The following is a 270442-nucleotide window of genomic DNA, read 5'->3' as shown; positions in this document are numbered from 1 at the left end:
TATAGGACATATCCTTTCCCAGGCTCATCGCCTGTCAGACAAAGTATATGGCCCAAATGTGTGCGTTGGCGGGATCTAACTCTGGCAACCAGTGGGATGGTGTTAGGCAGATTGTAGTTGGATTCATTTGAAACTCAATCCATACGCTTGATGTTTAATATGCCCATGTAGCAAGATGTTGCGAAGGCATTTATCATCTTTATACATGTATATTATATCGAAAAACAAAAGTATACATTGATTCAAAATATTAACAACAACAGAGTAAAAGAAATTACCATTATGGCGAAAGAAATATACAATTCAGTGAACGTTTTATTATGTTGTTTACTTGGATTCATAATTATCTGCAATTTGTTCGGTAATACCATTTGTTTGCTTGTTCTTCGTCGTATGATCAATATTCACTTTTCAACCCGAATGTTTCTGATGTCAATGTCATTCAACGATCTTATGACTGTATTCATTTCAACTTGTACATTGGCATCGATGTTGGCAAACCAATGGCCTCTTGGAGATCGGTTGTGTTTTTTGACAGGAATAACTAATTCGAGCATATTTACCGTCGGGGCATTGTCATTATTTGCTGTCAATGGAGACAGATACCTTGCCGTTATGAAACCTCTGCATTTTGAAACAATTATGACGAAACAAAAAGTAACAATAAGCATTATTTTAATCTGGTCTTTTGGGATTCTTCTTGGTGTCTTGATGGCCTTTGTTCCGGGTAGGACGGTGGAATATCTGCCGGCGTTTCATCAATGTCTTACGCGGATTGACAGGAATTTTGATTCGTTTTCACCGCCAGAGTATCTAACAAACAGTACTTTTCCTCTGCCAAATAACGTACCATTTCTGTTCAATAGTACGCATTTCCCGCCAAATGGTACTTTAAATTTGAATGCACATAGTTCATATGATGTAGTCAAATTGGTTTGGCTATTAGGATTATTACTGCCAATATTTATCACAGTTATCATGTTTTTACGAATGTTTTGGGTGGCTCGGATCCACGCAAGACGGATCGCTGCTGATATACCACAACAACTACGAAAACAAAATACACAAAACCAAAAAGCCTTCACCACGTGCTTTCTAATGACTGTGTGTTTAGGAATAACGATATTACCCTCTTTTGCTGTTCGTTTTTATATTCTGTCTACGAACAGCCATCCATCAGATGCCTTAATAGACTTATGCACGATATCGTTATACTCATACTGTATTCTAAATATAAGTATATACTATTGCAGAAATAAAGATATTCGTAGGGAAACCAAAGCTCTGTTATCAATATTCAATGTACCAGAAAGATGGTGAATGGATGATTAACTTTCATCACAGATTGGAGTTGTCTCTCTGGTAGAACTTTTATCATATAATGGAGTTGTACCTCTGGTTAGGGATGACCATGTCCAGGTCAGCTAAGGTAGAACACATATAAATCTGCTAACTTCTATCTCGTCAACATTGGCCGAGCTCAAGCTCGAAGACTAATAACTGAAGATGACACAAAGATGGCTGCCCACTCTCTAGTAACGTCCAGATTGCAATAGTCTCTGGATTGGCAATAGCAAGAAATTGTAATGCAAACTCCCAATACATTCAGCGAACATCAGCAAAACTGATAACCAAAAGACCAAAGTTTCACGTAACTAGCAGCGAATTAACTACATTCTCACTCTCATCTGCAAGTCATTCCACAAATAGACTTCATCAGATATTGCTGACATGATCCATGCTGTTGAATGGAGACAACTAAGATCTTCTAACATTTTCATCTGACCAAGTTGATATATTTTCCCCATATCTATAAACTTTGGTCCTAGTTAGCTATATGTTATTGACGAAACTATATTTTCTAAGCCACTTTGTATTCCTTTGTAATGTATTTATGACAAAACACGTGATGAGCACTTCATAATAGAATCACGTGACGAAATAAATCCAAGATCAAATCCATGGGAATTAATCACACCTATCCGACGTCCAATGTTGACATTTATGATCATTTTGACAATAGGTTCTACCCAGAGGCTGACCGTAAAAGGGTCATTCTTCGGTAAGGTGCACGATTGCAGTCCCTCCACTTTCAGGAGTCATAACTAAAATACGAAACATGATTTCGAATTTTATTTTTTGCAGTTGTTTAGTATTGACGTTCCTTTTATATCTCAAAACATCAAAATATTAAAAGAAGTTCTTATTTTCGAGAAAATTGCTTATACAGGGTGTCACAACCCCCAAAACCCCATGTCCCGATTCGGGTCATCGAAATTTTTGATGCTGATATCTTTTAGTGGATAACTTCAGCATCGTAAAAAACACCGGGAATGACAAGTTATTTATTGTATGTTGTAGAAAAAGTTATTGTAACACATCTTTCATAGCCAGGAGTAAAAATAATTTCAACCTATATGTCTAAAATTTCCTGTCCCTATGTCTGCGTCATCTACCGTCACGAAAAATTTAGAAGCGCCTGGAGAAAAATGCTAATTTTGTAAGGTCATTTATTTGACCTAGAGAGCACAAGTCAATATGCAGTAAATTCATTTAGACATTTTTTCCTCACGTTCGCACAATAAATTCATCAAAACTATAACCATTTCTTCACTCATACGGGTGGGTACCTTTATTAATCATCATCTCCGAACGCTTCTGATACCTAAAATGTTCGCATTATTTATTTTACTTTTTTCAAAATTACAACAGTTGTACGTTTATTTCTATTCACCTCCTTTATTGACCATGTGTATGTTATAGTTGTACCACTAGGGTCGTAAGTTTGTTAATTTCGTAATATACCATCACGTCATATCCGTCACAATTTTGTGACGGATATGACGTTTGGGGTGATTTTCACTATGAGAGAATCATTTCCGTCACGTGACGGAGATGATACAGCAGAATTTCCATTCCTTTACATCATCTCCGTCACTCTACTTAAAACTGGTCAAATGGAAATGTAATGATATGTTGCATAATCTTGGTTATACTCCCTTCCTCTGTAGGTAAAAAACAAATGTTCAATGTGTGACACATTTTTGGTATCAGTTGAACTTCGTTGCAATTGTGACGGAGATGACGACCGTGATGGAGATGACATTAGCTGCAGAAAAAGCCAAAAAAGCTGCTAATAAAGATTGAGCCAAACACTTTTTTACTACACTGGAGACATGTCTCTTTCTTAATATGTAAAAAAATTAACAGAAAAATAATTTTAAAATGTCTATTTTCCAAACCTTCAAAAGTGCACCTTAGCGAAGAATGACCCAAAAATGTCCACTTGATTGTTGGGAGTGGCCCTCTTTTCCTTAATCTTTATCCTCCAAATTGTTTCTCCCTTTTCTTTCCACATAGACCAGTGTCATAGGGCCTGCACCTTGGCTCGACATTTGAAAGGGGCGTGAATTCATTTTTGGATACGCCCCTATTATAATTAGGTAATACTCGACTCACACACATTCCCTATATGTATATACATGTACCACATGTAGTCAATCTGTCTGCTTTATCTGTATTGTGCCGTTCTTAAGCAAATACGGTAGTTAAACACGATTTCATCAAACATTATAACAATAGCTCTTTTACAGTGCCTCATTTCAAATATATAGTTTTAGTTTTGGTTTTGGTTTTGGTCACGTGGTTTCCTATTGTCCTGCCTAACCACTTGAATCACAAGATATCGAACTCATTGTTTCTACCTTTTGTTTAAAACTAAACATTTGTGGCAGGTAGTTTCGGTTTTGGTTTCAGTTTCTTATAAGTGGTGTGACAAATAAAATTACAGGATTTTCGAGTTACCTGATCTAAGTATACAAAAGGAATGTTTAAATTTCGCAGTGCAATATTCACGAGCAGAGAAGTCGAACAAAGCAGTCTACATTTGAAAGCATTGATTTAGTTTGAAAGCATTGACAAGAGACTACGAAATCAGCCTAAGCTGATTTCACTGTGAAAATATATAGACCATCGAAATATTTGCATTCGACATTACAAAAGGGCAACTATTGTAATTGTATAGGTGCTATAAACAAAATCGATTCATGTCCTTAATCCCATGTACCAGAATCGATGGAAGGCCATTATATGACCTCTAATAACCTAATAACCTAATGACTTTTACTGAAGCAATTTTACTGCAAAAAGTAGAAGATAGAGGGAGAAGAGATGTGTGATGTGTGTGTGTGTGTGTGGGGGGGGGGGGTTGGAGGGCAAGGGGGATATGGGCCGGGAGAGAGAGAAACATATGAGAGAGAGCATTGGAAGTGAAAGAGAAGGGGAGGAGAGCTCGAGATGAAGATATCGAATGTAGGGGAGGAGGAGGGGAAAGGGGTACTTTAGGAAAGAGGTGGTTATATAGGGAGGGAGCCCCTCTTAAAGAGGTATGGGTTGTGCTTCCTGGGATAATAAACTAATTCATAATCAAATCATCTCCATGCATCGTTTATGTTTCATACAAACAAACAAATTCCCCACCCCACCCCATCCTTCAGTATACGCGCATGTATATGATTTCTAGGCCTAGAACTCGTGAGTGTAATATGCCACCTACCTTCGACAGAGAGCATCAACTGTCGTCCGCGGGATAGATTTCCGATATCAATCATGATAATAATTATGTTAGCACAATAGGCTATTGTATACTTCTGGTTATATACTCTATACTGTGTCCTCCCAGCATAATAGTGTTATGATTGCAGATCAGATCAGCTCTACTTTTTAATCCCTTGATTTTTGGTTTCTGAACAAAAGAGAAACCAAAACTATATATTTGAAATGAGGGAGTGTGCAATCATCCCGGGCAATAATTGGGCAATAATAGAGGATGTGCGTGAAATTATTGATTGGCTCCATACAAAGGAATTGAACCGGTGTCCTTCACCGTAATCATGGCACAATGCAGTGCATTCAATCAAACGTTGTCGTTAACCTATTTGATCGTATTTGTGCATTTGTTATGTGTGTGAGACGAGCTGTCGCGGTAGATTGCAATAGCTTGTAATCATGCTTTTGTTGAATGAATTTGAGTACTCCGCCATATTTACGGTATGATACGTCATAATCTAGGTGATTATTTGCATTGGATGTCTTGAATACGCTGGCGAGGTTGTGTAATAATCGGATTAATGCTATAACAGTAGGTGAATACAAGTTTTGAATATATCGCGTTGCAAAGCCCCATTCAGTGATCCCAGCGAAAGTGAAAAAAAAAAATCAAATTGTTACTTTTATAAAAAAATTTAATGAACAAAATTGGCACAAAACCCAAGAAAACGGCAGTATTGACGAAGTTGAAGCCCCATTCAAATACATGTAGCTAATTTATATATACTGTCAGTATATAAATTACAGATTCACGTAAATGCATTATTTTTGTCTTAAATAGGCCTACACGGCTTAGGGCTGAACCACTAGCAGAAGACACCAAGTTGATGTTTTATGACCTTTGACATTCTTTTGTAGCAAGTGACATGGTCAGTTCAATTCACGCCGAGTGTCCTTGACAGGTTTAACTCTGCTTCGGTGGTCATGAAAGAATTCAAAAGATAACCTCTGCCCCAACAATCCCAAGCAATTGTCTGAAACTGCTCTTCGGATGATGTATCATAAGAACTCAGTCGTCAAATGATGATAGTCATATAATGACCAAAAGATTATTACTGACTATATCATTGAAGACTGAGTTCCGCAGTCTTGTACAAAATCTGAATTTTGATGATTTTTACGATCGTCCGGATGAAAAAAATCACTGAATGGGCCGTTAGTTCCCTCCTCTCCTTGGCACTGGCAATATGGATCAAAGAAAATAAAGAAAAAATAAAGAAAACAAGAAAGAAAAAAAGACAAAGAAAAGAAACAATAAAAGAAAAACAAATATGAAAAGTTCGAACAATATTTGGTTTATAAAATTAATGTGACCGTGATGAGGCTCGAACTCACCATCTTCCGATTTAAAGTTCGAAGCGCTAGTGTACCAAATTCTGATGCCTTACCAAGTGAGCTGTGCTCCTGAGATACGAAATAAAAATAAAATAATACACTGTATACCTGCTTGTGTCGGTAATTGATTTGCTCAAATTCCATAATGGTACAGTGCAACAGAGCAAAAATGCCCAAAATTTAAAAGCTATATAATTTATGACCACTATACACTACACATAAAAAATACTAATACAAGGGAATTTCAACGTAAGAATCCAAACAATTAAGTACCAACATGCACAGCTTTGTCCTTATATCACATTTGGGTTTTTAACAAAATGTTATCAAACCTCTACTGTGATTGGCAGCTGCACAAGGCATCTCTTTGATATCTGATCATGGCCATCCATTCAGCAAGTGGCTACTAACTGACCTTGACAGGCTTGAATGAGCACTGTCATCTGCTACAAAACCATCACACTCTAGGACTACACCACATTTCGCCATACTGCATTCTAGAAACGCTTGCTGTTAGAATAAGAAACATTTTAATGCTAAATTATTGCACATTCTAGGGAAGCGTGGTTACCGTTTTGAAATAACCGAGTGAGAGGGTTTTCAAGAAAATATTTTTCCTGTCAAAACTGAAGCATCCTCTGTATAAAAGAAAATATGAATATTAACTGCACATCATATATAACGATTCGTGATACACAATTGTGGCACATTTGAGGTCGTTTATGAGGCAGAGAATTTTATTTCAATTTTATATACGCCAAAATATTTTTTTTTTTGTGCTAGTATAAGGATAGAAAAATCGTTGAAAATTCTATGTATAAATAACATTAGACCCGGCAAAAGATTACTGTTTCGTTTTTATGGTAATCTAATCTTTTATTTCCTGAAGAAACATTTGGGGTCTAAAATGGATTTTTTATGTAGGCCTAATTGATAAAAACATCGAACGTGTATACAAGAAAAATGGTAGGTTCCTCTATAGTATTTTACTGACCATGGAAATGTACTGCCACCGTGCGAGCACATGTCAAAATCGATATAATGTATTGTCCATATAGACGCGCATTTATCATGTTTATTGTCGGATTAACAACAATTGAGCGCTATTAATACACATTAATGTTTTTAGGCAAATAAAATTCCAAAATATGGTACGTTTTCTGCTTTTGCTTGTCACGTGGTAGGCCTATATTGAAGTTGCGATTATATCTTCAAATACGTTTCATAAAAGATTCCATCAAGACAAGTGGCCGAGTGGTCTAAGGCGCTAGGCTCATAGAGCATCTCCAAAGCGGCGTGGTGCGCCGTGAGTTCGAACCCCGCCTCTGCCAAACTTTAAAAGAAGTAAAATTAAAATTTAACTTTTTTAAATTTCATATTGGGGAAATGTGACTGGGAGAATTTATGTATGGCGTGGAGTGGTGTGCTCTAGGACCTGGTCACTCCATAATGCTACAGGGAGCACAGTACTTTGACAATGGAGTGAAAGACTATTATTATTGATTAGGCGCGGATTTTAAAAGTACAGCTCCTATGCGTGTATAGCAAAAAATTGGAATAGAATGTTTGGAATCATGTAACTAAAGTACTAAATGCATTCTGCAAAATGCGCTCTGACCAATTTATAAAGCATTTCATTAGCTTTAATTTGACATATTGTTTGACATATTTGGAATTATGGTAAATCATTAAATAAAATATTTATTAATTAATCAATTATGTCGATTAATTGAAAATTTAATGCAAATATGCATATTTTCTCTGACAGAATTGTAGGATTTGACAAGAGCCATCTTTCTTGTAAGTTTGATTCTTATAACATACCGGTATCGTATTGCGTCCCGTTATAGTTGCAGAAAAAAAATACGCGTGCAGGACACACATACGCACACACCCCCGCTCACCCAGAGGATCGTACCGTTTTACAATCGTATAACATTCATTGGCGCTAGTAGTAGTAAATTTCAATTTTCTTTGCTTTACCTCACTTGTTCTGCTCAAAATTAAAAGGGGACATATCTGACAGTAAAAGCTTACATTTTATGGAAATTATGTTGAACTATTTGCTTAAACAGCACAAAACAGATAAAGCAGACAAATTTACTATACATAGGCCTATACATGTATGGTATCTGTATGCCAGGGACTGTTTAAGAATATAACATTAGATTTATGATATTTACTTCGAGGACTGTTATTTATCAAAAATGTGAAAAATATCAAATTTTAATAATTTGTCATAAAATTTGTATTATATCGTGAATTTCAAACAATGAAATTTATTTGATATCAGAAAGACATTCTTCGTATTCAGAATGCAATTCGATATGTCTGATGTGCTCTCATGTCCCACAAAAAATACTATCTTTATTTTTCTTTGATTTATTGCCAGGGTAAGGAGAGGAGGGAACTAAAGGCCCATTCAGTGATTTTTTTGATTTTTTTTCATCCCGACGATCGTAAAAATCATCAAAATTCAGATTTTGGATACTAGACTGCGGAACTCAAGTCTTCAATGATAGTCAGTAATTTTTATATTTTGGACATTATTATGACTATCATTTGAGGACTGAGTTCTTATGATCCGAGGAGCAGTTTCAGACAATTGCTTGGGATTATTGGGGCAGAGGGTATCTTTTGAATTCTTTCATGACCACTGAAGCATAGTCAAACCTGTCAAGGACACTCGGCGTGAATTGAAAGACCATGTCACTCGCCACAAAAGAATGTCAAAGGTCATAAAACACCACTTTTGTGTCTTCTGCTATCTAAAGGCCTATGGCTGATTTTGTACCTTTCGTCATTGTCATAGATGTGCTAACATAGCTTGCTAGTGCAGTGGTTCAGCCGAAAGCCGCGCCGTGCATGTCTAAGACAAAAAATAATGCATTTACGTGAGTCTGTAATTTACTGACAGTATATAAATTAGCTACATGTATTTGAATGGGGCTTCAACTTCGTCAATACTGTCGTTTTCCTGTTTTGTTTTTTTTTTTTTTGTTTTCATTAAAAAATTTATAAACGTAACAATTTGATTTTTTTTTCACTTTCGCTGGGATCACTGAATGGGACTTTATAGCGCGGATTATTCAAAACTTGTTTTTACCTACTGCTATATAGTATTAATCCGATTAATACATAACTTTGCCAGCGTATTCAAGACATAGGTTATGTAGGGATAAACTGTACATGGGTATAGAGGTCCTGCATGCTTTTATCGATTGGCTCCAAACAAAGGATTTGAACCGGTGTCCTTCACCGTAATCACGGCGCAGTAGCCTACAGTCCATTCAATCAAATGTTGTCAGTGTGCGAGACGAACGATGTATAAATCTGGAGGTTACATCATCACTTATCATGCTTATTGTAAAAAGTTTGTCCAATGCATATACTGTGTGTATTGTTCCCGGTATTGTCAATACAGTCAAGCAAACAGGTATTATATTTTGAAAAGGCCGCTATAGTATATTCACAGGGGTGTCTTGAATGGCCAATCATATGGGACATAATCAAATTGCAGTGACTGCTTCCTTTGTTACCACATGTCAGTCATCTTGTGATTATTGGACCATGTAAACCTGCAAAAAACGAGCCAAAGTGCAGGCCCTATGGTGCTAATATATGCATTTAGAGCCTGACTTGAGCGTGTTCTTTGAGCCTGGGCCCATCAGGATTCAAGTGCGTTTTGTGTTGACAACCACCTACTTCATCTTCCAAGCCCAAGTGTACCAACAAATTGAAGGGGTTCTCCATGTAGCCCGCTAGTTGCCAACATCTTCATATAAGCATTTGAAGAAGAAGAGGCGATCAATACTTCACCTGTCAAGCCCTCCTACTGGTGCTTCTTCTTTCGTGTCCTTTCATCAAACTGTACTTATCCACTGAGAAACGCACTTTTGTGCCCGTTGAGAAAATTGCGCCAGATCGTCTGTCGTCACAGGATCTTCCAAAAGCGGGCATTCCAGCAGATGCTGCATCGTCTGTGGCTCTTGTCCACACAAGAGCTGTAGGCATTCTTGTATTATTTGTGATATTTGTACAATGTGTGAAATAAAATACGTTTTTAACAAATATATAGTGTGAATCTGTCTGATTTTTTACCCTTTCTGATGTTTTAATAAATTTATAATTAGAAGATATCACAAAATATTGTTCATTCCACACAGTAAATGATCATTTTAAATGGTATTCATTTACTTGCCCCTCTCCCCCTGAGAAAAGCACAACCCGATAACCGTGCGTAAGCAGTTGAAGGACTGGTGGATCAAGTCTACACTATATACACGTAGTAAGCGCCATAAACATGATACGATTCGATCGGATGATTTTAACGTGACGATAACATGCATATTCATGATCGATGAATGATGAATTATTCATAGATAGTATTTATTTCCGCATTTTAAATAGAGCTCTAAGATCAAGCACTAATTATGCATTCAGAACTGGTAAGACTGATTTACGTTGAAGTGTTCTGATTGGTCCGCAATGTTAATATGAATATTTATCTCGAAATGTCAATATGAATATTAAGTAGATATCATGAATACGTAATGAAGTTCGGTCGTCTTTCATCTTTGTCAGGTCGAAGTATATAATAGTGATCGTGAACCGTTCGATCGGGAAAAGTGGTGGCGCTATATTAATAATTAATCAAACCAGCAGGGACACGATACGATGATTCGATCTTTATTGAATATTTTTTTATGATATTTTCTGATTACTTTAAACAAACAGATAGAGACAAAAATAAGATAAATGAATACATAATATTTTAAAAATGTATTTTATTTGACAAAACATTTTACAAACAATACAAGAATGCCTACAGCTCTTGGTCCACAATCACACATGGTCGGGCCACTGATGTATCCCCATTTGTGAAGGGTATCCTTGCAACGTCCAACACCGGTTCGGTTAAGGCATCTCCAGTTTGCCCAGACTTCGTTTGCTCCTGGAGGTAGTGATTCTGTGGGTTGAATCCCCATCTCAGTGGTGACTGCTTCAGATGAACTACTGGTGAAGATATGTGGACGATACCATGGTCACCATGTTGATGTTAAAGAGTGACGAGATTGATTCTTTCACACGTCCTCTGAATTATATTCACCATTGAGAGAGAAGAGAATGGTAAACTGCCGCTGCTAGACACCTTGCTACACAGCAAGCTGAATTGGTCCATCAAAGTGACAGTTTGCCAGAAACCAAACCCAACTAGTACTTGCCTATTGATCTGCACCACCCGCTTCAACACAAACTTTTTGTTGCTCGCACTGTCATGCACCGAGCCTATACGTACCTGTATAACAGAAAAAGCTGACAAGATCAATGAGAAAGATAATATGAATGTGTGGCTCCGCTCCACCCAGATAACATAACATTAGAGATAATTCTCACGTGGGGAACCATTGTTGTCCCATATGTCCGTGGTGCGTCGACAACTCTTCAGATAATCTTCAGCAAGCGTGTGGTGTCCGTCCACTTCAAACCTGCATCACACTTCGCTCGGCCCAATCGCGCCAAAGGTTTCCCTTGGTAAATTTTGCGGCACTGTGTAGCAGGTCAGCTACGGGGTCAGCTACAAAGACTGTGACTCGGCTTTATGTTGGTGAATCTGCTAGACCTCTTAAAACTATCGTCAGTAGATAGCAATGTGAAGGCATTCACTACCTTCAGTTGATAATGAAATTATCTTCACTAGACAGCAAGGTGGGGCGTAAAACTATCTTCACCAGATAGAATTATCTTAATATCACTATAGCAAGGTTGAGGCGTAAATCTATCTTCATGTCATACAGTCATTGCAAGGTGGTGACGTAAAATTATATATACGAAATTTCGTGTCCTCTTATACACGAAGGATACACTCATACTACAATCCAGGAAAAAAAATAGTTGGCACACTTGCACTAAACAATGGAAATGTGTGCCCTATCAAAATTGGAGAGGCGACTGAAACATGCATGCAATATATGTGAAGTACAGACTCCCCCTATATCTCACCCTTCCCCACTCCCCATCTTTCAATGTTGGAGGGTCTCACGGACCTGTTGACAACATGGCTTGGTCCAACATTGAATTGAGGAAGCGGGAGAAGAGATATACCAAAAGACAGGCAAAGTGTGCCAACCTTTTTTCCTGGATTGTAGATAGAGAAGTTATACAATAACACTATTGGTCAATATGAGTTTGTTTCAAATAAAACCACGTTATTCGGGCTTGTTAATTAATTTTTCTAACATATATATAATGTTGTGATTGCCGGAGTGTTTCTTTAATAATATTGAGTTGCTACAAGGCTCATTTTTTATAGCTTTCTTATTCATAGTACTCTTAAGTAACACACCTTCGTGTTTTTATTTAATATATTTCTTTATATTCATGAACAAAAGAAGCACTTCAAACCAGTTGCATTATTAAAATCACGTTGCGCAAGTTATCTGATGATCAATATATGAAACGGGATGCGGGAATGAAGAGCACGTTCCAAATATTGGCGCTTTGTAGGTATTATAAGCAATAATGTGCTCAATATTTGATTTTTATCGTCGTATAACAATGATACAACCCCGGGAGTTAACTTTGCCTTCCATTTCGACCAGTGCCAGCATTTTATGATCTGGCAAACAATTATTTTACTCCAAATTCGATTGTCTTTCTGTCATCATCAGCTTCTTCCAACTGCTGCGATCTTGGGCTAGGGAAACAATTTTGTTTGGCTGCAGCGTATACAGTGTATAGGCATACGGTCATCCTGGTTTCCTCTTCAAATGTGATGTAACATATAGGGCATATTCTTCCATAAGCTCATCCTCATCGAAGTATATGACCCAAAAATGTGCGTTGGTGTGTACTGACTCTGGCAAGCAGTTGGATGGTGTTGGTCAGATTGGACATGTAGATAGTTTAATCATTTAGAATCCCATCCATGACATACGCTTGATGTTTAACATGACCCTGCAGCAAGATGTTGCGAAGGCATTGATCGTCTTTCTACATGTATATCATATCGTGCAACATTATAGGTTGATTCTGTATTATTAAACGTTCATTTAAACATCAACATATGTAAAAATCACCATCATGGCGAAAGAAAATTACGATTCAGTGAACATTTTATTATGTTGTCTACTTGGATTCATAATTATCTGCAATTTGTTCGGTAATACCATTTGTTTGCTTGTTCTTCGTCGTATGATCAATATTCACTTTTCAACCCGAATGTTTCTGATGTCAATGTCATTCAACGATCTTATGACTGTATTTACTTCAACTTGTACATTGGCATCGATGTTGGCAAACCGATGGCCTCTTGGCGATCAACTGTGTCTTTTGGCGGGAATGACTAATTCGAGCACATTTACCATTGTCGTATTGTCATTATTTGCAGTCAATGGAGACAGATACCTTGCCGTTATGAAACCTCTGCATTTTGAAACAATTATGACGAAACGGAGAGTAACAATAAGCATTGTTTTAATCTGGACTTTGGGTATTCTTCTTGGTGTCTTGATGGCCTGTCTTCCGGGTAGGACGGTGGAATATCAGGCGGAGTTTCGTCAATGTTTTACGCGGATTGACAGGAACTTGGATTCGTTTTCACCAGTTCCGCCAGATTATCTGACAAACAGTACTTTTCCTCTGCCAAGTAACGTACCATTTCTGGTCAATAGTACGCATTTCCCGCCAAATGGTACTTTAAATTTGAATGCACATAGTTCATATGATACAGTCAAATTGGTTTGGCTATTAGGATTATTACTACCAATATTGATCACAGTTATCATGTTTTTGCGAATGATTTGGGTGGCTCGGATCCACGCAAGGCGGATCGCTGCTGATATACCACAACGACTCCGAAAACAAAATACACAAAACCAAAAAGCCTTCACCACGTGCTTTCTAATGACTGTGTGTTTAGGAATAACAATATTACCCTATTTTGCTATTAGTTTTTATATTGCGTTTACAAACAGCCACCCATCCGATGCCTTAATAGACTTATGCACGATATCAATATTCTCATACGGTATTCTAAATATAAGTATATACTATTGCCGAAATGAAGATATCCGTAGGGAAACCAAAGCTCTGTTATCTATATTCAATGTACCAGAAAGATGATGAACTTTCATCTCAGATTGGAGTTGTCTCTCTGGTAGAACATTCATCTCAGATTGGAAACTTGACAAATATGCTATATGTTAATGATCTTACCGAAAAAGGGCTCCAAGTTGATATTCATGCTTTTGAAATTGGTAGTAGAGGTTACCTTTCTTCTGAATATCTCTCTCTAGTACAACTCAATCTTTTTAGAACGCTCGGAATAATCTCATAAAAATTGTCCTGTGCACATCTTTTAGTATATATTGTTCAAAATCCGAACCATCATGGATTGATCCACCACTGTTTAAACTATAATGTCTTATAACAATAATATTTTATCTTGCCGGAGACTCGCTGGTCGGGTATCTCCGTGTCCTAGATTTTACGCTGCCAGTTTGTTTTACTTTATATGTATTTTATTGTTGCTATACTTATTTTATTCATATGTAATTGATGAGAATAAACTGGCTGATTTAATAAAATACATGGGTGAACATAACTGGTACCTTAAATCTTTTACAAGTTGCGGTTAAGGTTTTTAAAATTGCTTCCACTTCCATAGTAATAAGGCCCCTGTCCGTGTAACTTAAATACAAGTGACCAAGAATGCAAATTCAAATATGCAATAATTATGCTTTGACAAGTTGTTTACTAGTTGCAAAATAGATGGTAGCTAAGATGAACGAACGCAAGTCTTGTACCACGCATTCTTGGCGGTTAATTTTAACCATGTCAGTCTGTTTAGAATTCTCAACACATCTTCCTTTGTTAATCAGCTTTTCACGCAACACTTGGGCAATGGGATACTGGTAAACAGTCTGACCACATTCTTGAAGATATTCATCAGGACTGTTCATATTAAATTGTTATGCAGACGTTTCGAAAACTACCAGTTTTCTTTTTCGATGCTATTGTTGCAAACTTGCAATGACGATCTGTGTACACGCTGGTGTTTTTTGCTACTTGGCAACGGAGTTGGCAGCTGATTTTCCTTCAGAAATCAGATCGTCAAATACTTGACTTAAGTTGTATTGCCCGAGGAGGCAATCACCATTAGGAAACAACACCATGAACAGAGACATAAATCTGTGAGTAGGTGGAATAGTGTGGAACAAGACCTGTTTCTTGAAGAAAGTGTATGAAAAGCAGAAGCAGCCCGGTTTCACACTATTCCACTTACTCTTTGGAAATTATCACCTGTGTAAGGATCTTGTACGCATTCTCACAGATTTCATTTGCTGGGTACCAATTAATCTTCTGCGAATGTGGTCCAAGAAGCTATTCCATGTCAGTGCATTTTGCTGTTGTGTCGGTTGGACAACTGCTTAGTTACTGTATTTAGAGTAGAGTATTGAAGTAATCCTGTGTGTAATTTTGGCGGGAATTTTGGTTCATTTTTACGGACAGGATTTTAAGATATGACCTTGTGAAAAAGAATAAGTTTCTTTTTGAGCCCAGTTTACTAATCAATATTTTCCAGCCTTTGTTTGAGAATATTGTGCGTTTCAGAGAACACTTCAGCTGGTTTCCCCAGCTTAGTTACAAGAGCACCAAGATACTTATGGTTGGTATCATGAAGTGTTTCAATTTCAGCATCACCGACTTTGAACATGACTGGTTTAAAACTGCCATTAACAATTGAAAGAGATTTACACTTAGATGGCTTAAGGGATCTGGAATGAGCGTTTTGAGCGTTTCAACAGTATTTTTTGTGGGACATGAGAGCACATCAGACATATCGAATTGCATTCTGAATACGAAGAATGTCTTTGTGATATCAAATAATTTTCATTTTTGAAATTCACGATATAATACAAATTTTATGACAAATTATTAAAATTTGATATTTTCACATTTTGATATATAACAGTCCTCGATGTAAATTTTATAAATCTAATGATATATTCTTAAAGTGTATGTAGCTGGGAGGAAAAGCCGACGATCAATTGAAAATTTTGACCTTTCATATTGAAGATATGGATTTTTTCCCCAAAAGACCTAATGTTTTTTGGTGTTTTTGGAAAAAAATTCATATCTTTAATACGAAAGGTCAAAATTTTCGATTGATCGTCGCCTTTTCATCCCACCTACATACACTTTAGGTATAAATCATCAGATTTATAAAGTACTGTTAAATATCAAAAATATCAATTTTTAATCATTTGCCATAAAATGTGTATTACATTGCGAATTTCAAAAAATCAAAATTATTTGATATCAGAAGGACATTCTTCGTATTCAGAATGCAATTCGATATGTCTGATGTGCTCTAATGTCCCACAATAAATACTGTCCAAACGTTCATACCCCAGCCCTTAAGGGTTAAATACAGTTTTGTTATGATATCATCAATGTCCCGAAGGATTCTCTGATGGGTATCTCTCCTTCGAGTGGCAAGATTGAAATTGTCAGCAAATGGATTAACAATATGCCGAACATGTGAGGCCTTATTGAGTAAGTAGCCATGCCTCGATTTAATGTAGTCAATGATTGGGTTTAAAGGCAAGGAGAAATATAAGAGGAGATAATGGATCTCCTTGAAACACACTCCGTTTAGTTTGAACATCATGTCAAACAGACCCCAAAGCATCCTTTAGATCAAACCAGGTAAGGTGAACTGTTTTCTGAGCCAGTCTGGCGTGACGCATAATTTCAAATACAACAAATGTGTGATCTTAAGTCCCACTGGTATGCTTCAAGAAAGATTGGTGTAATTCAATGTCAAGGAGTTCGTTATCCTTGATGAAGCGATCGAATTTATCAGCCAAAATCAGATGGTAAATTTACCAAAAAAAAATTTAAAAAAAAAAACAACTGGCAACTCTGGCGCCTACTGGCAGCACTTTTGCAGAGCTCTGTCAACTTGTGCCCATTTTTCCATCTTAAGGGCACTTGTTATTGCAATTTTTGCATCATTCTTTTTGGAACATACACTGACTATTTTGTGCTATTTTTCCAGTTTGTGACATTCGTAATTTTGTGTATTTTCTTGAAATATGATTTTGATTTCGACTTGGTTGATCTACAATGTATGCACTACACTGCTACTGGTCACTACATATTGAACCAGTAATACTGTACTGAATTACTTGACTGGATTATTGATCTCTTTGATCACTTCATCACACTCTTGGTGAGTTTTTGCCACTTTATATTGAGCCTATAACTATTGAACTATAACTTCATCAAGAACCATGCTACTCAAGTACCTGATACTCTCAGGTGTGAGATGTCAACAATGTACTTTGCTGAACTCTAAGTCTACATCAATGAGCTACATACTACAGCATGACAAATTTGTTCAGAAACCGATTTCATTGTATCCAAACAGTACAATAACTTTCCAAATAGGGCTACTCAGTTGTGGAGATATACAGTCCAACCCAGGCCCTGATGATAGTTAAAATCTCTGCTTCTGGTACTAACTCTGCTATACGAAAAATTAGCTACACACGCGATGAACTTCTTCAATACAGAAACAAACAAAATCAGTGGCTGCCAAATGACACTTGGTCAACAATTAAAGATCTGAAGATTAACTTCCTCCCTGTAACCTGGGATGTCGAGCTGGCGCTCATATCAAACATCGTCGCAACCAAATGAACCTTTCTACTATAGAAAATGCTGAACCAACTGTCAAAGATGAGAAGATAACTAGTCTACCTGATCAAATGCAGGATCAAACGCAGCCTAAAACTATTAAACCCGATTCAAATATTGAGAACATGTATGACTGTTTCGACAGAAGGGGTTTACATTTTATTCATTTAAATATAGATTCAGTTATTCCTAAATTATCGCAACTTAAGGGATCCAAAATGAGCATTTATTGCGTTTCGACAGTATTTTTTGTGGGACATGAGAGCACCTCAGACCTATCGAATTGCATTCTGAATACGAAGCATGTCTTTCTGATATCAAATAATTTTCATTTTTAAAAATCACAATATAATACAAATTTTATGACAAATTATAAAAATTTGATATTTTTCAAATTTTGATATATAACAGTCCTCGAAGGAAATTATATAAATCTAATGATATATTCTTAAAGTGTATGTAGCAGGGAGGAAAAGCCGACGGTCAATTGAAAATTTTGACCTTTCATATTGAAGATATGGATTTTTTTCCCAAAAAGACCTAATTTTTTTGGTGTTTTGGGAAAAAAATCCATATCTTCAATACGAAAGGTCAAAATTTTCAATTGATCGTCGGCTTTTCATCCCACCTACATACACTTTAAGTATAAATCATCAGATTTATAAAGTTTACTTCAAGTACTGTTAAATATCAAAATATCAATTTTAATGATCTGCCATAAAATGTGTATTAAATTGCGAATTTCAAAAATCAAAATTATTTGATATCAGAATGACATTCTTCGTATTCAGAATGCAATTCGATATGTCTGATGTGCTCTAATGTCCCAAAATAAATACTGTCCAAACGTTCATACCCCAGCCCTTAAGATAATTGTTCATAACTCTAAAGCCTCAGTAATAGGAATTTCAGAATCTAAGATAGATGAAACTGTTCCTGATTCAGAAATTGAAATTGATGGCTATTCTATACTCCGCAGCGGAATGGAGGTGGAGTATGTGCCTATGTAAGATCTGATTTGGCCTTTATGTTAAGAGAAGATATCCAAGATATGCACATTGAAAATCTTTGGTTTGATATTCTTCTTCCCAAGACTAGGCCTATAACTGTCGGCATTTGTTATCGGCCACAAACAAATAGTAAATTTCTGGATCATTTTCAGTCTTGTCTTTCCAAAGTCTCTCCTAGTAGTGAACTCATAGTATTGGGTGACTTTAATATTGACTTAAAAAACAACAACGAGTGGATACATGTTTAAAACGTACAAACAAACTCTGGACATGTTTAATTGTAGTCAAATCATTAACAAACCAACTCGTGTGACAGCTACTTCGGCTACGCTTATTGATCACATTATTTGTAATGACACTGATAAAATATGTCAATTTGGGAATTTAAATATTGGTCTCAGTGATCATATGGCTGTTTATTGCACCCGTAAGGTGTCGAGAGGTAATTTTAATCAACACAATACTGTCAAAATTAGATCCCTCAAAAATTACACCAAAGAGGGACTTCTAGTGAAGTTGAATGAAGTTGATTGGTCAGATATATGTAATTGTAATGATGTGAATTTAGCCTGGTTAAGATTTAAAAAGACTTTTATCTCCATCCTGGACTCAATTGCGCCTACTAAACAAGTTCGAATAAAAACTAGAACTGAGCCATGGATGTCAAATGAAATTTTGGAGAGTATCAAAGAAAGAGATCAATTACTCCACAGACTTAAGAATGAACAGAAACCTGAATTGTTCACTGAGTACCGTAGAATAAGAAACAAGGTTCAACGAGAGGTTAAAAAGGCGAAGTCTGTTTACTTCAGAGACAAAATTGATGAGTATAAAATGATTCTAAGAGATTATGGCAACAACTCAAATCTCTTGGCTATAGTACCAAGTCAAAGGTAAAAAACAAAGTTGTTCTTGATATTAATGGTACAATGTGTTTTGACTCAGACAAAATTGCTAATCACATTAATATGTTTTATACCACCATAGCTTCAGAGCTTGTAAAAAAACTCCCGCCATCTACGAATAGGTTTTGTGCTGACTCAAAAGCTCTCTCTGATTATTACAAAGATCAAGGTGTGCAACCAAACAACTTGATACTTTCTCATGTTTCTAAGGAATTTGTTTTAAAAGAACTTGGCAAACTTAATGTAAGTAAAAGTACTGGCATTGATGATATTCCTTCTAGATTTCTGAAGGATGGTGCGTGTGTGCTTGTTGAACCAATAACACATATTGTCAATCTTTCCATCACCACTAATACAGTTCCCAATGACTTCAAATTGGCTCGTGTCAAGCCCTTGTTTAAAAAGAATAGCAGAACTGATGTTGGGAACTACAGACCCGTCAGTATCTAAAATCTTGGAAAGAGCTGTATATGTCCAAGTTGAATCTTACTTGAGGGAGAAGAAATTGCTTTATGATTAACAATCTGGTTTTAGAGGATCATGCTCCACAGATACATGTCTCGTCCATCTTACCGATTACATTCGCACTCAAACTTCTCGAGGCAATTATACTGGTATGGTGTTATTGGACCTACAAAAGGCCTTTGACACAGTGAACCATGATATATTATGTCATAAACTTATCGCTATGGGCATTGGTTCTTCATCATGGTTCCGTTCGTATCTTTCAAATAGGCAGCAAATCGTTAGTGTCAATGATGTGGAATCTGATCCTCTAAACATCTCACGTGGAGTCCCGCAGGGAAGTATTTTGGGCCCACTTTTGTTTTTTATGTTATGTAAACGATATGCCAATGAGTGTTAATTGTAAACTACTTTTGTATGCTGATGACAGTGCTCTCCTCATTTCTGGTAAGGATCCTAGCGAAATTGGTAAATCCCTTAGCAAAGAACTCGATTCATGTAGAGAGTGGTTAACTGACAACAAGCTTTCCCTTCATCTTGGCAAAACCGAATCCATCCTCTTTGGTACTAAACAAAAACTCAATAAAGCTACTGATTTTGTGGTTAAATGTAATGATGAAGTTATTAAATGTGCGCATTCTGTCAAGTACCTGGGTATTTCTCTGGATCAATGCTTGTCTTGCGATGAAAATGCCTTCAATGTCATTAAAAAATCTAGTGCCAGGCTTTCTGAATGAAAAATCGCGTAAAACATTGTGTTCTGCCCTCATCCAATGTCATTTTGACTATTCATGCACTTCCTGGTACTCGGCTCTCTCTCAAAAACTCAAAATAAACTCCAAATTATACAAAACAAAATGGTCAGATTCATCCTGAACCTAGACTCCCGGACACATATAGGGCAACAGGAACTTGACAGACTGCGCATGCTTTATGTAAAAGATCGGGTTACTCAACTTAAAATGAATCATGTTTAAAATTTTTTTAATGGCACCTCAGTTTCTTATCTTTCAGACAATTTCAAACTCTTTTCTGATATACATGGCTATAACACTCGTTCCAGTGAGTTTAATTTTATTCTTCCCCGTGCCAAAAGTCAAGCGTGCAATACTTTTTATTTTACCTCGATCCAAGATTGGAATTCACTCAGAATTGTTTTAAAAGTGCAATAAAGACCTACCTAAGTGAAATCAAATAATAATTTCATGGTATTTTTTTAGTGTTTTTATATATGCTTTTTTTCAATTTCTCTTTAAATATGTATATAGATTATTTCTTGATTCTGTAATTGAATTTAGTGTGCTTTTCTTATTATATAATATGTGTTTTTATAATTGGACCCCAATGGAAATAAGCCCCCTTTTGGAGGCTTTCTTGGGTAATCCAAGATTTTAAAGGAGTATTTCGTGATCCTAGCATCCTCTTTTTATGACATTTTTCAGTACATATCCACGAAAAAAGCATATTCCCAAAATTTCAGTTGATTCCGATACTGCGTTTGCGAATTATGCATGATTATGTGTATTACACTGCTCCATAGACAATACGTTGTAATTTCGTTCTGGTGCACCAGAACGAAATTCAAATTTCACGATATCTTTGCTAAACGAATTAATCTGCAAGAAATATTTTGTACATAAACATTATGTAGCCAGAGGTTTCCAGTGATATAAAAATCTCAACTTTTTTTGAGAAAAGTGGGGGATGAGGCTGTGGATCACGAAATGCCCTTTAATTCAACATTGTTTGATACATTGTATTTGTAATTTAAAGTTATATTGTATATTCTGTTTTTTGCTGTAATTTTATGTTGAATTTTAATCGAATAAAATCAATCAATCAATCAATCAACCAATAAAACTAGTCAACGCAATCATGTGAAAATTACCTGGATCGTCTGTAGGAGAGTTTGGGTCTTTATGTATTAACTTTACACGACTTGACACCACCCTCACCCACATTGAGGGTGGTGTGCCTGGTTTCATAATTTTGTTAAACAGAGTTGCCACAGAATCTTCGTGTACAAGGCAGTCTCTTCAGATGACCATACATTAGCCCATCAGGACCTGGCACTGACGTAACACTTTTCTTATTCAATGCTATACAAACATGTTTTGGTAGAATCTGCGACATGTCAAACGGCAAGAGGCCCTCTTCAACATCGGTCGGATTGACTTTGATCCAAGGAAAGGATGAGATGTGATTGAGGAGTGTTGTAGGTAGCAGGATAATATCTATCGGCAAAATATTTGGTAAAGGAGGGTGCACTCTCATTTCGCCAAAAGTCTTAAACAAAGACAAAAAATGCCAAAATTAAAACAAGCAGCCAATACCTGCACTGATTCCAGAACTCATTTGTTGAAATTGGTTGAGGATGAAAGAAACGGTGATCTAAAACCTAAGAAAAAAACCAAATCAAAAGTTCTTGTGTTCTAATCAATGAAAGCACAACGCCAGCTTTAACGTGCTAATCAATGGAAAGCACGGTTAGTTGCTTGTTTTCTTGTTCGAGAACACTGTGTACAAATCAATAGGGCATGCAATGGAGCAACGTTGGTTTAGATATGTTGCAGCTGCACCGTTACTGATGAAACCACATTGAGATTGAGAAACTGCGACTTTTGAATTTGCATATTCCTTGGGTTTTTGCATTGCCTTCGCGGTGTCTTTATTTCTTGAACGATTTCAATGAATGAGGTCTTAAATCGAGCTATAAGATGCAGCTACTGGTTCCAATTATGACATATCTGTCTTTGTTTAGGATATACAGGGGTGAATACATTACTGGTACCTTAATTCCTTTGCACACTGTATATCCACGCACCCCTTCATACAGACAGCTATATTTTATAATGAAGCCATTTTCCTGATGTGAACGGGTGCAATATAATATTTTCGTACATCATTTTTGTAACATTATTTTTTTTCTCCAATTTTTGATAATTTAATATATATACATATTTTATACAAAATTACCACATGCGTTACAAATATGATGCACAGAAAAAATATTGTGAACGAGGTCTATAAGTCTAACCCAAAATACACATTTTCTTTGACAGAACTAATACAATTGCACATCACAATACTTAAGTTTGCATATCAATCGACTTTATTATCACATCTCACTTGTGATCACTGAATAACATACATCATTATGTACAATTTATAATGATATGGAGCAATTCAATTTGGTTTTCAACTTGGCATAGCACAAATTCTTTGGACAAGCTGTGTAAAGAATAGAAAAAGAAAACACCTCATCAAATAGAATATTAAAATTTTTGAAAAGGGCTGAACGTTGTCCCAAACCATGTATATTTATACAATAGGTGCCATCCCATCAAACACAAAAATGTTTTTAAAATGTGTTATAAACATAACATGTTTTGGTTTTGTTAGAAAATTTTAATAACATTAAATGTTGGTTTACATAAAGGTCATGAAAACACTTTTAAAATGTTTAAAAACACTGCAACAACATATTATTGTAAAATATTTGTTGGCAAACATATTCACAAAATATTTTGTCAAAGCTTACATAACAACTTGTTAAAATTGTTTTACAGGACGTTTTCAAATGTTTTTAAACGTTTTATAATAAATAAATAAAAATAAATGTTGGCTTTATAAAGCGCCTTTCTCCAGATCTTAGAGGACTCAGAGCGCCGTAATTTCGCTGCAATGGTGAATCATCACAATCAGATCGCATCAACTAGGTTGCTGCCGAACGCACACACCTATCCGCATTTAGATTGTAACATCCACCAATTATCTGTGCAGCTCCCCAAATTCCATTGGGTGAAGGAAGTTTTTGATAACCAAACAACTAATCACCGATTTTTGCGATACAGGAGGAAACCGGAGATCCCGGAGAAAACCTGCGAGAGCGAGCATGGAATCGGGATAAACCAAGTGCACATGAGTCCTTGGGCGTGCGGGCTTGAACCCAGGACCTCAGTGGTGCAAGGCGAGGGAACTACCGCTGCGCCAACTCACTCCCCCGAGTTGGCGCAGGAAATATTGAAACATTTCCTGTAAAACATTTTGTGTTTGCTGGGATGTTCATCTTCATTATCAATTTAATTAGACCAAATAATCCACTGTAACTTTATGCTGAACAAAACTTGCTTTATAGAATTTGTGATTGTACATAATATAAATTACATGTATGTAATGCTTTACGATATAAAAATACAAATGACAATGATGGTGGTGATCTTCAAACAATGTACAAAACAGCTGGTATAAATGACTTCTTATTTTCATATAGTATTTATTACAACTATAATGATTTTTTTCTACATTTATTTTGTCATATGTATGTCTCACTCTATTCACTTCTTTTTCTTATAAATTACCTATCTCTAATATAAATATAATTCAGTCATCTACAACTGTATCTATAGTCACATGATTATAATGATGGTGAAAACATGCTTCAATACAAAACATAAAAATATCTCAAAACAGCATTAGTTCAAATGAAAATATATTCAAAAGGCTGAGTACAAAACAATGCAATGAAGAAAACAAAACAGAATCAAACAAATTAAAGGGCTGGGGTATGAACGTTTGGACAGTATTTATTTTGGGACATTAGAGCACATCAGACATATCGAATTGCATTCTGAATACGAAGAATGTCATTCTGATATCAAATAATTTTGATTTTTTGAAATTAGCAATTTGATACACATTTTATGGCAAATCATTAAAAATTGATTTTTTTGATATTTAACAGTACTTGAAGTAAACTTTATAAATCTGATGATTTATACTTAAAGTGTATGTAGGTGGGATGAAAAGCCGACGATCAATTGAAAATTTTGACCTTTTCAGTATTGAAGATATGGATTTTTTTCCCCAAAACACAAACAAAAATTAGGTCTTTTTGGGAAAAAAATCCATATCTTCAATATGAAAGGTCAAAATTGTCAATTGACCGTCGGCTTTTCCTCCCTGCTACATACACTTTAAGAATATATCATTAGATTTATATAATTTACTTCGAGGACTGTTATATATCAAAATTTGAAAAATATCAAATTTCTATAATTTGTCATAAAATTTGTATTATATTGTGATTTTCAAAAAATGAAAATTATTTGATATCAGAAAGACATGCTTCAGATTCAGAATGCAATTCGATAGGTCTGAGGTGCTCTCATGTCCCACAAAAAATACTGTCAAAACGCAATAAACGCCATTTTGGATCCTTAAACTAGGAACAAAGTTCCTGTTATAGCATAAATTATAATATTTTTTCACCCTGATGCGTAAGTGATGTCAACGTGTTAAGGCAGCTGTTTCATGTGCGCATGTATGTGACGTCTTTAAGCAAGTGTGTGTGTATGCCAACACTTCGAGCGTCTGATAGCTACTTGCAGCTGCACCTAATGACGTCACTACCACATCACAGTGAAAAATGGTATACCACCATGAGACCAAAAAATATTGATTGCTCATTCTCATCCGACTGACAGTTCCAATCTTAATACTTTTTTGGGGGTAGGGGTTGCTATTTTCAAAGATCTTCAATTATTCCGCCGAAAAGAAGTCTGACAATAACAAAGTTCATATTTGTTACCGACATATACCAACATAACGCAACTCCAGTGTCACATATCTTCAATTTGCAATAGACCTCTAGATGTATTTGAACTGTGCATTTGAGAATGAGTTTGTACAAGACTTGACACATCCGATTGTGCCCCCTGTCCTTAGTGTGCTGTGACTTTAATGAGAATGCATGCATGAATGTGGGCATGTTGGTCATTTTGGGTAAAAAACCTTTACCGACCAACTGACTATGAAAAAGTAAACAATTTTTAATTTTTTGGCCTAACCGTGAGCATTCTTCAGTTGACTATACTTGGTGGCTGCGGACGATTTTCAACATGGGGGGCTGACAAAACTAAATTGTTTTACTGACCGGTTGTGAAGGTGCCCGAGTCAGTTAAAGGCAAAAAAAGTCAAAAACTGCTATTTTTGCAGTATCTGATCAGGTGTGTTTTTTACGGCCAAATTAATGGGGAGGTTGAGTCCCTGCTAGTCCGTCCTCCCGGTTCCGAAGCCTGTGATAGTTGTAGTCGCAACTATTAGTGGAAGTCCATACAATATACTAAAATATGATGCAACACAATGTATTACAATACAAAACAAATATGTGATAAATATTTTGTGAAAGACAATATAAAACAAGAAAATGATCTATACAGTAAATCAAAAGTGGTATCAAACATAAAGAGTATATACAAGTTCTTCACATTCACTTGAAGGGCACATGATCTTCAAAGAATGTTAGACATTTGGTATAATTGGATATGCCAGTTAAAATCTATTATACACCCCCTATGGAAGACATGACCTTAATCCCACACAGAAGTTGTAGATTTAAAATGATTTCAAAACTCCATTTGAAATATACACTCCCTGTGTGGGAGATTATGGTCATGTCTTCCACAGGGTGTGTATGGATCCTATTCCCCATTATGACATTTGGTTTCAGTGTTAGATCTGCCTCCAACTGGTTAGAGGAAAGGGTAAGTCAACTAGATGGGGCAAAATATATATTGGACCCTGTCTTGGATTAAATGTGTTCCAATCAAGACAAATGCAAATAACATAGCTTTGACAGAATCTTGCAACAACAGTGAAAGATAAGCGCCTACAGTGTCCACTCAAACAACAACAGGTGTCCATAAAACGACATAATACAAAGAGATTAACAGCATGATACAAAGAGTTTATACCTAAAGAGTACCAACTCAAAATGCCCTGTGTGTTATGATATGGTAAATCCACCATCTTCATTTGCCACATGGAGGGCAAATAGTGTACCTCCAGCATACATCAGAAATCACAGGAAATCAAATAATAATTTGTGTATTTATACTTAAGCATAACAAGGTTTGTATATGCAGCCCGTAGCATGCATTTTAAGGTTTGTTCATACTACCACCGCATTTGCGATGCGTTGCTTTGCGATGCGTTGCTTTGCGATGCGGTGCGTTGTCGCACTGCATCGTACTGCAAAATACTGCATTGCGATATCACAATGAAGTTAAATACATTTTAACTTGGAAATGCGACGAGTTGCGGCAAAAGTAATCGATATATCGGCATCGCAAAGCAACGCATCGCAAATGCGGTGGTAGTATGAACGAACCTTTAGGCATGTGTTGCATGCAAAATGCAAACAACCGCACAAACAATCCGGAAGCACAAAATTTTGCCCTCATGATGGAAACAATACCCTTTGGGGACCGTTCACAAACACTTGTTAGGGGGGCCTGATGCAAACAAATTTCAGGGCCCTCCCTTTTTGACATGAAAATTATGGGTCAACCCCATAGAAAAGCATATAAACTCAATTTTTTCAGGAAACTTTGTGGTCATTTTTTGCAGGCCGCCCCTTAGGAGGATCAAAATATTTCAGGGCCCCCCTTTTTGCATCAGGCTCCCCCTAACAATTGTTTGTGAATGGTCCCTTGGTACTACCTCAAACATCAACAAGTTAGTCACAAGTTAGTCTTTCCCTTGATGATGGATACCACTATTTCTGTGCGTTTGACTAGCGATGAGCCTTAAATGAATTAAGGAATGGTCTCTTCAGTTCATATACCAGGAAGGCGGTTTGAAATTTGTATATAGCTGAGAATGTAACCTCATCTCACAGGAGAAATGTGGATATGGTGATGCCACATGGATATGGTGATATATGTGCAGATTAAAATTGAAACAAAATTAAACACCTTGTGGACAGACACTGTAATTCATTAACAGTGTAAGCACCATTAAACATATTATAAAGCATGTAAGTAAAGTTTATATCAAATCAAAACATATTGTACAAAAAACAAAAAAACAAGTGTGTCTCATTGATCCAATCAGTTCATTGGTTACCTGATGTAATTACATGTCAAAATATAGTGATGCCAAATCACAGTTTAACTGTTGAATCGATCTAAAGTCTGCACAAAAAGTAACTCAGCTGTTATAAATATGCCTATAGATTCTGAACTAATAACTGTTTTCATAATATTTCAACATAGAGAAAGTATGATTTATTTACCGCATTTTGATACCCCATTATCGTCAAATGTCGTTCAATATTAACAACACAGTAGTGCTTTTACAGAAAAATACCCGAATTTAAAAGTTGCAGTTTACAGCGATCAATGGTTATAATGCCAGCACTGTAAACACGTAAAGCCCGCCATTATCTTCGCGCTTACTTCAAATAACTGCAGCTTTTAAATTGGGGTATTTTTCTTTCAAAACACTGCTGTATTGTCAATATTGAACAAAATTGGACAAATGGGGTATCAAAATGCGCGTAAATAAATCATCCTTCTTTTTATGTTGAAATATTGTGAAAACAATTATTAGTTCTGAATCTATAGGCGTATTTATAACAGCTGAGTTACTTTTTGTGCAGACTTTACTTGCAAACGCTTGTCTTAGTTCTACTGTCAATATCTGTAGCATTTCCTCCCCGACTGCTTACAATGAGAAACTTTTGCTATCAGCACTGCTTTTGCACAAGATCGCTGGGAGTAATGCAATAAAACACAACATAATATACATGAAAAATAACTTACTTGCATAATACATGTTATTACAATGTTTTGTTATTAATTAACGATCACGTTCACATCAAATGCTTCACATTTGACCCAGGTATGATGAAGATTCAGTCAGGATTCATGCATGCACTGTTGAAGATGTTAACAATTATGTGACTTGTTTCCTCAACCTAACTTCAATTGAACTCAGGTTCAACCTAGGACTTTGTGTAAATCTGTGTTGATGTGAACACAACTTCTTAAAGGGACAATCAGTGAACCCCCTAAAATTAATCATACGCCAGGCATATTTATAACAAGCATAGATATGCTAAAAATAGGCAAATAGCATACATGACGAAAACTCTCTACAGTGCCTTTACCATCTTTGAGTCAGTGACATCAGTGTGAAATTCAGTGGTCGCAGCAATAAATTGTGTGTTAAAATCAAAGCGACATACACACACATTTATAAGCGGTGTTTATATGCACACACAAAACAATGACCTGCACCTGTCACTGACTAGAGGAAGGCAAATAGACTGTAGATCAAATCTGACATTTTGCATGAAGGTTAAATCTAGGTAAGTCAGGCTGTCAAATTAGGCAACCATGGTTAACATGCGATCACAAGCAGTTGACACTCATGATAGCCATGGTACACTCAGAGATCAAGTTATTTGTACTTTTTTAATGAAACTACGATCAAATTGAAATAGTATGATTTTTGATGATTCGTTGGAGTGCTTAGTCAAACTAATTAACACAGACAATCTCCGATTGTCTCTTTAGATGTACAGATCAAATCCTGTGCTTGGTTATCAAAAATAAGCATCAAGGGGATAAAACAGCAGATAAATAAAGGCAAAGGTCACAATCGTACAAAGTCCCAATGCTTTCTATGCAGCTGTCTTCATTGCATATTCATGGTGATTGATACATAACAAATACCACATTGTTTCTTGTACCCTATTCATGTGAAGTATATTACAAATGCATTTTACAGGTTCATCAGTTACAGATGCTCATTTTTGTCTTGCACACTTTAGAGAATGGATGGCACCATGACTCAGCAGATGTTAACCTAATCTAATACCTTCACTTAAATTATGACAAACCAGCAGATTGCATGTACCTGAAATAGATCAATGTACAGAGCATTCCAGAAATCTTGCATGCAAATATTGCCCAATGCCATACAATGGGCTATTCCAGATGAAATCCACACTACCCCTATGGAAGATTTACCTAAAGTCTTCCACAGAGGGAGTATGCATTTTGAATAGAATAGACTTCTATTTAAAATATTTACTCCAGTTGTGGAAGATATAGGTAAAACCATAATATGAGTTTTAAAATAATTAACCCTGACCAATAACATTTGAAAAACATACTCCCCCTGGTGAAGATATTTCCAAAATCTTCCACAGGGGTAGTGTGGATTCCAAATGGAATCGCCCAATGGTACATAATTTTTCTTTCAAATTTTGCATCTTTGCATAATGATGGAATTGGCGTGGGGGTAGGGTGGGTTGGGGAATGCCCCAGTCAGAACTATCGACCTCCAGTAAAAACTCAAAATTACAAAAATACAAAATTTGTTGATTTTGGCCCCCCCATGAAATTCACTTTGCCCCCCATGCCCCCGCAAAAAATTCCTGGCACCGCCACTGAATGTTGAAAGGAGCCTTGAAATATCCCGCATACCATAACAACCGCCATTGTACTGATTCTAGGTAAAAACTGACTAACTCCTGTTCCAACTGACCAGCAGGGAACAAACAAAATGGATCCAAAAAGATACAGCAACAAAATAACAAAATAACTAACTAAAATATTATGGTAAATACAAGGCAAAATGTGACACAACATGTAATACAAAAATACACAAGGTATATAGCTGAGTAAGGAAGTTCACATCAATAAAGAGTCACAAGCATATGCCTAAATCTAGCAAACTTTTTGTAGCTCTCTGGTACACACAGTAGAGAATAATTTGTATCACCTCGAGTTTAGTAGTGACCTATAGTTTGATCAGCTCATAATCGGCAGGCCTTATAACATTGCGGATTAATATTAATATATTTTATTTTAGAACTTTCATGTGAAAACTCGCCAGAAGTTATCACAAATCATTATTTAAGTCATATACTTTGCCTATACTTTATTTAACATGCACAATATAGACCAGACAGGTGAACAATGTCACTCATAACCTGTGTCTACTTTTCGACGGAATGGTCATAACCTAACAATTCCTGCCGATTACGAGCTGATCATGCTATACGTGTGTATTTTGCTGGTTGCAGTATCAAATTGTGTGTGCTAACCTAATCCTGTGGAACATATACATACGGTTTGTCGACAGGCTCACAGTACAACACGTAAAATAATTGATGTCACTACCAAACACAAGGACAAACGAAGTGTAGTTTTCATGAAGATTCCTTAATCAGAACTGGGAAAATGCATACTACTTCTATACAATGGAAGCTGTCAATAATGGAAACTACAGAATACAAATTAAAGCTGTCAGTCTAACAGAGATGCCAGTCAGTATTGTCAGCTGAACATTTGCCTATACTTACGTACAGAAATGTCTTGAAATCAGAAAATACCTGAAAACTGACATCTCTGGTGTAAGCTTACAACATACATACATAGAAAATAGTCTACAAAAGTGCATTCAACTTTAATCAAATCAAATACTTCCAAATTGGTTAGTTAGTCCAACCATACAGCACCTTATTTTCAAATTCCTTCCCTTCACAGGGGTGTAGTTTACAAATGGAATAGCCCAATTGTGCTATTTTCAGTTTATGCTGTAAGACTAAGGGATGGCTTCAAACAACTGATGGTCAATCACCGGCACCCTGGGAGAACCACTGGTTTAACAGCAATCCATTGTTCCAAATAATAGAACCAAGGCCCAATCAACGGTTCTGCTAAAGTGCTGACAGTCAACCAGTGGTTGGATTTTGAAGCAATCCCTAACCCCATTTCAGCCAGCGACTATATTTAGTGCATTTAATTAGATAATAGCCCAACCTTTCTAACAAGGCTCAATTAATCTTAATACTAATACCCTGTTTCAATAAATCACAAAATGTAAGTAATATTCATTTGAATAGATCATGTGAAAACATTTAATCAAAACATTCTCTCTCAAAAAAATGCAACGTTGCAATCAATATCGTCCACAGGTTACAAAATAGAACTGACTGCATGGTTTCAATATAAGATCAATGCAGTTGAAAATTGATTTATTCACTATTACGAGAGAGGGAAAATCTCAAGCCTATTTTAGTCAAAAGTTAGCATTTGTGATTTTTTTTATAAACTTTGGCACCTTTTTGTTTTATCAAAATATAAATATAAACATCTCTGTTATGTTAAGGAGCCAAATCTTCTTGGCTAACACTACATTTTATGCATTCCAGATTATGTAAAAAACAAGCATAAATTTGAATTGACCAAATATCATTTGCAGTTATGATTCTTAGCAGGAAAGATAAATGTAGCAATTGTTCTGCCATACCTACATAATTGGTTAGAGAGCTTGGACTTCCATACAGTCATGTGTGTAAGGGAAATCTGAAATACTGGATTGTCACCTATGGGGTTAAAATAGTGTACTTCTGCCATTTTCCAATGTAGGCCTGACATTGAGTGATACCAGTACTGTTTGGCACCATACTGTAAAAATTATTTATAAGCTTATGTGCCTATTAACAAGTTGCTCGGACAAGAAAGAATTTTCAGGGTACAATGTAGTTTGTTAAAACTTTTTGTAAGTTAAAAGAAGTTTGTTAAACTTTTAATTTACAATTATTCGTAAATTAAAATAAGAAACTGAAAAAGTTTAACAAACTAATGTAAAAATTTGTTCTTGTCCGAGCTACTTGATAATAGGCACATATACAATTTTTACGGTATAGTGTTAGCATTACAATGGTGTATACTGAATGAATGTTTATCTACACAATGCATAACATACAGATTACAAACAAAAACACAATCTAAGTTTGACAGACCTCTATATGGCTAACAGACATACACTACTTTCCCTTCCATGAGTGACACACAAGCAAAATGGAGTAAATTACATATTCAATCAAAGATCCTATTCCAGCCTGATCGGTAGCAAAACTCAATTTACAGGACAAATTCAAATTCCAGTCAGAGAGAATTTGATGGAAAAAGCCTTATTTACTGTGCCTTTATATTTTAAGCTGCCATTCCTGGCCACCTATGGCTACGCCTTTGCATGATGCATGTTCTTGACTTTTCCTAGCAATTGCTGGATATTGTTATAAGATGCACATACCATAAGTACTAATTAGAAGGCTTAAGGTTAGGGCAATATGAAATGTTTCCACAAAATTTTAAACAGACCAGACTGTTGATATCGGCATCTTCATTGCGTAGTAATTATTAAACATCGCAAATCATCGGGTTCTATATGTGTCCTCTCCATTCAATTCACGGTGGTGCTAATATTGTAATTAAAGACAAAGAGATGACAGGCAGTATAATTAATGCTTGTGTAGTGTTGATGTAGATATAATCAGAGCCACAGATAAAGAAACATTTCGCTTTTGCTGATCAACTCCTGCAATTGGTTAGTATCGCGCAAAAGGATGGTTTATTCATCTGGTGCCTTCATCAGAGAAAAGGAACGCTGAAAGATGTTGGTACTTTTTCAAGATAAAAAGCAACTTTTCTAAGTATCGTTGACACGGTGCCTTCAGGAAAGAAAGTTTCCTGTTACTAAGCAACTTTTGAGATAGTTTGCATGACTGAAGATGAAACACTAGCCTCAGAACACTTTAACCACTGCGTAATTTTGGTCATCTCGACAAATCGTAAACAAACCATATGAGAGTTTGATTGACACTTGACGTCAGACTCAAACTAGTTTCTTTATCGCTGGCTCCAATTATAGCTGGTAGTAGCTATCAAAATATTCATCGAAGTGAAGTGAACTTGCTTCCTGCATCATCAGAGTTGATGAATAATTCATGAGGAATTCAACAGGCAGTGTTGGTCTACACATTAGTGCATGGAATGTTGTTAAGAACAGCAACTCCTGCTACAGCTCGACACGTTCCCATCGGACCTTGACTTATCCATTCTCCTAGTTGCGTGTCAAATGTTTCTACTGTATTGAGATACTGTACTCCATCGTGACCACCTACTGCATACATAAGATCACCTAGTACGGCTACTCCGTGTCCACTACGGCACTGGGTCATGGGGGCTAAGAAACTCCACCTGGCAAGACAACAAAATAAAATTACAATTATCACTTGCTGATTATTTGCTGCCCCGACAATACTAACAATAATACAGCTAAAAAAGTTGTTATGTCTCAAATCCGCTGCGCGTGTTCCTTTTTTTTTAGCGCGTCCATGTCAGCTGAAACAGCTAATTCATTTTTTATTTATTAAAAAAAAAAAATTTGGCGTAAAAATAAAAAATCATGAAATTCTGAGACAAATTTAGAAGAAATGTTACTTCATTCAATACTTGCATCGTTTAGGTATAAAACAATTGATATTTGTACTTCAATGGTGTAAATCAACCACAATTTTATGCTGTGTACTTCTGAACACTCATAAATGACATCTTAGTTCAAAATTAGTTAAAAAAAACAAACTTACAAAAAACCTCATTCCGCATTCGTTTTTGAAACAGCCATGGGCTTTGAGACATAACAATTTTTTTAGCCTAATCACTGCTACTTTGATCATTGCTTCTCAGCTGCAATCATACAATAGTTTACAGGACTAGTTTTCAGTATATGGACAGGTGATATTGATGTGTGATGCAGTGGTGCTGCCAGAACTTTTTCAGATGGAAGCAAAGGTGGGGGCAACTTTCAAGGAAGGGGGAGAATTTGACTGCAATGGTCAAAATGGGCTAAAAGTACAATAAAGGTCTAACAATCTTAAATATCAGGGTGGACAGCATCCAATGGGGAGGGGGGGGGGGGCCTTCTCAAAGGGAGCACCTGCCATCCCCTGCTAAGTGTCTGGTGTGATGTGAATGTATGATCCCTCCATACCTGATCAACACTTTTGAATAATATCAATCTGATGTCACATGTTCACATATCATTTTCACATACAAAAACCTGTCCTTATCTAACAAAATTGACTTGTTTACCATTGACCATGGGACCATCCTATGTACTACTCACACAACACAAACAAGTATGCACTTCAAATCAAAGTTTATCGGGCACATGGCAAATAATCCAGATGTACACTATTTTACCCTCCATGTACCCTCCACATGAACATGGCAGAGTCGTTTCTCTTTGGGTAGAACCTCTTTGCTGACACAAAAAAACTTCAGATAAACTTTCTATCCATATCTCAATTGGATCTCACCTGTTATCTTCAGGATAGTATCTCTCTAGTGTATTCAGGTTTGCTTGACCATCATAACCACCCATTGCATAGAGTCTGCCTCCTAATGATGCTACACCAACTCCACCACGTCTTGAATGCATATTAGACACTGGTACCCACTGGAAGGAAAGACAATATTGAATTCAATGTTAATACTGGTATAGTGTAACTGTTGTAATAAAAACTGTAAAACTTTCGCAATTTTACCAGGCGTTGCCAAATAATTATTAAAATTGCACCCTTTGGCAGGTTCAAGTAACAATTTCAAAAGGCTTTGATTCCATCATATTTCAAGTAGATTAAGTAACTTATGAACAATCTTAACTTGTTGTAACATTATAATGGATGGATTCCTGTGGTAATCCCTATCCTATCATGCACTATTCAAGGGGGGGGGGGTGGTCCCTATGAATGAGTTTCAATGGATGCAGAAAACCATTGCCATAAGAATATCTATGAAAAAGGCTTCCCTTGGAAATGTGCAATGTTGTTGGTTATTGAGAAAAAAATCAATTACCTACCACCTCTTATCAGTCACAAACTTGCATGAAATTAACTTCACAATAAGTTGTGAGTATCCATGGATTTTGCAACTTTTGTGATTCTTTGGTGAAATAAATGAAAACAATTTCCTGGCCCGCACAATTTATGAGATGCTAAAATCAACTTCAATATTGTAATTTTTGACATTTGTTCTTGTTATTCTACAATCAGTCTCATAATTATATGCAGAACACATATCACTGCACATGGGCTATTTAATGTAAACATGCCCAATGTACTGCAAATGCAATACGTATAACATGCGAAGTAATCACCGAGTATAAAATGTATGAAGAGATCTATCTATGTGGAAAGATTTTTTTTTACTGGACAGATGAACTAAGACCAAATTTTGATTGCTTTTTTGGAACTGAATCAACTATAGCTACCTACAAGTGGTTGAACGTATCTGCACTTGACTCTGTATACACAAGGTGTTTGAAAGGACTTGGCTTGATCGAAATCAATATAGCAATAAGAATTTGATGTTGCATGTCAGGATCTGAGACAGCCACGGTATATTATTATCTTATTAGAATTGCCAATCAAAGCCTGATCTGTACAATGCGCTATTCCAGTTAAAATCCATACTCCCCCTGTGGAAAACATGACCTTAATCTGCCACACAGGGTGTGTGAATTTCAATTGGGGTTACCTAAATGAATGACTCCATGTGAAATCTATACTCCCTGTGTGGGAGATTAAGGTCATGTTTTCTATTAGGGGTGTATGGATTTCACCTGGAATAGCCCATATCTTGCCATGGTTGCCAATCAAAGCCTTGTCCATACAATTGGGCTACTTTGAAATACACCTGTGCATCTGATGCTGTACCATTCTATATATTGGGCTGTTTCTTTAAGTGTCAATGTGCAACTTGTTTTAGACAATTTCTATATTTTGCTGAATTTTGCTCTTTTTGTTGTTCTTTTTTACATAATCTCCTAATTGCAGAATTGCACTGTAGAACCCAATGTCTTGATGTGTTGATTGCTGCACCAATGATCTGGCAACCTGGGTGTAACCCACTTATCGATTTCTCCTAATTGACAAATTATTAAGTCCAGTAGCTGTAGCAAGCAACACATGTTTTAATTTGCAGCATTTTAAGGGGAAATGTTGAGCAACACTGCTATTTTCTTCAACGAGGATTTTCCAGTTTGCCAAATCCTGGCTGTGATGGTTTATTTATAAATACTTACAACAAGGGTACCCAACTAATCAGCAGTGCATCATTCAACATTGGTAAAATGTTTATGGAGTGTTCAGGACCATTCTGATCTGATCACCATCATGCATTGAAGAGTAGCAAGGCGTTATGTGTTTATACAATGTGCTATTTTCAACAACATTAATTGAACTTCCACTATTGGTAGTATCTTTAATATATGTCAACTTTTCCCGACCAGAGCCACATACACAATGAATTGTTCCAATCAAGCTGAAGGGTGTCATAATAATACCCCTTGGTATTTGATTTACACCTCTCTTATGGCAGTGATCATATTCAGCAACTTGCTTTGTAACTCGCTATGTCTCATTGTTCTTATCCAACACCGAAAACTTAATTATGCTACAAAACTTTTCATGTCTTCACTGACATGTAACGACTTGAGCTTCGCCATTTTTGTGCAAATTCCAATGTTTGGAGCCACCGTTTTGGATTCATGGCCATTTGGGGAGGTCGCATGCTCAATATGTGCTACCGTAGTGGAACTTCTTTTCACAAGTAGTAGTCTATCGTTACTAGCAGTCAATTTGGGCGATACATAGCTGTGATAAAACCGATGCATTACCACAGCATAATGACAAATTTACGGGCTAAAATTGGTTTTGCTGCAATATGGATCACTGCAGTGTTTTGTGGAATCGTCCTGAACTACATTCCTGGAAGAATCAGTGCATATGTGAATGGATATCATATATGCTTTTCTAGGCCACGGTCAGAACTTTACACAATATCATATCAGAGCGTAGATTACCTACGTACTGGGTGGGTACTAACCACTTTGTTTATGCCCATTCTTCTCTCGATCATACTCTTTTTGAAAATGTTTGTTGTATCCCGACAACACTCTCGTCAGATTGCGGCGGCACAAAACCATGACCAGGCGCTTCGTAATCGTAGGAACAGAAAAGCTTACGCCACATGCTTTCTAATGACTGTGTGTTTGATAGTGTGTGTATTACCCATTATGATAGATGCCAACTACTATCACTTATTTACAAGAGAAAATGGTTCTCCTTTTATACCATATTTTAGTTTTATAGCATGCTTTTGTCTTATCTGCAACAATACTCTCAACAGTTTCATATATTACATACGAAATGAAGAGTATAGGATGGAGGTAAAAAAGTTCATTATGAAAATTTGCTGCTGAAATTCTTTACTTTTGTTTGGCAATTTTTTATCACTTGTCTTGAAACTGAAATAGTAAATATGAGCAAAGAAAGGCTGTATTGCCTGCTTTTGCGACCGCTTGCTTTTGTGCTGACCTTGGGTAACAGCAGGTTTAGTGGACAGAATCCTGGATGAACCTGAATGAACCCAAAATGGATCTTGACATTTTTGAAAAAGAAACCTCAACTGCTTCATCACCAATGCCAGTGCACATTTTTGATACTACTGGACACACATTATGACTTTGATGCCATTTCAAGAATGCACGGTAGAGTCCAGAATACACACTGGTGTTGATCACTTATTTTATGGTGTTTCTTTTCCAAAAGAATTGGGCTATTCCAGTTGAAATCCATAATAAATCTTAATCTTTCACACCGCGAGTGTGAATTTCAAATAGGTTTACCTGAATGGATGACTCCATTTGAAATCTACAACCCCGTGTGGGAGATTAAGATCATGTCTTCCATAGGGATGTATGGATTTCAACTGGAATAACCCAGTATCAAAAATATTCATGGTCAACTGATGTCAATGGAACAGCTAATAAGTTGGATAAATGACTACATCTTCATACTTTCATCTCCTGATGAAGATAAACTTCATCCTGTCATCTTTGAAAAAAATTGGAAGCAAATAACCAATCTGCCTCCTCATTTTAATGAAATTTAATACATGACATGATGACAAAGACAAAATCGCACCCCCAACCTAATCCGTATACACACATGTAGAAGACCGATTTGGCTGTACACTGGTGATGCAACCATGTAAACACACTGATTTGAATCTGCCACTGCGTTTTTGGAACTGAATCGACTGTAGCAACCTGCAAGTGGCTGAACGTATCTGCACTTGACACTGTGTACATAAGGATTGAAAGGACTTAGCTTGATGGAAATCAATATAGCAATAAGAATTTGATGTTGCATGTCAGGATTTGATAACATGACAGGATATTCCAGTTGAAATCCATACACCCCCCATGGAAGACATGACCTTAGTCTCCGACACACAGAGGGTGTAGATTTCAAATGAAGTCACCCAGTCAGGTAACTCCATTTTAATTTACACTCCCTGTTTGGGAGATTAAGGACATTATCTTCCATAGAGGGTATATGTATTTCAACTGGAACAGCCCAATGACAGCCATGGTAGATTATTATCTTGCCATGATTGCCAATCAAAGCCTTGTCCATACAATTGGGCTATTTTGAAATAAACCGGTGCATCTGAAAGTGTTCCTTACCATATATTGGGCTCCTTTTGCAAGAGTCACGGTGCAACTTTTTTTTTTACACAATCCTTTTATATTATATTATATATTGTTACTGATTTTGATTTTGTTCTTTTTTAAGTAGTCTTCAAATTGCATCAACATTCTACTAAATGATCAGCTGAATAGTGTGAGCAAATTTAAATAATAATTGTTCCATTCCATACGAAAAGTATTACCATAATTGATAAAAATTAATTGATGTTTTTTTTTTTTTGGTACCAAATTGAATCGCTAGAAAACTGCTGTCTTGATGTGTTGATTGCTGCACCAATGATCTGGCAACCTGTGTGTAACCCACTTATCGATTTCTCCTAATTGACAAATTATTAAGTCCAGTAGCTGTAGCAAGCAACACATGTTTTAATTTGCAGCATTTTAAGGGGAAATGTTGAGCAACACTGCTATTTTCTTCAACAAGGATTTTCCAGTTTGCCAAATCCTGGCTGTGATGGTTTATTTATAAATACTTACAACAAGGGTACCCAACTAATCAGCAGTGCATCATTCAACATTGGTAAAATGTTTATGGAGTGTTCAGGACCATTCTCATCTGATCACCATCATGCATTGAAGAGTAGCTAGGCGTTATGTGTTTATACAATGTGCTATTTTCAACAACATTAATTGAACTTCCACTATTGGTAGTATCTTTAATATAATTATGTCAACTTTTCCCGACCAGAGGCACATACACAATGAATTGTTCCAATCAAGCTGAAGGGTGTCATAGTACCCCTTGGTATTAGAGTCACGCGGTAGCCGTGACCAGCAAGTTTTTAAAAAAAAGACTGATAAAGAAGACTAATAACAGATGCTCCCGCGAGACTATATTTACAGCTAACATTAAAACACTTGACTTCTATTGTTCGATGTTATTTTTCGCTGGGTACACAATGTATCTAAAACCATGCTAAATGTTATTTACAGTCCCAGGTGTAATATCTTGACAACTCATTAATTCAAAAGGGCCACCAATCCTACAGTCAATCATTGTTCGTAATAAACAAATATTTTTGCTTCCATTTCACGCGGTATTTCATAGCGAAAATTAGTTGCAAATCATACTGATCCAGAATTTTTGGACACTGCTACAGGTCTACCTGGTTATCACCTTCACACTACTTTTTCAGATTCACTTCCAATTGTACCCTAGCAATTTCTGAAATACCGTACATACAAATTCCGAACCCCATTCGCCAAAAAAATCAAGTTTTTCACAATTCTTTTGTTCTTTTCGGACGACAAATCAATTCATATAATAAATATTGTACATCAACACGCTACTTCACAGACGACTCCCGTGGTCTAATGGTTAACGCACTGGATTCCTATTCCGGGGACTCGAGTTCGAAATCCGATGACCAACTTATTTTTTACAATCTTTTATTAAACAATAAATTTTAGTTCATCAAGGATAATATAATTTTTAACATCCAGTGCTATTGTGATATCATTTTTTCATGTTTATTCTCAGGGAAATTGTTTATTATATTAAGAACCTACTTTAAAAAACACCACTGCACAGTGTCATACAACATCATCAATGATAGAGACCAGTTCTATGTATCCAACCAGTTTAAAAGAGAAAATTAGCCACCGATAGAAGCCAGGGCCTGAAAAATTAGAGAAATTAAAACCACAAACTGCGAAAGAACGCCAAAAACCGTCGCTCACTAGGGATATCCAACTAGATTGGCCCGCAGGGCTACAAAGAACCACAAACCGCGAAATTTGGATATCCAACAAATTAAAACCACAAACTGCGAAAGACCACCAACAACCGCCGCTCAATAGAGACATCCATGCAGCTAGATTGCCCAAGAGGGCTTCAAAACCACACACCGCGAAGTATAGTTATCCATCAAGCTTAAACTATAAAATTCGATAGAGGTAGGGCATGAAGAATGAGGAAATCAAAACCAAAAACCGCGAAAGACCGCCAACAACCGCCGCTAATAGGAAATCCAACTAGATCTATAAATCTAAATAACTATCAACCGCGAAATTTGGATATCCAACTAGATTGCCCGCAGGGCTACAAAGAACCACGCACCGCCAAGTATATAGTTATCCAACAAGCTTAAACTATAAATTAACCCCGATAGAGGGTAGGGTATGAAGAATGAGGAAATTAAAACTACAAACCGCGAAAGAACTGCCGCTCACTAGGGATATCCAACTAGATTGGCCCGCAGGGCTACCTACAAAGAACCACAAACCGTGAAATTTGGATATCCAACAAATTAAAACCACAAACTGCGAAAGGCCACCAACAACCGCCGCTCAGTAGAGACATCCAGCTAGATTGCCCGCATGGCTTCAAAAACCACGCACCGCGAAATATAGTTATCCAACAATCTTAACTATAAATTAACCTCCGGTAGAGGGTAGGGCATGAATAATGGGGAAATCAAAACCAAAAACCACGAAAGAACGCCAACAACCGCCGCTTAATAGGGAAATCCAACTAGATCTATAAATCTAAATAACTATCAACCGCGAAATTTGGATATCCAACTAGATTGCCCAGAGGGTACAAAAAATCACGCACCGCCAAGATATAGTTATCCAACAAGCTTAAACTATAAATTAACCCCGATAGAAGGTAGGGCATGAAGAATGAGGAAATTAAAACTACAAACCACGAAAGACCGCCAACAACCGCCGCTTAATAGGAAATCAACTAGATTGCCCATAGGGCTACACAGAACTATCAACCGCGAAATTTGGATATCCAACTAGATTGCCCAGGGCTACAAAAACCACAATCATTAAAACATAAAAATCAAAACCAAAAACCGCGAAAGACCACGAAAGACCGCCAACAACTGCCGCTTAATAGGGAAATCCAACTAGATCTATAAATCTAAATAATTATCAACCGCGAAATTTGGATATCCAACTAGATTGCCCCACAGGGCTACAAAAAATCACGCACCATGAAGTATAGTTATCCCACAAGCTTAAACTATAAATTAACCCGATAGAGGGTAAGGCATGAAGAATGAGGGAAATTAAAACTACAAACCACGAAAGACCGCCAACAACCGCCGCTTAATAGGAAATCCAACTAGATTGCCCCGCAGGGCTACACAGAACTATCAACCGCGAAATTTGGATATCCAAGTAGATTGCCCCGCAGGGCTACAAAAACCACAATCATTAAAACATAATTATCTTGCTAAGTCGTGGCACTTAGACGCTTCCGTAGTATAAGCATTGCTACATATACGCGCATTCCTCAGTTTCAATTTGAAGTAAATCGCTGGCATCGTCAACATTGGGTATTTGTTGTTCATATTTACATTTTCTTAGTTGCCTTGGATAATTAAAGTATATTAAAATGTATATGTATCCTATTAACATTACAGTCACGCGGTAGCTGTGACCAGCAAGTTTTAAAAATAAACGGCTGATAAAGTTTTATTAAATTATTTACTGTCATAAATCAAGGATAACATAATTTCAAACATCTATCTTTCGTTTTTTTCGTTTTATGGAGTACTTCGTAACCCGATGACTTTCCAAGCTTATAGCTGCTTGGCTACATTCATAAAAAGAAAGAAAATCCACCAAAAAAACGTTGACAACGTAAAGAAAGCAGCAAGTTTAAAAAGCCCCCACCTCGGCTCACTTTTTGAAACTTGATCCCATTTTAAATATCAACAGCAAATCGGTGTTTTTAACGTTTAAACAATAGCATCATTGCCATTAACATGCCTACTTGTTATTCGTTTAATTCAATCATTGATCATGAACTTAATAATTATTATAAAACAAAACATATATAGGATATTGGCCAAGAACAACATAATAACCTTTCTGATCGTTCCAGAATGCTAACAACTTTTAAAATATCGCATCGGCACATTAAAGATACATAACACTTGATAATTATGACAAAGTTTAAATCAGTATCTTTTACAAATGGGACCAAGTTTCAAAAAGTGAGCCGAGGTGGGGGCTTTTTAAACTTGCTGCTTTCTTTACGTTGTCAACGTTTTTTTGGTGGATTTGATTTACACCTCTCTTATGGCAGTGATCATATTCAGCAACTTGCTTTGTAACTCGCTATGTCTTATTGTTCTTATCCAACACCGAAAACTTAATTACGCTACAAAACTTTTCATGTCTTCACTGACATGTAACGACTTAAGCTTCGCCATTTTTGTGCAAATTCCAATGTTTGGAGCCACCGTTTTGGATTCATGGCCATTTGGGGAGGTCGCATGCTCTATATGTGCTACCGTAGTGGAACTTCTTTTCACAAGTAGTAGTCTATCGTTACTAGCAGTCAATTTGGAGCGATACATAGCTGTGATAAAACCGATGCATTACCACAGCATAATGACAGATTTACGGGCTAAAATTGGTTTTGCTGCAATATGGATCACTGCAGTGTTTTGTGCAGTCGTTCTGAACTACATTCCTGGAAGAATCAGTGCATATGTGAATGGATATCATATATGCTTTTCTAGGCCACGGTCAGAACTTTACCCAATATCATATCAGAGCGTAGATTACCTACGTACTGGGTGGGTAGTAACCACTTTGTTTATGCCCATTCTTCTCTCGATCATACTCTTTTTGAAAATGTTTGTTGTATCCAGACAACACTCTCGTCAGATTATGGCACAAAACCATGACCAGGCGCTTGTGTCGTGAGGAACAGAAAAGCTTACACCACATGCTTTCTAATGACTGTGTGTTTGATAGTGTGTGTATTACCCATTATGATAGATGCCAACTACTATCACTTATTTGCAAGAGAAAATGGTTCTCCTTTTATACCATATTTTAGTTTTATAGCATGCTTTTGTCTTATCTGCAACAATACTCTCAACAGTTTCATATATTACATACGAAATGAAGAGTATAGGATGGAGGTAAAAAAGTTCATTATGAAAATTTGCTGCTGAAATTCTTTACTTTTGTTTGGCAATTTTTATCACTTGTCTTGAAAACTGAAATAGTAAATATGAGCAAAGAAAGGCTGTATTGCCTGCTTTCGCGACCGCTTGCTTTTGTGCTGACCTTGGGTAACAGCAGGTTTAGTGGACAGAATCCTGGATGAACCTGAATGAACCCAAAATGGATCTTGACATTTTTGAAAAAGAAACCTCAACTGCTTCATCACCAATGCCAGTGCACATTTTTGATACTACTGGACACACATTATGACTTTGATGCCATTTCAAGAATGCACGGTAGAGTCCAGAATACACAATGGTGTTGATGACTTATTTTATGGTGTTTCTTTTCCAAAGGATTTCAGAAATTGGGCTATTCCAGTTGAAATCCATAATTAATCTTAATCTTTCACACAGTGAGTGTGAATTTCAAATAGGTTTACCTAAATGGATGACTCCATTTGAAATTCACATTCCCTTGTGGGAGATTAAGATCATGTCTTCCGTAGGGATGTATGGATTTCAACTGGAATAACCCAGTATCAAAAATATTCATGGTCAACTGATGTCAATGGAACAGCTAATAAGTTGGATAAATGACTACATCTTCATACTTTCATCTCCTGGTGAAGATAAACTTCATCCTGTCATCTTTGATGAGGAAGAAAAAAATTGGAAGCAAATAACCAATCTGCCTCCTCATTTTAATGAAAGTTAATACATGACATGATGACAAAGACAAAATCGCACCCCCAACCTAATCCGTATACACACATGTAGAAGGCCGATTTGGCTGTACACTGGTGATGCAACCACTTAAACACACTGATTTGAATCTGCCACTGCTTTTTTGGAACTGAATCGACTATAGCAACCTGCAAGTGGCTGAACGTATCTGCACTTGACACTGTTTACATAAGGTGTCTGAAAGGACTTAGCTTGATGGAAATCAATATAGCAATAACAATTTGATGTTGCATGTCAGGATTTGATAACATGATGGATATTCCAGTTGAAATCCATACACCCCCCCCCCCCATGGAAGACATGACCTTAGTCTCCGACACACAGAGGGTGTAGATATCAAATGAAGTCACCCATTCAGGTAACTCCATTTTAATTTACACTCCCTGTGTAGGAGATTAAGGACATTATCTTCCATAGAGGGTATATGTATTTCAACTGGAACAGCCCAATGACAGCCACGGTAGATTATTATCTTGCCATGATTGCCAATCAAAGCCTTGTCCATACAATTGGGCTATTTTGAAATAAACCGGTGCATCTGAAAGTGTTCCTTACTATTATATTGGGCTCCTTTTGCAAGAGTCACGGTGCAACTTTTTTTTTTTTACACAATCCTTTTATATTATATATTGTTACTGATTTTGATTTTGTTCTTTTTTAAGTAGTCTTCAAATTGCATCAACATTCTACTAAATGATCAGCTAAATAGTGTGAGCAAATTTAAATAATAACTGTTCCATTCCATACGAAAAGTATTACCATAATTGATAAAAATTAATTGATGTTTTGGTTTTTTTTGGCACCAAATTGGATCGCTAGAAAACCGCTGTCTTGATGTGTTGATTGCTGCACCAATGATCTGGCAACCTGTGTGTAACCCACTTATCGATTTCTCCTAATTGACAAATTATTAAGTCCAGTAGCTGTAGCAAGCAACACATGTTTTAATTTGCAGCATTTTAAGGGGAAATGTTGAGCAACACTGCTATTTTCTTCAACAAGGATTTTCCAGTTTGCCAAATCCTGGCTGTGATGGTTTATTTATAAATACTTACAACAAGGGTACCCAACTAATCAGCAGTGCATCATTCAACATTGGTAAATTGTTTATGGAGTGTTCAGGACCATTCTGATCTGATCACCATCATGCATTGAAGAGTAGCAAGGCGTTATGTGTTTATACAATGTGCTATTTTCAACAACATTAATTGAACTTCCACTATTGGTAGTATCTTTAATATATGTCAACTTTTCCCGACCAGAGCCACATACACAATGAATTGTTCCAATCAAGCTGAAGGGTGTCATAATAATACCCCTTGGTATTTGATTTACACCTCTCTTATGGCAGTGATCATATTCAGCAACTTGATTTGTAACTCGCTATGTCTCATTGTTCTTATTCAACACTGAAAACTTAATTATGCTACAAAACTTTTCATGTCTTCACTGACATGTACTGATTTGTGCACAGCCATTTCTGTTCAAATACCCATGTTTGGAGCCACTGTTTTGGATTCATGGCCATTTGGGGAGGTCGCATGCTCAATATGTGCTACCGTAGTGGAACTTCTTTTCACAAGCAGTAGTCTATCGTTACTAGCAGTCAATTTGGAGCGATACATAGCTGTGATAAAACCGATGCATTACCACAGCATAATGACAGATTTACGGGCTAAGATTGGTTTTGCTATAATATGGATCACTGCAGTGTTTTGTGCAGTCGTCCTGAACTACATTCCTGGAAGAATCAGTGCATATGTGAATGGATATCATATATGCTTTTCAAGGCCACGGTCAGAACTTTACAAAATATCATATCAGAGCGTAGATTACCTACGTACTGGGTGGGTAGTAACCACTTTGTTTATGCCCATTCTTCTCTCGATCATACTCTTTTTGAAAATGTTTGTTGTATCCAGACAACACTCTCGTCAGATTGCGCGGCACAAAACCATGACCAGGCGCTTCAGTAATCGTGAGGAACAGAAAAGCTTACACCACATGCTTTCTAATGACTGTGTGTTTGATAGTGTGTGTATTACCCATTATGATAGATGCCAACTACTATCACTTATTTGCAAGAGAAAATGCTTCTCCTTTTATACCATATTTTAGTTTTATAGCATGCTTTTGTCTTATCTGCAACAATACTCTCAACAGTTTCATATATTACATACGAAATGAAGAGTATAGGATGGAGGTAAAAAAGTTCATTATGAAAATTTGCTGCTGAAATTCTTTACTTTTGTTTGGCAATTTTTTATCACTTGTCTTGAAAACTGAAATAGTAAATATGAGCAAAGAAAGGCTGTATTGCCTGCTTTCGCGACCGCTTGCTTTTGTGCTGACCTTGGGTAACAGCAGGTTTAGTGGACAGAATCCTGGATGAACCTGAATGAAACCAAAATGGATCTTGACATTTTTGTAAAAGAAACCTCAACTGCTTCATCACCAATGCCAGTGCACAATTTTGATACTACTGGACACACATTATGACTTTGATGCCATTTCAAGAATGCACGGTAGAGTCCAGAATACACACTGGTGTTGATAACTTATTTTATGGTGTTTCTTTTCCAAAGGAATTGGGCTATTCCAGTTCCATAATTAATCTTAATCTTTCACACAGCGAGTGTGAATTTCAAATAGGTTTACCTGAATGGATGACTCCATTTGAAATCTACACCCCCGTGTGGGAGATTAAGATCATGTCTTCCGTAGGGGGTGTATGAATTTCAACTGGAATAGCCAAGTATCAAAAAAATTCATGGTCAACTGATGTCAATGAAACAGCTAATAAGTTGGATAAATGACTACATCTTCATACTTTCATCTCCTGATGAAGATAAACTTCATCCTGTCATCTTTGATGAGGAAGAAAAAAATTGGAAGCAAATAACCAATCTGCCTCCTCATTTTAATGAAATTTAATACATGACATGATGACAAAGACAAAATCGCACCCAAACCTAATCCGTATACACACATGTAGAAGGCCGATTTGGCTGTACACTGGTGATGCAACCATGTAAACACACTGATTTGAATCTGCCACTGCGTTTTTGGAACTGAATTGATTATAGCAACCTGCAAGTGGCTGAACGTATCTGCACTTGACACTGTGTACATAAGGTGTTTGAAAGGACTTAGCTTGATGGAAATCAATATATAGCAATAACAATTTGATGTTGCATGTCAGGATTTGATAACATGACAGGATATTCCAGTTGAAATCCATACACCCCCCCCCCCCATGGAAGACATGACCTTAGTCTCCGGCACACAGAGGGTGTAGATTTCAAATGAAGTCACCCAGTCAGGTAACTCCATTTTAATTTACACTCCCTGTTTGGGAGATTAAGGACATTATCTTCTATAGAGGGTATATGTATTTCAACTGGAACAGCCCAATGACAGCCATGGTAGATTATTATCTTGCCATGATTGCCAATCAAAGCCTTGTCCATACAATTGGGCTATTTTGAAATAAACCGGTGCATCTAAAAGTGTTCCTTACCATATATTGGGCTCCTTTTGCAAGAGTCACGGTGCAACTTTTTTTTTTACACAATCCTTTTATATTATATTATATATTGTTACTGATTTTGATTTTGTTATTTTTTAAGTAGTCTTCAAATTGCATCAACATTCTACTAAATGATCAGCTAAATAGTGTGAGCAAATTTAAATAATAACTGTTCCATTCCATACGAAAAGTATTACCATAATTGATAAAAATTAATTGATGTTTTTTTTTTTTTTTCACCAAATTGGATCGCTAGAAAACCGCTGTCTTGATGTGTTGATTGCTGCACCAATGATCTGGCAACCTGTGTGTAATCCACTTATCGATTTCTCCTAATTGACAAATTATTAAGTCCAGTAGCTGTAGCAAGCAACACATGTTTTAGTTTGTGGCATTGTAAGGGAGAATGTTGTGCAACACTGCTATTTTCTTCAACGAGGATTTTCCAGTTTGCCAAATCCTGGCTGTGATGGTTTATTTATAAATACTTACAACAAGGGTACCCAACTAATCAGCAGTGCATCATTCAACATTGGTAAATTGTTTATGGAGTGTTCAGGACCATTCTGATCTGATCACCATCATGCATTGAAGAGTAGCAAGGCGTTATGTGTTTATACAATGTGCTATTTTCAACAACATTAATTGAACTTCCACTATTGGTAGTATCTTTAATATATGTCAACTTTTCCCGACCAGAGCCACATACACAATGAATTGTTCCAATCAAGCTGAAGGGTGTCATAATAATACCCCTTGGTATTTGATTTACACCTCTCTTATGGCAGTGATCATATTCAGCAACTTGCTTTGTAACTCGCTATGTCTCATTGTTCTTATCCAACACCGAAAACTTAATTATGCTACAAAACTTTTCATGTCTTCACTGACATGTAACGACTTGAGCTTCGCCATTTTGTGCAAATTCAATGTTTGGAGCCACCGTTTTGGATTCATGGCCATTTGGGAGGTCGCATGCTCAATATGTGCTACCGTAGTGGAACTTCTTTTCACAAGTAGTAGTCTATCGTTACTAGCAGTCAATTTGGAGCGATACATAGCTGTGATAAAACCTATGCATTACCACAGCATAATGACAGATTTACGGGCTAAGATTGGTTTTGCTATAATATGGATCACTGCAGTGTTTTGTGGAATCGTCCTGAACTACATTCCTGGAAGAATCAGTGCATATGTGAATGGATATCATATATGCTTTTCTAGGCCACGGTCAGAACTTTACCCAATATCATATCAGAGCGTAGATTACCTACGTAGTGGGTGGGTAGTAACCACTTTGTTTATGCCCATTCTTCTCTCGATCATACTCTTTTTGAAAATGTTTGTTGTATCCAGACAACACTCTCGTCAGATTGCGGCGGCACAAAACCATGACCAGGCGCTTCATAATCGTAGGAACAGAAAAGCTTACACCACATGCTTTCTAATGACTGTGTGTTTGATAGTGTGTGTATTACCCATTATGATAGATGCCAACTACTATCACTTATTTGCAGGAGAAAATGGTTCTCCTTTTATACCATATTTTAGTTTTATAGCATGCTTTTGTCTTATCTGCAACAATACTCTCAACAGTTTCATATATTACATACGAAATGAAGAGTATAGGATGGAGGTAAAAAAGTTCATTATGAAAATTTGCTGCTGAAATTCTTTACTTTTGTTTGGCAATTTTTATCACTTGTCTTGAAAACTGAAATAGTAAATATGAGCAAAAAAAGGCTGTATTGCCTGCTTTCGCGACCGCTTGCTTTTGTGCTGACCTTGGGTAACAGCAGGTTTAGCGGACAGAATCCTGGATGAACCTGAATGAACCCAAAATGGATCTTGACATTTTTGTAAAAGAAACCTCAACTGCTTCATCACCAATGCCAGTGCACATTTTTGATACTACTGGACACACATTATGACTTTGATGCCATTTCAAGAATGCACGGTAGAGTCCAGAATACACAATGGTGTTGATGACTTATTTCATGGTGTTTCTTTTCCAAAGGATTTCAGAAATTGGGCTATTCCAGTTGAAATCCATAATTAATCTTAATCTTTCACACAGCGAGTGTGAATTTCAAATAGGTTTACCTGAATGGATGACTCCATTTGAAATCTACACCCCCGTGTGGGAGATTAAGATCATGTCTTCCGTAGGGATGTATGGATTTCAACTGGAATAACCCAGTATCAAAAATATTCATGGTCAACTGATGTCAATGGAACAGCTAATAAGTTGGATAAATGGTTACATCTTCATACTTTCATCTCCTGATGAAGATAAACTTCATCCTGTCATCTTTGATGAGGAAGAAAAAAATTGGAAGCAAATAACCAATCTGCCTCCTCATTTTAATGAAATTTAATACATGACATGATGACAAAGACAAAATCGCACCCTCAACCTAATCCGTATACACACATGTAGAAAGCCGATTTGGCTGTACACTGGTGATGCAACCACTTAAACACACTGATTTGAATCTGCCACTGCTTTTTTGGAACTGAATTGATTATAGCAACCTACAAGTGGCTGAACGTATCTGCACTTGACACTATGTAAACAAGGTGTTTGAAAGGACTAAGCTTGATGGAAATCAATATAGCAATAAGAATTTGATGTTGCATGTCAGGATTTGATAACATGACAGGATATTCCAGTTGAAATCCATACACCCCCATGGAAGACATGACCTTAGTCTCCGACACACAGAGGGTGTAGATTTCAAATGAAGTCACCCAGTCAGGTAACTCCATTTTAATTTACACTCCCTGTGTGGGAGATTAAGGACATTATCTTCCATAGAGGGTATATGTATTTCAACTGGAACAGCCCAATGACAGCCATGGTAGATTATTATCTTGCCATTATTGCCAATCAAAGCCTTGTCCATACAATTGTGCTATTTTGAAATAAACCGGTGCATCTGAAAGTGTTCCTTACCATATATTGGGCTCCTTTTGCAAGAGTCACGGTGCAACTTTTTTTTTTACACAATCCTTTTATATTATATTATATTATATATTGTTACTGATTTTGATTTTGTTCTTTTTTAAGTAGTCTTCAAATTGCATCAACATTCTACTAAATGATCAGCTAAATAGTGTGAGCAAATTTAAATAATAACTGTTCCATTCCATACGAAAAGTATTACCATAATTGATAAAAATTAATTGATGTTTTTTTTTTTTTGGCACCAAATTGGATCGCTAGAAAACCCCTGTCTTGATGTGTTGATTGCTGCACCAATGATCTGGCAACCTGTGTGTAACCCACTTATCGATTTCTCCTAATTGACAAATTATTAAGTCCAGTAGCTGTAGCAAGCAACACATGTTTTAATTTGCAGCATTTTAAGGGGAAATGTTGAGCAACACTGCTATTTTCTTCAACGAGGATTTTCCAGTTTGCCAAATCCTGGCTGTGATGGTTTATTTATAAATACTTACAACAAGGGTACCCAACTAATCAGCAGTGCATCATTCAACATTGGTAAATTGTTTATGGAGTGTTCAGGACCATTCTGATCTGATCACCATCATGCATTGAAGAGTAGCAAGGCGTTATGTGTTTATACAATGTGCTATTTTCAACAACATTAATTGAACTTCCACTATTGGTAGTATCTTTAATATAATGTCAACTTTTCCCGACCAGAGGCACATACACAATGAATTGTTCCAATCAAGCTGAAGGGTGCCATAGTACCCCTTGGTATTTGATCTACACCTCTCTAATAGCAGTGATCATATTCAGCAACTTGCTTTGTAACTCGCTATGTCTCATTGTTCTTATTCAACACCGAAAACTTAATTATGCTACAAAACTTTTCATGTCTTCACTGACATGTACTGATTTGTGCACAGCCATTTCTGTTCAAATACCCATGTTTGGAGCCACCGTTTTGGATTCATGGCCATTCGGGGAGATCGCGTGTTCTATATGTGCTACCTTAGTGGAACTTCTATTCACAAGCAGTTGTCTATCGTTACTAGCAGTCAATTTGGAGCGATACATAGCTGTGATAAAACCGATGCATTACCACAGCATAATGACAGATTTACGGGCTAAAATTTGTTTTGCTGCAATATGGATCACTGCAGTGTTTTGTGGAGTCGTCCTGAACTACTTTCCTGGAAGAATCAGTGCATATGTGAATGGATATCATATATGCTTTTCTAGGCTACGGTCAGAACTTTACACAATATCATATCAGAGCGTAGATTACCTACGTACTGGGTGGGTAGTAACCACTTTGTTTATGCCCATTCTTCTCTCGATCATACTCTTTTTGAAAATGTTTGTTGTATCCAGACAACACTCTCGTCAGATTATGCGGCACAAAACCATGACCAGGCGCCCGTGTCGTGAGGAACAGAAAAGCTTACACCACATGCTTTCTAATGACTGTGTGTTTGATAGTGTGTGTATTACCCATTATGATAGATGCCAACTACTATCACTTATTTGCAAGAGAAAATGCTTCTCCTTTTATACCATATTTTAGTTTTATAGCATGCTTTTGTCTTATCTGCAACAATACTCTCAACAGTTTCATATATTACATACTGAAATGAAGAGTATAGGATGGAGGTAAAAAGTTCATTATGAAAATTTGCTGCTGAAATTCTTTACTTTTGTTTGGCAATTTTTATCACTTGTCTTGAAAACTGAAATAGTAAATATGAGCAAAGAAAGGCTGTATTGCCTGCTTTCGCGACTGCTTGCTTTTGTGCTGACCTTGGGTAACAGCAGGTTTAGTGGACAGAATCCTGGATGAACCTGAATGAACCCAAAATGGATCTTGACATTTTTGTAAAAGAAACCTCAACTGCTTCATCACCAATGCCAGTGCACATTTTTGATACTACTGGACACACATTATGACTTTGATGCCATTTCAAGAATGCACGGTAGAGTCCAGAATACACAATGGTGTTGATGACTTATTTTATGGTGTTTCTTTTCCAAAGGAATTGGGCTATTCCAGTTGAAATCCATAATTAATCTTAATCTTTCACACAGTGAGTGTGAATTTCAAATAGGTTTGCCTGAATGGATGACTCCATTTGAAATCTACACTCCCTGTGTGGGAGATTAAGATCATGTCTTCCGTAGTGGTGTATGGATTGCAATTGGAATAGCCCCGTATCAGAAAAATTCATGGTCAACTGATGTCAATGAAACAGCTAATAAGTTGGATAAATGGCTACATCTTCATGCTTTCATCTCTTGATGATGAACTTCATCTTGTCATCTTTTAATGAGGAAGAAAAAAGATGGAAGCAAATAACCAATTTGCCTCCTCATTTTAATGAAATTTAATACATGACATGATGACAAAGACAAAAACGCACCCCCAACCTAATCTGTATACACACATGTAGAAGGCCGATTTGGCTGTACAATGGTGATGCAACCACTTAAACACACTGATTTGAATCTGCCATTGCTTTTTTGGAACTGAATTGATTATAGCAACCTACAAGTGGCTGAACGTATCTGCACTTGACACTGTGTACACAAGGTGTTTGAAAGGACTTAGCTTGATGGAAATCAATATAGCAATAAGAATTTGATGTTGCATGTCAGGATTTGATAACATGACAGGATATTCCAGTTGAAATCCATACACCCCCCATGGAAGACATGACCTTAGTCTCCGACACACAGAGGGTGTAGATTTCAAATGAAGTCCCCCAGTCAGGTAACTCCATTTTAATTTACACTCCCTGTGTGGGAGATTAAGGACATTATCTTCCATAGAGGGTATATGTATTTCAACTGGAACAGCCCAATGACAGCCATGGTAGATTATTATCTTGCCATTATTGCCAATCAAAGCTTTGTCCATACAATTGGGCTATTTTGAAATAAACCGGTGCATCTGAACGTGTTCCTTACCATATATTGGGCTCCTTTTGCAAGAGTCATGGTGCAACTTTTTTTTTTACACAATCCTTTTATATTATATTATATTATATATTGTTACTGATTTTGATTTTGTTCTTTTTTAAGTAGTCTTCAAATTGCATCAACATTCTACTAAATGATCAGCTAAATAGTGTGAGCAAATTTAAATAATAACTGTTCCATTCCATACTGAAAAGTATTACCATAATTGATAAAAATTAATTGATGTTTTTTTTTTTTTTGGCACCAAATTGGATCGCTAGAAAACCGCTGTCTTGATGTGTTGATTGCTGCACCAATGATCTGGCAACCTGTGTGTAACCCACTTATCGATTTCTCCTAATTGACAAATTATTAAGTCCAGTAGCTGTAGCAAGCAACACATGTTTTAATTTGCAGCATTTTAAGGGGAAATGTTGAGCAACACTGCTATTTTCTTCAACGAGGATTTTCCAGTTTGCCAAATCCTGGCTGTGATGGTTTATTTATAAATACTTACAACAAGGGTACCCAACTAATCAGCAGTGCATCATTCAACATTGGTAAAATGTTTATGGAGTGTTCAGGACCATTCTGATCTGATCACCATCATGCATTGAAGAGTAGCAAGGCGTTATGTGTTTATACAATGTGCTATTTTCAACAACTTAATTGAACTTCCACTATTGGTAGTATCTTTAATATATGTCAACTTTTCCCGACCAGAGCCACATACACAATGAATTGTTCCAATCAAGCTGAAGGGTGTCATAATAATACCCCTTGGTATTTGATTTACACCTCTCTTATGGCAGTGATCATATTCAGCAACTTGCTTTGTAACTCGCTATGTCTCATTGTTCTTATCCAACACCAAAAACTTAATTATGCTACAAAACTTTTCATGTCTTCACTGACATGTACCGACTTGTGTACAGCCATTTCTGTTCAAATACCCATGTTTGGAGCCACTGTTTTGGATTCATGGCCATTTGGGGAGATTGTGTGTTCTATATGTGCTACCTTAGTGGAACTTCTTTTCACAAGCAGTTGTCTATCGTTACTAGCAGTCAATTTGGAGCGATACATAGCTGTGATAAAACCTATGCATTACCACAGCATAATGACAGATTTACGGGCTAAAATTGGTTTTGCTGCAATATGGATCACTGCAGTGTTTTGTGGAGTCGTCCTGAACTACATTCCTGGAAGAATCAGTGCATATGTGAATGGATATCATATATGCTTTTCTAGGCCACGGTCAGAACTTTACACAATATCATATCAGGCGTAGATTACCTACGTTACTGGGTGGGTAGTAACCACTTTGTTTATGCCCATTCTTCTCTCGATCATACTCTTTTTGAAAATGTTTGTTGTATCCAGACAACACTCTCGTCAGATTGCGGCGGCACAAAACCATGACCAGGCGCTTCGTAATCGTAGGAACAGAAAAGCTTACACCACATGCTTTCTAATGACTGTGTGTTTGATAGTGTGTGTATTACCCATTATGATAGATGCCAACTACTATCACTTATTTGCAGGAGAAGATGGTCCTCCCCTTATACCAAATTTTAGTTTTGTAGCATGCTTGTGTCTCATATCCAACAACACTCTCAACAGTTTCATATACTACATACGAAACGAAGAGTATAGAATGGAGGCAAAAAAGTTCATTATGAAAATTTGCTGCTGAAATTCTTTACCTTTGTTTGGCAATTTTTTATCCCTTGCCATCTTGAAAACTGACACAATATATACAACCAACAACTTGATTCCTCTTCATCTTCACTTCATTAATTGACATTTTCGGAAATTCACAAAAACCCCAACTGCTTTGTCAGAAACGCCAGTGCCCATTTTCGATACTATTGGACACGCATTATGTCTTTAATGTCGTTTCAAGAATGCACGGTAGAGTCCAGAATACACAATGGTGTTGATGACTTATTTCATGGTGTTTCTTTTCCAAAGGATTTCAGAAATTGGGCTATTCCAGTTGAAATCCATAATTAATCTTAATCTTTCACACAGTGAGTGTGAATTTCAAATAGGTTTGCCTGAATGGGTGACTCCATTTGAAATCTACACTCCCTGTGTGGGAGATTAAGATCGTGTCTTCCGTAGTGGTGTATGGATTGCAATTGGAATAGCCCCGTATCAGAAAAATTCATGGTCAACTGATGTCAATGAAACAGCTAATAAGTTGGATAAATGGCTACATCTTCATGCTTTCATCTCTTGATGATGAACTTCATCTTGTCATCTTTTAATGAGGAAGAAAAAAGATGGAAGCAAATAACCAATTTGCATCCTCATTTGAATGAAATTATATGACATGATACTATGTATGACAAAGACTTTGTCCATACCATACTAGTTATAAACCTGTGCCTTCATTATCAATAAAAGTGACAATGCACCCACTCAAACTATAGCCTCTCCCGTCTGTCATTGAGAGTAACCCCATGTTGGATTTTGCAGTGGCAGATATGAATCGCACCCCCAACCTAATCTGTATACACACATGTAGAAGGCCGATTTGGCTGTACACTGGTGATGCAACCACTTAAACACACTGATTTGAATCTGCCACTGATTGAGACGAGACACACTATAGGCATTTACTCCAGTGTTACCAATCTCAAAACAGATGCATGGCATACATATATCTCAATCTCACCTGGTTCATTTTGGGATCATATCTTTCAGCACTTTTAAGATAACTAGCACCATCACTACCACCTACAGCATATATACTTCCAGGTACAGCTGCTACTCCTATGTGTCTCCTCCGTGTATCTAAACTACCAACTCTCCCTGCAATATATGTCAAAAATAATAAGTGAAATAAATTTGGCATGAAATTCTTCAATATTGTGGTATATATCTTGCATTACAGACACCTAGTCTTATCGCAGGTCTTAGCAACATATTGTAGGGTTAATGCACGAGGCCCTATCTGCAGTAGCTGTCCTGTATACCAAATGTCGCTTCCAGTTTGGGAATTATGTCTAAGATTCAGATTGTACTGCCTTTTCATGCAAGTGTATTATGTTGATTCCGAGAACAGCACACACGTTTTACGGCAACCTACCACACGCAGTGATGTCACTGCCAACTCAAAGCGACATGAGGTATAGAAATTTGACAATTTCTGCATTATTATTTTTTTGGAGAAATATTCATTGTACACACCTAAAAATATACCTTATACATCTACACATATGACACATGGCAGCTATTGCACTAATTTCTTGATATAAGATTTAAGTCAAATTTTTGAGTGGCTTTAATATGATATGCACTATTTTGCATAGTTTGTTTTTAAAGACTTACTACATTTAATACATTTAATTGTCATAGATAAGCCTGAAACACTGACAAAAATCTAGCAATACCGAATTCCACCTACAAGCAGATATGCCTCTACAGTGTTGTTGGATTTTTTTGATGAAAGAGATGAAAGGCAGCCACCCTCTATAAAAATACTATTTGGACTTGGAGCAACTATATTACTGATACAGGCAGTTGTACAAATATGTATTATATTGCCAGACCAATCTATTTTTGTAATGTTTTTGTTGAGGGTGTCTGCCAATTGTCCCTTTCATTAAAAAATATTCACTAATTTAGAGGCACATATGCTTGAAGATGGAATTCTACGACTTGGCTTTCATGAAAGTTTAACTATATTACATGTAGAACATATGTTGATTATTACACTTGTTTGGACTGATTTTAATGTAATGTTGCCTTAAAAACAAGCATCTATGACTTTGGTTTTGGCAAATAAATAAATCCTTGTTTAGTTAAACTTACACCACTTATTTGTTCTTGGATCATAAGCTTCTACCGAGTCTAAGACACTGACGCCATCGTAGCCACCGACAGCAAATAGTTGATTATCTAGGACTGCAACGGAATGATAACGTCTAACCTGCAGCATGGAAGCCACTCGATGCCATCTACGTGTCACACTGTCAAACGTTTCTACTGTGTTTAAGTACTGACTGCCATCATAGCCACCTGCAAGAAGACAATGTCAACAAATCACATGTAATCAGAATGAATAAAGAGCTAACTTCAACATTACACTATTTTTCGCTCACCTGGAACATTTTCACTAAATTGACTAATGTCTTCAGCAGATGGTGATGCTGTGATGATATCTTAGGGATATCCTTTTCAAGTGATTGACATTTGTTTGCATCATAGGGTGTTACAATGTAGTACCCCCCCCCCACATCCATTCTCTCTCTTTGGATGGATTTCACTTAACATTTTAACCCATTGTATTGGAAGTAACTCTTTGTGGAGTTTTGAGCGGTCCCCATCCATTGTGAATTTATTTGTTCTTCTCATCAATCACTACAGGGTGTCCCTGAAAGAACTGTATCTTCAGAAACTGAATTGTTTGGGCATTTTTACACATAAACCAAACATAACTAAATACCTGATGTGGTTGAGGAATATATCAGCTATCACATACTTTTTTAATTTTGACAATTGACCGCTATGTTTTTGAAATAAAAGAATTTTACGAAACTTAATTTCAGCCCATGCCACAGAGTCAAATATCTATCAATGAAAACAGACGCCTCATGCACTGATGATGTGCTGTGATTAGCACTCCGAATACTGTCCATCGATTGATATTTGAATCCGTAGAAAGGACTGAAAATGGGGGAGTTTCGTAAAGTTCTTATATTTCACGAATGGTGTGGTCAATTGTCAACATTCAAAAAGTATGTGATAGCTGATTTATTCTTCAACCACAACAATTATTTAGTTATGTATAGTTGTGGCATTAAAATACCCAAACAATTGAGTTTCCGACAATACAGTTCCTTCAGGGATACCCTGTATTACATACCAGGAGCGTTCTCCACAAACCTTCAACACAGCGCACTGGCTATTATGTGCCCAAAATACGCCAATGTTTTTGGTGTAAACTACTAAGCTACGCCCTTGATATGGACCTACTAACAGTGTGTGTAGTACATTTTGTTGCATACAAATCACATGTTCTCTTTGCAAAAGCCAACCCATTGAAATTAAAATGCCTTTGAATTCTAATGGGTCCTACGATGCATCAGAGAAAAATCCACCCCAGGCCCAATGAAGGATTGAACCTGTAGGTCTAAAACAAGTTCACTGAACTCTTCATTATTATATCGATAATTCAGATCGTATTTTTATATTTAGAAGTTGCTGAATGCCATTATAATTGTAAGCATTTGATATATGTACATTATTTACTTCATTAATAGATTCTTGCTTATTAATTGGTTACGATTATTGTCTGATCAAACAAGTCCTGACGTAACTTGATAAAAGCATTTTATACCCTTTGTCATCCTTATAAGTACTACAATACAAATGACCTTGATCCCACTTCACAAGGGCAGACCTTGAAATATGGTACCCAAGATGCTTATGGCATAGCAGTCAATCATGCATCTTGCAAAACAAAATGCTAACACATGATCCGAGATGCATTGAAAGAAGACATATGAAAAGGAATGACGGCAAAAAATAGACAGAGAAACTTTGATGAAAGAGCTTTTTCCCATTTCTTATCCTTAAGTACTACTATACACAGATAACCTTGATCCTGTGTCAAATGTTTTCTATCAAACAGTACTAGTAAATGCCTTATGATGTGGAACTAACAAAATGCATACAGCATATATTAGTTAGTCATTGTAGTGTATCAAAACAAATATAACTGCTACAAAATACTAACAAAACAGATCTTTTGATGGTACGATCACAAATGGGCTATTCCAGTTGAAATCCATACACCCTATGGAATACATGACTTCAATCTTCCACACAGGGAGTGTGAATTTCAAATGGGGTTACCTGAATGAGTGACTCCATTTGAAATCTACACCCCCTGTGTGGTATTTGTAGTAACTACAAATTTCGAACGTTTGAGGGCTTGTTCTCAAGTTGTAGATACTCCTATAGGGTGCCTCCAGGGTTTTATTTTGGCAAGTTTGCATTAGTATATCTAGAAAAATACTAACTTTAGAAACCAGTGTCACTGATGTATGTCACCTGTGACTGCTCAACTTATTCTATGCATCAGCTTTTGTCTAAAGAAATATTTAAAAAGATGATTTTTAAGTGATTTCTGTGAGCAGCGAAAAGTCCACTCCACGACTATGTACATGTGAATGTGAATATGGTGATGAATGCACGCTAATTCGCAGCGACACATACAGGTAGCTCCTTGGAACTCACCGTCGGAGCCATGAGTTTCAATTATTGGAATTACCTGTGTGGAAGATTAAGGTCATGTCTTTCATAGGGGGTTTATGGGTTTCAACTGGAATAGCCCAATGCGCTGAAAGTAGACATATGAAAGGAATGATGACAACACAGAACAAATAGACTCATCAAGCCTTATGTCACATATTAGATACAACAGCCATCTGTAGAGATGACAGAAACAAAGGTTAATACACTCCTCCGTACATTTGTGTGTGGTCATTTAGCAAGGCACTGGCTAAGTGAAGTCGAAGGCCTATTTCCTCTTAACTAATCAATGAACAAAGAATCTATAGATGATAAAAACAAATATACTCTGCCTCTATTCAAGCCTGCAGTTAAAACTATGGTCTCTCAGTGACATCAATTAGCGCTAATATCCTTCAGGGGTAACACCCCTCAGAAAAATACTACTATTGATGTCACCTCAGGCCAATAGTGTTCATAGTTTTAACCCGCACCTCTCATGGCAATATACACACTTGTATAGCATAAAACTCACCTACGTCGTATAGTGTACCATCTAGTACAGCTACCCCTACACCACTCCTAGGCGATATCATACTAGCTTCTATACTAACTCGACCGTTGCTTAGGTTGTATCTTTCTACACTGCTTAAGGAATGTCCTGTGCTATCCATACCTCCTATACAGTAGATAGAACCTGGAAATATAACACAAAAATCAAAATTTAATTCACTTGGTTGATCAGTTTGTTACTGAACATATTATCAATCAAATCAATCAATCCCTGAAACTTATATAGCGCCTAAAACCAAGAAAACTTGCACTAAGGCGCTGGACACATACAAAGATCATCATATGCAAACAAATGAAAAGAAATACATACAGGGTGTCCCAAAAAAAAGAGGCCCCACATTGCCCTCTTTTTCTCCTATTTCTGAAACGTTGATCAAATATATTTTGGTATGTAAAGAAACCCTAAATCGTTAGCTTTAATTAAACCAAAACAATTCTTTCAATCGGCTCACAATTTTTGTTTTTATTTCCTCTTTAAGAAATGTACCTGTTTTTCACTCTGTCCACGGATGAGGTTTGGCTACATCAAAGATTTAAACAAACGCATACGGTTAATGACATGGATAGATAATAGCATTAGTCTTGGGAAAGCATTCACTATAAGCGAGGATCCCCAGCTAGCTTCAAACATCTTCGCAACCCGTACACTGCTGCATTCGCAAGTATCCGCGCACAAGGCCTTAAGGATGGTACATAGCATAATTAATGCAATGAGAACTAGGGCTGAAACCTGTATTCGCCACGGAGGCAACCAGGTAGAGGGCAGAGCAGCACAGTAAACTCACTTCAAAAGAACCAAAGACAAACTAAACAGCCCTTTTCAGGGTACCTTTTTATTCCAAAAAGAGAAATGACTTACGTTGTCAATAAAAAGAAAGCAAGAAACGAGAAAAACATAAGTGATTGCAAGTATAGCAAAAGAAGTCCCATCCCACATCAATTTCGCCCAAATTAATGACACTTAACAAAATCCATAACCCAAGCCCACCGGTAAAGCCCATTCCCTTAAATAAAGTTGTTATTTTATAAAGTTATCATCGAGGAATGTTTTATATTCATGCATGGTATATGCACTTTTCAATCTTTGAAGTAGCCAAACCTCCTCCGTGGACAGAGTGAAAAACGGATACATTTCTTTAAAAGGATATATCTGCGAAAGTTATGAGCCGATTGAAATAATTGTTTTGGTTTATTAAAGCTAACGATTGTAGGTTTCTTTACATACCAAAATATATTTGATCAACTTTTCAGAAATAGGAGAAAAAGAGGGCGCAATGTGGGGCCTCTTTTTTTTGGGACACCCTGTACATAATATCAATTCAAAATATACACAATTACAAAGAAAGTTAATGCTTATACGCAATTCCAAACAGGTGATGTTTAACCAGTTTCTTAAAAATGACAATGGATTCTGCATTTATGATGTGTTTGGGCAGTTTGTTCCAGATGCGGGGTCCATAGCAGGAGAAAGACCTGTCCGTGAATGTTGAGTTCTTTGTTCAATGAATAGTGTTGTTGATGTTGTGGAGCGAAGGCGTCTGCGACCATTACAATATGGTGAAATTGAAATTGGATTGATAGTTCATGCAGCAAAATGATTACTGAAATTTCTAGGAAAGGAAACAAAACTGCAAAAGATACAGGACAGTTTCTCTTTTGTGTCGCAAACTGCGTGTTTACACTGAGCACTCTGTATTTTTGCCCGGTATTACCTGGTAACCCACAATCCGATTCAGGCAACAACCAGCACGTTTCTACTGATGCTTAAATTAAGGGTTGTGGTGTGTATTGGAAGTACTGAAAATATTTTCCTGACCCTCAAGCTGCTTTTAAGGTCACGATGTGATGTATAAAATGTACATAAAAGAAGTTCAACACCCAGCAACCGTTAACCGTTGTGTTTCCACTGGCAGCAATACCGGGTGTCACACCACATGGTCTACCTCATGAGGTGGATCACGGTTGCCGGGTGTCCACACCGCATCACTCTGAACCGATCTGTTTCCACTGGGCACATTAACCGGTAACACTCTAAACTAAACCACATTACCCGCCAACCATTCCCCAGTAGAAACACGCAGAAAGTCATTTACACATGACAAATGATTTATGATTATGATCTACTGATGCCAAGGGGCAGATTTATCAATCTAACCAATACTAAGGCAGAAGTCTTTACATCCGTAGCATCCCTGATCCTGGTTGCGATGGTTTATTGTGGTGTGATTAGGGTGTGCCCCTTTTAGCTGCAAGGCTCTGAATGTTGCCAAATGGTTTATATGGCCACATTGGTCAGCAAAATCCTGTAAAGTGTGCCAAGGCTTGCGGGTTTATATTCTGCACTTTTTTTTAGCATACTTGGTTGCAAAGTTACCAGTGACAAGATTTTATGACACAAATCTTTTTTATCTGTAACTTGATCAAACAATTTCTGCTTTTGGCCCAAGTTGATCAGTTCACATCATGTATAATGAAAATGGAAAACCCCAACACATACTTCTGACAGCATGATACTGTCAACTTGTATTTTCCCCCATGAATTATCTAGACATATATTGACAGAACCAACAATTAACGATCATGTTCTTCCCAACATCTTATAAACACAGGTGCAAGACAGACAATGTTCTACAACATGTTTCATCAAAATCCTAATACATCTTGATCATTGGATGTCTTCAGTCAAAATATTTGCGCAGTTCAAAAACATTTGTTTGGGGGGAAAAGAAAGAAAAAACAAAAACAAAAAATCCCTTTTTAGAGTGAGTTGGAGGCAACTATTTGTAAAATCCTCCCTAGATCCCCATAAAGACTACTTGTAGTTTAAAGACTGGTGGAAATGTACATCTAGTTTACACTTACTTATGAAACATCTCTTTAAGGCATGTTGGATGAGTGCATGACCTAATGGTGCTTGTACTCAAATATTGAGACAAATAAAGCAGATACGTGCCATTTTTAGAAAACATGCCATTTATGCAACATGTGCATGATTCTTCTTGGGAGGGGGAAAACACCCAAAACTTTCATTTTGTTATATAGTTGGCCTTAAGGTGGTACTACACCCCTGGCCAATTTTGTGTCTATTTTTGCATTTTTGCACAGTTGTGGAGTTACAGTCAAAAATGAGGGAAACCAATATTTGATCAATAAATCAATAACTACTTGTTGTGAGTCACTGAAATTCCAGTGTAGTAACTGGATTCCTTGCCCCTATAATATATATAACTTTTGTTACCTGTGTTTTATTATAATTAGTTTTTAAGAAAAATGCAAAAATAGTCACAAATTTATCAAGGGGTGTAGTACCACCTTAACTCAAGAAATGCAAGACCTGTGGCAATTCAAATACAATTTATTGGTTTTCTTGACTGATTTCCTATGGATCAATGTACTAACATTAAGAAGTACACTGCAATTGTTTTGTTGAATGGCTAAAACTGGAAAAATATAGCACTTGCCATCCCACTCGCCTTTAAGCAGAACCATTGTGTATAAACTGGAAGTTATACACAAAGCATTTTCCTATTTAGACAAAATTGAAAGCAAAAATTGACCAATCAAAAGTACCTTGACCACTCCAAGGTCTTAAAATTAATTCAAAACACTGTCAGAATTGACTTGCGGTAATCCAAATTTGCCGTTCAATCACCGCAACCATAGATTACAATTACAAATTTCTATTAAAGATTTCAAAATTGCAATTAATCTGGCAGAGTTTGTTGTCTTTACCTTGTCCTCAAGACAAACAAGATGTAATCATCAGTATTTGTTTTTTCAGACACTCTAGCCCAATGAATTTATATTAAAAACTTCAACATTACAATTAATCTAACAGATAGAATCCATCTCGTACCGTTTCCTAATAAAACAAACACGAAAGGCTCATCAGCATTTTGTTTTAATTTAAGACTATGTACTAGACTGTTACTGTCCATGCAGTCTAATAACTTTTTATTATTAATGCTCCGCATGCTAGCCATGCGCTTCATCAACGGAAAAAGTTTTGAAATATTTTCTCAAAATATCAAGAGCTATAACTACTGAACCAATACTAGGCTTGTTTGTACTCATTTTAATGCAATTTTCATGCGGATTCCAAATATGGTCATGAAAATTTACATGTCTGAATTTTTTAATTTTTACATTTTTTTAAAACATGTCGTCTGCAGTCGACACCCATGTGAAGAGAGTCAATAGCTTCAACATTACAATTTATCTAACAGAGAGAACCAAATAATCTCTTATCTTTTCCTGAAAACAAATACAAAATGGGCTATTCAGTTAAAATCCATACACCCCCTATGGAAGACATGACCTTAATCTCCCACACATGGGGGATAGATTTCAAATGGAGTCACCCATTCAGGTAACCCCATTTGAAATTCTTACTCCTTGTGTAAAAGATTAAGGTGATACCTTCCATAGGGGGTGTATGAATTTCAATTGGAATAGCCCAATGCTGATCAGTATTAGGTTTTTATTTAAGACACTCTATACCTGACTCTTACTGTCCATATTGCCGTCACATAACCCAAGACAAACATCAACGGCTTGACACGGTCCTGCTGCTTTGAAACAACACAACTCCACTCTAAGCTAACCAACTTTATTAGTTTAATGCTCTCTTAATTCAGTGTCTCAAAATGAAAAAAGATTGGACATTGCAAGTATGTTTGTTACAGCAAGTCCAATACAACTGAACAGTTTTGGTACAGTGCAAAGTTATTCTTCCCATGTTTATGAGGTTCTTGAAGTCTGGTCTTCTTTCATATTTTGTAACTTGTGACTTATAACAAGACCATATGAAAAGGATATTGACAACTACAAGTCGTAATCATTCTGGGCTGACGACTGAGAAACTTACGGGTCAATTTTGTGTCAGATTTGCCACCAGAATCTGGTTGTATGAGTCAGCGTAATTGTGTCCAACTTGACCGTTTGAATGTGTTTGTTATTTGTTATGCTTATGTACAACACTAAGTGTGAAATGATGGCATAACTGCATGGCAGGACATGAGTGCATCGGAAGTCACGCTATTGAATGCGGCCAAAGTCGCACACAAACAAGAGAACAAAATCTCCCAATTGGGCTACTTCATCACAGGTCTGGCAACACTGATTAGATGTGGGATGGGAAAGGGGAATGAATATCAACTGCCTGTTATCAGGTCATGGGACAAGAGTTCCAAATCACCCAATTGGGCTACTAAATTACAAGTTTGGCAACACTGATTACATGTGGGATGGGAAGGGGGAATGTCAACACCTGCCTGTTGGACTAGGTCATTGTTATTGTCAAACTAAACATTACAGTTTGCATGTTAGAGCTGGTAAATCTTGTTCCAGATTTCTGCACTATTATTAACCTATTTCTAGCGTAAATTTTTCCCCACAGATGTCAATGATGACAAAAGCTTAGCAGATCCAACATTTCACGAACCAGTTACCGGTGCAACACCCCGTTACGTGGAAACTCACATCCTCAAAGCTCTTTTTCATTCTATACACTATTGCAAAGGGCTGTGTCTTCAATCTCAAAACTTTGATTAGAAAAACACCAGGTGTAAAGAGTATCCCAATAAGATCCCTCTCCATGTTATTTACCGTTGCCATTTGTTGAACACAAAGAACACATCCAGGGGTGTTATTTGAGTGTAAGCCAAATACTTAACCTGAATCTTATTTTTCTTGTGATTCTTACGCTAAAACCCTCGAAGCAAGCTGACGCCTGCAGGTTTATATCTACACTATGCATGCCACTGCATCATATTCCATATTTCTCTCTTAATAAACATATTCTTTCACTCTTGGAAGTCTGATTCTATGATATGATACAGAGAAATCAATTTTACTTTCTCTTTATTTTTGTTTTGTCTGTCTATTTCTTTAATAGCACTTGACTTTATATCAAGCTCTACCTTACAGGCATCTAGGAGTGCAAATTGAAACTGAATCGGTACAATACTATTGTAAAATATTCTGCTGCATGCTACATGAAAATATGAGTAAAGGTTTCAATGTGTCTATTCTGAGATCAAAATATCATTGTAAACATGCCACAATGTAATACAAAGATAGAACATTCCTACACAAGTTTTGATCAAACCAGAGTTGTTGAAATCATCAGGTATTGTGCCCATTTAAACATCTGTATAACTGAACACACTCTGGTGTGGATTAACACACTTGCACATGAAATATTGAGAGTGTACCCCATATGAACATATGTGACACGATCTGGTCCATGGGGCCAAAGGAGGTATTTTTGAACATTGAGTTACAGTAATCATTACATTATATATACAATAGGCTATCATTTACTGAAAACACCAAAGGTCTAGCATACTTGGTTCTAAAGTTCATATCACATATGTGATGCAATCAAGCAAAATGAGTCTGATGTTAAGCAAAATCAAAATTCTGTTTTTAATTTCATTACATGAGTCATTTTCAGAGCTTTATGTTTCTGAAAACCCAATCAGAATTGGACTGATGGTTCCAGAGATATGGTCATTTCAATGTTCTTCGGAACAATAAAATACAAAGGATGTTGAATACTATAATTGGCTATATATCAATATCAATATTTCTGACATCCGACTCATTTTGTTTGATCACATCACTTAAAGCAGACACTTTATAGTCAAGTCAGTCTTGTACTAGCATAACTATATGCAGTGGGTTATGTATGCAGTCTTCTAACGTCTTCTAAACATTACCGCATGAGGGCACTATAAGTACACACTGTAAAACTGTGGTTTGCTGAAACTGCTTTTCTACCATGTTTGTACAGATGTTGTCCAATGATGTCCATGTTACCAAGTCTGGTGCATAGTAGATTGATGTATTTTGTTTATTTTGACATGATCATGTTAAAAAGATTTATTCAATTGCTTTGTGTGGAAAAATGCCCAGTTTGACAATCAAAATATGGTAAAACAGCTCTCAAGACACACATGATTAGAACTGGGCTTTGAAAATCTGTTTGAATTTTATATGACTTTGCTTTAAAGAAGTTTAGTTTACTGTTTTTCATTAACTTACAATTTATGTTTTTCATATGTTTATAGGTTATTGGGAGTGAAATTCTACAAAATAATGCACACATACTGAGATGTTGATGCATCTAATGCACAAGCCCTGCAGGTGGTGTATTAGACGCATCAGCATCTCAGTACAAGTGCAATATTTTGTGCAATTTCTCAAGCAACAAGTGATACGTATTTATTAAGCTGTTTCATACACACGAAATGTGATGCCATGTTTATATACAACAACATTGTCACTAAAAATGTTGGAAAATGTGAGCAAATATAATTGCATTAACCCGCAAGAAAAATGACTGCGTCCAAAAGCACTGCGTGTAGTATGCAGAATGCGCATCTGGACATTATTCACAATTAATATACTCTAACATTTGCTCCGATTAGTTCTTGCTATCTAAGCCTTTATGAAACATGTATGCTATATTTTTGTTTTATATGCATGTATAATGTATATGCTCTTATGTGTTATTGCCTCATAAGCGTCTTCTTTAAGATGGATACCGGTGCACTGCAAATGTGCTTATTTATTATTATTATCAATTAAGCACACCCTTCCGATGACTTACAAGCCCCTAAAGGCACTTATTAGGTTGAATAGGTACCTATACCTACCAGGGTCTAAGCTAGATTTTGAAAATACAAACCAGACCTTTGCACCTTCTGGAGGTTCAGTCAGTTCATATAGCTATATTGCTATAGCCATAATATATTAGTGTGGTCTTATTTGAGTTCACAAAACTTATTCAAGCATTAATTTTAGAATTCAGCATATGTCATATATTTTGCTTGTCCCAGGAGCACACTGCCCATCCAAAATGACAAGTGGACAGATGGATAGCTAACACACTGATACCTACCTACAGTTGATCTCCTAGGTTTGATTCTAGACTGTCTCATTCTAGTCCTTCTATCAGGCACCATTCAGATGACTTACAAGCCCCGAAAGGCACTTATTAGGTTGAATCGGTACCTATACCTACCTACAGTTGATCTCCTAGGTTTGATTCTAGACTGTCTCATTCTAGTCCTTCTATCAGGCAGCATGTGGTAATTCTTAGCTTCGTCCAATAAATCACGACACTTAATGTCTTGTTTGATAAGTTCCTCAGCCTCAACAATATCTACTAAAAATCTTGGTGACAACAACGGCATACGTATTTGCTGTAGTAGTTCAGCAATCGCATTTTTACGATTGTCCTTGTCATGGTACACCCATCTCATGATGGCGTTATACACTTCTTCCTCGCTGTTTACGTTGAGATCTTCGCAACTCAGGAGTTCAGCAAGTTGAGGTTTCGGTAGAAGTAGAAATTCATCTTCATTTGCTACTTCTGTAAAATGTCTTTCGGCAAATTTACCAGATGCTTCTACTAAGTCTGTACATGTGTGAGCATCGGCAAAGTTTCTTATTCCTGAATGTAATAAAAGTAAGAGGAAAAAGATAAGAACAAATATAAATAAATAAAAGGTAAAATTGTGGTGATACTTACACATTTGTATACATCAACTTCAGAAACATTTAAAAACAGTGATTTGCAAAATCAGGAACTTTTTAATATTGATATTTTAATATTTTTAATATATTATCAAAAACATTTTTCACAGTTTTATAACATGCAGAGTTGTTCTTACATACTTTGTCAGTATTAACAAAAGGGCATTTACTGATCCACAGCATCATCCCCCCACTTTTCAAAAAAAAGTTGAGATTTTTATACCACTGGAAACCTCTGGCTACATAATGCTTATGTACAAAAAAATTCTTGCAGATTAATTCATTTAGCAAAACTATTGTGAAATTTGAATTTCGTTCTGGTATACCTCAACGAAATTAAAACACATTGTCTATGAGGCAGTGAAATACACATATAAAACGCAAAATCAGAATCAACTGAAATTTTGGGAATAAGCTTTTTTCGTGGATATCTACTAAAAAATGTCATAAAAAGCGGAGGCTAGGATCATGAAATACTCCTTTAAGATAGCCCTAGAAGAGCTATAACAAACTTCAAACCAGTCAAGCATGAATAAGCAGTAGACGGCATAAGCTGATGCATAGGCCAGCCCTCATCAGACCCTATCAAATTAACTCAACCGGAATGTTATAAAAGTTGAAATGTTGGTTCTATATATAAGTTCCAAGTTCTAAGTGACAGAGGACAGGTCTCTAGTTCAATTCCCCAACTGTTCATACCCATCACCTGATTTATTGAATTATGCATGGCATGTTCAGGGGTAGAACTTCATTTCACATTGCTAGAATCCACTTAGATTCTGGCAATAGCACTTTACAAGAATCTTCAGATTCTCCCCCATTTACTTAAGATGTAGGCTCACAAAATCTGAGAGAATCTCTTTAGATTCACACAAATCAGTTTAGGAGAATCTCTGCACGAATGGATGATTGGATTTTCTGAGCCTCATGTTTGAGGCTGCTGTCACACTGTACACTTACATCAACACACAATTGAATGGAGCGTCACATTTTCTCAGTACTGCTGTTTTCGTCACCTTTTCGCTCATTTATCAAAAGTACTTAATACGAAATTACAGACTTTATCCTTCACTTTTAAGGCATCCCTACAAATTTCAAATATTTTCCCCACGTCTTCACAGGACTCAATGATATTGCCTTTAAATGCCACCAACTTCTGATAAAAACAAAACGTAACAGATGTTTGCCAATGTATCCAATCTATCTAATACTCAACTAATTTGTTAAACACATCCTCAGCCCTCCAGGAACGAGATAAAATCACCTGTTCTTCACTTGCATACAAGTCTCATGCAGTAGGCTATTCCAGTTGAATTCCATACATCCTCTATGGAAGACATGACCTTAATCACTCACACAAAGGGGTGCAGATTTCAAATTGAGTCACTCATTTAGGTAACCCCATTTGAAATTCATACCCCCTGTGTGGAAGATCATGTCTTTCACAGGGGGTGTAAGTATTTCAACTGGAAAAGCGCAATACAGTGTGTTAATGGCTGTGGCATGATCCACGCACATTTGTTTTGCCTAGTACACCTGCTGCAGAGAGTCAGTCACAAACCTATTGTCTGCAACCCTCTCAGTGCTATGTCATCAACTGCTTATACTTGCTTCATTGCTTTAATACATAAAAGTGATTTGGAATCTTATATTTTGAATTTGGAATCTTAAGTGTAAATTATGGAAACTTAGCATTGCAGTTTGTGTCAAATGAACACAAACATGCCTGGTCTCAGATGTCAGTCCACTGGGTTCTATGGTATGTAATTAACCACCAAGTCAAGAAACAGATAGATAAAAGGGTAGCCATATTGGCATGTAGACAGGTTACAACTGAATAATAGCAAGACAATATAATGAAAGACAGAGATAAAAAGACTAAATCGCGTCTGACGTCATCTGTCAATCAAACTCGAACAGGGTTTGTTTACAAGTGTCATGATGATGACTTGCTGAACGCGGCGGTATAACTGGGCACCTTATTGTTAATTTTGCACCTTCAAACATACAAACCATCTCAAAAGTTAGGTCTTTATAGTAGGAAACTTTCTTTCCCGAAGGCACCATGTCAACAATGCCTAGAAAAGCTGCTTTTTGCCTTGTAAAAGTACGTAATTTTTCGTCATTTTCTGCTATTCCTTTTCTACGATCGGCACCAGATAAATCAGCCTTCCTTTTACATTGTATGAACCAATCAAGGATCGTAGGGAATGTGATTGACAGTGACGTCAGATGCGATTTAGTCTTTTTATCTCTGATAGTATCAAACATAATTGGTATGATTAAATATAATATACACAAAAATCATTTCTAGATCAGTGACAGATTTCTCCAAGATTTCCTTATCCTATCTCCAGTATCTAAATTCTCAAGTTACAACTACTCTATCCATTGTAACTTTAACAATTTGCAGACTGGACATAGGCATCAACATCAAAAGTTTTGAGATATTTTCTCAAAATATCAAGAGCTATCTCAAGAACTTGTGAACCAATACTAGTCTTAATTGTTTGTATTCATTTTAATGTATTTTTCATGCTGATTCCAAATATGGTCATGTAAATGAACAATTCTGAAATTTTTGTATTTTTGAAAAATTTTGAACTTGTCATCTCCGCGGCAGTCAACAACTTTGTGGAGAGGGTCAAGATGGCTTCATGTTCTAAATCTCTTGTCTTACGATGCATTTCAATCCTAAATCTCCGTTGCGAAATGGAAGTGAAAGAGAGGTACATCATAACATACCGTAAACGTTTGCCTAATGGCGCACCTTGTCTCCTTTGCCTTGGGGTAAATTTCATGTACAAATAAAGAGCTCCCTCCTCTAAAAATCCCAACAAGAATTAAGGGTATGTGCCCTTATTTGCTCGTGCAATTTTTATGGGAAGGCACTATTAGTTTGTCTCTAAAATTCCAGTTATGTCAAGGGACCCCATAGCGCCATTAGGCGAAACATTTACGGTAGATTGAGTTTGAGGACTTACAATGTGTTCATGGCCAGGGTTCATGGTGTGTTGTAAGTTTAAATAATATGAGTAACTGCTATTGTTGCTTTAAATATTTAATACATTAATTAACTGCAACAAGTCATTGCTTTCCAAGTTTCAACATTACTTTAAAAATAAAGTAATATTTTATTTCATTCTGTCTGGGTGATAGTGTAATATCTGCTCTTTATCTATTCATATAATGCACTTCATTCTGGTCCAGGGTTACTTGAGTATACTTTTATTAGGACACTGCATACTCTCTCATCACTTTGTTTTTTCCCTATGCAATTACCTAGACAGTTAGCAGGATGAAGCTGCCTCTTGAGGAACTCTGAGCAGGATTTCTGTACATCAGGGAGTTGCAGCATTGAGGCTGTATCAAGGAGAGCTTGGACGGTTTCTACTCGGATTTCTAGCACACCTGCAAATAACAACAAACAAGTAACACTTTATTATAATAAAGATAATTAAGTTTAAGAAACAAAGGAATTGAAATGAAAAATTTAGTAATTTTTAAATGTGATGAAGGTGGCAGCATAGTTTAAGGATTTATTCAGCTGCTATATTCAGATAATTGACATCAGATCTGATGTAGAGAGACCCAGGTCTGCAATCATGTTATAGTGTAAATGTGTTAGCAGGACCTCTCAGCTTAAGACTGTCTGCAGCTATCCATTACACCTGGGTGGTGTATGGCAGACAAAATGAAGATGAAACTTCTTGTCATCAGAAATTACATTATAATTTTTGATCAAATCTCTAGTTGCTTCAAGTAAACTTCAAGGCATACACAAAATCAAGAAAAATAAAAACAATAAACAAACTTGAAAACCTTAACTCTAACAGGACCGTATACTACAAAATACTACTTGATATATGCGCTGTTCGTGCATGCATCCCGCGTGGTGTGATGACGCAATCGCCCTAAGTGAAATATAGGCACGGTTTCACTGACCAGCGAAGCCCAACACCCGTGGCAAAGTGTCGCCGACCCAGTGCTTGGCATGCGAGGGGTCTCGGGTTCAAATCCCACCCAGAGCAAACATCTTCTCTCTTTGTTTGCTCTCTTTATTCCTTCCTTCTTTCCCTTCCAGTCGCCAAAAAGCCCTTAGGCGGATAGGGTTAATGAGTGTTTTGCATGTGTAATGTTATGTATTTCTGAGATGTTTTCAGGGTATGCTATTAGAAACATGAAAAGAAAGAAACATTAAAGGGAGAAGGGGTGTTTCTTTGCAATGTGTTATTCCAGTTGAAGTCCATACACCCCCATATGGAGAAGACAAGATTAATCTCCCACTCAGAGGGTGTACATTTCAAATTCACACTCCTTATGTAGAAGATTAAAGTCATGTCTTCCAATCATAGGGGTGTATGAATTCAACTGGAACAGCCCAATGGTAAAGCAGCATAGAAATATTATTTCAAATATCAGTTAATAAGAATAGAATAAACTGAATTACTTCATTTTCTATTTAGTTATTTACTTAACTTAGTTACTGAACTAAGATCAAAATAAAGAACTGCATCCCATTAAATAGAATGTTTTTTAAAGCATCAGTTTCTAACTTATTCACAACCCTGTTTAGGCAACCTTTGCATTGCCTACTGAATGTATATGTACTGAAGTAGTGTTAATATACCATAGAATTCTATCTTCAAGCATATTACAGTGGGTTTTATGACGAGAGAATCAAAAGGCAAACACTCTCCACAAAACACTTATTTGGAGGCATATGCTTTCACAATATACATCTGCGCCATAAGAAAGTCATCTGAAAATGTCAATCTGTACATTCTTGTTTCATAGTAAAGTGCATTTTCATATAAAATCTTTACCGCCATAGCAACATGGACGTTAGTTTTCTAAGTTGTACATTTGTGATGCATTGACTTTTGTCAACTGGCCTTCCTTCGCTTGACCATATAATCAATCATGTTGCAACTCGAGAGCCAAATACAAATCCACCACTGACGTACCACTGAATTATTAACTTGCTGTCCTTATTTTTATTTCTAACTCCCCATATTAACCCAATGTTGATTTTCAAACCCCACTGCCTAAAGATGTGGTTTTCTAAAAACACTGCTCAAAGAAAACAGTGTTGGGTTTGTGGAGGAGAGGGGGCTCATCATAATCATAAAATAAACAACATTCATGTAGAAAGGAGTATCTTAAGATTTAAGTGACTTAGTGTAAGGTAAAAACAAAAAATATGTCTTAAAGCTGCCGCACACATTCGTTTTGCAGTGCACATTTGTTTCAGACAAATGGCCAATTTTTTTCCCCACACATTTTTTTTTTAAACAAAAATATCGGGAAATAAGCCTATATGTTTTGAAAGGATTTATTGTACGAATTGTTTAATAAACACTTTAAATTTGTGAAAATATTTCATTATGTATATATATATGTTTACGGTGTTAGAATCTTAAGCTTATTTTGACTGCATTTGAGTTTAGGGAGGGGGAGGAGGAAGGGGAAAAACACATTCTGTATAGGACTTCAAATCTTTGCAAGCTTTGAGACATGGGAGTTGTGTCAACTTGAAAGATCAAACTAACACTATATTTTAGTAGACTGTATTCAATGTGATTTGACAAAAATAAAAATGTACCTAACAATCACTAGGCTGTCTTTAAATAACTTTTATTTGCACGTTTGTGCATCTTTAACATTCTTTTTTACATTCAAGCAAGTATGAAGACAGTCCATTTCATAGAAAGTGTGCAATCCATAAATTGCAGGTGTCGTGTTTCTATTAGATATACACAAAATTTCTGGTGAAACAATCAGCCTGCTTCACATTTCCAGACTTCAGGTCCACTGACCGTGTGTGGACATGACTCTGTGATGTACTGATGAGGCCATTGACTTAATGCCCTTCTAACGGTCAACATGTTTATCCTTTTTATTTCATCAATCTATATTATCCACAAGGAGGCAATATTCCTTTATTGACCGCATGTTTTTTTGTAAACAATCATTGCATAAAGAGATGTAGTGTAAACCAGATACAATCAAAAAGCCATAATCCCTGTTTCTTAGAACTGATTTGGACAGAAAATCTTGTCAGATTTAAAATGTTCCTTTGAGTTTTTGTCAGTCTCGTATCTTATCTGCTGATTTCAGCCATGGGGTAGTCTTGTCTATGTTGAATGTTTTATTTGGATTTGCAAAGAAAAGACTGTATGTGGGTTTATCAAATAAATAATTCAATAAACTTCATGTATGATGTTCATCTGAAGCAAATAAATGTCATGGTGAAATAGATTAAGTATTTGTTAACGATCTTTGAAAATATCCTTGTGGTTCTGCATAGGATCAAAGGAGTCTTAAGTCCCATTTCAAAATCCATTGCTACATATTTATTCCATTGAATAAGAGAAGAGCTGGATAAGTTGGCACCATATATTTATTTGTACTGCTGCCCTCTATAGTTACTTATGAGGAGAGTCATGTATAGATTTCACTGTCAACTACTAACCAATTAGATTGGGCTTCTTACTTCAGTGCATTGGCTCCGTATGGAATCATTAATTTCCAAATCAACAAAAAGAACAACAACATCAACAAAAACAATAACAATTTAGCCTACACAACATATTTTGGCTTCTATATAATATAAATGAGTTACCAGAGTCTTATACTAGCTACAATCAAGAAAAATAATATTGACACACTCTGTCACATTAAATGTAAGCTGCCACCTGTTTCCACCAATTCAACCATTTCCCCTAATTCAATGACAATGAAGCACTTTCGCCACTGGGCTCTGTTGTCTCCCCAACATTGATTGAAAGGGAATGGGGAAAGGAAGGGAAAGGGGAAGGGGAAGGTTTCTGTTTCTCATTAAACAAAATTATACTATCAATCTCGCTTAACTAACAGAGCGGCAATGAAGAATTCCAACTTAATTATTGTCAAAGTGTGCCAGATATTTTTGCCTCTTGAATGCAGTCACCATTATTGTTAATTTTGGACAGGCATGTTACTCCTCGGGGATCGACAAAATTAATGTCAGTGTTACTGTTAAACAATGTTCAAATATGATTCTAGCAGTTGCAAATTTCATTGAACTCAAAATGAGATGAATTTCCTAAATTATGGATAAAACAAATGTAGCAACACATATAGTTCAACTCATTATTTAAACCACTACTGAGGCCACTTAAAGTTAAATTTAAGACACATAATTTACTTCAAATGATGGGCAAACCTAACTAATTAGCTACAAGTCTGTCTTGTACAAGGCAGTTAAACTAGTGACCCATGTCATTATAGCTTGAGTTTTAGGCACTACAGAACCAGTGATCAGAAATAATTTAATGGCCGAACTTGAACAGTAGTTAAACAAACACAACTGGTAAGAAAGTCTACTAAATGACATCAAACAGTCAAGTCACTGTAAAAATAAAATTTGGGACAGAATTTTCACTTTTGAGTGAGAATACAGCTTATTTAGCCAATGTCAACATGGGGTCATCAGCTACAATATGACAGTAATGGAAAGAAAAGAACAAATGTTTGTCATTTTTAGGTGCAAATAATTTTGACAAAATAATTTCAAATGATGTCATGAATGTAAACACAAATCTCCTAATTTGCATATTCCTCCAGCTAGCTTGTCAAAATACAACTGCCGCCATCAGTCTAGTTATTTATATAAGATGTCTATGGTCTGATAGGACAGACATCCTTGTCTCACCATTTATATGAACTATCAGATGTGTGTTTTTCCTTGTCCTCTTTATATTAACTTAATGTGCAAGTTATATGCCATTTGATTCTCATTGACATCAACAGTGGAACTCTCTGCTAAATGCCATCATGAATGCTTCATCAATGAGTCAATTCAAGAGACCTTTGAAAGGCAATCTCTTCCATACAGCATATTCATTTGTAGCTTTTCATTATCATTATGCTTTAGGGCTGTTGTCGACAAGGCTGTTGTCAACAATATTGTCGACAAAGCAATGTTCCCAATTGTCAACAAACATGAACTAATTGTCGACAAACACTAGTCATTAAAAATATTAGAGATAAGCTTAGGATCACAATTATTTACCATGAAATTTAAAAAAAGTAATAATTGAGCACAAGATGACAATGATAGGGTGGATTTATAGATTCGATTTGTAATGGTAAGTTACTGAAATGATTATAGGTACTTGACAGGATATATTTTGATGTAAATAAACGATGCATAACAATAACATGGTTTCTGAACTTAATATTTGGACTTACTGATGTTATTGCTTTGTCGCCGATTTGACGATTGTCGGCAATGAAAATTCTACTCGACAACAGCCCTATTATGCTTCTGCTGCTTGCTATCTTTTATGTTTTGTCAGCTTAAATTGCAGGTTTTAAGATTGACAGTGCAATGAGATCAGATATAATCTGATATTTTTGTGCTATACAAAAATCATTTTGTTGCTGTTGTTGTTGTTGATCTTATTTGTTTATGTATTATTGTAGCAACTATATAAAAACCTCACCAGACTATGGCCCATCAAAATACACCATCAGCATATGAATCATATAGCAATAGTTATTATAGCTATTTATACAGCATACAATTATCCAACAATTGATCATAATAAATAACTGCATTATGTTGGCAATACTAAGGCAGTCTCTTTAGTCCTGCTGGTGCCATAATGATGTATATAATACATATAAATAAATCCTAGAAGCCATGTCTGCTCCAAAAGTTTATTACTTTTTTTATTGCTTCCTATTCTAAGTGTTCATTAAAGCTTGGAGATATATTATGAAATATTTTACACACACAATTCACATCATTTCTGCATGCCACATTTGACTTGAGTTAGCAAAATGGGCGTCTAGGTAATATACAATTTCATGATGGCACTTATGGCCGGATAAAAAGAATTTTTTGGTTCTCTTCCGGAGGATTTTCATGAATTGTCAAGGGTGGGAGCTGCTGTTTTGACAATGGTATTTGAAGTAGTTGCTTCATTGCAGATAGTGCGTCCTATGCTCTAACCGATGCGTTCCATGCTCTTTGAGAGCATACTTTTTTGAGACATACTTTTTTGTTGCACAAGAGGGAGGCTCCCACTATTTTGTGGAAGGGCTTTACACATTATGTATAGATATGCATATGTACTATCTTCAGTAGATAGCACAGTAAGTATAGATATGCATATGTACTATCTTCAGTAGATAGCACAGTATGTATAGATATGCATATGTACTATCTTCAGTAGATAGCACATTATGTATAGATATGCATATGTACTATCTTCAGTAGATAGCACAGTATGTATAGATATGCATATGTGCTATCTTCAGTAGATAGCACAGTAAGTATAGATATGCATATGTACTAGCTTCAGTAGATAGCACAGTATGTATAGATATGCATATGTACTATCTTCAGTAGATAGCACAGTATGTATAGATATGCATATGTGCTATCTTCAGTAGATAGCACTGTATGTATAGATATGCATATGTACTATCCTCAGTAGATAGCACAGTATGTATAGATATGCATATGTGCTATCTTCAGTAGATAGCACTGTATGTATAGATATGCATATGTACTATCCTCAGTAGATAGCACAGTATGTATAGATAAGCATATGTACTATCTTCAGTAGATAGCACTGTATGTATAGATTATGCATGTGTGCTATCTTCAGTAGATAGCACAGTATGTATAGATATGCATATGTACTATCTTCAGTAGATAGTATACAAATACAACATGTTTTGAGGGGAAGTAGTCAAAACTACTGGTCCCGAGGTGTTGGATGATTTGACTACTTCCCGACGCGTCAGCGGAGGGAAGTAGTCAAATCATCCAACACCGAGGGACCAGTAGTTTTGAATACTTCCCTAAATGGAACATGTTGTATTTGTTTTACTATACCTCATAAATATTTTCACTATCACAGTAAAATCGTTCAAACAAAAGTCAACAACACACCATTCCACGTGCCGGCCAGCATGGTAAATAAGATTAATATTTTGCTTACCTGATTTTATTGGAGGATTTTGTTCAATCAATTTACATTTTGGCGTATATTATTCTAATTTTCTTTTTAACATTCCATAAAAATATAGCATTTTGTTTCATAAAATGTCAAATTCGCGTGTTATTATCCATGCATCGGTAATCTCGGCAAAATAACTGCAGCAGACGCCATTTTCACGATAAACGCGTCTGCAGAATCGCCGCTGTGTAGATAATGTTATGTCTGAAGGAACGGTGACGCGCGGGGTCGAGACACCGTGTGGTAGTAGGGTGCGGAGTGTTTACTACTTCCCAGCGTGCGGCGTAATTGCACAGGCGCGGGGAAGTAGTCACAATACCGTACTCGGCCGCTGGCGTTATTAACCAATTAGATGTCTGGATTACCTAATAAATATTTATGAGGTATAGTAACACTGTATGTATAGTTTATGCATGTGTGCTATCTTCAGTAGATAGCACTGTATGTATAGATTACGTATGTGTGATATCTCAGTAGATAGCACAGTATGTATAGTTATGCATGTGTACTATCTTCAGTAGATGACATGTTTGACAGCCTGAGATGGGTCATATAAACTGCCAAATATCCATGCTATATTTGTCCTAGTAGACAACTTTTTATATCTGTTTATTTCATATGAAAGCATAGCTGACTTACCATACTTAAAATGTAATTACAATTAACATTTTTCACTTACATGTATCAGTCTTTTTGTATAATTTTCTCATTTTGAATGTCAATCTTTGTCTGTATTATAAATAGCTTATAGGATTGATATTCTTTGTAAGGTTACTGCATACTTGTTTCAATGCAAAATGCCAGATGTAGAATATACTCAATTTAAAGGTTATCTCTACCATTGCTTCATATAATAAATCCACAAGTTTTGTAATCACAATTGTGCATACTGAATTGAGATTAAGCAAATAAACCTGAACTTGAAAGGTATTTTGTTAAGACAAATTACCAAGAGAGGCTTTAACAAAGCAATACCATGAGGGCCTTTACTAAAGCAATAACAGGAATTGAATCATGGGGAATGATGGGGATGTCCCCGTAATGCATTCAATAGAATTTCCATTATTCTCATTTATTACGACACAAGTCCTTAACCCCCAATATGGCCATTCATGACCTTTAAATGTGTTGGGTATACAAACTTATACTCCTCGACTTGGAAGTCAAATTTTGAGCTTTGGTTATTAAAGGCCCATTCAGTGATCCCAGCACAAGTGTAAAAAAATTAATTGTTTATTAATTGCTTTTAAGGGGGTACTACACCCCTGCCCAATTTTGTGCCTATTTTTGCATTTTTCTCAAAAATTATAGCGCATCGGAGACAAGTAAGATATGAATATGAGCAAGGACTACAACTACTGCACTGGAAATTTTATTTCAGCACAGACAACAGTTGTGGAGTTACAGTCAAAAATGAGGGAAAACCAATATTTGATCAATAAATCAATAACTACTTGCTTTGAATTGCTGCATTTTCAGTACAGTAGTTGTAGTCCTTGCCCTATAATATACATATCTTACTTGTCACCAATGTGCTATAATTTTTGAGAAAATGCAAAAATAGGCACAAAATTGGCCAGGTGTAGTACTACCCCCTTAAGGGAAGGATAAGTCATTCATATTGTCATTTGGTATTTTTGAAATGAAAAATTTGGCAAAAAATAAAGAAAACAGCAGTATTGACAAAGTTGAAGCCCCATTCAAATACATGTAGCAATAAATTACAGGTTCACATAAATGCCTAATTTTGATGTTAATACAAGGCTTTTGGCTGGTACCAAAATCTGAATTTTGAAATCTGAAATTTGATTATTTTTACGACCATCCGGATGAGCAAATGGGCCTTTAAATGGAAATTTCTCAACTATGTTATTGGAAATGAGACACTTTCAGTTCATAACGCATAATGTGAGTCCATGCTGAATTCTTGCAGCTTCAGGTCAACAGACCTCTAAGAATAACATTGAGAGTTATTTCTCTATTATTGTGTTTGTCTTTTCTACATCTCCTAGACTTCCTCCTTGTCCTTATATAAAGATGACTTTGACCAGGGATGACGTGTTTGACAGTTCATTGCATCAAGTGCAATAATGTAGACTTGATAACTCCTTGGACATCCAAGTGAGCATTGGCTCAATTTGTCACCGTCAAACAAATTTTATTTTAAAAAACACAAATAAAACCAAAAAACAACAAAACAGGAAGTCTGTGCAAGTGTACTATCTTTAGTAGATAGCACAGTGTATATAGACATGTATGTGTACTATCTTTAGTAGATAGCACAGTATGTATAGATAAACATGTGTACTATCTACACATGCATATCTATACATACTGTGCTATCTTTACTCTTCAGTAGATAGCACATTATGTATAGATATGCATATGTACTATCTTCAGTAGATAGCACATTATGTATAGATATGCATGTGTACTACCTTCAGTACATAGTGCAATGTATATGTGCATGTGTATTATCTCTAGTAGATAGCAGTTTGATTTGTGCATGTGTACTATCTTCAGTAGATAGTACAGTGTGTATGTGTTTTATCTCTTGTAGATAGCATTGTGATTTTGTGCATGTGTACTATCATCAGTATTGATAGCAGTGTGTATGAGCATGTGTACTATCTTCAGTAGATAGTACAGTGTGCATACATGTATGTGCAATATTGTGCATGTGTACTATCTTCAGTAGATAGTGGTGTATAATACATGTGTAGCATCTTCAATAAATAAGAGAGCATGTATTTGCTGGTGAACTATGATCTACAGTAGATAGCACATTGCGTTTACATGAAAAGTTTCATCGTAAAACACGATAAGCGCCATATATCAGTCAGAATTAATAGGTAAATTTTCACAAGAAAATTTTCTGGACACGTTACACCCATGGGCGCAGACATATTAACATTATGGAATGTGACCCCGAGCACAGCGGTTGGTCTACCAATGTATTTGAATAGGAAGAAATAAGTAACTTGTCGCAAGTTGATAATATTATGGTAAGAGTTTCCATAGATGAATATTTTTTTCCGTAGGTAGATATTTTTGAAATTACGTTTTGATGATATTGTGAAGAAATTAAGGTTGCTTGATTTTCAATAAATTTGCAATACACGAATTCCTATCGAAATTGCAGCCAAGAATACTATTCTAATTCAAAATTACTAAGACTTGAATAGCGAGGTCACCGCCGGGGGTCAGAGATCAGGATCGAGGGCACACTCACATTGATACGCATTGGTCACGTGTCCAGAAAATTTTCCCGTGAAAATATACCCATTAATGTTGACTGTATATATGAAAACACTGCCAATCGATTGTTGAGAGATGGCGCGATTACGTAAAAAAAAACAATTTTCACCAACTTGCAAAATATCCAACAGTAAACAGGTGAATAAGTTATTTCTTTTTTGCCAAATGCGATGAAGGCCACATCCGTTTAACAGAATTTGGTTTTTTTCTCAAATGGATTTATGAAACTCTTCATATATACATGTGTATGCAAGCTAGAAATAGCTAGAGGAAAAGATATGAGAAAAGAGAGGCAAGACTAAGAAATGAAAATGAAAAAAACAAAACAAAAAACACAAAAAACAGTAAGCCTGTGTATAATGTGCATGTGTTAGCTGTGTTTTGTGCATGTATACTATCTTCAGTAGATAGCAGTGTGGATATGTGCATTGTGTATTGTCTACTATCTTCAGTAGATAGCACAGTACATATGTGCTGGTATGCTATGATTTTCAGTAGATATCATGATGTTTTCATGAGTATGTGTAAAACTGACTTTGGTGAAGAGCCAAACTCCCTACAAACTTTATTTTAAGTACCAAGTTAGAGCTCGCTAGAGCAAAATATATTAGAAAATAGAGACATAACACTTACAGAGAAAATGAAAAAAATAAACTCTAACAAAGTCTATATAATGTGCATGTGTGCTATCTTCAGTAGATAGCTGTGTTATTGCCATGTATACTATCTTCAGTAGATAGCAGTGTGCATGTGTGCATTGTGTAAATTTGTGAACTATCTTCAGTAGATAGCACAGTATGTGTATGTGCTGGTATACTATGATCTTCAGTAGATAGCACAATGTGTTCATAAGTATGTGAAAAATTGACTTTCGTAAATAGCCAAATTGACCTGCAAACTTTATTTTAAATACTAATTTAGAGCTAGCTAGAGGAAGAAATAACGAGAGCAAAAATAAATTTAACACAAAAAAGAGAGATGGAGAAAGAATAATTTACAAATGACAGGAGGCAAAAACAGGGGGATGACAAGATGACATAACCAAATATACACAATCCCGATTTATTCTTTTCCTGGACTATGAGGAAACTTTGCCCGTTATCTATTATACTGATCTAATAGAGTGCTGTAAAACAATAGCCTGAATCCCTAGGCTACCCATGACCCACATAAATGAGTGGGGCAACCAAACGGCCTACATATTCTACTCCATAGCAGGAAAAACAAAGTTATGAGCTATTTCCAAAAATATACTTAATGCACTATATCGAACATAATCAGGACATAACAACCATCTATCTTGAGGAACCAAAAAGCATTGATGGATGTAGAATTAGGTCATCATAGTGTAGTCGTATATAACCATATAGGTTAGTGTCTCTGTGACTTGGGCTAGGTAAACAACAGCCTTCTAATCAGCCACAAAGTGCCAAATGTTTGATTACCTCACACGGAAGGTGTGATTTCCAGGCCCCTCGACTCAACCGATCCAAATTAAGTTACGCTGCAAACCATCGCAGATCTCCTGACCTGGTGACTTAATCGGACACGGTGAGCAATGCAATACAAATTGTGCCCCTTTTCTTTCTGTTTCTTTATTTCTTTTAAATATGCAAGCTACCTGATGTGGAAAATAAATTCAAGACTGGCAACAACTTGTACCCCATTTCCGAGCCAAGATAATCAATTTGTAATTAAATTAGGTGCGTGGATATTGTACAAATTGTGTCACCACTTGTAAAAGATCCAACTTATCGCCTCTATAACTAGGAATGGTTATCACATTTTTAGTTGACTCAACATTTTTTCTTGTCCTCAAGTGAACTGACATACATTCTTTATTTTTCACAAATATAAGACTATTTACACCTGGAAAACAGCTGTTAATTAGCACACAATGGCAGGTATGTATGTATGTATGATGCAGGTAGAATATTGGCACATCTTACTAGGCACTCAGACGGTCATAGAATTCTTGAGGACCGGTGTACTTGAGAATTGCAATTCCAACTGCATGTCCACACGACTCCATTTGAGACTGATCTCCACAAGTTTTGTGATGCCTGATGACAACAGCTTCAAAATTACAAACAGAAGCTTACTGGGACCTCTCTTGTGGCACATCAAATTAAACAATATTGAACAAAATTAAAGTCACAGGTTAAGCTCAGCATTCGAGAATCACAAAATGGCTTGTTCACATGGCAGTAGCACTCCAGGATCAATTGGCGGTATCGCAAAATCCCCTAAATATCTTGGGGGTAAATCTGGGGACAAACTTGGGGTTTGGAATCCTCAACAGTTCACACAGTGGATATTTTTCCCAAGTTTTTGCTTGAAAATCACATTGCTTGAGCAAAAAGCTCTCCATGTGAACATGCCTACTGTGCACAGAGAACCAAGATTGGCATGATATAGTTACTACTTGAGTCTCACATGATAAGTATTAAGATGTGAGGTCATATTATTAAGGCATCTAGTGAACCACATCAAGTGTTTATTTCTTGCAGGGATGCAAAATATCTTTCCTTGTTACAGCGTAGTATGTAGGTTTATTACACCTCATAAATATTCATGAGCAAATTGTGCCACTTTATTGGTCAATTGCACACTGCACAGCCTATTTCCTTGCGTGATACTATTCTGTATTTCACAACAATGTCATTCCCCATAGTGAAAGTTTGGTGTAATAAAACACATACTGCATGGTTTCTATCATGGGCCATAAGAATTTAGTAACAATGATGAAATCGTTGTGTTGTGATTAAGTCAAATCTTTATTTATCAGCCAGCTTATAAAAATGACATAATATTGTAATGATTGCAGTAAAAACACACAGACATTATTGCAAAGTTACATTATAGGTGGGTGACCCAATTGACAGCATCATCACCGTAACTTTACTCCTCTAAAGTTAGAATTTGGCATCTGAAGCAAGCTCATATTTTTCTCATTACCTCTGTGAAATTTAAGCCTGAACCAAATCAATGTACTACACGTCTCATATTTAAAAGAAAATGCAGTAAAACACAAGCTTATTCTGTAAAGTTGCATGTGACCTGACTGATCCACAACTTTACTCCTTCCAAATTGATTTTTGTCATCTTTTCTCACAGTACCCCAGTCAAATATAGGCATGAGCCAAATCTACATGCACTAGTCTCCTAAATTGACGAATATGACATATATGTATATAGGGCAAAATGCAGTACAAACACAAGAACATTCTGCATACTTGCATTAATACAACATAAACAATCTAAATACATATCTAAAAAGATACAAGAGAAAAACAAGATGCAAGGAAAAACAAGCTAGCCCGTTAGTAGAAGTCTTGCACATGTTGCAAGTTGTATACTTGAAACATCACTCTAAGGTACTCAAGTAGCACTGCGGTCTACTCGGTTGAAATTCAATGATGGCCCGTCTTCCTGTGTGTGACGCGCACAGTGGATCTACTTTATAGTATTGCTTTTCATCTACTTCGGTATTCTACTTTATAGGTAGTCAGTTAACCATGCTTCACAGGCTAGGTGAGCTGTGAGGAGTCATGGATATTGTCCATTGTGTACAAATGAAGCTATTGTCTCTAGATTTTGGAAATCATTTGGACGTTGAATACTGACATGCACCAAGCCATCCCTCACACACACACCCCCACACACCATAAGACATCATGTGTGGACATGAAAAAACAAATGCAAGCATGGACCCAAATTTACTATCAAACTGTGGACCTACTCAGGACACACCCAGCCAACTATGGACTGATCCTGAATTCAGATTTCACACCACCAAATAGAAATATGGTTGAGTGCCCTTAATTTCCTGCCTGTTTCATTTTTCAGAACAAAAAACATTGACGGCATTATTTAAGCATTAAAATGAACAGAAATTTGCATGATTTTGGCTAGATTTGGATTGGTTATGAAACAACCCTGTAACTAAATCACATTTTAAATTTTTGCTCCATCTAGTTGCTGGAAGGATCATATTCCCTTGTGTGTGCACAGGGTCCCGGTCTAGAAATAAAACCCTCCTCTAAATAATATAAAAATTTATATTGAAGAGGAGTTCATGGCATATAGCTTGTATCGATTAGCAAAAAACTATACATTTAAATAAACATGCTGGTAATTTTGTGGTTTTATAGCAGTTTTTGCAATTAAAAAACAACCTCTTGTCACTTTCGCCGAGAGCAGTTTATCAATCTTTAGCACATGTAGATTAACCGTTAGCACAGGTAGATTAGTTATGTCCCTGTTGCGTACAGGAAATAGATAATATTAGTCCACTGTGATTAGTCTTGCTTGACAGATGAGTAAAGAAGAACTTATGTACAAGAAAGGGTATCAATTTTAAAATATGTGGATCCTGGGGTTTCCTGGAGTTTGACCTGAAATTTCTTCCTACAAGGTAATGGCTGTATTGCACAACAATAGATCAGGCATGAGAATCCATGAAATTTTTTTTTGAAAAAGCCTGAAAAAGTGTGTGAAATGAGGCTAAAATGGCCAAAAACGGACTGAAATTAAAAGAAAGTGCAGCAATTTGGACCACAAAAAAGCAGGAAATCCTGCAAAAGCAGGAAAATTCTCTTGCCTGATAGATACAGCTCACAGGTTAATCCATATCCTATATGTTAATGCAATACAATATCCACATAATATTGTGGAAAGGAATTTTGGTGAAATTGACTTCCGGAGGACAAACCCAGTAGCCACGTGTTGCAAAGATGGAATCTTGAACAGACTGATTTTAAAGAAACATCTTTTTATACTACATGTAGGTAACTAATGAAATGTAACTTTGGTCATCATATATAGGAATTTTCTCTGTAACTCATACATGAACTTTAACTTGTGACATGTTGCTGTTCATATTTCCAAGTGATACTGGTGCAATGCTTTATCCATGGCCCTTCATGTGATCATCTGGCAGGTGATTCAACATGAGTTTAAATACCAAAATCACTCATCTTGGTGCTTATATGACCTCTAAATGACATATGTCACCATCTACCACAAACCTCTTGTAAAGTCACCCCACACCACTTTTGTTTCGTTTTAAATTTTAAAATTATATGTCATATGCTTTAAATTTTTGATATATAATTTAACTTCATATATTATCCAGAAGTATAGTTCTGGTTGGTTGAACTTTGCACTTCATGCACATACAAATTCACCATACATGCACATTTTGCACTGTAACTCAAAATCAAATTTGCCAACTTTACAAGAGGTTTGTGTTGGACGGTCACATATAACCGTAGTACTTTACAGGATCTTTGAAATCATATACAAACAACTAAACATTTACGGTAAATCTTATATTCAACTTTGATTCAACTTTGAAGAGAAAGAAAAAGCTAATGAAATATCAGTTAACTTATTTATATTTGACCACACATGTACAAACACCCACACAAAGCATCAATTTCATAATCTCAAACTGAACTCATTCAGAAGGGACACCAACAATACAGGTCTGTCATCAACAATGGCTTTAATAATTACTTGTTTTCATACTATAAGATTCGTTTCTGCACCCTGTCACATCTCAAAGCGTGTTTGAGCTCGTCATCGCCTCATAAATTAAAACGTGATTAGTGATAAGATGGTGGTGATAGGATGCGTGTTGAAACGAGCTGACCGGTCCACCATCCACCTGTATTCACTCTGTGTGGCTGAAGGTGTGTTCAGACGGTCATAGAATTTTTGAGGATCGGCATACTTTTAAATCACACTCCTAAGGAATTGTAATTTATAAGTCAATTTAGACTGTGTGTCTACATGGAATCTTTGGTCTGTATGCACAAAAGAGTTAGACCGGGTCTCAAGTTAGACCTGGTCTAAGTAGAATTTAGTCCCAGGAGAAAAGACATTTTTCCTTTAGATTTGTTTCAGTTATTTTGTATTATTTTTGAACTTTGCATTAAAATCTTTAGAATTTGCTAGCTACTCTAGGAAGGAAAAATGAGTAAAGGACCATTCCTGATGGAACTAAATTCCACTTAGACCAGATCTAACTTTAGACCGGACTAACTCTTTTGTGCATACGGACCTTTGAGTTTTGCGATGCCTGGTGACATCAGCTTCAGAATTACAACAGGAAGGTTAATGTGACCTATCTAGTGGAGTGCCGAATTGATTAAACCATGGTCATAGGTTAAAGGAGGATTTCGTGATTCTAGCATCCTCTTTTTATGACATATTTCAGCAGATATTTACGAAAAAAGTTATGCATGATTATATGTATTACACTGCTCCATAGGCCAGTGTTGTAATTTCGTTTCCAGTGGTATAAAAATCTCAACTTTTGTTGAAAAAAGTGGGGGGATGAGGCTGTGGATTACGAAATGCCCTTTTAAATTTAGCACTCCAGAATCCTAAAATGGCTTGTTCACACCGCAGTAGCACTGGAGGACTACAAAAGGATCACGCAGGGAAATCACAAAATCCTTAAATTTCTTGGCAATTATATTTGGGTAAATTTGTGGACAAACTTACGCTGGAATCCTCACAACAGTTCAAACAGCTGATTTAGCTCGCGAACCATGTTGCCTAAGCAAAAAGCCATCCATGTGAATGTGCCCAGAGAGTACATAGGATTTCTTTCATCAAACGTTCCTAGTTTGCCTGCCCACTGATATTAGTGATACATGTTAACTGATGTTCACACTCTTCGTCACTGATTGATTTGTAAGTGCGACTTTAACTTAACTTTCAATTATGTCTGAGAGCTGGTCTGAGAGAAGTCCTAGATTTGTAAAGGGCAAAAGTGATTGCTGCATATTCTAACAAATATTTAAGGGGGTTTGTTGTATACTGCATACGGTTTGCATTCATGAATAGAGTCCCCCATAAGTTTAGCATGTTTAAAAAATCTGGACATTTCCCTATCAGTTTACATGCATTTCAACAATTCTTCCAATACCTTTGTACAGGAGCTAACCGTTGTTAATTGGTGATGAATCCACACTTTTACAGTAGCGTATATATATGCGAGCGCAAATTCACTGAAACATGTATACGTGTTACGTGTGAGCATGTAAAAAATGTCATGCCTAGAACGTGTGTGCGTATACTATATGTTGATTTCATTATTTTGGAGGAAGCGGCTAAACATTGTCGTTTTATTCTGTAGGTTTATAGCTGATATCAACAGAGAAATCATTGTTCATCACCATTGTTCTTCACCATTTTAAAGACGATCCATCCATATCGTAATCTATGTGGTTTTATTTCGTGAGCCATGATTTTAGGGAGGGTTGAAATTTTTTTGTTTTGGGGGTGGCTGGTTTTTAGGGGGGAATTGAAATTAGAAAACCAACTCATCTGGGGGTTCAACAATTATGTAGTTTCAGAAAAAAAACCATTAAATGGACTAACTCTCTGTTGCTTGCATCTGTGTAATCGATCTCCAAGCAGGTGTATGTACCCATCATGTCCTTACAAACCACCAGTACTTCATCTTAAGTTGTTTTACTCCCATATATGGTCATGCTAAGAGACAGGTGGAGTGGAAATGAAATGAGATGGTTCACCTTTATTTATCATGAACAAAAATATAGTTCTTGTCTTTAGCCCTTCAAAATTCTTGAACCATTCACGACTGGAGTAAGTTTACTGAAGTTTTCCACACTCTTCAACCATCCTACTGGGCTTGTAATCATATGATAATGTGTTCCAACTCTGACAATGTGGTATGTTTTGTGGTCTTGTTTGAACAAGGCGCTTTACCTTGTTTTGAGCCTCTCCACACAGGTGTATAAATTGACACTAGTTTAAAGGCAGGGAAGGTGACAAACTCTTTTCCTAAGGAGAACCCATAAAACCACTTTGACAACCTTTTACAATACTTTCTTTTTTCAGAAAACTTTTTTAAATTACTTTTTCAAATGAGTTTAAGAGAAGCATATATGGTTGTGAAAATTGTAAAAACAAGCACACCCAAGGTCATGACGCCATAGTTCTTTGAACTTGATACTGACTTTAATTAACTTGTCTAATTTAACCTAACTTTTCACAATTATTGGCTTAATGGAATTTTCTAGCCCTAGGTGTCTTTTCTGAATTCGGCCATTGGGTTCATTAACTTTTTCGAACGTTTCTCTTTTAAAATTCGCAGCAGTCACTGCAATGTAACGTAATATTTATTATGTGTGTATTGAATTTCTATGCTTTACCTCTCAATTTTTTCCTATGGTGAGGATCGGTTTGCAAGTCTACATGATGTAGCAACAGGTTAGTGAACCACTGGTGAAATATGGGAGGTATTGTGTTGTTACTATAGGGTGGGCTGAGGGTTATAACGTTTCAGTAGTGGCATATCATGCAGGGGAGCAGGTGAGGGAAGTCTTCCCCTTGGCTTTAAGACTTCCCCTTGGCTTGAAATATCAAGTTGACCAAACTTGTTTTAGACCAAAAGTCACCATGAATATTGCCATTTAGACTTGATATTAAAGGAGCGAGGTCCGATTTTATTCTTATGTTTGCTATCTTACATTGAGGCCAACCATTAAAATAATGTTTACAAATATGTTTTCATATATTTTGAGAAGAAAAAAATGTGTATAACAATGCCCAATAGGATAGTACATAATTCCGGAGAAAAATAAGAGCTTTCTGATTGGTTTATACCTCTGTGGGCTCTGGAATTGGTAATTTTTGACCATCATACTTTATCTACTTCTGTACCTTTAATTTGATTTTCATTGTCATTATTTGGTTCAGTTTGTCTGTCTGTGTGCAATAGTGACTCTCATCATTTGTTCCAGTGCACTTTTGTACATATATTCCTGTTCGTCCTTATTGTTTTTCAGGTTAACATTTCTGTGGGCTGTGTAATTGGCAATTTTTTGCTATCGAACTTTACCTACTTCTGTGCCTACATTGGTTGTTTATTAATCCCTCTGCATACTATTGTGTATTTTACTTGATTACCACATCAAAGTTGGTGTTCCTTACTTTCTTTTCAGTCTTTTCAGTCATTGATATCTGTATTGTAAATCCTTTCTCATCCACTAAAATATTTGCATGCACCTTGAACTTCAATATTAGCGAGACTCCACCAATAGATAAGGATGATGCCCTCAATACTCCCATATCACTCAGCAAGTATTGATGAACCATTAGTATTTCCCCTTTAATTTTACCCCAAGGGTTAATACCCTTACTCTTTTGATTGAGGAACTCTATGCCTCGCCAGAATCGCTCTCTCTACTTAATCTCCCATTGAAAACTTGTACTAGTTGCCCTTTAAGCAGATGCATACTCCTTTCACTGGCCCAGTAAATCTAAGTCATCATAGCGTAATCACAGAATTTCAATTAGGGCTCTGTACAATTCCAACCATTCGGCATTATTCATAATAGCCGTCATTTCTTCTATTATAAACTAGGTCAGTTGCAGGCTAGCTATATATATATCTATATATCTTCTCATCATGAACACAGGGAGTGTAATCTGCATCCCTGTCCATGCATCTTAATCACTGCTAATGATAGATCCATTTGTGATAGCAATATCATCATATACACAATGCAATAATCCAGGATCACCTATTGCCCATATGAGAAATAATAAGAAAAAACATTGCATGTGTAGGGTTATTTATATACGCTATAATGAAATAATGAAACACAATATTTGGACTGTATCCGGTTGCAGATATTGCTTTCATTCAATGTGTTTTTTACATGCATATCAACTAAAATGGTTACTGTAAATGTGGTAATTTTTGCGCTACATCTATTTCCGCACTTTTTCACATTCAAAGAGGCTGCCGTTAAAATAAAAACAAGCAAATATCTATCTTTTGTGCATAGCTCTATGTAAGAAAAGTCAAAATTTCAAACTTAATAACGGACAAAATAGCTCACATTGACAAAACACAAAAAATTACTGTGCAAACATTACTACTTTCACAGTATTAGTTATAAGCACAATTAAAATAACAAGTATCACCACATTTATGAAGAAGTTTATAATATGATTTTTTTAATAATATTTTTTTCCATTCCAGTCCTATCCCTTTGCTTCAACAGTGTTACTTAATACCATATTCAAAAGTTAATTTAAAATATTTAAACAAATTTTTGATAATAATACTCATTACTAGTTTTGTTTACGTCATTGTTAACTATTCATGGTGTCCATTACTATTATATTAACAATATATATATATTTTCCCTCAATGCATTGTGCATCTTCTCTATGAGATCAAATTAGAAAAAAAAAAAAAAAACAGAGTAAAAATGCTTATTAAATGTTTCCTGATATAGACCGAGGGAGTGACCTACACTGATAGGGCATAATTTCTTATAGCATAGAAAGTATTAATCTCCAATTATTGCATACATGCACGCTGAAAAACAAGCAGATTTATTGAATGCAATACAGTTCATCAATAGCACAAGATGATTTAGGCTGGGCTGGGGGCATACCTGTCTGCCTGCTTATAGCTTAACAACCAAGACGTAAAAAAAGTTGAGGAGCGAGAGAAAATGACAAGAACAAAGAGCAGCTGATAGCTTAAGTGAGCTTGTAATAATTGAATGATGGCAAGTGAGATTCAAAGAAGAAGATAGAGGAGGTACACAGGGGCAAGGACTGATTCAACTGAACAAACACTCCACTAATTCATCCCTCATTTACACACTTTGTTTTTACATTGCTTACAGTGGAGAAGATGCATGGCAGAATGTGAGTTTGAGACAGTAGTAGATAAAGGAGGTACACAGGGGCAGGGACTGATTCAACTGAACAAACGCTCCAACAACCCATTCCTTATTTATACACATTATTTTACCATATTTTTTAACAATGGAAATTTTTCTGAAGTGTTTATGCAACGCGATGTCCCTCGAAAGGTACAAGCTAAACGAGCAGCGAGCGAATATTGTTGGGATATCCAAGGATCATAGCTGATCATCATACAGGTATCAAGAGTCCCAGCACAGAGTCAGGGCTATGTAGGGAGCTCACCTAGGTTTCATTATCATTGAGGTATAAGACTTTTTATTTTTTCGGAGAAGAGCAGGTAGGGAAACTACTTGATTATATTTTTACATGATTAAATTTATACTCTGAAAATTTTAGAAAAATAATATCGGTCATTTTGTTTAAAATTGCATTTTTGTTACTAAAATGGAGGTTATAGCACCCTCAACTGGCTCTCTCCATAGGACTACATGTAAAGACCAGTTATAGAAACAAGGCCCTAAAATAAAATTGCCTGATTCCTTTTTCCTCAGATTTTGCATATGATGTTGATTAAACATCTGGAATGCAATGCAAGTGTTGCCGTTACTGCTCTTCTAAATTCATCTATAAAATGCCCGCCCCAGACCAAGGTGGGAGGAGAAAAAGCATGACAGAAATGTAAGCTTGAGAGTTGAGACAGTAGTTGATAAAGGAGGTACAAAGGGCACAAGGACTGATTCAACTGAACAAACACTCCATGAGTCCATCCCTCATTTACGCACATTGTTTTACCATATTTTTTCACAGTTGACCATGTTCATGATATTTCTTGAATGCAGATGTAGAACTCTCTTAGAGTACTGTTGTTAACAATTGATCTTACTACAAAATATCTCTATATAAAAGCGGTTACCGCACCATAGCTGAACCATGGGGCTTCAGCGGTATATTGTGGTATACCATTGTCACCTGGGGGAGGTCATACCTTCTTGGGATTTCGGGGTAGTATATAAAAGCAATAGAGCCCGAAAGTAGTGCTAGGGTTTGTACCTTTGTGGCATTTCGAGATATGTCTATTACAAACCAAAAGGTTAGTCAGGAAGTAACATACACAAATATAGGCTGATATCATTTCATGGTTCAGCAAAAATATTATTTACTTAGTGACATTTAGCATTTGTCCGGCAGGCATGGACAGAAAGTCCTTCACAATTGTGACAGTAATGGGGCCATATCCTTAGAGCATAAGGCCAATTGATAGATCACTCTGCCAAACTGCCCTAGTCCTAAATCGTTTTCCTGTTCTGGTATGCTACAAACATGTACTTGCTTCTTGTTGTCTTACATTTGTGTGTCCATTTGTTACTTTGCAAGCTGAAGTAAAAGGTAACAGCATAGTTTTGACAGGTGAGATCATCATATGTGGTGGGCATTTATCTTGGTCGGGGCGGAGGAGGGAGGGGCACTACAATATGAAACCAATACAAGGCTGAGACTTTTGCAATAAGGAATATTAGTTGGGTCTTAGGGTGAGACTGACTTTTCGACATAAATTAAGGTACATTGTGTGAGAACGTGACTTGTTTTTTTAATGGGACCTTTGGTTGAGAGCCAAAACAGTCCCACAGAACCTGGAACGTATTATTTATAGTTCTAAATGGCTTCAAAAGGCTTTGTTATTTCAAAATAAGTACAATATCAATGATGGAAAATAACACAAAGCCTCACATTGTGAGTGCTTTCTTGTTCCTTTAAGACTGGGGAATATACTCACCTGGTATGGCCTAAATACAAATTTGCATCCTCTCCCGGGATGCAGAACCTCCATTAAGTACCTAATATGATCCCTATCATAAATAAAAAGGGCACCCCCGGCATGCCAGAGGCCCCACAATGCACCTCCGTGCCCAGCCTACTTCCTCTTCTCTCTACCCCTACAGATAAGGGTCCCGGAGAGAGAGAGTCAGCGGGTGGGAGGAGGGTAAGAGCATACCAGGTGAGTATATTCCCCAGTCTTAAAGGAACAAGAAAGCACTCACATTGTGAGGCTTTGTGTTAGTTCCTTACAGACTAGGAATATACTCACCTGGTATGGCCTAAATACAAATTTGCATCAAGACAGACTCGCACCGATCAAAGGAGGAGGTGACTCTCTCGCGACCAGTATAAAAGAAACCCAAGCCAAAACCTGCCCATGGAATCAAAATTTTTCCCGAAAATTTTGTAACCTGGTCCATGGACCTGAGTCCAATGTCTTATCTTGATAGCCAGTCTACACCTGAGGGTAGTAACTATCAACTGTACCCAAGCTTACCTGTGTAGATAATTATGTACATTATTGTACACTATACATGGCCAAATTATTTCACCATTAATTATTCAATGCGTACGTGTACGCAACATATTTAGTGAAAAAAATTTTGTATCTGTAATTTTTCATGAAGTATAGAAGATGCGGCACTAGCCGAACCGCTTATTCATGCAATATACAATACAATACACCGCAGGTCTCAGTTCAATTAAAACTATGTGACTTACCACTTAATGCTGATGAGACCCAGCGCCAAGGACCGTTGTTGCAAACTTAGCTTTGTCACAACATGGACCCACATCGCGAAGGTACTTGGAGACAAAAGTCGTCTCTGTTCTCCACGATACTGTGTTTCAGATCTCATTTACTGTCAAACCATGACTATAGGCCCAGGAGGTGGAAATAGCTCTTGTTGAATGAGCCGTGGGATTACCCTTAATTACTGCCTCCGCCTTGATAATTGCCAACACAATCCATCCAGCGATTGTTTGTTTAGCAGCTGGTTTAAATGGTTTTTGAGTCGTTAAAAACAATTGACTACTTTTACTCAATTGTCTACTTGTCTCAGTTCTGTTGAGATACCAGCGTAAGGCTCTCACTGGACAGCTTAGTCTACCTTTCCTCTCCTTCTTCTTGCTAGGATCAAGCAAATATGGTATGAAGAGAGGGGACATAGAGAAGTTACTTCTCTCATTTTTGGCGAAAGTCTGGCCGGAAGTGCAATGTAGCACCTTGACTCCCAAAAACAACATGATCTCCCGAGGCCAATGCGTGAAGTTCAGAACATCTCCTACCTGATGCAATGGCGATCAGAAATGCTGTTTTTACAGCTAAGTCTCTGGGAGATGCTGCATGTAATGGTTCATATGGACTTTCATTCAAACGTCGTAATACTATACCGAGATCCCATTCAGGCATGATCCTCCGTGGTGGAGGATTTACATTATTCATTCCTTCTATCATGAAGTGCAAAAATCTATCGGGATCGTCACACAATTTTGATCCATCCGCTAAACCACGATGGATCGCCCCAATGGCCGACTTGTAACCTTTACCGTCGAACTTTGTAACCCTTTTGAGTGCATAGACTCCAAAAATCGGCTATTTCCGCAATAGAGGCATGATATGGATCTGTTTGTCTCTCATCGCACCATGCGGCAAGTATGGACGCAACCGCCAAGAATAAACTCGGAGAGTAGATCTTCTTCGTCCCCTTGCGGCCAATTTTGCAGATTTCTCAGAAAATCCGACCTGCTTGTATCGTTGTTTGATAATATCCAACTTCCAAGCAGTCAATCGGAGATGCGTGACGTTGTGAAAACGTGCTTTGGGTTTTCCCAGCATCCTTAGCAGTTCCGGATGACTCGGCAACAACAATGGCGTTGCTATTAATAGCGTCATTAGCGACTGAAACCACGCTTGCCGGGGCCAAAATGGTGCTATTAACAGAATTACACAATTTTCTCTCTGTATTTTTTGAATAACTCTGTAGATGAGGGATATTGGGGGAAAAGCATAAGCTCTCATCCCGTCCCATGAAATTGATAGGGCGTCCGTCGCTAATGCATCTCTGTCCCAAGTCCTCGAACAAAACACTGGAGTTTGTTTGTTCCACCGAGTGGCAAATAGATCTATGACTGGGTAGAAATTTGTCTGATGAAATATTGTTTGAACTATCTGGGGGGCCAGAGACCACTCTGTAGGGCTCAGAGACACCCCCCGAGATAGATTGTCTGCTAGACAATTCTTCACTCCGGGAATGTGAATGGCTGATAGCCAAATTCCCCTTTGAATACACCATAGAAGCAGTTGCCTGGTATGGAGGCATAGAGATGGTGATCGAGTTCCCCCCTGCTTGTTTATATAGGATACTACTGTTGAATTGTCCGATTGAACTAGGATCCTTTTGTTTAACAACACCATCTGATGGTCTAGGTCCTTCAGGGAGTAGAATACTGCTAGAAGCTCCAGAACATTGATGTGCAGCTGACTCTGATCGTGAGACCAAAGTCCGCTGACCCTCAAGTTCTTTAGGTGACCCCCCCACCCCTCTGAGATGCATCCGTGGTTACCACGAGCTGAGGAGGGGGGGCTGGAAAGATCATTCCTATTAATAAATTGGACTGTTCTTCCCACCAAGTCAGTTCCCTGTGTACTATGTCTGATAGTGGAACTGACTTGGACAGAGGGTGAATGCTGGGTCGATAATGGAAGAGTAGGTGCAGTTGGATAGGTCTCATTCTGAACCTGCAATAAGGTACCAAGTCCACCATACTCGCCATCAGACCTAAAAGTTTCAGCCATGCGGCTGCTGGAGCATTCTTGGCCTGGTTGAACATTTTTGTGCAAGATATTAGATTGGCCACCCTCTCTTGAGACGGGTATGCTCTCCCGTGAGAAAGATCTAGCCTGGCTCCCAAGAAAAGGGGAGTCTGAGACGGCTGAAGGCAAGATTTCTTTGAGTTTACTATAAAACCTAGCCTCGACACTGTTCTCAATACCAACTCTGTATGGCGCTGAACCATGTCCAGAGAGCGACTGGTGATTAACCAATCGTCCAGATATTGATGGATCTGGACACCCTGTCGACGAAGGTATGCTCCCACTGACCTGACAACCCGAGTAAAAACTCTGGGGGCAGTAGACAGGCCAAATGGGAGAGACCTGAATGCATAGGCCTGGCCCCTGATGTAAAACCTGAGCCACCTGTGATGATCTTGGTGGATCGGAATGTGCAGGTATGCATCCTTCAAATCGATTGATGTGGCCCAGCAACCTCGTATGGGTGCCTTGAGAACAATCGACAGGCTCTCCATTCTGAACTTCTTGGGCTTGATAAACTTGTTCAGTGGTTTTAAATTCAGAATAGGCCTCCAGTCTCCCGCCTTCTTGGGAGCCAGGAAGAATGTCGACCAACAACCCTCCATGAATGGTGGATATATTGGAAAGATCGCTTTCTTCTGAAGGAGAGATTCCACTTCTTCCAAAAGAGTGTCCCTTTGGACCTTGTTTGTTGGAAGAGGTGTAACATACACAGACTTTCTTATGGGAGGAGCAGCAGTGAATTCCAATTTGTAACCTCCTGCTATCACGCTTCCTACCCATTTGTCTGGACTTATTGTCAGCCATTCTGTTGCATATAGTTTTAGGCGGCCGCCCACTTCTTTTGTCTTTACTTCTGTATTGATACAATTGAGAAGTGGGGACACTGCATGATGGCATGGCATGCAGTGTACAGCGGCCTGAACACCCTCAAAATCGCTGCTGTCTACCCCTCTAGGCTTCTTGGACCTGGGGGGCCCACCAGCCGCAGCTGGTGGAGGCTGAGTGGAGGCACTTCGTTTTGCACCACGACCACGGCCTCTTCCTCTAGCTGGTCTGCCACCTCTGGCTGAAGACCCAGCAGCTTGAGAGTCCTGACTCTTCTTAGAGAAGCCACCTTTGGACTTCTTCTTGAAAGAAGCAAGAGGCTTCAGATTCACTTCCAAAGACTTCTTGTCCTTCATCTTCTTGGCTAAAGACCTAATGGTCTTACTAAAAGCACTGCCAAAAGAGAATCTTCCATAAATGGAAGTTTGCGTGAGATCTGAAGGAAGCTCATTGACATACATCTTGTTCAGTTGAGCCAACACATTCTCTCTTCTCAAGGTCACAGTCCTCATCGACAATGAGAGGGCTCTTCAGCTGCTGGACAGTAATGTCATTGACCAGATTAGCTGTAGCTGAAGCACCTGATGGAGAGTCATCCTTTTCTATAATAGTCAGCAAATAGTTGACTATCGTTAGTTGAAAAGATGAAAGCTTAGACAGTAGACGTAAATGGTTGTCTATGCTAATTAGCTCTCTCTCCCAGAATGGACAGTACTCTAAAGGATGAGAGACGTGTCTCTTTACCTTCTGTGGCAATATCTCCACTACCTCCTTGTCTATAGGAGGAGCTTTGAATAAGGCTGCATGGTCCGACTTAGGGACTCTGAAAGCATCCAACAGTACACGACTGGGGAAATTGTGCCACTTGTTTTTAGCAAGTCTGTCTCTTTCCTTGTATATATCATTAGGCATGGACATGATTGGGTCGTGAAGACCCTTGTCCACACCAAGACCTCCAAAGCGAAGAGAACACTCCTCTTCTTCCTCATTCTCTACTAGCAGACCAAATTCCTCACTGGCTGCCTTGAGAATTGGATCAATTCTGGATGCTGCAAACAGCTGGGATAGCTTATGAATAGCCTCTGAATTAGAGGACTCATCTGCACATACCCCATATTGATCTTGCTCATAAGTACGATCATACGATCCCACCGAGACAGCATCATTGTCAGACTGCTCATTATCAGAGTCAACTTCAGATTCTGACGAAGTCTGATGCTCTGAGACATTGGAGGTGGTGGCTCTACTCGGCTGAACCGCCCTGTTGGATTGAGCCTGTCTCGTCAACCCTGTAGAGGTTGACGCCATAGAGGTTGCAGTTGGCTGCCTAGTTACAATAGGTGCCGCAACCGTACGTGCAGATTCAACCCTTCTAGTAACAGAAGGTTGCACAGGAATGCTTTGTTGCGGGTTCGTCTGAAACCCCTGCATCATGAATGGGGCCATATAGGGATTACAAAACCCCGGCCATTGCATGAATGCAGCAGCATTACTCATAGTATTCGCCGCCGGCAAATTACTAATACCATAACTCGGTATTTGTTGCTGCGGTGTCAATACCCCAGGATTAACCCAGGGCGATGACCGCTGGTGATCTAGTGTGGTATACACACTATTCAGGCCACTATTGTCCGCTACCGATACCGGTTCGCGTACTAATAGGTGCCTGCTCAATCGTCATTGCCCGAGGGGTATACCCCTGGAATTGTGTATTGTTATTAGCCGATACACTCGGTAAACAAAACACTTGACTCGCCGGAGGAGACACTCCGATCGATTCTTGGATCGATTGAGTCGACGATTTGGTCACCAAATCTGAATCACTCGAGGGTATCTGTCCCTCATTAGCATATTGTGGTACATCCCGCTTATGGGATGCTGCTCCGCTAGCGTGAATTATGGGTGCCTGTACACCCATGCGACCCGCACTAGCTACGCTTTTCTGTAGCGGTATATTACGATCGCTTGGACTAGGAGGAACGGGTAACACAAAGGATCCCTCTGACTCCGTAGTCCCCTGGAAGCTGCTATTACCGATGCTTGGTATATGCATCGCGCTAGCTTCCATACCACCACCCGCAGGAGTTATCCCTTGGGATATTGTGGTAACAGGGGGTCCACTCTCGTAGGAGAGTCCCCTTACCTAAACTACCTTTCTTACCCTTCTTGTTACCTTTTCCTTTTTCTTCTTCCCGGTATCCGTCACAGGACGCACTCCCATTGCTGCCGCCCGTATTGCCTCCACCTCATCCCAATAAGACGCTTCTTGCTTGTCATCCAGGGGACAAGGCGATGCTCTCGAGCATTGACGGTGAATGATACACTTGTCGTGCCGATCGGTCCCTACCAAAACCGATCCACAAGTTTTACACTGCAACATCTTTTCTACTTAATTGTATAACTAAATGAAAAAGATGGAAAGGGATTAAGCAGAGTAAAAACCGAAACGGATGGTATCAAACCAGAACGATAGCTCAACAAATGAAACAAATCAAAATTAATGCAATGCTAAACTAGCGGCAAAAAGCAAGGCAGTAAAACACGGGACACAAGGGAGGGTATATTAGTTTTATTCACACAGTATCACTTCGAACTTCAACGAACACCTGTATAATATATAAGCATAAAAAGCACACGATAAATATACATGATGCAAGCGAAAAGCTAAAGCAAATAGCATAAATATTATGAACGAAGACAACTGTAAACATGGTAATTGAGAATAGAATTATGCTCATTCATTCATCTCTATAGTTTCAATGAAAATATCAGCTCATCGCCCGGTCAATGCGACCTGATCCGAGTTCGCGGTCATACCACTCGAATCTACCGGCGAAAACGGAAAAAGAAGGTGACCAAAAAACCTCCTAATTCCATAAAAATAACGGGAAACTAACCCTCAAACGAGCTGAACATGATACTTAATCAAATAGGAGGCCCTGCCTAGCATTAGATTTAAAATTAAATGCTATAAACCCCGTTTTATGAAAGCCTACGCCAGGAGAAAAAATATACTGGCCTTATCTGTAGGTCTCCATTAGAGAGAAGAGGAAGTAGGCTGGGCACGGAGGTGCATTGTGGGGCCTCTGGCATGCCGGGGGTGCCCTTTTTATTTATGATAGGGATCATATTAGGTACTTAATGGAGGTTCTGCATCCCGGGAGAGGATGCAAATTTGTATTTAGGCCATACCAGGTGAGTATATTCCTAGTCTGTAAGGAACAGAAGGGGTCTTTGGGTGACTGCAATGCTTTGGGTCTTAAATGCCCTACAATATACATTCATCACATCCATATTGGGAATACCCCCTTGGTCTAACATGGGCTAATGGAAAAGTTGATACACGAAGTAGAGCACTAGCCCTGGTTTATAGAATTGGTATGGAGGAAAAGAACAGATATATATCAGAACACAAACAAAGAGCAAATTTAGGTGGGACATTCAGTGCAAGAACGACATCAAAAAGTTTATCATATAAGCAACTCTGATGTTTATTATGTTTTTACAAACAAGGCCAAATTAAAAAAAAAAAGGTTTGTCTTAAAGTTCTCCAACTCTGAAAAACTAATGCGAAATAAGGTTTTGTTTAAAAAATTTTGTCCAAAGATTTTTTTCAAATGTGAAAAAACCTCAAAGTCCTATTCTACTGTATGAAGTGTTGTATTGAATAATAAAGTGATGCTGCTATTGTATTGAAGTGAAGTAATCTACGTGCAGGGGTCTAAAATTGTCAAAACGGCATTTTGATCATATTTTTTACACTTTTTCTGAAAAAATAAATCAAAAAGAACATTTTTTTTTTATTAATGCGGGTGAATAAACTAATGCGCACGGGAGCTTTGAGACAAACTTTAAAAAAAAAATTTGGCCCAATCCTACAAATTCAACTTTTCAACGTATTAAACTAATATAAACCCATCGGTATAAAAAATAAAAGATACAGCCATATGAAATTTACCAATATTATTTCTTCTGAAATAAGTCTTATAATATGTATGAAGTCTCCTCCACCAAGGTGTTTCCTTGAAATGCATCCACATTAGATGGGGACTTTGGGAGTACAACATACAGCTTTCAGAAGCTCGCAATTGCATTTCACAAGACTGCAGCCATGGTTAAATTTGCACTACACTTGTTCTTCCCTCTGGAATCAACAAAAGTGTGCCATGGCATATCAGTGCATGGTTTACTTTCAATTTCATGGTGTTTTGACTGCAAAGTTATCAACTGATTTGAGAGCCACAGACTGCCATGACTAATATGTCTGATAGGCCAGAAAAATATGCCTTGCTACTTAATACTGCCAGTGGAATTTACATGCCAAACAAAATTAAAAGCTTTTTTCTTTCTAATTATGTCATACAAATCTTAGAACATGTTAAACCTGAAGTGCATTACATTATTCTATTCATATTTAGTGGAATCTAAGCAGACAACACAAAATGAGCATCAAGGCGCTAAGGAAAATATATGAAGATATAGTCCACTAAGGCAAGTCAGGGCCTTCAGGTCATATTTTTCAAGTTTGGGTTATTTTGCAAATAATACAGCTTATTTCTGCAAAATAATACATTGATCTTATAGAAAATGAGTCAAGGAAACCACTGGTCGCATTTATATTTGCATATGTATTGCAGTTACATGGTAAAATTCAATAGAAACAAAATGTTTGGTATGCATTTAGGATTTCTAATCTGGAATATTTCAGAAATTTATTTTTGTCACCTTTATGCTCATTTTGTAACAGCAAGTCACATATTCCTTTTCCCCCCATTTTTGTTCCCCTCTCTCTACCCTTTCCTCGCTATTTCTTTCCCTCTTTTTCCTTCTCTTCCCTGCATTCTTTCCACTTCCATTCCTTTTCTTCCTCCATTCCTTAATTTCCTGCTTGTTTCGGGTGGGCAAAGCTCTGGGTGTGTCACTGTTCAGTGTTACTTAGACAACGAAAAACAACAACCTTGTTTTACGGGCAGACATACTTTTCAAGTAGGGTCTGTTGGTCAGTTTGCTGTTTTTTTTGGGTTTTTTCTGGAAGCTAATATGACCCTAAAATATCACCAAAAGATTCAACAATCTGGCAAAAAGATGCTTTGAATGTCAAAATCAATCAATTTTGGCCAAAAATGGCTGATTTTACATGATTTTAACAACATTTTGAGAAAAAATCTCCCAAGACACAATCTGAGTTGGTTGAGTTCGTAAAACCCGGATTAATTTATTGCCTAAGGGTACTTTTTGAAAGCCTGATGTAATGTGGATGATATACAAGTTGAAATATTAGTGGTTCCGACCAGTAGCTTCAAATTTAAAGCAGACATCCAGGTCATCCACTGACTACTGTGCACGTCAAAAAGTATCTTTACACTTAAAGACACTAAAACTAAATAAATTACCACATAAAATGGTAAATAAAAACTCCCATTGTGGCCTGTACACCATCCACGATAATCAACTTTTAAAAAGCACCCTAAACAAGGATTTAACCCTTGGCTAAAACGATACCCTAAACAGGCAACATGTGCCTGTTTTCACACCCTAAACAGTGTTTTCACACCCTAAACAGGGATTTTATTCCTTGCATCAAATTTCATACCCTAAATTTCATTTTAGCAATTGCAATTTTGCTACCTTTTTTTCCAATTTTTCATGTTTTTGACACCTAAACACGATACGCCACAGATCGTGCCTATCCACCTAAAAACTACCCTTTTACTCGCTTTTATTATCGCGGATGGTGTACAAGTCACAATGGGAGTGAACCCCCCCGGGCAGTATACATATGGTTGAATGACCACTATGTCAGGATACCAGTATTACAAACATCATTAGTCAATATGTCTACGGATCCCATTTCCTGATTACATGAATGTGGGGTTTTCCGGCAATAATACTATATTAAAGACCAGAAACAGGGTATCAATTTAAAGTAAAACTTTGACATAGGGCCTACAGCAAATGTGTATCAAAATTATATTTGATAGTTTGACAAAGCTCTTGGTCCAATTATGTCAAAAATATATCAAATTCCATTTTGGATACATTTAGTGTCAAAATCATGTCAACAGTGATCATATCGGACATATTTCTGCTTTCCCTGTAAAAATGATTTTGACATGGTCTCCACCAGTAGCCTTGCATTAAATAAGACTTACATGAGTGGTTGAATGACCACTATGTCAGGTACCTTAGCCAAGCGGCCAAACATACCAGTCTTTCAAACATCATTAGTCAATATGTCTATGGATCCTATTACCTGATTACCTAAATGTGGGTTTTGTGGCAATGATACTATTAAATATCCTACCTAGAATGCCTGCAGCTCAGATAAGGTATAAGATAACACACATGCATTGGCAGGTTGTTAACTGTGTTCCTGGACTGTGTCTTAACAATGAGAGTGTTCTAGCAAACATTCGTCATGTTGGAAAATACTTTTCTTGGAAAATAAAGAAAAATATTGCAGATTTTGGTTGCACAATTGATCTGGATAGGGCACAAGATATCAATTTTATTGCAGGAGACTTTCTCTGGGGAGTAAAATTTAATAAGTTGCATGATAACATTTTATGCAAGGACAGGCAACACACATTTTTCTTTTCATTCTTTGATTTTTCTATGTTGCCTCTGTCACAAGGGAAAACTATTCAAAAAGTTGATGTTACTCCATTCAAGGCAAGAGGGTTAACAAGGGAGAAGGGTAACCAAAAGAGGGACAATTCAGAAAATGTTTGCCAAATAGTTGCACTTTTGGACAAACAAGTCAACCTTTTAAGGGTTGTTGCACCCAAAAAGTCCACTATCCACATATCATATTTCTAATGTTTGGAATTTGTTAAGTTGATTTCACTGAAACCCCATGTTTCTATCATAGAAAGTTATTCAAAGTTTAGTCATCACAAAAATTAAGGAATTACATAAGAAATATTGACATATTTCCCCCATATCTTCAAACTAGAATTTCTTACTTCCGACTGATTTTGCTTGATCACATTACATATATACAAGTTTTTATAGTCCACGTTTTGTTACACTAAAAGATTCAGTTTTTCCAAAATCAGCATATATCCCAATATTCCATCCTGGTTTAAACCAGGATTTTTCCTTGTAGATCTTTTGTATGTTTATTCTCCTTCAGTCAAGCCTTTTTGATTAAAATGTGATAAATATATATGGTTTATTGTAGCATTCTCAGACTGTAATATCTTTGGTGTTTTTTTTTCTACAGTTTGGCATGGAAATTAAGTTTGCACAAGGTGAAAAAGTTCACAACACTTTCAACTTGTATTAAATTATTAAAGATCTTAATTAAAATCACATCAGATCCTATTACACTGTAATTTACAGGCTGACTCAAGAATAGAAACATCCACATGGGCGACTTATTGCTTAAGCAATGTAGTTCTCAAGCAAAAACTTACAGAAATCAGCCGTGTGAATAATCTCAATGATTCCAATCCCTAAGTTGCTCCCAAAATTTCTCCAAAAGAAATTTATGGGATTTCAAGATTTCCCGAGTGGTCCTAGAGTGCTACTGTTGTGTGAACGATACATTTTGCAATTCTTAAGTGCTGACATAATCTTGGTTTAATTGTAATGTGGCTCAATTTAACGCACCACTAGATGTGTAACATTAAGCTTCCGGTTGTAATTTCTGAGCTGGCACCCTCAGTCATTGCGAAATTCAAGGATTCCCGGCTTTAATGGAGTCGTGTGGATACGCACTCAGGGATTAACTTAGGATTTGCAATTTTCGAGCAAGCCGATCCTCAAGAATTCTATGATTATCTGAACACGATTAGTGAGAAAAAGAGATGAGGTAGGAGGAAGAGAATGAGAGAGAGAGAGAGAGAGGAGCTCTTGCAATCACTATTGCTGCTTTATTAGAAATGAAATTGGTGAGCCTCTTTAATGAATGGGGATGCCAATTCCTTGAATAATAAGCTAACAGCTCTCTTGACCATACTAAATGCCAAGATGCAATTAGACCTACTAAATTAGCAATGCAGTTAACACATCTATTTAATTCAATGGGATGGCTTGGCAAGATAATTTAAAATAAAACTTTGATGCACATGTAGGGAAATTTGATGACATCTACAACTTGGTAGGATTTGAAATGCAAGTTGATTTGTATTTCTCTAAAGTAGTAATGACTAATGTTGATGATAAATGCATGCATGGCTATTACTACAAACCAAAATATAATTTTGAAATTCAAGATCCTAGCATTGACCAGCGTTCGAAATAGGGCCGGTCGGCCGGCCATTGGCCTGTAACTTTTTGACCTGGCCGGTAACTTTTCTGACTGGCCTCTAGTTGCCGGCCCGGCTGGCCGGTAACTTTTAAGGTCAAGCCCGGCTGGCCTGCAACTTTTTGAGGCATATTTCGAACACTGGCGTTGACAATGTGAAGTTCTAGTCCATATTTGGACAAGACTTAATACAAATTCCTTAAGTCAGGGGATGGGGTGCCCAATGAGAATAGCATGTGATTTGCAGAATGTGTGTGATAAAGTAGCTTATAAATTAAAAAAAAAATAACTGAAATACAATTGAACAAAACAAAACAGAGTGAGTAAAGTTTGCCAGTATACACCTGGTCTGACAGGATAGATAGATGGAGAATCTATCGTCTCAATGGAAATATTTTACTAAGTGAACAAGCAAAGTTATACCATGTGACCCAAGCATGACAGTACATGCAGCTCAATGGTAGCCATCTATACCAAGAAAGTATCCTTACACTTGGAAAAATAATCAATTTCAAAACTGAACCATATTGGGGTAAATTTGTTTTTGTAATAGATGTACTATATAATCCTGCACATTATGATACCACATTGAATCCAATGTGACCTCAAGAAGTAAAGTTACAAGTAATTGAATAGACAAAGGTCCAGTTTTAAAAGTAACAAATTGGCCTATAAGGCGCAAAAAGATTCCAACAAGCGCAACAAAGACACTACACAGTTTCTTCAATGAAACTTTATTTAAAGTAGTATTTATTTCAGTTTTTACTTCTCTGTACTTTTCATAACTTGCATTTTATTTGTCAGCTCTTTTGTTTCAGTTTTCTTTTGTTCCTTTTTTTTTTAAATTAAAGGCACACACAAATTAGCCATTTACCAAATGTCTAGTCTGTGGATTTTTGAATAGGCCAGCATGTCACTTTTAAAACTGGACCTTCGTCTAATCAAATGCTTGTAACTTTGCTTCTTGAAGTCACATTGGGTCAAGTGTAAGGATACTTTCTTGGAGCAGTATATATGGAGAATCTACTGGCTCAATGGAAACATTTGCTGAACAAGTCAACAAGCAAAGTTACACTGTGTGACCCTAGCATGACAGTACAGCTACCGGTATATCTAACAGTAGAGAGGTGACCGTATTTGCCGGGTTCCGGCAAATACAGTCATCGTCACTCTCCAATTGGCTTTGGAACAAGCAAAGTTATAACATGTGACCCAAGCATGACAGTACATGCAGCTCAATGAAGTCACACTGTGTGACCCTAGCATGACAGTACAGCTCAATGGTAGCCAGCTATCGGTATATCTAACAGTAGAGAGGTGACCGTATTTGCCAGGTTCCGGCAAATACAGTCATCGTCACTCTCCAAATGGCTCAATGGAAGATGAGAATCTACTGGCTCAATGGAAACATTTGAAGTCACACTGTGTGACCCTAGCACGACAGTACAGCTCAATGGTAGCCAGCTAATGGTATATATCTAACAGTAGAGAGGGTGACCGTATTTGCCAGGTTCCGCAAATACAGTCATCGCTCACTCTCAAATGGCTCAATGGAAGATGAGAATCTACTGGCTCAATGGAAACATTTGCTGAACTACAAGCAAAGTCACACCATGTGACCCTAGCATGACAGTAGAGATCAATGGTAGCCAGAAATCACCTTGTCTGACAGGATAACCAGATGGAGAATCTACTGTCTCAATGAAAAAAAAATCTTAAATACCACATGACACCAAAATGACAAGGTTCTTTTCATGTAATAATCAGTTAGGCTGCAACAAGTGAAAGTACTCTGCAGAGGACTGTAATGGCACAGACTTAACATTGGCACCAATTCTTTTATTACATTATATGTTACACGATCCGGTCCATGGGGGCCAAAGGCGGCAAATTTGAAACTGAGATAAAGGTAAAAATATGGATTAAAAAAACAATAAAATACATAAGAAAATAAGCATAAAAAACTTCATAACTTTAGAACCAAGTATGCTAGACCGTTGGTGTTTTCAGTGAATGATAGCCTATTGTATGTATAGTGTAATAATTACAGTAACTCAATTTTCAAAAATGCCTCCTTTGGCCCCCATGGACCAGATCGTGTCACATTTATGTAAAAAATTGCTCTGAAAATCACTTAATTATTTTACAGAACATCTTAAAATGCGTAATTCATATATCTATAGACAAAATACAACCAAAATTAGCTCTTTCTTGGTTCTTTGTCACATTTAAATTTCATCCTATTCTGTTCAAAACGAACCTCTTTCTTTCTTTGTTAACTTTAATTCAATGGTTGAATGTGCTTAGCATTCAACAGATAGATGAATTGGTATGCAAGAAGCAACCACCGACTGCAACTCATCTCATCTATCTATAACATGTAATCTACCTAATGCCAAGCATGTCATACACTGTCTTGTGACTGCAAAAACAGCTTATATGATGCTGGTGTGAATAGCTGCTTTGTGTCAAATTCTTTTTTGCTCTTCAATTTTCTGATTGAATAATTCGATCAAAAAGATTGACTTTTTCAGGCAGGGACAATTGTTTTTTATATTCAGTCAAATTATTTGAATTAAAAATATATTTAAATCAATTACAGGTTTCTTGGCCAAATTCGGAACATTATGAATGCTAGTGGCTCCGCGATAAACACACACACAGATATCGCAGTACAGAAGAAAGCATACACACGCCATACATTGCGTACACGCTTAGTACGCTACATGAACGCAATGCACATGTTCCAGCTTGGCCAAGAAATGCTTAATTTTCCTGTAGAAGCAATCTTTTAGCAATCAAAATTAAGGACAAATCTTATCCAATTGAATATTCAGTTAAAACAATTTTGATTGCTTTTTTATCTTTTGCAGACTGCAGTTAGGAACAAATCCTTTCCAATTGAAAAAAATCACTGTAAAAACTTTGAAATATCATTCCAACCTTATGTAAAGTATGCCATTTGGCAGTACATACGTGTAAATAGGCGTATCAGTAGATTGGATGGTGAAGCAGTGTACAATAAGAGTAGGAACAAACCCAAAAATCCATTTCAATCTATTTTTCAATCTTTTTAACCGATTAAAAGATCTGCAATATTTCAATTAATTAATTTAAGAGTGTGAATCTGTTTAAATTTCTTCATCAGTGTGCAAAGCAGTTACAAAGCACATATTTTAAGATGCTGATTTTCTCTACATTGTAAGTACATCATTTCTGGTAGGTAATAATCCATCTGAAGCCTTTGCTTTGGACCACTTGGACCTTTTACATTTAGTTGATTCAACTTGATTGATAGGACGTTATGGTCATGATGCAAATGGCAGCTATTATGTGTCTGATACTTACTACTCGCTTACAACATGTCAGGCTTGCTTGACGAAGCACACGCACATACACACATACAAGATTAATAGTCTCAATTCAATGGTCAAAGTTCACCCAATGATGTTTGCTAGTGTATTCATGAAATTGGACTTTCAATTTCTTGAGTATGACTTAATATCTGACACACACAAAGTGTATATAATTATTACTGAACAGATGAACATAATCACTGAATTACATCTTGGCCACAAAACATCCAGAATTACTAAAATAAGAGTGTAATCAGGGGGAAAAAAGTTCATTTTGGCATTTGCAAGGGCAGCCAGTCAATTCTGCTAAGGCTTGCTAGGGCACCAAGAATACATCCAAAGTTACACATTTTGAGGGGCACCGAAGGCAACGCAATGTGGCACCCAAGGCAATTGCCTTTGGTGCCTCTGGTTATATTTTTCCCCTGCAGTGTAATATATTTTACTATTATAAGAAAATAAGCTCAATTTTTGCACAAAAACAGACACAGGCAATTGTGTGATAATTTTTGATCATTGAATTTTCTGAAAACTTTCTGCTCTGGTGTGAGTAACCAGGCCCGATGCAAGGGGGGAGGTGCACCCCTCCCCCCAAATTTGGAAAAGTATACAAAAGTTCCCAAAATTTCAGAATTTGCGAGCGTAGCGAGGGGGGTCCAAATTTTGGGAAGAAAGTCCACTTTTCACAAAATCGCCCCCACCTTGGGAAAAAAGTCCACTTTTTCAAAATCAGCACCCCCCCAAATGAAATCCTGCGTACGGGCTTGTGAGTAACCACTAAGATAGAACAAGACAACTCAACTACTGTACAAAAAAAAAGCCAAAGCTAAAATTTAAAAAAGAAAAAAACTTCCTTTTGACAATGCAGACAAATGGTGGAAATCAAATGTGAGAAAGGAGGAATATCATGTGCTTGCTGCCTACGGAGGAAATTGAATTGGAGAAAGGAGGAATATCATGCCTGCTGCCTAGTTACGACAGTTTGATGCAGTTATGACTTCTGATAAACATCAGTGTGCTGCTTTGAACAGAAGGAACCAGTGACTCCATTAGATTATGGGTCTATGATAGAGTCTACAACATGTTGTTTATCTATAATTATCCTGATCTCCATATTTAATGTATTATTTCATATGTACAGCTTCAGCACTTGGTTCTGCATGCACGTGCAAATCCCATACATAGCTGTTTATATCCCCTCAAGACTATTGTTTTTATTGGTACCTCAAGTTTCTCATAACCCCATGCTTCTACATACCTCTGCTTTTTATCATTCACTTGGCTTTTCCAATTGAAATGCATACACCTTTTATGAAAGACATATCCTTAATCTTCTATGTTATACAGGGAGCTTGAACTTCAAATCTACACCCCCTGTGTGGAAAATTAAGGTCATGTCTTCCATAGGGGGTGTATGAATTATAACTGTAACAGTCCATTTCATGTTTGATACCTATGCTGGATGTACTAAAAACTAAAGCTGAAATTACACTCAAGTAGCTAGCGACATGCTATTGATTTTTGATCAAATTTTAATCATGTGTCTACGACTGATGAAGATGAAATAGGTTGCTGTAAATACATTAATGCAAGCCTCGAAATAAACTAATTTCGAGCAGGCCCTTAAGTATTTCTTATGAAGTTGATATGCATGTTATGTACAAAATATTGAAGGTTTGACCTTTGACCTCAGTATATGACCTTGAACACCACCCAAAAAAAAAGAGCCAGATTTTCTGACCATGGCTCACCTATCCTGAAAATCTTAATTCAATCTGCTTAACCATTCACAAGATACAGCATCCAGAGGTAAGTAATGGACACTGCAAAAACAGAATGTCTCAATAGAGGCATAAAAAGGGAGAAATGACCCCACCCACTTTGGCTATGCTGAGTGCAAAGATAATTAAACTGATTTAATACCATGGTTTAAAATGGTCAATATCTTTATATTAAAAAATTGGTTTATAAAACTTTTTGTCCAACAGACACTGCAGCTTAGATGTCAGGAATTGAAGTGGACGACCTGTCAAGCATCCATGTATGTAGGCTAGACATGCTTTTACACATTATTCATCACATTTTCTTATGCTGGGCCTCTGTCAGCCCCTAAGCATTTGATCTCTAAGATGGAGCAGAGTCAAAGGCTTTGTAATGCTTTTCAATCTTGTATGATCCGTGCTTCTAGAATCAAACTTATCCATTACATTTCTGCATACACTGCATACAAATTGTAATACAAGACTGACATATGTGTGTATATGAGAATCATTGCTGTATAAGTAAAATGCTTCATTCTTGTGACATCGCAATGCATCTCTGAAAGTCTTGGCTCAACAAGTAATAAATGGTATGTCAGAAAAGGATACTTTATTACACCTCAACATCATTTCTCATGATTCTTCTTGTAAGATACTTCTCTCACTTATAAAGGGGCGGGTGTGCTTATTAGGGGAGGGGCTCTAAATTAGGTAGAATGAAAAATAAAAAAATGCAGTGATTTATAGTATAGTGCACAACGTCTAGACGTTGATCCACAAGCCTCATTTACAATATCGTACCTTTTTCACACCTTTTCACAACATAATTTTTTCCTTTGTGTAATGTCACCCTGACCAAGAGAATTAAAAAATACACTTGGCAGCTATAGTCTTTTAGCCCCAGCCAGTGCATGTTTTAGCATGAAAAGAAGAGGTGGGTATTTAAAAAATTGCAATTCAAGACCCCAATCCCACACTACATGGGCAGAAATGTGCGAAAAAAACATGACGAAGACTCACAAGAAGTGGTCTGCCTCTGCTCGCTTAGTTACAAACAGATATTATATTTGGGAATCTTTATCATAATATAACAAAACCAAAACTGACCTGACAGTTTCCTATGTCATGGTCAAAATACTTCTTCAGAGTGATTTGTATTATATCCCATCAAAGTATTTCGACCCTGACATACGAAACTGTCAGGTCAGGGTAGAATTTTGGTCTTGTTATATGAAAATATAATTCTCTACAAACCTGATGAATCTCTTCACTAAATAGATATTGAATTTTACTTTGGGAAGAGATTGATTCAAGGAAATGTGTCTCTCAAATCACAGTGTCTGCTATAGATGTTATCTGCTTACATACACTGTTAATTTTACTTGGAAGCAGGTGGACTCAATCAAAAACACCTTCCTCTTAAAGGCCGCTATAAATATCTGGAAAACACATTAAGTTAGGAGCTGTGTAAAGTTTGTTGGTATAGAGGTGAACAATAACTAAACATTGGCTTGATTATATTTTAAGCCTACTTAATTGGGTTACCCTTGAAAGTTTGCCTGGTCAACCCAGTCCCTCTTTAAGTAAAAACATATCTGCATTGGGCTATTCCATTTTAAATTTGCCATTCCTCGGTGGAAGATTTAAGTAAAGTCTCCTACAGAGGGAGTATGTTTTTCAAATGGAATTAGCTGGGGTTAATTATTTTGAAAAACACACTCCCCAGTATATGGTTTTACCAATATCTTCCACAACTGGATTGAGTATTTCATACATGGAAGTTACCCAATAGTCTACTGACCTTTTCGATTAATCCCATAAGCCTTCGCAGGTAGACCTAAGATGTTGTCATTTGACGTCATGCTCATTGTTTAGCGAACATTGTTACGACGCATCTCAAAGCCATGAAGTGCGCAGTAACAATGTGCGCATTGGTGTGACTGCATCTCAGTTCTATCCGCAAAGATTTATGGGATTTACCGAAAAAGGTCAATTCTATTTGATTGAAACTTATACTCTTTCTGTGGACGACTTTAGCTAAATCTTCCACAGGGGGAGTGTGGATTTCAAATGGAATATATTTTATTTATTCACAGACGCTGCAGCTTTATTTGGAAGACGACAGACTCAAAATGACCTGTCTCCCAAGTAAACAGGCAGTATTTGCTTAGATATATACTTATACAGATACTGCCTGCTTACTTGGGAGAGCAGCACAGCAGAAAATCATGCCTTCCCATGATGCATTGCAAGAAATTGAGCTAAATCACACATATGCCATGAATCAGGCTATACTTTGCTTTATTGTGTGGTCAGTGTTACTCAACAGCAACAGGGTCAGTAACTTTGATCTCGAACCTTATAGTCAAATTGTCTTAAACTGAGCCATAATGTACGATTTCCGTCAAATTTTAATTTTGTTATCATTTACCCAAAATGCTGAAATAATATTATTAGTAATAACTGCCAGGAATGCTTTCTGTCCATTTTAAGCTTAAAGGTGGGTGGTCAGATTTTTTTGTACTGTGTTTTGTACCTCAAATTGAGACCTGTACCAAAATAATTTGATTCCCAAGTTTTGAGGTAAATTGCACAAGTGGTTTTGATATGAGACAAATGTGTTTCACAACAGCCTATAGAACGATATGTGTGGTATACCACAATTGGGGATGAGGCTACCACTTTTTGGTTCATAACATCTAAAAGGAATATATTTTAGGGATAAAATTTTACCGGGATTATGAGACAACTATGAGCTTTCTGCCGATGCCAAAATCTTCATTTTGATAAGAAAAAGTGGGGGATGAGGCTGTCGATCAGGTCACTCATCTTTTAAATAACAAGGGAAAGTGAAAGAAACCCCACTGGCTATTTTGGTTATTTGACATGGAGTTCTATGGCAGAGTCAAAATTGCTCTGTTGACCTACAAACACAACAAATTTGGCTGATTCCATTTAGGTGTAAGTTGGGACATGTGTAAACATTATAAATTTGCCCCAAAAATCGGGTTTGAAAAAAATGAACTGATTTCATATTATAAGATCGTACATTATGGCTTTAATTTGGTAAAATTTCAGATAATGTTCAACTTAAGACTAAAAAATGGTGCATGATGGGAAGGCATGATACTTTGCTGTAGGAGAACAGTGATGCTTCATTTGTCTACCTACCTGTGTAAGCGTAATCTACCAATAGCTGCATAGACATGGGATCCACTTGTTTCATGTTGATAGCATGTTGATTGGCTTCTAACATGTCATTGGTAAACATGGCGTAGAAATAATGGCTGAAGGCGGCGAGTACAACACGATGTGCCGATATCTCGGTTTTGCCCACCTGTTATAGTCAAAGAGAAGAAAGTATCAAGATTGAATTGAAGGATCTATGTATAGCTTAATAGGGTTGTTAGTATAGACATGTAATGTGGTATATAGCAACTAAGCCAGGGTAAATTGCATGTATCAGGGCTTCCTAAAATGTGGGTTGCGAGCACTTCATCAGAGGGTTGCGGATGTTTAATGAAAAGAAATGAAATAATACCAAATGAGAAAAAAGAAGAGAATTTTGGTGTAATAAGAGGTATTTTTTTCAAATTGTTTTGATTTCACCTAACTGGTGCACAAATTTCAAGAGTTTTTGTAAAATTTTTGAGAAAGTGTGTTAAATTTGGCCAAAAATCTGGGTCTCAGGTATAAAATTTTATAGGTATACTTTCATTCTCTGAAACACACAGATAAACAGGCACACATGACATTAGTTTTGGTAAAGAGTCACAGATATCTCTCTCATGAACTTTGGGTCACAACAAAAAAGGTTGGGAAGTCCTGGCATACAAAATGTATATAGTCTGGTAAGGTTTTTTGACTGGGTTTTTGCACTATGATTTTTGGATCACTGTGATTTACCACTCAAATGATTAGTTTTGCTTGGGGTTTTGTTCTTCTTTCTCAATCATATCAAAATACTGCTGCAAAATTGCTGCAGCCTTTGGAACACACACTATGCCTTGTGTCTCTATGAGCTTAGTGGTAACATCAAAATACATCTCTCTGAATGAGAGGGCATTCCAATTGTGCTGCCTTTACACGCAAGAATCTTATGCTGGGATTCCGAAAATTTTGCTATTTTTTATAAACAATGCAGACCTTTTGCCAATTTATTACGGGTGTGTGCATTGCATCCTTGCACCCCCTGGCCACGGACCTGGTTGGCTTGGTTAGAGCAAGTGAGCTGGTTCAGATCCATGATGGTCAATACCCTTTATTTTTTATTTAATGATTGTCATGTATGTTGTCTATAGTATGGTAGAATTGCAATAATTAAATGTTGTGAGCTCAATGGGCTATTCCAGTTAAAATCCACACTACCTCTGTGGAAGATTTTGGGAGTATGTTTTTCAAATGTAATTGTTAGCATTAATCATTTTGAAAACCATACTTCCCCTGTATTATGGCTTTACCTATATCTTCCACAAATGAAGAGCTTTGTTTCAAAACCCCTTGCATCCACTTTTGGCCAAATTGAGTTATTGGCATAATATTACAGTGTGGGTAAAATACACATTTTGGTGGTTGTTTGACTTTCATACCACCTTCCCTTCCGAGTTATCGATATTTCCGCTTGGGAAATCTTAGGAATTTCCGAAATCTGAACTTTAAATGAATATAGAATTGTTTTGTTTTAAATTTTTTGATACTTTAGTATAATGGTAGCCTGGAATGTTTTTTACCTATTAAAACCAAAAGGAACTGTTTTTGGGTCACTATGTTTGAAAAAATCATTTTAATTAACAAAAGGTGTACCTTCGGAAATACCCAAAAAATGCCATTTTCCCGAATTAAACTAAAAACTCATAATTAAAAAAAGTAAATGAGGTATTTCAATTTTTCTTTTTGATTTTCAAAGCATTTGTCAAGTTACATAATGTAGTGCAAGCAAATGGGCTCAAATTTGATTGCAAAAGTGGTTTCTAGAAAAGGGTAAATTTATTTTGTTGCAAAACCCTTACATCCACAAAAGGTGCGATATAAAAGAAATAATAAAATAAATAGGAAGCCTTGAAAATTGTCCCAAACCTATTCTTTTAGTTTCTATTCATCAACACTTTATCCAATCCCAAATTGAATCAAATCGAACAAGTAATACTTGCACAATTAAAAAAAGCTGTTTTTCTCAAAAAGTCAAAAGTGGATGTATTAAAGGGGTTTTGCAACAAAGCTCTTCAAATGGAGTGAGTATTTCAAATGGAAGCTACCCAAATTGTCTATTCTATTCAAAACTTACATGTATACTCCCTCTGTGGAAAACTTAGCTGAATCTTCCACAGGGGTAGTGTGGATATTAAATGGAATAGCCCAATGCAACAAAGTCTCATCTCCTATAGCTCCCCTGGGTAATGTTGTATGCAGTTGTGTGTTTTAACATGAATAATATTACTCAGAGGAGCTAATGGAGATACGACTTTGTTGCACTGAGCCTTTGATGTCATATAGTCAGTTCACTACACATTTACAGAACTACTCTACTTCAAGACATCCCAACTAGTTTGATTCCATGCATTTACATATAATATGTTCAATACATTACGTAAGCTTTCATTAACATAATAATAATCCTCATAATTTTCTTACCTTACATTATCATTACCCTTACCTGCAGAACTATATCACATAGCTTGTTCAGTTTCCTGAGTTGATGCATCAACCGTAAAGCTTGCCCACAATACCCGTCCCCAGCCCTGTGAACCATCATATCTAGCGAGCAGCTAGTATCTAGCTCATCAAAGTCCATCATAGTGCAAACCTAGCTAGCAGTTTTGCTGCCTGCTTCTAGTGGCTACCCTATCTCTCAGCAAAGCACTCACAGCGTAGTCACACTTGCTTAACACAAGCCCTGTGTTAGCTGTATACTGACATTGCACGTGGGTTGCTACTATCTGCAATAAACATAAATAACAAGAAACTTAAATTACAACACTTCATCATATAAAAGTATTAAAAATATAAAACACTTCTTGATAAATATGGGCTGTAATTTCTACTTGGATATAATCACAGAGTTGGAAATCAATTAATAGATGCTTACAGTCGACATATTTGTCCTAATTAAACATATGATTGAATTATAACTGGCTAGACGCCTCAGTACATCTCTTAAGTTGAGTTAACGATCTCTGCTACGACCATGATAACTCTCACATAAACACAATCAGTATTTCTAGATACTTTCACATAGTTTTAAATGTTGTACCCATAGTGATCCAAAGAGAAGTCCCACCCCATTTGCTTTGTATGTATGCATCACCAACAAAAAAATATCGTTTTCTAAATACTGAACATTTTTGTTATTGTGTCAAAGTCGAGAATAGGAAAATGTGATTTCCTATTCTTACTCCCAAAATTATTTAAAGCGGGAGTATAATATTCGTAAAATAATATTGAAATGATTCCAAAGAATGACACATGATATTTCAAGAGCTCAAATATCTTTCATAAGAGATGAAAAGGAGACAAGCAGAATGAGAGTGCTGTCATTGTGACAGCATTGATTTAAAGAAATGTTCACAATTCTACTGCAAAACAAAATCACACCTCACTGAACATTAATGTATTAAAATAACAATTCCAATGTGTCTGCAACTGAAATCATTTCATTTCAGATATATTGTTATTGTCACATTAAATGTATTCTGCATGAGTGTAATATTATTTGATAGGATGCCAATTCTAGAAAACTTGCATAAACAGAACATTAACTTTTAGTTCTTACTTTATTGGCAACATTTTTTGATTTTATGGTAAAAAGCATCTCTCTGAAAGATGCATGTTTGACACTCGAACACTAACTCCACTAAATACCACAAATTACACAATCTGGGTGCCGCCCCTTCACACAGGGTACCAATGGTGTAGCCAGCACTTTTTCAGAGGATGGGCGGCAAGAAAACTTTTAAGGGTGACAAACTTTGATGAAAATGATCAAAAAAAATACGAAAAAGGCCTAAAAAATCTTAAGTATCAGGGCTGCCAGCATCCCACAGGGGGGCACGACTTCTCACAAGAGGCAGCTTCCCCTTTTCCCCTGGCTATGCCACTGCAAGGTATCCCAATCAAACCCTAGAGAGTTAGGGTTAAAGAGGCATGGTCCAATTTTTCATGTTCTGTTTTCTATCTTAGATTAAAACTATATGTTTCCAAATTTTGAGTTGTATTGCTGCAGCGGTTTTGATATGGGAAGCAAAAATGTGTATAACAATGCCCTGGATAGGATGGATAGTGCATGCACTTCTAGCACGTTACCACATATCACTACGCTTTTTGTTTGCACCTTAAACGAAAAAATATTGTGGGCATTAAATTTCACTGGGATAATTAGAACTTAAATATGAGAGCTCTTCTGATACCAAAATCTCAATTTTGAAGAAGAAAAAGGGGGGATGAGACTGTCGATCGGGTCAAGGATCTTCAAGATCACAAAATTATAATTTTTGAAAAAATATTTTGTACAGGGAGAAGTTTAACATTATTTAGCCATCCTATTTTGTTACATAGACATTTACATGCACATTACCTTCCTTCCATGATCTCCCAATATGGGCGTGGGAGTTTCAATACTCACAACAAACAGTGCTCACAACATAAACTCATGAAGCTACAACACATGCATTATAAATTCAATCCTTCTAAAGGGAATATTTTGTAACCCCAAGCATTAAATAAATGTTTCCATAGATTTTGGCAGTATTAAGTTTTATTTACCCCCATTCCACAAGAAAAATACCCTCCAAGAGTCTGACTGATAGCACACACAAAAATACTTGAATTTTGCTTTGATTTTCCACCCCAATGATAACATGAAATCTTTAAATATGATGAAGATCTATTTCTATTATGAAGCATCCTCCTCTCGCTGTATATTTGATTGAATTTTATTGATATTATGAAGCATTTGAGTTGAAGCAGGTGGTAGGAGAGTTATCAAGTTGGAAGATGTTTACACAGCCATCACTTGTCTGTTTTCTAAAGTCTTTTTTAGTTCCATCGATGAAATATCAATGTATATCACCGATTCTTAATTAATGGGTCAACTTATTTGAACTTTATAAGGTGGTTATATAATAGGCAAAGTCTGCAAGTTGGTAAACTTGTCTGATGAGGTTTATCAGATATACCGTATTGTCTGAAATAGACGCCACGAGGCGTTGCATTTTTCCAAATGGGGGCGTTTATTGGAAGTGAATTTTCAGTGAAAAAACTTTCAAACCGGGTTAAATTTCCTGATGTTTCTGTAGAAAGGAGGGATTTACGACTACCTAATGGGTGACGCCCATAGAAATGACATTTTTGTGGTAAATACAACACAATTACCCCCGTAAGTGCATCATCAAGCAAGAATCTGATGAAATTAGTAAATAATTAGGCAATAAATTGGATGTAAGTTATGTCCATGCAATTTAGCGATCATCACTGACATGACTCAAGTTTTAAGCTTACTCAAACGAGTTTTTTCATTGAAAAATTGGAGGGGCGTTCATTAGAGGGGGGCATTTATTACAGGCAATACGGTATGTGCTAAGGATCCACCACTGTCTTCAAATTTTAACCATTTTGAATGTGTGCATATATACCATTTTGTAGATAGAGTACTTCAACAAATTAGTGTATTTTATTGTTTTACAAGTACAATAAATTTAATGAGGAAATTTGCTGAAAAGTACTCATAAATAGTAGTTTCCACTATTTATGAATAAATCTTTAGCACTTTTATCTTACAATACTTTTAAAGATCGGACACTGGACTAAAGTGTTCCTGTGGTCCATGTACATTAACATTACCCTTGATCTTATCAGCCTAATATTTGCAGCTAATATTTGCAGTTAATAAAATATATATGTTTAAGGATGTGGAAAGGGTGATGAAGATGACCAGGAGGAGGGCAGAAGAGGAGGAAGGGAAGAGGTAGGAAGTAAGATGAGGTGATCGCGATAGTGGTAATAAAAAACCTGTCACTACAGTACAAAGGGTAACCTTATTATAGCACCTACCAGTGGCATAGTGTCATAGGGGCACCGGGGAAACGGCTTGTGCCCCCCAAATCAGACCCTGTGCCCCCCAATGTGATGACCCACGCTACACCATTGGCACCTACTTTCTATACTGACAATTTGAGACAAATAAAGTTGTCTGGTATTTTCTATACTTAATGCACTAGTACTATGGAGGTGGATGGGAAAAACTGATACAATATTGATAATATTGAACAATAAGCAATTTAACCATGCTCTAGTTTTAGTGCTGACCACTCTATTCTTAATGTAAAATGAATCAATAACACTTTCAACTATTTGTGCAGGTGATATAGTTGTCTCAGCATGTTTGAAAACAAAAATTCAAAAACTTTTTCGAAAAGCTGTGAGCAAAAACACATCAGTTTTGCAATTTTAATTTTTGTTGATATATCTACTAGAACTTTGTTTCACACAAATATTTGTTACATAGTTTTGTAATGAAAAGGATTAATTTTGCAATTTGCACTCATATATTAGCATGTTTAAATGTGCCTATCAATGAATGGACCCCCTTTTTCCCTGAAAATCTGCCACCCAATGACCCCCTTTTTTCAAAAAGCCATTTTTAATGCATGCAATCTGCACCCAATGACCCCTTTTATCTCCCCTTTAAGCCCGAAAACACCGTTTTTGACCAAAACAGGGTAAAATTCCACAATTCTGTTTGAATGACCCCTTATTTTTGAAAAAAATCCCACACTGATAGACCCATAAAGCCTTATTCCGTCCGCTAAGCACAGCTATGTCACTTTCATATTCAAGTAGCCCTTTATTTTTACAATATTGTCATCAACAAATGCCTTTTTCACAGCCCTAATATTGAGTTTTCCAAACTGCTCATTAATTCCGATTTCTGAGGATGAGTGCTCAGTGCCCATAGACAAAGAGTCTACAGATTTTAAATTTCCAACTTTAATTCATTTGTTTTTGAGATTGTTAGTGAAATTTGAAGCACATTCACATTCGTACGACCTAATTGAGTCATCCATTTTATTCCATACCACCTTCATTTACCTTTTGTTATATTCACAGATAGACTAATATAAATTCACTTTAATGTCTCAAGTTACTTGAACACTTGAACTTTTCAGTTCATTACTGAAATTAACTTATTGGTCATGACAGAGAACTTGCATAAGATGTGTGTATATGTGCTACTTTCTATACACCTATGATGTATATGGTGAACTTCAGCTTCACTATCTAACCTCATCACTCCGGCCACAGTTCTTTGACCCTAGTATGTGTATACACTCGTGCTATGACCTTTGCATGCGTTGAGTACCAAAAACTCATACTCCACATATAGTGGTCATGGGATGCTTTAATGGAGGTTTTGAACTGCACCACTGGGTATGAGAGTGGTTTTGCTGGTCGTGATTCATGCAGGTCTGGGTATGTCTCACAGCATGCTCGTTTACTTGACCTTTCCCACAATTGATCGTGTTTCAAGTCGCTTTTCAAATAATCATTTCCCAAATGAAACTAACTCATCTTTTTGCTAAATGTCGGCCCATCTTTTCATTTAAAACACTGGAGCCCATTGTTGTCACTATGCATATATTTTGTAAACCATAGGGTTTTCACTATTGCAAAGAGTTTATAAAACTATAGTTATTTCTACATAAGCCAGAATTATGACTCAGGGAGACCAATTATTTGGTTTTTATAATCTCTGTGGTTAATGACACACTCCTCATTGTTTAAATGTGATCATTATTAGCAGTGTGAAGTTCCCCAGGCGAACAAAAATGAGTAATATTATCATTTGAAGAAATATGAGAAGAAATTTTGACAGTCTTAAGCCTCCCAGATGATATACCTGGAATAATATATGGTCATTTTCACGGTAAAGGGTGTAACTTTTGATTTTAGGGTCAAAATTTCAAACCACTTAAATATGTTTCTGTTTACTGAAATCATGCATAGAAGCAACTTAAATTCAAGTAAAATAATGTTTCAAGGCTTAAACCTTTTGATTTCTAATAAAAATTTGACATTTGCATAACATTTTGGTTAAAATCTAAGAAAAATGTATTTTACATAACCTCAGAAAATTTTGACATGAAAGCTGGAATACATGTGAAATTCCATTCCAAAGTAAGTCAACAGATATAAGTTAAATTTTATACCATGTTTTGCTATGTTTGTAATTGCAGTTTTGAAAATTTTTAACATCAAGTGTCATTTACAATGGAAATTTCCAAACCTTAAACATATTTTTTAAGTTTTAATTGGGTTCCTAAAATAATTTGAATGTCTAACTTCATGTACAAATACTACTTGATGAAAGGAACCTCCCAGCCAAGTTTCACAGAAATTGGAGTTATTTTTAGAATTGGCAATTCAAGCGATTTGTGTTTCGGAGGCTTCAGTTAACAACACAGGTGATCATAAAAGTAAAATATTTAGCTAACTACTACAAGTTGACATAAAAAAAATAGGTAAAAAATATCACAATTACAAATTTTCAAGCTTTGCTTCTAAGTATTGAATTTCAGTTGTGACAAAAATTAAATTATCACAGCAAGTCATTTTTTTTTTGTTTCGGAGGCTTCATGTTAACAATTGTTAAACATTGCAGAAGTAGTTTTTTGAAAACAACAGTGTTGGGATCATCTAAGCTGTTATTTTCTTGTGTGTATTGAATCAATGATTCTATGCGGCAGATATTGTAGATTTATCACACATTAATTTTTTCACCCATTTGTTAAGTATGGTGTTTTTTGCATGTGAAGCCTCCGAAACAGGCTTTTTAAGGTATCAGTATATTTTTCAAACATTAACCATAATGTCAATTTTTTTTAAATTTATGACATTCTGCACATATCAAGTAATAATTACAATGCAGATATCAGTATGAAACACACCAATTTAGATATGCATAGATGATAATTAAGTTTACTGTTGTTTCGGAGGCTTCATTTGTTTCGGAGGCTTCAATTGTTAATGGAAAGTTTGTATTGGGTCCCATTTTCAAACGGTGATATATATCTCCACGATTTAAAAACATGTGACTTGAGGATCTACTTTGCTACATTTTGATAAATAGATTGGATGAGCTCTTTTATTTATATTTGCACAAGCTTGCTGAACAGTTTGTTTCGGAGGCTTCAAAAAGTTAACGGAAAAACGGCTATTTGAAGTCAAGATTTTATAAAAATTTTAAAAGCTTGCAAATCGGCTAATTTTTGTTACCCATTTCAAGTTAAGATAACAACTGTTATAAATCAAGAAGAAGTGAAGAAATAACCAAGAATTATGAACCAAAGCTACACCCACAAAGTTTGTTAACAATTGTTAACGGAAAATGAAGCCTCGAAACGACAAATATCAAGTCCGGTTCTCAAAAATACAGGGCCGTTCACAATTAAATCTAATGTGGCAGTGTTTACTGAACATATGACTGTACTTTCAGGATAAGAAAAATTATCCATGAACTAACTGAAGAAAACACAGGGTTTTACAAAAATGTTACTGTTTTTATAGTTTTTCCAAATGGCAATATTAAGTACATTTAAGCCTGCTAAAACTGAACGCAGTAACTCCCAAAGCTGATTATGCTACCCAAGGTAGCTGCTAACTAGATGACTTATGTGGCCAAAAATTATGGAATTCTGTGGCTTTATTAGAACACTACGGATTAAAATGTTAAAAATCCAAAGTTACACCCTTTACCGTGAAAATGACCATATTCTAGATTTTATCAAGCGATATTACATAGAGGAGTTTTTGCGATAATTTGCTGCCGTATTGAGTGGCTTCAAGAAATCTGCAGTGTTCATATTATGAACATAATAATTATCTCTACTATCATTGACCTAAATTTCAGTTCAGTTGGATTCATTTCGAAGATTTTTTTTTCAATTTTGAAGTATTTATTTGTGCTATAGCACTCTAATGCTGATGAAAATTGAGATGGAAACTCATTTTGCAGATTACAAGCATGATAAAATTAAACTGCACATCATATTTGAAATTTGAAGAAAAAAATCCATTAAAAGTGAGTGTAGTTATGCTGTAAAAGCAATAGATGGGATAAAATCTTTTAAATTTAGTAAGTAGCAGAATATAATACTTGAAGCAAATGCACCAAGCACAAGAAATTTGAGGACTTTCAATTTGTCTATCTACTATTCGTTTATATCTTTTCTTAAATCCTGTATTTGGGGCAATAAACATAATGTATTTGTGTATACCCATATAATTTATTTCAAAACTGTGCAGGTCTCACAAGCTTTGTCGTTTCCATCCACATTTTACCTGGATGTATTGTTTAAAGAAGTATTCTGCCCCCTCCCACCACCCCAAATAATACATCTGAACCTGTGAAAAACAATCAAGAGATCAACTTCCTACATGTTCCCCCTTGGCATGAGGAAATTAAGTTAAAGCAATAATGTGTGATTTGCTACTTTTTGCACGATTGTAATACCCAATAGTTTACTTAAACCGGGACTTAAACATACACCTTGCAAAAGATTAAGCTGGAATAAAGCCCTGGGAATCGCCAGGGTTTATTTGACAAATCCATAAAGCTCCAAAGTTAAGTGTTATTTTTTAACTTCATTATTTACAGAAAACCATAATTATTATATTGTTGTTAACTCATAATTTATGGCTTTAACCTACATAAAAAGTAGCATATCAAATGTTAGGCCTACATAATAGGGAGCTTACATTTCAAACAATTAGGAAATTAGGTAACATATGTGACCCCTCAGCACAACTGAGCCCGGATGTCGCCAGTGCCACTATTCAGATATGCTCCATCGAACTTAACAATAAACAATAGGAAACAAAGGATTTATTGACTGTTTTATTGATTTTTCACTACTTAAATGTCAAGTACTATAGACATGATATACATCATTTTAAAGCTAATTTCAAGCAGAATATTTTGCTTGAATATCTCAAAAATGATGATTGGCGACTTCAGGGCTCAGTTGTGCCGAGGGGTCACATATGAATGTATATTTTGATACTTATAACTTAGCTAAGGAGAAATTAATAAAGAAAAAAAAGGAAAATACGGTTATATACAAAAACGTTTGTCTGATTTTTTTATTACAAAACTCAGCACTAAATACTTCCCAAAGCAAAGAGTAGATACAGTTGGCAAATGATTCAATAAAAAATGTCATTATAGGTATCATGTGACAAAATTCTAGCCTTGACAATGACGGCTCAATTAACATGATTAATACCCTTCAATATATAATCCAAGCTGAATGGGTGAAAAAGCAATAATACATTTCTAACATTTTTTGTTAGAATTTACCTCCTACTCACAAACAAAGCTTTCTGAAAAAATGCACTTTCAATTTGCACTAGTGTCATGATGTGTAAAGGGAGCAAAGATATTGGAAAATGGAGATAAGTTTAAGAAACATCAATGTACAAGTTGGCCTATCAAGTTCTGAGAAAGAAACACTTTTGAAAGAAACAATTTAACTCCAAAATTATAAAGAAAAACATCATTAAAGAAAAAGCTCACTAAATAACAAAACTTGATACTAGTAACCAAAACTTCAATTCCCAAAAGCAAAGGCTAATTTTAGTCTTTTTGATGAAAAAGGGAAAGCATGCATTCTTGAAATACACTCGACTTAGGTGTTGCAAAAAACCAAAAAACATTGTATTAGCCCGACCGACCCAGAATTTGTGTTTTGGCATTTTTTTCTAGATGTATGAAATTAAAAAAGGCCATTTTGGCTCAAGTGGTTCAATTTTGATATTGCCAAAATATGTTTGTAAAAAAATGTCAAGCTTTTGGTGATTTTTTTTGGTGATTTCTAGGGTCATTTAGCCTCTTCCATACACACAAAAAATCCCGACCGACCCTACTTGGCAAGTCCGTCCGCCTGTAGAATAGGTTTTCCTTTTTCATCGCCTTAAGTTATATATTTCGCTGGAATAGGTCACATATTCAATACGAACATGGGGCCATGGTTTTTTGAAACCTATGTCAGTCACCCTGTGAACTTTTCTCATCAGCAAAATATCATCCTTGAGGCTACCAAATCATGATACCATCTATGTTTTTATGACATCAAAGGATATGTGACCACAACATGAACAAAATCATAATAATTGAATTGCTTGTGTAAATAAAATATGTAATTAAATTACTGGAAATAAAATTTGTTGTTCCTTGCTATCCAACTTAGAGCTTCTGTTGCTTTAACATTTTGATATTTAGTTCATACTAAGGAGGGAATGCATTGAGGTATTTTACTATTTTCACCTAAAGACCTTTTGTATGTATTATAATACATTTGTGAAGGTTATATATGTAATGTATATTCTTTTCTAAAAAGGAGAATGAATATCAAGTACTTTAAAAATGTCTGATGTAATGAGGGAAAAATTAAACCCCTCATATTTGCTTGGGGTTAAAACATATTTTCTAATGGCAACTCCAAATTTCAACTTGAGAAAGAAAACAAAATAAATGTACTTCTATGCTAGCTTAATTCAAATCCTGATTCTCACCAAATTACCATTAAATATTGCTGGCAAAACCCCTCCAGTATGACGAGATCTGTCTGTGTGGCATTTAAATACAGGAGCACCTATCCAATTACCAATTTCTATATTTTATTGAACAATATTTATGAATCAAGAGCATTTCCGTATACTTATAACTAATCTCAATGTTGCACTTAATGAAACAAATTACAATGAACATGATGAATCGTGAAAATTGAGTAACTAGCAGTTATTGAGTATAAGTTTCATCAACCATATGAAGTTCAGATGAAAATGTGCTGTATCAGAAGGTTGCCTTATGTGTTTTTTGTAGCAATATTTTATTTTGTATGTAATGAAATTTTGTCCAATTATCCCCCCCCCCATTTGAATTTTGTTCGACTTCACCAAAAATATTTGAAACTTGGACAAAAATGTTTTTTCTGATTTTTGAGCAAAATTTAGCATTTTGTAAGTTGGCCAATATTTAAAAAAAATCAAAACATGGGTCCTAGTTATTTATATCTAGTTTTTAAAAATTAATAATTTTTTTTCCTCAGGAATTTTTTTGTTATGTTTCCAAAAAAACTGGGTCAACAAATATATATATATATATTTTTTTTGGATTGTCTAATTTTGCCCAATTTTGACCTGGATTCATCAAGTCTTTGCCATTCTAAATATGTATATTTTATATACTTTAGACCAACAATTTAGCAGTGCCAGTCACAGTTCAAAAGTTTCCACAATTCCAGGGTTAAAACATTTATACATGAAAAGATTATACAAGTTCTTCATCACAACATAAATGAATATAGTTGTACTGAAACTAGAAAGTTTACTGGAGTTTCCAAGATTTTACATTCATAAATATATGCAGAGAGGATGCCTGTTAAGCTCAATGTGTGGAGGTGGATAACTCACGATGATAAATTCACCTGTTTTCTTCTCAGTCACCTGCGCTAAGTCATTGCTATTAAATGCTTAGGTGTTAAACACCAAGATTTAAAAGCCATCGCTCACAGTTTTTATAATTTTTTGAAAGTAAAGACTTAGCGGCTTGAGTGTTGACTACCACAAAAGAAAAACTGATTATATCAATCTTGTTGACATTTCGGGAGGATTTTGAATTATTAGAAATAATGACATACATGTACAGATGTAGGTGTCATACAATCAGTTTACAAACATTGTAAAATATTTCAGTACAAATCAAAATATATTCTTGGTGGTAAAAAATGTAAGCAATGAGATGAGATGAAATGAAATGAGCCTAGAACTACCTATTAAGTATGTACCTTAGTCACACATATGCACACATATTCCCCCTCCCAACACATACATATTGTCTTTGAACAAGTTCATTAGGAATTTTTATTTAAACTGTAATTTTAAATGAACAAACACAATTCACAACATACATAATTGTAACTGACAAGGAGACCAGTACTGAAGACTCTGCATTCAATCCTGGTGGTCAAATCAACAGAAGACATTAAACTGCTTGAAAATATAGAGAGAAGTGTAACAATGATAATACCAGAACTGAAATCCAAATCACATCATGAAACACTACAGGAATCTTATGACAATGGAAGGCAGATGGAGGGGAGCAGACTTGATCCAAACATATAGAATATTGTATGATTAACAACATAAACCCAACATGTAAACCGATACCAGCCGCTACTTCTCCAGTGAGAATCCAAAAGGATACTGGAACAGCCTACCACTGAAGCTTTTACAATGCTAGCTCCAACCATCAATGACTTCAAGACCAGCATTTTTGGGTTACTATACAGTAGAAATTTCATTTGAATGAACACAGCTGTCAACAGCATGACGATTGTCTATGTGCACTGCATGATGAACGTCCATGTGTGCCTAACACGGAACTGAATCCAACCATAATGGCGAAATGCTTACTCACCAAGCCACACTTAGACTATCCGATACCCTACAGGATCTTGCTACCAAGGAAGGAGAGGGATGTATTGTACCACTTTGTGTAAGTTCATGCAAAGTTATAGCAGACACACAAAGATACACAGACACACATGATTCTCAAATCAACATGTTTTATCTTGTTTTATATCCATAATTTGTCGTACACAAAACATTCCTTTTATTTTCTATGTATCCCTCACAAAGCTCGAACTGTAACTTTAACAATTAAACATTCAGGCCTACCTATATTATTTTGATCGTTTTTTTGATCGAACTGAATCCAACCATAATGGCGAAATGCTTACTCACCAAGCCACACTTAGACTATCCGATACCCTACAGGATCTTGCTACCAAGGAAGCAGAGGGATGGATTGTACCACTTTGTATAAGTTCATGCAACGTGCAACGTTATAGCAGACACACAAAGATACACAGACACACACATTCTCAAATCAAAGTGTTTTATCTTGTTTTATATCCATAATTTGTCGTACACAAAACATTCCTTTTATTTTCTATGTATCCCTCACAAAGCTCGAACTGTAACTTTAACAATAAAACATTCAGGCCTACCTATATTATCTTGATCGTTTATATCTGTGTTTAAATGATGTATATCCCTTTGAAATGTGACTGACAGTCCAATCTCCTTCAATATAGATAATGACAGGCTTTTATATCTCCTGAGTTTGGTAACAAAGCCTCTACCTCTCACTAAACCTGACATGTACATTCATTGCGCTGGTCATTCACCAAGGCTCACAGACAAAAGTGAAGAACCTGTAACTCTCTTGGACACCAGATATTGTAAGTGACAGCAAATGTTACATGCCTTTAGTGCAGGGAAATGTGCTAATTGGAAATACTGGGCATGGATGAAAAGATAAGATAGTTTTATGGTAACTTCCCATATGATAACACTAAATCATATGGCCAAGATAAAATGATGGTGTTGAGTTGAACTCTACATTTTGCAGTAGTAACTGATTATGGGAAGCTACTTTAACTGAAAACTTCCTTCCTGTTTTGGGACAAAATGGTTTGTAAACATGTTTATTAATATGAGGTTCTGCAACTTTCACCACTCCTCCCACTCAACTTATATCAATAATGAAATCAAGCAAAATGAAGCTTAAAAAAATTATGCGATTTATTGACTCAGTTTTCAAAACATGTTTGAATATTTTGCAAAACAAAGGCTGTTGACTTCAGCAATGGTTTATTTTCCTTTATAGGTGGTACTACACCCTGGCCAATTTTGTTTTGCATTTTTCTCAAAAATTATAGCGCATTGGTGACAAGTAAGATATGGATATTATAGGGCAAGGACTACAAGTACTGCACTGAAAATTCAGCAACTCAAAGCAAATAGTTATTGATTTATTGATCAAATATTGGTTTTCCCTCATTTTTGACTGTAACTCCACAACTGTTTTCTGTGCTGAAATAAAATTTCCAGTGCAGTAGTTGTAGTCCTTGCCCCTAAAATATACATATCTTACTTGTCCCCAATGCGCTATAATTTTTGACAAAAATGCAAAAATAGGCACAAAATTGGGCAGGGGTGTAGTACCCCCTTAATTCATTTTGAAAGATTATATTTCCAATGTGATTAATAGAGTGGACTATGGACTGGGCTTTACAGAGTATGGACTTTCTTTTGACTCAGCCTAACATTTTTTGAGTTGTTAAGAGAAGGAAACCGAAATATTTCAACAAGCTTATCTATCAAGAGCCCATCCCTTGCCCCAATACAATGTTTGAAGATTCACAAAATGACATATCATCAGCCTGCTATGCTAATTGCCTACGTTATTTTTTGTAATTTTGAGAACAAAGTACAAAATATGGTTCAAGCTTGCATTTAAACATATTTATTCACCAATTTTTGCACAAGAACAAATGATAATGATAGTAATAAAAGGGAATAATCCGAAATAATTAGGGTGATTAAGTAACTGATGCATGCTTGAACCGCATTTTGGTCTTTGTTCTCAAAATTACAAAAAATGACTTGGGCAATTAGCGTAGCAGGCTGACGATATGTTGGGTATACAAAAACTCATACTCCATAACTTGAGGTCAAATTCTGAGCTATTGTCATTAAATGGAGATCAAACCAATGCCTTTGGAAATGAGGCTACTGTTGGATCACAGTGATATGTGTATGGGTTAACTCATTTAAACATTCACATTTGAAATGGGGAAAGAAACTTTCAGCTCAATATATAAGTTTCATGGTTTCATATTACAAAATTTATGGGCTTTTAACAAGTACTAAATACTTCATTTAATGTAGTAAATCAAATATTCTGTGTATAACATTACTCAATATTGTAACCCTGGATCACCAGCAGTCTGGATTATGGATTTTCCCATCTCGTTCAGTTCAATAAAGATAACACATGAAGAAAATATTGAGTAATGCAGAAATAAGGGCACCTGGTAATTAGCCTAATAATCCAGTACACTCTTATTATCTAGGCTTGTAAATTCAACCTCAAATCTAATCAAAATGCCTTTCTTTCCTGCATGGAATACAAAATTTCAAAAACCCTTAAGAAAAAATGATCTTCTCATTCAGTCATATCGCATGTGATGTAGAAATAACACTGAAACAAGCAGATTTCCTAAATGGCAACATTAGGGAAGTGTTACCCCCAAATCCTAACTTAGGGCTGTATGCGAGCTAGATACAGTCATGTCACTGCAGGGATGACTTTACAAACTCCGAGTTCACACATGCAGTCATTAGTAGTTGTCATGTTATCCCCGCAGGCTACTGTAGACAACTTCTACCTGATCGATTTTGACGCGTCTTTGTGTCGCAAGCACGGTTAGACGTTTGATTGAAACCTCAATATCCTCGCTTTAATATATTTACAACCTTTATTGTGCTGCTCGTGACAACAACTTGTTTCGTATTAAAGAATATAAGAAAAATGTATTTACCCTCGACAGGTCAAATAAAAATGTCACAACTTTTTTTTTTCAAATATGAAAATAAAATAAATTATCTTATATTTTATTTTATTGAAAAGTTATGAATTCAAAACTTGTTTCTTCTTTTAAAAATGTAACACAGTTAAATTTTGTACATTTCAAAGCACATTGTAAATACGGAGTATGACGTTTTCCTGAACAAGTTTGTCCATTCATAATATGTCAGTACATATTATCAAATTCAGAGTACTGAACATGGCATAGTCAAGACCAAAGAATACTGAACTGGTTTTAACTTTTGTCATTTTTTCTCTTTCAGCCTTATAACCTCTTTCATTCCTTGTACAACTGCAGTTCAAAATATCATTGACTCTATATGTGGAACTCAGGCTATAGAAGTATTTTATTATTCTGCAGAGTCATTTTTATAAGGTAAAACGGGAATAAACCTGTGTTCACAGACTGGTGTGTCCATCTCTCTTCTAAGTGATTGGGCCTGTACTCTTTTATATAATGTTGCTGCAGGGGGATCGCTACACTTCCTTCACAACATGTCTGTTACCTTCCTGGCATTAAAGAAAGCCGGTACCCATTTGTACACCTGGGTGGGGAGAAGTAATAAAGGTGAAGAGCCTTGGCTAAGTGCACAACACATTGATTCTGTAGGGATTCAGTGGCACGGCATATGCAAACGCACCCAGTCGGGGAAAAATTGGAGGTTTACCTTTTACAGCAAGCTAAGCGAACTGAACATTTTTGGACAGTTGGAAGAATCAAGACCTGTAGTCCCCTCACTTTTGAAAACCTGCAGATGACACTGCAGGGATTTGAACCCACAACCTCAACCTAGCTCACGACTACGAGTCAAAAGTCTTGGACCATTGCGCCACAGTGCCCCACAATAAGACATCCTAAAAAAGCATTTGCTGCTACAGGGCCATAGCAAGGTTGAAAACTGTGGGGCGGCCATCATAAATGTGGAGCGGCCAAAATACAAATATATGCCCAAATTGAAATAAAGATATAAAGAAAAACATAACAAATTTATCAAAAAGTGGGGCGGCCATGGCATACCCGGCCGCCCCACTTGCTACGACCCTGTGCTGCTACCTTCTTGTTTGATATGCTGTATAAATGTCCTACAATGCACATCGATATTTGATGAGAATTCTCTGCTATAATATAAGAACTCAATAAGTTAGCATTAGAATTCTCTGCTATAATATTAATAAGAACTCAATAAGTTAGCATTAGAATTCTCTGCTATAATATAAATAAGAACTCAATAAGTTACCATTAGAATTCTCTGCTATAATATAAGAACTCAATAAGTTAGCATTAGAATTCTCTGCTATAATATAAATAAGAACTCAATAAGTTAGCATTAGAATTCTCTGCTATAATATAAATAAGAACTCAATAAGTTAGCATTAGAATTCTCTGCTATAATATAAATAAGAATTCAACAACTCCTCCTATACCTTTGTACAGGAGCCAACCGTTGTTAATCCGTGATGAATCCACACTTTTACTGTAGTAGCGTATACGCGAACGTGAGCGATACTACGCGTTACGCGAGAGCGCGTAAAATTCGTCATGCCTGGATCCTTTGTGCGTATGCAAGCTTACAAGTTGAATTCAGTATTTTTTCAGGTAGCGCTAAACTTTGCCGCTTTTATTCTGTAGTTTTATTGCTGATATTAACAGAGAAATCATCGACGTTTTTGCAAGGCTTAGTGACAATGATTAACTGACATTTCCTCGTGAAATAATCGTGAATTATACGATCTTTAGCTTCTTTTCGTTGTTGAAAGGATTCAATCATGTTTCACCGTTGTTCATCACCGCTTATCAACTGCGTCCGGCGCGTCTGCGTGGTTTACCGGCAGCTAAAGCTGCCCTCGCTAAGTAAACCACGCAGACGACGCGCCGCATCAGATCGCTGTTAAACGGTGATGAACAACGGTGAAACATGATTGAATCCCTAACTCAATAAGTTAGCATTAGGATAACAGAAAAAGTACCGAATAATAGTTACAACATGCGCAGCACCAAACGACGCAGTAAACATGCTTAAAAAGCACTGTATAACAACTATTTTTAAAACAAAAAACTAAAACTTTGTTTTTCTTTGGATGGCTTTATGAACCAGATAACACAGATTAAGAAAAAATCATATAAACAGTTAACAACAACAAAAACCTGCAATAAAATTGAGAAATCTGAGTGTTATGTCAAAATTTTATATTTTGAGCTGAAAAATATATGAATTTTGAAGGTCAATTTTGTTTCGAAAAATTATGAAGCATTAAGGATGGATCAGTGAATTAAGGTTATTTTGGAATTTTAACATGTTCACTGGATTGTAAATTTGCAGAATTTTAACAACACTGTAAATCTGCTGATTATTTCTCTGAGTGCACTACTGTAAAACTGGGAAATCTGAGTTTACATAATTTTAATATAGCAAAATTTGATTTGATTTTTTCTCAATGAAGGATGGTCCAATGATTTGTAAAACTGAAAGGTTTATTTTGGAAGTTGGCATGGATAAGAACCATAATATGAGCAAAAGTGTGCAGAATAAAAAACAGTGTGTATGCCATATTGCAGAAAATTAACCTTTCAAAATTGAAATTGATCTTGGTAATTAAGCCATAGATGCTATTCTACTTTACAATGGTGTTTTGACAAGCCTGGGCTAGCCACTTTAAGCATAGTAAAATGACAACTCTTACTTCAATGATGTGTCAAAGCACTCCTATATTCTATAAAATTGTTATTATCTCAAATATCATGATCATATCCCCATATATTTTAATAACAGATGACCTTAATTGCTATTGAGTGGAAAGGGAGCTTTTTTTTTATTGTTCTCACTTGAAAAGAATCAATTGAACAAACCCCGCCAGGTATGACAGCACACTATTGTACACCGTCAAACGTGTTGTCCATACTTCAATAGCGGTATATGTCATACCGATGGATGGTCTCTGGTCAGGTCTTCATAGAAGAGCAAATGTTGAAATGGAAATTATTATGTAGGGATTAACATTAGAGTGTTATTGATCCACAATGATTTGATTTAAAGCTGGATGTGGATGGCATTTAGCATGCTCCTTGAATTAAACCGCATGTTTATTCTGTCATACGCCACTGTGGTCATACGCCCTTCTCCTTGAATTGAACTAGCAAATCGTTTGGTGTGAAAAGCTCCAAGGTTCAGTGAAATTCATTTAAGGATATCATAATTATTGCAATATATAATTTTTGCTAACAAAGTGCCTGTGTATCCCTTATTAAAGCTAAGTAAGACAAAATATTTTTTATTACTAATCAGTCATCTTATTCGTCCAGTCGTCCTAATCAATGTCCCTCCCCTAGGTCCGTATGCACAAAAGAGTTAGACCGGGTCTGAAGTTAGACCTTTAGAATTTAATTCCATCACAAATAATATTTCCTTCCTAAAGTAGCTACCAAATTCTAAAGATTTAAATGCAAAGATCAAAAATAATACAAAATAATTACTTAAGCAAATGTAAAGGATAATGTCCTTTCTCCTGGGACTCTTTTGTGCATATGGACCCTAGGGTCCATGTGAACTTAAATTCTTAATATGCTTCTTTCTTTCTTTTTTTATTTGCTTATTTGCTTGCATGCTTGCTGGCTTGCTTGCTTAAATACTAATCGTAAACTTATTTGCTTGCTTGCTTGCTTGCTTTTTATTTATTTAATTCTTCATGAAAAGGCTTAAATTTTGATTGAAACATAATGAACATACCCTGAAGAACGGGAGTAACATAAACTAAATTTGATTGAAATTGGTAAAGAATTTGCTTCAAAAATGGGGAAATGTGCTTGATTGCTATCCAAAATAACAGCATTTGCTACACAAATCTCAACCAAACATGCCCGGTGGACTTGACTCTTAGCACTTTTATCTATTTGTGTGTGGGGTTATCTTTTTGGGGGGGGCTGCTAAAATAGCAAATTCAGCCTGGTATCAATCAACAGGCTATTTTCATGCACACAAACAATTCATGCTTAACAGTATCAGTAAGTATGTTGTGCAATCATTTAATTTAATAATATTACCATTTTCTGTTCAATAAGAGCTGATTTGATTAGTAATTTGGTGCCATTTTGAATGAAATTTGAACATGCTCGATTTTCGGTCCCCCAAATGACCAAATTGGGTCCCAGCAAACACAAAACGTTTTACAGGAAATGTTTAAATGTCCGGTTACGTGTATGAAACTAAAATAACATTTAGAAAACATTTTTGGAAACTTGATGTAAAACTTTCTAACATAATTTTATTAGGTGTTGAAAAAATATTTTCCCCAAAATTGTTTCCTGTAGAATATTTTACAATAACATTTTAATAATTTCAAAAGTGCTTTTTCATATAAAAATGTTTTCATTACCTTTATAATCCAACATTAACATTTTAACCAAAACCAAAAGATGTTTATAACACGCTTATAAAATAACAAATTTTCAAAACTTTTTGTATTTGTTGATGAGGGGAAAGTGTCTTTTCAAGTTTCAATTTGAGGGTCTTGGGGTCAAAATACAGCTTGCAGATATCATACTTAAATGCAGCACGTACCCCATTTAGAAAAGGCTAAAACATGCATGTATGTGCTGGACTGGTTGCCAACATATACTGGACACTAATGAAAGCATCTTGCATTTTAGAAAAAAATTAGTGGCAAGACCTACCATACTAAAAGCATTTCAAAGTGTACGGTAATGCAAATGGCCATTCATTTGGTTCTCCTCTCCTGAACTGATGGTCACACTGTCAATACTATTGAATTTTACAACATAAATTAAGTGGTTGCTATGGAGCTAATTGCACCTCGATATAAAATCTAGCCAGGAAATGTGAAGCTATCTAATGCATCTACATACAAAATCCAGGTCTGTAGATAACACTATTATTAACAGCTTTAAAAGAAGATATTGGCGAAAGATTTCAAATTATAGCTATGGGCAGGGAAAAAAATCCTTGGGATAAAAAGGGCCCATATTCCAGGAGTTAGGAATTTTATGCACACAAATGCTTGCACAAAATAGACTGGCCCACTGCACATGAGGTTTTACCCTGCCCCAAGGTTAAAGTTTAAGGGCTATATTACTTCATAATGCCATTTTCCCCTGGTAATTTTGTGCAAAGTTGGTTGATTTTCCCCCCTAAAATTCACTTTTCCCCAAGGGCTTTAGGCAGCCAGCCATGCAGGGAGTGTTTTACCCAAATTTGTAAATACACACCCAGTTTTTGCCCAAATAGCCTATAATTTGTACACAAATCTTAAATTTACACACCAGGTTTTTGAATTTACACACCCAAACCTTCAAATCCTGCCTAAGACCCTGCTTTTCCCCCAGTGCATCGACCCCTCCCCCACCCCCCCATTCCTTGTACCGCTACTGCATCCAGAGGAGTTAATACTCATAAAAAAACACTTTCTGCAAACTTTAGTATGTTAAAATAATATTGATGATTTGGCTAAATATGGCCAATGCTATATAGCCCACCGGCCAGATCAGGCCCAGGTTGGCCCTTCAACAGCTCTGAAATGTACAGTAAACATAGCAAAACAAGGTGTATCTTGACTTTTTTGACTATTTTAATTTGACCCTCCCTGGCCTACAAGCAAATATAATTGAGAACCTCTGGTCTAATGGCATGTTGGTCAGCATTTTACACTATGTTATGATGACAGTATGTATTATGTACACAACATATGTATTTGTTTAGTGAGTATCGTCATGTATGCACTGATTGGGCTGTGTTTCCCGACCATGGTCTATGAGAGTGAGTCACAATCGATGCATGTGATGTCCTGCTGTAATCACAACTGTACGTCAATCACAAGGTCAAAGGTGATCAGTAAGACTAACCCAAAGTCTCAAACTCAGTCTTCTGCAAGTGCATTGGGGTCTTGTCTTAGACAAAATGTACATCAATGTCTACAAAAAGTAGGTCATTTGGTATCCAGTTAGCCTTAATAGTCAACTACAACTACACATACCGGCAGCGGTACAGTTTAACATGCAGAGTACATGAGCGCTAATGAGCGGTACTGTTTTAAATGCATCTATCTTTCTTCAACATTAAACAAGGGATATGTCAAGCCTCGAAATCGCATCTTTTCTCACAATTTGATATTTCGATTATGTTTTTTTAAAGTAATTGAGTGCTTGATTTTAAAAAAAAATCATTATTTTCAATTAATCAAAATATCACCCAAGTCTGTGCGATATATATTTTCTTCCCTTTCACGTACTTGTTTCAGTTCAAAATGATTCAAATTTTGACACATTTAAAGCCATATTGTAACATTTCCATAACATAAAGTATTTCTTTTCCCAAAAATGTTAGCTTTTACTCCTTTTCTGTATGTCCCCTTTGAGCCAAACAACTGAGGTAAAGCAAAGAAAATTGGAATTTACTACCAGCGCTGATGTCGCCAATGTGTGTCACTCAGTCGGTCGTGTAACAGCACAGTCCTTTTATAGCACGCTCCTTTGATGTGTGTATGACCATCCCACATGCTATGTACATGTACGTACTGTGTTGTGAACATCGCATAAGCGTTCATAATGAACATAATGATCATAATGAATTTTACCAGTTCCTGCACTTAATTCAAAATCTCGGATTTTGACAAAACTACAGCACCTACATGTATTAAAGTCTTGATTTTTGCAGGTTATGTTAGTTTAATAAAGTATATATTACAATTGTGTAAAATCAGAATTTTGAAAAATATTGAGAGCATCCTTCTCAGTAAATATTACAATATGGTTTTAAGCTCATTATCAAATTTTGAAAAATATTGAGAGCATCCTTCTCAGTAAATATTACAATATGGTTTTAAGCTCATTATCAAGCTTTTAAATAGGCCGATGTACCTAAATACCAGTACGCAGCTTTCCCCAGACTTCTGGACTTTTGGATAACTTTGTTGGATAATCTTTCAAAAAATAAGAAAATCTGAACATTTAAAAAACAGAAAATAAAAGTCGGAAAGAAAAAGTTTTCACTGCATGATTTTGTGAATGCGCATGGGTGACCCTAATGCCTCAATCTTCAAACTACATTCATTTACCCTAACACATGAGGTTTTTTAGTGTGTTTTTTACTGTCCGAAGGGAGAGAACAAACAAAAAAGGAGAAACGATGAACCCTGGAGATGAACAAAGAAGTCACTTGGTACCCCGGGATTTGACCTTTGGACGTCTCGCATGCCAAGCAGACAATCACAGACCCGAAGTCAAGGGGTTTTTGGTGGCCCGGCCAAAGAAAGTGTGCCTATATAGGGCGATTGCATCATCACATCATGTGGGATGCACAGAAGTTTTGTTATCAAAAGGGGGAGAACAAACGATGCTGCACAGAGCTAGGGGCGGATCCAGGAATTTTCATAGCGGGGCACTGAGCCACACAAAGTCAGGCGCCGCACTGCACAAATTAGGGGGGGTGCACTGGGTATGCCCCCCTAAATCCGCGTCTGAGAGCTTATAACTTTTTGGAATTGCTTGCTGTGAGATATTGTCAAACAGAGGCCTACCATGACTGAAATCGTGTTTGCTGCCTAAAAGTGTTCATTACTGACGCTGATTATTTTGCCAGCTGATTATTTTGCCAGCTAGGGTGCTCGAGAATCTAAAAAGTGTGGGGGAGAATCTAAAAACCGTCTGATTCTTCCGATTGTTTAGTCAGCAGGGTGGTCTGCCGTATATATTGCTAACTTGTGTGGGTTGCGCACATTAAATTGCAAGTGTGTCATTTTGCTTGAAGTTAACAGTGTCTTCTCCCATCACACCCACTGAATTCCAGTTTTTAAGTGTTCTTGGAAAAAATTTATATTATAAGTGTCTTTTCTTGTGAACGGAACTTCTGCTTTCTGATGTCTAGTCCTGGTGGCGGTTACTAGCAATGGCTTGATATATGTCTCCTTATTGATACCAACCAAGTTGTCTTGAATTTTGAGTAAAAGTACAATGTATGTTTAATCTGGAATTCTCCCTGCGTTGTTCTGAGTCCTGACAAAGCTCTATTATCAGTGTGATGCTTGCCTCCCTCTTGTGTATGTATTGTAGTTTCTCATGCAGAAACAAGCTGCTTTTCTCTGAACCCCTTCTAATTTCTTGATTTGTCCCACTTTGTAGGGATCCCACACATAGCTTGCATTTATATTTCAAGCTTAGGATGAACTAAGGTGATATAAGCAGTTGTCTTTACCTCCTTTGGGCAGAACAACAGATTTTTAATCATGCCCATTACAGTTTGCCTTTGCTGTACTCCTACATGTATGTTTTGATGAGAGTTAGGAATCTGGTGTTTTTATCCACATAAAATAGATGTGGAGGCTTCTTATTGTGAGATATCTCCATGATGGAACACTTGGCAGGATTGAAACTCATCTTCTAAAAGTTGATTGCCATTTTTCAAGCTGTTCATCTAGTAAGGAATCCGTCTCTTTCTCTGTGGAGATGTTTGAGTAGACTAAACAGTCATCAGCGAAGAGATGGATGTTGTCTGTAAGATCATTTGTGAACTGTACCCTGAGATACCCCTGACAGGACTGGTTTCGGAGTTGGCAAATTCCCATCACTTGCTACTCTCTGGGTGCGTGTGGTAAGGACACGGGGTAAGGAAGTTCTTCATCCAATGCCATAATGATTGGGATTGATTAAGTTTGCCCAGTAAATGCCTTGGAGAAAAATTTAAGATAGCCATAATGGATAGTTTCTCCTTTCTCCAAAGTTCTAGCAATGTCATCCACCACCCACCCACCATCAATATCAGCTGGGTTTTAGTACAGATCATTTACTTCTAAAACCATGTTGCGGATCCATTAATATGTTGAATATGTGTGGGGTAGGGGTAGGGGGGAGGTGGGAGGTAAAATTTATTCAAACTATATTTTGCTTGAGATTTTACTAGTGATGTGGTTGGCACCGTTTTTTATTGTCGACATGTCGATATAATTCGTATACCGACGTCGACAGTGTGTCGACATAAAAAAAAAATTCTAAAAAAAAAAAAAAAAAAAAAAAATTTTTTAATTTTCAAAAAATATTTTTGGCCAGAAAATCAAGTTATAGGCCCAAACTGACTTAGGATTCAATCATGTTTCACCGTTGTTCATCACCGCTTAACAACGATGCGGCGCGTCGTCGTCGTAGCGAAGTAAACCACGCAGACGCTACGGCGGACGCGAGTTGTTAAACGGTGATGAACAACGGTGAAACATGATTGAATCCTTTCAACAACGAAAAGAAGCTAAAGGTCGTATAATTTACGATTATTTTAGGAGGAAATGTCAGTTAATCATTGTCACTAAGTCTTACAAGAACTTCGATGATTTCTCTGTTAATATCAGCAATAAAACTACAGAATAAAACGGCAAAGTTTAGCCGCTACCTGAAAAATACTGAATTCAACTTGTAAGCTCAGCATACGCACAAAGGTTCCAGGAATGACGAATTTTACGCATAGCATAACGCGTAGTCTCGCTTCAGCGTTCAAGCGATATCGCTTCAGTAAAAGTGTGGATTCATCACGGTTTAACAACGGCTGGCTCCTGTACAAAGGTATAGGAGGAGTTGTTGAATTGTTATTCAAGGTTGAAACCAGAGAAATACTGCTACTCAAAAAAAAAAAAATGCCAATTTTTTTTTACAAAGTTGGAAAAAGTTGTACATTTTAATTACGTTTGTTTCTATAACAGCTAGCAATGCATACTAATTCAATGTGTCCCTGACTGTTCAATAGAAGCAAAGGTAATCAAAATGTACAAGTTCATCCAACTTTGTAAAAAAAAATTGGCATTTTTTTTTTTTTAGTAGCAGTATTTCTCTGGTTTCAACTTGAATAACAAGTCAGTTTGGGCCTATAACTTGCTTTTCTGGCCAAAAATTTTTTTGAAAACTAAAAAAAAAAAAAAAATTTTTTTTTTGTTGACATGATTTTTTGATGTCGACATGTCGGCATACGTGCCGACGTCGACATTATGTCGACATAAGGCATGTCGACCACATCACTAGATTTTACTACCTTACACCAGACGATGGTGGCCGACATCATTTTAATACAGCAACAGCCAATATCGTAAACAAAACAAACAATATGACAGCAACACTGGACGTTGGACGCAATTATTTTTCCCCAAGCCGAGGTGTGTTTTTAGTTCTATTGGCCCCGTTAATGAAAAAAAAGTGCACAAAATATATTTCCAAGTGCAATAAACATTTTCACATGAAAATAAATGATTTTGGATTCAAATTAAATGTGCAGAAAAAATCACCTGCGGGATGGGGATTGAACTCGGGCCGCATGGGTGGCAGGAAAGTATGCAGACCACTACACCACGTAACTTCTGTGTACATGCGTGAATTTTTAAGTATTGTATCATAACATAGTGCGTTATTCATACAAAAAATTCAAAAAACAGTACTTACAATGAGTTCTCTGACAAACCTCAATGGATTTAGACTGATAAAATATTGCTTGATAACGTACATACACTTTTGGAATTATTTGAGACATTTTCGTGTTTACGTGTAAAACCAATGTGGACATCAAAATGTACTCGCAAAGGGTTACAATGGGATTTACCGAAAAGGTCAATTCTGCACTCTTCGCAAGGGTGGCGAATTCGGCAGAACTTTGACGATAATTTTGCCTTTTTGGACACTAAAATGCATTCGATCCTTAATTTTGTTTCAACCGAGTCTTGATTTAACAAGCACAATAAGGTGGGTACCAATTTTATATACCTTTGATGAAATTTTGAAGAAATTTTTCGAATATCTGACCTGCGCAAACTGTTGTGTCATAGACAGACAAAATGGCGTGAGCCAGTCCTTAGGTACGGTATGTAATGTATCGTAGGACTGGCGAGCGAGTCTAGTATTTTACTAGATATGCTAATGCAAAGTTGCCAAAATAAAACCCTGGAGGCACCCTACGCTACGGAAGTACCTACAACTTGAGAACAAGTCCTCAAATGTTCGAAATTTGTAGTTACTAAAGTTAATTTCTTTAAACTTCCGTGGTCCGAGCTGTGCGCCAAGCGTCTACGAGCGTACACACAGAAAAAATAAGCAATCACGCTGATTGGCTGATCAACACACTTGACAACAAGTCGGTTGACCCATTGGTTGTCTGTTCGGCGTAGTAGGCGACCTTTGTCACTTTTACGCGATCGCAATTCACCAGCGCGTACCCCGACCACGGAAGTTTAAAACAACAACTTTACAACTAAGTATGAATGTGAATCTGTGTACACTGTACAGTTTATGCATTGTAAATTTGTACCATAACCAGGTTTTACACATCTGACCAACATGACCAAGGCAAGCAAGACCTTACACACATAAATCGATTTAATATACATACTCAAGTACATGTACAATACTATGACTATACATAAATGCTCTACGTGTTCTAAAACCATTGAACTAGAACTACACTGCTCAGGCCGGTACATATGTACAGTACACACTACACACCAACACCATAAACAATAACAGTGCATGTCAATGCACATTGCACATGATAGGGCAGGGCACTAGAACTTGTGTATCTTACCCAGTTTACACTGATAGAAAGCTTCCATTCACAAGAAGATATCTTCAATACATTCTTCATTAAAACATGTCTAAATAAGTAGCAAAACTCTTCTCCGTACTATTTATTTGATCATCAAATAAGATGGTCACTTCGTCCACACAGTACCAGCTGGGTCACCAACAACACAAAGTCAGAAATCGGAAGTTTGGAAACCGGAAGAAGTATTGCGAGATGGACGATGATTATCCAACTCACACACAAACGTCAAAGTTATCACTATGTAGCGAATCTAAAAAGACAAGGGCTGTAGGTTAATCTTTCATCTTTCTATATTATTTGTGTAATTATATTTTAAATAAATAAATAAATAAATAAATAAATAAATAAATAAATAAATAAATAAATAAATAAATAAATAAATAAATAAATAAATAAATAAATAAATAAATAAATAAATAAATAAATAAATAAATAAATAAATAAATAAATAAATAAATAAATAAATAAATAAATAATTAAAAAAATAATAAAAAATAAATAATTAAAAGTAATAAATAAATAAATAAATAAATAAATAAATAAATAAATAAATAAATAAATAAATAAATAAATAAATAAATAAATAAATAAATAAATAAATAAATAAATAAATAAATAAATAAATAAATAAATAAACTGTAGTTTTAAGACCAGTATGCCTGATGATTCCATCATGGATGAAACTGCCAGTTGCATAAAAATTTAATTTTTGCATTACTCCTGTTTATACTTACGCTCTCCTTTACGGATCGAGCACTTTGTTTACTGGCAAGTCAGCTTTATCTACTTCGTAAATAAATAAATAAATAAATATAAATAAATAAATTAATTAATTAATTAAAAAAAAAAAAAAAAAAATACAAAATAACTATTTCCCAAGACGGTGTAAAAACTAATGATCTATATATTTGCATTCTATTTACGTTCACATTTTTTCTTTTTCTCCATATTGTTTTGATCAACATTTTAAAGTTGTTCAAAGATATCTATGTAACTTACTTCACAACTGAGACTATCCCTATATTCCAGAAAAATGCAGAACTTTTTTGTTTTTTGATTAAATAAACATTATCCACTTTAGCCAAATGAAACATTGCTAAATCTTAATTCTAACTGGCAACAAAATTCATTTTTTTAGTTTTGCAATTTGAGGGCCATAAAACATGCAATTTTATAATATTGCAGATTTGCAGTCACAAATTTCGGAGACCTTGGCGCAAGTCTATTAAGCATTCAAGATTTGGGCTATGAGTTTCCTCATAAATAAACATTTTATGTTGGTTTTGATAACTCAGGTTTTAAAAGATGATAAATGTGTTTTCCAAAAATTATAATCCATCACCTGAAATTAGTCTTGGTACAAGTCTTTGGGCTTGATTGACACAGCATATGAAAAACTACAAGAGGGAGGCAAGCCCGGGAGGCAAGCGTCATGCAGGTGATAGCTGAACTTGAAAATTTGACTAACCTTGAAAATTATATCAAAATATGAATCACATTCATATAGGATAACTAGTACCTTAAAAATGCAAACTTTTTCCGAAGTATTAAGTGCTAAAAACTAAAAAAGTTTTAAAAAAATTAAAAAACAACACGACCCGTTTGTAGAGTCAAGATTGACCGTAACGACCCATTAATACCGACAGCATTATGAAATATAGAGTGCCCTCCCCTCCCCGGCGAAACTGCCCGAGTTTTGGCAATTTTGAGAAACTTTGAGAGTTTTAATTTACTAATTTTGTTCCCTAGAGCCATGGACCCATCGATCATGGGACCTAGGGGTTGGAACTATTAGGCCTATAATAGGCGTAGGGGGCCTATTTTAGTTATTTGTATTTCAATTTACTTCATTATTTTGACTTGAAATGCATGGGAATACGATAATGACAACTTATTTCATTGTTTTTTTATCTCGAAGAATAAAAAATATACAATTTATAGCCTACAATCCTAGATAGTATTCAAGATTCAATTTCGGCTCACCCAGAAAACCCAGTATGACTAAGAAGCGATACTTGATGACTTGTAACAGAGTCTAAAAGTGCTCTTCTGTGTTTTGATGACAGCGGCCTCTATGTATTATGTATTACTGATAAACATTATCGGTAAACTTTTCAAGTGCATGGAGGATATATTAAACTTCAGATATTAACTGATAAAACATAATTATTATACATTCTTCTTTTTCCATTGTCTTTTATCCTTCATTCTATCGGTATTTTCTGTAATGTTGGGGTTTCTTATCTTTTTATTCGCTATTTTCTTTTTCTTTTCATTTTGCATTTCTTCCTTCTGTTCTTCCCTTCTTTCTTCAATTTATTTTCCTCTCTTTATTCACTTCTTTTCCATTTCATTTAGTTTTTTATTTCATCATCATGCATTACTTTCATTCTTTCTATTTTCCTTTCTATGTTGCTTCTTTTTTTATATATACTTAATTGGTCGTTCCAGGTCCTACTATACATGAACATGATGAAACATGATATCGGTTCATAATTATGTGAATGAAATCATTTGCCTAAATTAAAAATAAATTGTTTTTGTCGAATCCTATATCTTGCTTGTGATAGACAAGCCAAAAACTAACACGTTTCCAATATTTTCTCTCAGTCAACTGGTCTGTGTCATGCCTTCAACTCGCAAATCAAAATGTTAGTCAGAAGAATCTGCGCATGTTAGATTTTTTTTCCAGAAGTAAAAATAGATATCATTTTTCCGGATGGAGGCTCGTCAATTAAGCTTATACTATTACGAGTTAAGATTTTCTACATGATCACAGGTCATGCTGTGGACATATATAATATCTGCATCTAATGGACATGCCGGATGTGCAAGGTTCATGATCAAATCTGTTAGCTCATGTCCATAGCAACTTTCAATTTGTAGAACTTATCAAAATACACCTTTTTAATATTACCAGAAGCTGGCCTCCCTTGCCGCCCCCCATGTTATGACCGTTTTCTGGATTACCATGATCTTGGACATGCATTAGTCAGGCAAGATATGAGTTATCCCAGAGGAGTTATCCTTAGGCCTATACACCAAATTCAGCACTCTCAATGATGCGAAAAGAAATAACGGATTGGATGATAAATTAATGCTTTTTTAGAAAATTAAATAACAAGAAAACAGTGATTCAAGCATTTGAAAAACCACCCTGTGTGCATAGTATCTCCTTCTTTTCTACACAGAATAGCTAAAACTACACTTTGATCGGATTCCTTCCTTCCTTCAGTTATTTATTTATTTAATTTATTTATTTATTTATTTATTTATTTATTTATTTATTTATTTATTTATTTATTTATTTATTTATTTATTTATTTATTTATTTATTTATTTATTTATTTATTTATTTATTTATTTATTTATTTACAGCAATTGATCGATATCAATAAAGTTACTGCTACGTCTGTCGTATCACATTTCTCCCGTGTATTTATTTATTTATTTATTTATTTATTTATTTATTTATTTATTATTTATTTATATATTTATTTATTGATTGATTTATTTGTTTATTTATTTATTTATTCATTTATTTATTCTTAAGAATTGCATTTTTCTGAATTAGCACAATTACAAGTATAAATTGCTATCTACTGAAGATAACTATATTTTCAACTCATCACGGTATAATTAATATTGGCTCAACGAATGAAAGAAAGCTCACAATATAACCATTGAACGCTAGCATTGCATTGCCGCATAATATTTTTAATAAAAACAATATGGTTTTCGCTCTCACCATTCCATATACATGACTGTATTAGATTTTGCTAATGATACCACCAGGGCTATTGATAATGAAAATACACCATATGTATTTTTATGGACTTATCAAAATCCTTTGATACCATTGATCATAATAATTAAGTAAATTGTATCATTACGGATTCAGAGGTGTTTCCCAAGAATGGTTTACACTGTAGAAATTATCTTTCTAACAAAAAACAATTTATATAACAGAGTATCATCACAAACAGAAAATATCAAGTGCGGTGTACCCTAAGGATCAATCCTTGGGCCACTTCAATTTAGTTTGTATGAATGATATGTAACACGTCTAAGATACTCAAAACTATATTATTTGCTGATGATACAATTGTTTTATGTTCTCATAAAGATATTGCTACACTATGTATTACGATAAATAATGGACCAAAGGAAGTTTGCATCTGGTTCAAAGCAAATAAACTATCTCTTAATGCAAAAAAGATAAACTTAATGTTCTTGGGTACACGCTTTCAAACTAGAAATATATGTTGTTTTCCTTGGTGGTTGCACATTTAGGGGAGAGCGGGGAGTGTTCGCCCTATTTTTTTCTGACCAGCCTAGCGATGTCAATTTTATGGTTAGGGATGACCTGATTAGCCCACGTGAAAGCCCTATGTCTTAGCTATATACGACCACAATCCCAGAACTATAGGCCTTACAATAGCAACAGGATAGACCAAACCAAAAAGTTTTGCAAAGTGGCGAACTTGCCCCATATTGGGGCAGGTTCGCCCATATGGTGGGGTAAGTTCACCCTAGTCACAAAAAAGGTTTAAACATTGTGTAACAATAACATATTCCATGCAAACATTTAGCAAGAGTATACAGGGCATTCATTCTCTCCTGGAGAGTCACTTAATTTGTTGCAGGGGTCGGGTCAGGGCAAAATGTAGGGGTCCAAAGTGAGTTTAAACGTATCCTGTTTACAACTTCGGGGAGATTATGGATTAGAACATAAACGGTGGTATGAGTAATACTGATACCACATAACTTTAAAATACATGCTTTTCAGTAGTTTTACCTTGTTTAATGGTATAATTATCAATATTTTGCATAATACGCGGATGGGGCAGGTCCGCCCTCCAGTTTGGGGTAAGTCCGCCCGGGGAAGATAAAGGGCGAACATGCCCCATCCTCAAAGGGCGAACGTGCCCTTGTGCACATTTTTGTATTTTCTTTAGGGTATGCAAAATACAAATCGAATAAGGAGTTTATAACTGCATTAAATCTTTAACAAATCCCATATGTTCCAAATACAGATCTCCATTAAATCCATCTGTATTTATGTATCAATGATAATACAACATTATTAATGCAAGAAAAATTACGTTTTGGTTTAATTTTTTGTTTTGGCTGCAGTTCGATGAACACGTCCCTATATGTCGCGTAGATAATATGAGAAGTTTATAATGACCTATGTCACCTAATTTTGCCATCACCAAATTCCCCGATAACCGTAGTGCTGAGAAACAAGGGGTGGGCGAACCTGCCCCTAGGGCGAACACCCCTACTCGCAATAAAGAAGTCAATTTTTTAGGTATCACGATTGTTGAAAATTTTACATGGAATAATCAAATTAATAAGTTATGTAAATTGTGTGCTAGAAACATTGGTGTTCTCAACAAAGTTTATTATTTTCTACCAGAGCATTCGATGTATGCTCATTAATACTACAAACGTATTTAAATCATGGTTTGCTTCTTCGGGGAAATGCCAACAAGGAATCTATTAACAAAGTATTCAAAATTCGAAAACGGACCTTACGGGTAACATCAAATAAGGATAGGCCTAGTCCATACTTATCCCAAACCTCTGTTTTGACATGTATAAGAAAGAAACAGGAATTTTATGTATACGTATATATACAGGGTGTCCCAGAAAAAATTACCGAGTGAATAGAATTGAACGTAAGTCGAGAAGTAGACATAGAAATCAAAAAATTCAAAATGTAGCGCATAGCCTATTTCATTGTGCATCACGTACGAAAATTTTATTTGATTCGGTTGACTGGTTGCGAAGATATTAACGATTACATAATGCGAGCATCAATGCAGTTCATTCCAAGTTTGAGCACAGGCGCTTTTTTCATACTCGCGCACCGCTTTCTAAAGTTTGTCTATCTCATTAAATTTAGTCCACATTATCTATTTTATAATCCGACGGTGTTATGTTATTCATGCTTTCACTGAAGATGATAACATTTTGTCCCAGAAAACGTTGATTTCTGCAATTTGATGCTTTCCAAGTTTAATTCTTCAGGTTGTGCAAATATTTTAAGTTTCCAAAGAACATTTGAACCACGAATGACAATGACCAAGTGCTTATACAGTTAACGTGTGATTTTTGATACCATGCAACATTAATGTTGAAGTTTTAAAAGGTTTAAACTTTGCATTACAATTTCTGCGAAAGATTCCAAAAACTTAAATGTCTGTGAGAATTGTTTTAAGCCAGCTGGGGTTATTTTATGCAATAATTCTTTATACAACATTAATATCAACATTAACGAAAAAGATATTTACCGAGAAGTACCGAGCATCATCTTACATGCAAGCTTTCAATTTCAATATCGTGCTGGTTGTTTTCAAATTTTAACAAAACCTAATTAAATGTTTTAAAAGAAACAGATTGTTTAAAAAGAACGAAAAGGATTTCACAGAACAAAACATGAAGCCCATTGACCACTATAGTGCGCATTGTGTTGCAGAATTATCTTTCTCTCAAACTTGGAATGAAATGAATTGACGCATGCGTTATGTAATCGCCCATTTCTTCGCAATCAGTCAACTGATTCCAGTAAAATTGACATACATGATGCAGAATAAGATGGGCTACACTCTCATGTTTAAATTTGTGGATTCTGATGTCTATTTCTCGACTTACGTCCAAATTCATTCGCTCGGTAATTTTTTTTGGGACACCCTGTATACAAACAAATCCACAGTCTTTTGATGGTATTTTCATTGAACATCAAACAAACCATAAATATAATACTAGAAATGAGTGCAATTATCAACTACCTATACATAAAGTCAGAACTATAATACTAAATGTTGGTCCCACGTTTTGGAATGAATTACTCTTGTATTTAAAATCTGTTATAGAACAACCTCACCTCACCTCACCTCACCAGGCTGTGTTCGACCATCATGATTCTTCCACTGTTCTCTGTCTCTTGCATTTCTTGTCCATGTAGGTCCCATGTAGGCAGTAATGTCATCACGCCACCTCCTCTTCTGTCTTCCTCTTGATCTTTTCCCTGTTCTTGGTTGCCATTCTGTTAGCCGTTTAGTCCATCTGTTATCTTCCCTTCGTGCCAGGTGACCTGCCCATCTCCATTTCGCTTCTTTGAGTTTCACCATGTCTTTGACTTGAGTTTGACGTCTTATTTCAATGTTCTTAATTTTATCCCTTAAGGTAATGTGTAGCATCTTCCTTTCCATTGCTCTTTGGGCTGTTTGTAGTTTCTGTTCCAGGTACTTGGTTGTTGTCCATGTTTCTGCCCCATATGTCATTGTTGGCAATACACACTGGTTGAACATTCTACTTCTCAGATGCATTGGTAACTTTGTATCACATAGAATGTCTTTGAATCTTTCAAAGCAACTCCAGCCTGCCTTTATTCTGATCAGAGCTTCTTCCCTGGTGTTGTCCTCCATCTTCACTGTTTGGCCAAGATATTTATATACTTCCACCCTTTCGATAACATCGCCTTCAACTACAATGACGTCCTCTGACTGGTGGTTTGTCATATATTTAGTTTTGCCCTTGTGTATGTTCAGTCCAATCTTTTTACTTCCTTTATTCAGATCATTTAACTGGACCTCCATATCCTTTACTGATGTTGTCACCAAAGCTACATCGTCTGCAAATCTCAGATCTGTAAGCTTCTCGCCATCAATGTTGACCCCCCTCTCCTGTAGGTTCAGCTTTCTGAATTATATCTTCCATTGCTGTTGTGAATATTTTGGGGGATATTGTGTCTCCCTGTCTCACACCACGCTGAATTTGGATTGTTTTTGAAACATCATTTTCAATGTGGATTTTTGCTGTGGCATTTGTGTAGATGTCCTCAAGAATTTGGACATATCCCTCATTGACTCAAACTTTACGTAGTGCTGTAAAGAGGTCTTTATGTTCCACTGAGTCAAAGGCCTTCTCATAGTCTATATATCCAATGCATAGCTTCAAGTTATATTCATTTGGCTTCTCAATAAGTTGGTTGATGTCATGTAGATGGTCTACTGTTGAATATCCATTTCTGAAGCCTGCCTGTTCTCTTGGTTGGTTTTCATCAAGCACTCCTTTTATCCTGTTTTGTATTATCCTTGTGAAAATTCTATACACATGTGATAACAGGCTGATAGGTCTGTAGTTTTTTATGTCTGTTTTGTCACCTTTCTTGTAAAGGAGAATCACTTTTACCTCTTTCCAGCATACTGGTATCCTTTTTTCATCCAATATTTGATTATAGAGCCCAACTAGATGTTGAGTAATCCACACAAAAGAAATCTGCTTCTTTATCTTCAGACAGTACCGGTACACTGCTTCTTTTTTGTGGTCACTAAATCTAAAATAATTATAATCATTACTATTGTAATGTAAGTTTATTAGCTTTTATTGGGCTTGCTTGCAAAACATGTTTGTACTGTTTTTAGTAATTGTTTTGAGGGGTTTTTTTTGTACCTCAACCTTCCTATTGTACAAGGTGTCCCAAAAGTCTCGATATAACTCTAGTATACAGCAACCGACCACAAACATGAAGTAGCTTTTTTTAAACAAATTCATAAGGTTTGGTAATTAACGAATTAAGATGATCCAACAGCTGATGAAGTTATGTCACTTCCAGTCATCAGCTGTTGGATCATCACAACAACACCAAGCTTTGATAAAGTCAGTGGCTCACTGACGAAACTGTCAGCAAGAAAAACTAGTAAGTTTTCTTCAACTTGGTTTTGACAAAAGAAAAACTCTCGTAGTGAAGTATCTTTGTATTAGAGAATACTCGTGCAATTATTTTGACACCAAATTTGACATATAAATCCATAGATATAATAAATCATCTACGGTGAAACTATACAATATACAGCACATATCCGGCTCCGGATCCCAAGTATCCACTACCTCCTCTCAACATCTAGATTAATTTCCCCCCATTCAATAATTTAATTGCAATGTTAAAAAGTTCTCATATTGTAATAATAGACCAAAGATGATATACAACACCAAGATATGTGACTTATGCTTTGAAATCAAGCCAGGAAAAGTTATCTTCTGAATTAGTGTAATGTTCCATCCATCAAATCTATGATATGCCACAAGACTCCAGGACTGTCAGGACCATTAACTCTCAATATAAGTCGCAGTGAATGAGGAAAGACGGGAGATCAACTTTGAACATAATTGTCGTTCTTCTTATTGTAACTGAAGCACAAGAAAAACAATCAATTGTTTTTCATTAAAGGTGTTCCAAAGTCTATGCTAAAGATTAAAAGTCAAAGTTAATCTTCAGTTGGTGCTTCATTATCAGTATGACCGGGGCCACAGGTGAAAGCGCCGTTTCATTATACCCTGGCTGTTAGATTAGATATTCTATCAAGAAATGATTTCAATCTATCATCATCAACATAGACGTTGATCCGGGGGGGTAACCCCAATTTTTGCCAGGGGATGGTTCATATATTCACCCCCCCATGTTGATGCCTGTATGTGGGTGCCTGACCAAATTAACCTCATATTTGACCATTTTAGCCCCCAAAGTGCCAATTTATGCGCGCTAGGCCCAAATTTGTTCCGCGTTTGAACCATATTTCACCAGTTTACATGGTTTAACTTCAATATGGTAAATTTTTCGCCAGGGGCGTATCAAGCGGGGGGGCAGGGTGGACGAAGTCCATGGGCCCCACGCGGGTTCAGGGCCCCGAGCACTAAAGCAAAAAATTAAATAAGGGCTGATAATGGAGATGATAAAAGCAGACCCGGATTTACCATTGGGCCAAATGGGCCCGGGTCCAGGGCCCCTAAAATTTGGGGCCCAAAATTGTTCTATGCATCTTTCTTTTAAACCAAATAACAGCATGTTTTTTAGCCAAAAATAGGGCACGCAAATGTCCTAGCAACATCGGAACAAAATATGTTAGTCCTCCTCTATGGCCTGCAAATTTTGGCTTGGCCCTGGGCCCCCAAAGGGTAAATCACTCCCTGGTTAAGAGGGCCCTTGCTGCTGCTTGTCCATGGGCCCACGATGCTTTTGCTACGTCCCTGTTTTTCGCGTGCTTCGCGCGCATTTGTATCATAAACTTAATCTGTCGCCAAAAGATGCTGGATTCACTATACACCTATCCGATTTCGCCATTACTGCGGTGTCCCAGATGTAAAACTGCGGTGTCCCGAGGTCGGGGGTTCCATCCATTATTTATTGTGTGCTATACATAATTGTACCCGGGAATTATACACAGCAGTGATATTCAATACACAATCATGAGTATTGAATTACGAATTAAATCTCCCGCTCTGGTACATCTGTGTTGCCGTCAATAGAGGGCCAAATACAGTAAACGCATCTCGGATTGGTGTATACTTCAATAATTGTTTTCCAACCCCATCCGGCAACCCCCCCCCCCCCCATGTCAAAAAGAAATCTACGCCACTGATCATCAACTATATCACAACAGAATAAGATAATGATTTTTGTCTAAATTTCACAAGTAAAGAAGGTGAAAAGAGAAGTTTCAAATTCAATGGCACAATTCTCAGAGAAAACACACATTTGTTCTTACTATGCAAACTTGACATTTAGTATGGAATATTTTTTCGCAAAATCCCAAGACTGATCTGGAAGGGATCTGCATAAACCGCACGGGCTAATTGGGGTGTGTCGGGAGATGATGTAAAATAAGTTTTTGACAGAAATTCTCCTTTCCAATAGTTTACATTATGGATTTTTTTGTCCGAGGTGGGGCAATTTGTTTTTGTTTGTGTGTCTGAGGTGGAGCAAATTGGTTTTTTTTTTTTGTCTGAGGTGGAGCAATTTTTATTTTTTTATGCTGGCAGATGTCAGACAATTTTTTTAAACTATCCAGCCCCCACCCCCTTGATATCTGCACTTTGCATGTTAACTGTACACATTTCCAGTACAACGCAGTGAACTTAGGCCTAAAAAAATTAGGGTAGGTCGGTCGGCAATTTTTTTAATTATTTTTTTACACCCACGGTAAATTGCGTATGATAAAGGCCTTGGAACTTTTTTATTTTATTTTTTTTTAATTTGGTTTTTATTTTATTTTAAATTTGTTTGTTTTTTTACAACAAAAAAAATAAATAAGAAAAGAGTCTAGGCTCGGGCCTATTTTTAGGGTCGGTCGTGTTACGCCAATCAAAACAATTTTTTAGGCCTTAAAAGCTCTTAAAGGCCTTGGACATTGGACAAGGCTAAACTGAAAAAATTATGTTGTTTCTTTTGCGGATTGATACACAAGCCCTTTAAGCAAAGTGTGACTTTTATCACGTGAGGGAACAGTTTTGGCGTAATAATATTTTTCTCATCTCAACCGGTTGGAGTTATTTTTAAAGAGGTAGGTCTACATAAAAAATAATCAGAGACATCAATAATTTGTGTAAATTTAGTGGTGGCGTTGCATATGTTTACACTAAATGTTGGCATGCGCAGTATGTCATCGGATCTAGCTGTGAATTTGAACCCCCTCTGTGATTGAATGGAATGTCCTTCATGACGCCAGCAATCAACTGAATGGACTTTAAAAATTCGCGCGAATTTTTAAAGGCCATCTGAATGCGTATACAACTGGACGTGTCGGAGAGACACGAGAGGTGATGATACAATTAGCCCGGATAAACTGCTTGTATAAAACGGTAAGCTTATGATCAAATAATAGGGCCTATAACATAAAAAAATGTTATTGTATAATTGTTGATACAACTTCGCTGCAATTTTTTAAATCTAGGATTCGGAAATTGGTAATTGTTAGGGCACTTACATGGTAGATAAGGATATTTTGATCAGGTACTATACTACTGTGGTAAATCATTCAAAAAATATGAACCACTGAGAGATATATAATTATGTAGTGTTAAAATTGCCTTGTCTAGTGTAACTTTGAATTTTGCTTGTGTGTCAGTTCCCTAGTCTGCTCTCTAAAAAGCTGTAAAATATCTTTGTTCTTCTTTGGTGTTGTCCTGGAATGTTGACATTCACCTCCGTCAGTCATTACGATTTCCACTGTCCTTCTCATGGTGAGGAAGGAACCAATATACAATCCAACAAGCCAAGTGATGGTCAGAATTCAGTCTTTGCTTGCCCTCCAGTGGGATTTTTGGGGTCGGTCGGTCAGTCGGAAATTCATTTTTATTTTTATTTCTTAAGGGTGGGGTATGAACGTTTGGACAGTATTTATTATGGGACATGAGAGCACATCAGACATATCGAATTGCATTCTGAATACGAAGAATGTCCTTCTGATATCAAATAATTTTCATTTTTGAAATTCACATAATGTAATACACATTTTATGGCAAATGATTAAAAATTGATATTTTTGATATTTAACAGTACTCGAAGTAAACTTTACAAATCTGATGATTTATGCTTAAAGTGCATGTAGGCGGGATGAAAAGCCGACGATCAATTGAAAATTTTGACCTTTCGTATTGAAGATATGGATTTTTTTCCCAAAACACCAAAACAAATTAGGTCTTTTTGGGAAAAAAATCCATATATTCAATATGAAAGGTCAAAATTTTCAAAAGAATATATCATTAGATTTATAAAATTTACTTCGAGGACTGTTATATACCAAAAATGTGAAAAATATCAAATTTTAATAAAATGAAAATTATTTGATATCAGAAAGACATTCTTCGTATTCAGAATGCAATTCGATACGTCTGATGTGCTCTCATGTCCCACAAAAAATACTGTCGAAACGCTCATTCCAGATCCCTTAAACTTACAGGCATAAGACGCCAAGTTTATTTAAAGATTATGCATGAATGGATAGTTATAAATATTATGAGTTTTTAGTAATGATTTTCTTAAGAAAAATGTTGTTGCCAAATTTAGCTTTGAAATGAAATTTAGACACCGGAAACGTAATAAAAAAACATTAAAATTATAAACTAAAAACTAAATTTTTTTTTAAATGCCCGACCCTAATTTTGGCCAATTTTGGGTCGGTCGTTGGAGGGCAAGCAAACAAATTTGCTTTGCCGAATCGCCCAACAAGCGACTTCACTACATCCCCCATTATTATGTGCAGGAACTATTCCTCTATTCGCCAAACGCCAAGAGTTTCTAGAATGCTGTTAAAATAAGAAAATTTATAATTTATTGCACATTCTTGGGAAGCGTGGTTACCTTTTGAAATAACCGAGTGACAGGGTTTTCAAGAAAATATTTTTCCTGTCAAAACTGAAGCATCCTCTGAATAAAAGAAAATATAGATATTAACTGCACATCATATATAACGATTCGTGATACCCAATTGTGGCACATTTGATGTCGTTTATGAGGCAGATAATTTTATTTCAATTTTATATACGCCAAAATAATTTTTTAATTGAGCGAGAATGGCGATAGAAAAAACGTTGAAAATTACATGTAAAAATTACATCAGACCCCGCCAAAGATTACTGTTTCGTTTTTATGGTAATCTAATCTTTTATTTCCTGAAATAAAATTAGGGGTATAATGTGGATTTCTTGTATAAATGATAAAAACATCGACATGTATACAAGAAGCTACAAGAAAAAGGGTAGGCCACGCTGACCGACATACGGCGAGTAGCCACGTGCTAGTCAAAATCGGTATAATGTATAAAAAAACTATTGTGCATGTATAGGCTCATTTATTTTCGGATTTTTGTATATAGAACACGCAATTATCAACAATTGAGCGCTATTAATACACATTAATGTTTTTAAACAAATAAAATTCCAAAATATGATAGGGCCTATGTTTTCTGTCTTTGCTTGTCACGTGGTATGTTGAAGTAATGAAGTTCCGATTATATGTTTAAATTTACACGATGATACCAACAAGTCCCCGGTGGGCGAGCGGTCTAAGGCGCTGGTGATATGTCGATACTGTATAGGACTACATGATCGCGGCTCAGTGCAGCGTGGGTTCGAGCCCCGCCCGCGCCTCTGCCGAAATAAATTTCCTTATTTTTAAAAATTTCATATTATGTGAGGGAAATGTGGCTGGGAGAATGTGTGTATGGCGAAGAGTGGTGTGTGCAGGAGCTAACTACATACCAAACATGGAACCATCTATACAATTAAAATCATTATTTTGGGACATTATTTATATTTGCAATTATGTAAACAAAGCGCCCACCCAAAATGATGTTATAAAGCGACCTGAGTGGTTTATGGAATAAATACAGAATGTTTAAAAACTTATATTTTGATGCGTATTTTGTTTGACCCTCCTTACAATCTATCACTATAAACCTATAACAATTACACATTTTCCATCTTGCAGGTTATTGGTGAAGCAAGCATGGGATGGCAATGTTACTATGGTTACCATGATAGGCATCTTCCACCAAATTTTAAAGAATGTTTACCAGGTAAGCATTGTAACGACAAGATAGTGCAATTGATTTCAGTTTACATGCACTACAATCATGCAAATCATGTTAAAGTTGTCATATTTGGCAGATGAATAGTATTTATAGTGCTAATTTAATCCAGGCTATGGACGCATTTTAACAGTACCCTCATTTTAGTAGAGAAAAGGTCATCGAACTTTGCACAGAGGGTCAAGTTCAAAATTACTCAGAGCTGTTCAAAACTCCACCATCGTGATCATCGATCCTCTGGTAATAAGGATTCAGAAAAAGTATACTAACATAAACGGTTCCAAAAAGTCCCGCCCCCTCCCTAAGACATTTTAGTATAATCCAAAAACGGCTTGATAAATTCTCTTGTTTTAAAGTTTGGAACATAGACTGATTAGTTATGCATCAAGTGAACGGGGTTTTGGTGCTATATTTTATCATCATTGCAAATCAGTGCAGCCATTTATGAAATTTTCGACCAAAAAAAGTTGCATTTTTCTACATTGGCTTTTATGCTTCAATTTGTGTTTGATAATTTTTTCCCTTCAAGTGAGTAATGTAATCAGAAAGAAGCATAATTTAATTAATTTAAATTTAAGCTTTTCCTGATTTAAGTGTCACACATTAAAAAACAATGTTGACGGTTCAGTGAATAAATTACAATGAATGCTGCAGCTTATTAATGTCTTTCAATAATGAAAGGAATGACCAATGAAACAAGTGTATAGGGATCCAGCATAAAATATTCAACCAGGGATTTGTTGGTCCATTGGTTAAATTAATCAGTGAACACAAGATTTATCATTGAAGTTACAATTGTTCCTTCCTTAAAGGGCAGGTCTATAGCAAAAACAAGGTTTATCTCTCTTCGAAGAGAATAATTATTACATTACAAGTTGACACTTGTTGCAATTTTTTTGTGCGTATTTCTCCTGAAAAAGGAGAAATTGTGTGGGTAAACATGGTAAAGTTCAGCCTCGTACGTATTCTTCCCCCGTTTGAAGCGTACATGTTCTCCCCGTTTGACTGATGACGTAGGTAAATGAAGCGGACACTTTATCGTGCTCTCATCATACAATCACAATCACTTTGACAAGTTTGACATTAGCAACAATGAGTTGTACTATCACTTACCATGACAATGCTGCATAACAATATGCACGCTATTGTTCTTTTTCCGGAACAAAGCCCACACAGTAATTGTTACTATGCGTTTGCTTTGTAATATTTCATCCAACTGAAACTATAGCATTGCAATATACAGGGAAATCAGATACATGAGTTTGTGGACTAACACGGTTTATATGCTAGTCTCAGATGAAATTCTAAGCTCAAATTATGTATTTATTTTTTAGGCCTAATATTTCTCATGATATTGATATACATATGAATTGTAATATCACAATTGTCTAATATATAAAAAAGAAGCGGCTGATTTTATCCATATGTTAAAAAACCATGAAATTTGTAATACTTAATTTGGAATTTTTTTCTGTGAACAGCAACAGTATACGTTCTGTCCATTGAGAGCGTTTATAGTCCCTTTTCTCACAGCGGGCACATCTCATTTCATGACGTCACCGGTTTTCTAGGCCAAATCTGTCTCGTTCGAAGGAACTCACCGCTTAAGTTGGTTTTTGCGGAATATCAATTTTAAACGTCTTAATTACTCGAAAAAGGAGTCATTTTCATTGTCCTCATAATATTAGCTTGCCAATGATATGATGGGTGTTTTTGCTATAGACCTGCCCTTTACGTTTATTTAAAATAAAAAACTTGTTAGATTTATGCATTTTAGTGCATACAAAAGCCAATTTAGAAAAGTGCAACTTTTGAGTAAAATTTCATAAATGGCTATATGATTACTCACTGATCAATGTTTGAAATGTGTAAAAATTAATTCATGAACATCTTAAGTTAATTTAATAAAAAACAAAAAAAAATAGAGAAACATTCCTTTTTGATTAATTTTCTTCCAGTAAAAGAGGTCTGATACCAAAAGTCATGCATAAAAAGCCCATGTAAAAAAGTGCAACTGGGGGAAGAAATTAAATTTGCTCTGATTTTGATGAAACTGGTCTCAAAATTATTTATCTTGTTGCAAGAAACCAGAAAACTATCCTGGGTGCTTATCTAGGTAACATAACAATGTGTCAAGGTCAAATTTATTCAATAGAACCCGGGAATAGAACTCAATGCATGTGCCACTCAATGGATATCATCGATTTTGATGAAACAACCTACATAGCACAAAGTATTATTTTACTGAGTTATCATAAAAAGACCAATAATTTGGGACCATTTTCAACAAAATCGAGCATTTTTCAATTTTGTTCCCTGTGGTGCCAAACATATACCTATGACGTTACATTTTTAGAGAATAAAGGTATTGTTTTTTAGCCTCTGGAGTGCATCTATCGTCTCATATAACACGGGCGACATCATTATTTTAAGTAAAACAACGAGGCGAAGCCGAGTTGTTTTACGCCAAAAATAATGATGTCGCCCGTGTTATATGAGACGATAGATGCACGACAGTGGTTAAAAATAATACCTTTATTCTCATTCTTAAACACTTCAATTGAAATAAAAAATATCATACAAATTTTAATCGAAGTAAATCTACATTTTGCAAGGAATTACCTAGGGCTTAAAATCGATAAGTCTCGTTGTTGCTGTGCGCCTCCGATTGGTCCAAATAGCAATTTACATTGTATCGATGAAACCAGTTGAAATAAGAACGAAATCCATAATTTTAATGTCATCGTTTAGGACAAAAATAATGCTCGGATCACCTAATTTCGTGCAACAAAAACCGGTGGATCACCTATAGACAGACCCTATCCAATAACCGGAACGGTATAACAATTGATATGACAGGACAGATTGGTCATGGAAATAGTAGATGAGATCTACTATTTTGATTGGTGAACATATTCGATAGGGTCTATGCCCTAAGTTGAGAATGGACTGTCTCACTCGATTTGTAAAAAGGTCGCGAACCCTTTTGGCATGTTTGGTGGACCCAAGTAACTGCCTAATGAGGCAAAATTGAAAAGAAATGGGGTTTTAAATAATTATTGAACTTTGGAATTTGAAAAGTATAAATCACGTTGGGTCTAAGGTTGTGCTAACGCTTTTCTTTGATGAATTTGACCAGTGTTTTATTTTTTCAAATATCTTAAAATCTCAAGAATCTAAGCTAAATGCAGCGAATTTAACATAATTTGCACAATTGTTATGGGAATTCATTTACTATTGGAGTAAGAGGTTGAAAAATGATTCTATTTTGTGATTAATTTTATATTAAGTTAGAAAGTTGGTAAATGTGTGTCAGACAGTGGTGTAACTAGACCTGACCTTCCGGGGGGTAAGATTAAAAAATTCTGATTGAAAGTTGAAGCATTTACCCACTGGTGTCAGAGATATGTCAAAGCAAAGTCATTAATAAAGGGAAGGAAACATGTGGTATTATGTGGTATTTTAGAATGGCAAAATTGCAAAATTATAAGGTGCTCGGTTTGGACAAAGTTATTTCGACTTAAATTGATCTTACAGTATTTTTTGTTGTTCAAAATTAATCCTTTCAATTTGACCCTTAACATTTCAGACGATCAATGCATGCAGATGAATATATCAGTTATGGAATAGATGACAATGGTGAATGGTACTATATGATAGGTGGTGACCACTTGGGGACAATGGTGAAGGGTTCCAAGTACTAGTATGTAAAAACATAAATGGCACAGAAAGTGGCTTTTAAATTTAAGCAAATTTTACTAGCGTTTGGTAAGTAATTGATTTGCTGTTTTGCAGTCAAAATCTAGAAATTGAAATTCTTGAATAAGCTTTTAATTATGTGCTCATGTTTGTTCTGTTTCATTGTCATGTCTTTCCTCCTTCCGTCCTGATTCTATGTGTCTTGTATGTCTCTGGCCGCTCTTGCAGAAATAAATTCCTGTCCGACCGATTGTACTTTATATACAATTGCAACCAATTGTACAGTACAAATGCTATTGTATATCACCAAGACAGTACTGTCGGCGACCGGTGCCCCTTACCCCATCTTGGGGTGTCTCCCCATCCCAGGGTGGCTCCAAAAGATCTAGCCGGCTTTCTCGTCTCAGGGTGGCTCCCCGAGATCGAGCTGGCTTCCCTCCTCCCGACTTCCACGTCTCGGAGTGGCTCCCGAGATCGTGCCAGTCTTTGTCTGTCTATTGTCTTTGTCTGTCTGTCTTCTTTTTCTTATGTGTTTGTCTGTACTGTCTATCTGTATGTTTGTCTTTCTTGTCTTGTTTGTGCACTTTGTGGTCTTTGTCTGTCTATATGTCTGTTTAATGTTTTTTGTTTCATGTTTTATGTCCTGTGTTTATGTATGTATTCCTGTCCGACCAATTGTACTGTATAATTGTAACCAATTGTACAGTACAAATGCTATTGTATATCACCAAGACAGTACTGTCGGCGACCGGTGCCCCTTACCCCATCTTGGGGTGTCTCCCCATCCCAGGGTGGCTCCTCAAGATCTTGCCGGCTTCCTCGTCTCAGGGTGGCTCCCCGAGATCGAGCTGGCTTCCCTCCTCCCGACTTCCACGTCTCGGAGTGGCTCCCGAGATCGTGCCAGTCTTTGTCTGTCTATATGTCTGTTTATGTTAATGTTTTTTGTTTCATGTTTTATGTCTTGTTTTTATGCATGTTTTGTGTTTGTGTCTATCTTGTTTTGTTCATGTTGTGTTCAAGTGCAAGGTATAGGGAAGGGGCAGGGGGGAGAGGGTGCGCATAGCTGTAGTATTTTATGTACTAACATTTCTATTCTATTTTTGTTTGTTTCAGATGGCTTTGTGGAGACGGGAATTGGAGTTGCGAAAGAAGAGGAGGCAATAAATGGTCAGTATTTTGCTTTCTGTATGTTTTTGTATGTGTTTGTGTTGTCCCTGAGGAGAAGGATGAGGAGTGGTGGAGGAAGATGAGGAGTGGATGAGGATGAGGAAGTGAAAGAGGATGAGGAAGTGAAGGAGAATAGCAGGAGCATTTTACTTGAATTGCTGAGTATGAAGCCCACTCTATGTCGACTTCCTGAGCCTTTCAGCCTGCAAAATGTGTAGATAACATCCTTGCTGTTCATCATGCTTGTAAGAAATACTTAAGTGAGTAAATCTATATATTGATCGGGAGTTCAGTGTCTGGTATCTGGTTAGGCTAGAGTTAGAGATAGGGTCAGGGCCAGGGTATAGGGTTAGATGTGGGGTTAGGGCTAGGGTTAGAGGTAGGGGAGGGTTAGAACTAGGATTAGGGCCAGGGTTGGGGTTAGGTTAGAGATACCAGCCTGCATTTCTGCATCAGTACATAGAACCTACTCATGAGAAGCATTTAGTGCAAACACGGTGAGCAGTATGGGTGTTGTCTATATGTTGTGCTTGCCTGGATTGTCTTTTGTTTGTCTTCAGAAAGTGGGCCCAATGCTTGGTGATTGGAGCATTCTGTTCCTGTTTTCATTGCTTTTTTTTTACTGACACCTTTTTTTTTTTTTGTAAGTGATTTTATTCTCTCAGGTCATGCATTTGCTAAATCGGTGAAGCTTATTTACCAACTGCCTATGTATCATCGATGAGTAACAAACAGTGATGAGCTGTACAGCAAAGACCACTAACCAGGACCATTCAAGAAAAGTAGTTGGATTGGCCACCGTGATACTTCAGGATGAGCCTTTATGTTTACCACGATAGGCATCATCGGAATTTACAGAATGATTACCAGGTAAGCATCACCTATGATATGGAGTTCAGTGTCTTGTTTCACAGCACTGAAACTTCAAATTTCATGCCAAGAATTTACCCCGACGTCTTAACAAGGATTTCTTATTATCACTCTCTGATAATTTTACCCATAAAACTTAACGGAATCATAGGAAAATATTCTTTTACCTATTGTGATGTGCACTGTTTGTATGTATGCATGTTGTGTATGTCTTTGTTCTTGCAGAGGGTTATGTGATCAAGGTAAAATGTAAAGCCACGATTTCTCCGTGATACGGAAAAACGGACAAATTCACGGAATTCGGTATTTGCTCACGGAAATGTGAAAATGCCACAAGATAGTGAAAACTGTAAAATGTCTTAACTTTTGTGTTGATTTGCAAAAGGTGATTTTTTACCAGTAATCAACCATTAAACAATCAATTCTAGCATTAATTCTAAGCATTATGATGCAAGATTCTGGCCATACTACAGAAAAGGTAAGACAAATTACGCTTTTAAAACATGTTTGTTTTAACTTTTCAGTGCTCTATAGTGGAAAACTGAAAATCACGGAAATAGTCACAATTTGTAACACGGATTTTAAATTTTGTAACACGGAGAAAATGTTCTGTGTGTTGACACATTTTGTATTTTGTGCTTGGTGAGATGCTGACATGATTTAGAAAATGTATTAATATTTTTAAATTTGATTGTTGCATTTTGCAGATATTGATGCCTGGATTTGATGATGGTTTAGACGTTAGTAGATGTCTTCCTATTTCAATGAATGAAATTTGGGTCCCTGAACCATGTAAGTACAGTTAACAGAAAATGGATGCAATATTGCATTGTCCACTTTGGGACAATTCTTCCTGTAGCCAGGATTTTTTTGGACCTTTTTAAAAAAAAACCAAAACAAATCTGCTCATACAACTGGGAATGTTAAACTTTGGAAATATTTTCATTAAAAAATCAAATCCTATGTGATGTTTCAGACTTCCAAATTAGATCCTTTTTGGGCACATTTTAAGAAGTTCACCAATATGTGGACCTTAAAACAACCAAAATTGTAGCTGTATGTCATAAGGGGAAAATGGTAAATCACTCATAATCAAACAAATTATTGTTAGTTGCAGTTTAGTGAAAATAGCTTTAACTTGCATAAAATTATGCTGACTGGTAGTGGTAGCTGAACAAATCTTGCTCAATTTTGATAAATCACTGGAAATTGCGGTAAATATTTAGAAATTGCATGAAATTGTGATTGATAAAATGGTGCTATTGAGTTCAATTGAGTTAAATTCAATAACTGCAAATCTTACTAAATTTTTACCGATCACTACATCATCTGCATACTTTTGAAAAAGCTGAGGCAATTTCAGTGAAATTGACAAAATTGCTAATCTCCCTTATATCACACTAAAGTCTGCTAAGAAAGAACAACTTTGTGACCAGTAAATTAATTGTCTGTATTTTCTTTGTTATAGTATTTTCATGATCCGAGGAAGTTGGGTTTGCCTCCATGTTGATACTTGCATACAGAAGTAAGTTTCCTTTTAAAAGATTTCCACATAAGGGAACAAACCGAAAGTTCAATGATGTCCTATAAACAAAATTCCTTTTGTTTGGAGGCCAACCCCCTCCCTTTAAACCAAGTGTGAAATGTTGACAATTCAAAACCGGAAGATCAACTTTGACTGATATTTTAACTAGTTTTTGTACAAATGTGGTTAATGGCCCGAGCTTTGGATCTTTATCAAAGGCAAAGTAATCAGAATTTTGACACTCTAACTAAACGTCTTTCATTTAAAGGACGTCAGTCAAAGAACTGTTGGTTTATTCTCTAAATAATTAGTGGGTTCTCTCATCCAAAGTGACCGCATGACTGGAATTTTGAACACAAAATATGTCTTAATATAATATAATAATAAATCAAGTGTTGACAAAGGTAACAGTGTTTGCTGAAACGTACACAACATCGTTGGACAGGAAAAACCTATGTGTTTGTGCCAACCAGTTATAAAGGAGGTTTTACTTTAAGCATGTTCAGGGCCAATGATACATGAGGTTTTTCCTGCCCAACGACAAGTAAGTCAATTTTCTGTGTCAGATACAACAAACATTGTTTACTGAGTATAATATTATGTCCTTTTAGTTAATCACTTGTTTACTTTTTTTTTTCCAGTGTTTTGGAATCTGATTGTGACTGGTCCATCTCTAGTTCAACCATGCACCCACTTGTCACAGCAAAACCTACCAAACTGGAAGTACCATAATCAACATACAGAAAAGGGCAGCATTTGAAAAAACAATAGCAGTATCCAGTCACCTTCAGCAATTAGAGTAACTTGAATGATAACTTCACATACAATTCTGTGAACAATGCTGCGGAGATATATAAATAGCGGCTGCTGCTGAGGGCATGGATGCTGTTCATCCAGTACTTTTGCTGCCACTGTAATTTGAAAATTGATTGTAATTTATCTTCATGTTATATGTGATACATGAAAAGGGAGGACTTTGTGGCAAAAGACATAAAACAAAACACGAAAATAGTACGAATTTGGGACACTTTTCCACTTATAAAATTTATGAATGCCTTGATCAATTTTAACAAATGAGGTGTCATTGTCAAGCTTGCAAAATGCCTTCAAAGCAGAAATACTGAACTCAAAATTGACCTCACCTGTGATGTTCTCACTTTTCATCTGCTGCATCATATATAACTTTGTTAAAAATTACTGAAAATTTTTAATTTTTGTTCAATTTGCAAAGTGCATTTTGTTATGAGATATATCAAGTGTCTCTTTGAGATTATTTCTTCATAATCGGTCCAAAACTATTAATTATGCAGGCTTGGATATTTGGCATTTAAAATCTATTTGGCTGTTTTTAATAATTTTATTGTCTAGTAGTAAATGCATTCTAATCTAATGTCATGCTCAAAAACTGATTTGATGTAAGGTGACAAAAATATGTTCTAAAGGCTCGGCCTACCCAGATTAGAAATTATAAGCAGCTGTTTTTGGCCGATGTGGATTGATTTTGAATGAAATTTTTGAAAAGTTTCAATATGTTTGAAAAACATTTTTAGCCTCTAACAGAAAAAAAATCCTGGCCAAGCCATCCTAATTGGAAAGTTAGCCTGTAGAACAGGATCTTGTTTTTGCCGCCTACTTTTAAGGGATGGGGTATGAACGTTTGGACAGTATCTGATGATTTTTACTTAAAGTGTATGTAGGTGGGATGAAAAGCCGACGATCAACTGAAAATTTTGACCTTTCGTATTGAAGATATGGATTTGTTTTTATCCAAAACACCAGAAAAAATTAGGTCTTTTTGGGAAAAAATACATATCTTCAATATGAAAGGTCAAACTTTCCAATTGATCGTCGGCTTTTACTCCCAGCTACATACACTTTAAGAATATATGATTAGATTTATAAAACTTACTTCGAGGACTGTTATATATAAATGTGAAAAATATCAAATTGTAATAATTTGTCATAAAATTTGTATTATATCGTGAATTTCAAAAAATGAACATTATTTAATATCAGAAAGACATTCTTCGTATTCAGAATGCAATTCGATATGTCTGATGTACTCTCATGCTCCACAAAAAATACTGTCGAAACGCTCAAAACGCTCATTCCAGATCCCTTAAGTGCAATAAAGAATAATATACCTCAATTGGCAATTAGCGACACAAGTCCAGATTTGTATATAGATTCCTGTATAAATGTACAGGTTTTTTATTTTTATTTTCATTTTTATTTTTTTTTTCATCTTGAAATTGTTACCATTTTACGTGGCCTTGGAGCTATATCGCTCGATCGCTTTCGGGGGTCAGATAGGAATTTTTTCTCAGTGAATTGATGTTTTTTTGCCTATCTCAAGGTCAACCCATTATCATAGTTGTACAAATTGAACACTTCGTGAAAATGGCTTTCTTTTTGTTAAATTCATTTCCAATAAAATAAAATAATTAAGTTTAAACTTTGTGTGTGTGTTTGATTTCCTTTGTTTTGAAAGCTCAAGTGTTTTAAATTAGAAAATGTACACTTGTGTAAACCCTCATTTAAAGCCATATTGTAACACTTGAGGAGGACGCCCTAAGTGTTTAAAATAATTTTTTTTACACAATTGTAATATACTTGAATAAATTAATAAACCGTATTTCCTCTATTAAACGACACGGGGGCATTGCATTTTCCAAAAGGGGGTGTTTATTAGGTCATTTTTACAACAACAAAAAAATCCTAGAAAAAAATTAGGATCAATGACTTCACTCCGGGACTTCACTTCCAGGTTCACTTCCAGGTTTTGCGATTTCACTTTTGACCATTACATATCACATGTGGACAGTGTTGAGCTTGCTTACACAAATATACATTACGGTATTTTTAAACGTCTTTAAACAAATGGTGGGGGCGTTTAATAGAAGGGGTTGACCAATATAGGCAATATGGTAACTTGCAACAAAAATAACAAGGTGCTGTAGTATGTCATGCACAGCCTGTATAGACGAATCCAAGGAGCCAAGTCATTGTCAGGATTTGGTCGGACATCTTTGGGTAGCCGCTAGCACCAACCTGGTGTTTTGAGCGTCCAATTGTGCAAATAAAAGCCGCCTAACACCTAGAGAAGATGCAAGGACGAGGAGGGTTAATAGAATAATAGCTGATAATATATATAATGGAGATAATTCCGCAGGTAATCTCGTCGCATCTATTCATATACATAGTCCTTTTGTTCGCAAGTACATCAATGCATAGATACCGCGTGTAGTTAATCCGATTATTATGTCACTTCAACAGCGAATAGACCATGCTGTGTGTTTTGTCGAAAGGAACTGTATTGTGTTATTCTTTTGTCTACCTGTGTTTTCGCGGAAGGTGTAAAACGGGTGATGGAATGCAGTTTAAAATTTCCGCCAAGGCCGAATCATTTCACATTTTGAGTGCATTGTAGCCGACGGCTACCCAACTAAAGGCTGCTAGTCAGGTGTAGGAATGTGTGTATTTGGATTCGTCTATAAGCATGGGTAATTTCAATATCCTGACGTGTAAGATAACAGATGTGACGATGGAGGTAGAACTTTTTGAATGGCCCTCGTGTGAACGATAACTATGAACATACTTTTTGAATATTTGAAGGAAATGTAAGAGTCTGTTATAAAACCAACGCCAAGGATCTAGTTCTATATAGGTATTTGGGGAATATCGCACTATATAAGTTGTTGATCAGTGAATGGTGATTATTATTACCAATTGTTTTGGGAAAATATCCCAGAATGTAAAAAAAGTAAACGAAGACGTAAATATTTTTATCACATATTTAATTCCAGTTTTATTCAGATATAAAATGTAGGTTGGGATTAGGAATCAATTACGATAAATCTTTTTGTCTTTCTTAATATTGAAAAATATCTGAAGGGAATTCGACTCGCCTAGATAATAGAAAAGTAGCAACTCAATGCTCAAGGGGTAAATATGAGTACTGGGGACCTATTGGAAAGGGAATGGTGCCTACTTAGAATATGGGTCACAATTGTTAAAGGTGCATTTCCGTTTTAATACAGAAAGACTGTCAGCAATGACAACACCTTAATTATTTCCTTAAACTAAATCTTAATTTATTTGTGTAATCTTTTTCTTAAAATGAAACTGAAATAAAGTGTGATTGAGCCCGACCAGATTTCTATATAGTGTTGTGTAATCTACAAGGATAATTTGCTATCTACTGAAGATAGCCATGTTTCAACTCGTTACAGTATAATTAACATTTAGTTGAAAGAGTGAAAGAAGGATATTATAATTTGAACTATTGAATGATAGATTTTACAAGTCCTTAGCATTGCATTTGAATCAATTTTTTAGTTTGGATAAGAGTATGTTTTAAACCCAAGGATCTAGAACTTGGTATTTGGGTAATATCGCAATATACGAGCTGCTGATCAGAGAATGGTGATTATAATTTCTAATTTAGTGAAAAAGATGCAAGATTGTAAAAATGTGAATCAGGCAATTGATAATTTATCACAGATTTAATTTCAGTTTTATTTAGATATAAAAGTAGTTTGGGATTACGAATCAATTACGATAAAACATTTTGTCTTTCTTATTATTGAAAAATATCCGAAGGGAATTAGACGCACCTAATGCCTATAAATAATAGAAAACTAGCAACTTAATGCTCAAGGGGTATACTATAAGTACTTGGGACCTATTGGAAAGGGAATGGAGAATGCTTAGAATATGGGTCACAATTTTTACAAGTTGCATTACCGTTTAAATACAAAAAGACTGTCAGCATAGCAATGATATTTGAAGAATAGTTTGAATATTTAAAGAAAATGGAAGAGTATGTTATAAAACGTGTAGGATTTAGTGCTTGGTATTTGAGGAATATGGCAAGAAATAAGCTGCTGATGGTGATTAGGAGAAAATAATGTAAAATATGAAAGAGGCAGCCAATAACCTGTATCGAAGATTTAATTCTTTAGACATAAAGGCAGGCTGGGATTAGGAATCAATTACAATAAAACCTTTTGTCTTTTTTAATATTGAAAAATATCTGAAGGGATTTCGACTCGCCTGGATAATAGAAAAGTAGCAACTCAATGCTCAAAGGGTGACCTCTTGGAATGGTGCATGTTTCGAATATGGGTCACAATTTTTAAAGGTGTATTTCTGTTTTAACATTGATTATTTTATGCCTATAATAGTGCCATAAAATATCTATCAAATTTACATTAAGTTCACAACTCATGATTACGACTCAAATAATTGGACCTTTGACAGTACCTTGACATAGCAGAGACAACTTTGCAACGATAATAAAAACACATTTTATGATTAAATTCCTGTTTTTGTCAAAGTTTCTTGGTGTTACAGGAAGTGTAAATTAAGTTCTATATTTTTTTACCCGGTAGGCCTATAGATATTTAGGTACAAAATGCATGCTTCAAAATGCTGTCAAGTACATTGCGGATCAGAAACAAGACCTTTGATACACTAGATCTTCACTTGATACAGTACAATGGTACATGTTCATGTGCGTGTTTGATGTCAAAGTACTGAATAAGGTATTTTAACGTAAAAAAAGCAAAAAAGCACATTCATGTACACTTATACAGTCATACAAAAAGACATCAGTATTTAGTGGAGTGATCTAATTGTCCAGTTGGACAAGAACATTTTGTGAATTCTGCATAAAGTAATATATCTTTCCCAAACTTTCATTTCATACTTTCTTTGGTAGCCAATTACTAACTTCTATTTTCCCTCAAAAGGTTTGCAATGCCTCCGAGAAAGTAGCTCGGGCTCCGTCGACTTAGTAACTTGGGCCCCGACTTAGCTAAACTTGGTACTCGGGTGCAGGCTCCGAGATAGACAGGCCGACTTAATTAATAACTCGGACCACGGACTCAGTAACCCGAGCCCCGACTTTGCAACTCAGGGCCTGACTTTGTAAATGTAGCGGTGATGTTATTTGGATGAGGATAACTATTTTGTCATTTGCGTTATTCTCAACATTATTATTTATGCTTGCATCAAATTAAGAGCTGGGGTATGAACGTTTGGACAGTATTTATTGTGGGACATTAGAGCACATCAGACATATCGAATTGCATTCTGAATACGAAGAATGTCATTCTGATATCAAATAATTTTGATTTTTTGAAATTAGCAATTTAATACACATTTTATGGCAAATCATTAAAAATTGATATTTTTGATATTTAACAGTACTTGAAGTAAACTTTATGAATCTGATGATTTATACTTAAAGTGTATGTAGGTGGGATGAAAAGCCGACGATCAATTGAAAATTTTGACCTTTCGTATTCAAGATATGGATTTTTTTTCCCAAAACACCAAAAATAATTAGGTCTTTTTGGGAAAAATATCCATATCTTCAATATGTAAGGTCAAAATTTTTAATTGACTGTCGGCTTTTCCTCCTCCCTGCTACATACACTTTAAGAATATGTCATTAGATTTATATAATTTACTTCGAGGACTGTTATATATCAAAATTTGAAAAATATCAAATTTTTATAATTTGTCATAAAATTTGTATTATATTGTGATTTTCAAAAATGAAAATTATTTGATATCAGAAAGACATGCTTCGTATTCAGAATGCAATTCGATAGGTCTGAGGTGCTCTCATGTCCCACAAAAAATACTGTCGAAACGCAATAAACGCTCATTTTAGATCCCTTAAACAGTTTAAGTCGACAAACATTTCTAAATAAAGTTGGCCTATGGATTTCTAGTTGAGATATTTGTGCACTCCATTCTTTATCCGATGCACTTCATAATCTCTTTGTCGTTTTGTAAGGAATCAAAACAGTTCATGATCGTAAAATATACCATAAAGCTACAATTTACAAAAGCGGAGATATGAGAGCTAGGAAGATCTTTTTGAATGACCCTTATGCAATAATGGTTGGCAAGTTGGTTGCCTTGGGTATTGAGTGGTGGCGTGGAGAGGGGATGTGTTGGGGAATTGTTTGTTGGTGGTTTACAAATGTACCTTTATGTTTAAAAGCCTCATAAAATAAGTACCTCCATTCTACTTGAATGTTTACAAAAATATAGAAATATAAAACCTTATGACATACTTCGCGGTTGACTTCCATATGTAACATGATTTACCATGTCATGAACGGAAAGTTAATTTACTTCAAAATCATGTCAAGATCTGACCTTTCGTAAAAGCATATTTTGTTCCATATTTTAAAAGAAATCTGTTCGTTTTCGTCCTAGAACATTATTGCAATAATTACCAAATGGAGAGGCTCGCGAATAATTGTGGACCCCTAGGGCTCACTAACGGGAACGACCTAGAAATGTCCAATTTACGTTGGAATTGAAGAGCATAGTCAATTTCAACGAATTTGTTCCATAAAATACATCAAAATGAATGAATTTGACACATGCTTAAGGGAAATGTGGAAACTAGGACTAAATTATGAATTTGTAATTAAAATTTCTCGTTTTAAAAAGATCACCTTCCTATCCTCCTCACTTCCTCACATACTTACTACTCCCAATATCAGCCTTTAAAAAGGTCTATTCCCTGATTCCAGAAAAATACAGCTCTAATTGTTTGGAAAAACGATTGTCTTGTTTTGCCAAATGAACAATATATAGCTAAATCTTAATGCTTTAGTTAGTTCTAGTTCTAAATGGCAATAAAAGTCAAATTTTGATACTTTTGGAATTTTTGGGAAAATCGGCCACAAACATGCATTGCATGTTATTGTAGTCACAAAATTCAAACTCTTGCTACAAAAGAGCTGGCTCATAATTTTAGTATTTTATGTTAATTTTGATAATTGGTTGTGAAATAGATTAGAGAATGACCACGTTTTCCACAAATTAGAATGTATAAACTGAAATTATCGAAGTCTTTGGGCTTGATTCGAACATCAAATTAAAAACGAATATTTGAGCCCTTATTTACAAAAATTGACCAAATATTAAAATTTGACTTTCATCGTTTTCGAAAACAGAGCGTTTTTGTCATTTGCTTTATTCTCAACATTATTCTTTATGCTTGCGTCAAATTAAACAGTTTAAGTTGACAAACATTTCTAAATTATTGGCCCACGGATTTCTAGTTGAGATATTTTTACACCTCCATTTCTTCATCCGATGCACTGATAATCTCTTTGTTCGCCAACATCACGAAAGGTAAGGAATCAAAACAGTTCATAATCGTAAAATATACCATAAAGCTACAATTTACAAAAGCGGAGATATGAGAGCTAGGAAGATCATTTTGAATGACCCTTGTGCAATAATGGTTGGCAATTTGGTTGCCTCGGGTATTGAGTGGCGGCGTGGAAAGGGGATGTGTTGGGAAATTGTTGGTGGTTTACAAATGTACCTTTATGTTTAAAGCCTCATAAAATAAGTACCTCCATTCTACTTGAATGTTTACAAAAATATAGAAATATAAAACCTTATACATACTTCGCGGTTGACTTCCATATGTAACATGATTTACCATGTCATGAACGGAAAGTTAATTTACTTCAAAATCATGTCAAAGTCTGACCTTTCGTAAAATCATATTATGTTTCATATTTTAAAAGAAATCTGTTCGTTTTCGTCCTAGAACACTATTGCAATAATTACCAAATGGAGAGGCTCGCGAATAATTATGGACCCCTAGGGCTCCCTAACGGGAACGACCTAGAAAATTTCCAATTTACGTTGGAATTGAAGGGCATAGTCAATTTCAACGAATTTGTTCCATAAAAATGCATCCGGGAATGCCGGGCGGGAATGCATCAAACTCAATGAATTTGACACATGCTTGAAGGGAAATGTGGAAACTAGGACTAAATTATGAATTTGTAATTAAAATTTCTCGTTTTAGAAAGACCACCTTCCTATCTTCCTCACTTTCCTCACTTACCATGCTTACTACTCCCAATACCAGCCTTTAATAAAAATTCCCTTTTTTTTTTTTTTTTTTCTTCAATGCAGAAGAGGTCTTGTAATTAGTTTGGGTGGAAGGCATTTTAGGATCACTCTTTTTATGATCCATCATGTTTCATGACAGTCCACCAAACCATCAATGATGAGAACATGCACACAGAAACAGCAAACCAAACATTAACTCCTATAACTTCCAACTCTTTAATTAATTACTCCAAACTGTTCTGTCGTTTTGTCTTTTCTGCCTTTTAGGCTACCCTTAGCTCATTATTAATATAAAGAAATACACTGCAGTTTTTAGTTAATTGGCTAAAAACTGCCATCCTATACTTGCCTTATACATGCACATTAATTTTATATTAATTTTTATATTAATTCGCAATTTATACTTAATATAGCACATTATAAAATGTATAAAGACTGATATTGTTCAATAGGCCTACATGTAGGCCTATATAAATTATACCCATATCAAAAATAGGCGCTGAAATTGCATCGAATTTTTCCCGTTGAAAAGACAAAACTGATGTTTAAGATATCAATTATTTCATAATGACATTTTGAATCATTTTTATCCATAAAACGATACAGGATATACTACTATACAGCACTAATTGTTTGGAAAAACCATTATCTTGTTTTGCCAAATGAACAATATATAGCTAAATCTTAATCCTTTAGTTAGTTCTAGTTCTAAATGGCAATAAAAGTCACATTTTAATACTTTTGCAATTTGTGGGAAAATCGGCCACAAACATGCATTGTATGTTATTGTAGTCATAAAATTCAGACTCTTGCTATAAAAGGGCTGGCTCATAATTTTGTATTTTATGTTAATTTTGATAATTGGTTGTGAAATAGATTAGAGAATGACCATGTTTTCCAAAAATTAGAATGCATAAACTGAAATTATCGAAGTCTTTGGGCTTGATTCGAACATCAAATTAAAAACGAATAGTTTGACCCTTATTTACAAAAATTGACCAAAAATTAAAATTTGACTTTTATCGTTTTCGAAAACAGTAGAGCGTTTTTATCATTTGCATTATTCTCAACATTATTCTTTATGTTTGCATCAAATTAAACAGTTTTTAAAAGTTGACAAACATTTCTAAATAAAGTTCGCCTACTGATTTCTAGTTGAGATATTTTTACACTCCATTTCTTCATCCGATGCACTGATAATCTCTTTGTCGTTTTTAACTCGCTAACATCACGAAAGGTAAGGAATCAAACCAGTTCATGATCGTAAAATATACCATATTAAAAAGCTACAATTTACAAAAGCGGAGATAGGAAGATCTTTTTGAATGACCCTTATGCAATAATGGTTGGCAAGTTGGTTGCCTTGGGTATTGAGTGGCGGCGTGGAGAGGGGATGTGTTGGGGAATTGTTTGTTGGTGGTTTACAAATGTACCTTTATGTTTAAAGCCTCATAAAATAAGTACCCCCATTCTACTTGAATGTTTACAAAATATAGAAATATAAAACCTTATGACATACTTCGCGGTTGACTTCCATATGTAACATGATTGACCATGTCATGTACGGAAAGTTAATTTACTTCAAAATCATGTCAAGATCTGACCTTTCATAAAATCATATTATGTTCTATATTTTAAAAGAAATCTGTTCGTTTTCGTCCTAGAACACTATTGCAATAATTACCAAATGGAGAGGCTCGCGAATAATTATGTACCCCTAGGGCTCCCTAACGGGAACGACCTAGAAAATTTCCAATTTACGTTGGAATTGAAGAGCATAGTCAATTTTAACGAATTTGTTCCATAAAAATACATCAAAATGAATTTGAGTTTGACACATGCTTGAAGGGAAATGTGGAGACTAAATATTATGAATTTGTAATTAAAATTTCTCGTTTTAGGAAGTCCACTTTCCCATCCTCCTCACTTTCCTCCCTCATCATGCTTACTACTCCCAATATCAGCCTTTAGAAAAGGTCTACTCCTGATTCCAGAAAAATACAGCACTAATTGTTTGGAAAAAACCATGATCTTGTTTTGCCAAATGAAAAATATAATTATAGCTAAATCTTAATCCTTTAGTTAGTTCTAATTCTAAATGGCAATAAAAGTCAAATTTTGATACTTATGCAATTTGTGGGAAAATCGGCCACAAACGTGCATTGCATGTTATTGTAGTCACAAAATTCAGACTCTTGCTATAAAAGGGCTGGCTCATAATTTTAGTATTTTATGTTAATTTTGATAATTGGTTGTGAAATAGATTAGAGAATGACCATGTTTTCCACAAATTAGAATGCGTAAACTGAAATTATTGAAGTCTTTGGGCTTGATTCGAACATCAAATTAAAAACGAATATTTTGGCCCTTATTTGCAAAAATTGACCCAATATTAAAATTTGACTTATGTTTAAAGCCTCATAAAATAAGTACCTCCATTCTACTTGAATGTTTACAAAAATATAGAAATATAAAACCTTATGACATACTTCGCGGTTGACTTCCATATGTAACATGATTTACCATGTCATGAACTGAAAGTTAATTTACTTCAAAATCATGTCAAAGTCTGACCTTTCGTAAAATCATATTATGTTTCATATTTTAAAAGAAGTTTGTTTGTTTTCGTCCTAGAACACTATTGCAAATTACCAAATGGAGAGGCTCGCGAATGATTATGGACCCCTAGGGCTCCCTAACGGGAACGACCTAGAAAATGTCCAATTTACGTTGGAATTGAAGAGCATAGTCAATTTCAACGGATTTGTTCTATAAAAATGCATCAAAATAAATGATTTTGACACATGCTTGAAGGAAATGTGGAAACTATGACTAAATTATGAATTTGTAATTAACATTTCTCGTTTTAGAAAGACCCCCTTCCTACCCTCCTCACTTTCCTCACTTATCATGCTTACTAGTACTAATTTAAAAAGGTCTACTCCTGATTCCAGAAAAATACAGCTCTAATTGTTTGCCAAATGAAAAATACATAGCTAAATCTTAATCCTTTAGTTCTAGTTCTAAATGGTAATAAAAGTCCCTTTTTTGGCCCTTATTTACAAATATTTACAAAAATTGTGCAAATATTAAAATTTGACTTTCATTGTTTTCGAAAAGAGTAGAGCGTTTACCTCTAGCTGTCCAAACATCCCGGTTTTTGCAAGTGGAACATTTAGATTGCTATATTTGGGCATCCTGCTTAAGGGATCGGATAGCGCCGTTTGCACAGTATATTTTGTGGGACCTGACAGCACATCAGACACACCAAATTTTGAATACGATGAATGTCTTTCTGATATGAAATAATTTTGATTTGTTGAAATTCGCGATATAATACAAATTTTATGGCAAATTGTTAAAAACTGATATTTTTGATATTTAACAGTCCGCGAAGTAAACTGTATAATTCTAATGATATGTATATAGGTGGGACAGGAGGGATTACATTTTTTCTAGTAGAAACATGTTCAGAAACCCTTATCAAGTATATGCAACAAACACTTGATGACACACACATTCAATGTGTCATGACACATTTATGCATATTAATTAGCTAATTTGCATATTTAATTAGCGGAAATTCATGAATTTTTGAAAAAATGTAGCTGCGCTATACAATGTCGTATAATGTTGATTGAGGTGTCAAAATAAAGCATTTTGAAAGATCTATGATATGGTCTTATTTCCACTATCATGCAGGGGTTAGGGGGTGTAATACATAAGATAACATCTATACTATTAAAGAGGAACTTGCCGATAATCGATACTGATCGATACTTTGAAGAGGAACTTGCCGATAATCGATACTTCTTGGGATCGATTCATATATTAATAAATTAATAAATAGATAAATAAATAAGTTCTAGCATTTCCAGATGAATGGTAAATGCATAGATAGATATATAAATTAATAAATACAAATAATTATTTGGATTTATTCGGTAGATCAACCAATGGTGGCCCGCTTATATTTACGGTCCGTTGCTGCGTTGCATCACGTCAGCTACAGTGTATATCCTTTTGAAAGTGGTATTTTTGAGACCTACAATGCTGGCCATAAGTGTTGGGACGGTTTGATAGGGTAATGTAAATAAGCCCCCACTCCCCGATCAATGTTGAATTCGACTTTTTGGTCACACGAGCCTTGTGGCACCCAACATTGTTTGGTGGGGAAGGGGGAGGGGTGGGGTGTTAGGAAAGTGTTTAGGCTTGACACCAAAGAAACCTCCACTTGATCACGTTAATAATAACGGAAATAAGGTCATACTATAGTGTACGTTTTCCATAAGTGTCCCAACACATTTTGGCCATGGTTGTATTTGAAAAGTTGAAAAAAAATCATCTAATTTCAGTTTTTTGCTTATAACTCAAAAAGTAAATATGATATTGACACCAAATTTGGAGCAGTTAGAGATCTTATCATGTGGCTTTACCAAAAAAATTTTGGATGGCTACATTTGACATTTAGGGACTGGTCACTTAAAATGTCTTAAAACGATATTTTGGCCCTGTCTAAGTTCACTATTCGTCACTTTAACTGTCAAAAACTTGGGTTTTAAAATGGAAAATTATTGTTTCCACCAATTAAAATGTTACATTACAGCTATAGAAGAAAATAAAAGTTATCACAACATCTCGTGATCAAAAAACAAATAAAGGAATCGAACCCATGCACACTTGTTTTCCCAATTTACCGCAGTCTACCACAAATGAAGCAACAAATACAGAAAAAAGAAGGACGGACATTGGCAAAATTAATAGAACGACGAATATAATATGATGAAGGATATTGTAAAATAATAACAAAAAGAAAAGAAAAAGATATATAAATAAATTCAGGGCTCGAACCCGTGTCCACTGTGCCTGTGGCAGATGCCGTATCCATTGCACCACAGAGCTGTATTACTTTAACAGGCTTAAACTGTAATATAATGCTATACAAGATGCATGTATATAAATATACGCTCTACGGACGATAAACAGTCAAACAAATCGCACTTTTACGGCATTTGTTTCATTAACTGAATATTTATCATATAGCAGGTGTTGGCTGACATTTGTGCTCCACATATATTTCAGTTTTGGGCCGGGGTAAAATGATTTTGGGACAAAAACGAACGATATACACGTTTGTAAAAAGAAAAAAGAAAGTAATATTATATTAAAATTCTTTACTCTTTAAAGACGTGTATACCGTCCGATTTTGTCCCGTAGTCATTTATCCCGGACAAAAACTGAACTAAATGTGGAGCACAATGTCAGCCAACACCTGCTATATGATAAATATTCAGTTAATGAAACAAACGCCGTAAAAATGTATCTTTTTGGACTGTATATCGTGTGTAGAGCGTATATTTATATACATGCATGTTGAATAGCATTATATTATAGTTTAAGTCTGTTGAAGTTACACAGCTCTGTGGCGCAATGGATACGGCATCTGCCACAGGCGCAGTGGACACGGGTTCGAGCCCCTGAATTTATTTAGATTTCCTTTTCTTTTCTTTTTTGTTATTATTTTACAATATCCTTCGTCATATTATATTCGCCGTTCTATTAATTTTTGCCAATGTCCGTCCTTCTTTTTTTTCTGTATGTCTACCTATATTTTACTTTCTATACTTACTATAAGTTTCTTTGAAAGCGCTTTAATAAATTTCAGTCATAAAATGTAATTTAAGCCTACTCCTGCCGACTATGATTATATTTACACGATATACTCGTTGCAAATACCACATACGTGTTTGATGCAAACGATGAAAATGATTAAAGTTTGTTGTTGTTTTTTTTCTAAAAATTAGCTTTTTTTTTAAAATTTTAAGTATTTTTTTCCCAAAATCACTCTTTTAAAAGACTTCAATCAATTCCTGTCAACAAATATCATGTATTTCTGGCGATTAAATCACTACTCTTTCAAAATAAAACGTCATTTTACGCAAAATACGTAGTTGGCATAGGCTAATAATGTTCAGAACGCACTGTAAAATACATGATATTGCGTATAAAACGTGACCGTATCCCTAAATCACATGAGGAAAATGCAATAATTTTTATATAAGTGAAAAGATAAATAGTTTCTCCGTTTTCATGTAAAATTTGATGAAAATCCAAGCTATGGTTGAGGAGATATGGGCCAAAACACACATTTTAAAATTTGATTTTTTGTACCTTAGAGACATGTATTTGAAAAGTTGAAAAAAAATCATCTAATTTCAGTTTTTTGCTTATAACTTAAAAAGTAAATATGATATTGACACTAAATTTGGAGCAGTTAGAGATCTTATCATGTGGCTTTACCAAAAAATTTTTGGATGGCTACATTTGACATTTAGGGACTGGTCACTTAAAATGTCTTAAAACGATATTTTGGCCCTGTCTAAGTTCACTATTCGTCACTTTAACTGTCAAAAACTTGGGTTTTAAAATGGAAAATTATTGTTTCCACCAATTAAAATGTTACATTACAGCTATAGAAGAAAATAAAAGTTATCACAACATCTCGTGATCAAAAACAAATAAAGTAATCGAACCCATGCACACTTGTTTTCCCAATTTACCGCAGTCTACCACAAATGAAGCAACAAATACAGAAAAAAAGAAGGACGGACATTGGCAAAAATTAATAGAACGACGAATATAATATGATGAAGGATATTGTAAAATAATAACCAAAAAGAAAAGAAAAAGATATATAAATAAATTCAGGGGCTCGAACCCGTGTCCACTGTGCCTGTGGCAGATGCCGTATCCATTGCACCACAGAGCTGTATTACTTTAACAGGCTTAAACTGTAATATAATGCTATACAAGATGCATGTATATAAATATACGCTCTACGGACGATAAACAGTCAAACAAATCGCACTTTTACGGCATTTGTTTCATTAACTGAATATTTATCATATAGCAGGTGTTGGCTGACATTTGTGCTCCACATATATTTCAGTTTTGGGCCGGGGTAAAATGATTTTGGGACAAAACGAACGATATACACGTTTGTAAAAAGAAAAAAAAGTAATATTATATTAAAATTCTTTACTCTTTAAAGACGTGTATACCGTCCGATTTTGTCCCGTAGTCATTTATCCCGGACAAAACTGAACTAAATGTGGAGCACAATGTCAGCCAACACCTGCTATATGATAAATATTCAGTTAATGAAACAAATGCCGTAAAAATGTATTTTTTGGACTGTATATCGTGTGTAGAGCGTATATTTATATACATGCATGTTGAATAGCATTATATTATAGTTTAAGTCTGTTGAAGTTACACAGCTCTGTGGCGCAATGGATACGGCATCTGCCACAGGCGCAGTGGACTCTGGTTCTAGTTTTTGAATTTATTTAGATTTCCTTTTCTTTTCTTTTTTGTTATTATTTTACAATATCCTTCATCATATTATATTCGCCGTTCTATTAATTTTTGCCAATGTCCGTCCTTCTTTTTTTTTCTGTATGTCTACCTATATTTTACTTTCTATACTTACTATAAGTTTCTTTGAAAGCGCTTTAATAAATTTCAGTCATAAAATGTAATTTAAGCCTACTCCTGCCGACTATGATTATATTTACACGATATACTCGTTGCAAATACCACATACGTTTTTGATGCAAACGATGAAAATGATTAAAGTTTGTTGTTGTTTTTTTCTAAAAATTAGCTTTTTTTTTAAATTTTAAGTATTTTTTTCCCAAAATCACTCTTTTAAAAGACTTCAATCAATTCCTGTCAACAAATATCATGTATTTCTGGCGATTAAATCACTACTCTTTCAAAATAAAACGTCATTTTACGCAAAATACGTAGTTGGCATAGGCTAATAATGTTCAGAACGCACTGTAAAATACATGATATTGCGTATAAAACGTGACCGTATCCCTAAATCACATGAGGAAAATGCAATAATTTTTATATAAGTGAAAAGATAAATAGTTTCTCCGTTTTCATGTAAAATTTGATGAAAATCCAAGCTATGGTTGAGGAGATATGGGCCAAAACACACATTTTAAAATTAGATTTTTTGTACCTTAGAGACAATGTATTTGAAAAGTTGAAAAAAATCATCTAATTTCAGTTTTTGCTTATAACTCAAAAAGTAAATATGATATTGACACCAAATTTGGAGCAGTTAGAGATCTTATCATGTGGCTTTACCAAAAAAATTTTGGATGGCTACATTTGACATTTAGGGACTGGTCACTTAAAATGTCTTAAAACGATATTTTGGCCCTGTCTAAGTTCACTATTCGTCACTTTAACTGTCAAAAACTTGGGTTTTAAAATGGAAAATTATTGTTTCCACCAATTAAAATGTTACATTACAGCTATAGAAGAAAATAAAAGTTATCACAACATCTCGTGATCAAAAAACAAATAAAGGAATCGAACCCATGCACACTTGTTTTCCCAATTTACCGCAGTCTACCACAAATGAAGTAACAAATACAGAAAAAAGAAGGACGGACATTGGCAAAATTAATAGAACGACGAATATAATATGATGAAGGATATTGTAAAATAATAACAAAAAGAAAAGAAAAAGATATATAAATAAGTTCAGGGGCTCGAACCCGTGTCCACTGTGCCTGTGGCAGATGCCGTATCCATTGCACCACAGAGCTGTATTACTTTAACAGGCTTAAACTGTAATATAATGCTATACAAGATGCATGTATATACGCTCTACGGACGATAAACAGTCAGACAAATCGCACTTTTACGGCATTTGTTTCATTAACTGAATATTTATCATATAGCAGGTGTTGGCTGACATTTGTGCTCCACATATATTTCAGTTTTGGGCCGGGGTAAAATGATTTTGGGAAAAAAACGAACGATATACACGTTTGTAAAAAGAAAAAGAAATTAATATTATATTAAAATTCTTTACTCTTTAAAGACGTGTATACCGTCCGATTTTGTCCCGTAGTCATTTATCCCGGACAAAACTGAACTAAATGTGGAGCACAATGTCAGCCAACACCTGCTATATGATAAATATTCAGTTAATGAAACAAATGCCGTAAAAATGTATTTTTTGGACTGTATATCGTGTGTAGAGCGTATATTTATATACATGCATGTTGAATAGCATTATATTATAGTTTAAGTCTGTTGAAGTTACACAGCTCTGTGGCGCAATGGATACGGCATCTGCCACAGGCGCAGTGGACACGGGTTCGAGCCCCTGAATTTATTTAGATTTCCTTTTCTTTTCTTTTTTGTTATTATTTTACAATATCCTTCGTCATATTATATTCGCCGTTCTATTAATTTTTGCCAATGTCCGTCCTTCTTTTTTTTTCTGTATGTTTACCTATATTTTACTTTCTATACTTACTATAAGTTTCTTTGAAAGCGCTTTAATAAATTTCAGTCATAAAATGTAATTTAAGCCTACTCCTGCCGACTATGATTATATTTACACGATATACTCGTTGCAAATACCACATACGTTTTTGATGCAAACGATGAAAATGATTAAAGTTTGTTGTTGTTTTTTTCTAAAAATTAGCTTTTTTTTTAAATTTTAAGTATTTTTTTCCCAAAATCACTCTTTTAAAAGACTTCAATCAATTCCTGTCAACAAATATCATGTATTTCTGGCGATTAAATCACTACTCTTTCAAAATAAAACGTCATTTTACGCAAAATACGTAGTTGGCATAGGCTAATAATGTTCAGAACGCACTGTAAAATACATGATATTGCGTATAAAACGTGACCGTATCCCTAAATCACATGAGGAAAATGCAATAATTTTTATATAAGTGAAAAGATAAATAGTTTCTCCGTTTTCATGTAAAATTTGATGAAAATCCAAGCTATGGTTGAGGAGATATGGGCCAAAACACACATTTTAAAATTTGATTTTTTGTACCTTAGAGACAATGCTGGCCATAAGTGTTGGGACGGTTTGATAGGGTAATGTAAATAAGCCCCCACTCCCCGATCAATGTTGAATTCGACTTTTTGGTCACACGAGCCTTGTGGCACCCAACATTGATTGGTGGGGAAGGGGAGGGTTGGGGTGTTAGGAAAGTGTTTAGGCTTGACACCAAAGAAACCTCCACTTTATCACGTTAATAATAACGGAAATAAGGTCATACTATAGTGTACGTTTTCCATAAGTGTCCCAACACATTTTGGCCATGGTTGTAGTAATGACAGTGGTACTTTGTTATCTCGTGAACACTCTGTTAGGCTAGGAAATGTGTCCCCCCATGAATTGTTTATGAGAGATAAATTTTCTGTTTTCAGCATCATACTGGGCACAAATTACGCCCAATATTACCAGTATGCCAAACACATGTACAGATCATGGCACTCTGTTTCCTTTGAGGAAAGTGCAGTCTCAATGATCATTGCAAAGCAATGTATGTTACATGCTGCTCATTTACCACGCAGCCTTAGTGTTGTTAAAAGTTCTCCACATTATATAAACACCAATGTGAAACTTGTGTCAGCTTACATTCATATATTACTCGTAATAAATGCTCATGACATTGAATCCAACCCTGGTCCATACAAACCGAAATTTCCATGCCATCTTTGCTCGAAAGCGGTTAAGTGGGGTCAACGTGGTGTACGTTGCGACAGCTGTTTTGGCTGGTACCATACAGAATGTATGGGAATGGGGACCCACACTTATGAAGATCTTGATGGAAGTCAGGTTGTATGGATCTGTCATTCATGTGGTATACCAAACCACTCTGATGGCCATCTCTTCAGCAGCTCCAGTTTTGAGTCATCAAATAGCTACAGTAGCCTGTCATCATTAAATGATGAAGGTGAACTGCTGCTGGGACCACCCAACGCAACATCATCACCAATTGTCAAACGCACTCACAAACCAAAGACAAAAAACTTTATCAAAAAAGCTAAAACTGACAACCTGAGAATTTTGGTTATTAATTTCCAAAGTGTAAGAGCTAAAAGAGGTAGTTTGCATACTTGTGTGGACTCATACAGACCCCAAGTAATTATTGGTACAGAATCATGGCTCAACGAATCCATCTCCAACAACGAGGTTTTCCCCACGGATTTTACTGCTTATCGTAAGGATAGGAAAGGTGGATCCCTTAGAGGAGGGGTGTTCGTCGCACTGCGAAATGACATCATTGGCACCCACCAAATCGAGATGGATACCGACTGTGAGATCATCTGGGTCCAAATCCAGCTCGCAGGATGTAAGAACATATTGATTGGTGCTTTTTATAGGCCCCCTAACCCGGCCGACCCCAACATCCTTGAAAAACTTAGATCGTCTCTTGCACGCATCAACATTAGCCAAGGGACCACAGTTTGCCTGGGAGGCGACTTTAATTTAGGCGGCATAGACTGGGAAAGTAACTCAGTCCCGACTGGTGTTAGAGATGCTGCCTTATGTGAGTTACTGCTTGATATAAAGAATCAATTTAACCTGGAGCAATTACAGAAAGAACCTACTAGAGACGGAAGAATACTTGATCTCTTCTTTACGTCCAACTCCACTCTGGTCAACAGTATTACCACCCTACCTGGAGTAAGTGATCACGATGGAATACCAATGATAGACATGCAAACAAAGCCAAAATACAATAAACAAAAACCAAGAAAACTATACCAATACCAAAAAGCCAACGTCAGTGGACTGAAAGAAAGCATACAGGAGCTAAGCCAGAACATAGCCTCTAGGAATGACTCATCAGTTGAGGATGATTGGTGTGATTTACGTGATGGAATTTTCCAATGCATGGACCAAAACATTCCTACCAAATTCACCTCAAAAAGGTCTAGGACTCCCTGGATAAACCGTAACATCACTCGCCAGTTGAGAAAGAAGCAAAGGGCATACAATCACGCCAGATGCACTGGAAGTGAGGATGACTGGGACAAGTTTCGGACCATCAGAAAAGAAACCCAGAGAGCCTCTAACCAATCTTACTGGAAATGGGTGAGATCCACCTGTGTCGAATCCCCAAAACAATTCTGGGGTTTCGTGAAGAGATTGAATAAAGACAATGTTGGAATACAAGCCCTTAAAAAACAGGGCCAGCTCATTTCAGATGATGTTGGCAAAGCAGAGATTCTAAATGAACAATTTGAATCTGTATTTACCACCGAGAAACCAATGGACAATTTCACCGGTAAAGAATCCTTCCCGCCGATGCCAGACATTCATATATCTCAAAACGGAGTCATTAAACTCCTAAAAGACCTTCAGGAGAATAAAGCTCCCAGCCCAGATGGATTGCCATCGAAGATCCTGAAATTATGTGCCGAAGAGTTGGCACCAGTACTCACAAGTATATTTAACAAAAGCATGCATACTGGAGAGCTACCAAAAGATTGGTTGACGGCCAACATCTCACCCATCCACAAAAAGGGGACAGGACGTTTGCATCGAACTACAGACCTGTCTCATTAACGCCAATATGTTGTAAGTTGTTTGAACATATACTACACAGCAACATAATGCGCCACCTTGACAAACATAATATTCTTACAAACAGACAACACGGGTTCAGGTCCATGCACTCATGTGAAACCCAATTGTTGCTCACCGTTCATGACTTGGCCAAATCACTGGACTGTCGGACGCCTTTGGATATGATCATCATGGATTTTTCAAAGGCGTTCGACACTGTCCCTCACAAACGTCTTCTCCATAAGTTAAAAACTTGTGGTATTACAGGTAGTGCACACACATGGATAAAGAACTTTCTAACTAAACGTACTCGAGAGGGTTGTTGTCAATGGAGAACATTCCAAGTGGGTCCACGTCAAATCGGGAGTGCCCCAAGGCACCGTTTTGGGACCCCTCTTGTTTTTGATCTATCTGAATGATCTCCCTGACAACATCTCCTCTGAAATCAGATTGTTCGCCGATGATTGCGTGTTATATCGGCCAATTAAAAACAACAATGATATCTCAGAATTACAGTCTGATCTTGATGCATTATCCACATGGCAACACTCATGGCAAATGCATTTTAACCCTGATAAGTGCTTTGTGCTTAAAATATCACACGCCAAGACACAATCTACTCATCAGTATAGACTTGGTCAATCAATCCTTAAAGAACTTAAATCCCACTCATATCTGGGTGTCAATATCTCTCATGATTTGAAATGGGGTACCCACATAAATTCTGCCATTTCCAAAGCTAATAGAGTGTTAGGTGTTATCCGCAGGAATTTCCACTCCTGCCCCACTGATTTGAAATCTACTGCTTACAAAAGTCTTGTAAGACCGCACCTAGAGTACGCAGGAACGGTTTGGGATCCGTACACCGGTGATCTATGCAATAAACTTGAAGCTGTCCAACGACGGGCAGCGAGATTCGTATGCAGAGATTATTCACCATACAGTAGCGTGACCAAGATGCTTACCAAACTAGAATGGGATAGTTTACAACTACGCAGGCAAGCATCTAGGCTAACCATGATGCACAAGATCGTGAATGATCGCGTGGCCATACCGGCGTCGAAGTTCTTGCTGCCAGTCCAACGCCCTTCTCGTCTCCAACACAGTAAAGCCTTTGTAAGACCACACGCTAAGAAAGACTGCTTCAATAAATCATTCTTCCCACGCACCATTGCAGAATGGAACTACATCCCAGAACATTTGATTAACATAGCCACAACGGACAATTTCAAGCAGCAAGTAACAGCACACTTAAGAGAAACACCACCAAAAGACTACTAGAAAGCTCCTCTGTACGCCCTCACTACCCTCTGCGGGTGACCTCATCAGGAGGAGTTGCAGAGTAACCAGTCAAAGTCAAAGTCAAAGTCAAAGTTGCTATACGCGGATTACGCACGTCGTGGCAACTTCACGACGCGCTAATGGTAACAAAACTTCCAGCACGGTATAAATCGCAACCGTATAATAAATTACATTCGTTTATGATGATTTTCGGAAACTTCTTTTGTGATGACTTTCCGAAGATTTTAAGGTAGGCCTAGGCTTGATTAGCATGGTATGATATATCTCAACAATGGCGCCGTAGATTTCTTTTTGACATAGGGGGGATAGGGATGAAAAGCATTTCTTAGAAGTAGGCATATTAATAGTGAATCTGGCACCTTTTGGCAACATTAACGATGGCGTAGGTTTCTTTTGACATGGGGATGGGATCCGTTTAAATCAATTTCTTGAAATAGGCCTACAGTGAATCCAGCACCTTTTGGCGACAGATTAATTTATGGCCATAATGAAGCTAAAATGGTGAATTAACAGATTAATTTATGGCCACAATGAAGCTAAAATGGTGAATTATATGGTGCAAAAGTGGAACAAATTCGCACGACGAAGACCGCTACAATTGTCACTGTGACTTTTTTAGCCAAATATGAGGTTAATTTTGTCAGAAACCCACATGTGTCAACTTGGGGGTGATTGTATGGACCATTAAACCCCCACCACCGGGAATTTACGCCTATGTAATTCAACCATCTTGAAACCCAATGTTGCTATAGGCCAAGGCCTACTTGATGAAACAGAAACAAATTTAAAAGAAAGAACGAACGAAAGAAAGAAAGAAACGGCCACAATACATGCGTGCAAAAGTGGAACAAATTCGCACGAAAATGGGCACTTTTTATAGTTTGGCCAAATATGAGCTAGAAACCCACATGTACAATATGTATACAGGTGTCAACTTGGGGGTGATTGTACCATTGACCTTATCAAAATATTGGGGGGGGGGGGTATCCCCACCCCATACCACCGGCATGTAACTCAACCTTCTTGAAACCCAATGTTGCTATAGGCCTACTTGATGAAACAGAAACAAATTTATTAGAAAGAACGAACCAAAGAAAGAAAGAAACCCTGGCACATGTACATGCGTCAACATGGAGGTGATTCAGTAGACCATGCCCTTATCAAAGAAAGAAAGAAAGAAAGAAAGAAAGAACGAAAGAAAGAAAGAAAGAAAGAAAGAAAGAAAGAAAGAAAGAAAGAAAGAAAGAAAGAAAGAAAGAAAGAAAGAAAGAAAGAAAGAAAGAAAGAAAGAAAGAAAGAAAGAAAGAAAGAAAGAAAGAAAGAAAGAAAGAAAGAAAGAAAGAAAGAAAGAAAAACAACGGGAAAGAAAGAAAGAAAGAAAGAAAGAAAGAAAAACAACGGGAAAGAAAGAAAGAAAGAAAGAAAGAAAGAAAAACAACGGGAAAGAAAGAAAGAAAGAAAGAAAGAAAGAAAGAAAGAAACGAAAGAAACGAAAGAAAAAAACGAAAGAAAAAGAAAGAGTAACAACGGGAAAGCAAGAGAAACAACGGGAAAGCAAGGGAGAGATAAACGAAAAGAAAGACAGGGAAAGACAAAGAATAAAATAGACAAAAAGAAAGAAGAGAGAGAGTGAACAAGCAAGAAAAAGAAAGAGAAATGGAACGCAGGAAAGAGAGAGAGAGAAACTGAAAGAAAAAAGGAAAGACAAAGAAAAAATAAGTCAACAGGGTGTTTTTAAGGTCATTTTTGTCAAATTTGGGAAACTTTTTTCAGTTTTTTGATGTGCTTTATGGAATATACATATATTAAAATACCTTATGGTGTAAAAACATTTTTTTAATAAAAAATGATGATTTTGGGGGTGTAATCCTCCTGTCCCACCATTTTATGTGTTTGTATATAGCTGGGAGGAAAAGCCGGATATCAATTGAACAGAAAGACTGTAGCAAAGGTAACACCTTAGTTTCAGGTATAAAATAACCTAAATTAACATCCATATTTTAGTGGAATAATCTAATTGTCCAACTTGACAAGAACCTTTGGTAAGTTCTGCATGAAGTAACACATCTTTTCTACAACTTCATTTCTTACCTTAAATAAGTTTCTTTGGTAGTCTATTTTCTTTAAAAGGTCTGTAATGCCTACGTGGTAGTAAGTTAGCGGAACCCCGACTTATAGTTAAGCTCGAAAGATATAAATTACTATATAACTTACAGGGAGTTCTTGTCCAATCGGACGATTAGTTCAATCCACTAAAATATTGATGTTGGTTTGGATTTATTTTATACCTGCAATTAAGGTGCTATGCATATGTTTTGCTGACAGTATTTCAGTATGAGTGTACATGAATGTGATTTTGCATTTTGTAAGTTAAAGTTATGTATCAAATGAGAAGTGTGTATCGAAAGTCTGTTTCTGATTCGTATCCAGCAAGCACTATGGATTTGGTTCATTTTGAGCAAGCAGGAAAGGAGTTTAGAAACAAACGGAGACAAGAAACAAACCACCAAGAAGGAGGAGAGCAACAAGTCTAAAGGCCTTGTCGTCATTCCATATGTGAATGTGAACGCATAGCCAGAACATTCAAAAATTACAACATTGCTACAGTCATGAAACCTCATTGTACACTCAGAAACATGTTAACTGATGTTAGTTCACCCATGGTTCACCCCAAAGACAAACGAGATCCTCTCAACACCACGGACGTCATACTCCATTCCCTGTAAGAACTGTAATGATACGTTGGAGAGACGGGTAGGAAATTTGGCAAGCGGATAGAAGAACACCGGATGGAAGCAGAGAAAGCGGGGGCAGCGAATCAAATGTTAATAAATCTGCCATCACTGACCACGTCATGGAGAAAGATCATATCATAGACTGGGAAGAGGCTAAGGTGGTAGGCAAAGGGGCTGTCAGATACAAACGTTGTTGGACAAAGGAACTTAGGAAGCAATACAGATCAGGAAACAAGACTACATCATGAACAGGGACGAGGCATTACAATCTTAGTTACACATGCATTTGACTTGACGATCTTCTTGCAAACGAACTGGCAACCGCGTTGCTGAGCAATCAGTATCATCTGCGGAAAACAGAAGATCGTTCAACAACAATAGTGTTGAGAAAGGAGTCTTAGTAGACTTCAACCGTCCACAGTGAGTTGGATTGGATTAGAAATAGGAAATTCTACAATCATATTTCAACATGAATCCTGATGAAAATGTTCAGTAAAACATGTTGAAAACTTTTTAAAAACATTTTTTGATGTTTGTTGGGTAGGAATCAATTATGATAAATGATTTTGTCTTTCTTAATATTGAAAAACATCCGAAGGGAATACGTTGACTAACCTAGATAACAGAAAAGTAGCAATTCAATGCTCAAGGGGTAACTGTGAGTACTGGGGACCTATTGGAAAGGGAATGGTGCATGCTTAGAATATGGGTCACAATAATTCTTAAAGGTGCATTTCCGTTTTAATACAGAAATACTACCAGCAATGATATCACCTTAATTTTCTAACTCTAAATCATCATCCATATAGTGAAACCTCTGTCCAATTAATTGGAAATAACTCTTTTGAAAATTCTGCCTAAAGTAAGTCTTTCAAATAAGTTTCTTCGGTGGTTAGTTACTATAACTTAAGATGAGTTGACCTCAATATTTATCAACAAAGGCAAAGGACTGGTATATCGATATGCTTGAGTGAACCGCACGCAACCACTACACTGTTCAATAGCCTTATTGTGATGTGGCGGGAGTTTTAAAAACACGGACCCTGAACAAATATGATGCGCGCGCATACTGCCAGGCAAAAAATATGGACATTGTGATGATACGTGCACATACTGCCAGACATTGACGTCAGAAGTCAACTCATCTATACTGTATCCATGCCAGAGCGAAACGTCCAATGACGTCATTCGACGATTCCACCACCTCGGAGAGGGTTTACTGTAAAACTGCTTCATAGTCAAGTCTAGTCGCTAGCGATGACCACATGCAATTTGACCAATAAATGAATCGGTTTTTATTGCATAAGTACTATCATTTCAGTTCATTGACAAAAACTACAATGGCTCATCGCTGGAAAACAGAACATAAACCCATCTAACTCAGCAAAGAGGCCACTCGTGAAAAGAAGTATATTTTTCCACTTTCCACCTCTCGTATAGTGAGGGAAAAGTTGCAATGGGGTGGCTTGTATATTTTTGAGAGTGTGTGTTATATGCATGCTTTACCAGTGGCGTAGCCGGTGTGTGTGTGTGTGCTGGGCGGTACCCCCCTCGTCATGGCCGTCGGTTCATGTAAGGCCGTCGGTAGACGGAAGGTGTTGGTGAAAAAAATTGGGTTAACAATATACTATTTTTAACCTGCTCCATGTTTTAACCCAGAGTGACAGAAAAAGGGGAGAATTGTAAAAAAAATTATGAAAAATTGTGAATTAAATTGAATAATACATAAAATGTTTTTATGTTGGTACCGCCTATTATTCTTTTTTTTTTTCTTTTTTTTTTTTTGCTCTTCACTTTTTCAAACCATGCAAAAAACTTGTGGGTCAACAAATCACAACTTCCGTCGGCAAAAATATTTCCGTCGGTACATTTACAAGTTGTGCCCCCCTTCCAAAATCCTGGCTACGCCACTGTGCTTTACTCTGATGTCCTTATTGTAGAAGCACACCTTTAAAGGTTCATAAATATGTAATTCCATTTTAGTTGAACATTTTCAAACATAGCCTTATAAAAGCTCATGACATACTTCGCGACTGACTTCCATACTTTCAATATAAAAATGATTTATCATGAACTGAAAGTTAATTGCTTCAAAATAATGTCAAGATGTGAACTTTGGATAAATCATTAAATTTTGTTCCTTTTAAATATTTTATTTGTTCAAGTAAATATCACACGTTTTCGTCCTTAAAACACTATTGCAATAATTACCAAATAGAGAGGCTCGCAAATAATTATGGACCCCTAGGGCTCCCTAACGGGAACGACCTAGAAAATTTCCAATTTACGTTGGTATTGAAGAGCATTTCAACGAATTTGTTCCATGAAAATGCATCAAACTCAATGAATTTGACACATGCTTGAAGGGAAATTTTAAAACTAGAACTGTACTAAATTATGAATTTGACTTTGTAATTAAAATTTCACATATCCAGACTTCAAGACCTCGTTTTAGAAGGATCGCCTTCCTATTCTCCCCACTTAACCGCACTCACTAACTACTCACGAAATCAGAATATACAAGAATGCCAAACTGCCTATATAACCGGTAGTGGGGATACAATTTAAAATACCATGTTTAAAAGGGGACCCAAAATTCTCCATCATTGTATTATGTCTTCCATAAAACAGTAATACTCGAAGACATTGTGCGAAACAAAGTGCAACATGTATTCTAATTTGTGGTTAATATGTTATTTTTCTCTTTCATGAAAGTTAAGACAAAAGAGTGAATTAAGTTGATTTTCTAGCATATAACCAAGATTTTTAATTCTTAGATTTGTACAAAAATCAGTGGCCGAGCGGAACGGGCTCCGACTCACAAGGTTGCGGGTTCGAGCCCCGGCAACGCCATAGTGTGGTGCCCTTGAGTAGGAAACTTTATCTCGATTACTCCTCTCCACCCAGGTGTATAACTGGGTACCGGCGCGGCATTCTTTAATGCTGGGAAGGTAACAGACTCGCTGTGGAGGGGGTGTAGCGATCCCCCTACAGCAACATTACATAGAGGAGTCCTGCTCAATCGCTAATGAAAGAGAGATGGGCACTTCATTCACTGTTTATATACAGGTTCGCCTCCTTTACCTTTGTACACAAACGTTTACTTTATTACAGCTATTTTTAAGTTGCACGTGGTTTGTTCATTTTTCCCCAAACATTGACCGAATTGTGAAAATTTTACTTTACAGTACGGTCAGTACCACGGAACTTATGCAACACAATAGTTCAATGTGTATTTTGTAAACCTTGAAAATTGATATATTCTTGAAATGAATGAAGCATTAAAAACACTGAGCCTTTAATATTACTCTATTAGTTTGTAATATTGAGTATAGTTCAATTCACATTATTAAGTTTTAACCGCAATCTCATTTCCTCCCCATTCCATAAATCTTCCCTTTTCGGTGGAACAAACTCATCTTCTGAAATCGTACTACTTTCAAGTATTAGTATTTTTCTCATTACGTGCCACTATTTAAGATATTAAGGAAAAGATTCCTAAAAAATAACGTTATCGTTACTTATGCAATGTCGATATTTTCTTATTAAGTAAATCAGAAATATAAAATAAAAATACAAAAAGATATTAAAATCGTTAATAATTTCATAAAGACTCACAACAACTGATTGCCTAAACTTACCCACAGGGATTTTTCGTCAAATTTTTATATCATGCGGAAAAAATCGATACAAAATCCGCCCGTAAATGAGCAGTATTAATAAAGTATGGGCAATTTGACGATTCATGCTCAGGGCATCAAAGAGATATTAATTTTTATATCAAAATACGAAGGTTTCCATCGATCTTGTGTATTTGGTGATAGTTTTGACTGTACTAGAGGATGTATTTGATGTTATTTTAGGTAGCACTTAATTTGTTCGAAGCTCTACTTGCTCGATACAGCAAACCCTAATCCTAACCTCAACACAAACGTTAAACCCCGACATTGGAAATGATCGTTTCCCAGGAAAACAGCAGACCACAGGCCAGACCATGGCCAGACGGTAACATGAGTAGGGTTATTACACCTTGAAGGTATGAATAGTCTTGCAAATATGGGCTAACTTTCTCTATGTGCCATAAATTGGTAGGACTACAACTGATAGCTACTGGTCAGTTTATACTTTCATTTCCACACCTGTTTTCCTAGCCCTTTAACCATACTGTCCTAAGTTCCTAACGCTAACCCTATAAACATATTGAATAGAAAGTAATCCGGTCTTTGCCTTCTCGCCTGGTTTTGTACGAAGCGATGGGAGGTATTTGACCAGAACCAGAACGCGTGTCGAACAAACCGACTGTCGACCGAGCGGAGTACTGCTGTTATTTATGTTATGTAACTCTGGACAGCCTCAGTTTTAGCCCCTATACATGACCTTGGCTAATCGTACATCTGCCTCCTCAAGGGGAATGGACTCTTGTCTCTTAGACAATCGATTTGTACATGTATTATTAACGGATTCACAAAAATATAAAAACAAAAGGCCACAATCACTAACTTCCTATAAGCAATATCAACAATGCACTGTTTCGTTAACTTTCATGATCAATAAGATCATAAGTAAAAGCTTTCTTTATTGTTTCCTAATACCTCCGTTTGGAGGAAATTTGACTGAAAAAACCTCGTAGATTCTCATCAACGTTCATTTTCCTAAAAACAATATATTTCACTGGGTGGTTGTGGCTACAACAACACCTGTGACCGTAACTCGTTAACGCTGTTTTTTTTGTTAGATGCAAGATACTGGACATAGTCGTGTTTCATGGATATGGATATTTTGTTGGAGACCATCTTCATTTTATATGTCAAGTATATCCACCAAAAAACGTTGACAACGTAAAAGAAAGCAGCAAGTTTAAAAAGCCCCACCTCGGCTCACTTTTTGAAACTTGGTCCCATTTGTAAAAGATACTGATTTAAACTTTGTCATAATTATCATCTTAAAAACATTTCCAGAAGTGTTATGTATCTTTAATGTGCCGATGCGATATTAAGTTGTTAGCATTCTGGAACGATCAGAAAGGTTATTATGTTGTTCTTGGCCAATATCCTATATATGTTTTGTTTTATAATAATTATTGAGTTCATGATCAATGATTGAATTAAAAGAATAACAAGTAGGCATGTTAATGGCAATGATGCTATTGTTTAAGCATTAAAAACACCGATTTGCTGTTGATATTCAAAATGGGACCAAGTTTCAAAAAGTGAGCCGAGGTGGGGCTTTTTAAACTTGCTGCTTTCTTTACGTTGTCAACGTTTTTTGGTGGATTTTCTTTCTTTTTATGAATGTAGCCAAGCAGCTTTAAGCTTGGAAAGTCATAGGGTTACGAAGTACTCTATAAAACGAAAAAAACGAAAAATAGATGTTTGAAATTATGTTATCCTTGATTTATGACAGTAAATAATTTAATAAAACTTTATCAGCCGTTTATTTTTAAAACTTGCTGGTCACAGCTACCGCGTGACTGTAATGTTAATAGGGATACATATACATTTTAATATACTTTAATTATTCAAGGCAACTAAGAAAATGTAAATATGAACAACACATACCCAAATTGAAACTGAGAAATGCGTGTATATGTAGCAAGGCTTATACTACGGAAGCATATAAGTGCCACGACTTAGCAAGATAATTATGTTTTAATGATTATGGTTTTTGTAACACTGCCTGGCAAACTAGTTGGATATCCAAATTTCGCGGTTGATAGTTTTTTGTAGCCCTGCGGGGCAATCTAGTTGGATTTCCCTATTAAGTGGCGGTTGTTGGCGGTCTTTCGCGGTTTGTAGTTTTAATTTCCCTCATTCTTCATGCCCTACCCTCTATCGGGGTTAATTTATAGTTTAAGCTTGTTGGATAACTATACTTCGCGGTGTGTGGTTCTTTGTAGCCCTGCGGGGCAATCTAGTTGGATATCCAATTTCGCGGTTGATAGTTATTTAGATTTATAGATCTAATTGGATCTCCCTATTAAGCGGCGGTTGTTGGTGGTCTTTCGCGATTTGTGGTTTTGATTTCCCTCATTCTTCATGCCCTACCCTCTCGGGTGTTAATTTATAGTTTAAGGGAGTGTTCAGAAGTACTTTGGTAGGGGGGCTGGTTAAAAGGGAGGGGGGGCCAAAAAAGTTTTTGACCTTAAAAGAGGGGGGACCAAAAAGTTTTAGGTGGTAGGAAAGGGGGGGACAAAAAAGTTTTCCTCTTCAAAACCCAAAATTTTTGAGCGCTTCGCGCGCATTGAGAGCCTCTATATCACTTTTAACATGGACAAGTTTGGGTTTTCAGTGCTTTTGTTTGAAAAAATGATGGCACTTAGTGTACACATATCTATTAATTATATAACGTTAAAGATGATCAGCAACATGCAAATCTGGGTTGGTCTAAGAAATACTGGCACTTTTATCATAGAATTTTATATCTCTTCAAAGTAGGCTACAAATATGAATATGTACCAATCTGATCAAAATACAACTAAATCAAGAAAATACATTGCAAATAAATTGGATTTCTTTGCACGTAAACTGCACACTTCAGTTTACTATTTCTCATTGCAAAATTATTTTGTATACATAGGCCCATGGTTAGATTTACCATAGGGCAGAGTGGGCACAGGCCCCCGGGGGGTCACTCCCATTGTGGCCTGTACACCAGCCGCGATAAACAACTTTTGAAAAGCACCCTAAACAAGGATTTAACCTAAAACGACACCCTAAACACGGATTTTCTTCATTTCATACCCTAAATTTCCGCGTATATAGCAATTGCAATTTTGCTACCGTACCCTTTTTTCCAATATTTCATGTTTTTGACACCCTAAACACCTTACGCGCGTATCGCGATACCTGTGTACATTTACGTGACCAAATTAATCTCACACTACTTGACCATTTAGCTTTTTGCATAAATTAGTTCCAATTTTAACAATATTTGACCATTCAAGCTTCAATATGGCCAATTTTTTTGCGCGGCTCTCGCGCATTTGTACTTGGCCTATCATAATAGCCACAGATCCAAATTATGCTGTCATATCCCTGTCAAATCAGATAAACACCCTGATTTGGGACAAATCTAAAGTAAGTATAAAATGAAAATTTCCTTGTGTTGTGCTTCTATTTCATGCGCAATTGTCCCACCGGGAATGTTTCAAACATTTGTTTCAATGACATGTGACCCAGATACCACACCACTGGAAACAACACTATTAAGTATGTTTGTTATATGATAATGGGGGGCGGGGGGGTCAAAAAGTTTTGTCTGTCAAAAGAGGGGGTCAAAAAGGTTTAGCGGTCCATCGAGGGGGGGGGGGTCAAAAAAGTTTTTGAGGGAAAAATTTGAGTTAGACCAGCCCCCCCTACCAAAGTATTAATGAACACTCCCTAAGCTTGTTGGATAACTATACTTCGCGGTGTGTTGTTTTTGAAGCCCTGAGGGCCAATCTAGCTGGATGTCTCTATTGAGCGGCGGTTGTTGTTGGTCTTTCGCAGTTTGTGGTTTTAATTTGTTGGATATCCAAATTTCGCGGTTTGTGGTTCTTTGTAGCTATGCAGGCCAATCAAGCTGGATATCCCTAGTGAGCGGCGGTTTTTGGCGTTCTTTCGCGGTTTGTGGATTTAATTTCTCTATTTTTTCAGGCCCTGGCCTCTATCGGTGGCTAATTTGTCTTTTAAACTGGTTGTATATCCACATTTCGCGGTTTGTAGTTTTTTGTTGCCCTGCGTTTTTGTCTAGTTTGACATCCCTATACATCCCTGAGAATAAAACATCTTGCTTTGATTTAAAAAAAAAATAATATCACAATAGCACGGGATGCTTAAAATTATGTTATCCTTGATGAACGAAAATTCATTGTTTAATAAAAGATTGTAAAAAAAAATAAGTTGGTCATGGGATTTCGAACTCGAGTCCCCGGAATAGGAGTCCAATGCCTCAACCATTACACCACGAGATTCGGCTGTGGAATAGCGTGTCGATGTACAATATTTATCATATGAATTGATGTGTCGTCCGAAAAGAACAAAAGAATTGTGAAAAACATGATTTTTTGACGAATGGGGTTCGGAATTTGTATGTACGGTATTTCAGAAATTGCTAGGGTATAATTGGAAGTGAATCTGAAAAAGTAGTGTGAAGGTGATAACCAGGTAGACCTGTAGAAGTATAAAAAAATTCTGGATCAGTATGATTTGCCACTAATTTTCGCTATGAAATACCGCGTGAAATGGAAGCAAAAATATTTGTTTATTACGAACAATGATTGACTGTAGGATTGGAGGCCCTTTTTGAATTAATGAGTTGTCAAGATATTACACCTGGGACTGTAAATAACATTTAGCATGGTTTTAGATACACTTTGTACCCAGCGAAAAATAACATCGAACAATAGAAGTCAAGTGTTTTAATGTTAGGTGTAAATATAGTCTCGCGGGAGCATCTGTTATAGTCTTCTTTATCAGTCTTTTTTGTATTATTATTATTCCAATTTATACTATAGTCAAGGCACGTCCCCTCAGTGCACTTTTCAAAGTGGGGGGTGAGCACAATATCAATATTTTTTTGTGCGAGCTGAGAGCACATCAGACACACCCATATTGCATTGATATCAAATAATTTTGATTTTTTGAAATTCGCGATATAATACAAATGTTGTGGCAAATTATTAAAAATTGATATTTTTTTTATTTATTTAAAAGTCCTCGATGTAAACTTTATAAATCTAATGATTTAGGCCTACCTAAAGTTTGTGTAGCTGGGAGGAAAAGCCGTCCATCATTTGAAATTTTTGACCATTGGTATTGAAGATATACATTTTTTTCCAAAAAGATCTAAGTTGTTTAGGTACATTTTTCAACTTCAACTTCTCAGGTAGGAACATCCCCTCTGGGACCCCAATGCGTATGCATAGAGAAGACGCTGTTTATTAAGGATAGAATGTGATTTGAGAGGTACCTTGTGACACAAAAAGAGATGTAAAGTTTTTAATTGCCACTACCTTTGAAGAATAAGATAGTAATAATATAGACTGGCTGAAGTTCATATTTTAAACCGGTTTAGAAAAGGAAATCATTTAAAAATCTTCGCTCTTACATCTTACATTTTATATATCATCATATATGTATAGGACACAATGTAAAATGGCAGAATTGTGGTACCCATCCTTGCAGAATTTATTAACAAAAACACGATACACCATCAAATCATAAAAAACAATGAGTTGAGTAGGAAACACAATATATCACTGGTACAGGAAAATTATAGTGTTGTGGCAGATATACTGCAATATTGAAAAGCACCAAATACGTTAGCCTAGATTAGACGTGTTATAAGCTATGGAATATAGACTAAGGTAATGGAGACAATGCCTCTAGATCCGTCGGTAAAAATCTTACTTTCTTAGCTTTTCCTAAAATTGGAAAATGTGAATATTAATCTTATGAAAGCCATCAGTAGAGGATTAAAGAAAGTGATATTGGAGATTCACTGCGAATATCAATCTTGCTATTATGTAATAAGCATACACTACACATTAGACATTAAGGCGAGCAGGATGTCAGATGCCATTATGTTTCCAGTTTTAAAGATTTAAATAAAAATCTGCAGTGTACCTCTTAAAGATAATACATTAATCTTACAGGGACGACTTTATATGAAATTTTTAAAATTGTTTTAGCCATTTGTAATGCACGGGGAAGGACTACGCAACAACGTGAATTGTTTCTATTTTCGGATTGGGTTCACAGAACACTCTAAAAAGTGTGGTCATCATTCTGTACGCGGAAGTGTATTATGCTGCACTTGATTGATCGGAAGAGCAAGTCGTTATTCTAAACGACCTTAATTTGATTTCAGATACTGTATTTGATTACACCATGCTTAAGAACCTATGGTTACAAACGTGGTTGAAATACATTTTTGGCAGCAGGGTTCAAAAGAAATACCACCCCCTAAAATTACAAAACATTTCATTGCATAATTTGACATATATTTTGTCGATTTGAAAATTTTAAAAATCTGTGGATAGAAAAATCGTTTTGCTACCCTCTCAATTTTGTCCCATTTCCAAAAACAATTATTTTGATCAAAATAATCACATTTTCCAAAATGACGCTTTCAGAAAAAGTTTTAAAATTTAATGTAAAAACGTTCTCGATATCAACGTTATGATTGAATTAATTGTCTTTTTCTTTTAGTTATCTATCTTTGATCCCTCACTTACCCATGCAACCATCATTCAGTACAAAACAACGAATTGTTGCAATGAATTTTGACATGAATGAGGTTTTCTTTAAGTTTCTAATCAGCAATTGTTTCAAAATGATAAAATTACTACTGCATGTTATGGCCACATGAGATTGGTTGCAATCCAACCTCTTAATTCAACCAATCTTCTTCTTTGACTTGTATGCCTTTATCCAAGAGAATCGTCGATCTAGATCGCAGCAACTGTTTCAGTGTACCGTTTACAAGTAAATTTCATCCTTTTGCCAACAAAGAATTAACATCACACTACAACCCTTATTTTGAAACACTTTCTGAATAAAAAAATAAAAAAATAAGAAAACCTCATTGATGTCCAATTCATGTCAATGTCAATGAATCATTGTTTTATTCTGAAAGATGATTGCATGGGTGACTGAGTTATTAGACATCATAAAATTAAAAACAAGTAACAATTAAATCAATCATAACCTATCAAGTTAATATCGAGAAAGTTTTTGTGCATTACATGTTTAGAATTTTGAAAAGTGCAATTTTTTCTGAAAGCATCATTTTTGGAAAGCATGATTTTTTTTGGACCAAAGTAAAATGATACTGAGATGGAAAAAAACTTTGTGAGGGTAGCAAGAAGATTCAGGTATGTACAGGTTTTTAAATTTGTCAAATTGACAAAATATAATTATGGCAAGTTATGCGAAGAATTGGGTTGTAATTTCAGGGGGGGGGGTATTTTTTAACCTATATAGGTTTATTAGGTTAATGTATCCATATTTTACTCAATCTGGGCTAAAGGAAATTTTAGACTATATTGCAAGAAATGCTCTAATGAAATACGAGAATGGGAATGCTTTCATATTGAAAAGAACAGGATTTTTAATTAGAGATATGAACTTCAATGTACATAGGTATTAGAATCTTCCTTTGACGAGCACCCTACGGGCAGCTGATCTGAGTGAGGAACATGGGCACACAAAAACATTAAGATTTATGAATTAACACAACTCTTTACTTTCATACACCTAACTGACAATGAATTAGCCTGGGTTGGAATCTTGAGTAGAAACGATAATCTACTAAATTAAAAAAGAGAGCGTTTGTTAAAATTAAGTGAACCTTATTAACGATATACTGATATGAATAGAAATGTGTGGTCTCACGTCTTATTCATCTCGCAATTGGCTTTGGAGTGCTTCGGAGTGAAAATAACTTTAAAGTAATGTTCTTTCCACTCTACACAAAAATCACCGAATGTATCTTTAAACCCCACCAACCAATGACGTCACAAAGTTTCAAATTGAGATGTCGCGAAGACAAACAAAATCACTTCTATATTGCCCGTGGATATTGGTGGTTAGTTGTCCAAAACCATGTATATTTCCCTTTGGTGAACACATCGTGTCAAAATTGTGATGGTGAATGGAAAGTAAGTGCGATTCGAGGCATTTGTAAGGCGGCAAGGAGAGTAGACTGGAAAAGTGTTTTTGAAACTCAATATAGGAGTTTACTACGGTAAGGATGTATCGTAATACAGTGCCACAACTTGGTTGATTGATTATTTGAAAAGACGTTCCCATCTTTAACGAAGCAAGGGGAAGGACTTTTTAAAACCGTATTTACACCATATCTTTTAAAATACAAGTGCATGAAAGTGCATCGTAAAAAAGATATGCAAGTTTATCTTCGTAACGAAGGACAAACTAATCAATTTGGAGGAAAATAAACGAGATGGTGGTGCAGCCTCTATCTATTCATTGATAGTACTAATATCATAATTATGATATCACTATTTTCTCACTATAATCTTGACATATCCTTCCGAAAGTTTGTTTGCTAAATATGAAAGGAAATTACTATTCTAATCTAACATGAAATACCCGATTTGATTTGCAAAATAGTAAACAAAAATCTAGGAATCTCTAAATCAGTTTTACTCTCGGGAAGTTGGTCCCACAATCAGGGGATTCAGAAATTAGAATGATAAGGTCCCAGAGAAGTATAGTAATGTTGTGACACGGACATGAGCCAGTCGCTGGTGGATTTACCCCATTAGCGGAGTGCATTGTGGAGACATTTGAGAAAATAATAATTTATTCTTGAATATCAGAAGACAATGCCCATAAATGGCAAGTTTATAATAATGAAAAGCTCGACAGCAGCAGGTGGTTTTGTAATTAAAAAAACATTTATCGTCAAATAACATACAAATATTAATTTCAATAGAAACATAATGGCAATCATTATTCTCAGCATTTTATGCGGAAAATGACTGCAAATGTATAACTTAATGCTTTCAATTTGCAGAAAGAAGCTTTGTGTTATACTGCGTTGTCATGAATGTATGTTGTTTTGTATGTCATATTAAAATGTATCGGAGGTTTTCGCAAGATGTTTTCTATCTTACCATCACCAAAATATCTGATTCCAAGTTGTGTTTAGATTGCTCCATTATTTTGGATATTAGTAGCAAAAACGTGTATAAACAATGGCCTATTTAGAATATTACACACTGTTGTGGTGACACAACATTATAGTGATGTCAGGTTACCGCCTCAATCTCTTCGTACTAATAAAGGAATCATATACCAGGTTAAAGATTTTACTGGGTTTTGAGATGGGGGTAAAGTGGGACATGATTGGGTCAATCGGGTCACCCACCTTTAAACTTCGGTATCTATACTTTACTTATGTAATGAGCAGTTCCCGCCTGAAATTTTACCATTAAATTAGCTCTACGATTCCCTTCCTTGAGATGGAATATCGCCCTCTGGAAAACCAACCTTTTGATTGGTGTATTAAGTAATTGATGTGAATGTAGAAAAAAAATGTGTAGTACCAGCCTCTGAAATAAAGCAGTGCCTGGGGTCAATAGCATTGCATGTGTAAGGCTTGTTTCAATTTAATAACTTCTGGATAAGATTAAGAGGGTCCTCTCTATTGCGACTCAGTGATTGGACCTCTGATTTTCTCAATTAGTCGAGCTTACTATAGTGTTTCATTTTCTATTGCTTTCACTTATAGGGCCATACTTCGCCTTTAACCGGTATTGACTTCCTGCGTGGCGCCCGCAAAGAACCAGAAGGAACGTTGTAGATGGGGCAACTGTCAGCTATTACATTAGTCACTACAGCCTTGAATTATAGAGAGTTTTTGTTGCATATTCTTTATCATACTTTAATTTATCAAGCACACAAAATAAAATGTTACTACCTCTGTTTATTATGGAGGATTCAAGCAAGCAGATAATAATGTGATATTGTATTAAATTGAAAGTTATAATTTTATATGGACTTAATAGTTTGAACTAGCGAGAGTGTCAAAATAGTAAATCAAGTTGTATAGATTATAGCTTTCAATTTAATATTTTACATACCTGGATGACTGAGAAGGTACATAATTACAGGGTTCAAAAGAAATAATGCCCCTAAAATTACAAAACATTTCTTTGCATAACTTGATGACATACGTTTTGCTGATTTGAAAAATTCAAAAAGCTGTGAATAGAAGAATCGTTTTGCTACCACCCCAAAGTTGTCCCAACTTTAAAAACAAAAACAATTTCTTTGGCCAAAAACAATCACATTTTTTAAAATGAGTCTTTCAGAAAAGTTTCTCTTTTCAACATCCCATACATTTAGTGTGTAAAAAGTTCTCGATATCAATGTTATGATTGATTTAATCGGGTTTCTTTCCTTTACCTTTTTGTACCATGCAACCATCATTCAATACAAGACAAAATAAGTTTTGTCATGAATGAGGTTTTAATCAGCAGTTATTTCAGAATGATAAATCACTATGGAGGGAAATTATGGTATCCACGCATACATTTCATCAAAAGGTTGAACATTTACATGTAAATGGGTAGGTCGAAGCATCTTGCATCTTGATCTAAAGTGATGAATATCTTGGATAAAGGCGTAAAACAATCAGAATATGTCCACAAAAGAGGCTAGGATGCTTTATAAATTATAATAACACAAAAGTGGTACATTAAAATTAAAAAAAAAAAGCGCAGTGATTTATAGTGCGCTACGCACAGGCACAACGCCTAAACGTTGATCCACAAGCCTCAGCACACTTTACAGGTTGTCGCTGACCACTACGGCCCACATCATTCCATAAACCATTAAACAACAATTCAGGGACTTTGCTTATTTCAGAGCGCACACCCTAGACATTCCACAAATAACCTTCGCAACCAGGATCAGCTCACCGAGTTTCGTACGGGTTACAACGAGACGAATTAGCAGCAAGTTCCTTGTCCAGATACATTGCATTCTAACTCAATTTTTCCACGAGAGCGTACTAGGCACCACCAGGGTTCGAACCCGCAACCTCTTGCACCATAGTCGAACACCTTGTCGATTGAGCTAACATTAGGCGAGTGTGATGACATAATAATAATTCAGGGACTTTGCTGATTTCAGAGCGCACACCCTAGACATTCCACAAATAACCTTCGCAACCAGGATCAGCTCACCGAGTTTCGTACGGGTTACAACGAGACGAATTAGCAGCAAGTTCCTTATCCAGGGGGATTTCATTCTAACTCAATTTTTCCACGAGAGCGTACTAGGCACCACCAGGGTTCGAACCCGCAACCTCTTGCACCATAGTCGAACACCTTGTCGATTGAGCTAACATTAGGCGAGTGTGATGACAGGAGTCATAATTATTTTTCCAGTTTTAGCCATTTATCTAAACCACTGCAATGCAGCTTTTATTTATTCAAAAATTTTGTGGTGTTTTTCTCGGTATTTTTCGTGGAGTTTTCCCCTCCCAAGAAAAATCATGCACACGGGGCTGAAAAAATTACACCCTTAAACCAAGCCTGGAGATTTCCTTATAGAACCCATATCAATCCTCTTGTGCGTGAGCTTTATTTTTCACGATATTTACGTGCAAACACCGCTAAGCCATGCTCCCGTCCGGCCCGCCTTAAGAACAATGTTTATTCTTAATTTAACATAAAGTGTTTAGACATGTTCATGATCAAGAGAGCCAATGTTACCGCAAACATTCAAAAAATAAAGTGTAACTACTTCGGATAGTATGTGTCACTGACATTGGAAACACAGTGTTTAATTTGTAGTTTAGAAAAATTGATCCTGTAATACCATTATTACTTTTTAATTGAATTGGTTTTAACCACGTAAATGTACAAACAAAGGAAAAGGCCTACGCATCATACACTGGAACATAGAAACAAAGTAGCTCACGAGATCAAATTAATGATGCTTAATGTAAATGTACTTAAAACGGCATTTTCATTTTGTTTTAGTATTCCTTTGATGTTTCTATTGCAAAACACTTTGTCAGAGAAGAAAACTTAGTTCGACTGACAAGACCTAGCCCGAGGTAAGCTCACGGCAAATTCATAGTAGACCATATTCTATTGTAGCCTTACAGTTAGCAACTGACAACCCATGGATGTAAATCTTACCTACTCCTGCTCCGCTCCGGTTAATCAGTATGGGAGAAGCGCCTACAAGTTTTCTAGGAATGGAAATCTTATACACTCCCGAAAAACCCTGGAGTGAAAAACCTACTTGGTCAGGAACGATGTAATTCTATGAACCCAAGAACGGACTATTGGCTGGGAAACCAGAGATGTGAAGAATATGTAGATGTGCGTAGAGTTGTATACCGGATGGAGAGCCTACTGCATAATTAGAGTAATACTGAAAACCAAGGAATGGAAGTCCTACCTTACTAGCAATATACTGATGTTTACTGGGAACCCAGGAACGGAAAGTGTATCTTGCTAGCAACATAGTATTGCTTAACGAGAACCCAGAAATACAGGGAAGCGTGGGGCCTATCTATAATTGTTGGCAACACACTGATGCCACTGAAGATGGGAAGCTAACCTTGCTAGATATACACACTATGTTTAAGTTAGGAGATGTAACGTTTATCTTGCAAACATCAAAATAATGCTTACTGTGAACAGTGTGATCGAAAGCTTACCTTATTCCAGCGACGTAGTGTCATAGGGGCAGGGGAGGGGCACGTGCCCCTCATCGATCTGATGGTCGGTGCACCCCCCCAATGTGATGACCCACGCTACGCCACTGCCTTAATATTCTCTATCATGAACGCAGAAGTACTCATTTAGTATGAAGTAACAGGATAATGTTTAAGCACCGTGGATGTGAAGCTTATACTGCAGCATACAAATGCTTTATGGGAAGCCAGAAACTAAAGTTTAACTTGCTAGCTACAAAGTAATGCTCAATGAAAGCTTACCTTGCGAGCAACAGGATAATGAGCCATACTTAAATTGGAGGCCGTTCAACGCAAAGCTGCAAGATTTACCTGCAGAGATTATGACCAATATAGTAGTGTTACTAAAATGTTGGCACGTCTGAAATGGGCCACACTTCAACTGCGGCGACAAGCTAATGGGCTATTCCATTTAAAATCCACACTACCCCTGTGGAAGATTTTGGAAATATCTTCCCCGGGGGAGTATGAATTTCAAATGGATTTATATCAGTAGCTCCATTTGAAACTCACACTCCCTTTGTGGAATATTCATGTTGAATCTTTCTCAGAGGGTGTATGAAACTCAAATGGAGCTGCCTAATGTGCTCATTCCATTTGAAATTCATACTCCCACCTAGGTTTCATTATCATTGAGGTATAGGACTTTTTATTTTTTTGGAGGAGAGCAGATAGGGCAACTACTTGATTATATTTCTACATGTTTATACTACATACTCTGAAAATTTTAGAAAATTCGCACGAGTCCGTTTTTTTAAATCACATTTTGTTCCTAAAATGGGGTTATAGCGCCCTCAACGGGCACTCTCTCCATAGGGCTACATGTAAAGACCAGTTATAGACAAATGGCCCTAAAATAAAACGGACTCGTGCGAATTTCCTCAAATTTTGCATATGCTGTAGATTTAACATCTGGAATGTAATGTAAGTGATGTCGTTGCTGCTCTCCTAAATTCATTTTTAAAATGTCCGCCCCAGACCAAGGTGTCCCTCTATGTTAGATATTTCCAAAATCTTCCACAGGGGTAGTGTGGATTTTAAATGGAATAGCCTAATACTCTGCTACATAAAACAATCACAGGTCAGGTTGCCATACCGGCTCAAAAATTTCTCACACCAGTCGCCCGCCCCACTCGCCGTAACAATGCCAAATCATTTAACAGACCAAGAGCCAATAAGAACCGTCTCAGAGACTCATTCTTCCCAAGAACAAGTAACGAATGGAATTCTCTGCCTAATAACATCGTCAACATCGAAACAGCAGAAGTATTCGTGCAATAAACAACCAACCACTAAAGGAAACAGCAAAAGCAAAAACCTCCATGATTATTAGCTCTCACAGCGCTCTCACATTATTTTGCGTTTGGCGTCAGAGGAGGCGTTGCGAAGTATCTACTCAAAGTCAAAGAATACGAAGTTTTTTTAAAATATGTAAAACATGTAAACCTATAGGAACGAAAAGTTTATCTTCCTTAACATGAACGTTGCAGTCTCTGAACGAAAAGACAAAAAGGACCCGGTTAAAAATAAAGTGATTTGAGAGGTACCTTATTATAACACAAAAAAATATGATTTTTTTTTTTAATTCCCGCTACTTTTGAAGAAGATAGTAACAATGTACACTGGATAAAATGTTTTATTTTAGAACTTAAACCGGTTTAGAAAACAAAAAGCATTTAAAAATCTTTGCTCTTATATCTTACATTATATCATATGTATAGGATACAATGTAAAATGGCAGAATTATGGTACCTCATCCTTGCAGAATTTATTAACAAAAACATAATACACCATCAAATCATAAAAAACAATGAGTTGAGTAGGAAACACAATATATCACTGGTACAGAAAAATGATAGTGTTGTGGCAGATATACTGCAATATTGAAAAGCACCAAATACGTTAGCCTAGATTAGACGTGTTATAAGCTATGGAATATAGACTAAGGTAACTGAGACAATGCCTCTAGTTCCGTCGGTAAAAATCTTACTTTCTTAGCTTTTCCTAAAATTGGAAAATGTGAATATTAATCTTATGAAAGCCATCAGTAGCGGATCAAAGAAAGTGATATTGGAAATTCACTGTGAATATCAATCTTGCTATTATGTAATAAGTATACACTTCACATTAGACATTAAGGCGAGGGGGTGGGGTGGCAGGTGCCATATTGTTTTACCGTTTTAGCCATTAAAATAAATATCTTTTGTGTACCTGTTAATAGTAATACATTATTAATACATTAGGCTTATAGGAAATGAGTCAAGGAAGTCAATAATTGCATTTATGTTTCCACAGATCTTGCGATTTTTGAGTTAAGGCCAATAATACATCAAGAAGAAAGTTTTGGGTGTTTACTCCCTCCTGAGAAATATCGTGCAAATGGGGCCTAAATGACACCCCTATCAAGCCTAAGGATCTCCTTAATAGAACCCATACCATTTCTCTTGTGTGTCAGCTTTATTTGTCTCAATATTTGAGTGCGATTACCGCTAGGTCTTGCTTTCCGCCACTAAACAACAGTACCGACTAGAATTGCATCGTGAGAATCAGATGGAAGGAGGTGGGATTGAGGGGCCGTCCGTTTTCGGCAATTTTCGATGAAATGTGTCAAATTGTTTTAGCCACTTGTAATGCACGGGTCACTTATTCGAGTTCACCAGAATAATTAAAATTTTACAGCAAAAAGGAGAAGGTGATAAATTTAAATTGTTAAGGAAGTCGAAGTGTTACTTTAATTTCGTGTATATACTTACAGAGTACAGAAATTGACCATAATTTTATTATTCTTCAAAACAGCGCGAAATTGTTTTCTTTCCGGATTGGGTTCACAGATCGCTCCAAAAAGTGTGTATAACATTCTCTGCTCGGAAATGTATACACTGCACTTCATTGATCTGAAGATGAAGTCGCTATCGCGTATACCATTCTAATCGACCATAATCTGATTTCAGATAATGTATTTGATTACACCATGCTTACGACCAAATGGTTACAAACTTGGTTGAAATGCATTTTGGCAGTTATTATAAAGGTTTGTTACTCGGTTAATGTATCCGTATTTTACTCAAACTGAGCTAAAGGAAATTTTAGACTTTAATGCAACAAAATCCGCTGATGAAATATGAGAATGTATATGTTTTCATATTGAAAATAACAGAATATTTAATCAGAGTTCTGATGTTCCTTAACGAGCACCCTATGGACAGTAGACTTCTCTGTAGTCCACTTGCCCATTGTGCATATTCTTGCTATTGCATTTAAGCATAAAACTCTGATTTAATTAATTTGTGCACAATTGATAGATTTTCACATCTGATCTTTAGTTCAGTCACCTTACTCCCTCTGTTTGTTAGCTTCCCAAGTGTTTTTTAATCGGGCCTTCGCGAATAAAACTTGTAGATTCCAAAATCAGAATTGTTCAGTATTAAAGTGAGCCATTATTCAAGATATGTTGCATTCAATAACATAAGTATACTTACTTTTACTGTCACTAATTATATAAACTCTTTATGACCATTTTACTATTAATTATAATACACATCAGTATAATTATGAGCTCCAACAGGATGCGTTCATCATGATTAATAATAACATATTTTTATATAAATCAAAATTCGACTATGGCATAGTCTATATGGACAGCTGACTTGAATAAGGAACATGGGCACACAAAACGTTAGATTTATGAACAACCTCAACTCTTTATTCACAATATCTCGCACTTTCGTATATGAGTACCAGAATTAGAGTCTCGAGTAGTAAATTGAAAAGCGGAACGTTTGGTAAAATTAACTAATACTTTTATACTATATATATAATGAGGAGTATAGAAATGTGGAAATATGTTGTCTCACTTCCTATTCACCTCTCATTTCGCTGTATAAGTGACGTAAGGCTACCACAGCAATAGATGAATACATTTTTTGACTATATCGCCCTGCACTACAACGTTCAAGCGGTACCTATGCATTGAACCATATCATGCTGATCACTCGCACCTGTGAGATTTGTATCTTTAAAAAGAATGACACTGTATTTAATCTATGATTGCAGACATACACAGGTGATGAGTGCAACCTGCTTGTAGTGCAGGGCGATATAATCAAAAATTGTATTCATCTACAGTTTGTCGACTCTGATGTACAAAGTTACAACTCGCGCGTAAACAGTGCGCAGTGCTGCGTCTCTGCTGCAGGTATGCGTGCCTTCAAAATCGGCACAATGTGTGTGCGTCCGCGTCGGTACTTTGTACTTCAGAGTAGACTGAATGTATTGCTATGGTAGTTAATCCGATTGTGACGTCACTTCCACAGCGAATTGGCTTTGGAGTGTATTGCATGAAAATAACTTAATGTCCTTCCCGCTCTACACAAAACTCACTGAATGTGCCTTTAAACCATACCATCTAATGACGTCACAAGTTTCAAATTGAGATGTCGTGAAGACAAACAAGATCACTTATTCTTGCCCCTGGATATTGGGGGTTAATTGTCCAAAACCGTATATATTTCCCTTTGTTGAACACATCGTGTCAAAATTTTGATGGCGAATGGAAAGTAAGAATAAAGTGCGATTCAAGGCATTTGTAAGGCGGCAAGGAGTGTAGGCTGGAAAAGTGTTTTTGAAACTTAATATAGGAGTTTATTACGATAAGGATGTATCGTAATACAGTGCGGTACCTTGGTTAATTATTAAGACGTACACATCTTTAAGGAAGCAGGGGGATCATTTCTTTTAACATAACAAGCGGAAGTGCATGAAAATACATTGTAAAAAGGATATGTAAGTTTATCTTCGCACCAAAGGGCAAAATAATGAATTTGGTGGTGGTGGTGGTGGTGCAGTATCCACATAAGATAACATTCTATTCATTGAAAGCTATTTTGGAGCACTAATAATTATCATTATGATATGCCTATCACTACTTTGTCACTATCTGGAATTGCCCTCAAGAAAATTGTGTTTGCTAAATATGAAAGAAAGGAAATTACTTTTATAACTAACATTAAGGGTATACGGGGTATTGTAGGTCGAAACAGCCAAAAAAATAAAAATCGATTCTCATTATCTGAATCAATATATTATTGAAAAATAATACTTTGGTGTTTTGCAAAAGTTCATTCTACAAATCATATACTTTGAAAACTTGCTTAATTTATTGTTGTTAATGAGTTATGTACGTTTTACAAAAGTGTTGTTTCACCCCTCTTTACAACATAACTCAAAAACCACAGGACCTACAAAAGTATATCTGTAATTAGTTGAATTCTTCTACACTCTCGCTATGAATTGAGCAATGCAAGTTTTTGCTAAAGCTCACTACCATTCGCAAGATGCTGTGAACTACTTTTTTTCTGCTGCTTCGACCAACAATACATCGTATACCCTTAAATACCAGTTTGATTTGCAAAATAGTAAACAAACGTATCGTCACCTTCATAACCAAAGTGCCTAAGTCATTATTACATGTTTCTCATTTGCAATTTTGATTTTCTGCGTAATAAACTTCATTAACTTGTGGAATTCATCTCTTTTGATGACACGGACATGAGCCAGTCGCTGGTGGATTTACCCCCTTAACGGAGTGTATTGTGGAGACATTTGAGAAAATAATAATGCATTCTTGAATATCTAAGAAAATGCCCATAAATGCCAAGTTTATAATAATGAAAAGCTCGACAGCCGCAGGTGGTTGTGTAATTAAAAAAAAAAACATCTATCGTCAAATAACATACAAACATTAATTTCAATAGAAATATAACAGCAATCATTATTCTCAGCATTTTTATGTAGAAAGTGTCTACAAATGTATAACTTTTAAGTTGCTTTTTAATGTACAAAAGGAGGCTTTGTATTATACCGCGTCATAATGATTGCGCCACTATTTTGGATATTAGTAGGGATGCCCACTCTCAATACAGTTTCCACTAGAACGATTTTTCATTTACTGTGTGCGTGCACTCACACACGTATTGTCTATGGAGAAACTGATCGATACAAGAAATCCCAGGCATGTTAAATGGCGTACATACTTGTTTTGATCCAAATGTAGGCCTATATCAGGGTGTTTCAAGAAATTCCTGATTCCACCAGAAAACATTCACCAAACTTTTTCCTGTTTGGTCAGTAAATAGAGAGGACCTTCCTGCATGAAGAGATCAACTTTTTTTAATGAATTTAATGAGATGAGAACTACAACAGGTTGAAGTGACACCATTCCGTGCATCAGGTGTTCAAACGCAATTATCTCCAAATTTGGAGTGAATCAGACAAGCAAACTTACATACTCATAAAATTTAACTATTTATGAAGACAAAATGTGTAGGATGTTAAGAAATTTAAGAATGTTTAAACCTACCGCGGCCCATCTCAAATCATGCACTTCCCCGTGCACTTCTTACTACCATGTCCATTTCATAGGGAGTATAAAAACCGGGGACCATCATGGCTTCCATGCACACAGTGTATTGCTCAATGTAGTAAAGATAAACTTTGAGTTGGAGCAAATTTCTCAAAATTGGCAGTGATTAATGTTACCAAACTTATGCCATGATGAAATATAATAATTTTTGAAGATAAAATGTGCTGACCGTAAAAGATTGAACAATGTTTAAGACTACCGCCATTCATTTGAAATAATGCACTTATTGTTCATCTCCTCTATGGAGATATTTTCCATGGCTGCCATCTATGATCATGCTTGCGGTTTCACCAAACAAACCATGGGTTTTGAGGTCTTATATTTTTGTTGTATGTCAACAAAATCGATTAAATTTTCAGGATGATCTTATTTTCATGTTGTTATAAGCAAATATAATGTTCCAGATAACGCTAGTTAATAAATACATTAAGAAAAAGTACCTTAAAATTGCACTTTCTGTTAGTAATCCTTTTGGACTTTAACTTTTAAAATGTTCTAGCAGCCCTATATAAAACCGTAACACTCAAAAGGCCATATCTCTGGAATGAAACGTCCGATTAAGATTATTTAAACGCCAAAATGTTTCTTTCATCAATTCCCAGCCAATAAGTTAGGTCTGAATCAATTTAAAAGTACTTCAATTTTTAGTGGACATGCCTAATATTAGAAGCAAAAATATATTTCAATAATGTCCCGCTTAGAATATTACATACTGTTATGGTGATATAACATTATAGTGACATGAGGTTACCGCCTCATTCTGTTCATAAAGAGTCATTATCATCAGATGCCCAAACCCAAAGCCCAATTTTGATGGGGTAAAGTGAGAGATGATCGATGACCCTGTCAATCGGGAAACCCACCTTTAAACTTCGCTATTTATGCTTAATTTATGTAATGAACAGTTCCCGCCTGAGATTTTACCATTAAATAAGCTCTATGATTCCCTTCCTTGAGGTGGAATACCGCCCTCTGGAAAACTAACCTTTTGATTGGTATATTAAGTAATTGATGTGAATGTAGAAAAAACTGTAGTACCAGCCTCTGAAATAAACCAGTTGCCTGGGGTCAATTTAGTATTGCATGTGTAATGCTTGTTTCAATTTAATAACTGGATAAGAGGGTCGTCTCTATTGCGACACAGAAATTGGGCCTCTGATTTTCTGAATTACTCGAGCTTATCACCGTGTTTCATTTTCTATTGCTTTCACTTATAGGGCCATACTTCGCCTTTAACCGGTATTGACTTCCTGCTTGGCGCCCGGAAAGAACCCGAAGGAACGTTGTGGAGCAACTGTCAGCTATTAAATTGATCACTATAGCCTTGAATTATAGAGAATTTTGTATTTTTCGTCATACTTTATTAAGCACACTCAAATAAAATGTTACTTCTTCTGTTTATTATAGAGGATTAGGGAATTGATAGACAAGCAAGCATATAATAATGTAATGTTATTGTTCAATCATTTTTGTTTGTAAAAAAGACCACTTGAATTATCTTAAAAATAATACACAAATGGCAGGAGCCAGGCGGCGAGTGGCATGATAGAGCCGGCAACTTGTGAAACCGCCCGGCCGTATGGCATTTTCCATATACTCTGTTAGTTTTGTTGGGTTCATTATCGAACCCCAACGGTTTTAGCTTGTATTTATATTATTTATTAACATAGGCCTATTTGTTTGTGATATTTCAAGCGTTTTAAAATTTCAAAATAATCCCATCCCATACACGGTTGACGATGAAAATTGACTGAATTTATAGGATGCACGGCGACCACCACCTAGCAGGAGCTATATTGTTTCCAGTTTGAGCCATTTGACTAAAAATTGCCGTGTATTTGTTGAGTTGAGGTCAATACTATAATATCATAACGAAAGTTGATGATGTTTTCTCTGTGGTTTTCACCTCCTAAGAAAAACCATGGGCTGAACAATGACAACCTAATTCGCCGTAGAAGTGATTATGTAACAGGATTAACTGCCATAGCAATAGGTAACAATTGTTGAATATATCGCATATCATATATCGATGCGATCAAGCAAAACCAGTGCAGTCGGAACTCGAAAATATTAAATGTTCAATTTCTTATAGGATATTAAAAAGCATTTACAAAGCTGCATCTTTGGCTATATCTCAAAATCAATATTTCCGAGTTTCGACGGATTTTGCTGGACATATATGTCAGAGACCTGTATCGTAATTCTATAGAATAATCATATAATGCTAATCACTCGCACCTGTAAGATTAGTAACTTTGAAAAGAGCGGTATTGTGTTCAATCTATAATTGCAGACATACACAGCTGATGAGTGCAACCTGCTTGTAGCTATGTAGTGCATGGCGATATATTCGAAAATTGTTTTAACCTATTGCTATGGTAGTTAATCCTGTTACATCACCACCTCTACAGCGAATATCAAGCATCGTGATCTCTATTTTGTTGCACTCATCACCTGTGTATGTCTGCAATCATAGATTGAATACAATACCGCTCTTTCAAAGATACTAATCTTACAGGTGCGAGTGATCAACATGATATGGTTCAATGCATAGGTACCGCTTGAAAGTTGTAGTGCAGGACGATATAGTCAAATATTGTATTCATATATTGCTATGGTAGCTTTACGTCACTTCTACAGCGAATTGGAATGGTAGTTAATCCTGTTAAATCCTATCTACGGCGAATAGAGCCCATACTATATTCCTCTAATTGTGTTTCAGATTTGTTTCTCAATAATGAGTGCAAACACCTCAAAGCCATGTTCCCGTCCGACCCGCCTTAAGAACAATGTCTTAGCCTTCATTCAACATAGGGCGAGGATATCAAGAAGCACATTTACTATGGATAGTTGTGTCACTGACATTGGAAACATATTATGGGTTTATTTTGTAGTTTTGAAAAAATAGCCCTGTATTGCCATTATTCCTTTTTAATTGAATTGATTTTAACCATGAACATGTAATTTAAACTGTATTTTCATTTTGATTATTGCAAAACACTTTTTCTGAGACGTAAACTCAGTTCGACTGACAAGACCTAGCCCAAGGTATGCTCGCGGGTAACTCATAGTAGACCATATTCTATTGTGTTGATAGCCTTACAGTTAGCAACTGACAACCCATGGATGTAATTCGTACCTACTCCTGCTAATCAGTACCGGAGAAGCGCCTACAAGTTATCCAGGAATGGAAATCGTATACAAGCCCGAAAAACCCTGGAGTGAAAAACCTACTTGGTCAGGAACGATGTAATACTATGAACCCAGGAACGGACAGAAACCTTGACGCTCTAGAAACATATTAATATTAGTTGGAAACCAGAGATGTGGACCATATCTAGATGTGAGTAGAGTAGTGCTTACTGCATGGGAACTCGGATTATGGAGAGCCTACTACATAATTTGAGTAGTATTGGGAACCAAGGATTGAAAATCTTACCTTTGCTAGCAACATATTAATGCTTACTGGGAACACATGAGCTGAAAGCATACCCAGCTTACAGTTGAGCTTTTGTACATTGTTAGAAATATTTCCGTAAAAAACGTTAAAGCTCTAGCTGGGCTGCCATCAAATGTCCCCTTTAAAAAAAAAAGAACGTATCTGTTGTTTTTCACAGACACATTTTACCTTTAAACATATTAAACACCACAAAAAAATTCAACATGTCTGTTTCTGTAAGACTGCTACCCATTTGGAGGTATATTCAAAAATAAATAAATTCAAGTTTAAAAAACGGCAAGTCGCTGTTTGAACAACAAAAATAATAAAACACTAAGAGCACAGGACCTCAACCCTTACTAGCTGGCAACAGAATATTGGTTCCTGCAGATCAGTACTTCCTGAGAACCCATGGATGAAAACATACTTGGTAGCCAACTGCATTAAACTTACTGGGAATACACTACAGGAGATGAAATTTTACCAACCTAACAAAGAGGAATCCTGACACGAACCCACCGTATAGACGAATCCAACGAGCCAAGTCATGGTCAGGATTTGGTCGGCCATCTTTGGTTTCTCGGTAGCACCAACCTGGGGTATTGAGCGCCCGATTGTGCAAATAAAAGCCGCCTAACACCTGGAGAAGATGCAAAGACGAGGAGGGTTAATAGAACAATATATACAATAGAGGTAATCCTGTCGCATCTATTCATACATAGTCCTTTTGTTCATCCATTTATACATCTATGAATACATGCGACGGGATTACCTGCGGAATTATCTCTATTGTATTATTCTATTAACCCTCCTCGACCTTATCTAGGTGTTTTTCACAGACACATTTTACCTTTAAACATATTAAACACCACAAAAAAATTCAACATGTCTGTTTCTGTAAGACTGCTACCCATTTGGAGGTATATTCAAAAATAAATAAATTCAAGTTTAAAAAACGGCAAGTCGCTGTTTGAACAACAAAAATAATAAAACACTAAGAGCACAGGACCTCAACCCTTACTAGCTGGCAACAGAATATTGGTTCCTGCAGATCAGTACTTCCTGAGAACCCATGGATGAAAACATACTTGGTAGCCAACTGCATTAAACTTACTGGGAATACACTACAGGAGATGAAATTTTACCAACCTAACAAAAGAGGAATCCTGACACGAACCCACCGTATAGACGAATCCAACGAGCCAAGTCATGGTCAGGATTTGGTCGGCCATCTTTGGTTTCTCGGTAGCACCAACCTGGGGTATTGAGCGCCCGATTGTGCAAATAAAAGCCGCCTAACACCTGGAGAAGATGCAAAGACGAGGAGGGTTAATAGAACAATATATACAATAGAGGTAATCCTGTCGCATCTATTCATACATAGTCCTTTTGTTCATCCATTTATACATCTATGAATACATGCGACGGGATTACCTGCGGAATTATCTCTATTGTATTATTCTATTAACCCTCCTCGACCTTATCTAGGTGTAAGGCGGCTTTTATTTGCACAACTGTTGGAACTGTATTGTGTTGTAAACTTAAATCAATCTTTTGTCTACCTGTGTTTTCGTGGAAGGTGTAAAACGGGTGATGGAATGCAGTTTAAAATTTCCGCCAAGGCCGAATCATTTCACATTTTGGATGCATTGTAGCCGACGGGGACCCAACTAAAGGCTGCTAGTCAGGTGTAGGGATGCTTGTATTTGGATTCGTCTATATAGAAAGCCCACTTCCATTGATTGATTCCATTTGGTATTCGTTGAATTAATTAATCTTAAAATGCATTACCTAAACCATTGCAAATGGAATAAAGTACAAAGAATAGCTCTAACAATTCTTTCGAAGAAAGGCTTTATATTTCCATTGGGTCCCCACAAAAATATTGTACATCAACATTATGCTCCGACTATATTTATAAATACGTATTTATAAATACGCACATGACCCATGGGCACAACATACCAAGACCAGCAAGCGTGACCAAATCGTCATGCCATTGAAAAAGATAGGAACTCTTCAGATAAATATCATCAAATTTAAGTATTAATTGAATAATGTCAAGCTCTCTCCTGTCATCCGGAATCTTGGCTGTTTTCTTGACGTAAACTTATCCCTCACGGCTCACGTCAACAATCAACGCAAAACAATCCTTTTCCACATTCATTGACAAAGAAACATGTCACCATGCAGTTCGAGCTTTAGTTATTTCCAGGCTGGACTATTGTAATGCTGTCTTCACTTTACTATCTGATCTGCCAGGGATAAGGATCGTTTGCAGCGACTGCAAAATAATGCTGCACGTCTTGTGTTTGCTGTTGGACGTCGAGTCGAAGCTAAATCCCTTCTTCATAAACTGCACTGGCTGCCTGCGGAGCAGAGAATCCTGTTCAAAGTCCCTTTGAATGTATACAAGCCATTTAACAACTTAACTTAGCTCCTAAGTACATCGCTGAACAATTCACTGTTTATGTTCCATCCCGGCCCCTTCGATCAGCCATGGACACAAATCGGCTTGTGATACCGATGTCTGAATTGGTCACTGTTGGTGATCGAAGTTTCAAAGTTGTCGCTGCAAATGTCTGGAACTCTTTGCCGATACAACTTCGGACTGCTGGATCTACAGAAATATTTAAGGGAAATCTTAAGACTTTTCTATTTTAGGAATCTATTTTAGTACACGCTATGGTACCTTGTGAATAGCGTCCTAAATACCTGTTTGTTGTTGTTGTTATCAAAAACAACATTTTGAATGTATTTGCCCATGAAAAAACGTTAACAATAAATCCACAAAGTTGAACAAAATAGAAAATATTGCTGCACAGTAGTCTCGTGCTGTTAACCGCCTTTACCATGTATGCATTCAAATGTACAGGAAGACCACCTGCTATGTCACTTCGAAACCTACTGTCTACAAGATGTTATGGCAGCGAGCACGGAGGTTGTCACGTGCGTATTTATAAATATGTATTTATAAATATTGCCGAAGCATACTGATCAAAAAGAAACATAAAAAGTAGCTATTAAAACTGACCAAAAACACTTCTTTTTGAACCGAATATTTCAGCGGTGCTAGTAGACTAGACTGACTGATGATTCTGTGGTGTCTAGATATTGACAATGTCCTTTTTGTCCTTTGTGATGGGGATTCTAGAATTCTGAAAAGTTCTCAGCCCAGTCCCTATTTAGGGGGAGGCTTGTCTCTTGTTTGAATTGTTTTAAACAAAATGAGATCAGCTCAGGTTAATTGCCTTGATCAGCAAGAAATGTTTTATGTACAAGTGTGATTAATTAAAGAGACCTTTCCACTTTCTAGTGGAAGATTAATGGGTAACGTTATCAAAATCAATAATATTTGTACACATTTTTGGCGACAAAAAACATTAGAGAGAATTTTCCTGATTCTTCTGGTTACAAATGACTTTTTTACCCCCGAAAAATTGTAAGAAATATACATTGTGGCTACAACAAATTCAGTTTTACTCAAAAGAATTATAAAAGATATAATACAAAAGTCCAAAGCGAATCAAATTCTCGCTATTCGCAATAAGGGCGCCGCCAGCGGTTTGCGATGTAATCGTGATGCATCATGGGAAAATCGTGATGTATCATGGAAAAGATCGACATCAAGTCCGCGCAATACGAATATTACCATGCTATTACATAGGAACACGTGACAATATTTTTAGTTTGTCAATATAACGGTATTACACGCAAATCGATAGAGAAAAATTAATTGTGCACATTTCAAATCACATTATTAAGTATTATTGAGTATCGATTCGCGTGTAACACATTTTTGACAAACTAAAAAATATTGTCACGTGTTCCTATGTAATAGCATGGTAATATTCGTATTGCGCGGACTTGATGTCGACCTTTTCCCATGATACATCACGATTATCGCAAACCAGCTGGCGGCGCCTTATTGCGAATAGCGAGAATTGGCAATGAGTCTAAACATGGTTATACCTGTTAGCCATTCAGATCCCGATTCAGATATTTGGTTCCATAAAAAAGAAAAAAAAACACTCCCAAAATAAATGTAAGCTTCTTTTATCAGAATCCTTCTTATCGAATTGTATAAGAAATAATTATATTATTCCATTTTTCATAACATATTGTTAGCTCCTGAGCCACATATTAAATCGAATAGTTTGATCATCTAATTTTGACGGATTTTCAGAATTACATATATGTCATTCAGATTCATCATCTATTACACTAATTTGCACTAAGATTTGTAGTTTCCAATATTTTTGCATATAAAAACTAAAATAAAAGAGTAATTAACATAACATTTTCTTGGAGTTCTGGCATTTTCTTTTTGTTTATACCAGTAATGAGTCTCTCGTGTAGTTGGCCATCAATTCGGCTGTCACGATAAAGAGGTGTGGACCTAAGGGGCCCCCTTGATTGCATTCGATTCGGTTCAGTAAAAGCGGATGATTGTGTAGAATGCAGCTCATTGTAAGTGTGACCATGGGCTCAATCTGAAGAGCCTTCTTTGATTTGATCTCACACCACCAAATAAATCCCCATAGAGATATGTACTAAATTTGCCTCAAGAAATGGTCTTTTTGTTGAGGAGCGACTCAGTTCTTAGCGACAGCTATGATAGTTGAAATTAGCCCTAGCCTGACCGTCATTATTTTTTACGACTTGCCCTCGAAGTCTATGTTGTCTGGGAATTACCTAATTTACATGCAAAATCATGGCAGAAAAGGCTGCTTAAAATCTTTAAAAAATACTCCATCTCTCCCATCTGTGGTACACTTGTAGGATTCGACATTACTAATCATGACCAATCCAAATTAACCAAAATTATGCAAATTTCGGCTCATTTTAATGCTTACTTTAGGGGTCTATGAGTTTTTCTGAGAAATGCATTAAGGGCGCACAACCATATAATACTATTTGGTAGTGTGAAATCATGTTATCGTTTTCTCTACAACTCTTGTATTCGCTTCTTGTGATCATATCGGCATTCTGGCATTCATGTTCAGGCATAGTACTTGATATATGTTGAAATAAAAACTAACTCCCAGAGCATACTAAACATTTCAAACATTTGGTAAACAAAGTCAATGAACTGCCTCGCGGGGGAATGTTAAATAATGCATTACAAAATGCTCGGTATAGTTGTTGACTTGCCCAACTTATTAATCCAATTATTGTGAAACATTTTCTCAGTGTTCAGTCTACTAAACCATCCTTTATAATAACAACAACAACATTACGATAATTATTGTATGAATAATAGATAACTGGTTTCATACGGTACAAGTCTTGTTAATTTGAAACAATAAATTATTCCAATTCAAATGATATGTAGCAGTTAGTATTGTTAATACCAAATGTTTTCCCATTTCTTTATATGGGTTGAGTAAACTTTGAATATTTGAACAGTAAAATACATGCAAAAAGACAAGCATCAGACAAAACTGAACGGAAGAGGCTTACTCGGCAGGGGGCAAAGGGACACAACGTCCTGTGTAAGTCAAGTAAGTCAAAATTCCTAGTTATTCATGAAAAACGAATATTGACAACAAACAACTTAATTAAGAATGAGTGCGTACATCATTGGCTTATATACAAACTTGGAATGATCTGCATTGTGACATACGTTAAATAATCATCCGTTTCTTACGAACCATTGAACCGCATCGAACGCAATTTGTACTGATATGTAGAAAAATATTGCACAACATGTGATTTTTGTTTCAACTTTGTGATATAAGTTTGAACTTTTGAAGTTATGACAAATTACATCACCCAGTAATTTTTATTTGGGATACTCTGTGCGATGGTTATTTGTGGAATGTTTAAGGTATGCGCTCCTGTAGCAGCAAAGTCCCTGATTTGTTGTTAAATGGTTTATGGAATGATGTGGGGCCGTAGTGGTCAGCGACAACCTGTAAAGTGTGCTGAACCCAAAATATAACTTATTTAAAACGTTTTTGTGTTTGCTGGGTTGCTTCACTCTGGTCCGCACCTCCTCGTTGGTCACATGGTGTTTATATGAGATGTTAAGGATCTTACGGAAACACCTCAACTCTTGCTTGTATGCTTGTCAATGCTTGTATTCTCCTTTCCAAGTCAGCTGTCAGTGTCCACGTTTCACAGGCATACAGGAAGATGGATATGGCGAGGGTGCGCATTAGCTTGATTTTTGATCCCAGTGAGATGTTCTTGTCATTCCATAATGGCTTTAATGTTGCTGTTGGTGCCAATTTAGGCTTTTAAGCATTTGTATGTGAGGTGCGCCCGTAATTCAGTAAGCGATCTAAATTTAGCTCATCTTTGGACTTGCGCAGAAGTCGTGTAAACAATCAGACAGACAAAATGGCGGAAATTAACCCGTGGTAATTACAATTTGTTCTACCACTGAATACACAAAATCACTAAAATCAGACTAAATAGCTATCTAACAGTATTGTGAATTATCAACGAGTATTATTAAAGAGATATTAAAGAATTGGTTTGTAAGTGAAAACTGTGTTTGGTGCGTATGTTCAACGAATCCCAGGTTACATTCTGCAAAGTAGGGATCGATCTGTCTCAAAATAGGCCGAGAGTTCGTTCGTCAGGGCGAAGTTTTGGTAAAACCCCTACATTAAGTAGAACAAATGATAAATGTTCTAAAGTTGAACAAAGGTTTATGACATGCTATAAGGTTCATAAGTTGAACCATTGTCATAAAATAGAACAGGTATTGCCGTAGAGTCGCAAATTGGCGAGATTTATGGCAAATAAACAAGGTTCTATTTATAGAGCAGTGCAGTGTCGAGTGACAACACAGTGCAGTACACCTGTGTGTGTATACTGTATTGCAAGCTTTTTCTGTGATATCAAACAGGGGATTCCAATCAGGTACATGTACATGTGTATAGCAAATAAGCTTATAGAAATACAGTACATCTGTAAACAAGCTAAAAGTTATTTCAGGGCTATTCACATGACAGTGCATGTACATCAGTATACTATAGCATACATGCTAAAATAAATAAATCAGGGCTGTACAGCAGTCGGTACATGTACGTGTGTATAGCAAATAAGCTTATAGAAATACAGTACATCTGTAAACAAGCTAAAAGTTATTTCAGGGCTATTCACATGACAGTGCATGTACATCAGTATAGCATACATGCTAAAATAAATAAATCAGGGCTAAAACAGTCATGTGACCGTGTTTCTTATGTCTGTTCGGCAAGCATATTTAAATGAAAATCGAAGCTCTACAGTGCATCTCGTGTCTGTTCAGAAAGCATATTGAGGCTCTACAGTGTTTTGTGTGCGTAAACTCTGTACAGCAAATAATTATTCGAGCAAGCTTATTCAAGCAAAAATTAAGATTCGGTGTGCATCTTGCATATCGCATCTGTATAGCACGCTGCAAATTTGCGCGTAACAACGCATACATACATGCAGACATACTATTGATTGTAGGATTTTAAGGCAAATATACACGCACGGCAGACGCTTTCTTGATTTCGAGCATAAATCAAGGCTTTTCGGCTAAAAATATTTGCGTGCTTTGGCGAAAATAGGCCTACATCGGTAGGATTCGGTACAAACTGTGTACAATAAATCGCAATCGCATAAGAATCGTGTGTAAATAAATGCCGCATTATAAGCCACACCCATAGCATGTGTGTCAAAGCTACAATTGAGGAGCTTATTTAAGCAAAATTAAGTTTTTGGTGCTTTTCGCATATTATATTGCATCAGCATAGCACGCCGCAAATTTGTGCGTAACAATAAGACGCGTCCCTTTCTTGATTTTAGGGCGGTAACGAATCAAGGCATACATACACGCATACAAAATATATACTTGATTTTAGGGTGCATGCAATAGTTATACCCCTTTCTTGATTTAAGGGCGATATTCGAATCAAGGCATACTTACATGCAATACTTACCCCTTTCTTGATTTAAGGGCGAACTCGAATCAAGGTCAATATACATGCATGACATACTCTTTCTTGATTTCAGAATAAATCAAGGCTTTTCGGCAAAAATACTAGCGTGCTTTAGCGAAAATAAATTCGTGTCGAAATTGTGTGTAAACAAACATTGCATAATAAGCCACGCGTATCGCAAGTGTGACAAAGTTACAATTGAGGGCTCCCTTCATCCAACAAATAGATTGATATAAAGTTGAAGCAAAAAGGAGAGTAATAAAATGAGTAACAAAAGTACAAGCTCTGCTCCCAGGAGTAAAAGGTCATCCAGAACTTCACTATCAAAAGGCACAGAGTATGCCCTCCTTGAGGCAGCCACCCGAAAAGCTGAGCTGCAATGCCGCGCCGAGGCACTCAAATTAAAACAATCTCTGGAAAAAGAAGAGTTTGAGTTGCAGGCTAAAGCAAGATACCTAAAGCAAGCTCTGGAAAAAGAAGAGTTTGAGTTACAGACTAGAGCAAAAGACTTGCAACAAAAGAGGGAGCTGCTAGCCATGGAGACGGAAATAAATGTTGAGGAAGCAAAAATAGCTACATTAGAAAAATACGATGACGAATCAAAGAGCAGACGAAGCAGGTCGTTATCAGAAGGGCTTCCACAAATTTTAATTGACGATAAAGTTTCCGTGAGTCGTTGGTTAGAAGATACCAAAGAAATTCAAGGCCAAATCCATGGGAAAGTCCAAGTGACCATACAGCAAAGTTGGATATTGCAAACGAGCAAAATAATGTGACCTCTGAGACACACTGTGATGTACAGCAACCACAGAAACAGTTTTCTACTAGTAGTCCAGTTCAAGTCGGCACCCCACCACGAAATGACACCAGTCAATTGATGTCTACACCAGCGCCGGTGGATATGGGAATGTTGTCGACTAGTAGTCCAGTGCAAATCGGCACCCAACTACAAAATGGCACCGGCGAACTGCCGTCTACAGCGGCACCGGTGGATATGGGCATGTTGTCAACTAATAGTCAAGTGCAAACCAACATCACACCACAAAATGATGCCAGTGAAATGCCGTCATCAGCAGTGCCGGTGAATGTGGGAAAGTTGTCAATTAGTAGTCCATTGCTAATCAGTATACCACCACAATATGACACAGGTCTATTGTCAGCCATAGCAGCACCGGTGGATACAGACAGAGATCAGTCAAAAGAGATTAAAACTCCAGCTGGACAATTCAAGACACGTCATGACAATGACATGCAACAACAGCCAACAAATTCATCCGTATTCATGAATGCAAGCATGGGTCAACCTACGAGTATGACAGTGCCTACCATGGCAACACAGAATGTAAACAATGAGAGTTTACAACAAAGGGATCCAGCCAATAGTGATCTTGGCAAGTTAACGCAATTGCTCATCACACAACAAGTTCGAGCACAACTGCCAGCACAGAAGATCCAAGTATTTAGCGGTGATCCATTAAAGTTTACCACATTCATGAAGGCCTTTGAATACGGAGTAGAAGACAAAATATTAGATAGCAGAGACAGAATTAATTACTTATGGCAATACACCGCAGGTGAACCAAAGAGCCTAGTGAACAGCTGCTTGTATTACACAGACGCCAATGAAGGATATAGCAAGGCGAAGCAGCTACTTACCAAACGGTTTGGAGACAGTCACAAAATTGCCCAAGCTGTTTTGAAGAAAGCGAAAGAATGGCCAGATGTCAAGGAACAGGCTAGTTGCCTTAATGAATTTTCATTATTCCTGCTAGAATGCCACAATATGATGCAAGCTAACAGTCCCTTGAAAGAACTGGACAACACAAGTAGTCTGCAATTGTTGGTTGGTAAACTACCGTATAGGCTTAAGAACTTGTGGAGAGCCAAGGTGTATGATATCCAGGAAGAAAAACTGAGAACCGTTGGCTTCAAAGACTTGGTCGACTTTGTGAGTCGCCACGCACAGATTGTCGCAAATCCAGCCTTTGGTACAATTAGCAGTGACAAGAGTAATACCAGAAGTCAACAATATGACCACAAACCAAAGCCAAGAACTTCAAGTTTTGCCACCGGTACCCATAGTGAAGAGAAATCGCCTCAAAAACAGTGTCTTTACTGTGATACTTCAACACATACACTGGAAGTATGCAGGGTGGTCCAGAAGAAACCATACGATGAAAGGGTGGCTACTCTGCGGAAACTGGGCGTGTGTTTTGGCTGTGTCAAGAAAGGATCTCACTTCGTCAGAGACTGCACAAAAAGAGTTAAATGCATCACCTGCAAAGGCAGACATCCGACTGTTTTGCACCGTGAAAGAGGCGAAAGAGACCCCAAGAAGTCAGAAGTAGAGGTATCAACCACATGTGGTTTGACTGGGACAGGATGCATGGCATCGGTATTATCGGTGGTGCCGGTAACCGTACTGTCAAGAGACACAGGCAAAGAAGTCAAGACATATGCTCTGCTGGACAGCAAGAGCACTGCTGTATTCTGCTCTAAGAATCTTAAGAGCAAATTAGCTATGAAAGGAACAAAGACAAAGATCAGGATCCAAACCATCAATGGAGACAAAGATGTTGATACATACAAGTTAGCAGGTTTGGAGGTAACAGATGCAGATGGTAAAGTCAACATTGAGTTACCCAACGTTTATACCCAGGACTCTATACCAGTCAAGGTGGAAGATATGGTCTCCAAAGAAGATCTGAATCCATGGCCATATTTGCAAGATATAACAGTACCTGAGTTGCTGAAAGGGCAGAGAGTCGACCTGCTCATTGGGAATAATGTCCCAAGAGCATTGGAACCGCTAGAAGTCATCCAGAGTCAACACGACGGTCCATACGCATGTAGATCAGCATTAGGCTGGGAGATACATGGGCTTACAAAGTCAAGATCTACATCAACAACAACAAGTATGGCTTCTGTACATAGAATCTCTGTTGAGGACTTGCATAATGAGTTGGCCAACCCGTACAACCATGATATTAATGAGCGGACGATAGAAGACGGACCGCAAAAGTCAATAGGTGACAACATGGTGGTAAAGTCAATTCATTTAAAGGACGGCGACTGTCAGATGAAGCTGCCACTTAGTAACCAGGAAGTTACATTCCCAAACGACAAGTCGGAAAGCAAAATCTCACACCTGAAGAGAAAATTCCAAAGAAAGCCACAGATCAGAGAAGAATACAACAGAGCCATGAGAGAAGGTTCTTCACCCTCACAATGGCAACATGTTGACACGGCACGGAACCTGGCTGATGAATGCTCGCGGGCTCAAACAGTAAAAAATTGCCTCAGCAACAGTAGATGGCCTAGAGATCCAGAATTTCTATGGAAGAAGAAGACCGATCAGCCAAGTCAACCATGTAACAGTGATGAGAACCAACTGGATAACAATCCAAAATATGAGGCATCCGTTAACGCCATTCAAGTAGAGGAACACAAAGATCCTATTGTCAAACTACTGCGACATTATTCCAAGTGGAATTCCTTGAAGAGAGCGGTCGCATACCTACTGAGACTCAAAAGAATACTGCTGCAAAAGGCTAAAAAGAAAAACAACGCAGCTGCCAAATGTGACAAAGAAAAAGCCCAATCTAGACAATCCTTAGAACCCACTCCAGAGTCCCACCTGTCAGCGGAGAATCTCCAGGAAGCAGAAGAAGCAATTGTTCGCTACATCCAGCAAGGAGCATTTGCTAAGGAGATCAGCGCTCTGAGAGCTACACCAGATCAGAAGATTTCCTGCAAGAAGAGACAGAAAGTAGGTTCCTTAGACAACCTGGATCCTATGATACATGATGGGATACTACGAGTTGGCAGAAGACTCCGCAACGCTCCTATGCCAGATCATGTGAAGCATCCTATGATTCTGCCAAAGAACCACCATGTTTCAAACCTGATTATAAGGCACACCCATGAACATGTCAACCATCAGGGCAAAAACAATGTCTTAGCAGAACTGAGGCAGAGATTCTGGATAATCAATGCGAGCACAGCGGTGAGAAAATTGGTGAAGCAGTGTGTAACATGCCGCGAATACCAAACCAAAGCTGTCACACAGAGTCCTCAGAAGTGGTTGTGTCCCCAAAGAAATTTACAACCAGGAGATGCGGTGTTAATGGTAGACAACCAGGCACTACGCAAATCATGGACCCCAGGCTGCGTTCAAGAAATACATCCAGACAAGAATGGACATGTGCGCAGCACCAAGACCAAGACACAAACAACTGAACTTATGAGACCAGTCACAAAACTTTGTGTATACTGCTTGAGCAAGATAGCCCATTGCAAGGGCCCAAGGACATGAACTAAAAAGACATGGCGAGCCCCCGGCGCCTAATCTGGGACACCAACTGGAAGTTTACTTTTAGTTGATGGGGGTACTGGTAACCCCAAGTCAGACGAAAAACAACACTGACTTTAAGGGCCTTGAGCTCATCCAGCCATCCAGTCATCATTGTGATAAGATACCAGTGTGAGAGCATGCAGACACTACCTGTACCAGATACCTACCAGTGTGGGGTGAATGTGTACCTACCAGTGTGAACCTACCAGTGTGGGGTGAATGTGTACCTACCAGTGTGAACCTACCAGTGTGGGGTGAGTGTGAACCTACCAGGGTGAACCTACCAGTGTGGGGTGAGTGTGAACCTACCAGTGTGAACTACGAGAACCATGAAGACATGCAGATGTTGGAGCCGTGGAAGTTTCGACTGCTGATCAACATGGTGCAGGTTTGCAGACAGCAGTCTACCATGTTGACTGTTGTGGCGAGCAAAGTGAACTTCAAACCTTTATTTATAACCACTGAGGAAGTTTCCAGCACCTAGGATTTGCACTGTGAAAATGCTGACAAATGTGGTAAAATGATAATTTGCCAGGTAAAGTGAAATCCTGATATGCAGCCGCCCTTGTTGGGTTTCCTTAGGATGTCAAAAGGGATTGTTTTGTTCTGAGTTAGGCCTTTTTGTCATATTTCATTTGCCCATGGCATAGCATATCATATATTTCATTTTACTTTGCAATAAATCGCTTAAAATTTGAGATTGTGGGCAATTTCAGCGGCTTGGTGTGAACTACAGGTACACGATAACATGTACATAGCCACTGATCAACTTGGACATTTGCTTGAATGGCAGGTTACAAACATTGGAAATGAAAGACAGTAAATGCATCATTTTAGATCCAGCATAATTCATGTGAAATTTGGTTTTTATAGCTCATTGGATTGAGCCTGCTACTTGCAAAATTTGCCACACATCACATGTCAGCACGCGTAGTGAAATTCACACAGTGCTCCAGTCAACAGATTGAACCGTTTACATGTATTGAACATTTGGATGGACATTAGAAATCTGAAAATAAGTCGTATAAAGACGGCTTTAAATTTCAGCCTACTGACATTTATGATTGAGAAGTTGTTGAGTTTAAATTAGTCCAATTTGGACAATTCTATCAGAGTTCAACTAAACATAATAATGGTTTAAATCGAGCTTCACAGTGTGATGTGGTAAACATTTGGGTTTCATTTCAGGCAAAATTGATTGTCAAATCTTCTGTGCATTTTGCACTGTTTTTGTTTGTGAAATGTTTCATTCATTTTCTATGGAAAGTTTACTGAATCACACACTGAAGTATCTTTATCAGAACAATCAGGATTTTAGAAATCTAGCTTCATATTCTGGTTTACTCCGGTCTTTGAAGTGGATGATTTTTATTCATCATTTTTAGGATTAGCATGATTATAATTAACAGATCATGTTGATAATGCTCATTATTGCCTCATCAGATTAGAAGTGCTTTAGGTTTTATAACATTTCCCATGTGCACTTGAGGCTTGAGTAAAATTACATGCATACATGTGGCTTCCCCATGTGACTTGGTATGCTGGGCTCTTGTTTGCCCTGCCAATTGTTTCATTCCAATTGCTCAGTGCATTTTGCACTGTTCTTGTTTTGGTCATTGTTTTTGAGTATTTACCAGATCACATGATGAAGTGCTTTTGTTTACAAATGAGTAAAGTCAACATTTTGCATAAAATATTGTGTTTTTGAGGTTTGGCTATATTTAGCCTAAGGTATTTTTCAATTATTCAGTTTTAGATTTTAAACCTGCTCAAAGGACCAAGTTATGTTGAGTTGGATGATTTTGACATCATCATAATGAACTGTGAAAGGACACTATATAGTATAACTGCTTACAATGCAGCTTTCAAAGTAGCAATGCTACTCACTGGTCTTTAAAGAACCAGTACAGTCTATGAAAGAAGGACAACTTGACACATAGCAGAGTTAATCTTCATGATAAGTTTCTTTATTGTGCATTCACCTGCATGCAGATGTTTGCTATTTACATGAAGTGTTGTCAAAATATGTTTGAGTAATCCGCCAGATCACATTTTAGTTTTGGTCACTTCGTTTCACATTGTTTGAGATTTTGGAGTGAATTTACAAGGTGTCCGTTTCTAAATTGGGCACTCAATTGTTGTCAGTCAATTTAGGAGTAATTGAAAGCGCAGCGTTCAATTAGGGGCCGGAATGTTGGTGCCAATTTAGGCTTTTAAGCATTTGTATGTGAGGTGCGCCCGTAATTCAGTAAGCGATCTAAATTTAGCTCATCTTTGGACTTGCGCAGAAGTCGTGTAAACAATCAGACAGACAAAATGGCGGAAATTAACCCGTGGTAATTACAATTTGTTCTACCACTGAATACACAAAATCACTAAAATCAGACTAAATAGCTATCTAACAGTATTGTGAATTATCAACGAGTATTATTAAAGAGATATTAAAGAATTGGTTTGTAAGTGAAAACTGTGTTTGGTGCGTATGTTCAACGAATCCCAGGTTACATTCTGCAAAGTAGGGATCGATCTGTCTCAAAATAGGCCGAGAGTTCGTTCGTCAGGGCGAAGTTTTGGTAAAACCCCTACAGTTGCCATGGCACTGGTTGTTTGTGCAATCCTGGAAAGCACTTCAGGTTTTGACCCTTCATCTGTGTTTTGCCACATATTGTTTATTGTGTTTGTGTCTGGTCTCCATTTCAAAGGAATCATATTGATAGGTTGGAAAAAATCCAGAGGAAAATCACTCGTACTTTGTTCTACAAAGATTTTCCTGAAGTTGATTTTGATGATCGTCCGTCATATTCTAAGAGGCTTGTAGATCTTAAATTGATTAAGCTTGAGGATGTTTACAAGTGTCAAAGATTAGTCTTGGGATTTAAAATAATCAATGAGATTGGGCCTCCTTCGTTTAGTTCACTGGTTTAAAGAAGTATTTTAGATAATTCTAGGCTATTGCACCAATCTGCCAAATCTTCATCTTTCTTTAATTCTATGTTTGTTTCCTCCCACGTCTTTGGAATGGAATTCCTCTGAATTGCATCATGTTAACAACCTTGTTGTATTTAAGTCTGAATGTAAATCTTTTTACTTGAATATGCTTAAATGATCTTGTGGTATTAAATGTTTTGGCTTATGTATTTTCAAATGCCTGTATTTTATGTATAGGCTTACATATATTTTGCATATATTTTTTTCCATGTGCAGGATGAGTGGGCACTTCTGTGTTTGGGCTTTTAGCCCATTCACTCATCCTGAATTACTTGCTTTTGTCATGTGTACAAATGGTGTAAGAAATGTTAAGTGTGTATAAATTGTACTGTTATTTTGTTACTTTGTATTTTGCAAGTAATTCAAATAAATATTATTATAATCGCACCAAGACATTTGAAGCTGGTTACTGTGCCTAACCTTTGATCGCTTATTACCACTATTTCACTGATTCCTGTTGGGTTGTTCGTCATCAGCTTGGTCTTTTCTGCACTTATTTCCATTCCATACCTCTGTGATGTTTGATGGAGGTTATTAATCAGGGACTTGAGTTCTTTCTCACTGCCAGCTATTAGCCATCTATATCATCAGCGAAGCGAAGATTACATACTGCTCTGCCTCTAGTGCATCAGCCATTATTCTTTCCAGAAATATGTTGAAAAGTGTTGGTGATAGCAGGCAACCTTGTCTCACACCGACTGATATTTGAAACCAATCGCCTATGTTTCCATTTGCCAGCACAGCACTCATGGAATTATTGTACAGTTTTTCGATAGTACGCACTAGTGTTGGGTTGATGTTATACATTCCCATGGTTGCCCAACGTGCAGCATGCCACACCCTATCGAATGCCTTCTTAAAGTCAATGAAGACATGGTATAGGTCCTGCTGGTGTTGGAGATGTTTTTCACACAGTATTCTAAGGTTAAATATCTGTTTAGTGGTACTCCTTCCTGCTCTGAAGCCCGTCTGTTCTTCAGCAATGATGTTCTCCGCCAGAGGTTTCAATCTGTTCAAGATGAGTCTGAGCATTATTTTGCTGGGGTGGCTGATGAGGCTGATTGTGCGGTAGTTCTGACAAAGCTGGATATTTCCTTTCTTTGGAAGTGTAATCACAAGTGACTGTGTCCAAGGTGTAGGCCATTCATTTGCCTGTCTTCCAAATGTTGTTATATATCTTTGTAAGCACATCAATAGCTGCATCACCTGCTGCTTGAACAAGCTCACCTGGAACGTTATCTATGCCTGGTGACTTGCCTTTTGTCAGTGCTTTCACAGCGGCTTCCACCTCTTCTCGCAGAATAGGCTGCCTTTCCTCATTATCTGGGTAGAACTGTGGGCAGTATAGGATTGATGGATCACCTTTCAGTTCGTAGTTGTACAAGTCAGATCAGTACTCCGTCCACCTATTAAGAATCTCTTTTTCTTCCACTAAACACTTCCCGTTCTTGTCCTGTATAGTTGCAGATCTGCTGTTCTTTACAGTGGTTAAATTCTTTACCAGTTGGTATGCCTTTCTACTATTGCTCTTGTTCAGGCTTGACTCCATCTCTTCACATTGCTGTCCAATCCAGTTTTCCTTCGCTTCCTTAATGCCGTTCTTAACCAACTTGTTGGCCTCCCTATATTCGCTTGCTCCATCTGGATTGTTCCGTTTACACTTCAACTCTCTTCTCCTATCGCAGAGCGCAAGCATTTTCTTTGTGATCCATGGCTTCTTCACATGGCAGTCTCAGTGAGAGCTGTATTAAAGGTGTCAGTGAAGGAGTCCAAATCCAGATCTGTGTCATTCATGCAGATCAGTGGAGCAAATTTCCCTCCGATGTTGGCTGCGAATTCTCTTGCCACGTCTGGGTTCCTCAGTTTCTCGAGGTCAAACTTTACCCTCAGTTGTTTGGGTTTCTTGATTACTTTCAATCTCACCTTGAAGCTCATCATCACAAGATCATGGTCGCTTCCTACGTCAGCACCTGGAAAGTTGCGGGTTCTTGCAACATTAACACCAGAGCGAAAGCGCTTTTTGACCAAGATGTAATCAATCTGGTTATGATGGTTTCCATCAGGGCGGTGCCATGTCCATCTTCCAGAAGCCTTATGTTTTCCAAGGGTGTTGGCTAGCACAAGGTTATTGTATGTAGCAAAATTCAACAATCTGAGGCCTCTGTCGTTTGTTTCTGGGTTACAGTAAGGGCCGCATACTTCCTTCCAATCTGGCTGGGCATCCTCTCCTACTTTGGAGTTCCAGTCTCCCAATACCACTAGGATATTCTTCTTTGGTGTTTCATAGCGCACTATAAATCAATGCGCTTTTTTTAAATATCTCTGGTTTGGGTTGTTTACTGTAACCGAAAAGGGGTTTCCCCTAAAACATGTCATAACATACAAACTATTGCATAATTACTTCCAAGGATTTCCCCTTGTCTCATATCTCTCATGACATTAGATTTAAATTGTAAATAAAAATTAAATTGGCAAAATTGAATTGCATTACTCAGGGCAAACCACAACTGTTTTACTGGAAAGAAAGGTGAAGATAAGAAGTGTATTAGTAATAAGTAGATCAGTACTTTTTGGGACCGACCGGAACATGGAAATCTTACCTTTCAAACAAGAAACAAATGGTTACTGGAATCCAGCAATGGAAGCCTAGTAATGCTTACTGGAATCCAGCAATGGAAGCCTAGTAATGCTTACTGAAACCAAGCAGTGAAAGCCGCACCTTGCATCAATAGTGTAAATGTTGACTGGGAACCCATGATTTTATGTCACCAAGCTAGCAGTGGAGTATTATGCATTGAAAAAATACGCAAGGAGTGAAACTTATCTTACCAGCAAGAGAGTATACTGGATTTAAAACCCTACCACTGGAGTACAGTCAACACCATGGCAGAACAGTGGAAGCCTCACCTTGTCATCAACAGTGTAAGTGTTTGGAACCCATGATTGAAGTTACCTTGCTAGCAACATTAATGCTATCAGGGAATCCAGGTAGGGAATATTATTTCAAAATGCAAAAAACAAGTGAAACTTTCTCAAAGAGGAACATGTCCATATGCGTAAACCCCGGGGATGGGGAATATATCCCCCCGAATGGGAATGATCTATACAATCATTCCCTCCATGTTGACGCCTATATGTGGGTTTCTGACCAAATTCAACTCATATTTGGCCAATTTAGCCTAAAAAGTACCAATTTTTCGCGCTTCGCGCTAATTTATTTCTCTCTTGCACCATATTTCACCAGTTTAGCTTCAGTATGCTAACATTTGTACCATAAACTTATTCTATCATCAAAAGATGCTATATACATTCACTATACTTCAATAAATCTTCCCCAAAGTCAAAAAAGAAACCTACGCCACTGAACGTGTCCCTCACTAGCAGTATTCGAATCCGGCGAGGCAAAAATGCTCATCTTTCATCTGGAAATGTTATTGTCGGTTACTAGAAGGGTACAATTTGAGTATATTTTCTTCATCAGGTCTATAATGCTATTCTTTTCATATGAGTTATGTTTACGTTTTAAACCTATTTAAGCCAACATTCTTAGGAAAAAGGGTGCTACAAGGGTTCTTCGGCTGTCCCCAAGGGAGCACCTTTAAAGTTTCTTCAATGAATCATTAAAGGTTCTCCAAAGGAGGTCTAAATGGGTCTTTTATCTCTATTGGCTCTGTAAGGAAGTATTTTGGGTATTTGAAAATAATTTGTTTTTATAAAGAATTTTATCTGAATAATATCCCCTGCTGGACAAAAAGGTTATAAGTTGCACTTTGTGAGTGTATAGGATTAATGCTCAATTTAACTCACCATCGTGTGAACTAGAAGGAATTCAAATGAAACAACTGCAAGATTTGAAAACCAGGTGAAATATCAGCTGGGCTTATTAAGTGGTATGGCAACCCAGTTATAAAGTAGGTTCAACTGGAAATATCCAGTGGGTTTAAAACGACAGATTCAGCCTTTTTGAACCTGGTTAGTTCCTGCTCAACCTAATTAAATCCAGGTCAGTCAAGATGAATTGTTCAAATTGTTTTAAGCATGGGAGGCGCGTGACCAAATTACCAATTTGACCTTTTCGGTAAATCCCATAATCCTTTGCGAGTACACCTGAGATGTCGTCATTTGTCGTTACGCCGACTTGCATGGCGTAGTAACGATGTTCGATAAACGATGTGCGCATCGGCGCAGATCGGCGTGACGTCAAATGACGACATCTCAGGTATACTCGCAAAGGCTTATGGATTTACCGAAAATGTCAATCAATGGTCCGATTGTAACATAATTATTGTGCTTGAGGCCCCGGGTGTGGCCGTCACCTAAAACGTATTCCACGTTTTGAGTTTTTGCTCCAGTGATTTAAATTCTAGAAAGTAAATTTTATTGTAGTTGCTTATAGAACAGTACACGACTTCTAAGGTGGTAACTACCAACATGACCAAAGTATTTTATTTTTAGTCATACCGCGTAAACGAAACATATTCCACGTCTAAAAGTTCACTGGAAGATGAGAAAAGTATGAGATGTCACTTGTTATCACAGACCTGCACTTTGATGGTGAAGTTGGGGTGGGCGGTCAGTGTGCTCAGGCACCTTTAACTAAACAACAACAGAGTGAGGAAATGCAAACTATGCAGCAGTGTTGAATGGAAACGCAGGGATGAAATGCTTAGCCAGCATGCGGGTCCTAAAGTAATAAGGATATGCTTCGTGGGACGCATGAGTGAAAAGTTGACGAACTAACCTTCAACGCTACAATGCACAGTGTAAAGTAAACGAAAGCCTACTTAGCTAGGTAGGGATGGAATATTACTTCATGAGAACCCAGAAATGGAAAGCTTTACTAGCCAACGGTAAAATAATGTAATGGGTTATAAAGAACTCAGGGGAATTTAAGCATAATATTTTGGAAACATGACTGGAAAAATTATCTAGCTAGCACCATATTTAATCCTTACGGAAAGAAGGAAGTTCTTGAGCCATTTATACGGATTCCAGGAATTTGCAGCACCATTAAAATTGTTTTCTATTGTGCTTGGATGAACTTTGAATGAACTTTGAAGCTATGAGATTGAAAATAAACTTTTCGGCCACTATCAGCCTTTTGAGAACAGTTCAAAACGTAATATTTATTATGAATAAATTAATGCATGAGATATATTTGAAAAGTTCGCAATCACATTTAAAGTAATTAGCATCAAACTCAATACCTTTTCAGAATTATGGTATCCAAATTACACAAATGTGTCAATTCTGGACATTTTTAAATAATTTTCTTCTTCTGCAGGTCTTCTAGCATTTTGGTAAAACTGTGCCTCTGGTGGTAGACAGATTTAACGAATCGGGCAGCTCTTCGTTGAACCATGTCTAACCGGGTCACAAGATCCTTTGGATGGGGGTCCCAGACTGATGAAGCGAATTCCAGAGTAGGGCGAACATAGGCGTTGTAAGCTTGTTCCTTGATCTTGGCTGGACACTTCCTGAGATTCCTTTGTAAGAACTCTCTGGTACTGTTTGCCTTCTTGCAGATATTATTGACGTGAGGTTTCCCGCTTAGGTTTTATGAATGGTGACACCTAAGTATTTAGCTTCATCAACGGTGCGGAGAGTTGTTCCATGGATAGAATACTGGGCGTTAACAACTTTCTTCTTGTTGGTAATTCGAAGCACCTCGCACTTGTCTGGGTTGAAAGCCATCTGCCATGTCTTCTCCTATGTCTAAAGACGAGCCAGGTCATCCTGAAGGGCAGAAGCATCATGGTCCGATCTGATTGGTCGATACAAGAGTGCATCGTCGGCAAAAAGACGTATGTTGGATGTGACGGCTTCTGGTAGGTCATTAATAAAAACCAAAAAGAGGAGGGGACCTAGCACTGTCCCCTGTGGGACGCCAGATGTGACGTCTGATGTGCAGCTCTTTTACCTTCCAAGATGACTTGTTGGGTGCGGCCTGACAGAAAGTCACGAATCCAGGACAGGAGATGACCGCGCACGCCGACATGGTGGACTTTCAGTAGGAGTCGTTCGTGGGGAACCCGGTCGAAGGCCTTGGAAAAATCTAGTAGGATGGCATCAACTTGTTCTTTATCGCGAAGGCCCTCGGCCAGGTCTTGGATGGTAAGCAGAAGCTGAGACTCGCACGAATGCCTCTTCCTGAAATGACGGCCATTATGAAAAGCGCCTTATCTGGAGTTTCCTAAAATTCGACGAGGTTGCGTACTTTATATAAATGATTCCCCGTGCCTCAAAGTACAAGAAACCACTTTTAAATTTTATTCCCCGTATTCATGGTGATTTGGCCATGGAATCTCTATTTCCCTTATATACTCAATTATAGTGACAGTGGCCCAACCCTTTAGATAATCGGACATAAAGTTTGAACCCGAGCCTTAAATTAACCCAACTAAAGTGCAGAGTTTTGGTATTAAATCTAATACTGGAACTTACTTTTTGCAACTATTGCGACGTTGCGTCTCGAACCACCAGCTAGGCTGGTCACGTGATAGACGGCTGGTATCGTCCCAATGGCCCGGTCCCATGCATGAGATAAGTTAAAGCGAAGTCTCTCTTTCTTGTTCAGTGATGGTTGCTCAATGCGCCCCGCTTTAACTTATCTCATGCATGGGACCGGGCCATCGGGACGATACCTAGCCGTCTATTACGTGACCAGCCTAGCGGGTCAGTTGCCTGATGAAGTCTGGTGGTTCCAGACGCAACGTCGCAATAGTTGGAAAAAGTAAGTTCCAAAACTCTGTTGGACTAAGAACATTCACCATTCACGCACTTGCCAACTAAAGTGCCTTTAGTAGCCTAGTAACTTATTTAATGCACGGAATAGTATTATGTTTTTTAGATGCTGTTGTGCTTTTTATTTGAAACAAGCTTTCGATTGCACATTTTTTGTCTCATAGAAGGCTTTGTTTCTGCAACGTCCCTCTATGTCTAAGGACCGCTATCTCTAAGGTTCTCTATCACTAACGTATAAAGTCTATGGAGATGAGAATCCCGCTATCTCTAATAGAGAAAAGGGTTCGCTATACCTAGAAAAGGTCCGCTACTTATAAGGTTCGATATCACTAATTTAGAATAAGGTTCGCTAGTTCTAAGGTTCGATATCACTAATTTTAAATAAGGCTCGCTATCACTAATTTTAAATAAGGTTCGCCATCACTAATTTTGAATAAGACCCGCTTTCACTAATTCACTGAAGGTTCGCTATCTCTAAGGATCGCTGTCAGTAATTGCAATTAAGGTTTGCTATCTCTAAGGTTCGCTATCACTAATTTTGATCAGGGTTCGCTGTACCTAAGGTTCGTTATCACTAATTTTAAATAAGGCACACTATCTCTAATTTTAAATACGGCCCACTATCTCTAATTTCAAATAAGTCACACTATCTCTAATTTTAAATAAGGCCCACTACCTCTGATTTTAAACAAGGCACCTATCTCTAATTTTAAATAAGGTTTGCTATCTTTAATCTAAAATAAGGCCCACTATATCTAATTTTTAAATAAGGTTCGCTATCTCTAATTTAAAATAAGGCCCACTATCTCTAACTTAAAATAAGGCTCACTCTCTCTAATTAAGTTCATTTTATATATAGTGGGTCTTATTTTTAAATTAGAGATAACAACTTTATTTAAAATTAGTGAAAGGGAACCTTATTTAAAATTAGTGAAAGGGAACCTTATTTAAAATTAGTGAAAGGGAACCTTATTTAAAATTAGTGAAAGGGAACCTTAGAGATAGCGAATCTTAGAGATAGCGAACCTTAGAGATAGCGGCCTGATTTCAAATTAGAGATAACAAACCTTAGGGATACCGGGCTTGTATTGTTTGTTTTTAATTAGTAATTTTGTAATTATTGACAGCGAACCTTAGAGATAGCGAACCTTAGAGATAGCGGTCCTTAGAGATAGCAAACCGGCGCATTTGTTTCACGTATTGCCCAGTTAAGTCACTGTTTTCTTTATTCATGACCATTTGAAATTGAACATAAGGCTCATGAGATGAATATTTTCATGTTGAAACAATGAAATGCGAAAGAAAAAGTATTGGAGCATTTCTCATAGCCATATTTCAATATTTGAAGAGATTGTTTCCAAACCATGTTACTTGTGTGATACAATCACAATTACTTTAACAAGTTTGACATTGAGTTTTACCAACAACAAACCAGTATTTACCACAACAATGATGCTTAACAATATGCAGACTATTGTTCTCATTTGGGAACCAAAGGCCACACACAGTATTGTTACTGTTCGTTTTGTAATGGTACATCTAACTGAAATTACTATACCTATAATACTTAAATAGCATCACACCCCATTGCAATATCGCACAGGTAAATCAGAAACATGTGTTTGTGGACTTAACATGGTTTGAAAACAAGCTCTGCATTTATGTGTGGTCAAATTAGAGTCGCGTTGCTTTGGTTGATCGCATAGCATAATATAGAGAGGGTTCTATATTAAAGATATTGCTTTCAAATTATACAAAAGTGACATGATTACATTTGACCTCTTGCACAGCAGCATTTTTACTATTGAGTTACAACATATGGTCATAATTTCAACACTGCTATGGGTACTTAAACACGGTCTCAGCCCGTTTGAGTAACACTGTACTTTATTAAAGAAACTGACATTGACGGAAGATTTGTGTATCTATGTCAGTGATGTTACTTTATATTATCTCTAGATAGTATATGATATGTTTCCAATTAACACAACTTGTCTTTGGATATATTGCAACCGTTATTTCTTAGCTCATTGGTGGAAAAGACGTAAGCCTTGTAGATAATCGTCTCTGGTTTTCTTATCTCAATAATAATTCAGTTGAGACATGAAAATCGAAGGTTGAAATCCCAAAAGGATTTGGATTTACACGCTAACATATAACATTTGTTAAAGCTGAAATATGAATTATATTTTTATGAATTGATGCCGATTTAATGGTAATACATGTAGGATTGTATTTGGCGAGAAATATTTGAACATTGTTCTCATCATATTGAACAATTTCCGGCAAAACACGACGTATGCATCCTGAAGTGAGGAGATCAAAATAGATTCAGTAATTTATTATTTCTGTTAATTTGTTTAGTTTTTGGATTGTGAACTAATGTTTTATTCATACAAAAATGTAAAATATTTCAAAAAACACCTTGATCTTGCCGATTGGGTCAAACAGAAATGAATTGGAACTTTGTGAACCTCCTGGGATTGTAACTCCCTTTGAGGTTTTGGATTCACAAGCTTTTTACCAAATCAACCTCACGATATTCGTAATCATTTGTATTTTGTATCGCTATTTGGGCCTCATTTAAGAACTTTGATTTCTCAGGTATATGGTACAATCAAACAGAAATTTTTCATTTCTTTATATGAATTTAATCTGAGATTCTTCAATACTTAATGGTTTTGATACTTCTGTTAGGATCTCTTGGAAATATTATTAAAAATACTTACTTCCATTTGCTTTATGCCGTTCTGCTATGCGCGTTACTAATGTCCCTACTGACACAGCAATAAGGTCTACAAACGTTGTAAAATCGTGTGCAGTGTACAGCCATAAGGAATCTTGAAAAAATGATGGTCCGGATCTGGCGACCAACAACCTCATCCCTATATTTCTTCATCAATATCTCGATATGTGACATTATATATTAGGGACTAAGAGGTTTTGTTTGCATTTTGATCCACAGCCTCATCCCTCCACTTTTCTATACCACTGGAAACCTCTAGCTACATAATGTCTATGTGCAAAAAAATAATCTTAATTCGTTTGGCAAAAATATCGTCTAATTTGAATTACGTTCTGGTGCACCATTACGAAATAACAATACTGGCCTATGGAACAATGTAATACACATAATCATGCATAACTCAAATGCAAAATCGGAATCAACTGAAATGTTGGGAATAAGCGTGTATCATTGATACTGAATAATGTCATAAAAAGAGGATGCTATGATCACGAAATACCCCCATAAGTCACGGTTGTTTGAGCGACAATACATTTTTAAATTCTAGACCTGGACATATCAACACCTTTACTATCATTTGTTATGAACTAATTCATTATTATCTGATTTTTTTGTGGTAATTTTTATTCTATAAACTGTATTGAAAAAAAAGATGAAATCGGACTTTCGTACTGAAAATCGTCTTTTGATGTGATGCGATTTGTGTGAAAACTGAGGGCGCTAATGACGTTTATTTCAAATTTAATTTAGCCAAACAATGTGAGGTATTCCTTTCACTCAAGCTTATAGAAAATGTCTTTGCTGTTTATTACTAATTTTCTGATGTTTTAATACTAATATACAAGTAAATATGCAAACTGCTAACAAGATTTAAGATAGATAGCGCCATAAGTGTTGGCATTAATAATGACTGTAATTCTACATGCATTTATTTAACAATCGTGAAGTGGGATAATCCGCTTACTACTAACAAATTATGTTACTTTCCAATGCACGTTTTTTACTTTCATAAGAAAATGGTTCGAAATATGGGCATGAAATAATATGTGGGGAGTGGGAGTCAAGGTCATACAACCTAAGCAGGGGCGTAGCCAGCTTTCGTGGTCAGGGGTGGCAAAATAAAATTTCGAGGGCAAAGACGAAAAATAAATTGCAGTTGCATCATACATACTGGTACATAACCGTTTTTGTTTTTAGAGAGACTGTACATGGCATGTCTTAGAGCTTCCAAAAAGGCTTTACTGGGACGATGTGCCCGCGTAGCTGCACAATTTGTGTATTTGACACTATTTTCGCCCATGATTGGGATGAAATGGGCTACGGTGTGACAATGTGCGCGCAGCTATAAAAAATGTTTATTTTACACTATTTTGGCCCATGATCTGGTTAAATTGTGGTGGAAAAGGGCTCCTTGCCCTTTTCTTTTCCTTTGCCCTCCAGATTTTCTCTTCCTTTTTTGCCAGAGGGGCACTCTTTTCTTTAATTTTTTGTCAGGGGTGGCACTCTGCCCCCTTGCCCCCCTGCTGGCTACGCTACTGAACCTAAGTGGTAATAGCATGTCATGAAATCGGACTTTCGGACTAAAAACCTTCTTTTAATGTGATGCGATATATGATCCTTATGATATGCCAGAAGTTGCAGAAAATGATCATATTGACATTTGACTGTCACAGAAAGAACAAAGGGCTACAATTATGTTTGTTGTTTGTAGTTCTTTTTATCATTATTATTTATTATTCGTCTGAACTGTACACATTCCTGATTCTAATTAAAAGTTTTTGTTAATTACAATATATTCATTAGATGAAGTAGTTATGATACAAAACAAGAAACAATATATCGGATTTTGATCTGATATTAAAATCTTCCTCTACATTCAACCAAGATGTTTACATTTACAAATTCTAAATACATACGGACACACCAAAGTCAGATATAAAACTAACGCAACTCTACCTGAATGTACAATGTTGATTTTCATGATACAAATGCAAGGCTTAATGATTGATTGGTGTATCATAATGCTAATTACCCAATATTAGCGTATGGTTTCAATTGACTAAGTCTCACATTATATAGAAGAAAGCCAACAATCTACATCCAATTAGGCGATCTAAATCTGATATAAAGTATCAAGTAGGATTCCTTTTATGCAAGGAGCACACCCTTGCTGTCAAATTTTGCCAACTTGGTGGGCTTTGTTACAGCCAATCAGCGACAGCGTATAATTTACGCACTGTTTGTTTATAGCACATAAATACTTGTAAAAGGAATTCTGCTTGATATTATAGCAACGTTTTGTTGGCCTACGTCGTCCTATGCTTGTCTACATGGTCCTCATCAGCCGATTATAGAGTTAAATTACAAAAATGGCTGCATTTCATATGCATGAATACTTCTAACACCATACTAATATCAAATTTGAAATATACACGGAAAGACATAATTACAAATGATCGCTATGTTGAACACAAGGGGTATTTTTATATAAAATTATTGTTACGTGACATTAAAAAACTTCATCTAGTGTTTAGAAAATGCAGAATCACTGTAAGCTAAAATATTCACAACAAATGAAAAAAATACAAACTTCTTTACTAAGTCGAATTTGATGTCAAGTAAAATCTACTGAAAATGTAATTTCAGAGTAATCATGAAAAAGAATATTACTGTCATAGATCTTTATAAATACATTTTGCAAAGTGCAAGTCATTGAAAAAGTTTTTAAAGTATGATTCATTGTGGTTTTCTATAGCGATGAATATAGATTACTAACTATAAACTACCCATTTGAATCATCGAAGGCGACGAGGGCGACATCAGCGCATTTTCTACAGCGCAAATCCGTATTAGCTATTGTCGCTGCCACCGCGGTAGTCTATATAGGGACGGTTTATAGTAGGTAATCTAGTATATTTCCCTTTAAAAACCAAAACGAGATACGACAACACATCTGTCATCTAAAAACATCAAAAATAAGAAGATAAGTTTGACATGTTTTGTCTAAATTAAATAAATATTTTCGTCAGCAGTTTTAAGCTTCTTCAGAGTGTAGATTTGAAATAGAATTTCGCGATATTTGATTTTCGCGGCTCTATACATGTTAATCATTTCACACGCAGAATCAACAACAAAAACATGATTTAAGCTTTTCATAATTTTGAATGTGAAATTATGAGACAAATTAAATATGGGGGTGTGTGTGGAGCGTGTAAGGAGTGTGTGTGTATAATAAAAGACAGTGATAAAAAGACTAAATCGCGTCTGACGTCATCTGTCAATCAAACTCGAGCATAGTTTGTTTACAAGTGTCATGATGATGACTAGCTGGACGCGGTGGTATAACCGGTCGCCTTATTGTTAATTTTGCACCTTCAAAAATACAAACCATCTTAAAAATTAGGTCTTTATAGTAGGAAACTGTCTTTCCCGAAGGTACAATTTCAACAATGCCTAGATCGGTTCCACATAAATCGGCCTTCATTTACGCGCTATTAACCAATCACGGATCGTAGGGAATTTGAATGACAGTGACGGCAGACGCGATTTAGTCTTTTTTTAATTTTTTTTTATCTCTGTCTTTCATTATAATAATTGTCTGTTAACTACACATCTTCCACAACCAACCACTGTCATTATACAGTGGTATGCGTAACGATAAACATTAACACTATCTTCGTAAAAAATGCTACATTTAATCGCTCTCAAGAATATAATTATGAACATTAACAAAGAAATATAATTATTTGTTGAGGACACTTATATACTAACTCCTAAATCTTAATTTAGGGTCTTAATTCAAAGGTGCTATCCAAAGCGTTTACAAGAAAAATTTATAATTGTCTTTGTTATGGTCTATTTCAAATCTTGAACATTTAGAATTGTCAAAAACCAGTACGGTATATTACTAAATACTGTTAAAACAATATATTTCAAGAAAATCTGCAAATGTCTTCTTAGTTTACTCTTATAGTACCCTAAGTACCCTAAGTAATATTAGTACGCCACGCAAAACTCATCAAATTTGATCGAGAGCCCTAAGGTTAGTTACGAGTGATCGACCTTTCATTCTTAACATATTGAAAACAATAGAAAACATTAAGAGTATTAGGAGCACTGCTTATATGCCTGAAAATGTGCAATTTTGAGATTACAATATTTCATTGTCAAAGCAAAACTTCTGTTTTCATTGTATTCAATTTCGACAGTGCAATTTACAGTGATTGTTTCCAAAATAAACTTGTTTCTGTACATGAAAACGGGAAGATGAATTGAAAAAGTTATGATAATGTTTTAAACTGACGAAATAAAAGAACGTGGAAACAAATGACATATTGCACGCATACGGAAGACTGCTAACTTTCAAAATGACATTTTCCCCAAAGAACTGTTTAAAATCTTTCTTAAACATTATTCACAATATATAATACCAATTTAATTACCATTTTGTTCAAAGAGCAATTTGAACAAACTAGCAGAAAGGATAATATTAAGTAACCAGGCCGAATTTCCTCCAGTGTTCTTCAGCATCACACATTTAAGATAATGGTTTTGGAGTGTATGAATTCAAAACAGATTTTGTGTGTTTATTTCTTCTTTAACCTGGGACACTCAATCAGTCGAAAACACAATAAATCATCTGTTCATCCTTGAGGCCCAGATATAAAAGCAGACCGATATTCAAACAGAGATACTACAATGCTTGTCAAAGATCCTTTCCCCACACACCCCCACATACACCCCCCCCACTCAGCCCACACTCTTCACACACAGCCTCTCACACCCCACTTTTTAATCTAACAACGCACATACGCACGCACCCCGTCATCAACGTACCACTTGGAGGGTATAAATCTCAATAATATTGTTCAGTTCCTCATAATATGTTCTCAGCATATTACAAAATTTATTTGATAACATAAGCAACGCAATATGAAGCAGTTAAAGAGAACCAATGAACATTTGAACTTGAATGCCGCTTCAAATATTAAAATTCCATATCTGATAATTGTAATGTACTTAGCTTGATTAACCTTCATCGGATGACGGAAGCTATTGAATAAAAAAAGTGCTTTCACGTCATTTCAATTACATAAGTTGTTGATTTCATTACAAATCTCATCAATATTCATCAATATAATCTCTTAAAAGCTGTAGGCTATCCAAAACAGAGCATTTATAACGATAAATGAGATGGGAAACATGATCCGGGAGATTTCGTCTATTTTGCTCACACTATTGAAAGCCTTATCGTTATTTCGGCTTCTGCCTTTGCGCCTCTCCCGGTATTCTTGGTTACCACTGAGACAGTTGAGGAAATCACTGCATAAAGATGGCTTGTCGTAATCCCGCGGGTTTTTCACTTTGATGTTGTAGCGTGTTATGCTGCTGAGCAGAGTAAACCTCTTCTTACGTCGCAAGGCTGCATCGACCTTCTCACTCTGGTTAATAGGAAACGAAAAAAAAGCATACAAATAAGTATTATTAGACATTTTAACAATAGTGTTGATTTTTGTGAGTCGAAAACAACAATTTTAGTGTAATTACACAAGCAAAACACGGAATATTTACAATAAATCACTCGGATAAATCATCCATAGTAAAAATAACCTGTCTAATATGATTCACTACCACCACAAGAATACCAAAGCAAAGAATAATTGATTACAAATATATTAAACAGTGCAGGTATAGTAATACTATATTTTCAAAAAATTACATTGTGGTGGTACAATAGTACTTACATTTTTAAATGTGTAAACAAAAATGTGTTATAAATGTTAAAATGTGTTTTAAATGTGTTTACACTTTAAAAGTGTAAACAAAAATTCTCTTTACAATTTTAGCTTTCTTTTGTAAAAAGTTCGACTTGAAGCTAAAAATACATTAAAATATTGCAGTTTTGTGGCACATATATACTTTGCACTGGAAAGTGTTTTGAGCTACACACTCAAACATCTGGAATGCATTCCTTGGATTCCGTTTACATGGTTTATGTGGATTTAAAGTCAAGTATATTTTAGTTTGTGCGCATGCGCTAGTCCCAGGTTCGCAAGTTTTTAAAAGGTGAACTAGTCCGAAAATAAGCTCGCTAGTCCGAAAACAATGTTTGCTAGTCCCAGACAATTAGTCTAAAGGATCCCTGGTTAGTGTAGGGGTTAGAGTAAGGGGTAGGGTTACAGTTATGGTTAGAGTTAGGATTAGAATTAAAGTTAGAGTTATGGTTATAGTTAGGTTTAGAGTTAGGTTTAGAGTTAGGTATAGAGTTAGAGTTAGGGTTAGAGTTAGGATTAGAGTTAGGGTTAGAGTTAGAGTTAGGTTAAGAGTTAGAGTTAGGGTTAGAGTTAGGGTTAGAGTTAGGGTTAGAGTTAGGATTAGAGTTAGGGTTAGAGTTAGGTTAGGTTAAGAGTTAGAGTTAGGGTTAGAGTTAGGGTTAGAGTTAGGTTTAGAGTTAGGGTTAGAGTTACGTTTAGAATTAGGATTAGAGTTAGGATTAGAGTTAGGGTTCGAGTAAGGTTTAGAGTTAGGGTTAGAGTTAGCTTTAGAGTTAGGTTTAGAGTTAGGGTTAGAGTTAGGGCTAGAGTTAGGGCTAGAGTTAGGGTTAGAGTTAGAGTTAGGGCTAGAGTTAGGGTTAGAGTTAAGGTTAGAGTTAGGGCTAGAGTTAGGGTTAGAGTTAGGATTAGAATTAGGGTTACCTGAATGATTGCGCGTTTTCTGTTCAAAGATATTATTTCCAAATGCGCGGTACAAATTTAATATTTAAAATGATGAAGAGAATTTTGTGACACCCTGTGGCATTAAAATGTTCCGGTAGCCAATACCCAGAAGTTTATGGTACGTACATATCTAAAACAGGAGAAGAAAATACTGCATTTTCAAATTTTGGATTGCGATACCAGAACAGTGAATAGTACAAACTGAGCAAAACTTGAATCGCTGCCGCCAAAGAAACTAGTGTTAGGATTAGGATTACGGGTTAGGATTAGTGTTAAGATCAGGCTTAGAATCAAGACACTAAGGTTAGTGTTAGGGTTGGGATCATGGTTAGGGTGGCCACCACAATTCAAAGGTTGCTCCACAAATAAGCGACATCGGCAATACAAATCCCCAAAGCATTGTGGGACCGGTTTTTGGCAGTACACGTTGAACTCTGACCTATCGATCGGGGAAATTGTTTCAATTATTATTTATTCATTATTATTGTAATAATGTTATTGTTAAACTAGTTTAAATAATTAATTTGTGAGATTCCCATTTCCCCCCATTTTTTAAAAAATCTAGTAAACATTTTTAAACCATATTTTGTATGCAAAAAAAATCCAGATAGGTGGGAACTCAACGTGTACCAAAAACTGCAAAAACTGTCACACAAAACATTGCGAATTGTAATGCTGATTTGGCTTATTATATGAAAATGATTGGCATCCATCAATTAACATTGATTCTCGAAATGACTGTCACCTGTAAATTCATCATTATATTGTCCCTAATAAAATGTCTTGGAATAATGAATTTTTGTCATTTCATGTGTATATTATTTGATTTACGTCAGTGTAGTCGTTTGAATAAGCATTCAAATCTTATGGTACACCAATCATTTTTATACAAGTAAAAAGGCACAAATTTAGTACAAGCCTGCTTTTAAGTTTTATAATTGTACTTCATCAGCATATCGATATCGATGCAACATTGCAACAAATTACTATACAAAACATATCTGTGTTAACAAGACATATAATCAAAATATAATCTGTTGACTACAACAAACAGACAAAAGTGCAAAAAATAAAAACAGGTCGAATGAAGACTCAAGAAATGGCATAACAAGTTAAACAATAATAAGTAAGTAGTAGAAAAAAGTGCAAGTAAAAGTCAATAGATGATTTCATTTCATAGACCAGAAGATGATAACGATGATGATGATGATCAAGTTAAGGTCCAATTGCAATCTTCAATGATCACACACACGATTTTAGAGAGAGATCTGCCCAAAACAGCACATGCAGCAGTTGACTACGTATGACTCCTCGTGTGACTGCTTGTCTGCCTGAGCGAGAAAAATAAAGATCGAAGCCCTAGATAAGAAGAAAGTGAAAATCTATTAAGACAGACATGAAGTAGGTTAAAGTAGTAGTGTGTTCTGCCTGCGGGGAAGAGAGACAAACCGTTTGACTGTACTTCCAGGTCTGTTTCGGGCCATCAGCCCGCTCGCCTGAACCAAAAAGTGCGACGGTACTTTCTCAAAATGGGATGTATGGAGTAAAACAGTAGGTTGACGTTGACGATGCATGAAGTACACGGTGAATGTGATGACAAAGTTGAAATCACTGTTACTGATCACAGTGCATATGACGAGATGAATGGTGGTGAAATTATACAAGGATCTTAATATATTTTGAGCACAGTGTTTAAAAATTTAGTAAGGTCGAAAGTTTATATCTCTTCAGCATATTCATATAATTCATATTCAAGTATTAACACTTATCCCATTAATTTGGTAAAAAATGCGCAAATATATATTTCACTCTGCTTAACAATCTATAACAACACAATAACATTATGGAGTCGTACGTAAACGAGCATGTTTATCGAGCATGACATTGTTGTATATCAGTGTTCTTTTAGCATGGAATACTGGAGCAAAGAAAGTCTATTATAAGAGAGGTTGCGATTTCCATACGCCGTGATCGTACATCCGTGTATCTATTCCAAATCACTCTCATGTGACGGAGCGAAGTCGATTATTTAGCCAGTATAGGCGATTCTGCACGTACGAATCGAACTTGTGGACGACGTAGAAAATGCACAAAATGTGTCCGTTTTATAATAATAAAAGACATTCAAGGATATTGAACATAGGAAGGAAATTTGAACTATTCATATGATGCACTTTATTTGTAAGAAATCATTATAGTAAAGCAACAGTGAGGTGTGAAATTTGGACTTCATTTATACATGCCGTTCATACGTACAGATTGTCCAATTGAAATACGTGTGAGATCGGCCATATAAAAAGGAGATTGCGATTCGCATCTTTGATATAAACGCACGGAGCATATAAGTACATGCCGGCACATTCCCTTGCTTTTTTTCAAGGTGGGTTGTGTGCCGGTCGGGATTTGTGTTTATTTGTTGTCATGATTAATTGTAACACTTTGTGTTGGTAAACTGTTCATTCTTTCTTATTAAATGTATTCAGTTTCCTCTTGTAGTGAGCAATCGTTCCCCTAATGGATAAGGCGTCCGTCTAGAGATCTGAAGGTCGTGGGTTCGATTCCCATGCCGGCTCATTCCCTTGCTTTTTTTTTCAAGTTGGGATTTGAGCTGATTTGTTGTCATTTTTAATTGTAACACTTTGAGTTGATAAACTGTTCATTCTTTCTTATTAAATACATTCAGTTTCCTCTTGTAGCGAGCAATCATTCCCCATTGTGTTTATTTGTTCTTGTGCATGATGCGTATCCCCATTACCTACTTAACTTGTTAATATAGATTAGATACCGCTAAGAAACCTATATAGGCGCACTCCTGTGACCTAATTTTGGTCACAAGCAATCGGGGTCACAAGAAGGCCGAACGTTATAAACGTACGTATAAACGCACGTACCGCGTATGAAACGTCGCAATCTCTCTAATACTTAAAGTAGTTGCTTCTGTGTGGTTCTCTCTCTCTCTCTTCCACTTTCTCTCTTCCTCTTCCTCCCCCTCTCTCTCTCTCTGAAGGGGTGGGTGGAAAAGGGAATGCATGTGGCTATGTGGGGAGGGGAGGGGTGTGTGGTTCTTTTCGAATGTGTGCCGTAGTACGTACATTGTTAAGGACATTGATTTTAAATACCACACATTAGACCTGTTTAGAATATATAAAACACGGACAAAGGAAGATAACATCAATCATTTAATAGTCAACAATGGCTTTGCCTTATCGGTCATAACATACAGCCACGAGTTCGTGCGTTCGTTCATTTCTGGGTGTGTGTGTGTACGTGTGGTATTTGTACAATCGTGCGACTCATCTATGTCTAGGTTTTGTAGAGATTTACGTCAGCACAACTTGTTTAGTCTATTACTTTTTGCGATGATATCATGTTAATATTTTGATTGAAAAATGTTATGGAAACAAAAAATGAGAGCTCTCCATGGTACAAACACGTGTTGTTCTTGTCCGGGGTTCTTGTGCAACCCATATCTGACATTAGTTTGTACACGCAAAATGACCACGTATTGTGATAATGTCAGTGTCTTAAATGCTTACGCCACACTTATCTAAAGATATGCTTCATAGACGAAGTGTGAATCCCATGTGGTTCAAATCAGTGATATATTAAGGGACGCACCATTAGATATCAAGGGGGGGCTGGGTAGTTGGGGTCGTGACAAATTTTTTTTTTTAGCACCTCGGTGAAGCAAATTTTTTTTTAGCCCCTGGATGAAGCAAATTTTTTTTTTTCAACACCTCGGAGAGGCAAATTTTTTTTTTTTGGCAATCGTAAAGTCTTATAATTTTCAACAATTTGTTTGTCGAGTTGTAAAAATTTGTCCATATTTTTAATCATTTTAACGTTTTGTACCAACTAAATTTCGAGTGCCACAAAAAAACATCATTATTTTTATGTGTAAAAATTTTCTTGAAGTATAATGAACCTCTTTTGGCGCGAAATATTTTGGCATATTAAAGCTAAGGCGTGGTGCAATAATTATGTGTACCCCCGGGTGGTGAATTCTCAAAATGGTCTGCCAAAAATTGCTTGCCCCCCCCCCTCCCCTTTGGCCGTGCAAAAAAACCTTTGCCCCCCCCTTTCGATGTGCGAAAAATCTTTGCCCTCCCTTACCAATGCAAGATTTTGGGGAACCTGAATTTACAACCTTAAATTGACTTACCATATAATGCGAGCGCAGCGAGCAGGAAATTTTGCATATTTGAACGTGTTCCTAACGTTTTCCTACACCTTTTTAGGGCATAATATAGAAACGGTGCCCAAAATATCTGTGCCAAAAATCGCTTGGCCCCCCTTTCGCCCTGCCAAAAATGCTTGCCCCCCCCCTTTTGGCCTGCCAAAAATGCTTGCACCCCCTTTTGGCCTGCCCTTTGCCCCCATAATTCACCACCCCGGGGTACACATAATTGTTGCACCACCCCTAAACTGGTACAAATGTGGAATAAATGCGCGCGAAGCGCGCAAAAATTGGTGGTTTTTAGGTTAATTTTGTCAGAAACCCACATACAGGCGTTAACTTTGGGGATGATTGTATGGACCACCCCCTAGCAAATATTGGAGGATTTATTCCCCCAGGATCTATGCCTATGCTCTCAATCAGTCATGTGGCACAGATTTCTATAATACTTTTGACAATGGGGTGGAATTTGGTGAAAAACTGTGAAGTAGAGTGAATGAAGTGTTTTCACTCACAGACCTGGCTCACATAATTAGAAATGCGCACAAAATACGTACCAGTTTGAAGCAAAAATAAATATTCTTCATGAAAGAAGGGGCAAATTCGTGCGAAGCGTGAAAATTTTGTATAAATATAAAAGCTATATGAGGTTAATTTTTCTTCACTATTCTGTGACAAATTTTTTTTCACCCTTGATATCAAATCTTTTTTTTTTCTGGTTCGAGGTGGATCAAATTTTTTTTTTTTTTTAGTCTGAAGTGGAGCAAATTTTTTTTTTTTGCTCAGATGGCGCGACAAAATTTTTTTTTTAAAAAAACTACCCAGCCCCCCCTTGGTATCTAATGGTGCGTCCCTAACCAATTCATATATTACTCCGTTGAAGGTCAACAGAAACATTATAAGGCGCGTATTGTGTACGGTCGGTAGTAGTACTAATTACAAATCATACATATTGCACCAAGAGCGACGCCACAATGTCAATGTACTTTGCGCGACACATACAAATAATATGTTCGCGGATATATATATGATGGGGTTATTGTTCATAATGTTTTTGATATGACATTTCGAAATATTCACACGTTGACCTTCACACTAAATAGTTTATTAATTTGTACAAACGCAAGGATGACTGCACTTTTGATTTGACCGTTTATATCATATTTTGATGATTTATTAAAGCATTAATAAGATCCGATATATTTATTGGGAGCTCTCAATGTTATCGATTTTATATAAGAAAAGTTTCACGTTTGAAATTAGAAGCGTATATTAATAATGTTTTGACGCTTGATTATGAACATTAATGATAATGTGTGCGCCGCTTGTTTAATAGCTTAAACTATTATCAAACAATCTATGGTAGAGCGAAAATGAGGCGTCGTCGGGTTACCGAGAAATGAGACACATGACTTAAATTAAAACATCCCCGGTTTCGCCGGTCATGACTAACGTCATTATTTGCACAAATAATTCCATGTTCGCTAGCCCAAAAAGTCAAAAGAGTAAAACAAAAACAAACAAACAAAAACAAAACAAAACAAAAACAAACACATCCCACCCCCACCTCCACCCACACACCAACAGCACACAGCGAGTAGAATCGTGGTCAGCAATCCAGTTACCACCACACGGAATGAAGCAATTCCTATCGTTGTAACTGGATCGCTGACTAATATTTAGCCTTCAGCCCCACCCACCAGTTTTACGTGAAGCGGGCGGTCCTCATGAAGCCCGGGGTCATATCTTAACCTATATAGCCATAGACCCTATTTATTTATTTATTTATTTATTTATTTATGTACTTCTCATTTAACCTGGGGAGACCAATCAATGCACTGGCACTGTTCTCCCTTGGTTCCTATTAAAGATGGTATTGCAAAAATGTTTTGGTCTATATTCGAATGACCACGTTAATAATCAGTAGTTATTGCTGGATGCTGACTAAAGCAAAACTATTTAAAACAAGTCATTGTCATCTTCCTTTAATGTATTCGTGTAGATTCGAATTCATTGCAGTTATGTCAGCATCGATCATGTTGTTGTTTTGTCAATAAACGCAGTTGAAATATATTTTGCGGCATATGCTCATTTTGATAATAATTATTTATAATTCCATATTGAAACACTGTGTCAAAATACATTTGTCCTGACAATATTAAAGCACCATCATTTTCTATTAAAACGACTGGTACAACATGACTATGCACAATGTAAACAACATTTCATCATTCAAATCAACGGGAATATGATACAATGCTACTGCATGGGTAAGTACATGTACATTTTAAAACAGGATATGTTGATCCAAAACCAAAGTTAAACAGATTGATTTTTTTAAACACTGTTTTTAACATTTCAATTGTTTTACATCTCTTCCAAATGCATTGTTGTTACTATAAGCCCAATCGCCATTCTAACTTCCGGTTTTTGAGAGCAGTTTTGGGACACTTTGACCTCTGACATATCGGGAAAATTTACGTAATTAGTATCAATTTTCTTATTATTGTCACAATTTTGATCATCAAAAATACGAAATAATTAATTTATAAAACACTAATATTTTTTATATTTGTTTTAAATATTGTAAAACATTTTAGATTATATTTTGTACGTACAAAAACCCAATATTTCTGAATTTTCTGAAAGGTCAAAGGACAAAGTGTCCTAAAACTGCAAAAACTGTCCTACAATGCATTTCAAACTGTGCTGATTGGGCTTATTGTCTACACCGCACCGACCATGTAGCGGACGAAAATTAACAGAACCAGTAGACACATTAAAGAAGCGACCTTAAAAATGGGGCCCAACATATTTAACCGAGATGAGGGCAATAATTTTCTACCGCACATTTATGATCAGTTACTAAGCTCAACAGCGCCACCAACGTCAAATTCCAACAGGAAGCAGACGACGAGGAGCGGGTGAATTGGTCATTCAAGAAAGTATACTATAATGTAGTACTAAACTGTCAATGAGGTATGTTTATCATAATTTTATACGTAATAATATATGGATTTGTATACAAGAGCTTTGCAAATTATGACGTATGGGCAATCCTGATGAATTTATTTACGGAAATTAGTATTCTCACTTTACCGAAAAGCTCAAGATCCATGTAGTGGAAAAATGTAATTTTCTAAAAGAAAAATTTGTCGGTACTTGGTTTTGACAAATAAAACGTATGCAAAAATTGAATGAATAATTGGAGATGTATTCCTCAAAGCAGAAGACACTTCAAAAAAATCAAAATGCAATAAAGGTCCTATCATATTACTTGTTTCACTAAAGCCCTGGTCATATACTGAATCTCCCCTTTCAAAGAAGGACCATCGACCATAGGGTACATAGCGTCATATGACATGCTAAGTTACTTGAAACTGGTCCAATTAAGGTTATATATATCCTAACGTTTTACTTGATATGATAGAGCTAATAATGGCTGCGTATAATACAAATTGATTCATTTAGTTAGCAGAACCGACGTGATAAATGCGTCTGGACGTACGTGAAGCAGAATAAAACATTGTTTGCTGCAAGCCTACACTGGACTATTCCATTTAAAATCCACACTCCCCATGTGGAAGATTTTGAAATATCTTCTACGTGGGGAGTATGAATTTTAAATAGAATGAACACATTTGCAGCTCCATTTGAATTTCATACACCCTCTGAAAAACGTTCAACCTGAATTTTCCACAGAGGGAGGATGAGTTTCATATGTATTAATTCCATTTGAAATTCATACTCCCCTGTGGAAGATATTTCCAAAATCCTCCACAGGGGTAGTGTGGATTTTAAATGGAATAGCCTATTGCGAGCAGGTTCATTAAGGTTCATTGGATAAAATGTTGTCACATAGATAGCCAATAATGCTTGCATTATTTGATAGGTATGCTCTTCCTCCATTATTTCCACAACAAAAGTAACAAACTGACATTGACATTCAGATACAGGTATGAATAGACAAAAGCTGTATTGAGGAGTCTCCATACACTTAATTTGGCTGACCACTTTTTAGAGGTTTATTTTTTGGGCCCTTGTGGCGTACATATGCTTGACATCTAATGCTCATGACACTTATATATATATATAGATATTATTAATTATGACATTCCCGAGCTAATAAATAAAATGCGTAAAAAGGTGTTAGTTTGTTCCTTTTGTCGTGAAGTAGGAAAATGGTGAAGCAATTTAAAGGCGAAGCAACAACGGACAACTTGTGAAAACAAACAGCGAGTACATTTTGTGGTGATATTTGTGAATAAATACTAGTACTTATCTTTCGTTGATATTTTCTTTGGTTTTGGATGCAACAGATTATAATAATGACAATGTAAACTACTGTTGGGGAGGGCGCCCTCTACATACTCTTACTACTGGTCGATAAACAAATTCGTCGGAATCAAGATCCGATTCCGGTGGAGACCGGTTGGATGTTCTCCGCGTTGATTGTTGCTGCAAACATGGTGAACTTGACTGTGGAGTTAAAATGGCGGGAAAATACGATGGTAATAATACTGATTAAATTACATAACTAACACTGATTTATATAGAACACAAATGATTAGTTTAATTACAAATCACAGGTAGTAAGTGTCATGAGGCACTAAAGCGTAAAGCATTATTGCTATAGCTCGTTTGAGCTGATATAAAATGTCTGCGTGGAGGACGATCTGTGGCTACCTTAGTAATTACATTCATTAAATATTTATAAATTGATTATGGCAACATTATAGCTGAGAAGATGGTTAATACACTTGATCTACATTGCAAAGACAAAATCATGCAACATTGACTATGTTTGGCGGGAAAAAGTATCACGCACAACATAACAGGTGTACCATTCTATGTTAAGCCTATCTAAATGAATGTTGTATGCAACCTATTAGGTGTCAAAATCTAAGCAGCTCACGTTAGAAGAATATACATACTATTGTTTGGACCAGTTATTACAAATCCAATCATTGCCTTTAATATGTTTAATTGGCTTCAGTCTTTACCACGATTTGCCGAGGGTAGGCTTGATAACAAACTCATTCAGAAAGCAATATAACCCAATAGATAATATTTATTATTCTGGATCTAAAATTTATATTTGTCTTCATCAATAATTACACCATTATGATTATCGCTTTGTTATTTTTCCCACGTATCTAATGCGTCATTTCTAAATAAAAAACGCTTCTAGTTACTTTTTAAACAGAATTTGCTGTAAACTTACGAGACACATGTAATGCACGTTAATGTTAAAATTTACAATACTTAAACGAAATTGGAGTCTGTGAGATTGTGCAAAACAATCTGAACTGGTTCATGTAATATTGAACATTCTTCTGCCTAAGCTGCAAAACAATCACCAGAAGTCAATATTTCTTTACGCTCTAGGCCAGTGTTCTTAATGATTCTACTTGACATGTTAGTGTCTGTACGAATATGACATTATTTACAATAATATTAGAAATGAAAGTCAATGACATGCACAACATCGAATTTTCTTTAACATTTTTGACAAAAAACAACATCGAAACATTCTTTGTCGCCTCGTGTTTGATTCTGACAAAATATTATAAAGTCATACGCCAATCAAGCTATTTAGTTTTTATATTGTCATTTGATATTTCAAACAATCTGAAGAAACCTCAATCATATTAGCAATCATAATTGATGTAATCTTTCCTCAATCATTCAATTTGTGTTTCAATTGCGTAATAAGTTCAAATGATGGAGAAAAATATTTTTGAGATAAAGAAACGTAAATTTTGGTAAATGATGGTGTATAATATGATATTTTCCCATTTGTATAACATGCTGATGCCATTAAGCGTCTTTGAAGCGTACAGAGATGCCGTTTTTTCCGCAGCTATACACACCCGTTGGCGCGTAGGATATTGAAACATAGGATTGCTATTAAGTCGAATATTTTCTCTCGTCAAAGGTAATACATCTTGATACTTGGTTTCACAAAATGTATATCGAGTCATCAAAGATATTAACCTAAATATGGCACTTTTTTGCCTAGAGTCGTTACAGAAAGTTTGTGAAATGATAACATTTGTAACCGTAAGCTAAACACATATATACACATTAATAAAAGAACGTGACATTAAAATGTCTTGGGTTCCACGGTGCATTATGTTGCGTGTGTCCATATTTCATAAACTCGCTTATTCCTAAAATTGGAAGCTTTAGGACTATCACGTTCCCGTGGCGAATTTTAGCATTTGTTTTTACCTTTCGTAGTTCCTGTCGGATTTTACGCCAGAACTAACCATATAATAACTTGGCAAATTGGCCACCCAGTGATCTAAGAAGCGCCCTGGTTTTAGCTAGACACTGCCAAGAATATAGGCCGATGTCAACTCGTCTATTGACGATTCGTCTGTCACTTTAGGTTCATCAATGGTATTTTTTCCACCCTGTACTGAAGTATACGTGTTAAGATTGGACTACCCACAAAAACGCCTACAGGGTTAACGGACATAACGAAATAAGGTAAATTATACAAATTGTGTCGACGAGGGCCTGACATTATACCTCTTGGTAATATACGAATTGTTACGTGCGCTTGGCACCAATGACAATAATGGATATTTTCAGCATCGTGACTCGTCAAGTAAAAAAGATGATAGTAGGCTAATAGTTTTAAAGTTTATACGAAAACGTTATAGATTTCTCATCATGCTTTAGGCTTGCTTAAGTCGGAAGTCCGGCAAATGAAAATGCATTAAAAGAGTATGTTTAAAGTTGAAAAGAATCACGTCTTTAAGCGTTATTTGTGTTACAGTTGATGTATTGAAGTAACTTTTGAAAAATATTGAATAAAGTGGTCTTACAATCGTGCTTGAAACTAAAATAGCCGATTGCAACCAAGATCGAGAGAAGACATCCTTGAGAGGGCACTCTATTCACGTGGTTTCTTCTCCAACGCAAAAAGATTACGAATTTTGATGGTTTGCAAGTAAAGAGTGTCCACACTATCGACTGATTACGTAACTGTTATGAATAATTTATTAGTTTTTCAATGCAATCACCTCGACCCATTAGTACAGTCATATTATCAGTATTATCAAAGTACTTGGAATTGCAATCCCAGGCAATCCGGTGAGTTCAAACAACTACGCCCTAATACCGACGGAGTTTCAATGGCGTTCTTCTCTCCATACACAGATGAACAAATACAATAGAAGAAGGTCAGCACATATGACCTGCTTTTAGTGATATGAGTTGTACAAAAAGCTCAATAAAGGCTAGTATTCGTTTGTGCATATGGACTGCACATTGAAGATGAAAAATATAAGTCATTATAATTTAAACAAGAAATGGAATTTTGATATACGGTAAAAGCATGGAATAAAACGACTAATAAATTCTGCAATCATGGCGTCAGGTCAATGGTTCATTATATCCCGTATGTTTTAATTCATTAATATTCGAGCCCAATTTTGCAACCCATTTATATGTACACAGGCGGATCTGGGTTTGTTTGTATTTTCGTTTCTTTTTAAATAACAAATTCTGGTTTTCCAGTGCAAGGGGCCGCCAGGATGGTACTACTTTAATGCTTTTAAAAGGTATTTCTAGTATAGACGAATCCAACGAGCCAAGTCATGGTCAGGATTTGGTCGGCCATTTGGGTAGCCGCTAGCACCAACCTGGTGTTTTGAGCGACCAATTGTGCAAATAAAAGCCGCCTAACACCAAGAGAAGATGCAAGGAGGAGGGTTAATAGAGTAATACAATAGAGATAATTCCGCAGGTAATCCCGTCGCATCTATTCATACATAGTCCTTTTGTTCGCAAGTACATCCATTTGTAGCGTTTGATACCGTGTGTATAGTTAATCCGATTATTATGTCACTTCAACAGCCTGTAGAAGCTGTGTGTTTTGCCGAAGGGAACTGTAGGGCCTATTGTGTTTATTCTTTTGTCTACCTGTGTTTTCGCGGAAGGTGTAAAACGGGTGATGGAATGCAGTTTAAAATTTCCGCCAAGGCCGAATCATTTCACATTTTGGGTGCATTGTAGCCGACGGGTACCCAACTAAAGGCTGCTAGTCAGGTGTAGGAATGCGTGGGTTTGGATTCGTCTATAATGGCTCTCCATACACAAATGAACACAATGGAGGGGTCATTTTGCCATGCTTCGGGAGGAGTGTCACCGGCCTGATAATAGGGATGAAATGGTATCTGATGACGATTATCCAAGTTGACTGACCATTCACCCAAAGCACATACCAGTAACCCATAGGTATCGGTTACTGGTGCACACCAGTATCTCAAGGACAATATTGTTCAAGGTTGCGCCGCAGGCTTACAAAGAAACAATAGCAATCAAGCTTAAACTTTAAATTAACACACGATAGAGGGCAGGGCCTGAAGAATGAGGGAAATTATGGGGTAAATATTTAACGGAATAAACTGCATAATCATATTATTTAGATTTATTCGGTTAAAAGTTATTTTAACTTATCAAATTACTAGTTTTATATTCTATGGTGTCAAATATTTATTCACAACGTTGTAAATACGCATTAAATACGATTAATAACAACAGAGGGCGCTTTTTCTCATTCACTATATATATTTGCTATATTGGCTCGATAGCTATCGGTTTAACTGGTGTGCACCAGTAACCGATACCTATGGGTTACTGGTATGTGCTTTGGGTGGACCATTTGACCGATGAGGAAACCAACCGGTCAGATGTGATCAGTAACTCAATTGATTCAGACTAGAAGCCAATAGAGTACAGTATACTTGTTACAAGTATGTATTGCCTCGACGCCAATCAAAATACCGTGATCTTTTATTTAAATTTTAGAAGATTTGTTTTACTTGGGGAAAAATTAGTTCTTGGGGTAAATTAGTGATCTCGTAAATTCAAATATGAAATATACAGTTTGATCAGCTCGTAATAGGCGGGGAATGTTAGGCTTTTACCACTACGCCGAAAAGTAGACCCACGTTAATTGACCTGTCTCGTCTACTTTGTGTGTTAAAGAAAGTAGACAAAGTATAGTACTTGAATCAATAATTCGTGATGCTTCTGGCGAGATGTCACAAGACAATTCTCAAAATAAAATATTTTTATATTAATCCGCGATGTTATAAGGCCCGCCAATTACGAGCTGTTCAAAGTATAGTTCGGTAGCAGACCAATGTAGGCTGGTTTTGCCAATTAACGTGTTTTTCTTTGTTGATTATTGTTCTATAAATTCATTCCCGGAAGAGTCAATAAAGGTATACTAAAATGCAGTAAACCTTTGACGAGCGCGTATTGTAAGGATACATCGCGTATTTACTGCGTTGCACACACTTGTCTCTGATTGGCTGCTGAGGCGATCTGTTGTTGCCGAGTGGAAATTTATGAATGAACTGTGCGCCGTACGCGTTGTTAGCGCCGAATTTGCAACATCACGGTAGTCGCGCTCGTCAAAGGTTTGCTGCATTTTAGTATAGTTATCATGGTTATAGGCTATAACTATATTTTTATATTTTGTATTGAAATAACAGGGCTGTCAATTTCAAACCATTTTCATCAAAATTGGAGCATTTTATCTAGTTTAGCCCCTGTGGATCTTCAAATTCAACCTTTGACCTGTTGACTTACAACTCCGGAACGATAAGTAGGAGGTAGGTGAAACTATACATTTTGTAAATCAATAAGATTAGAAGAACATTTTGGTATGGGTTTTAAACCACATCTATGAGCAGACTGGTTCAAAAAACACCTACGTAAAACAGCACATCTGTTTTGTTATTTCTTCATAGATACTGCCATATTGCTTGGTAGGGCATCTAGCTTCCCTGTAAGGAAATATGTACTAGGAGGTGACCATCAATTTATTCCCATGACTGACCATGCATTGACCTGTACCGATGCTTGTCGTGTATAGACTTACCATTACATGCGCTTACCAGCGTAACATTACATGATAAGATACTAAATGATAAAAGATAAATGAACAAGAAACAGACGGCGCTAATGCCTCCAATGAACGATTTTTAACTTTCCAGACACATCGATCGAGAAAATAGCGATGCTTTTGCCGACTTACAATTTTTTTTTTCAAAAGCTCTTTTTATGTTACTTTCTACTTGTCTAGCAAACTAAGTGCATTCGTTGCTTGTTCACTACTTGAGGATTGCATCAATAAATGGATGAATTTATGGAATACCCTAGATACCAGATAATGATTGTCAAAAAGAGAAACCCTCAGATCCAGGATTACGTCAAAGGAAAAGCTCGGGCTTAACCGAAGAGATCATTCGATGATCATATCGATATATAACCTTTGGAAATGTAAAAGTTAGGAGGTAGGGGGAAGAAAGAGCACTTTGGCGTGTTTTAATGGATCTAGTGGTCTATTTCTAAACCAATTACTTCAAGGGGTTGTTCATACTTTTTGTTATTACACTAATATTCGGAGAGGCGCATTAACGAAATAAGGAGGATGTGGCACTTAATTGATGGGATGAACAATGTGAAAAATGTATAGAAACTTGTCATTATCGGGGAACAAACACACGAAGCGACGTAAGCTTCTTGTATAAGCCGACGGAAATCATGCAAGGGTGCAACGGGGTTGAGAAGCGCGGTCAATAACTAAGTTACAAGTTTAAAAATCTATATCTTACTTGGGTAATAAACAATTGCATTACTATTTTGGAACTGATAACATGAAAGTGCGCAACGTTTATATACATTGAGCGCCCATTATGAAGTGTGTGGCTTTTGTAGGAGACTTTAATAATGTTACGAACTTGATTCGCATCTGTTTGAAGATTACCATTCGTACATTTGATATTAAGCTATCACGTGTATATATTTGATAGCAATCTAAAGATGGCTAAATCTTTAGCAGCCAGGGCTTAAGACACTTAGATAAAATGGATTTCGCTTACTAGATTTTAATACGCTTTAGTAGATTATAGATAGTGAACGATTCATGGTAGTCGCACATAGATCAAGATTAGGACGGCGAGTATTAGAAAGAAGCCAATGTAATTTTATACAAGTCTTTCATGGGTTGGGAGGTAAAACACCTCAACATGAAAAACGATATTGGCTTATCCATGTAAGAGATTTTTATCATCAATAAAACTTGAGGCTAACAAGATCAATTTTTATAGCTCTGGGCGAGGTGAAGCACCCTAAATTTATGATATTAACTGTTTCATGTAAACACTCACGTAAACATGCTGGTATTATCAAAGTATTGATGAAAGACGATAAAGTAAAGCCTATATGTTTTCGTTTATTTTACTTGGGTAAATAAATAAACTTAATTGAAAATATTTGATCTAAGTTTAATATATAAAAAGCGTTTTTTTTAAGAATGCAAAGGGTTTTGAAATGGGATGTTTGTTTTGTGTGTTGCAGCTTTGAGAATAAGACTAGGTCGTCAATAGAGAGTTGTATTTCGCATTTGTATGATTAGCTGCATAACCTGATATGTAAAATGTTAGAATATCATTTTAGTCGTTTCAGGTTAACAAAAACATAACTGCGCTTACAAATAAAATCGTTGTGTTGATATAACCCGAATTTCACTCGAATGTCTTTTATAAGACTGCAATATATAGTTGGACATTCGATTATGTTTATTGTACGCAAAAGGCAGAACCGTTTTCATTCAAATAAAAAAACAAACTTTCGTCTATTAAAATATATAGTTCAATTTATCTACACTAATGGAGTATAGTAATAGTAATAATAGTAATAGTAATAATAATAATAATAATAATAATAATAATAATAATAATAATAATAATAATAATAATAATAATAATAATATTAATAACAATAATAACACTGATAATAATAATATTAATAATAATAATAATAATAATAATAATAATAATAATAATAATAATAATAATGATAATGATAATGATAATGATAATAATAATAATAATAATAATAATAATAATAATAATAGTAATAATAATAATAATGCATATGTAAATATTAGGAAAACAATTGTGGCAGCAGTGTGCGTTTTCCAGGCTCAGGATCATCGATGTTGTTATAATAAAGAAATGTTGTTATAATAAAGAAAATCTGTGCTAATGCTGTATTATCCACCGACGCATTTTTCCTCATAGTTAACATTTTAACCCACCCAGGAAAGGTGTCAAAATACTATAGCCGCTGCGTAAATAAGGGGTCAAAATACAGAAATACCTTAATGCAACAAAGTAAGAAAATCGATACTTCGCGGAAAGATGTCTTATATTATATTTCAAGGGAACAACAAAGGTTGGGAGATAGTGACGGGTGAATGGTACGTGATATAATATGATTTATGGCGTGTCCTTAAAGGTGACAGGTGGTGATGCAAGAAGAAGAAGAAGAAGAAGAGCAGAGCTAATATTGGTAAAGCGGACAATTTAAGACGTCCGAATGATCGTAAAATATACGCTAGCAAGCTGGTGAAAAGCACGAAGAGAGAGCTATTTAGGTCGAAATGAACACGTCTTTTGTAGTTGTTTGGAAGAAATGGCGCGAATTAGCTTCCAGGAAATAGCTTTGAGTAGCCTAAGAATACAGTTTCTTTGAATCTGACAGCTGATAAAGTGCGTTACTTTCTATATGTCGGAGAAATGGTAACGTTTTCTTCACAATGCGCTTATATACATTATACGTATGTAGCAATTCATTTGGTTTGGCCTGAGGTACGCGGTAAGTATAACAAGTATCTTTAAAAGAGCACAAGCAAGACGAGAGACGGAATTGGCTTTTACAATGTCCGGCAGCATTATACATTCAACAGCGCCATCACGCATCATATTATAGAGAGTCTATAGGTATTGAGTCATGAAAATGTAATCTATATGGCTGCAGACAATTGCAATTAAAGAATGTTTATCGACATCACTGTAACCGGTATCGGTACATTTATTATGAGAGAAGTCGAGAAAAGGAGATGGATACTATTGCGAGATATGAACTAGGAGATAAAAACTTATTATTACAGCATTATTTTGGCGCATAAGTTGTTGGCATAAATATTGGCGCATAAGGTGTGTATCTGAACAAAATTGATGCTAATGTACGTATTCCAACCACAGGTTCTCCGAAACGCACCTCTACCAACACCCACCCAACACAATCCACCTACATCCTCCGTTAACGGGTCGCTACTTTCTTCCTTTCACCGGTTAACTGGGGACGTACACAAATTATAGACATTTTTGTATGACATTATAACATATCAACCGGGGATTCATTGTTATAAATCACTAATAGGGAACGCACTCTCAAATACATTTTAAGTCATTTGCAGCCCACTGCTCATATTTAGAATACGGGGACGGTCCACGTCTCCTATGAGGTCCCTTGGTGGAATGTAAATTATCATACAAACGTCCCTGTTCGAACGCAAAAAAGTTTAATACATAGAAACTTCGAGACAAATAGAGAGGAAAAAATAATCAAAAGAGAGGGAAGAACACGGACGAGTGACAGGAGACAGGAAGAGCAAAAGTGAACAAAAGAGAAGAAGAAAAAAGGAGATCGAGGATTGAGAGAAACAGCTGTATTTGTGAATTTGTATCAGAACAAATTCTATGTAATGTATTCCAAGTACTGGTTTTACGAAACACACCTGCCGCGACCAAACAAATGTACCTCCTATAGACTGGCAGATATTGGCACCTCAAGATGCCCAACGCACTACAATTCCAAACATTCCCACCACGCACGCACCCACCCCCTCCATCAACACACCCCACACTCCCAACACGCCCCCTTCTCACGAAGTAAACATGCATACCTGAGCACATAGAATATAGCGGCGAATGAGAGAGAAACAGAGAGGGATGTAGGGAACGAGCAGGTTTTTAGAGAAGGATCGACGGAAAAAAATTATAGTATTAACTGAAATGGCAAATTCATTGACGCATATATGCTTATAAAAATATAATAGTTATGAACTCATAAGATCGCAAAACGATCCATTACGTTATAATAAACGTACTTGAACTTTAACATAGCGCAATCTAGTATTCCAAAATGCAAACACACTAATGAATGTTTGGTATAAATGACGTCATACCCTGTGAGAGTGAGACTACACGTATTAAGTCCTAATACACTCGGGCTAGTAGTATTATATAAGTATACAACATACGGAGAAAGCTAACGTTTCGGTCTATTTGCGTTCTTAATAGCATCAGTATGTTTTATTGATCAAAATTACTACTGCCTGATCCCTCAAATGAACAAACGCTACTACGGATTTCATTATGAAACGGTTTATGAAGACATATAAAAGTCTCACCGTGTGAGTTATTTTTTTAAATTTTTTGATTGATTATACGGGAATTGTTTATTTATACACACCATCGATGATTTATCCTCAGGCAAAATTGAATAACAAAAGTCTCATAAATTATGTCACTACTGATCTTCGACAACCACGTCTCAAGCATTGCGCTTCATAATATTATTCTAAACATCCATAATATCATTTTGCAAGGTTAAATATAGTATATAAATGTAACGTTTTCCCCCGGTTTTCCCCTAAAAGTAAATGCAAAGTTGAATTATACTCACCTGTTTGCCTTTGCAATGATATAATTACATAATCACGCATAATAAAATATCACGTGCATAATGTTTTATTCATTACATTCTTATGGTTATTAATTTTCTACGTTTACCCTTAATTTTACCAAGTAATAATGTCTTGGCATTTATCGTATTCTTTTATTAAACATCCTATCCTGTCTTGTTGGTTCTGAGTTGTTTTCATAAACCAGACTTCATCTTGACCAAGAAGACCAATATAAATCCTTTTCTGGGGAAAATGTGCACTTTTGGCGTAGAGTCATAAATATATCCAGACACTTTCGATATTTGTAAAATCTGGTAAACCGAAGTAAATACGGCTATTAATATGTTTTTTGTCTTATTTTGTTTATGAAAATTCCAGTAAACCTGGTAAAATGCTTTGATTTATGGATCCATTGGTAAGAATTACTCAGGACAACCATTCCCCAGCTTCTCAATGATAGTACTGAAGCACGTTTGTACTTAATATTATTTTGTAGGTGCAATAATAAGTGGAACTTTTCTCACTGGTGTTGTGAAATTCATAAGAATAACATAACAACCAAAGTACGCTTTAAACCCATGTCAGCGTCAGCAGCGACACCTTAAAATAAAGCGTATATCTCACAAAATGGCCTATTCTAGTTAAAATCCACACACCTCGTATGGAAGACATGACCTTAATCTTCCACACAGGGGGTGTAGATTTCAAATAGAGTAAACCATTCAGGTAATCCCATTGAAACTCACACCCCCTGTGTGGGAGATTAAGGCCATGTCTTCCATAGGGAGTGTATGGTTTTAAACTGGAATATCCATTGGCACAATCCATGGTGCTCTCTTTGTTTATGACGCTGATTCAGTAGTAAATAAAGTCTGCACAAAAAGTAATTCAACTGTTATAAATACGCCTATAGATGTAGAACTAATAATTGTTTTCACAATATTTCAACATAGAGAGAAGGATGATTTATTTACACGCTTTTTGATACCCCATTCGTCAAATGTCGTTCAATATTAACAACACAGTAGTGCTTTTACAGAAAAATACCTGAATCTAAAAGTTGCAGTTTACAGCGATCAATGGTTATAATGCCAGCACTGTAAATACGTATCTTCGCGCTAACTTCAAATCAATACAAATAACTGCAACTTTTAAATTGGGGGTATTTTCCTTTCAAAACACTGCTGTATTGTCAATATTGAACACATTGGACAAATGGGGTATCAAAATGCGCGTAAATAAATCATCCTTCTTTTTATGTTAAAATATTGTGAAAACAATTATTAGTGCAGACTTTATAATAATTACTCAACACAATGGGTTTTATCCCATCCCATGTACTAATCAATATATCCAAAGATATGCTGATTTACATAAAGTAAAGAAACTCTAGTTGGTGCACTTGTCCTGTATACTTAGCGTAGCGTGATCAATACGTTTTGTATTGCCTTTGTCTCAATGTATTAAAATGGACCAAATGAATTTTGGCACGCCTCAGGTAATTGTTTGTCACTTTTACACAAAAGCTCTAATATAATACAAGATATCCCGACTTCACTGTCATAAAGTTACACACAATACGTACGAAAATTATTTTCTTATTCCTTTTCTGCCGGTCAAAATATATTTAAAATTGTTTTGAGACAGACCCTATATGCTAGATATAAATATTCATTATCATAAGGCTATTACCTCTAAGGCTATACGCTATGAAAATAAATGCAATTGTTATGCTATGTTAATCGGTACATAGCAAATTTAGCCTAGGTAAACGAATATTGTTTGTACTTCAGTCCCTGTTTATGATGATTGTACCTGTGACTTATAAAAACCCTAAGGTCATTGTACTTGTAAACCGCTGCAGTTAATATAATTCAATTTGGAAGAAAAAACACGTTTGTTCTGTAAGAGAAATGAATTACATCCTGACCTTTTTTACTAGGGATATACTAGGGCGGTTAATGTGATGATTACTATTTTAGCATTAGTCATATTAGTATTAGTAATATTTGTACTAGTAATATTATAAGACTTATGTAAGCAATATATTTATATATATAAACGGGTAGAACATAATTAAAAGTTAAAACTGCTTCATACCAATTAGGTTAACACTTCGTTATGTACATCAATTTGAATCATTAAAGAGTTATGAAATATATCGGTTACGCTTAGTTAATGTACACGAAGAAACACCCATTGGATGCCCAAACGACGCTTCTCCTTAAACTTGCCTGATCGCGTCTTGTCAAGCACATGAATATCCCATGGCCAACCAACAGTGGGTCTCAAACCACAGCTTTACATAATGCAAATTGTGTTGTGGCCTTTCCTATCTTCATTAGAAAGTAAACGCTTTATTAAGCATCAATATAAATTTTCAATTTATAAATCAGTATCTTTGAAGATATTGAGATAGAAATAGAGGAGATATAGCTATTTAATTCTTCTTGAAAGTGGAACGGATAGGATGGCAAAATACGATACAACTGTTGCTTGTGTTGCAATTATATATAAAGGCAACACCACCACTTAAAAATATAAAGCAATCATCAAAGATTCGGTTACGTTTAGTAAACGTACCT

General features: G+C 36.4%; 2 protein-coding genes and 2 long non-coding RNA genes across 5 annotated transcripts in view; 2 read left to right on the top strand and 2 right to left on the bottom strand.

The window, feature by feature from the left end:
* Window positions 1-28132: 28132 nt before the first annotated feature.
* Window positions 28133-144744, bottom strand: LOC140160968 (kelch-like protein 18). The gene is made up of 10 exons (XM_072184323.1): window positions 144551-144744; window positions 118161-118443; window positions 115679-115844; window positions 72978-73106; window positions 69181-69612; window positions 61114-61275; window positions 58155-58361; window positions 57016-57152; window positions 34995-35134; window positions 28133-33873 (listed from the first exon to the last, which is right to left on the bottom strand). Exons 2-10 carry the CDS (start codon window positions 118299-118301, stop codon window positions 33648-33650), a joined length of 1740 nt encoding a protein of 579 aa, XP_072040424.1. The 5' UTR covers window positions 118302-118443; window positions 144551-144744; the 3' UTR covers window positions 28133-33647.
* An 11353-nt stretch (window positions 144745-156097) lies between these two features.
* On the top strand, window positions 156098-164150 carry LOC140160322 (uncharacterized). The gene is made up of 4 exons (XR_011859949.1): window positions 156098-156220; window positions 158850-158937; window positions 162539-162717; window positions 163762-164150. It is a non-coding gene; the product is annotated as an uncharacterized lncRNA (long non-coding RNA).
* Window positions 164151-165430: 1280 nt separating this feature from the next.
* On the top strand, window positions 165431-167383 carry LOC140160321 (uncharacterized). The gene is made up of 3 exons (XR_011859948.1): window positions 165431-165477; window positions 166154-166210; window positions 166852-167383. It is a non-coding gene; the product is annotated as an uncharacterized lncRNA (long non-coding RNA).
* Window positions 167384-244109: 76726 nt separating this feature from the next.
* Window positions 244110-270442, bottom strand: part of LOC140160969 (gamma-aminobutyric acid receptor subunit alpha-2-like) — a 255302-nt gene continuing 228969 nt past the window's right edge. Inside the window, exons 9-10 of one of the 2 annotated variants that reach the window (XM_072184325.1) lie at window positions 257666-257773; window positions 244110-247842 (exon numbers count right to left, since the gene is read on the bottom strand). In XM_072184325.1, coding sequence (XP_072040426.1) covers window positions 247546-247842; window positions 257666-257773 — 405 coding nt within the window. In that variant the 3' untranslated portion in view covers window positions 244110-247545. The remainder of the gene's footprint in view (window positions 247843-257665; window positions 257774-270442) is intronic. The other variant, XM_072184326.1, reaches the window with a different exon arrangement.

This window comes from Amphiura filiformis, chromosome 9, assembly GCF_039555335.1.
Source record: "Amphiura filiformis chromosome 9, Afil_fr2py, whole genome shotgun sequence".
NCBI lineage: Eukaryota > Metazoa > Echinodermata > Ophiuroidea > Amphilepidida > Amphiuridae > Amphiura > Amphiura filiformis.
Note: the sequence above shows the minus strand (reverse complement) of the source record. Positions and strands in the feature narration are given on the sequence as shown.

Bases quoted from the DNA above. Each gene is read 5' to 3' on its own strand.
- LOC140160968 (XM_072184323.1), bottom strand. From the start codon at position 118,301: ATGATGGACTTTGATGAGCTAGATACTAGCTGCTCGCTAGATATGATG. The intron at 115,845-118,160 runs GTAAGGGTAATG...TGACTATAACAG, and splicing joins TATGTGATATAGTTCTGCAG to GTGGGCAAAACCGAGATATC. The intron at 58,362-61,113 runs GTGAGTTTTATG...GTCTTCTTGCAG, and splicing joins TGGTACACTATACGACGTAG to GTGGCTATGATGGCAGTCAG.